Genomic DNA, 241651 nt, shown 5'->3' on the forward strand with positions numbered 1-241651 from the left:
CTGCTGAGGCAGCTTCATCAGGCAATGAATCCCAAATCCAAGCAGGTTTTCTGTGATCAGAAATACACCATGATGTATGCAACATTTTATGATTCAGGCAGTCATTTAGACAGAACTTAACTCCTCTGCACACACATGAAAGGTAAACTCATGCATACAGATAGCAAAACTCCACCCATGTAGAGAGAAAGAAACCAGGAATTTGATAGTAGTAACGTAGTACTATCACAAAGATCCACCATATACACAAATTAAGGCAACTGGTTTTAAATATGCCATTCAAGGACTTTCATTCTGCTCTTGCAATAAAACACACTTGCTAATCTAACGCGTTTTCTCATCTGTAGCTCAATGCTCTTCACTTGATTAAAGCTGTAAGAACGACTGTGTATACTATCGTTCTTGGATTAGATACATTTTGGGAAAATGGTCTACACATTTACAGAACACCATCATTTGACGCTACCATCTAACTAGGATTGCAAGATTAAAAATGGACAATTCATTAAAAAAATCATTTCTAAGCACATTAGCAGCTGAAAGGGTTTGCAAAATGATACTATACCAAAGTAAATGCTTTTCAGATTTGAAACACCTTTGCTTTCTGCAAACAGATATTTCCTACCACATATATTAAAACCTTTCCTTCCAGTGCCTTAAGTTAGGGATATAAATTCAGAGGGGCTGCAAACACAGGTTCACACATTGTTCCTTTCCTAAACTTTTCAAGAAGAAACGACTACAGTCACAGAGAATATTTGGTTTCAACAAAATTAACGTTATTTGGTACTCAAAAAGAGAACAGAAAACTTATAACGAGACAATACAGTATGAGCTATTAGCTGCCCAAAATACTTTATACAGTATCGAAAGTACAATCTGGTGTAACATACATTAAAAAAAAAATGCTGGTGCAAAAGTGCTTTTACAGCATTTAATAAATTAAAAACTCACTACCAGTTAATCTTAAGGAGCCAGGTTGTTAAAGTGGTGAGGTTCCATGCATGTACATTGTTATGAATGTCTTATCTACAGCCTGTGTACACAAATACAGTAGATGATTTAAACTTGTGCTTCAGGTATTGATAAGAAGTGAAGACTATGCAATTACCCACCCTCCAATTTTAAAGATCTTGAATACACAGAAGTCTGGCCTGCACAGAGGGTATGCTTTGTACAGAATATAAATTATTAGGAATTTAAACAGTTTTTCTTATAACAAGAAATTATTAAGGAAACCCATCTTTTCTCCTCCTCCTCTTCTATTCATTCAGCTTGATGAGATCTGCACGGAGTAGGATGACCAGGATAAATTATCATCTCCTCCTGAATTGCTCCATAAAACTTCCATCAAAGAATGATTGCTTTAAGAGTAGAATTTGCTGTTACTGACTTTCTTTTCCTTTAATCTTAAGGGGGGAAAAAAAAAAAAAAAAGAATGAACAGTCAAGTTTACTAGGAATTCCTCAGAAGAAAACAGTTTACTACATTCATTTTACTTAGACACAAATGGCGAGTAACATATCAGCAACAAGTATTGTTTTTCCTGCAATAAATGGGAATAAACCAGTGATTCACACAGCTGTTCAGCATACATAAAAAGGTAAAAATATTTAAAGAAAAGTCTTCCTCCCATCCGATCAGCTCAGAAAGGAAAAAAGATCTACTTGACTGGTACAAGAAGCTTCTGTCTCCCTCACAATGCAAAGGTAGCAGCAAAGGAAACAGACCTTTCTCTCTTAAGCTTTGGATAGTGCACTGACACATTAAGTGACAGTTCTGTGCTCTAACAACTACTGCTTTTATCTTTTGCAGTTTGTCTGTCTGGAAGTGTGCTTTGTTCCCACACATTTAATATGTTAATAGCACTGCCAAGGACATAATTCCGATATTGTAGGAGTAAGGTGGCTTGTTTATTTGACTATACAGTCTATTTGGCTGTACGTATTTCCAGGCTTTTCTCCTAGAAAGCAGGAGAAAAGAACAAACTCATAGGATTACATGTTTCATTGTGATCCCTAAAACCAGGATTTCACTGAGCAGACATTTCATTGGGTCTGCTGGCCTCTAGTGGCTTGCAGCCCAGCCTCACTTCAGATATACTCATCCTACTCCAGTCACTCTTTAGATGCTTATTTTAATAAATCTGAGACCTCCTTACCATAAATCATGTTTGGACAGAGCTGCCTTGGGAAGGAGAATGATTATCAACCCACCTGCGGTTGCATGTCTCTTGATATATCTGTAGTTTGTGCTCATTCACATTAAATTCTTTTAATATAGCATCTCTGTTAGGATTCCTTAAATTCACATGGGTGTCATAAAGGAATAGCTGATTATTAAGCTCCTCCTGGCGTTTCCGAAGTTGCCGACATGAGGAATAAAGCTCTTCTTCACTTTCCTTCAAAAGAATATTGGAAATCAATGCACATTGTAAGACAGAACCAAAATGATACAGAACCAACAGACTTTGGGTGGTTATTTTGTTTTCGTAAACACATTCCATTGGTTTTCTAAAATTAGTTTTGTATGTTGTTTCTGCAACATTTATGGAAATAAACTAAGTAACTATGAACACAGTGAAAAAAACCCTTAGGCCCATTATCTAAACCACCATACTGTCTAATAGGGGCATCAAGGACATTCCAGGAGTCATGAAGTATCTGTATCTGAAACATATGTTGGAATATTTTTCCATACACAAAGTATGTCAGCATGTTAAGGAAAGGACAGCAAATGGTGTATCACTGTGGGACATCAGATTATAAATTTTAAAAGACTTTTTTAAAAAAAAAACAAACATTTTTGACTGCTCCACCATATTTGTGTGTTAGGTGACATATTTCTGGCGCTTTCCTATTGAAATCTAGACTGCAGGTGGAAATACTGAATAGTAAATAGGATCTCTAATATTATCAAGTGTCAGACAATCAAGAAAGGACACATCCTTTGTTTCTGTGGATCTATGACAACCTGCAAAGGAACTGGCTAAGTATTTGAAGTATAATTTGCAGCCATCTGAATTTCTGTTGTTGTATGTGGCCCACAGGAGAATGTCTCAAAATTATCCACAAGCATAAAATAATCATCATGATTCCCTTCATGACTTCAAATTGCTTTAATATTTCAAAACTTTGGATGCACAAGCTGTCTCCTTTATCGAGTTACTAGTGGGGAATAGTATTGGCAGGAACAAAGTCTTAATTTTTACATCAGCAGCAAAACAAGATGCACATCCTACAAGAAATGACATGCAATCAATAAACGTAACAAATCTCAACATTTTCAGAGATGGCACACTAATAAGAATGCCTCTTTTAGCACTCAGTACAGATCTAGGAAAGTTGTCATGTTTAGCAACACACCCATGGGGTTTCAACAGGTAGAGCTTCAAGATCCTTTCCTAACCCTTCTTTTTCCTCCCAAAACATAGTCCTACAGCTCCCTGGTATGGCTTGAAGCAAACGGAGCAGCCTCAGTGCTGTGCTACTGATTAAGTTGTAAAAAGCTTCTCCCTCAAGAATGGGATGAAACTTCGCATTCCCAAATCACAAAGGGAATAAGCAGATTGCTAATTACCAATTTGCAGGTATAATCATCAAGATGCATACGTGCTACTATTTGTTTGTGCAAAGCTAGACTTTAAAATGATGTTTAAGAATGTCCACTTCAATCTTTATGTTAAAAACATACGCTATCAAAGCTGACTGTAATCAGGAAGTGCTAAAGAGGTACACATACTTTCTGAAGCAACTAAATCAAATTTCAAACAAATAAGACACGCTTCTAAATGTAACAACAGCATCAGTAAAACAGAATTTCCGCAGTATCAGGAAGACTGGACAAAAACAACATAAGGTCCCACATAATAATTCACACCTGTGAATGCTTACTTTGCAATATTCTTGCTTCTCTATTCCTAAAGAATTTTCACAGCCATCTGTAATTTCCCTTTATATCTTTGTATTTCATCTCCAAGAGTATGCAGATGGGCTCTGTATATAAACAGGCCTCTTATTATACTATACCATTTTATGGAGGGTCATTTTTTTTTAAAAAAAAAAAAAAAAGGAAAAAAGGGACAGAACAGATGGATAGAAGCTTGATCTTTCCTGATGCTTCTTGAATGATCTGGCAGAAGCTCTAGAAGTTGATTAACTATGGCAAATCTTGGTTTGCAGCAGACTGCCAAACAAAAGGAAAAATGTTTGAAAGTTCTCCTGCAACTGCATTATCACCCAGAGATATCAAACAGTGTGAAAATACAGAGCTGTGCTTCACCTTCATTTGGCCTAAGCAGAAGGGGCTTCAAGAGTGTGAAATGTGCTACTGTCAAAGGACTTGGTGCTGACAGACTGGGAGACATGCTGCTGCTACGAGCAACGCTTTAAGAGGTACTCCTGCCCCAGGCAAAGAATGATCTGAATTTCTGAAGAGGAATTAGCAATGTATCTACGCATCATGCCCATGCTCGACTTCTCCTTCTCTCCTAACTCTTTGCTAGCCACCAGAAGAAAGCTACCACGGCTACAAAAACTGTGATTACACACAGTCATTTTACATCACATGTTCATAAGGTGGCTTTGCAAAAATCTTGACAAAGGACATTTGAAAAAGAGGCTGACATTCCTCTGTGAGGAATGTGACCGAGAATTCAAAAATTTCCATTTCAGTATGGGTAACTACAGGCACAAATCTCTCCAGAGACATAAAGACTTACTGTTCGCAGAATCTGATGGTTTAATCAGGAAACATAACGTACACTGGTCTGAACTATAACATAAGCCTAAATGGTTGTGAATGGCTAGAAATAATAGGTTGCACTTCCCTCCCCCCCCCCCCCCCCCATTCTGAATCAGAAGGGTACTGGAAAACACCCTGAAATCCTCACTTCCCAGAAGTGCCATAAAATTTCATCATTTGTCCTCTATGCCATTGTATTTAATAAAATATTATAATAAAATAAAAAATGAATATATAGTTATAATTGCATACATATTTAGTTCTATATAGTTACTGTATCCTAATATATAAATTATATAGCATAACATACTGTTGAGGTATGGAGACAGTCTGAGAATAAACCTGCTTTAAATCAGCGTATAAAGAAGCACCTCTGGAGCACCAAGAAATGCTCTTCACAGATCAGCCGCTTTAATGCCTGGCTTCATAAGCAAGGGATGCATCATCATCATTTTTTCCCTTATGTGTGTGAAAATACTAGTACTTCAGTCAGTTGTTTTACAGAGGCTTAAGAGAAGGAGATTAGAGCTTCAGTAGGAACCAGGATACGTCTTCCATTTGTTGGGTTATTTATGTTAATGAAATACTGGGAGAAGTAAATTTATCTTCTCTTCCTAAAGAGATTATTTTTTTTTAATGCAGGACCTTTAAAAAAATATTCTCAGAAGCTAAGACCTGAATTTAGCTAGCTTTGCACGGCATCAGGTAGTTAACATTGGAAGACAATATCCATGTTTGTAAAGGAAAAAAAAAAAATAGAGGTAATTAGTCTTTGCTTCTGCATTATTTCTTTTAACAAGTGAGTAATCTGTGTCCCCCCCCCAGAGGAGAGTAACTCAATTTGCATCACTGGTCTTCCCCAATACCTAAAGAAGTATCAGACTATACCACATCAGAAAACTAAACCCTCGCTTCCCGGTTTCCACAAAGAACTGATAACATAAGCTCTAAGTGCACAAAACAAACCAATAGTTCTCACCAGAACTTGCTGCATTTCACAATGAATCAGAAGCGAGGCTAGCTCTATGTCTTCACTATAACCATTCTTGAGAGGAACTGATCTAAAACCTGGGAAAAACAAACAAACAAAAACATACTCAAAGGAGAACTAGAGTCAAGGCAAATGGTTATCTGCAGTCATCAAAATGGTGCAAACAGTCCTAAGGACTAAGAGATCCTTCTCTGCTCAAATGCTCCATTGCCGAGAGCAGGCTTTGCTATGACAATTACAGAGAAGCAAAAGACAATAATGGCCAAAATGAGAAAAACAAGATTTCACATGCTCTTGAAAACTAAAGCCAGTTGCAGAGAGAATCAGAAAACCTACTTCTGCATATGTCCACAACTAAGGCAATTAATAAAACAAAGCCACTGACACCAAAACAGAATCTTCCCATATTTTACTCAGAGCACATAACGCTGTTGCTGAGATGTAGTCCATGGTGAAGACAGTTGAAGACACAGAAGGGGTACTAGTAAGGAAATAGGAATAATATCAAAAGTAGTGATCTTGTTACTTTCATCTGAAACACAACACGAACTAGAGAGGAAGGAAGAACCTTTATCGGAATCTCCCACTTTCAGAACAAAGAAGTCAGAATTAAACCTCTGGGTCTACAGGTACACAAGAAACTTATGTTTAACTTCCACAGAGTCACAGCACACTATCAGTAGCAATTTTAACATCTTTGTTGTGTTTTTTGCTGTTGCAAATTTTTGTATGTTTTCCTATTTCAATTAAAAAAAAATCAGAAGGTGAGAGGATTGTTTTAAATACTTTCACACTATGCACCCCGTATCATAATAAACAACTAAAGGAGCAGATCAAAAGAGAACTTCTCCTTTGGCGTGTTATAGCTGCTACTGACAGCAAAATCACAATACAGCAATGCTGAACCACATTTTTCTGACTTAGCCCCATATTATTCCTCCTATTCTTACCTGCTTTGATTCCTTTGATAGGAAAAGTGGCATGTGCTAAGAAATTAGGGTCACTGAACATATCCTCCTCATAAACAACAAAGCGCAGAAACGCTAGATTGGGATCATAAATTTCAAATTTCACTTGCTCTGGACACGGCGCCCAAACTGGATTAAGGCCATTGTCATCTGTAATGAAAAGGAAACATTTGCTGTATGAAGCAATAAATTCACTTCATTCATATATGGGGATGTATCCCTGGACATTTTCTGGGAATACAAAGGCCCAAAAATCCTATTTACCATCTGTCTCACATTGTAACCTCGCTTCAGACAGTTTGTATTTGTTTATTTGTGGGGGGAGACAGGAGGAAGCTTGGCAGGGATGGAAATCCACGAAGAAAGGCTATTATTCGTCTTTAAATATACAAAATCTCCTTGGATGTGTATGTGTAAAAAAAAAGCTAATTCATTACTCATATTCATGAGCCTCATGCTCCATATCACTAAAAGCATGGAAAGTACTGGAAAGACTGATGTACAATTGCTTAATTCTCATACTCATTTCTGGAAGACCAAGTAACTTGGCATGTGCAATACTGCCCGGAATTTTACTGTCTAAGGTCTTGGTCACTCCCCACAAAAATTTAAAATCATAAACCTCTTCTCTGAAGTACTGAAGAGCCACAACACATATTTTGCTCCTTATTCTGTATTTATCTTCCACTGCTGTCAAAGCTGTAAGTTTGAGTGGCCTGGATAATTAGATTCAAAGCCTCTTGTCTACCAGAGGAACACTGCTACATCCAGATACATTAAATCGTGAAAAGACAGCCAGTCAGTTTATTAAAGATTGTTCTGTGTTATCTTCTTACATTTAAAATTCCAATAATCAATTTTTATTTGGCTGCTGGTGAGATACTGTCCCATTTCAGTGCACTTAAATGAAGCTCCTCTACAGGCAGACACACACACACACACACCTTATCCAGAACTCACCAGGAGCAAGCTTTGATCAAACTTCTTCTGCTTTTCAGGTTATACTACTTTACAGCCATATATACCCAAGCTGTCTCTGAGGGGATGCCAGTCTTCAAAACCCAAATTTAAATAAACACAGTCTGGATCTCACAGTAGTAACTCCCCACTGGGACCAGAGTTTAGGCAAATGATTATCGCTGTAGAAGGCACTTTCAAGACAGCATTTTTTTTTTTAAACATGCAGATTACGCAAACTTGTGCATAGGCAAAAATTAAAACAATTGTGACTTTCTACAAACTAACAGTTGAGGTTTTTTTCAAAAACTCTGATATACATTTAAGCTTCTCAAATTAACTGGCACTGAGGCAACCAGGAAAACAGTAATGTACGACTCACCAGCCAAGAGCAAGAGTTACCTAATTCCTCCCCATACAGGTAGCTGACCAACTACAGACGTTGTAAATTCATGATCATCACCTACTCATTTTATGCAAGTGCACTCAGAGTATAACCATGTCCCCACGGCTCAGAAAAGCACAGATACTCACTCACAACTGTTGTCTTGAATTTGTTGTTATCATATTCAGCCCCACAAATTTCTACCTCTACAAAGGGACAAGCAATGCTTCTACCAGGCTTAGGAAGATGGCGAGCACCCAAAACCTGCAAAAGAAACTACGTTATAACCACCTCCAAAGGAAACTTCACACCGTTATTTCTGTGTGGAAGGTAGCCTACAGAACTGAAGGAGAATTCACTAGAGGAAAAAAAAAAAAAAATAAACCCAGAAACATGCTAAATCTCTCCTGAATATGTTTACATGTATTAAACTATCTGTGCCACCAGTAATAATATCCTCCCATTCTTTGGGTGACTCAGTGATTTATGTAATGGCTGCCACTCATTGCACAGAGCATGCAGCTACAGATCAAGTTCATAACACGTTTACTTATCTTTCCTCAGCCTTTATTAGTTATCTACTTTAAGAAACTCCTGCTTTATATTGATGACCCCTGTTTACCTTGTCTCTAAACTGTGGTGAAAAGCAGTTAATGTGTTTCTTCCTTCTCAGAAAACATACTTTTAAATGACATCTCTCTTACTGAATAGCAACTGAGAACAGAAACAAGTTCAATTCACATATGGCACTAGAAGACAACACATTATAATTTTTTTAAGTGATAAAACCCCATCTCTCTATGAGTCAGTGTACTAAATACTATGATGAATGGGGAAAAATCAGTTTACTATTTTTTCTGTTTAGTTTCTCTCTTTCATTATAAACATCTTTCATCCACACTGGAAATTTCTAACCTAGTTAGTCTGCTGCTAACCAATCTCCAATAGGACATTTCTATTAAGAAGTCATTAGGTTGGAAATGCACGTTAGTCTATTTTATTAACAATTATATAAAATTATCCTAGGATTGTGCTTTCAATCCTATACCATGTGCTTCATTAGCATAATAAAGATAGTGTTTCCTATCAGGAACCAGTGGAATTACTTTTATTCTCCAACATTGACATTTAAAAACAGTATTTTGACAATCTGTCAGGTCTTGCTATGAAACATAATAGCTTTATTTTTAGTTGTATAGATATTTATGACTTGTAAAAAACATAATTTACAAAGGAGATTTACCCTCACTGTCATAATCATCTGCAATTTCCTCTTCGATTCATTTGGCATTGGGTCATATTCTTCATTTCGCATGCTTTCTGGCTGCAGAACATAGCCAGTGCGTCCATTAAGTGAAAACAAGGCATGGTTCAATTGCATGTATTTATCTAGGGAGAGAGTTAAACAGTCATAATAGAAGAAAAAAACATTTGAATAAAGCTAAGGAACTACCAGAATAATGGCTCCTGCGTGCAGTTCCTCCTGGTTGCCACTATCTCAGAAAGAGCTGGAAAGGTAAGTTGGAAGACTCAGTTCTCTTCAGTAACTGAATTTGACTGGTCATTTCTCACCAATTTTAATCCAAATAAATTCATCTCCATTCACAATTAGTTTCCTATCAGTGTGTCATAAGCTAGCTGGCCCTTATTTGGATGTTGTGTACAGCTTTCCCTGTGGGTGAACAATGGTTCATCCACCTGAACTTCAGAGTAACTATCTCTGCTTGCTTATCATGAAGAGATAAAGGTGGAATAAACCTTTCAGAGGTAACAAGTGCGTTAGTCTCGCTCAGCGACAGGGAGACTGATTTTGGGGGACCAGCTCTAGCAAGGGACTCACATAAGCAAGCTAACTTTAGTTTCTGCATCTCGCTTCTTGCTGTGAATTACAAATCAATAGGATAGCAACAATGATTAGAATGGCAGAGGGTCCATAAAGGGGCTCGTTAATGGTGAAATGGAAGGCAGATGAAACCCTTTTTCAAAGGGAATATTACCTGGAGTTTGGAAGTTAAGAGCCACCATCTGAGAGCCACAAAGCCAGAGGCGAAACGGGTCATAGTTCGATGAGTCAACCCTCTGCCCTTTAGGATAGACACGCGTCAGTCCCTTCAGGTTGTATTTCAGCAACTCAACTGGCTTTTGCTTAACAATATTTTCTGCCTTGGTTTCCACGAAAGAGCGAATTTCTTTGAAATCAGGATTTTCTACAGAAGGGAGGGAGGAAAAGAGTCATTACATTACTAAAGGAAGAAGGAAGTCAACATTTATGCTGTATTTCTACTAACATTTTGGTTCACTTTGTTTTGCTTTGTCCTTTAATGCAGCAATTTCCACTGTTTTAATGCAGACACAGCAAATTGGTTGAACACCAGGTCTGAAAGCTAAAATTGCCTGCCTGCCTCATGTTTTGCAGCAGGGCAGATAGTCTGTAGTCATGCTCTCATCTCATCATTGCTAATAATGCACTTCTGACCACTGCAAGACATATTTAAATGAGACATCTTTTCCTAGGTTTAAATGGAGAGAAGGGTGAGCCAGGGTTACCCAATGCCTCAAACAATGACTGTAATTATAATGTCTTAACCATACTGACAGCTTATTAAAAATGTTTGCAAAGAAGATTAAGGAAGAAGGGCACATTTCCTGGCTTCTCTGGAATAAGAAGTACATATTTCAGTGTCAGATTCTACACCCACACTTACACAGACCCCAGTTCTCATTTATATTATGAAACTATTCCCAATAGCTTACATAAATGGCAAATACACCATTCCTATAGCTTATATAAATGGCAAATGCATAACAAATCCATTTTGAGGGTTCTTTACAAACAAATTGCAAGTGTTCAGTCAGACTTTTTGGTCTTCAAAAAAGTCAACTGACACATATATAGTGAACTTCCCTATGAAAGTTATATTGAGATGTCTTTAGTCAACTAGGTTAGAAATTTGTGACAGTTGCAAGATCTCTTCTTTTAAAGACTCCTTTCTAATGGAAATTCACAAACATTGAGAAGCTTTCTAGTCCTTACTGTGATTTTACTGACAGCAAAAATGCAGTGCTATGGGAAATGAAAGCCTGGATAGTTTCACAATTGTTCTTGTCTCCTCATTTATGATCTTGTTTCTTTGTCTCATATGACTAATTTGTTCCACATTTGGTACCACACTTAAGCCTTAACAGGTTGAGACGTACGTTCAAAATAATTCTAATAAACCATAGGCTTTTACCTGACATTTTATAGTATGAATATCATCAAGTTCCCAAGTGTGCAATTCAAATTGCCACTGAAAACTCTCCATGGGTGATGCAGAATACTTTTTCCCCGTAGAGAAAGGATAGATTTTATCTTCAGTTCTATAATTTCAACTAACATCTGTACCGATTAGTAGAAAAGTTAAAATTCAGGTGTAATATTAAAGAAAGTACCTAAATTGTCCTTGGTTTTGCTTGTTGGCTTGCAGTAGATTACCAGATCAGATAATTCAATAGCAATCAATTGATTCTTTTCCCAGTATTTCCTCCTGTTCTCCTGTAAAATTTAACATTTTAGATTACAGATACGCTGGATATTATGGTACAGTAACTCCAGGGCATACTCTAACAAAAATGACAAAGTTGATCCATTTCTCTTCACCCAGATTCCTATTTGATACTTAGAACACCTACATAAATGTTGTGTACCCAGTTCAGAGAACAGATTAATGAGTGTGTGTTTGTTTCTTAAAGGAAATGTTTCTGAGCTTCCCTGAATCAGTCCTACTCAGGAGCAGGGCAACAATGCTTTACTTTTAAATAAAATTTAATGTGGTTCTACTCTGTTGTAGATATGTTATTGACTCTATACCTCGTGTAAATGCAAATGTATGAAGAAAAAAAAAATGTTAAATGTAGTTAAGTTTCTCACTGTTTATCATTTTGAGCAGGACTTAGGTCTTGTTACTAACTCCCAAACAGCTAAACTTAAACCCTATGAGTATCATTCCTGTAATTTTCTATTTGCACATCAAACCAACAGCGTCATGTATGGTAAATCATGTGCAGTCATGTAGACATCATCACTAATAAACCTAGTAGCTACTTCCCTTTTTGTAAGCACCTGCTATGTGGAAGGTGAGCCAAGGTCTTTGCAACCAGAGGCTGGAAGCCACTGAAATCAGCAAGACATTCCCCGAATGGAGACATTTTGGCTGGAGGCTTTTCAGACATAAGAAGCAATTACAGGATAGAACATGTTAGAAGAGCCCCATACTGAACTGCTATTAGCTTTGGTACAAGAGGTTATGAAGCAGCAGCAATTAGGAAGTCTTCCAAAAGAATTCCCTCAAGAAGATGAACTGAAGAGGAAAGAAAAATCAGAGAAGCTGATGGGTTTCTACAATGTTTCAATGAACCAGAGATTATACATCGAGGTCCAAGAAAAGCAAAGAGGAATATAGCATTAAGACTTGAAATAGCTTGGGGAAAAAACTGCAAACACAGACCTCATGGTACTTAGTGATACACCAGTTTCCCAGACATTGCACAACAGAATGTGGTGCTCCAAATAGCAAAGTAGCATTTCAAGATGCTGTGAGCTCATCTTTAGACATGACCCTCTAGAGATACCCAAACAGGAGAGCTAGCATTGAACAACAATTCCTAGGAGCATGGCAGGTGTTAGTATTAAAGATGACACGGTATATGAAGCTCAGATATTTTTACCTTTTTATATACAATGTACACAGCCCAAAAATAAAGTGAAACCATGTCTGTATCATACTGTAGCATCGTGTTGACTCACTATGCTTTTTCCTTCCCCAAAATTCAGACTGTTAATTCTACGGGCAAGAAAGGCTTTTCCTTGTCTTTTTCCCCTCCCCATGCTGCAGCCTATCATATGAGCTTTCAAGAGGCCAAACGGAGAAAAGCCTCCTGATTGACAGAAACAAATTTTAAACTATCTTTGAAGACAGGCTGTTTAATACTTCTCTTACTGTACAGAGGGAGAGAAAGCTGGCAAGCTCCTGAAGAGCCATTGATGTACTATAAAAAACATTCAATTTAGAGACGTTTCTTCTAGGCCGTGTTTCTCTTTTTCTTGTTTTTATTTCTAAATGAAAGCCTTGCAATAAGGACCACATCTCTCTTCCTCCAACAATACATCAACAGTTCCTGTTGCTTCTTCCCTTGCTGAATTTGCTGTCTCCTCTGCTTGAGATACCAACTTTCTTGCTATAAATAGGATTTTGAAGACCTTCAGAACATTACTACTCCAGAGGAAGGATAAACAACACAAGCCAACATGATACTGAAACATATTTTCCATCGTTCATACCACCCACTTAGTAATAAAAGTGAAATAAAAGTGAAAAAAAAATAATAAAAAGTGAATAAAAGCAAGAAAGGAAAAAGTACACCTAAGCATAGTCAACAGAAGGGCTTGATCATGTCAGAAACTTCTTAAATAGACAAGTATTTGGAAACACTATTAAAGAACTGGCAAATCCATAACGTGGTTATTAGTTACAAATAAAGTATTTGCCTAAACAATTACCTATTCAATTCTGCATTCACTGCAAAGCAGAGTTAGTAAGGATACAAAGGTGCAACAAAGACAGTATTCTGCTGAAAAACTCCTGTTAACACAAAACCAAAACGTCTTCTGATGACTGGCACTCTGCTATCTTGAGTACTATTCCCAAAAGAGTTCAGGGGACAAGATTCATGGCATCAATAAAACGAACAGACAAGCAGTAACATGCAAGATAGTCTAGGATCAGGTCTTAGCAAGGTTTAGCAGTATATGGTAGCTAAAAAACAAACAGTATTGTAAACTTATAACAGTACGTTATAAAATACCAGGTATATTTTTTATCAATACCAGGTGTGTGTGTATATATTTTTTTTTATTTCTTATTTTTTAATCGATACCTCTTCCGCAGTTTTCCACGTGATTTCACGGATACTTTGGTACCATTCAAAGAGTTCTTCTACTTTATCAGTTGCAAACTCAACACACGGATCTTCTGGATTCTTAGGTTCCAGAATGAAGACAAAAGGCTTTTTGTGTTTCCCTTGTGGCATTTTCACTGTTAAGCAACACAGTAGCAAGAAGTTTATACTAAAATCTAGAAGTAGAAGCTGCCATTGATCTGTTACAACAGCTAGTAGTTGTAACAGCTGGCCATGGTAATAAAAGCTCTTATGGGTCTGAACAGTTAGTATTAACAAGTTTAATCATACTAATTGTATTAGCTGTAGTAATACAAATATTCTTCAAAAACAAATCTTTTATAGTAAAAACAATAAAACTTTCTCAATACAGAAAGCCCACATGTAAGAATCAGAAAATACATACCAACGTTGTATGTATTGAGTACCAGGATGCCACGACATAGAGAGCCTAATGGATTGTCCTCGATAATCTGTGAAAAACATGAGTTAAATCTGACCCTCAGCCTTCTCAATTGCATTTAAAGAATATTAACAAATAATAAATACACACCATTAAATCTACTCTCAGTTTCACTGAAAGCATGCACTCTGTAATATTTAAAAGCCTACTTCCATGTCAAGAATTTCTCGTTCTGAGAAACAGATGAGAACTTCTGTAGTGAGAGTCAAAATGAGGACTGCAACTTCTGCCATGACACAACCACTTATTTTTCAAGTCTGCTTAAAGCCGCTATCATCAGAAGAAAACAAAAAATCTAATAAACATATTTTCCTCCAAAGGCTCCTGGCAAATCAGTGGAAGTACTTAACAACAACAACAGAATAATGTAACATTTTATAACATTTAATATAATGTGTAACATTTAATACTCCAAAACGTTAAATATTTTTGTCTTCTTGTCATAAATAGATCTTTGTTCACGACTCTGGACTAGACTTTTTAGACCCATTTGACAATCAGTATAAAGGTTAGTTATGCATCAAAACATGATCCTGGACTGTGAATATGAGAATGATGTGTTTGGGCACATGGTTTTTCTATTTGCAAATATCTAGGGAGTAATTACACAGGCAAACTAGTTTCAGGCACATTATTGTTTAGATAAGCTATCTGAAAAATCTATACTGGTATGATTTTCATTAGCATGAAATCATTATAACCTCCTAAAACCCAAGCAAATCAGTTATCTCTTTAAGTAGTTTTCCTTGATGGAAGTCCTGACAAAAATACTCGACAGCACAGAGAACAGTGAAGAATGCATTCATTTCTTTATTCTGCATTCCCTCAAACACAACATGCAGAGTCATAGGTCCATAAACTAGATTTCCCCTTCCAGAGGGAAAGATCTTATAGGGAAACGCAGCAGACAAACCTTAAACCTCAGACAAGCCTCAAACCTCACCTGGCTTTCAAGCTCAGCAGAGTTATCAGATGACATGTCTTCAACATAATTAGATGGAAAATAGTGTTGGACTTTTTCTCCATAATCCCCCTTCCACCTAAATTAAATTAAAAAAAAAAAAAAAACAGAGGAAAAAAATAGTTAAAGAGCTTCAACAGGCCATTAATGAAGCAATAATCTTCAATAAATTGGTCATTGATACCTAACACTAGCTTCTCTAGCTGGCAGTCACCAAAATATAAGTGATGAAGTAGCTAAAAGCTCTAACAAAGTGATCATTAACTGTAGTAACAGATCATTTCAGAGGGATTACAGTTACTGTAAACTGCAATTAATGACTTAAGAGGCTTTTCCCCCTCTAGTACTAAAAACACTATTATGTGGTTGATTGCACTGCAGAAACTACAGGGAAATATTAGGTTCCCAAGCTTTCTAAGCAATTTGCAAGCCAGCTAAGAAATAAAATCTCTTATGAAAGGAGACCATACAGATAACTAAAAAAGTGGATTTGATCCCTGAGAAGTACCAAGCAGACGAAAAGATACACAGCAATAATGACAATGGTAATAGATGTGTGATTTCCCAGAACATACAAGTGTTCAGGAAGTATTCATGTAGCAAAGGAAAATACTGGATACGCTGGGATATGAAGGTTCTGCATAGTGAGGCTTTAGTGCTATAGGGCAGAACAATGAAAAAGACAAGAAAAGAGACTTGAATTTGAGGTTTTTCGGTTTTGTTTAATAAACTAGAATTAAGATTTGTAGGACCATAGTTAATAAGCAGCAAATAGTTTTTTAAAAACCTACTACCCAAAGCTTAATTTTTTTTTCTCCCATCTAGTAAGTCACTAGAAGTTTTCCTATGAGGAATCTTTGTCCTTACCAGCCTCCAGTTTCCTTTGTGACATTATGAATTAGAGCTCCTCGACAGAAGCTCAATTCATCACTTCTTTTGGCTCTGTAGTCATACAAGGCTTTCACTGTTCTCTGAGGCTTTAAGAGAAGCAAAACAAAGGGGTCATCTATAGGGGGACGGGTCATAAAGTGATCAGTAATGCAATTTTTTATTTTTTATTTTTTTTTATAAAGGGTGGGGAGAATGGAATCAGATTTATTGTTTTTTAAAGCTTAGAAATTGCAATACTAAAGTTCCAGAGTGACATCTATTGGTGGAAGCAAGTAACGCTACTTAACTGCTATTCTTTGAGTAGCGGCTTGAAAAAGAAAAATTATTTATAAAAAAAAAAAAAAAAGAAGAGTACACCAATATAATTACTGTAGCTAAATAAATAAATAAATAAAATAAAAAAGTGAAATATCAATCAACTATCCTCATCACATGTATTCATATGCTTCTGTAGCTTATAGACTTAGATGCAGTCTAAAAGCCTCCACTTCCAAATCACATCAGCTATCCTGGTAATATTTCCTTTAGGAAGACATCTAGTTTCAGCAGAACAAGCAATTGCTTTATCTTGAATTTCCTACCACTTGAATTGATAGTAAATGGTACCAATGTAAACCTTAGTTGCAATGTAAATTCATTAGCCAAAAAAAATTTTTTTTCAATTACAGCCGCAGAATTTACAAGCAGGTGAACTTTCATGAGAATCTACAAGTCGAAGGCCCTAACAAGAAGCAGAGAAGTAGGTGTTTGCTGTGTCACTTGTTATTTAATTTTGGGAGCATGCCCAAATAAGCACAATTGATAAATCATAATATGTCCACAAACATTTGGGCAAGAAGTTCCCAAATTCCCAATATGGGTAAATCAATACAGGATTTGCACACAAAGTATGTAGGTACAAATTTTAAGAGATACTAGAAGAAAAGTCACACTTTAAAAGTTCTGCTGTCTAGTCCTCCATAAATCAAGCACCCTAACATTTTCAATTAACCTTTTCATTTCTACTAACAGGAAGTCAACGAACAATTCTCATCATTTTCAGAAGTCTAAGAGAAAATGTGAAGGCCATCTCTCCTTAAGCGTACCACTGTAGGGTTGATTTCACTGGGTTCCACATACATCTTGACATCATAAAGGGAGTTTATATCTTTTTCCTAAAAATGGGAAAAAAGGAAAAATGATACGTTACATGAATCAAAAATTGGAGAAATAATTAATGTTAATGGAACAAGAAATTTTTGCTGAAACCACCTTTCTGACAATATATAGGCAAATAGAAGAGGAGGAAAGCCAGACACCTATGTTAAGCTCATTACTACAGTTGAACACAGCTGAACACGAGTTTGTTATTTAACTTGTCTGCACCTCAGTTTAATGAACAGTTAATACGATGAAACAGCAATGCCTCACCAAGTTTTCTCTTAATCAAATAGTTCTGAGATTGTGAGTACCGTTCTGGGCACAACAGTGGAAGGCAATACCCACGCTCACAATTTCTGTGTTACATTACATTAGTTCCAGCAGTGGTTTCACTGTTAGATAGAAACTCTAAGACAAGAAAAGTGGTTTCAATATACACAGTCATATTTATTCTTTTATTGGCATCTGCATGATCAATTTAAGATCTCTGCCCACTCCCATAACAGAAGGGACAACTGTGGGTGAACCTATTATCAAAAACTTGTTTCAGTAAAGCTACACCTCCATTTCACAGACTGCTTAAGCTTCCCTGAAGGACATCTATCATAACCAGAACCAAACCCAGCTCCACCAAGTCCAGATCTGGGACTCAAAGGTCCATCACTCACCGTGCTGTAGCGCTCCAGCAGCTCCTCAGTCACTGGGTAACGCAATTTCATTTTCCTGTACAGAGGGTGCTTCTCATAGTATGTTACAAGCTCCACTAAACTCTCAAAATAGGCCGAGGTTCCAAGCACAAAATGGGGACCTTCTTGCCGAATTCGGAAGTGCTTCACCTTCCCCTCAGCTCTGTGAAACAAGTACAGGTGTTGTAGAAGGTATTGGTACTTGGCATAGTGAAAGCACCAGTGCTGCAAACTAGACCAGAACAACTTTGTGCATCTTAATCATATGAAATTGTTTCTCCCTCTTCCAAAGCATCTTTTATTCAAATCAAATTCCATTTGCCTGATTGAATTCACAAAAAGACATTCTCACTTTTCTACAACATGCAGGGCCTTGGGACAAATCCATGTTTTTGCCTAGATTAAATTTCCCTATTTTTTTTCCCCACTACACATGGGTATTCTGTCACTTTCACACTAACTTAAATGTCTTGAATCAGACAGAGTCCCTCTGGAATCCGCTGCTGCTGATCTGCTCCTGTCCCTAAGCAACAAGACAAGCTTGCTTCAAATGTGATTTGATTTGAAGGCACAGTGGAGAATGCCATAAGTCTACACATTTTATTAATGTTGTTACAGGAACCACAGTTTCAAAAATATTTTCCCTGGCAATAAAAGCCTACAAGTAAATAGAAAATAGCTTCATTCTGACAGATAACAAATTAACTTTGGTCAGTTATATGACAAGGCAGGATTTCCAGAGGATAAAGGCCTCGAATTGCTGCTGAACCAGCACCAAAAGGAACTTCAAACTAGCACCCTGCGGCAGGGAGCATCAAAGAAGTGAAGACAGGTCATACACAGTTCTGTATAGGAAGAAAGGGACAGTTGGTGCCCAAATGCTCTTTATAATAGCATAAAGGTTTATTCCAGTCACAGACTAAGGTTGTACAATTTCTTAAAAGCTTTTTACTACATGTGGACCTACTATACAAATTAACCCTACTAATTACTCAAAATTTGATGGCATGAATTTTATGACTCCAAAAAGCCCATAGCATTTTTAAATGAGAAAAACCAGAACACTGTTGGGCTACTATGTAATGTATTCATATCCATCTTTTCTCACCTGAAAGTCATGGCAAACGAATCAGGCTCATCTCTCTTCCTAATCAGAAAGGCTCCATCTCGAGGAATTCGCATCAGCATGTCTTCTGCCTCTCCCCGACTCAAGTTGCTATAGTACCAACTACAACAGTCAAAAATCAAAATGGACAAAGGATTACAAAGCTTGTCACATGTCATTCAGTAACAATAACAGTGTTACTGCTGATACTAACGATAGAATTGACGTTACTAATAATAGAATGTTACATATATAATGTAATATATATAACATTATAATGACATAACGTTACTAATGATAGAATCTCAAACACTACAAGAAAAATAATTCATTTAATATTTGTATTTATTTTATATTCAGACAGGCTGAGAGAGTTGGATTCATTCAGCTTAGAGAAGAGAAGGCTCCGGGGAGACCTTGTAGAGACCTTCTGGTACCTAAAGGGGTGCTGCAGGCAAAATGAGGAAGGACTCTTTATTGGGGAGTGCAGTGATAGGACAAGAGGTAATGGTTTTAAACTAAAAAGGGGAGATTGAGATTAGATATAAGGAAGAAATTCTTCACTGTGAGGATAGTGAGACACTGGCACAGGTTGCCCAGAGCAGCTGTGGATGCCCCATCCCTGAAGGTGTTCAAGGCCCAGCTGGATGGGGTTTTGAGCAACCTGGTCTAGCGGAAGGTGGGAAGGAGGGCTGAACCTAGATGATCTTTAAGATCCCTTCCATCCCAAACCATTCTATCATTCTACAATCTAAATCCTTTCAGTCAGAACTTAATTATGTCTTTCACTGTAAGTACGGTCTTAATGTACCTTCACTGTAGCTGTGACCACTTCTACTGCCAGTACATTTCCACCTTATACATAAATACAGAAAAGCCAAACCCTTAAATTGTACCGTCCTCTCATGCTGGCTTCAGAAGTTATCCGTGGGCACACGGTGACTCCCAGATCACAGGGGAAAAAAAAAGAAACTTAAGGCCACAGATTTATATTTCTCAAGCAAAGGAGATTTTCTTTTTTTTCTGATTGCAGAGAAAGCAGATCAAAGGGCAATAACTAGAGTGCTCTGCCAACAAACAAGAGCAAGCTCTTCCCAGGATCTATGTCAGGCAAATAGCAGCTGGAAATAAACACCAAGCTACACTACTCCCAAACAGCATGGGGTCAAGTAAGCCTAACCAACTCTGACAGGGGTCAGTTGGAAGTGGGGATTAGGGAAAAGTAACTCAGTTTGGGCTCACTGCCCCAGTAATAGAAGTTTCCAGATGGCACAGACCATGACCACTTAGTTGACAGGTCACAGTCAACTACTAAATATCTAACCCACTGGGTACTGTAAAACACTGAGCAGAGAACGAAGGAATTGCACACTTCCACAGTATTACAGTTCTCACTGATTGTTCTAGCTGTTTCTAGTAAATTGCTTTCCAGGTGACTGCTCTCTGTTTTACCATGTTCTCACAAAGTCTGCGATCTTACTCAGCATCCTACTGGGAAGCTTCTTCCTCCGATATCCACAAACAAGCAACGCTCAGGTGTGCTCCTGAATCTGGGGAATTTTCTACGCAAAAATCCAAGACCATCAATCAAATGTACAAATACTCTGTATCATAACAGCCCTGGTGCTTGCCTTCTGCTGTACATACTCTTTATTTTCATGAGGACTGGGATTAGGCACAGCATCCGTCAGACGCAGCTCAAATTCAGCACATCTCAAGTGGGCCTCTTTGTAGTGTTGAATGAGATCATAGATGCTATCAAAAGTGAGGTTGTCTGTCAGGTAGTATTTCACAGTGTCCCCATCACTTGAAGAACGGATACGGCAGTGCTGGACTCTACCTGACCTCCTGAAGATGTGAAGAGGGGGATAAGGAAAAGAAAGGTATTTAACAGGTTTTATTCTTTTAAGTGTTTCCTCAACCATTTCTGGTTAACTGTATGATAAGCAAGAAATCCTTACTAACTCTTAAAATAACTGAAGTAACAACAGCAACAAAAATCCTGACCAGTGATAATGACAGTCCCAAAAATATTATTTTTCAACCCACCATGGTTCAAAAGGTGACCAACACTTACTCCCTTCAAAGTTTGTTCATTTGTTCTGACAACAACCACCAAACAAAACAAAACCAACCAAACAAAAAAAAACATCACGGAAAAATCCATTTCCCCCCCAGGGGACTCTTTCATTGAAGAGATCGACCTCTGCTAATAAAGGTAAACTCACGAGACAATGAGTGTGGAAAGTGTGGATCAGTGTGAAAAACAATAATTTATCCTAAAACTAAAAAATCAAATATTGGCCCACTCACTCAAGAAATAACAAATCATACATCCTGACAGAATGGAAAAAGGAAAAAGATATAATAGTGAGTCCCCTCTTGACAACTGCAACACTTCAAATAAAGTCTGCTTTGCCAAAATGCACTATTCAGTGCACGGAAGTTCTATTTAGAAGGTCCCTCAATCCCATGAATACCATTCTAGTAAATATAAACACCTTATTCCTATTTACTCTCAGCTACACATGCACATTGACAAAATGCATATATTTTTATGCAATGCCATAAGATAAACAAAACCCATGTAAAATTTTTATGATGATCACCATACCAGAATGACAAGGTGCAATCATTAGGGAAAGCCTCACTTTCCCTAACTAGGAACGTCCCATCCTTGCCACCCATTTCAGCACAATATTCCTGGAGCAGCTTCTCAGCAGTTGTTCTCCCCTCTTTCATTTTCCCATGGAACCACTTCTCTTTTAAGTGCAGTTCAGTACGTTTTACCTCCTAGACCAGAAAATAAGAATTTTTATTGCCCACTTTATGATTCTAATACAAAGTACTTCTTATTGATATAACAACCTTCTATTTCAGGATTTCAGCTCTTCTCAGACGTAACTCTCCTTCCACAAGCAATCTGATCACCTTCATAGGCACACTTGACTCTCTTCCTCAGTCAAGCCACTTCTTTGGATCAGTGACTAGCTTAATCCTTAATTAAATATGTAATCAACATATTGAGAAATATGTTGATAAAGTGAAAGAACACAGCAGTGCAAATGCTATTTTATATTTTCAAAGGAAAGCACCCTACTGCAAATTCACAAAGTTTCTATTCCACTTTTTCCTGGAATCATCTCTGTTCTCACTTACGCATTAATGATTTTAATAACATTGACATCTAGGTGAATGGATAAAAGGGTTTGCATGTGCAGAGATCTCTCTGAACTATGCACATACACGTTAGAAATGAAAGAGTATGCATGGAAATCAGAAAAAGTCAGAACAAGAAACCACGGTGAACATAGCTGAGCCTCATGCTTCTGTTTTACCAAGCACGACAGACAAGCAATACACACCGATGACAAACACTTTGCATGTGTGAAATGAATAGCATGCACTATTGTGCACTGTGTAAAAGGTGCGCTGTATTAGTACACAACAAACCTTAGTTCATCAGACTGCCTAGTCTGAGAACAGCAATACTTAGCCAAAGGCATATAAGAACTTTAATTGTCAGTGGGTACATCAGCATTAGCATTTAACCACCAAAATCATATTGCCTTGTCCTTGTACTCACCTTTGTATGTCCTCCATTAGCCAAAGGGAAAAAAGATATTTTATTTAAAATAGGGTTAGCTGGAGTACCTTAGCAAAGACCCCTTTTTAAAATATTTATTTGCAGATACATGTGTTATCTGATACAGATCCTCTACAATTTCAGTAATGTCAGCATAAAAATATGCATCTGTAAACACTGAAATAATCTGAGAGATTAAAAAGAACAGGTTTAAGCAATAAAAAGTAGCCATCACCTTTGATGAATCTTCATCAGCATTCTGTTCTATATCATCACTGAATGAAAGCTTTTCATCAGCAATAGCACAGTAGTGCCGAGTCCATTTCTAGAAGTTGAGAGAGATTAAAACCATTAACGAAATGAAGAGAACTAATTATAATTTCCAGCTAGGTGCAACAGTAAACAGAATGCCTTCTTCTCCTCGCTCACATTTCACAAACTGAGGACATTACACAAATATTGAGAAAATTCATATGCATATTACACAGCATAGTAGCAAACTTTAGCAAATGTCACATAAACAATACCTGTTCTATTGTGTCCCACATGTAAAGTTCTCCTTGTTGCTTTTTTTCTTCTTTCTTATCTTCTGGGTTCACATCAATGTCTCCCTTCGGCCCTAGTTTTTTGTGCTAAAAAGAAAAGAAAAAAAATTAAACAGCACATTCATATGCTCATAGAGAATTATATATAAAATTGATCATACAGTCTCAGTGCACTCAGTATTACTGGAGTTATTTCCCTTCATTGCCCAGCTTTCTTCTGTTATTGCCATAACAGCAGCTGTTCCACAAAGCTTTATGTAACCTTGGTGGAATTTATCTCAAAAATGTAAATCTCATGATAAAGATTTAAAAAGATAGTACAGATATCATTCAAGCAATAAAGAAACAGCTAGTCTGATAAGAGCTCACAATTCCTTACAGGACAGAAAGCTTGAAGTGAGACTTGCATAACAAGAAATAATGACAAGACAATAAACATTCAGCAGAGAGCAGGACATAAGGAAAACCATAAGGAACCAAAAAAATACACACACACCAAAAAAAATCAAGAACAGAAGAGGAATTAAAATGAAGGGGAATCCACTCTTCTGAAAGAAAAATGATCAGACATGATATCTCGTATGAGAAGAGGGGTGAGTTCTACTTTCTTCTTCTCCTTGTCTTCTAAATCCTAGTTTAGAGAGAACACTACAACTCCAGTGTAGAAACAGAAGAGGTAAACCCAGGAAAGACCTGGGAAAGAACTGCTACACAATTAAGCCCAGATCTGTCCAGCAAAAGGCAGGTTACTGCACAGACGGCACCAGTGCTTGTAGGGGAGTTGAGACAGCTCTCAACTAATTGCTACTGAAGTTCATGGGGTTTTTGTGCAGCACATAATTTGGCTGACAGAAAAACACAAGCCAGAATCCTTGAGAAGCATTTTGCATTAAATCCTAGTATGTCCTCAGTTACAATGAAAAATGATGTTGTGAAAATTTAGACCATCCTAATGCAGCAATGAAAAGCTTATGACAGGGCATGACAGGGAAGAGCAGACAGCAAGTGAAAATAGCCCACAGAGCTAATCCTTGTAGAAAAGGTTGAACAGATGAAATTGCAATAGCTGGACTATTCTAAAGGAAGACTAAAAAAAGGAAGCAGACTAGCTACAGCATAAAGAGCAAAATAGACAAGAATAGTTTTTGTTGCAACTTCTATGATTTTATCCTTGTAAGACCATTCCTTCTCTGAAAGTACATTAGAAACTTTTGTAAGTGATCAGTGTGCTTTCATATACACTCGTTTTCAATTAACTACAGGCTGAAACAATACAACACAAGCTATGTCGAAGGGCAAGGCTCAGCAATTGAAAGTTCTCACAAAAAGCAGTGGCTCAAGGTGCTAAAGAACATCACACACTTAAACTGCAGTTAATGATAGGATTAATCCTCTCATAGCTTGTAGTTTTCAAATACGTTCAGTTCTGTGTCTTCTATAGGAAGATTTCAATTTGACAGGCCTATCTGAAAAATCCCACAGGCCCCTAAATCAGGACTCGACTTTGTTTACTAACTTTTTCTAGACAAAAGCCAAATACCACAACTAGCTTACTGGCAGGTGCTGACCTATTTACAAAGATTCTTTACTGCTCTTTTAGACAGGAAGGGATGATATGGATGTTCTCTTGTGCAAAGTCACTGTAGTTTGTAATTCCCTTTAAACCAGATCTGTCATGTTATTATTCATGTGCCTATACAATTTCCCTTCTATGCTCTACATCATAACAATAGACAGTTTAGAGAAAGGAAGAAAGAAAAAAAAATTAAGCAGAGATTTGAATTCCCTGCTTCCTGATATTTTGCACCTCACAGTGGGGTGCTATCATTTCCAGTCCTACATTAAAGAACCGTATGCTTATATCCATCTAGATGCATCTATCCATCATTATTTCTTCTGTTCAGCAGTCCAATCCACGTGATGCAGTGCTACCACAAGAGCCAGAACACAGAAGCACAGGTAAAAGCAATTATTGTACTATCATGAACAGCCCCCAGATTATCCACCTAATTTTGCCCTTCAATAATTCTACTGCAGTTTCAATCCAAGAAGTCTTCTTTCAGTTTTCTGCCTGATGCACAAGAGTGCCGAGTAAAGCATCTGTATTGCCCAGCAGGTAAGACACCCTCACAGTGACTGCCTTCTAACAAAAGCACCACTGTCTTTCCAAAGTGGTTTACTAAATTGCATATGTAAATCACACTGAGTGAGTAAATGCCAATCAATTTTTGCAGTTCACCAAGTAAGCAGTCCTGACAGCTTAAGTCGGCAGTCTGCAAGTGCTTTGAGTTTTACTTGAAGGACAGACATCCTCTGAAAAAACAGTTATCGTTAATCCTACTTTCTATTCAAGAACATACTTTTAATATTTCTTAGCCAGTCACTAATTGTGTAAGAAGCCTATGAAGAGCATCTGCAGCAATGAAGCCTTGCTGAAATTTAGCATTGACATTTCAGGAGTTGGAAGACCTTTAGAAAAGAGCTGACATTCCATCTGGCACTTGAATTAGCAACGTTTATTGCAAAGAAAACCAACAGCAAGCATCTTAATAGGTATCTTTACGGAACTCCATACGATATTATGAATTGTAACTAGTACACGCTTCTAGCATGGGGTTTCTTGTCTCTTCAACAGAAACCAACAATTAAGCTGTGAAGCCAGAAGTAGCACTGACAGCTTCAGCTCTTGTTTTTATAACTTTATCTACTAGCACACAACACAAGCCTACCTTGATGATGATTTTTTCTTTCAGCTGGGTTGGTGATGGTAGCTGATCTGCACTGGCTTCAACAGGTTTCATTAAAAGCTGATCTCCAAACACCTCCTTGAACACTCTGGCCATGTATCGCTGCTGTTCCACGCTACAGTGCTCTTCAATTGACAGAATGACTGGGTATCTTTGAAGAAAACGAAGGAAAATTACGACATTCAGTTTCTTTTTGATTCAACTGACAAGGCAAGGAAAACACCACCCTCCCTCAACCCTCAGATCAAAGAAAATATTTAAAGCAAACATGAAGACAAAAGGAATAGAGGTAGACGCACAACAGATAAGGTCAGAAGGGACCTCCAGAGGCCATCTAGCCCAAGTCCCTTCTTTGGGAAGGCCCAATTCCTAAGTTAGATCAGGTTGCTCAGAGATTTGTCCAGCCACTTTTTGAATATCTGCAAGGACAAAGATTCCTTAAGTGCTTCGGGAACAGTTTCAGTGTTAAGTGTCTTCCCTCCCAATTGTTGGGTAATGCTTTTCATGTTAAGGACATCTCAGCACAAGGTTTAGAAGAGCAAAGCAGAGAGGCAGATTAAAATTCATGTTATCAGTTCAGGAAACATTCTATGAATTCTACTCCTAAGACCTCCCTACAACATGAATATCAACCCAACAGATACATTGCTTGTCACTTGTAGTTTGTTTTGATCTTTAAAAAAAAAAATCATACTGTTCAGGACTTGAAGTTTCACACTTCAATTCAGTAAAAGAAGACCCAAGCAAGGAGACAGGAACCTCTTTTAAGGTACTCTCTAACTTCCCTAGCAGCAAATTGTTATGTAGCAGCACCTTTTCTCAAAAACAAATCAATTAAAGACCCATCCATGTTGGGCAATAATGAAGACCAGGATGTCATTCTTTCATTATTTTTTTTATCTTTAAATCACAGGGAAAAAAGTTCAGTAAGGTCTAAGCATTCAAACACAGGCTTAAGAAACATAAATCAAAGCTTACTCAGATGCAACAAAGGCATGATCTTTGATTGCTTGTACTACATCATCAAATTTGATCTTTGTTGTCCGTGTCCATCCATGGTAAATGATAGGTTTCCCATCAGGACCATCCCAGCAGTCCACTAGGAAAGACAAGCAGTGGAAAAATGAAGACACCAAGAAGACACCACCATAGAGTGGTGAAGACACCACTTAACTCTAATAAAAGGAATACAATGTACATTCAGTTCTTCAGAGCGTTTCATACATTGAGTCATACATTCATTTCTAATAAAATATCCTTAGTCTATCTATCTTCTAAAATATTCTAATTATCTATCTCACAGAGGGAATTAAGTTCACTTCAGTAAGAACAATATAAGTAAAATACAGTATAATTTTTTCCCAAAGCATTATTATGTGGGAATCTGGAAAGAATTCAAGCAGCTAAACTGTCCATTTACAAGTTTACATTAATTTTCCATGGAGAAATACACTCTAACAAGTTGGGAGCCTATCTATTTTTCTGATTTTAACCCTGAAACTCTAATTTGAGATACCTTTTGTAACATCCAAATTGAATGAAGTCTCTTGTTAATTGTTACAAATGTAAACCAGGAACTAGCTTATTAAGAAACTGGTCAATAACATGAAATTCAAGTCAAATCTTTCAATAAGGAACACAAACACAGGGTTGAAGAAGCATACAGACTTAGTAGAGAACAATGGCACAAAGACATCAACTGATTTACAAGCAAGTTAAACAGGATGACAAATAGCACCAAATTACAAAAATCTGAGACTTAGGCTTGTCTGTATTAGATGAAGGCAAATAAGTTTTTTATCTATCTACACTGCACAAGTAATTCAAATTTAAATCTTATGCTTTCATATAGTAGATCAAAGATTGAATTGTTTGTGTACAGTGAGAGAGTCAGACAGAACCTCTTGGAATTCCCAGGGAACAAGTACCAGAGCAAGTAAACAGAGCAATAATGAGGCATAACAAAAACTATTTAGGGAATCAGTGTTTTTCATATGACTAACTAAAATTTCAAAAAAGAAACAAACTAGTTCTTGATTTCGGTTCTTTTTTCTTTCTTGGTAAACAGGGGAAACCCTGCTTATATGAAGAGTATGTTATAAACCACTCCACAAGCTCATTACTCACACTCAATACATCGGCATCCCATTCTAAGGCACCTGATGTAAGCTTCTGTGGAGGATTCACTTCGAAGCTGGTCTCCTGTCAGATATCTAAGGAATAAAAGAAAATCGTAAGAGAAAACAGGCAATCAATTTCAATTATTTCCCACTCATTCACTGGGAAAATTTTTTTCTCCTGTTATGAAGGCTGTATGTTGACTGGTTGGGGTTTTTTCCAAACTTGCTATGGAAGAACTGGGCTCTGCTGAACCAAATGCTACCAGATTTTTGAACGGACAAAATTATAGAAGGTTAACGTTCAATCTAAACCTCAATCAACTCTGACAGGTTCCTGGAGAACAAACCATGAGCTCTGCAACATATACTTACTTGATCATGTTGAGACAATCATAGTGAAGGGATGTGGAGAGTATTTGGAGTGATACTACACCGTATACTTCAAGTTATCTATCAGTTATATCCATATCCACTTCATTTCATTTCCTGCAACATTTAATTTGTTCATCTCTCCTCACTCTCTTTACATGCTCTTTCTTTTTATTACAATGCTAGATGAGAAAACTTCCCATTCACTTGAAGAAAGTTCAACTCATCACTACATAGGTTTTAACTTCAGCTAAAGAGCTTGCGCACCGTGTATTATCAAGGAAAAGGGCTGGATGCCTTAGGCACAAGCTACGGAAATATGCAGCTAAGTTACTAAGCACAGAACACTTCCAGACAAAGCCAATGAATAGCCAAGCCCTGATCAGCAGATATGCTGATTTAAGGTCCAAATATTCTTTTCCCACTCAGGACCAAATCTTTTCTGCTTTTTGACATTGCAAACTGTCGACGTATCTATTAATAGTGCATACCACCACTGCCTCCTTTCCCAACACAACAAACCCACTGCCCTTTAGATCACACTACCAGCACGGGATCTTCCCACAGGATAAGTTGGATCCTTACAGCATTCTTATGTTCAGGTACAACTAATGTTGACATAGGCTTAGCAAACGCTGTTGGTGCTTGGAAAAAAACAGAAGCTCCTTCAGTAACTTTGATTTCTGAAAACAGAGAGGCTGCAACAGTTTGAAGTTGAGACTAATTTTTCTAACACGACTCAGAGTTTGAGGGTGTTTTTTTTTGTTGTTGTTGTTGTTTGTTTGTTTTTTCCCAACAGAGCTGATTATGTCTCAAAATCTATATAAGATGTTAAGAGAAGGGGAGAAAGGAAACCCACATGCTATATTTGCCACATTTATATCATACTTCAGGAAGATTTCACACACACAGACAGTATATTTCTGGATATTATAATTTAAAATGTTTTACTTTCTCCTAACATGTGCCAGGTCTATTTGAACAGGGATAGATAATGGGACTTCTGATAACTTACGTGTTATGAGAGGAAGAAATCCAGTAATGGGACAAAGGATTATTCATGTCCTGCACATCTATTGAATCATATTTCTCATCCCAAATACTGTTTTCTTTTGCAAAAAGGTAAGTGAGGAACTAAAATGCAAAGAGAGAGACTGAATTTAAATGTTTTAAACATGCAAGAAATATAAGAAACCCAACAATGTAGCAGGAACATCACAAAGGATCTGTCAACCAATTAACAAACTAGGAGCTAGCAGCAAAAGAAAAAAATCCATGAGAAACTATTAGAAAGCATCATCATTTTACCTCATCAACAAAGAGGAAGGGTTCAGCAGTTTCTCTCATAGTGTCATCTATAAATTTGGTCATTCGTTCTCGGACTTTACTCAGATCTTGTGCCCAAGACTCCTTCAGATAATAAAGTAGAAAAATTTAGATGTGGTGATATGCTGTATAAAATCTGATAAAGAACAGAACCCTACAGTTCTGATTAAGTCTTCCATTTCAGATAGATTACTGACAGTATATTTCTTTGCACTCACATCTTAAGAGTTTCCTCTATGATGTTTGAGAGGGAAAAAACAGCTGAGTACTTTTATATAGATTGGAGGCCCACAAGATCCACACACACATATGTACATATATGCATGCACACACACAGGAAAAAGCTGGCCTCCTTGAAATATATGCCTTAACTATATTCTGTTCACACATCTAAGTGCAATCTGAATGTACTTTTAACACAGTGAAATAAAGAGAAAAAGAAATTAGCAATCTTATACAGGAAGCATAGATCTCACTTTTCATTCATATTTGCAAGCCTGCAGTTTATCAGTACCTAACGAATATAACACTAGCTATAGTGTATAGTATAGGATAGGAGGCAAAGACCTGGAAAGTGGACAACGTCCAACAGCAGTCTTAGACCCACTCCATTATATCCTTTGTGAATGTCTAACCTTAAAAATTGGCCTATATATCAAATTATGAGTTTTCTTCCACAGTGTCTGTGCTAAATAAGATTACAGAAGGCCATGAAGACAGTTCCAGTACCTGCTTCCACCCTTATCTGCTTGCTGGTATGGAACATCAGACTGGCCCATTCAAGAAGAAAATTACCCTTGACTCGAATGCAGGCAGTCAGCTCAGCTTTTTACATACAAGCTGATAAAATGGGGCCATGGCCAAGGTATTACCCCTAGCTGTATCTATGGTGACAGCTGTAACTAGGCCAGGCTATCATGCAGGGTCTATTTCCAACCTTGTCTGTTTATCTACATGACTAAACAAAGACCTGCTAAAACATCATTTACTTTGTCCTGCCTCTCTTCCTCCGGTGCACCTTCAGAGACTTTTATATGGACGAAAAATAATGGTTCTTGTGAACTTCAACAGCGGCAAATAAGAAGAAATCTTTCCAAGACCTAGTAACCTAGTATCATAGCTGACATGAATCACATTCAGTGTCATATCATTTTTTTTTTTTAAAGGAGCATGTAATATCGAGAGACAGCAAAAAGAGCTGAAAATTTCTGTAACATTCCCACCTGCTGCTCATGTAGCAAGAATCTCTGAAAGTCATGGAGATGAACTGCTGAAGCATCTGGGCGGTCAGTATTTCTTTAAAAAAAAAGAGAGAAAGAGAAAGGAAAATTGAATCTAAAGAAACAACAGAGAAAGTGTCATCAGATGTTATAGCAGAAAATGACAGGGATTTGTATCTTGCATTTACAGTATAAATGTGCTGCCGCCAGGAAGAAACTTTTTATAACTTCAGTGAAATTGAGATTAGGCTTGTAATATTGTATTACCAAATCACTGTAATTTGAGCCTTTAAATAAAACCTCCTAGAGTCCTGATGTATTTTTGATAATGATTCATTGGGAAAAGTACCAAATCTCTGTTCATTGATCTGTAGCAAATGAACAGCATTCACTTCACAGGTGTTTTCTTAAGTTTATTTGAGGCACATGGAGAGACTGTTCTTTTGAATTATCACCAAGCCACACATCCACAGATAATTCCTTCCATGTATTATCCACTACAGTAGATCGCCTGGATAAAACTTCAGGAATAAAGAGGCAAGAACGCAGCCACACCAACAAAAAGGCAGCACAGCTGCTCTCTGTTTTGTAGGACACAAATGTTGCATCATCTGGCACCAATAAGGCATTTATAACCTTACACATCCTTGAGAAATCTGTGGTTTAAAGCAGTCTCACCAGTTTAATTCACACAGCATGACCAAGGGCTAGGGAAATGCATGGTATACTTAGAAGAAACTTTTAAAACAACTTCCTTCATCTGTGGTAACATTCAAAGCTAAGATAAACTGGTTTAATTTGTGGTTAAAATAGTAGCAGCACCCGAGACCTCCCTTTACACTCTGTACACATTTTACTAAATTTTCCAAGTCCACCAAGTGAAACTTGTAGAAACTGTTAGCATCAGTGTTCTGCATGAGTCCAGGCAAAGCCTCTGCAGTCCAGTTTAAAGTTTTTCCATCAAATTGTCCTTCACTAGTTCTGTTCTGCACTTGGTAAAATCTGAACATGTCAATTTGCTTGTTTGAGTCCATGCCAGTTTTCTTCTTGTCAGAAGGTAAAAAACATTTATCAAATGATAACCAGAACTTATGCCCAGGATAAATTCACCTTTCTGAATGCAATAAGATCTATAATTTCTTTTCACTTACTAAAGCATAAGAACAAAAGCCAGTGAAGTAATTAAAAAGTCCTGCAGCACTGCTACCATATGTGTGTTATTTGGAAAAATAATACAAGAGCCTTACCCAAGAATGAACACAGAGGAATCCTTTTTGAATTCATCGAGAATCTTTAAAAAAGAAAAAAAAGGGTGGCGGATAAGATTAAAAAAAATAAAAGAACATGCAATTTTCCATCTAATTTCATCTAATAATGACTACTGGTTTGGAAAGGGGAAAAACATGCATTTCCACTCTAGGAAAGCTGCATGCAAGTTGACAAGATACATTTTGAATTAAACGCATTAGAAAAAAAAACTTACTGCCAAGGCTGGCGATTGCATGTCAAGCCTTCCACTGTAAAGGCACATAATTCTCAGGCAAAAAGCTTGCCATTGATAAGACTGTGAATTTTCTGTGGAGCTTTTATTTCTTGATAGCCCACAAACATTGGAATTACATATCTACCATCATATTTATGCATTTGAATGTAAAATCTAAATTGCTCCCAGCTTGGAGCAGCCTAGTTGCAGATCACAGGAAACTTATCAACTGCCCCTTAGCAGTTGTTGAGCAAATTGAGGAGTTTCTTTGAAATGATCCACAAGTGGCGATAACAAGAGTTTAAGGAAGTCAGATAACCTCTTTATTTTGTGTTTTACTCTTCAACCTTCTGCTTAAGATCATTTTCTAGACTTTTCGTAACCAAAAATAAAACCTTATCAGTACATGGAGATTAATAATTACTTCACAACAATTTCAGCATCACTTTTAAGCATCACAAGAAAGCAGTACTACCAAAGGAAACAACACTGACTTTCACTATCGAAGTTTCCATTTCAACAACTGCAAGTTGAGTCAACAATATGCATGTCATCAATAAAGATATGTATGCAAGTAATTTCAAATCATCTGTCTTCACACAGTTACAAACAGTTCCTAATTTTCAGAGTCACTAAACACATGCAGGTTCCAACTTCATGATCTTTGCAATTAATACAAGGAAACAGTAGTCAGGCAGTTAATCCACTGCATTTATTTTTCACAAGCACTGTCTGAAGCACATCATGCTCTGGACTCATCGTTTGTCATCTCTGAGCATGAGACAGGAGAACAATAGCTGTTACTTGATGTTCAGGATATACCCCAGTAGTTTACAGAATGTTCCTTGTAATGCAAGATTAATACAAGTATGAAAAAATATTGCTTTTACCAGCAAACAGGTCAACCAAACCAAATATAAAGACATTCCCTATACCAAACAAACTAACAAACTCACAAGAAAAATTCTTCCTAGAAACCCCATTATATCTGTGCATATCTTTACTACCAATATACAAGAAACAACGTGAATGACTTTTTCATCCTCTTAAGCCAATTGTTGACGGTGACTGTTAACGTCGAGCACAGTACTATAGCCTTTCTGTTACAAGAATGGGGAAAAATAAAAATGTTAGCAAAAAAACAGCGTTCGCTCTTTGTTCTGATCAGTTTAACATTATGAAGACTAATTATAAAAAGCTTACCGATCTCTGTTGTTCAAACATGATTTTCTTGTAGAACAAATGAAATTGTTCAAAACTAAGTTCTTCTTTGTGAGCACCTATTTCCTACAATAGAAAGTAGCATGTAGTGAATTTAGAATTCCCTGAAATGCATTTGCACAGCACAGAAGATACTCCTCTTCTGGCAGCCACCCTCTCACACGTTCAGTTCTACTCTGACTTCATTTGTTTTATGTTTGGGGATTATTTTCTTTTTCTATTTTTTTTGTTTAAGAACACAAACAAGTAAATAGACTCTTGGTTCGTGACACAGTACTCCTAAGCCCACATCTTTGGCCTTTTATTTTGTACCCTGACTATTTCCACTATGTTACCCAAAGTGAAGTAGTGCCTTATTCAGTCATTGTTTGCTGGAGCAACAGAAGCAAAACTGGATGCTTTAAGGGTGGTGAATTAGAAAGCAGGAAAAGGTGGGGATAATTAAAATTCCTGTAGGAATGGAAAGGACCTTCAGAAGCTATTAGTATTACCATAAATTGGAAGAAGTTATTACTTTGATCATATTGCAAAAGAATTCTTATTCTTATACATGAATTTTATCTTAAACATCCAACAGTTTCCTATGCACTTGCATAGTATCAGCACCAGAACTCCAAGCCCAGTGTTAACTTTAGGCAATCCTACAATGAAAAGTAGGAACATTTATGTCTGTATTTTCCTAAAGCCTTACATACCAGCAAAATCAAACTTAGATAATAATCGATATAATTTATTTAACTGTACATGGTAACAAACAAAAATATACGCTGTAACCTGAACAGAAATATCTACACCTATCAAATAACACGAAACAGATAGAATTTATCAGATAATTACCGCAAATTTATCCTTCAAGAACTTCATGCTGCTCACTTTGAAGTTTACTTGGGGAAGGACAGTTTTCAGCTCTCTAAGACTAATACTGGAAAAAAGAAAAGATAGAGAAAAAAAAAACAACTCTGTTGTAATCAGCCAGCTAACAGTATATATATATATATATATATATATATATTTTTTTTTTTTTAAATCAACACAAAAATGTTACTATTGAAACATTTTGGATAGGACTCATCTCTCATAATTACTAAACTCCTATAAACATAACACCTACATGTAAGCAAGCTAGACACATTTTCTGGCTAGTGGGGAGAAACAGACACATCAACTATTTTGGGCATTAAGCTTTTAAAAAATACAGTGATGTACATAAATTCATCAAGTATTTAAGCAATACATAGATACAAAGCTAAATTTATTAATTGCTGCAACACTGGCCACACCACTCGAACCATGTCCAACGTATACATCAGACATTTTTTGTTGATGGAAGACTCTGTATTAAAAACAAAACTGTAAATAGTTCCATCTGAAAAACTCAATTTCCTTCACATCTTCCCATTCTCTCAACCTCAGAGGTTTCTCTCATCAACCTCCACTCTTGCTGCTATGGCTTCCTTCAGTGCAACCTCAGAGCAGGTCACAATACTTGGTGTATTTATCCTCAGTGTAAATGGGTGGTAGGGCAATGCTATGATAACTCTTGCATGAACAAAACGAGGATTGATTTCTATAGGAGCTGGCTGCCTAAATGCTTTAAATGTGTTGTTGGCATAGGTGAGGCAATCCAACTCCAACTGCTGTTACAAGAAGCAACCGCTCTCTTTGCTCCTGTTGCTATGGTCCCATTGCTTCCATAGGCCAGCTTGGACACTCAAACCTTCTACTAACCTGATTCAACTTGCTAGGCCAGCAAAAAAAAAAATAAGGCAAAAAGGAGACCTAGTCTTCAAGTCTTCCACTAGCTTCATGAGCTCATTCAGCTCACCTTGTGTCCAAATCAGCATCATACCCAGAATAAGGAAAGAGTCTTGAGTGCCTGATTAGAAGCACGTAAAGATGGTGGAGGAAAAGGGAAGAGTGAGACTTCTCCCACTGAGCGGCACCAAGCTGATAGACCAACTCAGTCATCCCCTGCAGCGACTTTTCAGTGGCCTGCTATTCCACTTGTCTTTGGATAGCAAAGAACAGAAATTAGGTCTCATTTTAGGACTGAGTCTCAAACTCTGCGTAGGTACTGCTGTGAGGCCTCAATGAGAAAGACACAGCATTAAAGTGGGACATGTGAGGGGCACAGGGACAAGTCCTAGACTGGAAGATGAGGGGAATAAAAACTCACAGCAGCAAAGAGAAGCAGAGAAAAGACAAGAGAACATAGGCGCAACATCTGTGGGTGCTATGGCTAATGCCCACAAGACACTAGCCTTGTTTTCTTGGGTACTGTTGGCACTGCATTAAGGTGCTCTGCCTTGACCTCCAGTGCAATTCATAAGCCATTAACTCTATGCAAACAAACAGGATCAGAACAGTCACCCAAAAGCCACAAAAGTAACACTTCTGTTCTACAGTATCCATGCAAGCACCTGCCCTGTGAGAGATTCTCATCTCCATTGTGTAGAGAGGGAAAGAGGAAAAGCAAGAAGGAACTTAGCCAAAATCCATGCCAAAGCCAGATTAGAGCTCAGGAAATTCCTGGCTTTCCACCCTGTCGCCAGACCTCTGGAAAAAAAAGCACTCCTTTTGGGAGCAAGGAGGAGCACTCTGCTCATACCCCAAACACCAAAAACAAGCAATTTCCTCCGGCAAGACAAACACAAGCCAAAACAAAGAGCTGGGACTTCATTACCACTGGCAAAAATTCAACCTGTTAAGCAGGACTTGCCTGGAAGCCTAACCTTTACAATTACCCTCCCTAGAAACTGCAGCAGTAAACAAAACGAAGGCCAGCTCAAACTCCTTTCCTGAAGTTTTCTAAAAGTCTGGATCATCTACCAAGAGAACAAATCAAATCACTGCCTTCTCCACAGCATAAGTCCCCGAGATCCTAAGCAGACTGCCTTGTACCAATGAAACAACCCTTAAGCACCCCGTGAAACCGCTTCAGCAGACATATCACCAGCTACAGCTTCTGTACCTTAACAAAACCAAGCTTTTGCTTCATGGTCCTCTCCCTGAAACACCCTCATTGTAGGGCTAGTTTTACAAAGTGCATCAGCAGGTGTAAATTAAAAACTCTTTGTTGTAAAGGATGACATTGGGCCTTTCACCGCTTTGGCCATCTTTGGAAACACTGCTCACACTGAAGCAAGCCACACAACAGCGCAGGCTGTCTGCAGAAGGGTGTTATTTCCTGCAGTAACAGTCTTATTCGCACAGTGAAACATCGTGCTTCATTTTGCTTTCAGGAAAAGGCCTAAATGAGAGGAAACGCACGTTCTTTTCCACACTGAATTACACCTTAGAAAAAAAAAACAGAACATTACACAGAACAAAATCATGGTAAAGCAATATATGTGGGGAAAAGGGGGGCAACATTCTTCACAGTTTTGCACATTTTCTGGCAACTCTAACCAGAGGTGTGCCGCTGAATTCATTTAGAAAGTCTCCTTTGTTATGCAAAAGCTACAAAACCTACTTCACACATGGAGCTGAAACAAGCTACTGAAATTCAAACATACGAAGCAATGCAGCACATGGGAGCCTACAACCCATATGTGGTTGTTTTTTTGTTTTGTTTTTTCTTAAACGTGAGAAGCATCAGCTCAGAGGTGATTCTTTGGCTTTGGCCTATTCAAATATAGGGCAAAAACACAAACCCAGATAGCCAAGCCAATTGCATGAAATTATATTCAACACAGCAAGCCCTCAAAAAAGAAAAAAAAAAAAAAAGGCAAAAAAACCACCCCACACAACCCGCAACCAGAGATTTTTGCCATTACTCCAAACGACTAACAAGGCTTCCTTCTACAGCTATACTCAAGAGTACATTTGTTTCCCACTGTTAAAGCAACTCTTTCACACATCACCCTTTCGTACCAATAGTCCTCCTCCTCTCCCCTAATACACTCAGGTATCTCTTATCTCTTCTTCCTATAAATATTCTGTTCTGTTCTCATCGCAGCTCTGACCCCTGCAGGAAAGTATTCATGTTATTGCTGGGACAACCCTATCTCTGGATATATCTGGTGTTGGTGCCATGACTAGTTTCAAACCAAATACCACAAATACTAGTCGTGGTCGACCCCCGTCAGGATCGAAACCAGGTAAGGCTAACCACCTGAACACCGACCCTGGACCTTTAGCAGCACACGCTGAACTCTGCTTACACAGCCTGATGGTTACAGGTGCCCAAACAAGCTTTTAAAAGCTGGTTCTGCTCTGTCTACATTAGACCATGGTCACTCCAATGCAAACATGCTTCAGGAATGAGTGAAGAACTTGCGGCAAATCTGCACAGGAAAGCTGACAGCAGGTTATACAAACCACACTGCTGGGGTCCAAACTGCCCCCAGGAAGTATTAAAGGGCAAATGCCTCTGCAAAGCAAGCAACCTAACAAGCCTGTGCAGCTTGAGCTGAATCTCTGCACTAAGACTAGGAGAAGGCAACCACCTTTCTTTATACTGGCAGGGTAAATCTACACTAACAGCAGAGTATTTATTTCTCATCACTTGTTTCCTCATACTACATAATGAACATAAGTGAATGTTATGAATGTGCTGCATTTAGCAAAAGGCAAAACACGTGTTTTTAAAGCAAGAGCAAATACCATTTTCAGAGGTCTCATATTTTACATCTCAGGCAAAGTAGTAGTTATTTCCCCTCATTCCGTGTTACTGCCTGCAGTGAAAGTTCACTAAAAACAAACTGAACATAAAAAGCAAGCTTCTTACCTATTTCTTCTAGTCTGATCAACAGAATAGATCTGCTTTCTCAGCCAGCTTGAGGAAAAGGGGAAAAAAATGAGTGAAAAATTTTTAATTTGAGAATTATAAGAAAATGATCAATTAAATATCAAAATCCAGAAATGAAATTCAACAGAAGTGTTTAAAAATCAGAACATACATCACTAAGTAAAGCAAATATATTTCAGCATAGCATCTAAGTATTCAATCAGTTTTACAACCCTAGTTGTAAATATGTACTATTTTGCTGCTTAATATTGCATTTTAAGGCCACATAAACAACACAGGAAAGGGAAGGGTGTGCACAGCACAAAGGAATAAACAACCAGAAGCAGTAAAAATGGAAATTGATACAGTGGGCCAAGACTTCAGCTAATCTAGAGTTACTCCACCAAGTCAATGATCTACGTCAGCTCAGGCTGCTGACTGAAAGATCTTAGATGCATAAAAATGAAAAAAAAAGAGGGGGAAGGGAGGGAGGGCTTAGAAAATTTTTAAGAAAATGCTGATTAAAATGCATGTCAGTTTTAGGTACAGAGCAAAATGCTATTAGCAGTATTAATAGTAAATATACACATGCAATTTTGATCTAAAGGATGATCACAGCACGTCAGTATTAAGCTTATCTTCATTTCTCTACAGAAATCACTTTGTCCACTGCACAAACGTAGCCTGAAACCTAGTAGCACTTTGTATAACAGCTTTCTGCAATACCACACAATATATAAAGGCAGGAGGAAGTGAAGAATACTTTCTCCCCAACTGAAACTACAAGTAGGTAAAGACAACATCAATGTCAATATCAAAGTTGCAAAAGTCAGGTAGACATCAAGGACAGGGAATATATCCTTAAAACAGGTAACAGCAGTGACTCACCCCCAACAAAAAAAAGTCAGCAGTGATGAAAAGCAATCAAGTACAGAGACAGTGTTAAAAGCTTGTCAACAAAATTGGCATTCTGAACATAAGCAGTTTCGAGCATGACATCTTCAGAAGCACTAAGGGTGCATTTTCACCATCATATTGCTGTCTGCTAAAAAGCAACCGTTTAAAATGTTCGTTTTTATCCTGGCTGTCCCAGGTGAGCTGATCACATTGCCATCTGATGCAATGGTGTCAACAGGAAAAACTGCAAATGTGCACATAGGAATCATAGGGACACAGAAGCTGCAACACGGACATCTACCAGATCAAGCCTATTGTGACTGCATAAGACATTTGAATTTTCCAAGAACTCAACACAGATCAGATGACCTTGATATTGCATTCAGAGATGTTATTTTTTTGTGGTATATAGAACAAGGCAAACTGCAAGTTCACAGGAGTGTATGAGAAGTGCAGCTCCAGAACATATATATAGCAAAACAGACACGGAGAGTTTCCATAGGAGCTTTCTGTACCACACACTAACTGGCTAGTAGTTGTTCCTAAGGTAACTGGCAGGCAGCACTTGTTGTACTTCAAGAATTTCTTTGACATTTTCCGCTTTACATTCCAAAGAGATGTCAAGTCTCACCAAGTGAAAATATTCCTACGTACCTCTCCATGATTGCAGGCGTGGGAGCAGTCATGACTTCTTGATACAAGATATTCAAGCCACACAACCATTTATCAGCATCATCTTTAGAATCAGCTGAAAAAAAATAATATGCTGTGAGAAACATATAAAAGCAGGACATAACTTGTGACGACTAGATAAACGCTAGTACACAGAGCTGCAGGTTAACCTTCCTCCTTAATAAATCTCATTGCATAAGTCCATGTTGTTAATACTAGAACTAATAACACAATGTAAATTTGAGGGTGAGAGGGCCAATCCTGGAAACTCTGACAGAACATCTGCTTCCCAGATTAGGTAAATTTTAGTATCTCACCAGAAAGACTATGAAACTGCTGCTGAGTTCTTACCATAACATAACCAAACTTCATTTTCTCCCCAGGGACCTAGATCACGAGCAACTTGAAGCACACAGAAAAATGAATTCAGTGTGTTATAGCGTAAACCTAGCTCGTGATATTCCCAGCAACCTACAAGAAAGCTGTAAATCACTAGCTTTTGATGAACACAACCACCTCCTCTTTTCATAACCGTGCCTCTAAACGCAGATTGTCCCAGACTACACTTAGGCAAGAGGAACAGAAAGGGAGCAATGTATGAAATTAATGTAGCTTATATAGAGAATCATAGAATCATTTAAGTTGGAAAAGACCTCTAAGATAACACATTCTAATATAAGGTAAATTTAAAAAAGGTCTACATAGCTTAACACTGTAACTCAGGTGCATATGCCTTCCAACCTCACTAGCTAGTTTAGGTTTATATCTAGTTTGCCTTTTCATTTCCCAAACCAGAAGAGTCCTCTACATCATTTAACATGATCACACATGTAACATTTCAACCTTACAGAAGCATGATTGTGGACTGCGTTCTGGGTACAGCTTTCCCTGAGAAATGCCAATTAAACCATTTTGAGGGCTTTGAATGCTGTCTTTACAGTGTTCAGTCGGACAAAGTCCATTATCTTTAGCAAGCTGGTTCTGAAATTTCATTAAGGCATTCTTCAATTATAACAGTTCTTAAAAAATATATTTTCACACAGTAGCTCTAATCTGTGCAAATTCTTTAACTAACTTCAAAGCAAAACAGTTTCTCAAAATATGAAGATTACATTTTATTTAATATGTTTTCAAACAATGCTTTATCCTCCAAGGATAAAACTAGAACCCAGCCTCAGCTCCCCATGGAAATGTTTTTCAATTAGTTACGATTTTAGGAAGAACACCCACTACCAGTGCCAAACCAATTCTTCTCCCAAGACAATTCTGGCCTCTATGACAGCCACCATTCCCTTCTAAGTAGGGACTATTTTATATTGTTTTAAAAAAAATCACGACAAAGTGCTTTAACAAGGAAAAGGATTTCCCCCTTAATTGAAAGTTATATCAGTCATGCTGTTCTCAGTTCAGCATTACGACAATATACCTCAAGGTACTGAGTGTTTTCAAAGTACTGGCAGAAACCTGGTTTTGAGAACTGCCATGGAGGCAGGGTGGGGGGGTGCTGGAGGAAATCAATCTGAAATACCTGGCACAGCTGCACTTATTCAAAATTTTCAGACCTCATCCAGCAATGGTAAAACTTGATCTGAAGTTAAAAATCTATTACACTGAATTAGTGACAAACAGTCTTTAATTACCTGTGCACCGGACTGTAAAACCAGGCTTCCAGTTCTGTGATCTATATGCAATTAATTCCCACATATACAAGAAACATTTGCTAGCTCCCTAGGAGTATATAATTTCTACATTAAATAAATAAATAAAACGTACTGTTAGTGTTACAGTGCCTAGAAAGTGATATATTGATAAACACATACTAAGAGACATGCTATTAATTAGTGCTCAAATAGCTGTTGCCTTCTAATGAGCAACAAGCATTCATCTTCTTAAAACACAGAGCTGTTGACCTGTACAGTGCAAGACAGACTGCAGCAAGTGATTCATGTATGACATCCACAAGTTATACAACTGTTCTGTTTAGACAATATAAGGAAAAAGTCTCACACAATACACTATTTGACAGCAAAATGTTACAAATGGAGCAGTTCACAGACATTAAGGGCTGGCTGAGTAAAAGGTCTCAGGTTTTATGCATTTGGTGCACTCCTGAACTGCCAAGGTTAAAAACCACAGTATTTTTTACATTACTATTTCATCAGTGTATTTGATTGTTCAGTATCTAAGTTTGAAGAGGAAACAAAGGAGAAAAAGGTTTACCTGCTAAACTTAAGGTGTTGAGGACAAACTGGGTACCATAAAAAACAGTAAAGCAGTGTTCTTCTCTGTGCCTTGCTTTGCAACGCTCAAAGTCCTTTGAATTCTTTCCTGGGCGAATTTCTTTTATTTCCATCAGATCCACTGAAAGGAAAGTAAGGTAAGAAAGTAAGAAAGAACAGTAAGTCAGTCAGTACAACTGCGCTTGAGATGCAGCACAGCCTGAAACAACAAGACTTAAAACTCAAAGCATGTATATATATATATATATATATAATCTGTACAAATATAGTTATAGATTTTTATGGGACAAGAAATGGAAATTGCACCAGCCTGCAATCCACAAATCCACAACTAAATGACTCAATGTATTACTGACTAATATACAACAGCAGAGAAGGACCAAAGGAAGAAGAAGAACTTGTCATATTTTTATCATCTGATTATCACCGACTAGCCATGGGCAAAGTTTGTACACACAGTCCCTTTGGGTTACAGAAGATATGTTTTCATAAGTGGAATTTACACTAAGAAATTTCCAATTACCATGCCAACCGTTCAGTGACAAAAGAACAATACAACTTTTAACTTATCCACCTAAAAATAATGCATTAGGTCTTAGATAGTGAGCCAGCCCCCCAGTACAACCACTGACACTTGTACGAAAGAATATTTAAAGAAGGTGTACTTGGCACCCTCCAGAAAGTAAAGAGAAAATGCAGCCTAATAATTAACGTTTTTATGAGCCTTCTCCTGGTCAACTCCAAGCAGATCTCAGTCATTTAATATAACCTGTTGCAGCACTTTTAACGTGCTGCTTTCTACAGAACACAGGCATTCATTAGGGCATAGCCAAATGGCAGCAACACACGAGCACACATCTTAAGTCTGCTCTCTTTTTGTCAACCCCTTTTCATACCGCCTGCAGAAGAGCAGTGAGACAGCACTGAAATAGAAATATGTGCAGTCTCAAGATAAGATACTTATTAGAAAACTGAGGAAGTGGTTTTGTTCTGCCTGTGGACCAGACAAATAAACAGCTCTTCCCGCTTCTGGACGGTCCTGAGTTACAGAATGAAGAGTGAAGAAAAACATTTCACGGCTGCTCTTGAAATGTGTTTATCAGAGCCAGCAAGATCCAAGGAAAATAACTGAGGGTTTCTGTTCGTGCATTTACGAACACCACAAGATTAAAGCCAAGTGTTAAATGAGCACCTTGTCACGGTTAATAACACACAATGAAAAAGCAACTCGGCTGCTAACAGGGTGCGGGGAGCTGAACGCTGGTTAAAGCTTGGGCCTGTGTAACATCGGGTTTCTGTGAAACCAACATGGAAAGGAGGGAGACACAAGCAAGGATGTTTATCAGATTAATTCATATAGGAATTTCTTATTCTTTACGAAGAATTCCAAACCAAACTTCCCACCTGACACTCCTTATTCCTTGTCTTTAAACAACTTCTCTTGGGAAAACAGGGCTTCAAAGGTCAACTTGAACTTTTCCTAGAACACAAACATCTTTCTTAAACTTATTTTTCCTACTGTGATTATCTTCAAGATAGAGAACATCTAACATCTCAACCTCCATGGTTCAGTCACTCTCTCAAACCACGAAACCATCTCGTAAGATCTGCATATCTGGATGGCCAAGGCCCCTAAATTTATGTGTAAACTTTTAAAACAAATGACAGACCAACAAGTGACCCACAGCCAACAGCTCCTACTGATGACTCACATCCTCTGACAATCCAGAGTCTCACTTAGATCCCTAGCAGTGTATCTGGACATCCATCCCAAAATGCCAGCATCTGGAAAAGATAGTCTAAGCCCAGCAATCCACATTAGTATCAGCAGAGAAGAATCAGGATGCAGAGATACGAAGTACCTAACTGGAGGGGGAAAGCGGCCGCATGGCTGCAATAAATTGCACGGGACTGCACAGCGCTCTTGCTAATTATGGGCAGTAACAACCCCAGCCATCTCTTCTTTCCCTTCACCCAACAAATCTCTACTGAGAAACACAGATGTAACTTGAAAGTGAAGCCTACCTTTCATTTCACACTCCCGTAAATCCATGTATATGAAATACCACACCACAAAGACCCCCTCAAAGCGTAAACTATAAGCAGCGATAGAACAGATTTCACAACCTGCACGGCTGTTGTCACTTCGAGTGACTCTTACCTCATACTGACCTCTGAAACAAACACACAGCCTTGCTTAACGTCTTCCCTCAGTTACATTTACGCTCACGACACTTCTTTCCCTCACCTTATAACCTTTCAATCCTACCATCCCATTCTCTCGCTTGAGTGCACGTGTATATACATATCCACACTCAAGGACTTTTGCGCACACAGATTTCACAGCGATACTGCTATTCTTACATTCTTGTTTTACTCACTCTGCTTTACGGACTGGACCATGAGTCTTAGTCTCACGCTAAGCTCTGCTGGCCCCCCAGGTATGCTAGAGTCACCCTCCACACGATGTCCATGGCATCTGGAAGGGCTGTTCCTGGCTGAACTGAGAAAGGAAGATCCAGGAAAAGCTGCAACATGTTTCCGTCTCAGATTAGTAAATCAACTGCACCAACTCATCTGTTACTCAGCTGTTACACAGTCACTGTGACCTTTTTATAGCACAATCGAAATGCAACTTCATGCCTGTGCCAGAACTACCGGCACAGTGCCTCGGCCACTCCATCTTCTTACTGCCTTGATGATCTGGAGCCTATCTTCTCGATCCCACGTGCAAATTGCAGAGCCATTTGCTGACCTGGCTTCATGGACAGATATTCCTGGGGCCTGATACATCTGAAGAAAGCACAGATCTGAACATACATGGGTTGCAAAGTGTAAAATCAAGTAGAACAGTCTTGTGAGTGTGGTTTCCATAAAACTGTCCAAAATTACTGCATTTCCCAAGGAAACATAAACCAAACATGCTCTGTAGAGAAGCTGACTCTAGCTTCTCTAGCTGACCCAGTGAGACAAGGAGGACACTCCCAATACATTCATTAAGATGCTGAAGATGATGACACTAGTGACAACCAGGAAAACCTACAATGCTAGTTTACATTTCATCCATTCTTTTATGTGGTTATTTCCACAGGTTAAAAGAATCTTCTTGGCAGCCTCATCAGTCATCTATTAATTCTGACAACTTCCTCAAGCAGACTTTAACTAGACCGGACCCCAAGGCACCTTCAGTTACCATCCTGTCTCAGGCTCTGATCTGGGCGTGCAGTTTTCACTACATTCGTGGCACTTCAGAGCCTGCAGCTGCTGAACTTCTGCTCTTGAGATGTTGTGTGCAAATCAGTTAATTCAATGGATCATCACACCACTACACAGCTATTTCCCAAAGACCGCACAGATTGGAAAGCACTGAGCAATTAAGAGTGCCTGCTAGAGCTCTTTACTGCCATAAACTTCACAATAAACCTTTGATCCTCAGCATCTCCGCTGATCTCCATTCAAATAACTTGGCAGCAGAAATCACATTCAGTCACAACGTTATGACTGTGAATCCCTGTTATCTTTCCTTCAGGAGGCAGATGGTAAAACACAACTTGGATTCCACTACAGCAGGTGCTGGGCAAGCTCAGCAGGAGACAAGCATAAGGTGAGTGCAGGTAGTGAACAAACAGAACTGCAGAAGACACAACATTGCTGCATACAACAACACTGCTGATTGTCCCAGACACGCTTTGGGCAGGAACAAGCCAGTCCTGCTATTCAGAGGGAGCAGTTCTGCCTCTGCCCACCCCCAGCGCTCACCCACCACCCATCTCCTGCGGGGAGCAGCCAAGCAGACAACTGGATGCTTAAAACCAGCCAACACTAACAGCAGAACAGCAATGCATTAGCTGGAAGTGCCCATGTAAATTTACTGTCATAAAGCGTGCTTGCATAGGTCGATTTTGGTAAAATCAGGTAATTTGGGGCTGGAAAGTCAGAACTGTGTATAAATGGAATAAGCCAGAAAACCTTACAGGCTGTCAATCTAGCAAGGTATCCTTGGCAGAAGAGTCGCAACAAGCAGTGTAAAAGTTCAACTGGGACTGGCAGCATGGAGTAGACTCCTGTAGGATAAGGCTCCTGATTCAAAGCCCAAAGGCCATAGGAGACTTTCATTGTCTGTGGCCACAAAGAATGGTCATATCAGTTATGGACTTAATGGAGCAGGAGAAGAAAAAGCTTACAGAGAGATTCAAAGGAGGCTTGTAGTGTCAGAAATCAGGCCACAAGCATTATTTGCTTCATTAGGTATTTTCAGCAACAGTCCCAAGAAGTCTTACAGGGAAGCTACTGGCAATGTTTCAGAAAGGAAAATAAGGGACTCTGATCACCCAAATGGTGTGGACCGAGACACAGAAGTGGGCATTGTCTACATGAGTATCTTCACATTTTCATGTGTGTATATAGTTACATTCTGCACAAACACTTCAAAACCAGTTTTTGAAATCCACATGCCCCCTAAAAAAAACAATTTGCATTACAAAATATTCCAAAGAAGGTTTCATTTCAGAAAGGCAGAAACTGCCTCCTAAAACACAGGCTCTGTGCAAATGAGCCCCCAGTGAATGAAGAAAGCCTTCAGTCTCCTTTTGCAAATGCACTTCACAGCGGTTTGTAAGGACAATGGCTTTAGTCTCACCTCTACAGAATTAAAGATTAACTATATAAGGTGTGTCTTAACAGCCTGTTTTATTCAAAACAGCAGTGAAACACAGATAAAGCGCAACTCTAAAGGGAAAAAGGTAAGGTTTGTCTCCGAGAAAGGCAAAGTCATATGAAGGCAGAAATCTGCAGCATGTGAGTACAGATGTGGTATGGAAAAGTGATCCAGCTCATACAAGCGGTGAAATTTAATCAGACATTCAGTGGCCCAAGGAAGTCGTTACAGGTAAGCCACTAAAGTATCTGCAAACACAGTTACAAGGATGCAACATGAGAAATGGCGTGGTGCATCTCGAGAAAGCACACACAGCTGCCTTTCCAAGGGGTCCTCTGGGACTGAGCCGCGTGACTGGCAGAAGCTGTAGCTTGGTGTACCACTTAAACCAGCAGGCTTTTAAGTAATCAGGCCACACGGAGCTGTCATATACAGTAATAACAAATTACCATCTTACCAACTATAGCTATATTTCAAATTAACAACTTCTCACTAGACTGCTCAGCAGAGCAGCAACATATTACGGCCCTTCCCAGTTTGAAGGACTCTGAATTCAAGGGGCCTTAAACTTCAAAGGGCTATTGGTTTCATATTAAAAATTAAAAAGCACCTTCAGAAAATGAGGTTAGGATAAAGTTTATGTATGTGCCCATAAAAGTTTACATTCTACTCCCTAAAACAAAGCAAGAAAGTTGCCGCACAAAACTTTGACTTTGGTGAAAATCTACTGGAGTATCCGCGTCTTCCCCTCACTTTGATCAACCACATTCGTGGTGCTCAGGTCTGCAAAGCGCTCTAGATTGGATCCCCATTTCACTGGCTGGCCACGTCAGGAAGTCTGGTCACTGTAAGTTAGCATTAAACACTGCAAAAGCGAGCTGCTGAAGTGAAGACATGATTTGAAAACAGCTAAAGGCTACACACACTCTTTTTTTCATTTAACCACAGAAACCAGGCTCTAAATACGCAGATGAAGACTTACACAAAGATCCCCAGGTAAGAACTGAAACACAGCAGTTTCAAAACAGAAAAGGGTGAATTTTAGTGTCCCTTTGAAAAGATACTCTGCAAAGAGTAAGAAGTAGATTCACTTTTGCAATGACATGTTAACAGTTTACAGAATACAAAATAGAGACAAAAAGACAGAACACGGACCTGGAGCGTTCAATGTGAGTTAAGTTTATTTCTTCTGTTTATTTATTATCGCCTGAAACAGTAAGAAAATTCAGACAGAAAAAAAAAATCTGATAGCAATTATTAAAAAAAATCACTACTAGAAAGGTCAAGCTATCTGACCATTACCAAGGTCAAGCCTGACATTCAAGCCAAAAGAAGCAGGCATTTCTCAGCAGAATACATAGATATTCACTACTTGTCCCAGAAAGGTACAAAGGCTATAAAAGTTTACATCATTTTTTCCAAAGGCAAAGAAATACAGTTTTCCACAACAGAGAAAGTTCATGTTGACGTTAAAATGTTAATAATGAAATGGTTTAGGTGTTTAACTTGATGGAAAAAAAAAATCTCTCAACTAAGTTTAAAAATGTAAGCCACTTTCATAAACAGTCTCTGAGGTGTCTGGGTTTTAATTTAAAAAAATAAAATAAAATAAGAATGAAAATCCTAAAGCATCTGACAGCTGAAAGGATGCCCAGAACCACAATGTGCTCTCTTTGGCAGGTCATTTTAGCTACGATTTTAAAAGCAAAATCAGAAAAATTTAATTTAGGGGGTAACATGCTGCAGGATAACATTCACAAAATACAAAAAGATCTCAATAAATAAATACCCTGTTAGCTACAACAGCACCACCTGTGGCAACAGATCTAAGACTGCCATTACATTAGTTACACATCCCTGCATTTTACCTCACCCTGTAAACTGCATGTGCACTGATCGGCTCCTAGTATCTACATGACAAGGTTATAGATGCTCTGCTGCTCCAACGAGTTTCGATCATTATCCAGGTGCAACATTTTGCAGTAACGTGGTTTCTACTCAGCAGCGTAACAGTCTGAAAACACACGGTGCAATCTTGCAGATCGAGAAAAAACAGAATCAAAACTTGTGAGTGCTGTTATGTGTACAATGTGCTTTTGTTTCTTGCACTCCCTTTCTTAATATATCCCTGGAAGATGAAAATTACACTTGTACTTACGGATTTTTAAGATGACTAATTCTGTACAAATCTCCTGAGCAGGAAGTAAATCTCAAGTGATTTTTAACAGTCTCTGATAATTCTTTCTACTTTCATACGTCAGATGCATTATTAGTAACACTAAATGAATCTAAGAAGGCAAATGTATTTAAGAAGTGGGCCACAGTCATTTTGTTCACAGACTCTGGAAAAAATTGCAGGAAAGAAACAGAAGAGAGATAACATGAAATTAGCAGCTCTTGTTAATCCTAAAATAAAACGTTAGGCACTATAAGTCATATCTTTTGATTAAAAATGAAAGAAGGTATATTAATGCAGCATTTAATAAAAAATAAGATAGTCCATCTTACACATCTGCACTGAAGAAAAAATAAATGGTTACTACATGTTATACTGAAGCATACCATCAGCATTAAAAGCCCCGATTTAAACAGGCTTGGTCCCTGTGCTTCATAATTTTGCCATTTCGTTAAAAAGAAAAAAAAAAGTAATCAAAAAAAGATAAATTATCTACAGAAATATGTATGCTTGCATTACAGGGAAGCACACATTTGCACAGTCATTGAAGGCACCACAGACTTGAGAGCACAATTCTCCTGGCTGTGAATCATCACTTAACACCAGGATTGATGGAAGAGCATGCAGAAACTTGCACGTTTTCCCATGACTAATCAGACTCTAGTCACCACAGACTTTCCCTTAATTCTCCTTGAAGACTTGACATCTGACAAAGAAGGAGGTATCTATTACAGCGCACCTTCCTGAAGACCTACAACTTGTCAAGAACTTGCTCTACCAGCTTAGATACCATAACATCTGTGGGGCTCAGTCTACTCACGTGCATATAAACATGTATATCATGATACAAGGAAATCTGGGAAATGTTATTTGGTAGCACTGAAGTGTGCTCTAAGTCAGCAAAGGCCAGGTGCTGGCGCCCCAGACATCTCTTAGCAGAGGACGGACTTCAACAGTTCCTACTCGCAGCTCCTTCCCCTCTGCCTTTCCCTGCTGTCCAGTAGTTCCCCCACCGCTGTCTCAGCTCCAACAGGACGGTTGTTTGTGGGCCGTGTGGTATCCTAGCAAAGAAACAGTGCAGCAGAGCCGCTGACATGGAGGCAGAAGTGACCCCCAGAAGCCACCATGTGTACAACATCTGCTGCATGGCCAGCCTGCGACGGCTCAAAGTGGGGAGAAATAGTACAGGGTGTGACCCAGGGGCCACTGCACAGCCCCATGCAGTTGTAAAGGGTTTGTATGCAACAAAAATACACAGCAGAACCATAGGAAGTGACATGCTGAGCAACACGTTGCAGTAAGTTACGCTCGTACTTGTGTAAGTCACGGCTTCACAGTCACGCATACGGCACACGTCGTCTGCAAGAGGGAAATCCATCGCAAATTAAACAATTCCTTCCATACCAGGAAACTGAAGCTGCCTTTTCTGATGTGTTGATAAAACAAACGTTAGTTCAGTTCTGTTCTAGTTACTGAGATAAGTATTTCTTAAATTGCAAATCCATGAACCGCCAGTGGTCAGTAACAGCCACGGGTAAATAAATGCTCCATAGCCACGTCCTGCTGGGTCCCACCTGGACTAGGACAGCACTAGAGGGAGAACATATTTCCCCACCACATCCTTTCCCCTGCTATACAATTGTGGTTGCCAAATGTCTTCTCTAGAAACGGGCAGCTTCTCAATCAGGCTATGCAGGGAGTGGCTGGGGACTGTGGTCAACCCTCGATTTCTAGGAGGTTTGCTCGTTTTTCCTGGAAATGGAAGGAAAAGTCCCCTTGACCCCACGCACTCTGCATCCGAGTCACCAGCCTTTCATCAAGCCAGCATATCCACAAGGCAGTACTTCTGCAGTGCTCACCAAACCTACTTCTCGTTCATGAAAGGACCAGACTTCTACTGAAATACGGCAGGGGCTCCACTGCAATAAAAGGTAGGGTGCATACAAAGAAAAACAAATGAAATTCTGAGCACCGCGAGCAGTCCCATGGTCCACTTCGCAAACACCAGGTTATCCTTATAGTTTAAAAGGACGGAGGACAAGGCAGAATAGAGGGAAATGCCTGTTATAAGCAGAAGGCAGAAGAAGCAGCCCCGACATTTTGTAGCCAGTATCTACAAGTGTTTCCCTTGGATGATCTTAGAGCTATCAGGGCATCTAAAATGTCTCTCTGTATAGAACAATAGCAAGATGACTAAAAGAAGCCCAAGCATGGGTGAACACAGTCAGATCTAGCTCAGATCTGCTTCCCTCAGTTATTTGCATAGCTCTCTGCAGACCCACATAAGGAAGCACATGCTGTAGGCATTAATTTTAATACACTAATGAAATCTTGCATGTTAAACATCTGTGATTAAAACTCTTTGAAAAGGTACACTTCTCCCTTCTATCTATTTTGGTTTTGTACAATGGGTTGTGTTGGACCCAGGTGAACCGAGGGAAGGCAGATACAAGGTACTCTGCAATCTTAGTAGATGACATAAAAAACGACAGCACTGAGAACCTTCCTGGCCTCCACTACACCTGGAAAACACTCTGGTACAGGCAGCCCCTCTCTTTCCATCGCTGATCTTTCCCTTTCATTTAGAAGGAAACTCAGAGTTCTTACAAAATGGAAAACGTGGACAATTTGTATTTACTTTTTCTCTCGAAAGGTGCTATGTACTAGACTCTTCAGACATTACAGGCTGAAAAGAAAGAAAAGACACCTCAAAGTCAATTAATCTGTGTTTGGTCCTACAGCGTGTTACATTTTACACATTCTAAGCAGAAACACAGATTGTACAACAGGATTTGAATTTCCCTTCTGTACACAGTGACTCAAGTCTTTCAGAAGGTCAAAGTAAAATCTCCAGTACTCAGGCATCGCATGGTCTGAGCCACGCGATGGAGATGGGAGAGCATTTAATCCAGATTTCTTTGGCTTTGTACATCCTCACTTGTTACCAGGCCAAAGGCCTGGAACTAGGAGCTTTCTAAAGAAAGGTAGCTCCATTTTAACTTACTCATCTGGAGAAAGACATCTGCGCTGAGCAGGAAACAGCCATAATTTTAGCACCTCTTTCACCCTATTCTGATCATAAAGGCTGACAACTTTTAAAAGAAAGAAACCCTTCCATGGGTAATGCAATTCAGAATACATCGTACTGCCACACCGAGAGCTGTGGCATTGCCTAAACATTTCTGTCAGTATAGATAACCCTACATCTCCCTTGCAGGGATCCATTTATTCCAAAACAAAGGTTGGTTGGTTGTTTTGTTTGTTTGTTTTATTATTGTGAGGCTTAACTTAAATCCCTTCCCAAACTATGTTAACCAAACGTGAAAATGGTCCTTGTAATAACCTCAGGGTTCATCCATACCAGGCACTGAGCAGAATCACCTCTTCCCGTTTGTACAGCTGTCTCCAGCGACTTGCACTTGCTGAACCATCCAGTTTTGAGTAGTACAGTAACTAGCAGCACAGGAACGTGGCCCCAGAGAACACGGTACAGATGGATACACTAATCATTTAACACGTCACTGTACATTAGATGTCTGTAAGGTATAAAAACCAACAGCAGTATGAAAGCTTAGCAGTTATAGATACAGTAAGCAGTTCTTGAGAAAATTAATATCTGCTGTCTTATTCCAAGCTAGACCCCACAAAGCATAAAAATAATTTAAGATAGTTGTGTCTGAAAGACACAAAGGTTGGTTTGTACCAACCTTACAGAAGAGCAGTATATATCATCACTGTATCTGCAGGCACAAGCCACTGCTTGAGGATCTATGTAAAAAAATGTCACAACTCCAAAAACAACTCCCCATTTTAAAACAGCTCCCTTAAGAAAGTCTACCAACTACATTTGTGTGTTCCCCAACCAGCTTTCATTACAGTAAATGAAAGTTTTACTTCAGTGAACAGTATTATCAAAAAATAAATAAATCCTAACACCAGCATCCTGCATCTCTGCCTCACTTCAGGACGCCTCAGATTTTTCCCACTGCAAATAACACGAAGTACTTATTTTAGAGACCACACTACTCCACTGAAATCAATGCAGAAGTCTCCTTGATATCCATAATTGTAAAGCTGCAGGTGTCTTTCAGCAGTTGATGCTATCAATGTTTTTTAAGATATTTACTCATTTCCTCGCAATCAAAAGAGCTTTGCACCCCTGCAGTGCAGTGCATTGACCAGCCTACACTACGAGCTGCTCTGGCTTAGAGGAATTTGAGAGCCCTTTACACACTTAACAGTTAAACAGCAAGAAATTCAGCATTATGATACCCCAAACTCACAACACTACACAGAGCAGGTAAGAGAGAGAGAGAGAGGAAAAAAAGGTTCTTATTTTCCAAATGAAAGGTATTAGGATACAATATAAAAATTGGTCTCCATTCTCTCTATTAGCTCTTCTTGCATCCCAAAACTTAAGAGCTCTCCTTGCTATCTGATTTAGGAACACAATCCCCCCAGCAGGTGCAAACATTCAGTTCTCTGCCTTCGCTAAAGAGCAGTTGCCAAACGAGTTAAAATTGCACACACGACGATCTTAACTCTCTCACCCATGATCAATATTAATTCTTATTGGACTGTAGCACATGGAAATAGCAACCATTAAGATCACATCACAAATATGTATTGAACAGCAATCTTCAGGATTAAAGCACAGAATATTAAGCAACAATATAATACCTGAGATCATAATACCATACCCTTTGCCACTAAATATATATTTTTCAAATGTGTAAGCATTCTTAGTTCTTAGTTTTCACAAAGTCAACAAAATCCACCAGTGAATATTTGGGATATTCATACACACATTTACATACTCTCAAGTGAAAATGATTTTTCTCCCGTCACAAAGCTGGTAGCAATTTTTGAGCACAGCTCCGGGGAAATAAAAATTCTTATTCTCCTGTCACTGGTATTCAAGAAGCCCATCCATTTGATTACTAAATATGAAAAGTTCAAATCCATAATTTTTCCACTTTTCAAGCAAAAAGGAAGCCCGAGTGTCAGTCAAAAGGAGTAATAACAAAAATAAAAATAATAATAAAAAAAAAGATTTCCTTCCTCTTCAGTAGAAACACTGTCAGCAAGTTAAAGCTGCAGTGACTTTCATTTCAAGCAGATCAGATAGAAATTACCATGAATCAGAACAACACAACAACAGTTCACATCATATTCTGAAACAATGGCTGAAAATACGTCTTGTTTTGGGGAGGGTTCTTTGCTTTGTAAGACAACAGAACAATATTTTGCATATTCATGCTTTGGAGTCTGACACATTCTCATACTTAAAGTTTCCATTAAATTCAAGTACTCTAGCAGTGTTTTTAAATTCAAGAATATTTAAGTGGAAATATTTAGTGGAAATATTTTCAGGGAGAGAAGCAGATGTCCTTTGGATAAATTGCAGGTCTATAGCTGAAGTCCCTGTTCTGGCAACAGGTGCCTGTGTATCTGGAGGCAAGTCATTATCCTGCTGGATTACCCACGTATAAGAGTCAAATAAAATATTCACCATCTTTTAAAAGGGTCAAAATCTATACATAGAGCAAGCAATTTCATTATCAGTATGTATTCCTACACACACGTGGGATGCTTTGCTAAGACTCCAAGCCAAGCACTGAAAAAAGTTGACCCCAAAAGCTGGAATGCTCTGGAATACAGACTGTACAGCTTTAAGTTTAGCCACTTTGTGCAAGTGGCTGTGTTATAGTCTTTAACTACATGATCCCATGTTATTTTTTGCTAGAGGACTCTGAGGCCTCATTAACCCAGCAAGTAGTCATTTTCTATTTTGCTTTAATCTCATTGTTCTGTGCGTCACCCCAGGCTTTATTTGTAACGTTTATTCAAGCCATGCTCTCACAACTGAATTACTCACCTCCACACAGGACTTTTTTTTGGCACACCTTATTCTGGGATCTGAGCATATCAGAACTAGGAATGTACTTGCATTCACACTCATCATTGTAGGAAGGGATAATTGCCCTAATTTTACACAAGTAACCAGGGCACAGCAAAAGGATGATCCACAGAACCTGTTAATTAGGGTGCCCTGGTCCAATTGCTTTTTCCCAGAACACTATGTATGACCACATTTTCACCACCTATTACAAAAACATTCTCCAGACAAGCAGTCTCTCATTCCATTACATTAGATTTCCTGTTGCAGGTCCAGTCTGTGCAAAGAACAAGACAGGAACCGGTGGAAATAGTAACAAATAGAAATTTAATGCTCCTGAGTAGCTTGAAATGAAGTTGCACAGACAATTCAAAAATCAGGTATCTTCTCAGTGCTTGTCTTTGCAGCCTTACAGATCAATGCATTTTCAGCTTACTGTGGATTTATAACAACAACAAAAAAAAAACTTCTAAAAATCAATAGATGAACTCCATTCTCCTTCTCCTCAGTTTCTTTCATGACACGATGCAGATTTTTTTCCCCACTGAAATTCACGTATGTCTGTAAAGCCCCCAGAAAAGTATCTGCTTATCCTCCACACCTGTGACCCCTTATTCCCCCCCACACTTAATTTAGCCTCAGTCTCCCTCATGTTCCTAACCCCTCTTCCTTCTCTCAGGCATCGATCAACTTATTTCTCACAGGAATCTTGGCCTCTGCTCATTAAGTTCTAGTCTCACCTCTGAGATTCCCTGTGCTGTACTTATTCCCCCACTACAATGTACTGGCTCAGCCTTTACTTCTTCACCTCAAAACTCCAAATTCTTATCACAATTTCAATTCCTAAATTCAACTCCAAGCTTCTCGTATTAGCTGAGGTCAACCAGTCAGCGTCAACTCAGACAGATTGTCCGATCTCTTCATAGAAGGCAAACACCATTTAGCAACTGCACAGAAAATCATGCCCACAAAAAAAGAGTTATCAAATGGTCATATGCAAGCCCTGTAATTACATTATAATAATGGGAGCTGTACAAGCCCCCAAAACTGCAGGCTGAACTTGGTTGACATCAGCCACGTTCAGTAAGAACTGAAAACTAGTTTCACTTTGCTCTTGTACCATGGCTTTTGCAGTGCTACGTAGCTTTAAATTCCCCTTCTATTTCCCCACCTAGTTATAAATAGCAGATTTTACCAGTTCAGATATCAACTAGACATTATCAACTGGGGACCTTCAAATGATCTCATATCTCACAGCTTCATCTTCCTAAGTCATTGGTACTTTCCAATAATGATCCTAAGTAATGATTTCTAACCTGAAACAACAATTTCCTTAAGAAAATGGAGCATTTACTTCAGTTTCCTTGTATTTGGGTGTTTTGATTTGGGGGAGAGAAGGACAAAAAAGTACTAATTGTTTGGATCTACGAGACATCTCAGTGCTTAATGATGGAAAACAGTTCTTACTCAGTAACACAATTCATAGAACACAAGCACCATCACATTCAAAGATGAAAACTGAGAGCAGGGTTTAGGGAAAAAGAACGATAACCACATGCAAGTGTTAGGTATCCAACTAAGGAGCTGAAGAAAATTCTTCACCTGCACTGCCCCAATTCACCGTATTCTTGGCAAGTTACCAGACTATTTTCAGCCAAAACCTTCATTATGTTAACAAAGGCTCATTACATCAATATTCAACAATTGCATTAATTTATTAAGTAACTCCAGGTTCAGGTACACTTTGAAAATACTCACAGAAACCTTCAATCTTGTCAGCCGTCTTGCTCCATGCCACCTGCCTGGTTTCCATTATGACTTGTATAGTCCTCCTTTCTGGACTACTCTTCTTAAGACTGAATACTGTCATAACAGTTCCCAGCTCCAAGGTCCTTTTGATCTGGCTTTTCTCATACTCCGGCAGCACCCCATAGTCTATATTCTTTCTGGACATGTTTGTTTTTTTTTTTTATATCAAACTTTTATGGTTTTCAGTGTGCTGAAAAAGAAAGAAAAGGGAAAGAAAATCAGTATTTAAAACAGCATTTTTATTTCCTTATGATTATGTTTGTATAAATTAGAGGTACATAATAGCTTTAGGTAATAGACCGCCCATTTAAAGGCATGGCATATGCATGGTTAACATTAAGGATAAAATGGCAAGGATTCTGGTAAAGTAGGAACCGTCTTCACAAAGAGAGGTACCAGTGACACTTTGGAGACACTTTTTTAGTGCTGCACCATCTATTAAACATCGAGAGCCAGGTGGAGCTGCCACTGCTCAATTTCTCAGCAAGAACAATGCCCCTCTTCCAGCTGTACTGTGACACTAACTGCTCCTGCAGTCTTCTAACACAGCAGTACCCGGTGCTCCAGGATAAAATAAAGTGAGCTAAGTTCCATTTAGCCCAAATGCATAAAATCACATTCAAGAATATAATTCCGTGTATTCTCTTATGCAAGCACGTGTTCAGTTGCATAGATACACGCAGCATTACAAATACAGACTTTCACCTTTAAAATCTCAGCATTATGACATAGAAGTGTGTGACATAAGCATGAAGGGGGAAAAAATAAATAAATAAAAGGAGACCAGGAAGAAATAGCAAACAGAATTCTACCTGAATAATTGGACAAAAGAGCAATAACTACAAAGAATACAAAACCTAGAAGTGCCAGTAAAAACAATACCTAGGTCATAACAAAGAAATCCTTTAAGTCCCACAGTATTTAAGAATAAATAAAGATGACACTGGAAGCATGAAAACATTATGTATTCAAACTAAAGCAGAACTCCATTAAAAACCTCTTCTAAATGAGCAATATTCACCATCTCTGTAGCATTTTCTGACATGTTTTCTATCTCCTCTCCTAACAACAGAATAGTGTAAAAGCAATTATACTGCACAGATTGTTTTCATAACAGTTTATTTCACTCACCAAGACTCCAACTATTTTGCCAGTATAACCAGTGGCCAAGGAAGGTTTACTTCCTGGGACAGTTAAACAACTGGTGAACAGTTAGCCGAAAAGGGTACTTAGTATAATTACGAATAGAATCCGCCTCTGCCACATCTACCAGGTTTTCTGTAGTTAAGTGTATCACCAACACATTACACATGTAAACCAAGTGTAAGTCTAACACATCACATATTCTGTCTAAATGTACTTTAACAACAACAACAACAAAAATACTTTGTAGCACTAGGAAGCAAAAAAGAATCTCTGAAGTCTGCAAATAGCAAATACTGTTTTCCCCCCAGGAAAGAGTAACTGTTACTGGTAGATCCAGTGCAGAATAGACTCTCTTAAACAAAGTTCAAACCCTGATTATATTTATCTTGATTTGAAGACTTTAGGAGTCTCATAAGACATCAGAAAAAGTATCACTTCAAGCCTCCTGAGATCCTTTCAAGTATCAGATCAGCTTTTACTTACCATTTTATAGGGAACTAAATATCATTAAGTCTTTGCTCATGCAGATTTTTTTCTAACTGACAGAGACAGAACTAGTTCTTTTCAGAAATCACCATTCTTATAAATGTTTCTTGATTGTTTTCAGGTATTTATAGACTTACGCCCGATAAAAACTTTATGAATTCTATGTTATGCTGAAGTTAAATCTTTAGCTCTGGAAACTGAGGGCAATTTAATTTCTGCAACTGTAAAAAAATATCTGGAAATCAATTTTGTCCTTAGTATTAACGATCAAGCTATCGATACGGAAAAAGAGGTTTGAAGCACAGCCAAAATCATCCTCCTCTCTCCCAGCTCTTTTTTATGCTCATGATACTATCGCCAGAGAGTCAAAATGCTGTCTTTATGGTGAACTGCATAAAGTTTGTTGCTCTTCTTGCCCTGACTTATTACAGAAGCAACAATTTGCTGCTTGAAGAGATTTCCAAAATCTGAGGAGCCTCAAAAGCTCTGTAGCCAGGGTAGCTGTCGTCTTCATATTACACCAGGAAGAGCTGAGAAAAAATGCTGATGATTAAGGCCTAGCTGTCCAATGACAAGGTAACACCAGAAGTAGTAACATCAGCTTGCGTAAACTCTTACAGCACATGACCTATATGAGAATTTAAACCAGGTGACTGTCTTGTTTAGAACAGTAAAGAAAATGAAGCAAAAATATGAGCAAATACAAATACTGAAAGAAATCTTGGCAATGTCTAAAGCATGTCAGCTTATGCACTTTTAAAACTCCATGGCTATGCCTCTCCTAACAGAGTCTGTTTTTCCTCACCGGTATTTGCATGCACACACTCAGAACACACCTTGGCACTAAACGGGCAAAAGAGAGACGTGCATGCAGCAACTCTCCTAAATATTAGCAAGTTTCCGTGCTTTGGTCCCACCCACATCGAACAGCTAATTACAAGCTTGATTACTCCTCAGCAAGCTTATTTACAAACAGAGTGCCCTGGAACCTGCTCTTTCATCCATGCACAAAGAAGGAAGTGATATCATTTTCGCCCAAGATACCATTTTCGCCCATTTTCCTGCCAATCTTTCCCCTTAACCTCATCCCTGAGCTGGACAGGTTTACGTGGCCAGCTGAACTTCCCTGCAGCAGGCACACTGAGCCACCAGACACAGCATCCCCTTGGGCTCTCTTCCTCTCCCCTCAGTCCACTACTCTCCATCACAAGCAGTTTCAGTTTCCGTGTTGATAACTAATTTGACCATGCCACTTCTCGCTTCCCCTTCGTAACTTCTTCCAGCCCTCCTCCCCCTCGCCCCATGTCACGGGCTCCTGACATGCTCTTCACTCTCTTTTCTGCTCTTTCTCATTAATACCACAAAGCTGTCTTTCAACATCGTGTCACCAACTGCTTTCAGTCCCATCTGTCAGACTTTGAAGCTGCCCCGTGCAATCTTTCCAATCCCTTTTTAAATTCTACCGCTTCAGTAAACACTTTCTTTTTTTTTCAAGCTAACAGAAAAGCAAACAACAGTCCCTTCTTACCTGCAGGGTGGCCTCTTCTGCATTGCCCACACTGAACCTGAAGTTCCTCTGCAGCAGGAACTGTGCCTTACTCCATGTTTTACAAAGCACTGTACAGGTTATATCATGTTTAACATCTATGAGCTTGTTACTGTATCAGAAAAGGGTACTCTGTTTTCCTACTGGTACTGAAAAATATATATATACACACACATCAATCCTACAACTGAGAACTCTGGACAACTTTTAAGGGTTGTAAGCAATGGTGTATTTTAGTCAGGATGTAACGGATCCTTTTTGACCCCCTGGGACCAGTCAGATTATCATTGAAATTATCACAGCCTTGCATCTCACAAGATAGCCACAGTCATCTTGTCTTACATTTGTTTTTTCTGTTATTACAATGACTTGTAAATACAGAAGTGCAAGGAGCAAAAAATAAAGTTAAAAATCTTGGAACGGTGCCTGATTTTCAAAAAAGAGAAAGCAAATAAAAGAAGCCTAGTGTTCTCATTTTGCTCCCTCATTAAGAATTGTAGTGAAACAAACATGTTATGATTGGAACGACATTTAAGCACTTCAGTAATACTGCACAGCAACAATAAAACAACTTGTAAATGGATAATTTTTTTCAGGAGCATATAACAAAACATACATCTGCTGTGCCTTTTGCAGTACAAGGTGTAGCTGTAAAACGAAGCATACCTTACAGCAACATGAAAAAGAATTTCTAAATATAACTACTTAATAAAAGGCGATGAAGCATTTTTGAGAGATTAGTCCCTTAGTGCAAAGGAACTGCCTTTCAGAGGTGGCTTCTAAAACAGTTTCCGCTGAATATAATATACTGGACTTCCCCTTTTAAAGTAGCTCTTCCTTCTTAAAAGAGAGTGAATGCTGTTTTTAGTCTACCTTAAATTCTAAGCCAGGTTTTTAACTTACTGTGAAACAATACTGCAGCTGAGGATACCCACTTCATCAGTAAACAGGTGGAAAAAATATCACAGTATTTCATCAGCCTATGTGACCATTCCTGTATTGTTTCAGCTACCTGTTACAGTTTGGGAGTAACTTAGAAGGACCACCACAGGAAGCTTCCTAGCAGTGAAACACACCAGACCTCCCAGAAGAGCTCAAGGAAGCCCTTCATAGCCTTTTCAGTATTGAGAGTCTTCTTAGACCCACACATGGGTGCCCCTCAGCCTTCTTACACTCATCACTGCACAAATATTTGAATCTACAATATTTCTGTCCGTTCACTCAGCAGAACTCCATTATAACCCTCATCAAAACAGTATTTGGATGCCTCTACACCTGAGGAGTATGAGCTACAGGACATCTTTGTGTGAAATAAAAGCACTACTGCTCTTCTACAGGAGAACTACTGAAGCCTAAAGTAGGGAGGTCCAGCATTATTCAAATGATTCAACGAGTGATCCAGTAATCACGTAAACGTAACTGTAGTTTAGACACAGACACGTAACTTCACTTTTGACTGTAGGCACCACAGGTGTGAAAATGTTGGTATCCTGTATGCCATGCAGAATTGGGCCCGTTTGTTACTTTTTGTGTTGTGACACAGGAGCGATTTCTACATTGCCTTTTACCAAAGAACCTGAACACTTTGAACTAAAGTTGGAAAGGCTCATTGCAAGGAAACAAGTGAACACAGACATGGAAAATTACCAATTTAGTCCATCCTCAAAGCTGCATATTTAGTTTTACTTCATTACAGTACTCCCGAATTTCAAAAGCAAACCCTTTCTGAAGACCATCTACAGTTCCCACCTAGCAGACATCTGATAGAACAGGGAAAGAGAGGAAAAACCGAGAAAAAGTCAAATCACAAAGGTATAGGTTGGCAAAGAACATCTCACATGAGCACTGCTGAAGCCCCACTCTTGACTTCAGCCACAGGACAGAGCAGGTGCCTTCCCTGCTCCAGGTCAACCAAGAAGTGCAATCTGAAGGTGGACTCGGGTCAATTGCTGTTTTTCCCCACCGAAGCCTCCATTTGTACGAGACCTGCTGCATCCTCTGCCCCTCGCTCTGCCTTCAGGTGCATTTCGGACACCGCCTCCCCACGGCACCGCCAGCACGGGTACCCACGGCTCCAATAATTAATAGCGATCAACGCACGGCTCTTCGCTGGGGGGCTTCCCTCCTCACCCCTGGACCCCCTGTCAGACACCCGCCGCGGCTGAGAAGGTTCCCTTCCCTCCTTCCCCAGCCAGCCTGCGGCAGGCAGCGTCCAGCCGCAAGGTGCAGGCAGGCAGTGTCCCCTCTGCCAGCCTCCCCTCGCCCCCTTCGCCCCGAAGCCGTCCCCCTGCCCTCGCCCACCTCCTCTCCGCCCTCCTCTCCCCTCCCCGCGGCCGCCCGCCCCCTCACCTGCCGCGGGGAGCAGCCCCCCACCAGCGGTACCACCGCGGCCGCCCTGCCCGCCCCGAGCCCTCACCTGCTCGAGGGGCCGGTGGCTGTCCGGGAGGTGGCGGTGCCGGTGTCGCCGCGCCCCGCCGGGGCTCCCACTTCTGCTTCTGCCCGAACCGGGAAGAGGCGGGGCGCCGCCGGCCACCTACTGGCGTACAGCCCCTCAGGGCGTCCCCTGCCTGCCTGAGGAGAAGGAGAGGGGGCTCGGTCCCGTCCCTCCTCGCCCCTCGTGCTTCCACCTCCCCCGGGGAGCAGCTCCCCGCTGCCGCCTCCCCTCAGAGCCGTTCCCCTGTCCCCCCTCACCCTGGGGCTGCAGAGGGCCGCCGCGTCCCCATGCGAGGCCTTGTTGCCGAAGCCCCTGTGAGAAGCAGGTGCTTGTGTGCCTTAGGTGATCATTAACCTGTCACAGTTTTCATTAAATGCGAAAAGCTCCGTACAAGTCCTGCTCGCGACGATCTTTCGAGCCTGTGGTAGCAGGAAGCCGCAGAAGCAGGGATATGAAGTTGACGTACTCGGCTGCTCCGGGGAGGAAATTTCACTCGCTCAGCTGAGAAGCACTACATGATTGAACGGTAGCTTGAGCGGGTGGGTTTACATCAAAGACAAATGGAAAAGTCTTAAAAACCGTGACAGGGATTATATTTTCAAGTTAAAATTCACTTAATGGGATCCACTACCGCGCACATTTTATGACGACAACTTCAGCTTATGACCTGAAATACCAAAAATATTTCCCAGTTTGGGACTCAGAAGAGTAGGAATAGAAGATGACATACTGTTTTCAGGTCAAGTCTAGATACTGCCATGAAATTTGATGTATCAGTCTTGTCCCAGAGCTATTTCAGAGAACTGGTGAAAAATCCTACATCTGTAGGCAGAATCTCAAAGTCATCACGGAGAACTAGTCATACCGTGTTTTTTAGTCAAGACTAAACAAAAAAAAAATGTCTGGAAAGCAAAACTAGAGATGGCACAGTGTTTGCAAGGAACAGATCTTCCCATGCAGAGGAAGTTGTGGACAATTCTGCAAGGGCCACTCCATGTTGCTGTGGCAAAATCCATAATCCACATGCTGCTTTCCAAACACAGGTTAAGTCTATTAGAGAGAGCTCTTCACCTGGTGTCCTTCCAACCCTGGCAGCTGGCACAAAGGAGTGAAAAGGACATGCCTCTTAGCAGTCAGACCTGGAATCTGATCTAATCTACAGACAAGAGAAACGTTTTCAAGATTTTCTGTCAGCTTCATAAATGGTTGAACAGTAGTCAAACACTATCTTATTCAGTCAAACACTTATTAATAATTCCACCCTATGCATGCCAAAGCTACTGAAGCAATCTAATATCTGGAATGGGGTATCAACAAGAAATTCCACAACACCAAGAGCAATACTACCAAATTGCCTAGCTCAGAAAGAGAAAAAAAAATGCTTCTTGTATCCAGCAAAAGCTGTAAGGAGCAATTCAGGAAACTCTTCCCAAAGGCAAGCTAACAAACCCTTACCAGAGTTAAAAGCATCAGAAGATTTCAAATGAGTATGACTCAGGACCAGAAACTGAAGAATGCATTTGAAACACCACCACCACAAAAGGGAAAAAAAAAAAAAAAAAGTAAAACCTAGTATCTGTGAAAGGATCATTTTAAATGCAAAATAAAAATATGGTAATTATAATCTTGCCATTGTTCATTGTTTCATTAACCACCTTGATAAAGACTCTTTAGATTTTTCCAGGTGCTAAACCTAGGAAATGTTTCTTTATAATGTGTGATGTAGTTAAAAGTTCACAGAACATCTTACAGGAGACATGATACTAAAAGAATGAGAATAGCAGAATATGTATCAATCACATCAACATGTCTCCCATAGTTTGCTTTTAATCTCTTTATCATTAAAACCTTCAGTGTTTTATATTGAAGCTGCCTTTGAAATTATATGAATGGCGACAGAATGCTAGCATCAAGTGGCCAACTTCCCCAGCTGCAAAAGCTGAATACCAGAACATTCGTACGACCCAAGCCACAAGGCACATACACCACAGAGAGCTACAGGGTGCAGGTGATCCCAGGCATTTTACAAGCAGGAAATAACAGAGTTCTTTGAATCCCATCTGTCAGACGCAGTGTTAATCTGGATACATTGGCAGCGAATCTGTTTCAGCAAATATCAGCCTCAGCAACCCCTCCTGCTACTGCTTCACTAGTACCAAGTCTCCTCACCAGTCATATGGCATAGCTGCAGCAGAGGAACCACCCTTGAGCAACCTACAAGCCACAAAGGCACGGAGTTGACCATCTTTATGATATTCAGAGTCTTTGCTGCAGAAGTTAAGCAGGGCTGCAAAACATACCAGACTTAGGTCTAGACATACTTCGGTGTGGTTGAGCCTCAGTGGTGCCCTGAAAGACTAAAACCTACTAATTCACAACATTTCTGGCACAACCTTAGGCTTCACTGATAAAACTTGAAGCTGGAGAGTCGTGAGACAGTGAAAGGAAATATGTATGTGGAAGAAAATCAGCTTCAGTGGAGATCGTAACACTGAATTCCAAAAATTGCTGGTTGTAACAAAATCTTAGACATGTAGATGGGATAACCAATCCTTAAAAAAAAAAAAAGTGTGACTCAGAAATATCAGCTATTGCTCAGCACATCCAGTACACCAGAAGAGTACTCAGATGCCCTCACAATCACAACAGAAGATTCAAAGTTACTGTCAGAATCAGCAGCTCCTGCCATCCAACTTTCAAACCTTGAAAGTGGGACTTCCCAAGCAGACAACAGAATTCCCTGTAAAGAGTATGGACCTCACAGTCACAGGTAATTATCAGGTGGCATGGTCAGTCCTCCTTTTTTGTAACAAAAAAACTTGTTTATATATGTGGGCTGGGAACAGTTGTGGGAAAATTTGTCCTTTCATTTGAGGAATCTGGCCCCCGAAAAGCCTGTGCATTTAAAGGTTAACCACTAGAATATTTTTTCTTTTTTTTTTAGCTTAACTTTCTTTTGATAATTTAAAAAGGTTCTTCGCATTGTTAAATAGAATCAAAATTCATACTGTAATGTCCAAAGAGAGTTCTCAGTTGGGAGTACATTTTTATATGTCAGTCATAAATCCCCCAAAAAAGGGAATTTATAGGCTTGACATTGACACTTTCTTAATTACAGCTTCAACCCTGTCTTATTGTCATATTTGGTAATGAAGTGTTGATTACTTCCCTGAAGAATAAACAAGGCACAAAAGAGGATCACAGGCCTGGCAAGACAGCCTCATGGATAGAATAAATAATGGTCACAAAACTGGTGCCATTTCCTCACAGGAGCTACAAAGAAAATAAAGCTTTTGTGTAGAGGATAAAATTTGAATAGCTTTATCCCATCAATCCCCACTTGTAAGAAATATTGAAGAGTCATTGGGCATGAGGAACAAATATTTTAGAGACCGTCACTGATAGAGTATCTAGTCTAAGTATTTGCTCACCATCAGAGTACTCGAACTCCTTCGCAGGAGTGCATAGCCTCAGCTAGAATTTCTGGTTTGAGCTGCAAAAACTATAAGCAGAGGTTTCATAGAGAAAAGTTATTTTTCAAGCTTTTCTTTTATGAACTTTTCCTCTGCAGGACTCTGAAACAGACTCTAAACCTGTTGCCAAGAGAACTTGCACACTACTCTATCAGGATTACACGTCAACCCAGTTTCCTATCGGAAAGCAAGTGTCGATTTGTGAGGGGAGAAATCTGTGATCACTAAGGACTGGCTGAAGTCAGTCCCTGTTGGTGGAGTGGCATTAACGCTGCAGAACTGCTTAACTGCTTCTTGGATAGATTTACGAGAGGGTGCGCACACGCACGTCCACACAAACTGTTTGGCTGCTGGGATTCTAGGGCCCAGTGAGTGCATAGGATGTGTTGTTCTTTTATAGCTCCTCTTCGTAAACTCATTTGTTTTGTCAAAGTTTTTCCCTGGCCATAGAAAATGACGTTGTTTAAGTACGGGGCCTAGTAACCAAGGCTAGTCCTAGACTGGAGGTTGCTTGCAGTGGCCTAGCAGCCATAGCCCAGCTGGCCTATTCTAGAACCTTCAGCTATGCCAGGAAGCCTCGATCAAGTAGTAATCATCACCTTTAGTGTCTCAAAGTGCCTTTGTAGCATGAATCCGACCTCTGAGAATATTGTCCAGCTGCAGCAGCACAACTCAAGCAACGAACTTTCCAGAGGAGCCAGCCTCAAATGTGTTCATGCCATCTGACAATAAAACAGCCTCAGCACATCTTCCCAACATAGCGGAGTTTGGACTCCTTGCAAAGTGCATTTCTTATTAAAAAAAAAAAAAAAAAAAAGTGTTCTAGTGTTTACTTGGCTCCATTCTTATCATTTTTTCTTTTTAATCTAGGTAAATTATTGTCACAATCGCAATATTTAAAGTAAATATTGATTTAAAATAAACTAAAGTAGCTAACAGAAAAGCTGACCTGAAGGAAGGGAGGCTGTGCTTGTAAGTGGCTGGCCTGTTGCCTGCTGTGATGTTTGCCTGAGTCCTAAAACATTCAACTACTTCTCACTTAACTCACCTTGTCCCTTGTTATTTGCAAGCACCGTGTTTAAAAAAAATCAAAGAATTACTGTCCTAAAAACTCGATAGAATAATACCCCTTGGCATTTCTGAAACAATTTTCATTTATACGTGTCAAAACAAATTTTAAAAGGAATAGAAATCATCATTTCACATTTTCAAAGGAATCGAGGCCCACCCGGAGAGTGAGGAAGTTTGCCAGAGATCTCACAGCAGCAGCAAGCCTAGGGCAGAACATCTTCCAGGTTTAATACTGGTGACCTGTCTTAGGAATGCTATTCCCTCACAGCAAAACTAGATATTCCAGAAAAAAAAAAAAAAAAAAAAAAAACCTTTTCATTTCTCAGAACGACTTTTTTTTAAAAAAAAGTTTCAGTTTAGCAGAAACTCTTGTCACGTGATTTGGGATGATCAATCAAAAACTAAAAATAGATGTGAGAACATGTGAATTAAATGTGGTTTTTCTATACACATATTAGCTAGCTAACTGTTCACTCAGTGTCTTGGACTGGTTTTGCCAGCTGTGCATAACACCGGTGTATTTATAGGGCCTGCAGTTACACCTTCAGATGAAACATGAAGTACTACAGCCAGTGTGTTCACAGCAGCACAATGCCAGCAGCTCTTCACCAGCACCGCTGAGAGCGAGCAATTCTGCCTTACCAAGGCCACAGCTGAAAAGCTGCAGGAGGCTCTGCAGGGAACCAGGTAAACTTTCCATCTATGCTTTTAAGCCAATCAAATGAAAATCCTTCAGAAAAAGAATGCGACTGCAGGTGAAAAACAACAACAAAAAGCATTTGGCAATATTTTTCAACGAAGTGAGTTGCCGCTCAGCAAGAAGAAGTCCAGACCTTCCCTCTAGTTATCTTTCAGCCTTTCATTTTTTCCCCGCTGCAGAGCAGCACCACAGGTGAGCTCAGGAGAGGAAAGCGCTCTGTTACCATGTGCTCTAGCCTCCTGCTCTCACTCGTCATCCCTTCAAGCTCAGAGAGGTGGAAAAGCACAACTTCAGGCAGGCTGGGCACGGCGATGAGCAAGGCTAGACTGGAGCATTTCACTCCTGCTCTGAACTGAAGTCACAGGCGCCGTGGTGGGACCATACAGCGTGCTGTGACGACGGGAGGAACAAACCGAGCACTGCTGCAACGCGCTCTCTCACTGATCACTTCCCATTTTCCTCTCATTCTGCTAAACACTTCTTAACATTGGCTTAGCTGCTATGGGTGGAAGTTCTTCTGGGACCATTAGACAGATGCAGCCCCGGTCTTTTTCTACTCTACACATGGCTGATTGCAGGGATTTATTACAGTCTGAGGCCTTCCCTCCAGGCACACAGGAAGGGAGGAGAAGTTTCTTGCATCAGTGCTCACTCATGCAAAGATCAGCTTTAATCCGTCACACGCTGCATTAGAAAAGTTTAGAAAAGCTCTCTGGCTAACCAGAGCATTAGAATTAACCGAGGACAGAGCGAGCACGCTGGTCCTATTTACAGATAAGCATGCAATCATGTAAAACACACATCAAAATTTCACTGAAATGAAAATACGATTGAAAAACTAATGAGGTACTTGAGAGGTTTTTTTCTGAATAGGGGTAGGATGAGAGATACTCTTCTGGGATATGCACTGCAGGCGCCTGTGCCTTGGAAGAGAGTCCATCTGGTGTATCTCTGTGATCAGCATGTTTGCATAGAATGCAAATCGTGACTGCAACTGCTGTTATCTTTATGCACTGTAGTTACAACTGAATGAGTCACATAAAAGGGTCAAAACCTTCTGTTCTACTTTTTATGATAAACATCTTTTTAACATACAGCGTTAGAGATCCTGTGCGTCAACAGATCAAGGTAGGAGTTGGTATGAGTGAGGTATGACAAACCCTGGCTTAGGGGGCCAGTCTTATTAACATATTTGTTAACAATTTAAAAAATGGGGTAAACAAAGGAGAAAATACAGATATGTCTATTAACTACTAAAAGCCTGAATAAATTAGAAATTCAGGGTGGGCTGCTTAAGTTTTCTTATTTCTCAAGCTGCCCTCGAGCCTGCAGAACAAACCAGAGTAGCTGTGTTAGGGTCTGCTGTGTACTCTGCTCCCAGGCTGGCAGGTGGCAAAGATGTGATACTGCAGCCTGTGCAAATTTGCTGGGGCCCATGTTCTGTTATAATGGTCTCCTGAGTACCCGTGCTGAGTAAATTTACCTTTGCATCTTCAGAAGAACCTCTGTTTACAAAGGATCAATTTTTCAGAAATTCACACTGATATCATCACATGACATGCTCCATTTCTCAAATACAAGTTTTCATACGTAGGTAGAGTCATACTATTTTACTTATTTTAAAAACTTTGTATAAGACACTTTGCACGTCTCCCACCGGATTTCATTTGTGCTACAAAATTCAGATACTTCACAATACCTTTGTAAGTACCAGCTACCAAAACTTCCTCAGTTAACAACATTTGACAGAAAATCTGAATTTAAACTTTGTGTAAACCCTCTTAAGAACAAACATTAGATTTGAACTTTTCCAACAGAGAGAAAAACATGAAAAAAATAAACAACCTTCAAGGGAAAATTTCTCTCATTTATTAGGAGACAAATCTAGAATAAATGAAGAATCTAAGCATGTGAATTTGTAGATGCTTATTTAGCCTGATCTCCAAATTGGAATGAATTAAAAACAGCTCGGTTATTTTCCAGCCTTAGAAATTTCACACACGCATAGATTGATTCCTCCACTTTCTTTCCTTAGACTGGACTAGTAATTTTAAGATACCACTCCCTCTTTCAAGGAAAATGTCTTTTACATTTCCTGTATGATTAAGACAGTCCTTTTATTCTGGAGGTAAGATACAAAAAAAATTTACTTTACATGAGGGAAGGCAAAAACTAGAACACAGAGGGCTCTGCCAGGTAATTTAAACCCAACTGTCTTCACTCCAGAACCTTTCTGCCACACATCAGGAATTATTTGACCCGTTTTCTGTGAAGGATATCTGCCTTGCTGAGTCTCAGAGGCCGCAATACAGAGCTTACCTTTAATCCTGTGCAGAATAATGAATGATATACTGCTGAGATTAGCTAGGCAGTGTCAAACGGAGGTTTCTTCCTCTTTGTGCTCTGATTCCACCTGGGTAAAAGCTTACTGTTAAGACCCCTTAAGCACACAAAATCTCACCAGCCTGAGCTTTTTGTTTAATATAAAATTAAATAAATAATAACAATTAAAAAAAAAAAACTGTCACCTGTGATGACAGTCTCTTCTCCTTCGGAAGGGCAGATTTTGTTACGGCTGTTGCTAGCAGAAAAAAAATAAGTAGAAAAGAAAAAGGAAGTTATACGAAGGAAAGTGGAACACATGAAGTGTGTCACTTTTCACCAGCAAGACTCTCTCCTCTTTCACCATCTTTATGAGCTGAGCTCTTTCATGATGGGTCACTACCATCACACATTAATAACACATTAATAACGCCCCCACCTGCGATAAATGCAACAGTTGTTACAGTTTTTGTTTTGTCTCAGGTAAATTTTGAATTCTTTGCTCTCTGGTTTCTAAGCCTTTGGGATGCCCTCTCTTCCTGTTTTTAAAATTTGTCTGCAACCAAGACACAATTTACTTTTTTAAGAAACGTTGAGAGTTTCACAGACCCTAGCAATCCCAACAACTGGGCTTTAGGTAAAATATTTAATACCTTTAATCCTTAGAAAAACACACAAAAATTGAAAGCACTCATTTCTGGTTTGAGATATGCTGCCTGGAAACAAATGGTTTACACGTGGAACACAGGATTTTAAGATTAGACCAGAAGACAACTCCTAGCTTGTTACCCCAGTGGGAAATAGATTAAAATAGGGTGGAAATAGATTATCAGTCAATGCTTGAAATTTTTGACTATTTTTTATTCCATTGAAAACAATGAAATTGTTGAAGCTGAATAATACTAGTTTTCTAGTAATTTATACGCAATCATGCTTTACAGCTTTATAAATCAACAAATATACATGAATCTATTTGTAAAGAAATAACAGTTTTTAAACAGATTAAAACAGAATCCAAATATTTGTATCAAACCAATGTTCATATAGGCCAGAACAGATATTTTTGAGGTATTTTATGAAAACAAAGTATGACACCATTTGACCAAAAATAAAATATACCAAACTGGGGAAAAAATCGTTCAGAAATATAACTGGAGAAGTAGCTTCTTAGAGGGCTCCCCTATAAAAAAAATAAGTAACAAAAACCTGATCCCCACAGGTGACAGGCACCAGCTTTCACGGGTCTGGCAGCACAGATGGAGGCAGCGTGCAGAGCTGCTGACTTGATGACAAAAGCCATCAGAGGGAAGAGGAGACCTTGGCTACTCCTGTGGAAGGAAAGACACAGTCACAAAGCAAAGACAAGAGCTGAAGTTGCTGTTTGACAGTTTCTGTAGTCTGACAACAGCCAGACTTGTAGCTCTTGGCATTGCAATAGCAGTGCTGCTGCAGAAAGGATATGTTTTACTAAGAAAATAGCCAAATGAAAGTTGCAGCAGAAGAAAATATTTATCAACAGGGAAAAACAAAATGTTTTCAGCCTCCTCGGGCAGTTGACATCGGACAGGTGCTTTGGTGCTGGGGAGGAGACCAGAGAAGGGAGTCAGAAAAGACCCAGGCTGGAGAAGTGGATGCTCTTTGACTTGCCTGCTTGTAAAGAGCAGCTTGCTACCCCCTGAAAATAGAGATGAGGCAAATGGAAAAGCAAGGTGTTGCCAGATTGTGGGTAATTTTTTCTGTGTTTTCTTTTTTCTTTTTCTTTCAAAGAGAGGAAATAATGTGTGCAGAGCAGCAGTGGTTCATAGTGGGTCAGTCAGGAAGTCTGGGGCTGGGTATTTAGAAGACAGATATTTTTATTTCACGTTGTTCTCAGAGAACAGAAGTATGCAAGAAAATATTTTCTTAGCTAAAAATGCAAAATTAGAGTTCACATATAGTTAGCTAAGCTATCAATGGACTTCGTGTTTCACACTGAAGAATGCAATTTGGAGTAGAAGGTTTTGCAACTGTAGCTGCAGTTATTATAGAAGTGCACAGGGGTTTTAGCTAAAGCCAGCGCTCCGTTGTAACGTAGCAGAGGTAATAGCAGGCAACAGGATAGGAAAGTGATCGGAGATTATTAACTCTGTTCCCACAGGTAAAGAGCTGAGGCATAATGGGTTTAAAGCTGAAGTTTCACGTACGTCTTCATCCAGCACTTATAATGAAAAGAGGCAGTCCCTCCTGCTTCTGCCTCCTGCCAGCTCTACCCCGACTGCTCCCTGCCGCTGGCACAAGTGTTTGTGCAGCTGCTCTGCAAGCACCACCAGAGAACAAAACCATATTGATCTGCCAAAACAAAAACAAGAAGCAAAAAGGGAAGCAATTCAGGGTTGGCCCATGTAGATAACGAGAGGGCAAAGGTATCTGAAAACACAAGTCCAAAACCGACATTACGAATAATAGAAAAGAGAATTAGCCGTATGTCTTTAAGTTAAAAAACGGCTTTTAATCTTGCCTTTCATTATCATTGCCTGTTAACAGTAAACCAGCTGATAAACTTTACTGCTGTAGATGTTCATGAAAAATGAATGCAACAAAAACACTCAGAAGCTCACAGCAATAGCCCCTGAACAGTACGGTTGGCTGAAATACCTGGAACTCGATCTGCATGCTGCATGGGTTAGTTACGTCTAGCCTCTGATGAGGAAGCTGAAAAATTGACTTTGTAATTAAGCAAAGCAATGAGTATTTTAAAATTTGACTATGCAAAATCCAGCCAGCCAGCTAGTGACTGATTCTTACAGTGATGAACACAAAAGGAAAAATCAAGACGTCTATGAATACCTACAAATAAATTAAGACATTCACTGCTGATTTAAAAAAAAAAAAAAAAAACAAAACCAGAGTAAGCAATTTGTCAATGATACACTGAAAAATAAAAAAAAAAAAAGCATTAAGATCATTTTGCAAACAGAAAAGAATTGCCAGGTTTTCTGAAAACCCCCATGATGACAAAAAGAAAAGTAAACACTAATAATTTCTGCTGAAATATTCAAGCAGGAAAGTTGAGCATATAGCTGCCTGGGAAATTATATTTCTTGCTGGCATATACTTTTTCAAATTTTTTAGACCTTCAAACATCACGGCTTTATTTACGTGTGTGGTGAGAAGAAATTCACTGCATTCCCAGGCCTGTTCAAAAATGGTGTTTAATCATTCTATCAAAAATCAGACTCTACAGAAAAAGTTGCATAGCTGAAGATAAAACAAAATGCAATTGCTCCTCAGTGTATGTAGCACTCATTCTTCACACTACTTTAACCTCACCTTCTTTACATTTTTACTGCTTAAAGCAAAGACAAATATTTGGGGGATAGGCTGGCTGTACTAGGGCGTAATGAAGATGTTCTTTAATCAGTCTTCCCTCCAAGCGGAGAAGGTCAGCAGTCTTTCTGGACATGTCTTAGTTGAGAAAAGACAAGGAAAAACTGGTCATGCTCCTCGTACAGAAGTTCTGGGCTACTGCAGTGGGAAAAAAATCCCAGCCAGGGTGACAGTCCTAGATAATCTTACAGGAAATCTTTTTTAAAGAAATTACAGACACATTTTAGAAACCGATTTGCAACAACTTGTTCAAAAAAGGTACCCTAAAATCCCAAACGCAGACACTCTTTATTTCGGTACGGTTTGCTGTGGGCCCTTGAGAACAAAGAGCACAATCAGGACATAACTAAGGCAGTGCTGTGGTTTTGTAGCATCAGGTCAAAATTCAAACACCGCCTGATGTGCTGCCGTTGCGTGACCACTGTCGAGCCATTTATATTCACATGAGAGCGGCAGTGGCTCATTTGCTTGTCCCTGCAGCTCGGGGCGGAAGTCGGTGTGTCTAAACAAAACTCTTGCAAAGCGCCCGGCAGAAACCAGGGAATGCTATGGAAATCAGCCGGCAGTTCATTTTCTTTCCTCATTTGAACTAGTTTTGGACTGTGAATGTGATGGGGGGCCATATGGCAGAGGGTTCAGGGACGGCTTCCCACGTGCAAGGAGCAATGCTGCATGGGCACCTCGAGACAACAATAGCACCCAACAAGACTGTGAGCGTTTTTCTAGGGACTCAAAACATTGCATTACAACGTGGCCTTCTCCCAAACCTCTGTATGTGTGCAAAGGGGGCTGCAGAGGTGCAGGTTTGCATTTTGGGGCAGAATTCCCCCTGGGATCACAGCCGCAGCTGGGTTCACCCCTCCTCAGCCCCACAGCTGCTCTTCGATACCACTGAGCCAGCCGCTTGTACTTAGAAACTAAATCTGAGTGAGTGTAGCATTGAAAAAATAATTTGTAATTCTGAGGCCAAGATGCCTGCTATACTTACCTAAATTTCTGGTTTCTCAGCCACCATATGATGGAATCACGTCTGCCTAAAAAGAAATATATTTAAAAACATCTCTTGTTTATGTCAACTTCAATGTCATTTTTACTGGTTTTCTGAAGACAAAGGATTATGTAATAAAAAGAAAGTCAATATTACAGCACTGGGGTTTGAAATTAGCGTGATAAATTGAATTTTAAAACAATACTGGCCTTCTCATATACTTACAGATGATAAAACATAACAGAGGGGATGATTTGCAGGTGCTGCCATTGAGAATATAACACAGAAGGAGGCTGCCAAAGTAATATTCCTATTTATATATCTCACATTACAACTATATGCCCCTTCCATTGCCTTTCCTCAGGAGGAAAAGTTATGGTTTGTGTACTGTAAGCCTGAGTCAGCAAGCTTGCTCCAGCGCCCCTGTGGCTGTCAGTTCTGGCTCTTGGGACCATCTCCTTTAGCCGTGCCCCTGGGACACCGCAGTCCCCTTCCTGCAGGGTTGGAGGTTGCCTTATTACAGTGGTACGAGTTTGGCTTTCTGAGCAGAGGAGAGGAACGTGGACAAAAATAATAATAATAATTGGAAAATGTCAGGGCACTGCACAACTATTTTGCAACCAAGACAGTAAAACAGAAACGCACAGATGATATTACCCGACGACACCCCTGTATGCTGTGGGCCAAAGTCCCTTGTTTGTCTGCGTGGGCAGTGCAGGTGTGCCTCCCCCTGTGCCACTGTCACCTTTGCTGACTCCTGCCTTTGCATTATTCAGACCCGTGAAGTTGTCCCCAAGGTGGTGACAATATCACGTGTGCCGCTTGTTACACATGCCGGGATCTGCACCCTTTCATTTAGCGCCACCTTTGCTGTCCTTTTAATGACAAACCAAGGATGGCTCGATGAGCGCCAACATCCTAGGCATTTCCATCACCAAGGTTGTTACTGACGCTGCGCATTTCTAAGAGCAGTGAAGTTCAGGTCAGAAGCAGAGAGGGGAGACACGACTGCTTTTCTCTGCAGGACAGACAGACTGGACCACCACAAGCACATGGCTTTATTTCCATGCCCAGCAGTGCGTGCTGCCTGTGACTGGCACACGGACAGGACACTGAAATACAGGCAGGGTCCCCGTGCTGAAAACAACCCCTCTGCAGCAGCTGATCCACCTCCCTGCTGTGTCCAGTCATCTCACTTCTGCTGTGCTGCTTCTTCTGCGGTACCACGATGCCACTCACTGCCTGCAGCCTGTACTAGCAGACGTCCTGCTCTAGTAGAAATGTTGCTACCTCAGCAGAAGCTTGCAAGTCTCTGGCTTGGCTTCTAAGCACTTTTCTTCATACTGCGCACCCACTGTATCTTTTCAACTGGTTTCTTTCAAAGTGGGAACAGAATTTAGCGGCTAAATCTACCTGCACCAGCAAAGCCACCTCCAGACAACCCAACAGCCACCAGCACAAGGTCTGCTCCAGCCCTCTGACACCTACAAAGCCTTACAGCACCCACAAAACCAGCTCGCTTTCTCTCCACGGCACAGTCCTTCGTCCAGTCACAGGGATGAAATTGCACAAAGAGATCAGACACATTCATCCCACCTTCACCAGTTATCTCTGCCCTCCCCAAGGGTCGCACCCCTCCACCTGCCTCTCTCCAGGTGCAGAGCAGAGCCAGCCAGGTGCACATACCAAGGCTGTTAGCTGCTGAAAGGGTTGATCCAGCAGTTGTATATTTATTAAGCCAACATATTTAGGTGGAGAAGCCTCTTCTGGAGCCTGCTTGCATCGCTCCACAGCTTTCTGGTTGCTCATTTTCAGGGGCTCTGGAAAACCTGGTTACCCTGAGCACCCCAAGGGACACAGAAGTGTCCTTTTGTGCAAAGCAGCTCAGTTGCAGCTGGAAAAACCCACAGAAAGAAGCGGTCTTCCCTTCTCCCTCACCATGAGCAGTGTTTCCCTTGTGCTGACACAGCATTTGCACAGTGACCCGGATCAGGAACTAATCCAGATTAACACCAGCCTTTTTTTTTTTTTTTTCTTCCCTGGCACCAAGAAAAAAGGGCTGCCTTCCTTCTGCCTTATATCTAGTACAAATATGCCATTAAAGTGCTTTTTAGCCTTCAAAATCTTGCCTTGCTCTGTTTCTCAGTGATTTGGCCAGTGTTTATCATTTGATTCATCCACACAGGCTACTTAATGATCTTTCAAGATAGTTTACAGCAAAGATGGATTAAAGATCAACTTAGCTATTAGCTCAGCTGTTCTAGTCTGTCAGCTTGACTTTCTCCCAGAGACAGTTTAGCAGCTTATCTTCTCAAATCTGCTCTTGCAGACGTAACTTACCTTTGAATATGGCCCATATCCCATGATACAGTGATTTTTGTCTTCTGCAGGCTATGTGTTACTGGCCCTTTTACAACAAGCTCTCTGCTTTCTGTAGTCGCTCCAGGAACGCACACACTGATGTGCATCCCACTGTAAATATTCTCCTGGGATCTAGCAATGTGGAGGTGAAAAAAGAAGGACAACCTGGTGCTGGGATTCGGCTCAGTAATGAACGCAGAGCTGCCCAGTTACAACTAGAAATGGATGCAGGATATTGAGATATGTAAATGTACCTTGTTCAGAAAGCCTGAGTTTCTCATAGCCGAGAAGCGGGCTGGATTCAGGCTTTCCTGAGGGTTAGGTCTATAATTTGGTACTTTTATGAAATACAGCGTTTAGTAGTAACAGTGGGAAGAAGGCCCTAATGGAAAGAAAAAAAAAAAAGAAAGAAAGAAAAAGAAAAAGGGTTTTACTATTACCTAAAGGTTTGAACTCAAAGCAGAGCTCGAGGCTGCGTTTTATCTTCAGGATGAGCGAGGCTTTCCTAGGAAATGGGCTCTTAGGAGGTCTAACGATGGGCATTTTGAGCACCTTGAGCGGAGAGCCTCAGCGAAGAGCAAAACATCGTCGCAAACCCCACGAGGGCCGAGCAGCTCTGGGGGTGCCTGTCGCAGCCCCCCCTAAAAGCCCGGCTTTGGGCCTGCTCGCGGCGCTGCCCGGGCGGGGGCAGCAGAGATCGCGCCGAGCCCCGGAGCTGCTGGGGCCGGCCGGGCTCGGGTTCCCCGCTGGGCAGCGGCAGCCGAAGGGGGAAATGGTGGTGTCTGAGCATCTGCCTCGGGATAGAAGCCCGCCGCTTGCCCTCTCACCCTGTTTGCACCCCGCAGCTAGCTGGCTTTCAGCAGAAAGTTTCCCTTTCTTCGCAGGAGCGCGGATTTTCGGTCTGCCCGTATGGGATAAATAAATGTTCGTTAACACGCGGAAGCAGAAAACACTAGCAGGAGGCATTGGGGAGGCTTTCTCTTGGGCAGTGCCGCTCACCCTGCCTGCACTGCCGGGCAGTGACACAGGGCAGCCAAATCCCCCAGGCAGCTGCCACACCACGCGTAAAGCGCTCAGCGCTAGGATTTGGCTGCACCCGCCCCCGGCCTCTCAGCCTCCCTTAAGCCCCTCGAACTCGGCGGCGTTCGGCGATGATTTCACGGAGGAAACGGTGTTGCTCAGCCCCCCGTGAGGCCAACCCCCTGCCGTGCCTCTTCCCTTGCAGGGCTGGGCAGCTGCCGGGAGGTGGAGCAGCGCTCCGGGTGCCGGCCGCTCCTGGTGAGCCCCCAGGGCTTTTAGCTCCCCTCGCGGCCTCCCCCACCACCACCACTTCAGCCGGGCTGGTGCTGAGCCTCCGTCCGAGGTCAGCCCCCTGCTGACAAGCGCCAGCAAACCAAGCAGAAAGCGCTGATGATCACGTCGCTCCTCACCGACCACGTGCTGGAGGGGGTGTTGGGGAAGGGCCACCCGCTCCCGCACGGCACGAGGTAACGGGGCTGCTCGGGGCGCGCTCCGGCCCCCCAGCGCAGAGCTGCGGAGATTAACGCCCTGCTCTGCTGCGTCAGGGCCTGCGCTGTGCTCGCCGCCATCGTCCTCGGGAAGGGCGCTTCATCCCGAGGCTTCAGGGGGCTCTGTTTGACCGCACTCGATGGAGTGGATAACCCCAACACGAAGAGGCAGCTACACGTGCTCTTCTCTGAGCTGCCTCTTGACTCTGTAATCTTCTTTTCCCCTAAAAATGAAGCCTTCAGCTCTTCCTACAAGGCCTCCTTTTACCTCCACGCCCAAGCTACATTGCCAAAGGTCCCCCGTGTCTGCTGGGGACAGCGTGGGTTGCGTTGCTCCACCCAGAAGGTGACTGCAAGTGGCTTGGGAAGCCAAGCGTGCTGCAGAAACTGGTGGGACAAAGCGCCGGAACATAAAGCCCATACGTCTGATGGCAGCACATGGGCTGATGTTTTAAACTGGTCAAAAACAAGCACTGTGATTTGGTTTCCTTTGGGCCGCTCCGCCTTGAAACAGCTACTCTAATCCTGGTGTAAGTTTCTGAAAGGAAAACTGAGAAACTGCAAGATTTCAATGTCGCAGGAACAACATTTCCCACTTAAAAACAAGCAACATAGGAAAATTCCCAAGAAGGTCTCAACAAGAAGGCTGGAGTACTGACAAGCATAAACCCTATGATGTCCTTCCATGCCTGTGGTCTATTTAAGCTATAAATCCTGTCTGTTATGCATAGGGATGGCTGTTGAACATCTTGATAAGAGAGGTGTGATTTGTCTGTAAATACACCATACAATGATGTTTTTTAATATTTGGTGTAGTAAAGCCTTCTCCTGCAAATATTGCCGTTGGTTACCTCACCGATATGTAACTTTCTGTTGGCAAATCTTTCACAGTAAGGTTATAATAACATCACTCTTTGGCATCTCTGCCAGATTCTCAACTCTTTATTTTCTGTTCTGTCATATAAGCTGAGTAACTTATACGCCTGTTCACTACAAAAGGTGGTTATTATATGTTTGAAGAAAGAGATTTGACAATACCTGCCTTGTAAGAAATACCAGCGAAGTAGTACAGAGTAAAGGCAAAGGAAAAAGCTGTAAATCAAAAGGTGACAAGGCAGTTTTCAGATGGAAGATTAGAACATTGTTAAGGGTTCCACAAACAAATATGGTGAATTATAGACAAAAATCCACTTTCTCGCATTTGTCCCCTGTTGTGGCAGTCCTTTTATGGACGCAAATCCCACTGAAGTCAAATCATGTCTATAAACTAAATTCCAAAATTAATCCATAAGTAGAATCTGTCATGGAAATGCTTATTATTAGTTTGATTTGTACAAGATGTATAGATATGATTTCAAATAAAAGCAACATTATGGAAAAAATTACGTCAATTGCCGGTTTGTCTGAATAAGGAGTGCACAGTATGAATACTCTCCCAAAATAACACATCTGCAGTGATCTAAGCGGAGCTTAGCTAACACTCCCTGCACTGTATTTTTTTTTACACAGGTAATTTCATGTGAATGCTTAACCACCGCTCTGAAACGACATCAGTCCCCAAGCTCTGCCAAATGTACGCCTTGCTCTGCCTGGCAGGGCAGCGATGGACCCTGGCCTGACACCAGCACTGCTCTTTGATCCACACGAAGATGCAAGGAGATGCATTTTATCTGATGGAGCGCAAGCACTTTGCATTTAGCAACTGCACAGAAATGTGCCATCGCAGGTCTACCTCCTGCCACGCGGGCCAGCAGCCAGACACGCAACTTGGAGAGCTTAAATAAGGCAGCAGCAGCAGGTGACAGAAAGCCCATTTGGAAGGGGACATTCCCTGTCCCAGAGCAGTCTCCTTAGAAAGGAAAAGGCACCGTCACGTCACGCCGGGAAGGGGAACGTGGCTGGTGCTATTTTGAAGCAGCCGCTCTGGTAAGGGACTGGTAGAGAGGGCTGAACTCCTTCCTGCTGGCTCCACTGACCTACTTCTTGCACACTGCGTGAATAGGGCTAGGCAGTTGTTAATTCCATGCTGAAAACTAAAACAGCTGGGCAGGGACTGCAGCAACGACTATCACATGGCCAACGAACCCCGTGGAACACGGTACTGCCCCACGGCAGTGATTGCTGGACAGTACCACATTTCAGAAGGATGTTTTGGGCACAGCTAGCAGGAACACAGCCATTGTCTGAATCAAGCGTAATCATTCAAATTATTTGATCAGGTCAAACAGCTTTCGTTATTATTATGCACAGTACTTTACCAAATGCAGTTTTTGACTTTATCTCACAGATCACAAAAAAATGAAAGGCATTTTCATGCTGACGATCCAAGCAGTCATGTGCCTCTGCGTGAGCAAGGCTGAGCGAATGAGACTGTCAGCAGGATGAGCACACCGGCAAATTCAGCTTTTCCAACAGCCTCGCTGCGTGTCACAAATCACACGAGCTATACAGCCCCGCCATACGTCACACACCGCTCTGCGCTGGCAGGGCTCTCGCGAATCTTCTCTGCCTTTATTTCATCTCATCTGGGCCAGGCAATGCTCAGCTAAATCTGTACTGAGCCACCGCTGCTTGAGTTTTGAATGGTCATCACCCATACGCGGAAGAGAAATAAATTAACGAGTTAACCCCTCTTTTGGACTTTTAATAAGTTTCTAATGCCTGCACTAGATGACTAACAACTGTTTCAGAAGCTGGGATTTGGTATGATATTTGCTTATACTTTGACTCCATACAGGTTTGGTTTTGTGTTGTTTTTTTGCACAATATCCGATTTCTCAATACATTGGCCAACCCAGTTAAACAGCTATCATCAAAACGACCCCCAGCTACCAGCAAGAAAATTGACCCCAATGGTTGCAGCTAGAAAGTCAAGGATCTTTTATCTCCCTTTTTCTCCCAGAATTAGATCCTGGCACCCTAATTCACACGCAACACAGCCCATCTCCACAGCGAGTCGCAGTCAAGTCAACTCGTTCTTTGCAGCACAAAGGAAATCACATTTCTTTGAAACACCGAGGAAATCTGAATGTGTGTTCCTGTTTAGCATGATTAAGGTGTCACATAGCACTCCCACACACCCCGACACAGAGAACTTCTTGCCGGCTGCTGATGTCAAAGCAAATCAGCTGAAAACACTGAGGGCTTCTGAGAAACACAATTAGGACACGCTAGGCAGGCTGCAACGAGCTGCGCAGCTTCGTGTGGCCTGGGCAGCCTTGTGGGCACCGGGGACACCACAGAAGCATCCCACCCCCCCGGCAGGCCTGTGGGATATGCATCGAGCTCATCTTTGGCAGTGTAGGGATTTCTGCATGTGAAAAGCTTGTTATGAAACCCAATACATAACAGCACCTGTACCTGTGGAAAACCATAGCATTCAGGAGCATCTCCAAGGCGTGCACCCTTCTTGGCTTGTGCTGTCTTAGTCCCGGTCAACTCGGACATCTCACTTTTTGCCAGGCCCAGCTCTCATCACCCTGATGGTCCCAGCTGCCATCCTCTTGATTGCCTTCAGCTCTTCCTTCTGTGTATTTTTGCCTGTACCCTGTGGTTAGTCCACTATTAACATTAATAATTTAGGGAATTGTCTACTTCTGCTGAAATCAATTCCTGTGCTACTGCTGCTAAGTGCTGGGCTGGGCCTAGGCCCAAGAAATGCTGTGACAAGACCCAAACAAAACAAACAAAATGAAATGAAAGCAGAGGAAAAGAAGATCTCCATCATTCACCACCCCACAAATTTAGGAGGGAATGCCCAAAGCCTAAGAAACATGAGCACCAAATTCCAGCCGAAATCCCTTCCTTTTAGAGCTCTCCCATGGGAGAGTTGTGGCCCTGCTGCTGGAAGAAGTCAGCACCACAGCAGGAGCCCCACAAGGCCCACGCTAAGTCCAAAGGCAAAGCTACTTAGACACGGGCAGCAGGGCTGAGTCGGTGAAAAATACAACACTCTGTGCCTCCACTGTGTTCGCCTAGTGGCTGAGGAAAACTGTAAAGGACAAAGTATTTGTGTGAAGCCATTGATCCAAGGGGCTCTTTCTAGGCCCCCGTGACTCCCCCATCCCCCTGCTAATGACCATCCCCAGCACTCACACCAACCTCATGCAGACCTTGTTTTTACGTGTGTTCACCATCCTGCTGGCAGCCTGTTTCCTTGGAAAGGAGAGGAGGAAAAGCACTCTGTGCCTCATGGCTTAACCCAGCGGGGACCGAGTCCTCCCTGTTCTCATTTCTTGTTGGCATCTCACAGTTGCACTGCTGATGGCCACACACACGAGGAAACCGTCAATGGCAGAGGGCACGGGCTCTGTGAGGGAGCAGAATAACAGAATAACTAAATAACCCAGTGATTTAGAGACCAGGAATGCAGACAGCATGGCTTAACGCTGAGATGGTAAGTTCACCTGTGATACAACATCACCACAGCTAACTCATCCATGCCACTGAGCCATGCAGCTGGCTGCTTTGCCCTTCCCACTCTGCCAATTCCCTGAACAGCATTTAGCAGAAGGATTTCTATTTTGATCCAAGTGGCTGATTTCTGCCCCTAAGCACAGGCTGCCGCTATCGCCCAGCAGCGGCAGGCATTTGCCAGCCAGTGGGGAACGCGTGTGAGGCTCTATGAGGAGCTGCCAGCACCCACAAGGGCACCCAGCCCCACCGCCCCGGCTCTCCCTGGCTGGGAGCACAAGGGGGACACCAGCATACAAATCCCAGCTCGATTACCTGGCCAGCAGACACCCAGGGGCTGGTATGGACACTGAAAGCCTCTGCCTCCACCTGCTTCCTCTCCAAGGGCTCTGCTGAGTCCCTCTGCTCCCCACACCACCAGCTCTGGGGTTCAAGTTGCTTCCTTATCTCCAGCAATCACAAATCCCTGGCGGCAACTGACAGGGATGTGGGGATGCACTTCGCTTCCCCACAGGTTTTTGGAGTCCCTGGGCTCCGGGAAGCAATGCAATGCCAGTCGTGACGGGGCACGGACAGAAGCCAGAGCAGCGCGCCGCAGTCACGTAATTAAATAACAAAAATGGATTAGGCGATCTCTGTGCTTCATGTTGACAAGCTTGAAGGGAAGAACAGAACATGTAATCACATGAGGGGGGGTTCTTTCTTGCTTTATTTTGAAAGAAAGACAACATTACAGCATATAAGATGTGGAAGAGCATGAGCTAATTATGCTGCCCTGGATATTTCTCTCTTGCAGGTTGGAGAACAAGGCTGGGATTGAAGCTCAAGGGAGCAAAGGACCAGAGGAACTGGCATTCACTGACAATTAAGCACCCAGCTCATTTAGTCCTTATTCACTAACTTTTGCCCCTCTGTTTGGCTAACCTGAATGCAATTTGCTCTCTCATTAGCAACCAGCAATCAGAAGTCACCTGTAATGCTGATTTGCTCCAGGAATAGACAGATATCTACATGGTCTCCTTAACGACAGATCAGCCTAAGCAAAGGGCACAAATTCACACCCTGCTACCAGGAGACGTTTAGGGCTTCCCCCTTTCCATGTTTTCTGCAGTGCTGTTCCTGCTGTGCCACCGGGTTTGCAGGGCCTTGTGCCCACGGGCACTGCAGGAGCTAACCCAGGGCAGAGGCTCTCTGGAAGCACAAGGAGGCTTTCTCGGCTTCCTTGAGGCTTCCTTGGTCAAAGGTGCGAGCCAGGACTGGGGTAAAATCGGAGTAAAGAGATCATCTGACCCATACGAGAGGTTTTTTAGCTGAATTGCTTCACTGGCTGAGCAGGCAGCTAGGCATCTAGTTATCCAGCTATCCATTTCCAGACCCAAGGATGTAATTTGATGACTCACCAGCGTTCAGGTACCAGTGATGACAGCTGAAGAGTTTTTCCCCAAACAACCGATTTTAGAGGTGTAATTAGTTTAGATCCTGTTAAAAAAAATCTGCTCCCGATTTTTGTCTTTACAGTGCTAGAGACATCAATATCAAGTAACGCCTTCTGCAGCAGTGACCTGGGTTACCCTGCTTTTGGGAGACATCCAGAGAAACGAGGCTCTTCACTTTTTGAATCACCCTTCCAAAGCGATCTGCAGATAGAGCCTGAGAAGTGACAACCCCAGACTGCTAATAAACATCCTCAGGCTTTAGCAAATGGGCTCCTAAGCTCAGTGAGATTGGGCCAGCATCTTTGGTTCAGCAAAGCCCTCCTGGCACGTGCAGGACTGCAGGTATCCTGAGCTGTGCCGGGATTCCTGGCAGAGGTGCAGTGAGGCATTTTGCCCTATTTAGGAAATTGCTGGGAACATTGTAGGTGACACTATTCGCCGGTGGTGTCATTTGCCCTGACACCTTTGCAGCTGAGCCGTGTGCGGCGTTGCCTTATTTACTCTCCTGGGGTGGCATGAATCAGAGTTGAAAAGTGCAGCGTGCCGGAGCCAGCCCGCGCTCCCCCGACGCGCGAGGATGAGTCACGCAGCGGGGAGATTCTGCCAGGGTCCCTCCTGGGCGACCCGGAGCTGCTCAACGCGCCGGAAAATCCACGGATAAAAACAGCCCCGGTGACGCACGGGCGCCGCGCAGCCTCCCCGTGCCTTTTTGGGAAGCTCCCGAAACACCGACGTTTCCTCCTGATCGATAAGCTGGCTGGGAGCTGAAGCAGCCCAGAAAGATGTGGTTTCTTCCTGCGTGTTCTCTGCTGTTTCTCTCCGGGAAGGTGGCAGCCCCCAGCACAGGCAGGGGAAGGATTTCTCCTCCACTTCTGCTTAAAACAGGCTCTCCTGCAAGACCTCGTCCTTGCAGAGAAGGTGATGCACGACAAGGAAGGGCTTTTGTTTTTGGAGCAGTTTGCTTTGCCAGGCGGGCCTGCAGTTAGCGCTTTCCCATCTGCAGTAAATAAGTCCATGTGCAAAATGTCCCATCCCAACTTCCCCCGGCTGATTTCCTTTCTCCTCGTGTTCTCCTTCCTCCCTCCCTGCTAAATACCACTTGTGGGGTTGTCGCAGGAATCAGAGAGCAAAACCAAGCTGCTTTCTGCAGCGTGCCAGCCTGGCTGTTCAGAATGGGGTTTTCTGGCCTCAAAATCCATAACTCAGCTGTTCCGGCGCTTATCGCTGCTGAGCCTCCAGTTACTGCAGCGATCGCAGTGAGGTCACCGTTTTCCTCAAAGATGATTTCCATGCTATTGTCCTGACTCGGACTACAAAGAAAAGGCACTAACAGGAATATTTCCAGATAAAAATCTCATTAATTTCAACCACAGGCAGCCATGAGTCACTTCCCCTTGGCTACACTCATCTCTTGTGACCAGAAACCGTGCAGTGGAGATCTGGTCCTGTGTAAAATTCGTAATTATTTTGAAAGGATATCAATAATTAGTCTAAAAAAAATTCAAGCCTAAAAAAAAAATCTTTGTTTTCTGCAGAGATTTGCTGTCTGTTAATCCCCCTAGTTCCTATCACAGCTATACAAGAAAAGTGAACAATTTCACTGCAAAACTGTTGAATATTTCTTTTAAAACACATTTTGGATTTCTAGCAGAGGGCTGGCTTATCCTGGATCTGCCTCTGAGTAAATCGCGTCCTTCTTCTGCCATAAAATAAAGCTGGCTTTAAGCTGGTGCTCACCCTTGTCATTCGTGCTGTGAGCCCACAGTTGGGTTTAGCTCCCCGTGCCATGCCGGATCTCACCCAGTTGGGCTTGCTGTGCCGAGCTGTGCCGAGCTTTTCCTTTCCTTCCCTCTCATCCCCCCGGCTCAACTCGGCTGCGCTGTCGGCAGCAGCGCGGCTCGGAGCCTGATTAATTGCAGACCCCGAAGCCTGAAAGCCAGCAGTTTCTCACATGCCAGCAGATGTTGCTCTTTGAGAGAGGAAAAAAAAAAAAAAAACTGATCCTTTTTTTTTTTCTTCTCTGAAATAACAACAGCTTGTCCGAGGTCCAGAACCCCATCTACTAAAACAAAAGCCAGAGGAGCACCTCGCTGTGTCGCCAGGCAGACGGAGCTTTTCCATCGGGGTCGTGCGGGGCTGCCTCCTGCCGCGTTGGAAGCGATGCGGGGGCATCTTTTGCCCTGGGAAATCATCTGAGCTTTTAAGCCTGTGCTTAAAATCCACTTAAAAAACAAAAACAAACAAAAATCCCTGAGTGCTTAATATCCACTTGGACCTGCCTTAGAAGACACTAAAAAAGAACCTGCTCCATAGCCTTGGTGGGCTCTGGGTTACACTTGTTCACTGGGGGTGAAGGCACAGCGGGGCAGGCCCCATCAGCACCCTCCGAACAACTACCCTTGGTGCTGGATTGGTCTTTGGGGACAGGTTTGGCAAAGCCCCTGGGAGCAGGGGGAGCACTGCCCAGGCCACAGCAGGGCTTCAGCTGAGGACTGAGCTGGCGTCGAGGCTTTGTGCAGAGCCAAACCCCTCTCCTCGCTTCAGCCGCTTCTCTTCAGCCCGTGGGTTCACTCTGGTGACTAATGACTGCTCTTGGCTGCAAGCAGTGCATTACGAGGCAATAACCAAGCTTTAGGAAGTTTCTCATTTGCACTGGCAAAAAGGGGAAAAAAAGGTGCGGGCGGGGGCAGGCTTCCCACAGCACGTGAGCCCAGCGCTAGAAAAATAACAACCCCCCCAAAACGAAGCAGCTTCGCTCATGAGCAGGCGGAGGCCAGCAGCTCTGAGCCTCCTTGAAGACCTTGGAGTCCATCGCCACTCACAGTGGACAGGACGTGAATCCTGGTGATGGCCAGGCGTGGACGTGCTGCGTCCCCACTCATCTGCTGCTGGCAGCGATCGCTCCTCATCCTCGGGAAGCCCCAGAGCTGCCGGGACAGCGGCGGGGACAAAGGAGGGAAGATTTTCCCAAGTAACTTCCACGAGGACAGGGTGCTGGCAGGAGGCTGGGGAGCACGGGGCGGCGCAGAGGGTGCCTGGCCAAGAGGAGGACAGGGAGGAGGAGGAGGAGGAGGAGGAGGAGGAAGGCCGCAGGCCGCGTGCCTGGCGCTCGGGCGGGTTTCCTTGGCAGCCGCAAGCTCAGGGCGCTCACCATACCTAAGTGAAGATTTTGTCACCATGGCAACATTGATGTCATCGGCTTTGCGGCGGAGAGCAGCGCTAACCTCAAGTGCAACTTTTTTTTCCCTTTTTTTTTTTTCCTCTTCCCGTTTTGGGGCTTTTTATTTATTTATTTCAGGAGGAGCTGAGGGTGCAGCCGGCGCGTGGGGGCGATGCCGCGGGAAACCCGCCAGCCCCTGGTCCCACCACGCATCATCTGGGGGTGCTGGGGACCCTGCCACCGGTGCAGGGACAGTGGCGGGATGGTCCCCACACGGGGACAAGGCCAGCAGGTGCCGATGCTTTTACCAGACATCACAACAGCAGGCCACCAGAGAGACGGCAGATCTGCTCCATTACCACTACCTAGCAGACACCCAACCTCCTGGTTAAACATCAGAGGGTTTATACCCCTCAAAATCCATAAGAAAGCAATTTTCCATAGTGCTGGCACTCATCGCCATCCAGGCACAGCTCTGCTGTGCTCTGCCCAGTTGTCATCACCTTGCACAGCTCCGGGTGTGTGGGCTCGGGGATATTCGGCCAGCCCCAGCGCTGTCCATCCCATCCAGTGGGGATGGAGAAAGCACCGCGTGGGAGATCAGAGAACCACATGAAATCCCAGTAAGTGGACTTGTTTTGCAATGTTTCTTCTCTCTTGTAAGTAAACAACAAAGAACTGGAACTTGCAGCTTTCTAGTATTATGATGCTTAATCCCAGATTCAAAGCATTCCTGATAAATGTATTCATACAGCCTCCAAGGTTCACAAAACAGTGCAACGCTGACTCTTAGTGCAGCAATAAATAACAAAACCTAGCTCCAAGGTCTCAAAGCACCTGGCAAATGAGTCAGTAACATTAGTTATCCTTAATGTCATCATAATTGGTAAAACATGGAAATAAAACTATCCCAAAGCCAAGGTTTTTGTATTTTAAATATGATATACTGCATACCAAAGATGCTAGCAACACTTCTACTAAAGCGAGAAAATCAACCCCTCATTCAAAGCAAACTTTTCTTTGCTGTCCCCCTCCCCGCAAGAACTTCACATACTTTAATACAAAAATATTGGTTTTATACTAAAAGCATATGTAAGAATGGGAGATTTTGGGTGGGAGAGATTGCTAAGATTTTAACATTTACCTACAGTCAACAATTCAACTTCAAATTGTATGCTGTGTTACAATTAAAGGATTAATGCTTTGATATTATAGCCCAGCTGGAACAAGAATTACCAAGAAGCTGGTTACTATATCAACTGCTAGATCTGTGAAGCAAACTCATCAGTTTAGGTGTTCAGACCAAGTCAATGCTAGTAATGAAGTAAAAAGGAGCTATGAGCTATATTCTGATATACAGACCTTTGTTTTATCTTTGCAAAGATTCGTAGAAAAAGGACACATATTTACATTGGCAGTGCTATATTGACAGAGTTCTTTCATGACCACTGGGTCACGGTGAGATTTGTGTACATATATATTTAAAATCTGATAGGGCCTATTTTATAAGTACAGATACATTACAGTATTTGTTCCACCTGGCAGGTGAAAAGCATCGAAGTGAGATCACCTGAAAAACAAAATCAGGTACGAGGCTAGCAGGAAAAACACCCACATTTTTAATATTACTGGCAAAAAGGATATTCCAAGATCTGTTTTGAATAAAAATGGGTCATCTCAAATATTTACTTATGATATTCCCCAGTCAATAGAAAATGGAAAAAAAAAAAACAACTGGATGTTAACATCCACTTAAAACAAGTATTTTGAAGCTTTTACTATATTTAGTTGGCAAAAAGCATTAAAAATTCAAGAAAGCCATGGAGTTGACTGATCCGTTCTAATGGGTACATCTGGCTGGCTTCTCAGAGGCTGGGAGAGGTCAGCATTGCCTTTAGCGTGAGAACAGTAGTAGCTCTCTGGCCTTATTGCTTTGAGATGTATAGAAAGTTTCAAGGAGCTCTTTTCCAGATTAGAAGTCCTTGTGTACAAGACACGGGTTTACTCACGCTCCCGGCCATCGGGGAGCAGCAATCCCACAGATAAACAGGCCCGGCTCTGGCTGTTGCTCAGTAGACAGCAGTCACAGGCCGAGCTGGCCTCCACACTGGCCTTTTAATCTCACCGTTACCATTCCATACCCTTATTATACCCTTACTGCCTTTAGGGATTTCTAGCAAAGACCTCAGGCCCCACACAGATCTGCCAACAAGGGTTTTCGTGCTCACTTCAGCACCTTCACACTATATTTCCAAGAGGACTTCTACCTCAACTTGAGGAGGCTTGACGCACTTTGGAAAACATGTGGGGCGAAGAATAACAGAGAGACTTTCTGTGCCCAGTGCCCCCAGTGCGGGGTGAAGGCCTACGCAAAGCCCGGTGGGCTCTGGGGACACGCAGCCGCCCTCAGATCAGGATGCCCACAGCCCACAGGAATGTGCCCTGAGGGCACCCCAGATGCTCCACACCCACTCTGGTGCCACCATCTACCACATCTGCCCGTGAGGTCCCACAGCCAGCACTAGGCCGAGAGCCTGAGGCCCTCAGGGTCTGGAGATGGCCTAGAATTGCCCTTGTGTAAAAGGACCGCACGAACGTGACACACCAAGCTCTCACCTGGTAAAAATAGATGAGGCAGCTCTTCAAGTCACCAGCTGTCAGGCTGCCTACACTTCCCTCAAGCAAATCTGCGATGAATTATCAGGATTTTAGGCCTCTGAGTAGCGATCTAGTACACACCCAGTTGGGAAACTGGAAGTAACCGGTGCTCTGTGAGATTCAGCTCTGTGTTTGGTCTTCCAGAACTCCACACGTAGCTGTGAGCAGCAGGGGAAGCAACAGGAAGGTAGTACAACTGCAGGTTTTTAATGAGGACGTGAGAAAATTGCCCCTGGAACAAGGTAGTGCTGCTGCTTTGTGCTCTTTGGACGTGCTTCAAAGCCACCACACTAGTTTGGGTTGAAAGCCAAACCCCTGCTATTCGCGGTCCCTGGAAAGATGAGCTGCAGTAACCTCCCAAATGAAATTGGGCAGCTTGTTAATGGCTCGTATTATCAACAAGCTACAGCAGAAAGGAAGACAGAAAAGCATCATTATCCAGGAGGAGCTGCCAGGGCACCCTACAAACCCAAGTGCTCTGCTAGAAAAAAGCTCAGAAAAACCTGAGTGCAAGCTCAGATATAGCATCTCCTATTACACTGCATCTAACCCTCCTATTTTGTAACCGATACAAGAACCCCTTTTCCAATGCAATCATTAGAAATTTCTAACGACGATGCTCAGTAATTGGTGCTGGCTGGATGCCAAAGGCACCTGGCTGGGCACAGAGATGCCTACTGCAAGGCGAGACAGACCACATGCATCATTTTAACAGCAGATCGATCATCTGCTAGCTAGCTCCAATCCTTTTTCTCAGAAAAACAGAGATGTAACACAACCCAACCTTTTTTTTTTTTTTTTTTTTCTTTCCAAAGAGGGGTCATTCCCCTAAGGAGCCTATTCACAGAAATCCCAATTACTCCCTCCATTTAGGAGAGTGCTGTAGTTGATCCCCCAGAAGGCAGAGCCCTGGGGAGCAGCAGGTTATGGCTGGCAGCAGGACCCCACGTCCAAGTATTGCCTGCAGCAACGTTTTTGTCTCACCACAGCCAATGCTCTCCTCCTTTGGGCAATGTCTCAGTTCTTCCTTCAGCATCACTGGGGTATTTCTGGCTATTCAGGGTCCAGAAAAGCTTTCTAAGGTCCCTGTGTTGTCAGGACTGCTCGTCCTGCTGCGGAGGACAACCCACATGTGGCAATAAGTACCCAAAGGGAAAAGCACTCAAACAGACCGACAGCCTCACCACGGCGCTGCATTATTTCAGAGGGAAAAGCTGAAGTCACAGCTTATGCTCTTTATTAAGGGCCATCCTTCAAGCACTTCTTACCTTGGCTGGGAACACATTCCAAAATGCTTGTTTCTCCATGTCCTAAGGTCTGTTTTATGGAATAAGACAGAAATATAGATAGAAATAGGAGAATATAGAATATGGACCAGGTAACATAGGCAATGAATGAAAGTGGCTCTTGAAACCAGTGCCAGCAGCTGTTCTAAGGGGGGCCTGATTGGATTTTGTGCTGGCACCCAGCCCACACACCAGAGTGCTTTATTACGGGCAGAGGGCAAATCACAAGTGCAGCACCCCACTGGGACGCTGCCCTGCAAAGCACCTCAACACACAGAAACCCCTCTGCAGTCTGGAAATGCCCCAACCTCTCCAGTACTGCCTATGTTAGGGCAGCAACGAGCACAAGCGGCTCCCTACGACACCATCCTTGGGTAAGCCGTCGTCTTCCAGCTCCGGCTCTGCCTCCCACAGCATCCCCGACTCACCAGGCCAGTGAAAGTTTCCTTCAAAGAAAGCACAAAGCACGCAGCTAAAAGATAGTCACTTACAGTTTATTTTTGCCTGAAATTATTTCACATCTCTTTGTACACAGCTACAGAACAGTAGTAGTAAACCATTGGTAAAAGCAACAGTGCTAAGGAAAATGTTGGCATAATTTTTCTTCCTTTTTATTTTTTTTTTCTTCTTTCTTCCCATACTGTATCTGCATACAGTTTGGGATTTGAAGGGGAAAAAAAACCTGGCACACTACATGAGTTAAGACTCAATTTCCATTTTATTTATTTAAAAAATGAAAAAAAGAAAAAAAGAAAAAAGAACATGATTTGGGTAGGGGTTGTCTACATAGCAACAAAGTTTAAAAACAAAAAACAAAAAAAAGCTTGGCTTCCATTGAATAAGATTAAATATATATATATTTATATATAAAAAATTACATTGGCTGTATGTGAAACCTTGAGGTGCTGAAGAATAAAATAAAGGTGTTAAAACAGAGGAAAAACTTGTTTTTGTTTTTTTCTTTTTAAATAAGCAGCTCTGTACAATGAAGGCTCATTATGAAAAAACAAAAGTCAACAGCATAGTTATAAAAGAAAACACAATTTTAAAAAAAAATCATCTTCTAAGCAATTGTGGAAGAAAATTTGAAAAAACGTAGCAGTCACATTTACAGACAGGTCAGAGCTATCAGATCAGCAGCGAGGCTACGTTTGCAGCCTCCCCAGAGGAACATGCAGAACAATGCGTGCACAGAACAGGTAGGGGGAGGGAGGGAAGGGCGGAGAAGAGGAAAAGGCAAAAAAAAAAAAAAGACAAAAAAAAAAAGCGTACACACAAAATGGAGGGAGAGCTTTTTTTTTCACTTTTTGAAATATCGGACGTAAACAGAAAACAACAGAGGCAATTTGTAAAATTGACAGAGTTTTGTTATTACCCCATCGGCAAAATAAGTGACAAATTTTCCCTATCACCCATGTTTAAATCTGATGTGGTTTAAAAGACTTAAAGAAAGTTTTCCAGACGTCGGAAGGAAATCTCATTTTTATTAATCCCTGCAACCCCTCCCCCAACAACCATACCTATGATAGATATTTTCCTTCCTATTTAATAACATGAGGCATTTTGAAATCAAAAAGACAAGCGATGAATGTGGTGACAGAGGGAGTATAATACAGTCTGCATTACTAAAAGGCAATTCTTCGAGGACATTTCCTTTAAAAAAAATAATAATAACAACAAGACAGCAAACTAGTTTATACAGTACTATACGCAAAAAAGGGTAAAAGAATTAACAATTCATAAATAAAAGACAGGTCCCAGACCTGTTATTTGTGAACAATTTTCTTAAATAGGTGCATTATGTAAATCTTATGTACAACAAAATTACTTTGCATAACAACTGAGAGGACACAGGGTGAGGGGGGGTGAAAATCAGATTGCTTTTGGTTTTCTTCTCTTGAGATTTTTGTAAGTTTGATTTTCTGGAGCAAAACTGGTCAAAGAGGAGTTCGGACTGTGCCAGCCAAGGAAACCCAGGTAAATAATGACAAATGAATATTTTTTTTTTCTCCACACGGCATAAAACACAAAGGCAAATAAAATCCACAAAGGTGTTTTTTTTCCTCTTTATATTCCTCTTGCTGCTACAAAGTCCTCTTTTTTCCTCTTTTTTTTTTTTTTAAATTCTCTCCTTTTCAATTTAAATTATGTTGATTCCGAAATCACAAAGCTGCAAGAATTCGGCCAGGTCCAGGCCTTCCCTGTCCCCTGACACACACAATTCCTCCACCTCATACCACGACTCCTACCACCAAGTCCCAGCACTCACTGCTCTACAGATATTAGCCAAAAGTTATTTTTTTTCCGGTTTGTTTTTCTTTGTTTGTTTTAAAACTCTTTTCCTTCCTGTCAGAAGCAAAAGAGAGAGTTGGAGGCAGGGAGAGTTCACCACGCTTCGGTGTAGCGAACATCCACTTCTTTCAGGTTGGGCAGTTTAGCCTGCGTGGGGAAGGAGAAAAAAGAATTAATTACGTGCTTTCAGGACTTAGGCTCTGTTACAACCGACAGCAACTGTGATCAGATCCCAGTCTTTATTTTTTCTACAAACGCTTATCAAAATGTGTTTGTCAACCTGCAGTCGTGACAGCAGCGGACTCAAACTGCAGCAGCCTCCACGTTATGGCATTGCCTGATTTCTCCCTCCATTTATTAAACAAGTTTAGAGAGTGCCAGCAACTTCTGGTGTCTTTGTGGTCTCAATTCCACAGCTCCAATGCATTTGGACTCATTGTTCCCAAATCACCCCGCGTGAGGCAGGTGGCAATCAACTTTTTGCTCTCTTCCTATTTGTCGGTCCCATTTCCACGCTCTCTGACCGTAATCGTACAGCTAATTCTCCAAACCCGAACACATTTAATTAGGCTAGGGCACAACTGAGAAGTTGAAAGTTTCTAGGAGTCGTTATTACCTCACTCCTTGATTTATGTGCGCGCATATTTTGATAAGAGCTAGTCATAATCCTACAGACACTGCCAGCAAATAATTTTTCAGTTAGGCAATAATGACTTCAGTAGTGGGTGTTTATTTATTGTCTGGTTCAGCCCGCCTGGTACATATGTGGGCGTCTGTGTGTGTGCGAGCGTGTTTGGTGGGGCGGGAGCAGGAGTGAGGAGGAAATGGCATCACTGCCTTGTGCCCCGAATGCTCCTGCAGACCAAGGGGAGAAGAAGGGGAGATTTGTATCAAAAATAAATTCTTTGAAGGCTGAGCTGTTCTCAACAGACCTATAACCACGCGCCCCAGGGTGAGAAACTACTCCCCTCCCTTTGAACGTACACGCTGCTCTGAAAAATGGCCACTACGATTCATCTCGATGAAAGAGGTGAGAAGGGAAAATGTGACGTGTGCCTGCTTTCTCAGCTTTTTTAATCCTGTGCAATCAACACGACTTCGCTTGTCGCCAGTTCTGCTGTCTGCCCTGGTAAGTCACTCTCTTGTGTTGCTGCTGAGGACTGTTCATGCAACACCAGAGCAGAGGGAACCGGTTTGGAAAATGTGAGCTTCAGCCTCAAGTTAGTGGCAAAAGGGCTCAGAAGCAGGCGTAGGACTGGAGGATCCTTTCAATACACTCGATTTCAGAGCCCTGGGCCAAATGCAGCATTGACCTTGATTGTCTGTGAATGCTTGGGGCCTGATACAAGCTCCATTGTGTGAACCCATCTGCAAGCCAGCTGTTAATTCCAAGGACGACTTCTTTGCATATACAATTGTGACACAAGTTTTGAAAACTTGATCTTGAAAAATCTGTGCTAGCAGCATTGCAACTGAGTCCCTGGGGGAGCCCTGGCTCCACAGCCAGAACTGAAGATATACGTTTGCAGTGAATTTTGAAAGCAGAGCAGTTTCAGGACTTGCCACGAGTTTGAAACTCAACCCAAGGTTGTGACCTTTTTGAGTAAACCTGGCACAATCTAAGGTTTCAACACACGACAACATAACGTGGAGTTTCATCTTGAGCACTTAGGTTTATAAGGTAAGACTCTGGGGGGAGATGTGACTCACGCAACACCAGAGTGAAGAAAAAGTCCACGTGAAATCGCACAAGCCAACACATCTCAGTCAGTCTTTGTCTGAAACCACCTGGGGCCATTCCCCTCCCACAGCTCCGCTCTCATTCTTTACCATTTTGCTGAAGTGGCTATAAATTCACAGTACAAATGGCAACACCAGGCATCTTACATATCAAGCTCAAGGGAACTGGGCATTTGTGCAGGTGTTTCTGTTTAAAGCACAGTTCTAGTCCAAGAGGTGTCAAGATAAACTTGCACCTTCCTCAACGCCCTTAATTCTCCCTTTGCACTGTGAACCAAAGCTCTGTAATGCCGTTCATCCACATTACTTTTGGTCCTGCTAACGGTACAAGACATGGCTTTGGAGGTGTGCTCTAGATTTTCCCTGTTTGTGCGTCCTCACGGGTAGCAACCAGTATGCTCCTGTTCATGAAACCTTCACTGCTGATAGCTCCGGCAAAAAAGGACTTGACTTCATTTCTGATTCCACCTCACACTCATCCACTCAACAGACTAAACACTTCCTGAGTCCATCAAAGCCAACAACCTCAGAAAGCTGCTTCAGCCATTATCCTCCCAAAATAATCCACACCACTTCAGGTGACTGTCATGTTACCCACTCCACAGGGCCAGTACTCTCTGCACTGGGCACTACCATGCATTTGCTAAATCTGCAAACCCTCTTAGGCCAGCTAGTTTTATCATCTTTAGCAGGTGTAACTCAGAAGTACCTTGAGATCTTCGTAGGTATCTGCTGAAAGTTTGGTGCTGTTCATATTTAAACTACACAGGCTCTTCATGGCTAGAAGAGAAAACACACACATATTTAGGATCATGCTGCATTTTCTTGAAACACCAGGCTTATAGTAGGCCAAAGCATAAACAAGACATGACTATGTGCAGCAGTCTCAGGAAAAAGCTGAATAGTGTAAAATATAGAGCTACAAATGCATAAACAGCTGTTTGGGCCCTCATCCAGGAAAAAGTCCCTATTTAGGAAGGGCCATTAAGCATATGCTTAAGTCCACTGACTTCAAAGGAGTTCAGGCAACTTCTCATAATCAGTTTCCTGCACATTATTCTGAGCAGTGCTTGTTCTCAGTGCTTTGCTTGTTGTATGCAGGGGGCACGCTGAACCAGCAGCCCTTCTCCCCCTGACCTATTTCCATTTTGGGCTCCGGCACTTAGCAGAATAGTTTCCTAAGAGGAGCTGTAACTACTGGTCTGTCTGGCATGTCTGTGTAAGATCAAGCCTGTTAAAGGAGTCCTTTAAACCCAACAGGCGAGGTTTATAATACACTGTTGGACGTAGGGAAGAGTCTCATTGTGGCACGTCACGCAGCGCTCAGTGCAGAGGGGAATCCTGAATGCTGCTTACATGGCCCTGCTCTGCCTTGCCCTACTTAGATCTGATATTAAACCAGATGAGAACGGCCAGCGTTTAACCTCCCCAAAAAGAGGGAGCAAGACACGCCAGAAAATATGGAACCTGCTGCACACAGTTGCTTATCTCACTAAAAAGCTGCTATGTGGCTCTGCAATCTTCCCCTCCGTCACCACAAGCGCAGGCTCCTGCGCAGAGCAGGGAGTGTGAAAAAGGCTGGGAAGTCCCAGGGTGATGGGTCACGATGTGAGATTGAGACAAATGACACCAGTACGGTTAGAGGCAAGAGTGAGAGTACAGTCTGGGACAAAACATCAATAAAAAAAATGAACCCTTGAAGCATTACTGCAGGCTCAGGTGGCAGTCCTGCTTCCCCTGCCCGCAGCCAGACTCGAGCCAGACTCGAGCAGGCAAGGAGGAGGACGGTTTAAATCTCAGCACGACTATGGCCTGTCCTACGTCACTGTGGTGGCCAAGAACGAAATCTTCTGTGTGAATCACGTGAATTCCTCCAAACCCACACCGTTTCCCTCCGTAGCACGAGTTGGTCACTTACAACTAAGCGCCAGCAGCCCGGCGTCCGTGACGGGCGTCTCGCACAGGTTGAGCACTTGCAGCATCGTGAGGTGTTCCGACAGAAGCCGCAGCCCCGCATCCCCGAACTGTGGGGGCAAGCAAAGCTGCGTTCAGGAAAGTGCACAAACAGCGCTGTGCGAACAGCGCACGTTTAGGACAGGGCTTGCAGGTTGTAAATCATTTTGTGGGTTTGAGTACAGGTCTCCTTACTCACTACCCAGTGCTTATCCACAGGCCACCAGTTAATGAGAAGAGCGCCTTTGAAGTCTGCACTGTGTTTGAGGGCTCCCACCCAGGCTATGCAAGATGGCTATGGCAGTCTCAGCCAGCTCCCAACCACATCACAAAAAGCACACAATGCAAGTGGTATTAATTAGCTATTTTGGTCGCAAGAACAATGTACTATTGATTGGTAATTGTTCTATTGACCCACTTCATTTCTGCTGTTTCTAAATTCTGGATTAATGGAAACCAGGATATCACAAAATAAAATGGAATCTAAATTTTTCTCTTTTTTTTTTAATCATACAAAAAGCAGTCTCTTTGTCTAGTGAAAATAAATTGATTTTGATCGAAAAGCATCCAAGTTTTCAGATCCAGAAGTTAACACTGTTAGGACAAACCCAGAGGAGATAGAATCTGCTTGCTAGTTTTCAGACTATCTTATATCTACTTCTTACTACCCAAACAAAAAGAGGAAAATTTCTGGGATACAAAAATAGTTGGGAAAAAAACAAGACAAGATATTTACATGACATTTTAGTGAAAAAAAGTCCTGCTTCTTGTGGTTGTGCTGGGAACTAACATATTTTTAGTGAGCGCTACGAATAGGTGCTAACAGAAAATAGGGAAAAAACTCTTCAGTGGAGAACCTCAGAGACCAGAAACAGCAGGCAAATGTAGAAGAAAAAATTTACTTTAAAAGCCCTTTCAATTAACTGCTGAATGATTTATTCAGTTAAGTTGGCGTCATTTTGCTTACAAAATAACTGCATTCTCATTATAGTTTCCTTATACGTATTCATTATTTTAGTTTATTTTGCTGCTGTTTTTAAAGAAATTCTGGTTGATGAGCACACAGAGCAATTCACTACCTACATACGCTGCATAGACTGTGTGTTTTGCTTGACCAGTTAAGCAGCACAGTGTCTTTTTCTTTGTCCTAAATGGGTGAAAGCATAAGCTCTTCTCAGATGAACAGCGGCACATGTACTGTAAAGTACACAGCATCAACAATGCCTAACTGGAACTTCCAACCCAAGATAAATGCCATCCTTCTTAAAGTAAAATTAAAAAAGAAAATCAGTTCCCAAGATGAGCCAGACCATAGAAAGGCCCTGTAAAAATAGCATGCAGACAAGCTCATTCTATGCAAGCCTTTTCACACATTCTTCTCATGCTGACGTAACATGAAATTTCAGAATTAGTCAGCATGGGTTCCTGCTCTGAGTTTCAGTCTGCAAAGCACTTACCTGAGTTGACCACAGGTTCAGCTGCTTGAGTGAAGGCAGTTTAATGAGGTGCTCGGCACAAGCACTTGTTACATTGGTAAAGGCCAGGCTGAGATTTTCCAAATTTCCAAAAGATCCCGAGCTTAGCAAGCGGGCCAGGTCTGCATCCTGAAAGCAAACACAAACCAGATTGATAAGCAAGATTATCAACTCCCCAGCCTGCAATCATCTGCAGTGGTGTCACTGATACTGCTAACCAGCAAGGGTTGCACAATTCTACCACTTGTTTACAGTAACAGAGAACCACACAGAGAAGTTTCTGTTTGCTGGCAAGCAGCTGAGCTCTTGTGGCAGCATTGCTTCACACACCCTGGGAAAAAAGCATCCAGACAGTAGAACTCAAATTTTCTTTCCTTGTGTATCCTTATGAGACACCAAGGCTTCAGTTTCAAAACTCATGGTGAAGATGGGCCGTTTAACTTAATGCAGATTTCACAGCAAATTCTAGATCCAAACGGTGCTCAGACCTGCTACCCGTTTCAGTGAATTTACTCTTGGTTTCCAATGCTCTTATCTGCAACAGTGACGGGTCTCTTTCAGACATCAGTGTGTAAGATCTAGAACTGCACATTGTCAAGTCTGCTTTTTTTAATGCAAAATCTGGTCCCTGAATCTATGTTCAGATTCAACTGTGCATTCCAAATCTGTGCACCAGTGTAGATCTGACAGCCTGCTGCTTGCACTGGGGTTGGAAACTGGCGTGCAGACCCAAGAGCAGAAATGTGCCCTTGCTTGAGTAAACTCCAGTCATGTTGACAGAGTGAGTGGAAGGGCTCCCCTCTTGACCGACCAAAATCACTGTGCTACGTGGTAAACATTTATCAAGTGTTTAAAGACTTAAAGTGTTCAATATGGAAAGACAAAGCTTGTTTTTCTATTAACGAGATTAACTTACTGTGGACTTGGATGGCAGTGTTAACCTTGTGGGACCACCTTTTCTTTGCTGTAAGAGAGAAGATACTTTGGTCAAAGAGGTTGCCATTCTACATTTCAGACCAACTGAAGTAGAGAGAGCTTTTCACCAGAACAAACCCTGCTCCAATTTCAAAGCTCCCAGCCAGCCCTTCCACCTCTTCCCTGCTTTTTCTGCATTGACTGATTATTTTCTGAGCGTGCTAGATGCAGGCCTGTTGCTACCCAGGGGACTGCCACTAACCACAGCTAGCAGTCTCCGTGCCATGGGTCAGCATTTCGTCTGACTCGACCGGCCTTTATTCCCTTACTTTCACTTTAAAGGAAGCAGCCTTAAAATGCTGGACTCTGAGAGCAAAGGGGGATGTGACTGTGCAGCTGATAAAATCATTTGCTTGACTTTAAAAAGGCATATTCTCTTCAGACAGAGAAAGGGGATTATAGAAGAGAAATGTAAATGTGAAAAGGGGAAGAGGAAGACTGTAGGTACGTCTGCAGAGGTGAAAAAGTGCTAATGAGAGCAGATTTATCTTCAATCTGTAGACCCTGTCAATAAAATCAGGAAAAATTCATTTTCTCATAGGCTCTAGCTCTGCAATCCAGACCTAAAGAACACCTCGGTGAAATGTGTATGTCAAAGCATTGAGAAACGCTGGCCAGTCCCAGAACCATTTGCTACTCATATGTCAAAAGGTGGCAGAATTTGACAAGCTGACTTACAAGATTTTAAGGCAGCAAGATTTCACCTTTATTCTTCCATGCAGGTTCTAAGCAGGTTATTGAATATCATTCAGAAACATAGTATGGGATTAGACACATCAGTAAATATCACGCAGCATATACATTCACAGCAAGATCCTTTAAATACTGCTCCCATCCTGTTGTTAGCCAGGAATTTCACACCCTGCTTGTCTTTCTTTTGTACCTCCATTTCTGGAGAGTACAGACCACAATGTGCTATGGCAATACCGCATGCAGGGTGACATACCAGCTCTTTTAACTCCCTCTGCCTGTCACACAGCTGTTCATACATTCTCTTTCCCACGTCTGTGCTTTCCAGGGTAGAGATGATCTGGAGCTGCGTGTCATTATTATCGATGATGTTGTATTCCAGCATCAAACACAAAATCTATCAGCAGAATGAAAGAAGAGTGGTCACTGCAGTGCTTAAATTCATTTTTTTTCCAAATATCCTAATTATCATGGGCATGCTAGTTTAAATCACTGGGTAAGTTTTTAGAGCATGCATTATATAGGCTAGATTAGAGGATCTTAGCAACATTTACTGACTTTCCAACACAAGAAACACATTTTTTATTGGTAAAGAATGAACTCTAATCTCTGAAAGTCACCCTATCTATCCTGTCTTCCATTAGCGCTCATTCCTTCTGACTGAGAGGTGCAATTACTTTGCATCAGTCCTGGAAGATGGCTTCATGCCACAGCCCTCATCAGAGCAGGTACAATCGATCCAGTATTTCCCAGGTACCGGCGGGACTGCAGAGTGGCAGGCTCGGGGTATTATGCATGAGCAGCAGAGCCATGCAGCCAGCCAAGTGCTGCGTTTTCCATCCCTAAGTGCTGGGCTTTCTGTGCAAGCAGAATGCAAGTGAGGTGCACCCAGTCTATGAGGCAGATGGGGAAAGGTCTGAGGGGAAGCTGATGCTGGGAGATGGCTGCTGTGGCCAGGACACCCTCCAGCTCATGGGGAACACACCTGACTCGCCCCAGGAGCAAGGCAGACCCCGGGGAGACAACTCCAGTGGGACACAACCTGGCCCCTCCGTGCTGTCCTTCATTTTCAGCTACACATCATATCAATGAAATTATGGAGGCAATAAAAACTTTGCATTTTCATTTTATTTTATAATGAAAAAAATCACGTAACATTATATTGCAAAAATTGCAACTCCTTCCACCTTTTTTATCACCCTCTGTTTCTCTTTAAAATGTAAGATGGCATTTATCAAGAAACTTCTCTGAAGAAACCCAGAAAAATAATATTTGCTATTAATGCAAGAAAAATAACCTATCCTAAGCACTAAAAAAATGCATTTTAATACAAGCAAATATTTTTTATAAATGCACTTTTCACGGCACTGCTGATTTTGCAAGTGGCAAGGCAAGCATTAGGCATTGAGTCATGGAAAGGTCTCGTTGCCTTGCACCCTGACCCCTCGGTACAGCCTGTACATTCATTGCCATTTATTTCCCACCACAGTCTCTCCAACTGAATTACAGCAAACAATCTCTCGGTCCAAAAATTCTTGCAGCCACCTCTCATGTAATTCACACTCTCGTCTGCAGAGCAACAATATTTCATTCCAGTTAATCAAGGGGAACACAACTACCCGCTACTGGTGTTTGATACGACGCAGACCTGAACTCGGCTTCTCTGGTTCCACTAGATCTAATTCTGGGAAAGGCAGTGTGAAACTGAATCTGAGTGCTGCTCGTAAACCCGTACAACTATGTATGCTTAGGGCTTACCTCTACCATCGTCTGGTTACCCCTCAAAGCCAGTAGCATGCAAGGTCCTAATTTATTTTCAGCCAGTGAAAGCAGGAACTTCTTTGTTTTATAGCAGGATCCCATTAAAATATGAACCTATTTGAGAGACAGAAAGCTGAAATTAGAGATGTGAGCCTAAGAAAAACATGCATTTAGAAGAGAAAATGTTACGCAGTCAAATCTAAGTATTTGCAACAAACCTAAAGAAAAGGAGGCCTTCGTTACTATTATGGCTGTAGTCTCTTGGTGGCTTTATTGCTGATTGGAAGTGACTTTTTGAACAAGGTCAAAATGCACGTCTTTCCTTTCACTTTGCCATGAAAGGAAAGCCGTGCTCCTCCTAAAACTCCCTCGAGTCCTCTAGCTGACAAAAGTGTCCTGCAGACACTCTCCTAGCTCCAGAAAGCACTGGATGATATCACACAACGACACCTATGGCAGGAATGCAAAACTACTTGTACAAATCAAATACGAGAGTCTCCTCTCACAAAAAAGGTTGGCAATATCATTTCCCATTTAAATGCCCTAAATATTAACTGCAGAGAATTTCGGGTTCCTAGCTGAAAGTCTTATTTTATGGCCCAGGCTGATTCATCAGCTTGCTGGCAGAGCACTATGTGAGAATTTGTAGTTTTCAGGCACCTGCGCAGTCAGAAGTCCACCATGTAGACTCCAAACCAGTATCACCCTGCAATGAGCTTGTAAATATGTTCCCTGGTCCATGGTATTTCCTGGGCTATGTTCAATAGTGCCAAAAATATCATACCCATTCCATGACGAGGTCAGTTCTATAGAGAACACGTGCTACCATGCAATTCTTTTTCCTTGTAGCTTTGCTGCCAGCAAGGCCTTTAGAACACAAAATCTTTGTTTCTTAAGTATCCACCTGCTCAGATGACCTTTAAAAAAGGTGAGCTTCAAGCCAAATGAGATTTTATTTCATACAGTTATCATCATTAAGCTTTTTTGGAGGTTTTCTTGAAAGATGGAAAATACTCATGCTAAAAGTAATGTAAGACCCATCTTGGAACAAGATGTTTTTCAAACTTTATGGTTAGTCGTTAGCAGCTCTTTAAGTATTTATGGACATCCCTGCAAAGGGCACAATAGTACTGCATATTCATGTATGTTAGCACTGTGCTTTCTCATGCACACCATCTCCTGATGCTCATAAATATCATGGACCACAAAAGCTCTTGGGAGAAAGTATTTAGTTTTGTAGGCATTTTCTTTCCAAATACAAAAAGACACAAGACACATGAACCCTTTTGTGAACAGTCTTTGTCCATTCTATTTCACAGATATTGGATCAATCTCAATTTAAGTTAAGAGTACAGACAGACAGACATGTTCTACATGTCCCAAAATGTTCAGCATATGGGAGATGCACGAAGCGTATATCCCCCTGAAAGCCACTTCACTGTATGCCAACAACTGACATCAACAGATGTTTTTCCCCTAACTAAGGGAAGAAAGTAGAAAGTTCCATTTTATTTGATACATGGAGAATTAAGACACAGTGAGACCTACGTGACTTGATCCAGGTGGTATAGAAAAACAGTGCCAGCATCAGGGATTCAAATCTGTTATTTTCTTTCCAGTCCTTCTACGAGTTAAAAGCCAAAGTTCAAAAAAGGAAAGTTAACCAAATTCTGACTGCAAGCAATGGATTTGACACCGTAAAGATTTAGGTTTCCCAGTGAATACTTGTGGCTTACAGAACCATGAATTAGATATTTTTTTGGAAAAAAAAAAAAAACCCACACGTAAAGCTTCTTATCTCCAGCTATGCATTACCTACTTACTGAAGAGAAGTTACTAAACTCACATCATTGCAGACACGTACCATACTGGCAAACAGCTCTCCATCATCATCACACGCCACTCCTCCAGGGCTGTAGAGCTGGAACCAGCCGTCTTTGCCAGCCCGCACACTCAGCAAACATGAGTGGACCTGCCAAAAGAGAAGACATTGGGAAGGTTACAGTTTCTGCCAATAACCACCAGTGTCTCCCACGCTGGACGTACAGAGGTAACTGCAAAACTGGGGGCTGCTGGAAGTTTCATGGTTAATACCCCAATTTAGACGTCAGCAAGTCTTTACTCACAAAATCCATTTTTTGTGTTATAAAGGAGGAGGGAAATTATATCACCACTAACTGCATGTCATTTTTCATTCCCTGTACAGAAATCAAACACAAAATGGCTCTAATCTAGAACAGTTCTTTTCACTTGAGGAGGAAAAAAAAAAAAAGAAAGAAAACAACAACAAAAGAAGAAAAAGAAAAACTCAAATTTCAAAGCTTCTGCTGTTTTCCCCCTGTCCTCCCAGCATGTGTCTATACTTCTGACATGATCTGAATATGAAATGCAGAGGCTGATGGCTTGCTCATTCCGATCATGAAAAACTCTTAGTCTTGCTGTAACAAGACTTCACCAGAGTCTGGGTGAAAGAAGCCAACACAGAAAATGCAACAGGGACACACAAGGTAGAAGATGCACAGAAGAACTGGTACCACTGTAGAGATAACTATATCTAGTCCTACATCTTAACAGAGGAGTCATCATCAAGCTTTTTTTTTCCTCCTTTTTTTTTTTTCCTCCCTGAAGAGAGACAGACATTCTAATTTAATTTTTGAGGAGGTCAGAGGGAAAGAAAAGTCCATGCCCCCTTACTTGGGGACGTAACGATAGTGACAGATGAAATCTTGGTGCCATTCTAAAAAATAAAGACTTTCTTATTCAGCAAGGGTGACTATTGCTTACAAAGGCTGAAACAATGAAAACCATGAGCTCCAGGCAATGATGACAACACTGGCTCCTCACCGACAGTTCGGGGGAGCTTTCTTCTCTTTATGCTGGCACAAAAATATGAATGTGGATGAGAGGTCCCCTCTGACTCAGCCAGAGCTGATTATGTTAAACACGTTACATGTGCAGCTATGAAGCAGTCAGCCACCGTGAGGCTATGCTACAGCTATGCACTCATTCCAGTAACGTACCTCCTACCCCCTTTCTCCTGCTAATTTATGAGAATTACGGTCATTTGCACACAATGTAACTGAAACACAGCTAAATAAACCCTGCTTTTTTGTAAACTGTATGGATCCATGGATTTTGCTTCCCTTTTTTTTCATATGGAACACAAAAAGCTGGGAGAGAATCAAGAAACTGGGGAAGTCTTGCTGGTTGCAGTTTACTGAAGAGCAAGGACATCAACTGAGCTCAGACAAGGAGGTCACAACACATAATGCAAGAAACCATTGATACTAAAACAGTATATCCTGAGTGGCTACTAATCCCTCAGAGACTCAAGAGCAGCAAAACTACACCATGTTTTGAAACAAACTGCTTCAGGAAGGATCCTCTGAACAAGCATACTCGCAATCCCTCCAATTAATGCGCTGTGAAAATGGTCACTGAACTCACTTCTTGTCTTGGGTCTTCTGCAAATCTCTGAATCACGTATTTCAGCTCCCTAAAACAAAAAAAAAAAAAGAAAGAAAAAAAAAAAAGAAATTTAAAAGGACAAGAAAAAGCAGCTGCTGGTTGCAGTATTCACACAAGTGTCACAGTTCTCTTGGATTACACTTTAAACGATGTGCTCTAAAGAGAAACAAGTTGAACTGCTTCCACAGGAAGGAAATAGGAGGTCTAAAAGTGATTACCAAGGACACAGTCTATTCAAAACAGTCTAGAAAAGCTTTCAGAGATGTGCAGTGACAAACTGGTTTGTAAATTCTATCAGCATCCAGTGCCTTTGGTCCTTGGGCTCCTGCTGTCGCAGTAAATTACAAAGAAAACTACATCTTTATATTGCTAACAGAACATGCTCACAGCCCCACACAGATAAAAAACCTTAGAGACACAATATTGAATAATGCATCACTGCTGTTATTGACTAGTACAAGTACTTTAAGTAATCACTCCCCTTAACGAAACAAACAAGCTCCAACTTACTTTGTGAATTTCTCATGTGCAAGCGCCCTGAAATTCAAAACAGAATAGCATGAGGATTTGGGAGGAGGAAAGGGAAAAAAGAAAGAAAGAAAAAAAAAACACTTTTCATTTCTTTTCAGATAATAAGAGGATTTGCTAAGCAACTGCAGCACACAAGACAAAAAGAATAATCTTTCCAGAAAAGATCACGTAAAGTCTCCTTCGTTAATCTAGGGGGAAAAAAATGAAGAAAAAATAGCACTTGGATTGAATCTTGTGGTTCTTCCTGCATTCTGTCTTAAACAAGCATCCAAGGCTAATGTCAGTGGGAGCTTCGGGGTCAGACGAAACCAAGTGAAAGACTTACAATACGGCTATATAATTATGAACAGAATTTTGGCTACCTCCAACAGCCAGGTGAATTCTTTAATTGCAACGCAATCAAAGTATGCTCACAACTAATTAATATCATACATCAGTAAAGCAATTAATGGTCATTCTGTGAAGTGCCTTGCATCACGGTACGGCTTACACCTCCCCCAGGACTCGAGTTTGACTTAGGTAAATGATGCCTCTGTTGCCTATTTCCAAGCTCTTGCTGTAGCCCAGGTAACCTGGCACAGAGGATTAGACCTCCCTGATTCAAGACACCAGGTCATTAGGGGATGTGATAAGCTAGCAAATTGTACAATTATAGGTTGTAATGCTTGTCCGTGGAGGTCTGCATTTTATAAACACTACTGCTCATTAATAGGTTTCCGAGGGAGCCTGGCTGATCCGTAGGGTAGCTTCTTCATTTAATGCAAAATACAAACGATACGAGTCTCTGTGACGCCAGTGAAGCATCCTCCTCCACTAAATCTCTCACTTTACTCTCCTCCTCACCAGCTTCCCTTCCTTTCTTGTCTGCCTGTCTCTAGTTAACCACTTTTCTCTTTAAGATCATCTTAGAGAAGTGGGGAAGGAAGATGAAGGTGAGGAAGACTTTGGGTGCCTCTATCTGCAAAAATCAACTCTGAATCCCACCTCAATAACTGGGGGCACAAAGCCCCTGTTGCAGTCAGGTTTTACCTGACGTTGTTTCACCATAAAACAACATTAACAAGAATTACCCAGTAAATACTAAGACAGGGCAAACTTACTCCTTGGGAAACGGGATAGGCTGAAGCAAGCTGGCCAGGGCTGGTCTCCAGTCATCATAGTCTGACCTGAAAGAGGAACATTTTTATTACCAGGATAGCATGCATGGAATATGGTTTGTCAACAGCTAGTTTGAGGAGTCAAAAGCTTTTTACTGCAGGCATCAACAACTCTTTTGCTTTACTGAGATACTCCAAAGAGCTACGGTGACATTTCCCGTTCCATTTTCAGCACATTCTCCACAGGGACACAATAAATCTGGTATTTACAATGAGAGGCCTTCTTTATGTCAACTTAAAGACATTTGCTGTTTATGAAACCTGTTGACATTTAATCACTAAGTAATACTTTCATCTAGGTTGGTACAGCAATTACCAGGCCATTGCTATTTACAGCTCTATTCTGCATTTAATTGGAATTTATTTTCCTTTGCTAGAAGGCATCGGTCTAGTTGTAGGAAGAAAGATAAGCCCCCATTTTTGACCCACACATAACAAATACAATTCCACAGGCTGATTTAGAAAATAATTGTGTGGCATTCATCTGACACTTTTTTTTTGTACACCTTACTTAACTTTTCCAAAGATTGCCGTGCACATTCGCAATTCATTCGAAAATCCCCAAATTAAGAGTGAAAGAGGACAGATGAGGATACGACTGCAGAGAGCTCAGCGTACCCTGTAAGAGGTGGCTCCTCTCAGTTGTGTTTGCTGCCAGCTGATGCCCTGTTCTATTCTCTGCTGTCAATATACGGTGCTGCCCTCCTAGGAGGAGCCACCAGAAGGGGATGTTCACATGAACTAGGGTAAAGAGAACATCCTTTCGCAGCTTTGCAGCCTGCACGGGTCAGCGCAAAGCACCCTGGCAGTGTGTTGTCTCGATCTGCCTGCACGTCGCAGCTGCTCCAGCGCCTGCAGCGCGGCCAGCACGGCTCCTCACGTAGGAACAGCACCTCCCATGCAGCCACCCGTCTCCTTCAAGTGAGCTCGGACAGCCAGCAATCAGTTACCACTAATTAATTGCAGTAACAACACACTGCACAGCGGGCACGACCATCGTAAGTTGAACGAAGCAAAGAACAGAGAGGAGAAGTGAATCTGGCGAGTCAGCACCAGAACCGGGAACGGAACCCAGCAAGATGGTGCAAAACACTTTGGGGTGTCTGTACAAGACAACGTAGAAGATCCCACAGTCTCCTTTTACCACTGTTACCCTTTGGATTTCAGTTTCAAAAGCTGGATTATTGGCTGCAGCTTACTGCAAACTTGGCACACAAGTCCAATGTTTCGTTAGGAAGGAACGAAGCGTAATGTTCCCAAACGGACAGCACTACTGATAGCATTAGAAACAGGCAACATATGCACAGGAACTGTTCCAAAATGATGCATTTTTTGCAAAGACAAGGTTCTAAATGGATGCATTTCCAGAAGTCTCACCCACTTTTTGAACCACATAAGAGAGTGCTTTCCATAAACTAAGAGAGGTTAATACCCACGATGTGGGACAGTTCACCAAGGCATGCTCATGGACACAACGAAACTAGGTGTGCCTGAGCAGGGTACTCTTAAGAAGCAAGGTAAAAAAATTTTAATTGAAAGAATAATTATCATTTAACAATCCGTCAGAGAAGCAATTATCACTTGCCGAAAAGCGGTATGACTCCAGGTTACAAAAACATGTAATATCTCAATAACCAATATAACTCGATATAACGTCTCAAAGTAACCAACCCACAAGAACTAGGATCTCGCAGTAGCTTAGGATATTAAAAAGCAGATGAATGTTGTACAAAAACCCATGGGATGTGTCAGTACTGTGCAGAAGTCCCAAGTTCAATACAAACACTTTTATTTCCCATGCCATATGCAACTACGTGCCTTTCGGTAGGTACTTCGGCAAACAGCCCTGCCCTTTTCACAGGTGTGTTACCAGACAATCCTAGCATGTACTTTCCCAGCTGTTTCCTTCCTGAAACTCCTCTGCCAACAGGCCAAGAACCACAACACCGTGCTGAGTTCAGGGAGACGTCTCTTCCCCTACCCGCACTGGTTAAATAACCACAAATGAGCTTAGTCAGGTACGAGGTTGGAGCTAAAAGGCAGGCAGGCCGGCAATGGGGGATGCACTGACCAGGCAAAAACCTCAGCGTTGGTTCTCCCCAGAACACTGAGCAAATAACATTTGAGAGTCTTGGCTATGTCCCCTGATGATTACATCTTGTTGGTTTTCCTCTCCTTTTCTTTAGCATTTGAGGCACAAAGCATATCACATGTCAAACTACAGTTACCCAGAAAAGAAACTTCATGCCCATGCCATTCACTTTAAAAGCCATTGAGCCTAATTTTTGCCTCCATCAAAAATTGTGTTCTGTTTGGTAAGTGTAAGAACATAGTCCGTAGTTCGTGCAAGTGGCCTCTGGGTGCAGCTCAACGCTGTGCTCACGCACAGACCTCAGCGCCTGCCTCCATGTCCTCAAAGAGCCGAGGAGCCTAATGAGCACAATCTTTGTTATTATTATTATTATGCACATACTTTGGAAATTCCTCCTAAACCAGCGACTGATTTTACTCTAAAAATGACAGTTTTTTGTTGCTCGATGCAGCGGAAACAACTTCAAGAGCAGAATTTAGAGCGGAGAGACCCAAATGTCAAAAGGCTGAGTGGGAAAACTGAAAGGTGCTCAAGGTGTTTCGCATCACGTGAGATAAAGCAGCCACAAATCCTCCCTAGCAGAGCCTTAAAAGCTGAAACCCGCTTCGAGGCTTAGTTCCCGTGACATCTCACGTTAAGTGTTACACCACCAAAATTCCTCCTTGAGCAATCTGGAGAGTTGTGATTAGTAATAATGTGAACCAATCAATTTTTCATGGCTGCTCTTCAAAGGAAATTGCAATGGGAAGAAAAAAAAGCTGCTTTGTAATAGCCCAACACCAAGCAAAACACTGCAGAGAGAATTGGACTGATGAAAGCTGGGGGTTATGTGCTGCATCCATTTGTGGAGCAAGGTCTGCGAGAGGGCAGTGAAAACACGCCATCGCCTCCTTTCCTGGGAGAAGAAAGGAAGAAAACTGTCTCCTATGAAATATATAGAGCTCGGTCACATGAGTGGGACCTGAACATAAGATCTATGCAACCTGTAATCCCTTCAATCTGCGCTAGGAAACATGAAACAAACATAGCACAAGAATAAAACTAAACTACTTATTAAAAGCCTACGGTGTTTCTCCTCCTCCCACCTCTTCCCTTTTCAAAAACACTTTCTTTCTGTCTGCACTCATCTCATCTCTGCTCTTCTTTCATTTCAGACGGCTGCCTTTTTTTTTTTTTTTTTCGCTCCGTTCGGAGCTCGTGCACAAGCTGGGAGCGTTTGAAGCAGGCAGAGAGAGGCAGAGGGATCAGCTCTGGCTGCAGGTAACGACCTGCACCAGGAGCCCGACGGAGCGGCTGTGCTCGTCGTGGCCACCACCTCAGCCAGCCGCAGTATTGCAAAAATAATCCCCCCGCCGCAGTGGATTTGCCTTTGGGCCACGGTTGCCATTGGCCCGTCCACATAATACATTTTCCTTCCCAAGGATCACCTTTCACCAAAATGAAAACCTGCCCATATGTCATGTGCGGCACAAACAATCCAAAACATATTAGCAGCCCAGGGCAACCCTGATAAACACGACACAAGAGAATCCACCGGGGATATGCAGAGCATGCCCCTGACCTATTGGGGAATGCAGAGAAGGCAGGGGAAGCTCCGGCAGACGCTGGCGTTTGGAAAGCTGTTGGTCTTATCGCCGAGAGACCACGAGCCCCAAAACCTCTTTGTTTTTAGAGCATAATAAAGACGTGGTGAGCAACCGCTCAGAAATAGCTCATTTCTCCAGACCAAGCAGCTTGACAAGATCAAACATCTTTTAGGCAACTCCGCCAGATAATACAAAGACGACCAAGTCCCCCGACTTGGGGTTTTGAAAGAAGCAAATTTAGCACCACCGATTCCCTGATGCATGGCAACATTAACATGCAAGTAAGGAGCTCGACAGTGCTGAGCAGCTCACAGATCCTCTAAGTCAATCTGATGAACAGAAAGATTTCAATTAATTTAGTGCATTTTCTACGCACCAATTTCAGCCTTGTCGCATTCAGGAGGCGCTGGCTGGCATGAATAGCCCTAACAGAGTCCAGGATGCATTAGGGAATATTGACACAGAAGTTTGATCCACTTCTGAGCACAGGACAAAAATACCATGTTCTGCTAGAGACTCTCTCTCCTCTCAAATCTGCCCAGACATCTTAAAATGGTCATCTGCCAACATCTTAAAATCTATGACTTTATGTTTTCCTTTCGTATGCAATAGTTGTGTTTTGTTGCTCAACTACATTAGAAAAAGGGTCAGAGATATTCTTGGTGCTTTGGAAATGGCCACACAGCTGAATTTTCTATCCTGCACATTTAGCCTTCTGTGCAAAGAGGGAGATCTTACAGTGATCATTAAATAACCGCTGCTACGTTTTAATCAATATTAGAAGCTTTTTATTCACAAGTATGTATTGTGTAGGAGTTAGGTGAACAATAAAATGTCCTCTGCTGAAGATAACTGTTAAGAACTCTTATTTGCTAGACTTTCAATAATTAAAATCTGCCTAAATAAATTACTCCCCGCTGCCCTAAGTTAATTATGTAAAAAAGATATCATTGTTGGTGACTCTTGTTTTGATGATGATATTGAGTCAGACACCTAAAAGAACAATTAAATTCAATGCTAAGCAACTTACTTATGTTTGGCTTACCACTGATATTAATAAGAACATTATTTTAGTGACTGCCCGCTGAGAGCTCAGCTCCTGGATAGCTGTTGTTTTTATAATGAATGTTTTCTTCCTATTGGCATGAACTCCAATTCTGTTTATTCACGTTCTCCATTTTTCAAAGTACAGTAACAGTATTTAGAGCATCAGAAAGACTGTTCAAGAAGAGCTTAAGCATGCTAACAGTCAGCATCACAACAGGATTCTCTGGCATTTTTGTCAGTAACTACTGGCCCTTCTACAGTGCTTTTCCAACACTGGTTGTTTATTAAAACATCCTTCAACATCTTTACCTACATTTACAAGTAAGGGAAATGAGGCACAAAAAGAAGCAGCTCATCTTAAGATCTCCCAGTATGCCAGTGGCAGAATCAGGAGCAGAACTAGTTTCTGCAGCAATGCTTTTGGGAGCCAAAAAATAAAAAATAAAAAACCAGGGAGTGAACACGAAAAGAAGTGAACCCAATTCACTGGAGCTACAACAATATATACCAGCTATGGCTCTGCCTTAGAAACTGCCCTATATTTTCATAGGTTGTGATTTCTAAAGTTGGGTGTGGACTTTGGCAAAGCAATCCAAGGGAAGTTGCACCAATTGTGTAGTATCACTGCTCCTGCACTATACAAGTCTTGTGGGCTCTGCCCTTCAGAAATACCAGTGTACAATCTGAAAAAGGGCATAAAGCTGCTCTACCCTACAACCTGTGCAATGGCAGTAAGAGATTACCATTTTCACTGTTGCTGTTGAAGAACTTGATTAAAAATTAAAAAAAGAAAGCACACATCAAAAAAAGTGATTTTAAGGTATGGAGTGAACTAAGAAATAATTTCTTTGTGCAAGAAATAATACCGGAATGGAGACCTGGCATATCAAATTTTAAAGTTTAGGGAGACCGCGAGGAAGAACATGCCCGTTTGTGAATTTGTTTATAAGTGTGTGTCAGCTGCATGATGAAACCAAAACCGTCAATGCTTAATGAGTCAGCACCCAAGCCAGCATCGGGACTGAGCGAGTTCATAGTGTTTATGGAAAACATCTAGAGTCAAGGGGACAGGGATAAATACACCACATGTTTAATGCAGCACCTGGGTGCATGAAGACTTAGAAGCCATCAGATGAAGCAAAGCCAGATACTGTGCTATTCTAATGCAAACATTTTTTTAAGGGGAGAGGAGGCTAGGCAAGGGGAAAAAAATCATCCTTCAGCAACTTCCCACTCAAGAATGTAATAGGAACAGTATCTTGGATTCATTTATCCTGCCTCCAATTCTGGGTGTGTGCTTACGAATGCATTTGCAAGACAGCACAGGAGTGAGTGAAGGCATTATGTTGAAATTGGCATAATATATTCTGAAAACACTGAAAACGCGGGGAAAAACTTTCACAAAATCCTCCATCATGGCACTTCAAGCAGTTTCTAGAGAGTGAATACCCATGCTGACATTTGACTTCAATGTAGCCAAATGCTCACAGTTTACAGAGGAGGCCAAATTTAACCCACTATCATGTAATCTTAAAAAAATCAACTATCACTTCATTAAGCCTTACATTGTTTAATAGTCATTAAAGTTTTCCCACAGACATATGCAACCCAGTAACAGAGCTGGCTGTCAAAGCCCACAAAACTGTTTTGGGTTGGTTTACTACACTTCATCAACGCATGGTTTTATTACAAGCTTCTATCCTGCAGTCTACCTTTTGTGTTACTCCTTCACTTCATTTATTTATCCAGGAGACAAAGAAGCTTTCCCTAAAGAATTTCTTATTCTACATTCCTCTTGAAGATATTCAGAGGATCTGCCTCCCAGGAAACCACAGAGCCATCATATACTAAAGGTTATCTGAGCACTGGTTCATTAATACAGGTTTGCTGTATGAAAGCAATCAGTCAACAAGCAGAGGATCCATTGTAACAGAAGTAAATCTGAGCAAGTCCTAAAACTTCTACATAGACGCGCAGGGAGAACACCTAAGCGAAAGCCACTGGCCTCATCTACCTCCTTCTGAAGCCAGGGGAGCAGTGTTGCCTACCACTGCACCAGCAATGGACCTGTCTTTTCTAGCTTTGTCTCAGGCAATCCCCAGAGCCCTGCAGGAGACAAATAGATCCTTTTTTTTTTTTTTTTCAGTGGCTAAGAACAAAAGAGAAACCACTGGCAACAATATCCTGTCTTCTGTAATATGCCTGAGGCTCACTGTACAAATCAGCTTTCCCTTTTCATCTTCTAATGCTATTTTTAGTACATATTGGCAGTGCCAGATGTCTCTTTCAGACGCTGGCCTCCAGTGTTGGGGATGGATTTATAACCGTGTGCTTGCTGGTCACAGATGTTGACAACGCCAGGCCCGTGGGAAAAGCCCCCCCACTGTTAGGATGACATTGTTCAAAGAGCTGTTTAACACAGTTACTCACAGCATCTTGAGTATTTCGACATAGCAGCCGAGGATCCTGTCTGCCTGGGCGCTGAGCTCAATGCTCATGGTGCTGCAGGTGGGACTGACCATCAAGCAGTCGATCAGGTTGGGCTCGCTGTCGTTGCCCACGTTGGCTGTCATCTTCTGGTTAGCCGTGTTGTTGCGCTCCACTTCCACGTGGATCTCGTTCGAAGTGACGATGACTGGCTTGAGCCGCGATTCAGTCAAGGTGGCCTCTTGAGAGACCAGGTCAGGGCTCGTGTGAAGAAGGCGGAGGGGGAGATTAGGCTTTCGGTCGCACTGCTGCTGGCAGCCATTCCGAATTTCCTTCAGGCTCGGCGAATTGTCTCGGCTGAATTTTAAAAATAAACAAACAATTTCAATAACCAGACATAACAGCAGAAAGCAGGAGGGAGAGGGCAACACTGAGAAACCAACATCTTTTGCAATTTCCCACTGCGTTTCACCCCAGCCCACCGGATTGCTTTCTCCCGGGTAATCAGATTATTGAAATCAATTAAAAATATTAAAAGGCTCCGATAGGACTGTTCTGCAGCCCCTACTCTGCAAACATTTCAGCTTTTCATTAGTCTAATTGACATGCCAGTTTAGTACAAAGGTGAACTTTCCCATCCAAGTTGTGCAAAGCTGTAACAGGATCCATGTCCAAGTATGTATCTGGCTACAGTACATGCCCAGACATTTGTCTGCAGCCCTCGCGTCTGGAATTTCTGTTGGACACTAAGCAGCCCCTGTCCGTGCTCTACCATGAGGAAAGTCAGATAGCCATAAACAAACAGGAAACATAGCAGAGGGGAACCCTCGGTGTCTACTGGAAACTGGCTCGTGTGTCAGGAACTGCAGCATCTATTTTGTGGTAAGTCGGGAATCAGATTTTCCACGATAATGGAGACAGCATCATGAAACCAGCTCCGGTTCGAAGCTATAGATACCCTGGGATTTCCACACAACCCCCTTCTTCAGGATCTTACCCTTCCCTTTGCTTTAGGTGTAACACCCACTTCATGTGCCAGAAAGGGAGTAAAACTGAGGCTGCTCTGGGTAGTGCTCAAATCCCAGAGACTGTTGTGGAGCACTCTCATCTTCTGCTATTCGAAACAGCAAAACTCTCATCTTCTGCTATTCTAAAGGCCAATTCCAGCTGCTGCCTGCCTCAGAGGAACATCTCAATGGTGGCCAAGGTCAGCACGCAGCTGGCTGCTGCGCTGCATCCCCGAAGTTACTGCAGTTCAGAGCACTTCAGTTCTGGAAGCGCTGAGCTCCCCAGCTCCTGTCACACCAGCACTGCTCTCTGGTGCAAGCACAGGAGCCAAAGCTGCGCAGTGATGACATGGCAGCCTCACTGCCACGTAGCATGCCACAGTGAGTACAAGTGAATGGAGATTCGGTATCTTCTTGTCTTCAGATTTTCAAACATGCAAAGCATAACAAATACAGTCACATACCTACAAAAACACGCATGTGACCATACAGAACACCTACAGGTAACACTAGCAATGGGTGGAGCAAGAATGAAGGCACGCTCTTGCATACCCACACCCATGCTCATGCCGATCTTGTTTACAGCCTGAATGAAAACTCTTTGACGCCACGAGTTTGGGAGTAACGTGGTGAACTGAGAATTCATACTGACCTGTTGATAAATTCCTCATAACATGAATAAATGGCTGCTAAGCAGACAGCCACGAGATTTGGCAGGACCCTGGGATGGGGACATTGTCCAGTCGGACCATGCATGCTGAAAAACAAAAGCCAAGACAACGTCACTGCAATGAAAACTTCTGTGGGCAAAAACAGACAGAACAGGGTGCCAGAACTGGATAGACAGCCTCGGGGAATCTTCAGACAGGCCATAACAGAGCGTTTTAACCCTGCAAATCCCCACCAAATAGTCCTACTTCAGAAGAAGGCTGAGCTGTGTCCTCGGTTTACTTGATGTAGTACCCCTGAAAGCTCACACGTGATCATTGCGGGGTCTAAAGTTGATGGGAATCTCTCTGTAAAGGCTCTGAGTCTCAGCGTATAAAAGGAATATCCATTCACCTCCAGTGTTAAAGGCAGAAAACCCCAGCCATACTTAAGAATAAGCTAAAAAAAACCCTTCAGCAACATCTCCTCATGGGCACCTCTCACTTATTTGCTGTTTGCCAGTACCAAAGAGCACCAGCTACTGTAACAGCTAACTACAGAGGTTAGCAGGGCTGGGAGAAGTAATGTAAGGGTGTGTGCACACAGGACTGGAAAACACACTGTAAAATTGCATGTGACTAACCTGTGAATAAACTTCTTCACCACCTCCATTCCAGCATTCAGCTCATTCAAAGCCAGAATGTACTCCTGAGTAAACAGACGCAACCGAGGGCATTTCCCAAAATCCTGTCCAAAAAGGAGAGACTCAGTGAAGACGGTGAAATATGCCTGCAATGTACATTGAAACTGTGGGTTTTCAAAAGAAATCAATTCAAACACAGCTGAATTCACTCTCTTGTTATGCTGACAGCTTCAGGAGCACAATACCACTGCATGCTGAAGTAATGTGCTACTCACTACTAATGGCATGCTTTACAATCTCCTCTTTCCCCCCAGACCCATTCCAAAACAAAAGGCATGTTCAACGTTCATACGTGCAGTTATTTTTCTTTCATACGTTTAATTTTGTACCTTTATTTTGAAATGCATTTTTTATTGTTGTTCATTTTTGCTTCCACTCGTAACTACACTTAGAAGAGTAACTCAAACATGAACTTACACTTCAATATTTCACATGGTACCTATTCTGCTTTTAGAGAAAATCTTTTTTGACACGTGACCATTAAATGATCAGTTATAAAACCACAGGTCAGTTCTTTCTCTATTGTACTCCAGGTACAATATGAATTTGACTGGTGAGCTCCACAGTTGCTTCCAGTCAGGAAGGCACTTGCTCACTGAAATCCAGCATCTCCTCGCCTTACCTGCTATTTTGAGATGTGGAAGGAATACAATCTGCTATCTGGTGAATGTTATTCCGCAGCACATTCCTGCTAATTTACACAGGTGTAACCTTATTATGCAGGTGTTACAGAGCTACAAAACTAAATTTCCAAGTGGTGAACAAGGCCCGCTGAGTACAGCAAGCCCTCCCCGTTATCCCTCAAGCAGATGTCTGGGGAAGAGGAGTCATCCTGAAGAAATAAATGGCAACCGAAATCTTAAAGAAATGCTGCAAGTGGTAACGAACCAGGGGACTATGAAAGGGAAGACACATTCCCAAAGTGCTGAATCCTTCCTTACTTATTTTGGTTTCAGGCACTTCTATAGCACAACCTATATTAACATCTCATTGGCTGTAAAACTAGGGAAGATCACCAAAAATGTGAATATAGCCCTAGATAGAACAATGTTCCCTTCAAGTCTAGTGTCATTCCTTGCCAGTATGACCCAAGAAAAAGACTGTCAGCAATTCCATTACAATTCACATCACCGAACATCTAACAGTTCCTTCCAGCAGGTGCAAATACACTTGGTCCAACAGCATGAGACCGCACATGCTTCGTATATCCCCTGGTGCCACTTAACTTCATGGGAACTCCTTGCAAAACAGCTTGTGCAGTTACAATTCATTATTTTTTTCAACCTGTGTAAGTGTCCTAACCAAAATTAGAACAAAAGCCCAAGAGATCATAAAGAGCACGTCACTGCTGACAGCTTTAAAATAAAATACCTCCAAAAATAATCTGATGACCTGTCACCATAACACGCACAAAACAAGGCACACTATCAATATTGTTTACTCCTAAAGAATAAAGCAATAGTGCTTGGACTCAAACATTTGGGCTGAGCCCACAACCAGCTGTGATCAAAAGGCAGGGAGAGGCTGCCGAGTGCTCCCAGCACACTCAGCACGTGATAATCTCCAGTCCTGCACGTACTCGGTGCTATCAGCAACACAACGGGCTATCCTCGATCATTTGAAACTTCAAAATAGATAAATGAAGCACTCTTTCTCCGTTTGGTAGGTAGGAAACTGTGGAACAGAACTTGCCATGAACTTATCAAAGACCACAGAGGAAATTAGTGGCAAAGGTTGGAACAGACAGCTAGGTTTCCTGCTCTAAGCACACTAAATTGCACGTGGCCTCCTAAGGTTATGAAGTTTACTGCCAATGGCACTGTCCCCCTGAAGGATTACTTTATTTACATGCACACACACACATTTTCTAAAAGACTATTCAGTACAGAAATCCCCGTGGAGCAGTAAAGTGCCCAAATCCACTCCAATTAATATATGACACCGTAAATTCTCTGACTACACACTGCGGTACAGACATGTTGATTTTCAATCTGCAAATGTTAAGTACAGTAAATATACCCAATTCTCTGAAGCTAACCAAATACAAGCATTACACTATGCATTTAGATTTTACTTGAGACCCCTCAAGAGCTCTGGATTCTTTAAGAAAAAAATCACCCTGAACTCCAAGAATAACATTTACAGAATATTTCATTGAACACTACAGAATATTCAAAAATGTTTACATGTCTGGAGAGCACGGGCACGGAGCCAGGAATACGACCTTTTCGCCATCTTAGGCTTTCCAGCTAGTTCTGTAAACTCGAGGAGTTAAATAATAATAACGTTATAAAAATAAGAAATAAGAACTGTTTTCTACTGGATTCATGCTGTACACAGGAGGACAGTGGATGGTAAAATTATACCAGTTAGTGAAAAGAAGCTGCTTGTGTAGCTATAGAGGGATGAGACTCATCCTTGAGATCACAGTTAACTGCCTTAAATATTTTATTTATTTGTTACTCTTTGCCACAGCTTTGTGATGTAAAGTTTCTTTCACTCACCATGTTGTGTTTGAGAATCCTCTGTACCACTGGCGTGAACACTTCTATCACAACCATCGACCGCGGGCGCTCTCGGCAGTGCTGTAAGGAGCAACAAGTCACTTTGTGAGCTGCAGGATTATCAAAATGGGTCTCCCCTGGCTTCACACCCTGTGCACAATTACCCCTAACTTAATAAAATCCAAGGGCTAATTAATCTTTCCTGGGAATTGGATACTTGTAACACTGTTCTCTCCTACAGATTTGCTGGTATCTAATAAAAAATTACAACGGGAGCTCATGAACTGTGCAAATTGCTTTCCCTACCGCTTATTCTTCACGAAACTCACTGGAATTTAATAGCTTTTGGGATATATCCCAATCTATCAGTCAGAGTAATTCAAGTAGGAAAGGACTTTTGGAGCTCATCTGGCCCAACCCCTGCTCAAAGCAGGGCCAGTTGTGAAGACACTTTAGCCTACTCACTAGCCTTGCCCACTCAAGTTCTGAGTATCGCTGAGGAGGGAGAGTTCATAACCTATAAAAACAACTTCCCTTGCTGCAACTATACACAGCCCATCCCACACCTTTAGAGATAAGTAAGTAGCTATCTCTGATAGAGACCAAAAGCATAAAAAAATATAAGTGCCCATATAGCTTGGAGGATGAGAGACTGGTGGGGTAACACGGAGTCTTGGAGGTATTGGAGTCTGAGACTAGGAATGGCCCTAAGGCTGGCTTATCAAAGTGAAACAAAGTCAGAGTTTTTTCTTGAAACTTGACGATTTCTGCAGGAGTAACTGCTGACAAGTAACTCTGGGTGGGAATTTTAAGCAACATCCAGATTGTTTTACAAGTGTACATCCAGTCTCCAGTAAGCAGATTAAAGCAGACTTGAAACTGAAATGCAAAGAGACCTAGAGAAAAAGTAGTATTTTCAAATCCACAAGTTTTTCCTCCAAACCGCACAGAAAAGATGCAAAATGCAGCAGAAGCCTGGATTTTCCAGGAAAGAGGATGGGTCCACATGATCTTTCCACTACCATTACCCCACGACATAAAACCATTACGGCTGAGTTATGCATCGCATTACCAACACATCTGAACCCAGTGACTCCAACGATTTTTGCATTAGCTAAATAGAACATACAGTAGGGCATCTCATGTACCCAGACTGGGGTGGGGTAGTCTGAAGATCTTAACTCTCATGGATTATCAATACTGTGCAGTCTGGTGTGTGAAGAGTATGTATCTATTCATCATAATGGTGCTGTCAACTATTCCATTATCACCGGTTGTTGACCAAAAGATGAAATCAATTTGGGCATGAGGCAAGGAGTTAAAGAAAAAAGCAACAATCCCCTCAAAGAACTACCCTCATATACAACTATTAGATTTCAGAAAGCTGCTCTAGTACCTTGCAGAAGAATTCACAGAGGTCAGGAGGAGGATGGTTGTTTTCCAGCAAAGGTGCAATTGCCTTTAAAAAATTAAAGAGAGAGAAAAAAAATCATTAGAAGGCTGCAACTGGAGTAAGAGTTCTGCAGGGGAACATTTTTCTTGCAAAAAGAAAGGTCACTTTCCTTTTAAAAAAGGACAAAAGTATCAGTATAGAAATTAGAGGTGGGATGTGTGTTTTACACATAAGCTTAAGCACACCCTTGCTGTGAATCCTCTGGAAAGTTTTGCTTTTAACTACATCAGTGTAAATTCATAAAACACAGCAAAGGAGTAACATTTTTATACTGGTTTCAATGAAAACAGGAGCTGCAAATCAGTTATTTAGTATGTAATATAGCAAGGACAAATCTGCTTCACTGATTCGGTAGTAACATCTCTCTAAAAGAAAAAAAACACCACCAAACAAATACATGTCTTTTATATAAGAGTTCAAGCTCACATACAGCTGATAATTCATGAAAAGAAATACAGCACTGTTCCTACCTGGAAGGCCTCTATTTATCAAAATCAAGAATATAACTTTTTGCAAGTTGAGATCAACAATTCCTTCCTTGCTGCTACGCCAACTGATGTGGTTATGCTCAGTAAATACATTAGAGGTCATACCTGCCACTGAGAGTGTAATGAACTTATGTTGTTGTTACTTCCTTTGTAATTTAGGAAATGGTACTAGAACAATGTATTCTCTCTACGTGATGATGCCTTCGGGCTTTTCCAATCTCGAGCTGAAGGGATTCCCAGTACCCATTTAAAAGTAAGGCTGTAAGCAGCGGCTAGGACATTTTGTATTAAGCAACCGAACACCAGATATTTTATCTGGATGGCATCTGGAGCTTTACTAAGGCAGCCTCTTCTGATTTTTGCTCTCCCTCTCATCTCCTTAAGGCCTTTAGCCACAGCGAGTCTGCTCAAAATGAGCTTGTTTCACAACAGCTGCTTTCACACGCGAGCAGGTTAAGGTTAATGTGAACTTTAACAACGAAACCCAGCATATCTGCAAAGATCTGTTTGGGTTACAGGTAACACTTGTGAAGTTTCTGTTCATTCTTGTATGCCATCCTTCTGCAACTATTCACTCTGCCTCTGGCGGTGGCCCAGAGGGGATGGAGAAGGCAACACGATTTTGGTAGGACTAGAGGGTCCTCGCTGCCCACCCACCACCCGAGCTAAACATCTCCCTGGAATCCACCTTTCGAAGTGTCAGCCACGGCACCAGCCAAACCACAGCAGGCAGGCGTTGCAAAATCACCACGTGCTGATACCTGTCCGGCCACTGCCGTCACTGCAGCAGAGATGGGGCTTGGCTGGCTGTCAGCCTAGGAAAAATGGGCTTTTTTGTTCAGCCTCGTTCCTGCTGAATGCAGGGAATAACCGCAGCAGTCACTGTCAAGAGGGTCGCAGCTCCGCCTGTACGGTCTGTATGGAGAAGAGGCAGCACAAAGAAGCCTGTGTTTGCCTTCTGTGAAACCTGCTGCCGCGCATCACCCAGTGACGGGCGACTGATCCCCTACCAGGAAGGGACGAGTTGTAATATTGATCTGTTCCAGCAACATCTAGATAGGAAAGGCGGTTTGGTCTGCACAGCAAATCACTGTGTGCTTCTGCAACATGACACAAGCGCACAGCAACAGCAGTACCTCCTAATAGCACAGGTTGGCTGTATAATGGCAGTGAGCTCTAACAGACCGAAACCTCCGACTCCTTAACGGCTGGGGCACAACCTGCAGAAGCGCAGGACTGACCCAAAGCAGCCTTCACTCAGGATCACTGAATAATTTAGGCTGAAGGGACCTTTGGAGGCCACCTGGTCCAACCTTCCTGCTCACAGCAGGGCTACCTGACATCTTTTATTAAAAAATCCTTCCCCAAAACAACCAGTTTTCACTGGAAGCCTGAACTTTCCTTGGCACTGGAGGAAAATGAAAGCTACAGCAGATCTCAAAGAAAAGTAAATGCCATTTCAGAAACTTATCTCTAGCTAAAATGGTATCTTAAGCAGCAGCTACACACAATTCACACCTACTGGCAGCTACACGCTGCCTTGTTTTGCAGAAGGATTCACAGGGACGTGATACGATCAGGTGGTGGTGAAGTTCTAGGTCTGACTGCTGGGAAAATCTCCTGGAAATTGCCAGCGACTGAAATTAAATTACAGTGATGGGGTAGCAATTTCCATCTCTCTGATAAATTGTTGAGATTTTGTGTTTTCTTGCACAAGGAAGAAGGTAGCTATTTGACATACTTATTTCTATGTCTAAATAAATGCAACCTGCGGAAGAGAAACAAGTTGAGGGGCGTATTTCTACAAACCAAGTAAGCAGGGGGTTAAACTGCAGTGACACATACACATATCCGTACTTACAAAAACAATCACTTGCTCACATACCATCAGAGATGGAGACATTCTGTATATGGCAGCATTAGCCCCTCAGGAAACTACTAAGCCTAAGGGTTTTATAGGGCACATCTGGAAATGATGTTTTTTGACTATTTAAAGTACATATATAACATTGCACTGTGTAGCCCAGTAAGGAGGCCATTTTGGAAGCAGATTAACCCTACATATGCTGTATAACTTGAAGAGGAAAATATCATTATTCATCTGTGAAGCAAGAAAAGAGGAACACTAAACCATGCAAAAGCCTATAGGCCAAATTGGTTTGATCCAGTTCAAATTCATCAGCACTGATACAAGTGCTTTCATATCTGCCCAGCTTCAGTAGGGCAGAGGCTTAAGCACTGAGAGAAGTGTTACTGAACCATACGGATTTGTTCCCGGATTTTGACAGAAAGTTACTCACCACAATAATGCTCTCATGGTCTTGAGTGGTTAAGTTGTTGTTCTGCAAGAGTCAAACAGAAGAAATGAATGAGCAAACAGTTCTGAGCTGGCACAGCAGCATACACTGTACTCTCAGCTACCATCAGACACTCACAGAAAGCCTCAAGACTGCCTTTATTTATTTTTAGAATAAAATTAATCAAATTAAAATCGTTCTCTTAAAGAAGGTCTTACACAATCTGCTATGAGGGGTTGTGGAAGCTTCCATTTCTTCCTCAGCACCTTCAGATTCAAGTCACCCCAGCCATGAAAGCTAAGCACACAAACACCAGGATGCCAGAGCAGGATTCAATTAACTGGAAAACTAAAGCTAGTGATAGAGTTCTTAAACTTGTTTTCTGTAGCCAGGCTGGATGTTTCTAAGAAAATTAATAAAAGAATTGTTGCATTGTTGTATACCATTTTTGGTAGTAAAACAGCTGCTGCAGTTTTCCTTAAGTTCCTTCTTCTAAAATGGAATCAGTAAAAGCCTACTGGAAGTCACTGGTTTTCAACAGCAAAGTGCTTTTGGCTTTCTCAGCAGCATGATCCATTCAGAGGTTACAGAGCCTACTGCAAGACAAACAGCTGGCAACTTCTTTGGTTATCCCAAATCTTTGCACTTCAGAACTTGGACATCAAAAACCTGCTTGGCATTAAATTTCCTGTCCACAAAAAGTTAACTATTTGAAATAGATGTAAAAAAGGATAGATATCTCTGAAGAAGGAGGCTATTTTTCTTTGCCAGAACTGGCAATAATAAAAAGCTGCGCTATGAATTTATTGGTAGATACATTTGCTGGCCTTGTACAAGGATGATCAGTCTTGCAAACAAAGCCAGTGGAACAGAAGTCAAGGGAAGTTTTACTACTGACTCGAAATAAGACTTGAGTCAGACCCATAACAAATTTACCATGAATAACCGAACAAAACCCCATAGCCTCAAGAGAAATGTTTTTTTGTTTTGTTTCCAGACATCTACCTAACATGGGTCAAATTCTTCTTTTCCCTAAAAAGTACAAATTCCACTCAAGTCAGCAGAAGTCATGAGCAGATTTAAAGAAAAAATTTTGAAAGCCTAAGTTAAAATAAAACCCACCCACAAACTTTTAACTGTTTGTCTCTCATCAAAAGGTGACAGTGTCTTGCATGAGCACAGCTGAGATCATACCTCTGAGAGCAGTTTTGAGACAATCTCCAGTGGGGCTTGGTGAATGGAATCGTCCTGAAGCGGAGACGTCAGCGCCATGTCCACCAGCGTCCTGATCTCCTTCAACACCACCTCCCAGCGGCTGGGGTTACTGAGCACCTTCTTGTACTTGTAAATCTTTTTCTGCAAGGAAAATGGAAGGGTCATGTTGACAGCACCGTAAGCCCCTTGAAAAACTGACTTAGACACGTGCCTCCGACAGGCAATCAGCAAGTGGGTTGCTTTGTACTTTGGGTCTTGCCTTTTCTGTTTGCTAAAAAGCTGTACTTAACACATTGCAATGGAAAATAAAACCTCGTATGGGTAAATCAACTATTTCCGCGAATGCAGTGAAAAAACATAGTTCCTTTTTATCTTGAAAAGAAGTTTTTTTTAACTCCAGAGCACCTTTCTTTCCATCACCTCCTCCTGCAAACACCTCCCTCCTCAGGCTAGTAACAGATACTCGCTATTGCACTGTTTCCAGAGCCGTAGGACTTTTTAAAGAGAGTTAGTCACAGGGGTTGGAGGGATCAAAACATCATTCCGCAGATGTTGCACTCCCCAGTGCCGATTGGTGAATTCACGTTCAGAATGAATTACAATTAACAGTAAAAAAAATCCAACTGATCCACAGGCATTTTGGGCTTTTCCCCCCCCGTTCTTGAAGGATGCTGAGAAGTTGTCGTGACTCCCCAGCTGTGACAGAAACACGCCTGCTGAGTCTCTAGATCTCCCTCGCAGCAGTGTTTCAGTGCTCGGCTGAGCACTGCTCGCTGCCCAACGCCACCGCCCTCACCCCTGCTGCTTCCCCCACCGGCGCTGCCCGCAGCAGCTGGGGAGCAGAAGGCACCTCTTACCTCCTCGGCAGCCACGTCGCCGAACGGCTGGCACACAGGCTGCTCGCCAGTATAAATAGCAGTCCCTAGAGGAAAGCCACCCCCCCCTAAATTCCCAGAGGTGGCCTGTTGAAACTCTAGAAGTCCAAGGAAGCGACGAGGGGAGTTACAGCACCAACACGAAGTGCTGAGAGCGGCTTGCCAAAGCCACGTCCTCCAGGCACCACGCCGGGAGGGAGCTGCAGGGTTTTGGCTAGCTGACGGGTCCCTTCACTCATCTCTGCCTGCCCAACTCGCCCCCCGATGAACGGGGTGACAAGAAGTCTGGGTACCTCTCAGGTTTATTGAACAACACCAGCTGGGCATTAAAACACGGCTGCTTTGCACTAAATATGGATTTGCATTTCCAGAGAAATCCCAGAAACCGCCTATTTCATGCAGCTTGCAGATTCAGCTGCACCGTCTGAGCTTAATGCCATGAGTGCAATAAAGGCAGGGGACTTTGCAAAGGGTTACTCTGCTTTGTTTTGGTGTGGGTTTTTTTGCTTTGTTTAATTCTGTTTTGGAGCTTTGCTGCTCCACGCGCTTCCCCTTTCACTCGCGCAGGGCAGCTGCCACCAGACAGGCAGGCTCACTGCTTCCCCTGCAGATCTCATGCTCAACAAAAAACACAGTCACCTCCGTACCCTATCTGAAATATTGAGAACAATACAGAAAACACAGATTCTGGATGCTCTGGGTTTTTCTGTGCTGCTGGGGAGGGAGACGAGGGTAGCACTGGGCTGACATGTAAAGGGCAGGGCGGGCACAGTGGTGATTTTAAGCTACCAGCACTACTTCCATTACCATCACAGATTTCTTGGAGCCTTGAATCATGGAGAAGCTTGATTCACAGAGAGTTTAACTTTTGTCTGTTCGCACAGTGCATCTTTTTAGGGTCTTCTTCTTAGACCGACTCCGGCATGAAGCAAAGTCCATGTTTCAAAGCCAAGCAGCCCGCTCTGTCACCTGAAGCAGCTCCTCTCTGAGTAAGGACATTAAACAACAACGCCAGCTCCATAGATCTGTTTTCCATGCGGAAATGTGCTCCTTGGTCCCATACTAGGAAGAAATCAAGCTCAAAGCAGAATTCAAAGCTAGACGAGAAGTGGGGCAGGGGGGCAGTGGTTACTGTGCATCACCTGCTGTGTGCTGCCCCGCTCCCGGGTGTGACGGCGTGGTTGGGGACAGCAGCTCCTTCAGCCAAAGGGACGGCTGCTGAAAGCAAGCTGCCGGCCCCACAGCAGGACCTGAGCACAAATCTCTTCCCTCCGCTGCCAAATCCCCCCTTGCATGGGGGTGGGAGGAGCGAGGGAGGCCTCCTTTCCCTTTTAGAGGCGACCATGAAAAATTAAAGCTCTGTTGATGCTGACGCACGTAAGAGGAAAGCCAGAAGGAGCTGTGCTGCGCCAGGGAGACCTCCAAAAGCTCAGAGCAGCAGACAGCAGCTCAAAGGCAGCACCCAGGGAAGCCACCTTTGCACGCACTGTGCCTATTGCTGCCAAAAAAAGGCAGACTTAGCAGTCCCTGCTTCCACCTTTCAGCACAACGGGGTGTGCTGTGCTGGTGCACCGAGCTGCAGCCTTCCAGGGACGTCGCCCAAGTTTGGAGTGATGGTGGGAAAGCCGCTGGAAATAAATAAATAAGTTGGGACGCCGTCCCCAGGAGGGCTGAACTCTGCTGTCCTGAACCTTTGCCCATGGTTACTGTGCTGTTTTCCTCGGCAGAACGTTTTTCACTGTTGAGCGCCTTGCTGAAAGCCTCAATTAAAGCCTGAACCCTATCAGTCGGATACAGAAGCAATTTGCTTTGTATCAGCAAGCCCTTGGCCAGCACCGAGCCATCTGCTCCATTCTACCTGCGCCGGCTCCGGAGCGAGCAGAAACGATCCCTTAGGAGCCTAAAACAAAGCTGCCCGGTGAAGACCCACGGTGGAGAATGGGCTCATGGACACGTGCGAGGAGCTTGTTCCCCCGAAAATGGGTGTAAAAGATGCTTTCAGTTGTGTACAAGAAAAATGCTGGGCTGGGAATCCAGCCTCATGCAGATTTCGCTAACAGCAGCGGCTCCCGAGACCATTCCTGCGAGTGACAATACCACGTGCCAGCGTGGAGTTTGACCCTTCTGGTTACTGACCAGCCAGAACCACACAGCTAACGTCATCCCAGAAATCTCGCTATGCTGACTCTTAAAACAGAACCAGTTGAGTTTAATAAGTACCGAGAAGCAGCAAGGGGAATAAGCGACACCAACAGGGCATCCTTCGTTCTCAAGTCACTCTCATTAATTAAGTCTTGCAAAAACCCAAAGATCTAAGTCTTGGTCCTCTTTCAGGGGAGGAGGAATTGAAGCCTACGTGAGAAAAATTACTTTTCCAGGGTTATTAAGCAAGCATGTGACAAAAATCTGTAGGCAGTGGCTTTTGCCATCAGTGCTCAGAAGCTCGTGAACATTGCTGTGAACAGAAAGTTCAGACGGGTCTATGGTAGAGGAAACTTTCAGCTTCTTTTAAATGACATCTCTGTGTGTTACTCTATCCCATAATGGCTTCATCTGGTAGCTCTTGCTCATTCAGCACCTCTCTGGACAAGAATGGAAATACTGATAGAGCTGACATCTAAAAAAATGGTCTCTAATGCACAGAAATGGAAGGCATGGCACGACTGCCTTTCTTGACCCTAACAAGACCTTGCCTGTAAAGAACATCTTAGAGCAACCCATGCACTTGATCCAAAAAAAGGCGAGATGAAGTTGGCCTTCTTCACCAAATTTCACCCCTGCTTTGCCATCAGTGGCCAGCAAACATTCTGTATTCTTGAGAACCAGTCTTCCCCTCAGCTACTACTGCCATCGTAACACTAAAATAAATTGCCAGCCCGAACCCAGAGCAGCCAGTTAAATTCTGTGCTCTTTGGTCCTTTTCCTCCCAATATCGTTTCTTTTGTGGCCGAGCTCAAGCTACTGCAGGAACATGCATGACTTGGAGGGCTGCGTGTGCCAGCGGCTGTTTATTCCTCACCGAGCACCGAGGGCAGCTCCAGCAGAAGGGCAAGGTCGCCCTCCTGCCCAGCGCTCCTCCCCAGCTCAGCGAGGGGATGCCCGAGCCAAACTGGTGCTACGGTTTGGTTTTGATGGAGCTTCAGTAAAATGGAGGTAGCCCTTGCTAGACGTAAGTAGACAAAGGAAAAAAGCACAGAGCAGCCACTGGAACTGTTTTCCCCACCGTTGCAGAACTTTCTGTTAAAATGCTACGTACCAAGAAACAGGAAAGTTGCTTGCAATGTCCAGTACACGTCTGGCATGTCCTACACAAGTCAGGAGCTGTACCATGTATTCTTGAGCACCACCTGCTGGCATCTCGTCTATTCAATCACTGCCTTCGTGAAAACAAAGATGGCATCCCCAGGACTCAGCTAGGTCCCTGTTCTAACACAGGCAGTGCTCAAGGTATTCTGAAAAACAGGTGAGAATAACTTGCTGCTAACAGATAGCTTCCCTGTTAGCCAGGGATAGGCTTGCATCACCAGGTGGATCCACTGAAAGCCTTTCAGCCTTTAGCAATATAAAGATAAAAAGCAACTTGACTAAGTCTACAAGAAGTGCCATTCCAGGCAAAGGGCTGGGGCCAGGACCGGTGTATATAAATGCTGGCAAAGCGGGGACGTGGGACTGCTCATGCCGCAGCAAACTCCTCCTGACCTTCAGAAGGTTTTGCTAGGAAAATTCCTGATCCTCCCTTGGTGAAGGTCTACGTAAAACTTCATTTCCTGACAATTCATATTAAAAAATTCCAAAGAAATCGACGATATTTACGGCACTGAGATCAGCACCCATGAGCGTAGGCCCTGACTAAATACACCAAGTGACAGTCCCTGCCCCTAGCAGCTCACGGTCTCGATGACTGCAGGCAGGAAGGAGAAGCAGAGCAAGAAAGCTGAGGTGATTTCCTTGAGGTACATGGCAGGTCAGGACCAGAGCAAGACTGAGGCCCCCTGACTCTCAGGCCTCGGCCCAGTCGCTAGCTGAGGGCACATCTAAATAAACGCACCGCCAACGTGCACGGGGCAAGCAGGCCGAATGCTGACACCCCATCGCTGTGCTTCCCACTCATCTGCCCGCAAGCCTTTTTTCGGCCTACATTCATTAACCTTTTTGTTTTCCACTGGTGTCTAGCACCTCGCTCCAGGTCTCGGTTAATCCAAGCAAGAACCCTGGCCGCCCAAACCGGCGCTGTGTCGAAGCCGCCGGAGTTCAGCGGGTTCAGGAGCAGTGACGTGGGTTGAGCTGTTACTAATACACAGGCTGGAACAACTGAACAGGCACTTCCCACGGGCACAAAGCTTGTCCTTTGCTCAGATACCACTGGGACAACACCGCTGCAGGACTGAAAGAATGCTGAAATAAACAAAACTTGAAAGGGACGCGCCATGGGTTGCATTTCTGCTTAGGCCAAGAGAGGTGCAATGTGGCCAGGGGACCTGGGGGCTCACAGGGCAGCCCCTCACTCACAACACTGGGCACCTGTGACAGTAACACACTGGAGAACTTGCTCCCAAAGCATGCTGTATTTATATTACATGTACATCCCCTCCTTTGCCCACAGCTGTCCCCTGGCTGGCTGTCCTTCTGGGTTTGTGCTCTACGGTGTGTTCTAGACCACTGCAAAGACACCCTTCAGCAAAGGTGGGTGAAAGGATGAGAAGGAAAGGATATTCTATGCAAGGGAAGAGAAAAAATGAAATGAAATGAAATGAAATAAAATAAAATAACATAACATAAAATAACATAACATACAATAACATAACATAAAAACACCATGCAAGCAGGTCTTAAATTTATAGACTCCACTGAAGACAAACCTGCATGCAAATATAGTGTATGTGCCTCCAAAAATCGAAGGCAACTCAAAAATTGTGGCTTCCTTTTATCCCCCAGGTGGGGAAGGAAGGGGTTCTCTGGTGGACTCACCGCCAAGCAGAGAGACCAGGCTTTGCTTTTGCCCGTCTCTCACCTTTTTCTCCAGTCCCTGCCCTTCGGTCACCAAGATCCAGGAGCGCAGCTGGCGGATCCAAACCCAGATCTCCCTTAGCTGTGCGTTCGAGATGCCGTTTCCCAGCTAGAAAACGCAAAAGGCCAACTGCGGCTCCAGCTGCACTGAGCATGGGCTAATGCGGTTACTCTCGTAATCAGACCTGTCCACAGGGGAGACATTTTTTGGCAGGGCTGACTCCGATGCATTCCCCGAAACCCTCCATCCCTGCTTCCATTTCCTTTTGGCAAACGCTCCCATTCTTCAGGCCCCGGTTCCAGCATCAGCTTTACACTTCAGGTTGGCAAAACATCAGCTCTCATCCTGCACACAGCAACTGCTGTTCCGTATTTTCCATATCAGAGCCAAGCTGGGGTTTGTTTTTAATGTTGCTTTGGCTATGCGGAATTTCACTATGACTGCAGATACGCTTCGAGCAGAAGCACAAGCCACACCTCGCTTGTGAAAAACATTGGTAGAGCCACAGCTGCGGTCTTGGGTTGCAAATCCCATGCAACGTCTCCCCAGAAGAAGAAATGTTTTAAAACACATTGACCATGTGGGGTTTGGGGTGGTGTTTCTTTTGGTTTTAAGCTTAAGTCGCACAACACCTTTTTCTCCTGATGTTGGGCAGGAGGAAAATCTTCGTTGCAGTTGATAACCACAGGTACTGGAAAGCTCTGCCCTAGGTGCATGCTGGTGGGGTTACAAACCCCCCTGGGGCTGTCTCAAACCATTCTGCAGAATGAGTAAGAAAACCTCCACGGAGAGGTTGCCGGAGTCGCAGAATCAGGGCAGGAGCCAGACACCCTGCTTCATTTACAGCACTCTGACAGCCTCTGAGTCACCGTCAGAGAAGGTTTCAGACATGCTCAGGCACAACTCTCTCCTCCTGCAGGGCCTCGCCGCTGCCTGCTGCAGCACTTTTGGCCCTTTTTGCCAGCGCAGCAACTGCTTAGCACGGACACTGCCTGGGCATCGGCACCTCTGGGTGCTGCTGCCACAACCCACGGTTTCCAGAGGGGGTGCAAGCCTGACATGTATGAGCTGGAGTCAGCAAAATCACGTTCCATTAAAAAAAAATAATAAAATAACAGACTACTGGATGAAAAGCAGGAATATGTGTGCACCATTCAGTTCCACACTCTCCAAAACCTTCAGTGGACTAACCGCATTGCAGTGCGTGGGAAAAAAACAGCATTAAACTCCAGCAGGAACTGTATGACTGTGGAGTTCAGCATTGAATCAGAGAAAGCAGAAGCCACAAAGAACCGTGACATGAACTGCTATGTAGGTGCAGTCCTGGCTGCGTACAGACCTAGCATTACTGGCTGCATTACAGGATGCACCTGACACCAAGGTGAAGTGCTCCGGGTTTCCCGTACCTACATATCTGTGCGCTTTATAACCCACACATGACGGCTGCGGCTGTGGAGCCCGGTCCTTGACATCCACCGGCTCTCAGGCTGCAGCGGGAATAAATGACTTTGCCACTGCAGAGACGAGATAGTGCGTAGGGGGAAAAAAAAAAAAAAAAAAAAAAGAACACGCACAATCTTATCGTCACTGCACTTTGACCAGGTCTGCCAGAGGAAAAGCCGTGCACAAGGCCACCGTGGAGAACAGGCAGGCAGCATACCTGCTGTGCAGAAAGCCACCCCACTGACAGTACTGATCCCACTCAGGCACGAGAGCTGTTCATCACCAGGAAAAGGGGACGCTGCCTCATCTGCAAGGCTGCGGAACATATGCCAGCCCTTTCAGGCACGAAGGGACTCTGATGGGAAGGACTTGCCACCCGAGAAACCGCCTCGAATTAGGATTAAGCAGCTGGCTAATGGTAGGAGCTGTTAACAAAAGATAACCTCTGAAAGAGAATCCGGTCCAATTCTGTGTTCTGGGAAACGCCAGTCAGCTTAGGTAGCACCGAGTGGCGTACAGAGCAATTATTTCTTCCCAGATATGCAAACCAGATTAAAAAGCCACGTCATCCCTTTTCCTTAATAGTCTGCTGCTAGCAGTGGGCACCCTCGCCTTCTCCTGCCCTCCTCCCCGCTCGCCAGTCAGCAAAACCTTCTAAATGGACGTTTACCCACCTGCTTCACTCTCTCCTCCTTGGCAAATGCATTATTTTGCTGAGTTTCCAGCACTTCAGAGCCATAAATGGCTTTGAGATTGACTTCTCTCTCATGTGCACCTGCATCATCAATGTCGTCAGCAAGAGAGATGTGCAGGGCTCGAGGAGCGTGTTTGTGTCAGAGAGCTGCTGCAGAGCCGTGGGGAGAGCACAGGCACTGGGTACTGATGTGAGGCTTGCAAGCATCTTAAAAGGGACTTTGGGAAAGCAGGGTGTTTCTGCCTGCAGATCGCAGGGCTTTGGAGCTCTGAATTTCCCAGTTTCTCACAGGGAGATACCAGATTTTAGAGCGGCATCTGCATCTCAGACAGTGCCATCGCTCTGTTCCACATTTTTACGTCCCATCTCACTGCACCCAGTCAGCACAGAACGCCAAAGCCACTGCAGCTTTTTAGCCCACCGAAACACCACCAGATCTCTGCGATTTGCTCGTCTTCTTTCCCCCTCGTACAAACGCTGCACGACGTGCAAATCCAACCGAGACCCGCAGCGTTCAGCTCTCTGACCCCACGGCCGACATCCTCGCAGAGCATCCCGCATTGCTGGGGTGACACTAACACCGCCGTGCTCTGGGGACAGGCTGATGCAAGCAAGGCGCTGACAATCGCCCCGCTGCCCTCGGTGCATCTTGCCTCTGGCCTCACAGCCCGAGGGAGCATTCCCATCTCAAATCCTACAGCAAAGAGCGGTGAGGCAGTGGCTTCTGAATGAAGACAGGGGAACGAAAGGAGTACTTTTACTAGCATTGTTTTCTGCTGCTTTTTTTTTTCTAATTTTGAAACAATTGCTATTTCTGGGGGGGAAAAAATAAGGAAGTGTGACAGACATGCTGGGCATGTGACTCGTAGCAGATGATACAGGCTGTGACACTTGCAACTTTCAGAGTTTTTTGTGGATATTAGTAGCAATTTTATAATCCTCTAAGACAACGAATTACACATACTCTGATGCTCTGGACGCACAGTAATTATACTGGAATAAATAAACAAGAAAAAAAAAACACATGCAAGGCAGGAAAGAGAAATCTAAAACAACACCTCCATCTCCTTTGCTCCTTCAGGCTCCTGTAAGTCTTCTCCAGACACCCATGAAGTAATTGGCAAGAGTCCTCATAACATCAATAATGCAGAACTGGGTCCCAGCACAGCAGCTTAACAAGGCACTTAGTACATGCCAACTCCCCGAGTTAGGCTTTCACACCCAATGCGTCGTGCAAGAAGGATAATTACACTCCTGGGAAAGACTACCAGCGCTGTGCTCATACGAGATCTCCGAAACACCACATTTCTACCTCGCCTCTGCAGCTAGGAACCTTACCGAGAGATCAATTTTGGTGCAGCCCTGTATTAGAGCAGCTACAGAGGAGAAGTTGTAATTTGGTGAAGCTAGTGGTCACCGTGACCTGGAAGTCTTGAATTGCAAAAGATTAGTCATATGGTCGGCCCTGGAATAATGCTGAAGAGCAATTTGTCAGGACGAAAAATGAGGATTCCTCTTGGCCAGTGGTGCAGCATTCCTGAGAAGCAACATACTCCAGCAATTGTAGTTACTCCTCCTCGGAGCCGAGACCTAGGCACACAATAACACCCTGACCTGTTTATTCAGCTGTTTTTGACACCCCTCTATCTTCAGACCTAATATTAGTTTGAATAGGATAGCATCCAAGTCTAGCAGGGAAAATTTAGAGCTGGTCCTGACTTAGCTAAGGCAAGAAAATAACTATCTAGTTTCTACTCAGATTTCACCACTGGCCGATTAATTGGCCGGAGTCCCGCCGCCCTAAAAAAGCCTCTTTTGGCAATGCAGGAGGCAGCTGGGGGTACACAAGCGGGTGCATAGGGCTGGGCGAGGGCAGAGCAGCAGCTCGGATCCAGGCTGGCATCTCAGCACGGTGCCGAGAGCCTCTTTTGGCCGGACAAAGTGCGGTGCCGCCGTGTTCAAAATGCTCAAAACGATAAACTGCTCTACCTTCTTAAAACACTTCCAATGATTTATAATGAGAAGAAACGTCTAGATCCAATTCTGTCAGCATCCTGTCTGGTTTTCATCCATCCGTTTTCCCTTCCCCGAGCGAGAGCCGTGCCTTTCTGCTGCTGACAGCACGGTTACCTCCCGCAGACTGTGGTCCCAGAAACAAGAGGCAAGGCCAAGATTTTTTCGAGTGACGCCTGATAACACATGGCCTGAGGCTGATCGAACGTGCATGGGAAAACGAGGGGGCCAACGGACTTCATGTGCTCGTGGAAACGTCCTAAGCCAAAAGTAGTGGGGGAGGATAGTTAACAGCAAAAAATCAACGTGATTTGACTAAAAGGCTGCATGTATGATGAGATTTCCATGGGTAGCTCCTGACTTGGCAGCGAGGTTGTTCAGCCCACAGACCAACCATTCCCCAAAGGGCGAGGGGACGGCACCGGAGAGCCCCATGCAAGGCAGCAGGCTGCACCTCACCTCGCCTTTCCATGGGAAGTGTAAGGCAACAGCCAAGCACTTGTGGCCTGCCTTTTGTTTTGTCAGGAGCTTGTTCCTTTAAAGCTCATGAGTAGTCAAAGCCCACAATGCTTTTAAAGCCCCGAGGCTTTGAAAGGCAAACCTTAATTCCACAGCTTAGGTTCCCATCAATATATGATTGACTCATACACAGACACAAAAGGGGAAAAAAAAAAGCAGTCATCAGCCTAATTGTATATGAACTATTTGTTGCTTCACCTCAAAATAACAGAAAATGTGAAGTTCTGTGTTCTGCTAAAATACTTGGGGTTTTTAGCTAAAGAAAGCAAAGAAATAGCCAAGACAATTACAGTTGTGTGTGCGCTCCCTAACCACCAAAGAGAGGGTCTGAAGTCCAGCAGACACCACCCCAAAGAGCTGCTGAGTGTGTCGGTGAATAATATTTTCGCTATGAAGCACAGCACAGGGCTCCTGAGTTGTCACAGGGTACCAAAGCTTCCTCTCTCAGATCGTAAATCAGGTGATTAAACACAAATGACAGACGTGGGCATTTTCAGCCATAACTGATGTGATTTTTTTCCCGATCTCATAGTTTTAAGGCATGATTTACCGACATTTAAGGCTCTAAATTTTAATGCCATCATTTAGATTCTATATAAGCCCCACTCCTGTATCAGCACTATTTTTAATCATTACCATGGTGACAAAACCGTAAAGGTGCTTTTACACAAGGAAAGCTTCGCCACACTTTTGAGAACAGTTTCCCTTAACTTAATTTTGTGTAGTTCTATAGCACAGAAAAATACCCCCCTCTGAACTTTCCCTGTTAGATACAGGTACAGACACACACAGCTGGGCAAATCATCTACTGTATAAAAATATTCTGTGTTAATGGACAGGGAATTCATAACCTGGACACGGTACAAACCAGAGAGGGCCTCATTATTCAGGTCAAGTGTGACTTTACATGACAAGCAATCCCTTTGCAATTAACAGGGCCGCTTGTGCATTGAAGTAACTATTTCCCGAAGACACAGATCAAGCAATCCCTAAGGGAACCAGAGAAATATTAATTCAAAATTAAAGTTATTGAACGAGGGCCAACAATTCTTGTTTTAGCATTCACTGCAAAATGTTTGCAAATCCCAAATGACAGCATTGTTCCAGTTCCCAATTCATGGGAATCAAAACACGGAGTCTGTGTAGAAAATGAATGTGAAAACAAGGGTAATGTGTTTGTTGATGGCGAGTGCATACACGCACGGGGCTGCACAAGCAAGGGCACAAGCAGGCGGTGGAGGGAGGTGGCTGTTCCCCTCCGCTCAGCACTTGGGAGACCACACATGAGCTCTGTGGTCAGTCTGCGGCCTCTCAGCTGGGCTGTCCACGCTCTGAGCAACCTCATTCAACTCCAAAGTACACCCTGCGATGAGTGGGAAGGAAGGGGATGTGGGTGGTGAGAGGACCAGACGATGTTCAGTGGTCCCTTCCAAGCTGAACTACTCTACAATTAACACTTTTTCCCTGTCCCTGCTAGCAGATGGGTAAAATCCCTGATCAGGCAGCATTACTCATGAGAGGACAACCAAAAAGTGGTTAATAGCATCAGTAGGAAAGACAAGATATAGGCAAGCCTTTCGAGAAGATCCAGGTCATGGGCACACAAAGCTCCCAGCCTGAGTCATACTTCACGCTTTACTGCAGCCCTAGGTCTATTCTCTCTGCCCTGGGTCGATTCAGGACATTCCCCCAAAGCCTTCAGCTGCCATGTTTCATTGCTGCATCATTCAGCTAACCAGAAAACACAAGCAATCCACATCTCATAATGCAGGCGATGTTCAGAGTTTACTATCAAGCACGCTAAAAAAGCCCTGTGTAACCTTTAGGTTACAGGCAAAAGGTTTGCGTTTCCCCCAGCAAATGCCAACCTCTACTTGTAGGGCCCATCACTGGAGAAGACCCCAGGACCCCCTGGGAAGACCTCAAGGAGGTTGAATTCCAAAGCAGGGTGGTACTAGCCTAGTCAAGTGGTCTTTCCATGACCCACACTTAGAGCACGTGCTGTAGTAGGGCTCAACGTTGGCTAAAGGGGATGGTACCTCTGCGTGCCACATGTCGTACAAGCACACAGAAACAGGCCTTACCCCAAAGACAGCAACAGATAAAAGGGCAACGAAGCAGACGGATACTGTCAGGGGTACACAGATGGGTATTTGTGTGTGTCCCAAAATTACAAGGTCCAGTACCCATCAAAGCCAAGCTTAGCTGTAGTCATCCCCTACAGAAACGGCTGGTTATCACCGTATCTAGCCTAGATCCAGAACGGGCAATGAACTGCACGTGTTATCATCTTTTGTGTGTCCACAGAAAGTGTTGTTATCTTTATCGATACGCTGCTACGACTTATCAGCTCCCAAGTACCAAAGATTATGTATCATGGTTTCAAACCAACCTCCCTGGTTGAAAGGAATGCTTCTTACCCGATGGATTAATGATTTGTTTATGTACGAGGATTTGGACGGTTGTTAACATGTTCTGTTTATTCTCTGAACAACGACAGTTTGGCTTAGCCATAACCCAAAGGAAATCGGGATTTCTAAAAATAGGCTGAGGTGGCCAATAATCTTTTAGGAGTTGCTGATAGCCAGATTAAACAAGAAATTACGCATAACCCTTAGTGGGAGGGTTTCAAATGGAAAACCCCAAGAGAAAATGAGTACATAAGGAACAGACTGCCCCGACATCCAGACTGCCTTCAATAAGCACAGTATTCAAGGAGAAAGTCACACCTAAAAAGCTGTGTAAGCATCTTGACAGCTAGTTAGCTGGATGACACATAAAACCTCTTGGAACTGGATCTAAAACATGGATAATTACATGTTGGGTTTTCTCTCAGTTCTGTTTATCTGTAGCATCTCTTTTATTATTCTCTGGGCTGCAGAAAGAAATTATTTTTGATTTTTATTTCAATGTTTGTCTCTTGGAACAAAAATTATTTCCAGGGTGCTGGCTGGCAAATTGAATTCCCACAGCGTGTTAATCCTTAAAACTGCGCCACATAAAAGCTCTCACAGACCTCAGCACCTTCGTACAAGGCCAAAGGATACCCAGTAAGTGCCCAAACCGAAGGAGCTTCCCCAGATGTTTAACAATACAACAATTCACTAGAGCCAGCCATTTTCCTGGTAGCTCAGACAACAGGCAGGCCACAACCGAGTCCAACAGCTTGAAGCATAGGAAAAGGAGGCAGAAAGGTATAAACAGAGCCCAGATCTGCTCCCACAGCTGTACTGCACGTATTCCTGTTTTAAGATCAAGGAGGCTGAGGCTAATCCCCACTGCTGGGAATCAGTTTGCTGGCTCTCAGTTTGCCGGCTATCAGTTTGCCATCTGCAAAAAGGGGCTGGGGAAGCGAAGTTCTCCTGCTCCATCCACATGCAGAGCCTCGTATGGGGAGGCTCTGGGTTCAGCTGGACCCCCCAGACACTTCCACCCCAGGAATACAAACAACAGCAAGCTCGTCTCCGTGGAGTAGCTGTTCTCCCCCGAGTAACTACTTCAGCTATCTGCACCACTTTGCATCTGTGCTCCGCATCCCCGCAGAAATGTTTTGACCTATTATTTGCAAGACCACTGGACAAATATATCATTCATCAGCACAACCACCCAATTATAATACAGCTGCGGCGATCGCGCTGCCAGCTGGTGCTTTGTGTAAATGACCCATTCCAGAAGAATAGACTTCGTGGGGTTTTGTGGGTTCCCTCACTAACTGCTTAATCATCAAACCATGCAAATTTCGGAGCAAGATGAACATCGGCACCTGGCTGTTAAAGTCACAGGCTGCAGTGCTAGGGAAGTGGTAAAAGCTTCAGCAGGGTACACCGTGCTCCTCCGGTCTCTAGAGATATACTGCTTGTCCTGCCTCTTAGTTCTGGTGTGGTTTCACTCAAACCTGCCAAATATCCTCCAAAGCAAAGAGCAGAAAGTTACCAGGTGTTCTTCCTCTCTGCTAAGCAATAAAACCCATCAAAACTACCTCCGTGTTAGCAAAGAGGAATTTGTTAGTGTAAAGTACCTGGGCAGTGACTAAACCCTGCCACTGTTCTTATGGGAAAAAGCTACTTGCTATTCTTGGTAAAGGGAAGGCCTTTCGAATCAAGATAATGTTTCACTTGTTTTTCAAAAGCCAACTTAATGGGGGTGGGGAGGGAAGCAAGGAAGCAAAAAATAAAATCCACTTTGCAACAAGTTAAATTACTCAGAGTTTCCCAAAATGAGAGGCTTGGTCAGAAGCGTTGGAAAGTTTAAGAAATACTCCTTTAAAAACAACTCCCACAGAGCAAAGCTCCCTCTCCATGACCGAAAGGCATGTGAGCAAGCCAGGTCATTCTGCCCAGGCTTTTTCTTCATCGTTAAATTGATGGGGTGGGAGGGGGTGGGACCAGGTTGCATCTTTATACTCTCTTCACATTTTTCAGAGCTGCATCTCCAGCCCCGATCTTGGCCTCACTGCAGGAGGGAAGTGGGCACATGCCACCAGCACGGTGTTGCCTCAAACATCCTGCCCAGGGACTAGGTTCTGCCTTTCTCTGATCGTCCTCGCCTGCCAGCGCAGGAGGGAATTAACAGCCAGACGGAGATAGTGTCTCTGCATGCTTTAAGCTTCAATGCCTCTTTGTTATCCTCAGGAGTTGCGAAGAAATCAAGGCCAGCTAGGCATTGTGTTAATGAGACTGTCAAGAGGCCAAAATAAAGTGCCACACCAGGACCCTGCCTTCTGCTATCAGCACCGCTGTCCCACGCTGATTTGGGCAGCCGGGGGAACAGGCTGGAGAATATGCCAGTGGTCTGGAAAAGGAGATGTCGACACTTGGCTCCTACTGATAAGAACCTGGACCCACTCGGCACACAATGCTGCCAGCCGCTGGTGGCTATACAAAGCCCACAAACCCTGCGGTTTTGTCACACAACTATTTTCCAACAGCAGTGCTATCAGAAACACCTACGGCCAAACCAGTTTGGTGGGAGGGACTTGCTTATATTTTCACATGCGGTTGCTGTCAGCAGGCTGAAATCTTGATAAGCTACGCAGCCAACCTGGCTGGCTTTACTGAAACCCTGCCGAAGAGAAATCCCGAGCTGCAAAGCCGCCGTTTTGTTTCACACCACCAGGCAGAGGACAACCGCACTCAGCATCTGGCCCAAACTTATTTCCAACTGCATCTCGGATCCATACGGATTCCATCCAAAGGTCAGCAGCTACAGTTTGTGATGAGGAATGTTCTGCTTTGGAGACACAATGTTGTCACTGTGATCCGCTTCCCCTGCCCAGAGCAAGCGGTCCACTGTTCCCACTGAATGCAAGAAGGGGCTCGAAATCTTTGAAATGGACACTGCCTTTAAATCCAAATCATTCAAAGCATGGACACAGACTGATGCTACTTACAGTAAGTGACTCTGAAAGACACTCTTTCTCCATAGTTTCAGCAAAAAAAAAGAAAAAAAGAAAAAGAAAAGCAACCCAAGTATCCCAAGAGCCCAGAACATGTGATTGGGCTGCAGTCATTCCATAATGCACTGCACTTCACGGTACAAACCCCCAAACCATCCAATCTCTGTACTGCTTCTATATGAATTCACTTGCTATCTGCTTTTTTTGAAATCATCAGATGTTAATAACAATAGGCTACGTAACAAGTGAATGAGTCCAGTCCACTTCATTCACTATATGAACATGTTGGAACCGCACAAACGTTCTGATTTAGGGTTTGTGGAAGCAAAGAGCCATTCGGGGCTCTCACAATGGAGGAACAGGGAATGTTAAAAAGTAGTATAAGAGACATACAAGTAAACTGTAAAGTGCAGGACTTACCTTCCACTGCAAAGAATGGAACCACTGATCCCTCAGGTAACTGTTTGCAGCCTGTAATAAAAAAAGTTGCAAATAGAATCATTAGTTTCTATCAGTGTTTCAGACCAGTGAGCCAAAACTAAGCAAGTCACCCATGTGTGCCCTAAAAGCGGCAAGGCTGCACTCGCTGTATTCTTCGAACTTTATGACCTTGGCTAACTTCAACCCCAGCCTCACCAGAGTGAGGGCAACTCTTCGCTCAGAGCTACAATTTGACATTACAACCGATTTATTTTCATGGGAAGCAATGACACAGAGACCTTGCTGCAGATGTAAAATACTGAACCAAAACCCTACAAAACATGAACCTCCTAGGAAATGGTGTCCAGCCCAAAGACTGTGAAAAATCCTCACTGATTTCAATCAGGGTTTGATCAGATCTTTGATGGCTGTAGGACATTTGCTTTTCCCATTAATCGCAGCAAGCAGGGCAAGAAGATGGGCTGACATTTCACTCAGAGGGGTGGTTTTTTTCCATGCGCCAGCCTCCCTTGTCCTGTTCCTCAGCTGGCCACAAGGCAATTCAAATAACGCCGCGGCTCCGTCAGCGATATTAAAACAGAAGGAAAAGCACAGCACAGACGTGCACATACATGCACGGACCGCAGCAACTGCATAAATGTTGCAATAACTGCTCCCAGGGATCTCCCCTTTTTGTCCGTATTAAGCAGAGCTGCCAGAAATTCTCAGTGTGGAGCCAGGTTCGTAGCCAATGAAGGAATAGTTCAGCGCTCCCAAAGGTCAAAAGGCTCGGTATCAAAAAATATAAAAGCATCCACAGTGACGTAAATACGCATGCCTTAACAAGGTGACATAAGTTTGAAATATTTGAGTGGGTAGAGATGCCCTTTGGCTTTTCCAGCTCTATCTCGTCCCTGCCAGTTTTACTCACGATGCAAAATGTTTTACACAATCAGTGAAAATTATAGGATAGCCCATCTAGCCACATTAAAAAACGGTGAGGTTTCTTCACTAGAGAAAAAACCACTCGTTTCCTGCAAATTAAAGCATCCCTTCAACAATTTTTACTCTCCAACACCTTTTTAGATAAGTATGCACTGAATTTCACTTCCTGGCAAAGTTCACTGATAACGTCAAGAATACTCGAAGTAAAAATATTGCATGCAGTCCAAAACTGTGTTTAATCTCAGGGTCAGATACTCATCTCACAGAGAAACAAATTTGGACTGATTTCTCTGAACTAAATGGAGTAAATGCTCTTTTGCATATGTATTACGTGTTGTTTGGTTTTATACAGAGATGAGAATCAACTGCTCCTCTAGCAGATCTCTAGGCAATAAAGCAGAATAAATCTATCACAAAAAGTCTTGACTGACCACAACGTTTATCAGAAACAAACTTTCCATCTCAAAAAGTACGCTGGCTTATCAGAATATGAATTTGCTACAAACTGAAATAAAAAACATTATTTCCTTCCTTTTTTATGCAATGGAAAATTTTACAAACATTTAACACTTAGAGTGGGGTTCTTTGGGATATTTTGGTTTGCCAATATTTAACAATTTTCTTTCTGCTATTTACCTAGTATTTTGTATACACATGTATGTTAAAATATGTAAGGCAGACCTTTTACCTATGTATGCTAAAGAACTGAATTTCATTTAATATTGTTTATACTGTATTTTAATATAATACGAAGGTCAAAAAGAAGTTGACACAATAGGACATGAAGAACATTTTTGCCATAATTAAAAAGGCAGAAAGTAAATATGCTTAGGTACTTTCTTTCTCCACCTCTCTCTTCCTGCTCCCCCTCCCTTCCCCTCCCTTCCTCTCTCTCTCAAAAACATTTCATGGAGGGGAACAAAAACTCTAGCAGTGCTTTTTGGATAAATATTCCTGTAGAAGTGAGTGCTCACGATGACTCTAGCTGGAGTTTCATATCTTGTTACTCATGGGAAAAACCTCTGCCAGTGCACAGGGAAAAGACCAGAAGCAGAAGTGGCTGCTGCTGAAGGACAAGACTGTCAGTAGGAACAATCGTCAGTGCCAGTAAAACTCAAAAACTGCAGCAGCTGATATTTGGAGTACTCTATCAGGAACTTCAAGTCCATTAACAACTTTGTCAGAAGAATATATGGAGATATTTTTAAACACAGTAACCAAAGTGGGGCCATAAGCCCACAAGCCTGAACATCCAGTCACTTGCCTTTTAAGAAGGGCTGAAAATATTTGTAGGCTTGAGCCCATATATTATGCAACAGCACCATTAACAAGTTACACATCCATTACTTTCTTAGAAAAAAAAATCATATGCAGATTGAGCATACAGGAGCTATGCTAACCTACTACGACGCTGATATTTAAGTTGATAAAACCCAAAATATTCTAGGGATATGAAGTACTTCTCTCAAACATGCAAAACACCAACCTGACTTAATCTCTGGTCTGATCATAACGTGGCTTGAGCCAACATCCACATGAGGCTAAAGAAAGAGCAAGCACTACAGCACTACGTGGGAACTGCTGAGAACCATTAGTAACTGTCCTGTTTTTGTGATGTCAGCAACTACAGGTTGTAAGAACTCCACAAATAAATAGCAAATACTACATATAGATAGATTTTGCAGCCAACTGGAGCCTTACATAAATTGGATGACAGAAACTATTAATGAGGACAACAGCGTCAGGCAGAGGTAGAGACATCAGGGGACTGCAAATACTGGAGGAGAAAACAAAGAAAGAATGATACAAAAGGCAAAAACAAACCAGCAAAGACTTGTTTCACTTGAAAGCAGTGACCTACAAAAAGCATTTAAGAAGTAAAATTAGCAAAGTGAGGCCGCTCCAAGCACAGGACCAAGCACTGTCTATGCACAGACAGTTGGCTACTGGAAAGGAGAAGGAATCAAGAAAACTTGCACCTGGATCTAGGTTGTGAGCTTGAATGCTCTAAAGCTAGAACCTGTCTGAGCTCAAGCTTTCTTTCAAGATCACTTCCAAGAAAAACGAAGACAAAGAAGACCAAGTGAACGCAAAACTGGGAAAACAAACCTTCAGGGAATCCCCACGCTTCTATTAGCGATCAGGAGCCAGCGGTAAGAAGAACGTAGAAAGCCAGCGGTCATTTCAGCAGCTCCCCACACAGTGTTCAGCGCAGATAGGCTGGGCTCGCGTAACCGGGGCACGGTTATCTCAGGGGAGCTGCCTGCCAGCGGCTCTCCCCCTGGCCGGCAGCAGAGGCTAATCCTGCCAGCGCACCCTTCCGCCCGCTAACCCCGGCCAGCTGCAAAACCACAGCCGTCTGCAGGAAGCACCGGCCCTTGGCAGAGGCCAAGAAGCATCCCGCGTTCCTCCCTCTCATCATCCAGGCTTGCACTGAGAAAGGCAGCCCTCAGAAGCATTTCTTTCTTATGGGAAGAAGGGGGGAGTTTTGCAGCTGGGGTGACAGACGCCCAGCCGCCTGCCTCCATGGCCGCCCCGATGTACTCAGGGCACTGCACGTTTCTGAGGTTTGGGGCAACCAGCACCGAAGTTACACTTTGTAACCGTGGAGGGAACTGCAATCCACTGACAGGAGCTGCCCACACATTTATGGTCTGGTCTGATGTGTGCTCCTGGAGGCCAGCACCTCCACACCACCACCTGCCTCTGCGTACTGCAGCTGAGGGCTTAGCCAGTACAACAAAGAGGAGAGAAAGAGACACAAAAGACCTTCAGAGTGTTTTTTTTTCCCATTTAATTAAGTTTTTCTTACTCTCAGCCTTGCCCGCAGAGCACACCGGGTTCTCCACCACCACCTCCGACAGCTCCAAAGCCCTGCAAGTGCTCCGCCTGCCGCTGCCCCCGGCAGTCAGCGATGAAGCTAGGAAATGTCCGACGTGCTTCATCCCCATCTATCTGCATAACCACCACTTCGGGCCCCTGGGGGTTCGCCGTGTTCAGCCCCAGCTGTGCTACAAATTCTGCTCCCAGGCAGAAGGGCTTTAGCAGGTATGGCACAAGGTTTGGGGCTTTTTGCGCAATCAGGGCCTCCCGTTGTTTTCACAACGCAGGAGAAAAGCACTTTAGAGAACAGGGAAGTGTGGCAGTAACAGCTGTAGAAGACGCAGGAAGATTAGAACTTGTTGTAGCTTATTTCTTTGTTACTCCAATGAGCAGGAAGAATAGCTGCTTGAAGAATGCCTGCTGTAGGTGGTACTTCTGTGCGGTTCAGGGTTTGGTTTGGTTTTGCTTTTAAAGATGCCTTGACCCTGGTACTGTGTTCTGAGGGACGTTATATCCGAATCTGGGGATGCAAATATTCCCTCAGAAAGGAAAAGCCAACCAGGGTCATCTACAGTACCAACTTTACTCACAGGATTCATTTCAACAGTTTCAAAAGGACTGCTCACAGGAGGAAAACTGTACAAGAGATTAAATGCCTGCATATACACAGCTTCGGTCAACGTCAGTGTAAAGTAATGTACAAATACACAGCAAGGGAATTATTTTTTTCTGCACCCAAACTACTTCATTTCTTAGCCAAGAGTAGGAAGACGGTTTGTCATTAAAAAACAGTGAATTTCTAAAAACTAGTGGTTTTTTTTCCTAGGAAAAATAGGAAATCCAACACTTGTTGCATGCCAGTATCACAGCTAACATAAATATTCACGGCTCCACTGATACCAACATGCCTACAGCAACCAGCAACTACAGAAAATTTGTCATTTTCATCACACCATGCGTGCCATGCCACCGAGTTTCTCTAACAGTAAGCTAGCAGCTCAGCATCCCTCGTTACTGCCATGTACGTCACTCAGAAGAATACAAGAACAGGCTTGTCCACGTGGAAAAAATTCCCAGATTTCTCCTTACACCAGCATCTTTCACACATGGGATTCTGCCATCTGAAAAGATGTTGCAATAAGTGGGATTTAAAGATCCCGATTCTGCTTTTAACTCTTCCTGGGTTTACTACGTGTTTCTCTCTCTTTCCCTTGCTTCCTCTCTGGTCAGCAGAAAGTGGTTTTGTTTTGCTTTCCTCCAGCTGATACCCATTACGGGGGCTCCTTCCCAGATTTGCTGCTTGTGAAATTACACTCTGATTTTTCCCAATTACCTTCGATAGGTTATTCCAGCTATTTTACTATGAGTAGCAGAATGCCCTTCAGCAACATGCACGCAGCACCCTAAACGCACATCGTGCTTTACAAACTCAAAGCAGGAAGACAACAGCACAAAGAGGCCGGTCTATTACTGATACTGAGGAGCTCACACTTCTTCAAAGGCTAAATTTAGTTTATATTTCCCTGGCCTATAGAGCTCGTGTCCAGCGAAACAGCTCCAGCAACACCGCCTCTTGCACCTGCTAGCCTAACTGCAGGAAAGGAAGAAGAAAAAATCCACAAGAGCTGAGTGCTTCGCATCGGAAGGACCAGGGACTGGATCAGCTGGCGAGAGGCAGGAGAACATCGCGCTGCATCGCACACGGAGATGGCTTCTCCATGCGATCCCAGCCCAGATGAAGCCCTTTGCTGCCTGAGAACCAAATAATCCTCCTCTGAAACCCAGGTAGCTGCATCCTGTTATCATGATCGGATTTCCTAAGAGGAGCTGCATCACCTCCGGCACTTTGTCAGTTCTCATGTGTTAAAATAGGCTGGGATGGGTCAGTGCTGCTATGGGAGGACATTAGGATGATGTAAGGAAAGGTAATGGCACTCTTCCTTCTCTGACTCATCCCTGTGCAGTAACAAGCCAGAAATAGACCTTGGTGACAGCAGACGGGGGGGATGAGAGCTTGAACATGGACTTGAACTCTCTCGTGGCATTTATCACGCGTGGCACAGACAAACACACGGAGGATGTCCTAACACGACGCGCCGACATCCCCTTACGGGACTGCTGGGAGCAAATTTCCATTCTAAGGGAAATTCCCGTTGTCCAAAGTTTTCTTCTGCTTCAAATCAGTGAAAAAGAAATGAAATTTTAAACTTTTCTGCAAAATGAAAGATCTGGAAAACCTGTAATTCATTAACCACTACAATGCTTCATTTTATGTCAAACCATGTCAATAGTATCCCATGGTTTTAAAGAATTCAGAAAAATAGCACATACAAAAACAAATAAAACTGAAAGTAATCAGAAATATAAATTGGGGGGAAAGTCAAAAGAGTTCATTTGAACATTTTCTTGTATTTAAAACTCATTTAGATCGACTCTTTGGGGGTGGGGGAGGAGAACAAAACCACAAACAGATTTCACCACAAGTGCACTTCAGAAGAAACATTATTGGGAACGTGTTTTGGACTAGTTTTACTTGTTCCGCTATCACACGCTTCCTGATAGCAGAGTCTGACATTACACCAGAGCGTGCTGCTGCTTAGACTAGCACGGCAGAATGATTTTATAGAAGATTTGAAGTCCCGATTTCTCATGAATATATTGAAGTCTCTTGGAAATCTGAAAATAACTGAAGCATGCAAGGGCTAATTTCTCAGCATCTCAGTTTCCCAGTACCTCAGTGAATAAATCTTTTGGATACTTAAGAGTATTTGTCACATATAACAGAGAATTTCTGCTGAACGCAGTTACTAGGTAAATCCATTTCTTGCATCTTGATTTCTTAAGTATACTTAACTTTCGGTAAACTTTTGGATCTGTGAATACACATTACAGCCGTATATGGGGAATCTATTTTTATACTTCCTCTGATCTGGCCACATTTGATGAATCCAGACAGTACTAGGGACTAAATCATACTAAAAACATTTTCAATGTTTGTATTTTCAATTATGTTGAAATACCCATAGAGTTATACTGTAATGCGATCCAGTCTGCACAGACGGTCAACAGTAAACAGAAGAACAGCTCATTCCGTTTATCAGTTCCTAGGAGGTTACACAAAGACACCAAGCTTTTAGAAGAAAATACCAAAACATCCACACTAAGATGCTAATTTCTTACAAATGTAATTATTTGTGGGTTTTGTCTGTTTGTTTTAAAGAAACACGTGGCAGGCTGCTCCAGATTCAGCTGTGCATGCCCTACCAAATTCCCTTTAAACTCAGCAGGGAGCTGTGGGTTCAAGTTATTTTCTTTCCTATGAAGGAGGCCAGTAGAGGCAGCCACCAGAAGCTACAGCACAAAGACTTAAAAACCGAATTTTGAAAGTCAGATGCAACTATTCTAGCTGTTGAAACAGACAGAAACATAATCGCTAGCACCGCTAAGCAAATTTATGGAAAAGCAGAGTCAAAATTATCTCAAGAAGAAATCACAATCATCCACCTTGACAAATGAGTTTCTCTCTAATTAATTCAATTAATGGATTAGGCAAGGAAGATTTCATCAATAATGAAGACCCTAATCTAGCTGTTGGGAAACCGTGGTTTGTCTGCCTGCCTTCCCTGGTGTCACGCACTGGAGAGGCTTTTCAAACCACAGAATCAGGACTCTGGTGGACTTGCAGCAGCCTGTCTGACATTCAGACTCCCTATGCTCCCTGGAAACGCCTAAAATCAGTAAGACATTTTGAGCCACAGAAATGCGCTAGGTGCCAAGCACAGGCATGTGCATATGCATTGTGTGCAACAGGCCACGCATCTGTGCTCCAAGGACATGTGAAAAAATGCACAACTGCTACCTATGCACCAGCAGAGCCCATGTCCATGAGGTTACATGTCCTCAGGTCGTCCCAAACTTACTTGAGCTGCACTGGGGGAATGGCTGCAGCCTCCATCTGCAGGGCTGCAAAACGCCAGATTACATCAGTGAGGTAAATGAAAAGGAGCTCCAGAAATATACTCCGCAAAGGATGTGGCCATGAATATTTCCACATACACCTCTACCCATTCCTGAGTGACGGTGTATTTGCTGTGTTGAAAATCACCAAAACCTCATGATATTTTTATGACATTCCAAAGCTGTTCCAAACCCCAAGCACAGGAACCACGTGAAGGGCTGAAGTCAGGTTCTGTGCTCTCTGAGCCACTGGTAAACAGCTCTGCACACAAATGTGCCCATCAGCCTGTCTGAAATGAAGGCAAAGGAGAGCTGGAGTAATAATAGCACGACCCAGTCTTCCTCGTATTGGTTTCCCAACTCAGAGACAATTTTGTTTCATGCTCCTACAGACATCTGTGCTATGCAGAACACAGGTCAGCTCAGCACCTAGCCCCAGGCTGCTAAATGATGCCACTCGGGTTATTTCCTCATTAACTGCAGATCCAGCCAGTTCAGAAGAGCTTTGTCGAAGCCCTCCCTGGATACAGATGGTGCCATGTGCTCTGTGGCCCTATAGGGCCTCCTGCCACCCATTCACCGATGAAAAATAATGAAATGCTGGCCTATGTACCATGGTTCTCGCAGACAAACCATCCAGTAGACATGGTCATCACAGTCATTGACTATGCTATCACGTATCATTCATTGCATTCCCATTTTTTTAACCCATTGAACTATATTTCCTGCAAAAGTGGTACAGTGAAAGTGTCCACACCCAAACACCCAAGATCCATTACGATCAATCTTTTGAAGTTGTTCAGAGCTTTCCAAGAAAAATATCCTATGCAATTTTTCATGAGTTACCACAGTTTAAACTGATCTTTCCTTCACAGTTTCTGCAGGAATCGCTCACCCAGTCTGTCCACAATCCCAGTTATGCAAAGTGCATATACACAACCATAACTGTATTCAACTGACAAAAAAACAAATTCCCAAAGGATAACAGCTATCAGTTTGTCTTTGTGACAATGTTGAGAACCCTATATGAGCTAAGCTGGAGTCAATTTAGTCTTTTTCAAGTTACGAATGGGGGCAATCAGCTGGGTTTTCAGTTATTTTTCTTTTCCTACTCCAAACTAGCTTCAGAGGTCAGGACTGTGGAGTGTACTTCTGTCACTAATGACCTACAAAGTCCCACAAAGCCTCACAAGTGGATGAAGAAATCTGGAATAGTGTAAACGCAGCGTCTTCTGTTGGAAAACAGCACTTAGAGAACTACCAGATGTAGACACCCATACAAATATACACCCTCAATTGAAACCTTTCAGTGAAGGCCAGATATCTTTTAAAAAATACCTGTTAGTTCCAGTGCCAGCTATGGTTTTCCTGTACAAATTGGAGGATGATCTTTTTGATTTGTTTCACTCAGGAATAAATGTATAAATAGACTTGTTCCAGGCCCAAATTAATGCGCCTTTCCACAGAGCACTATTTTGATGCATAAAACCATCAAGAGGATTAAATCATTGTGCCCCACAGTTCTCGTTCTGACTGTCAAGCAACCTGGAGAGTTTCAGAGGTATCACTCTGAGCAAATTTGCTGGCAGGTAGATAACTTGACAGCACTAAGTTCTCTGCCTTTTCTGAGTCCAGCTAATTAGGACTAGATTTCCTGAACAGAAAATAAAAATTCAAGGAGATTCATAGTTAGAAAATGAGATTTGTAGTTCTGTGTTTACTGTACCTGCAGTAAGACAGTACCCCCCGGGATTGTGAGCTGTAAACAGTACTTAGGGGCGTTCTCCCAGGACAGCAGTTGAACATCTTCAATAGCACTGTAGGAAATGGAGTTTTCCATGTACCCAGTTGGCTGCAGAAAAACAAGAGAGAGGAAAAAAATGTTTACTTAGTCATCAGAAGTTTCACAATTTCAAAGTAAGAACAGCACTATCAAAATTACTCTTGATGTTGAAAGTATCTGCAATATATCTAATTGTAGAACAAAATACCCACACTAGCAATTCAGCAGCGAGATCAGTCCAGCCACTGTCATCCAACTTGTTTGTGTGTTAAGAACACCCACATAAAAACAAACCCAGGCCAGACACAGGTGCATGAAACACCAAAATGCCAAACTGAATTTGTTTTGGATCCAAAATCAATGAAACCTAATTTCAAGTTGAGCTGAGCTATGAAGGTGCCTGGCCATACGCTTGCAATCAATGTGAAAAGAAGCGTCTCAATCCTACAGACAGAACAGAAGTATACTGTATTTAGGTGGCTTTATTCCGCATTCTCCTTCATCTCTCTGGCTGCCCTCACCTCTTAAACTCGTAAGCAGAAGCAGAGCAACCGGACCTACTCATCGCAGCCCATACACAAGTACCAGTCTCCTGCAGAGACTGCTGATGGCCAGTTTCAAGCGAAAGTTACAATTAAAACATAAATAACTAACTGCGCATTGCAATTACATGTACAACGTAAATTGATAGTAGCAAAGAAACCAAGCTAAACACGAAACTCCTCATTAGCATCCCCGTAACTCGCAGGCATTACAGAAGTACAATTATATCTGAAGTGGAGATAAGCTGAAATAACACATATACACGAGCAAACATAAAATTATGTCCTAAACATGAATAAATACACAGATACAGGTGTGTACCTATTGAGAATGCATATATACACTATACTTTATGCAAGCCTTCATGTATTTGAAGTAGCTGCAGTATTTAACAGACGTCACTTATTTTGCTGTGCTATCGTGTAAGCCAACCGATCGGTATTGCTGTGGCAGAGTAACTGTTTTTCTCTACAAACGCTGATTAATCCCACCACGTGGATAAGCCCTCGCGTTGGCCACATCTTGAGAGAGAATGGAGCTCATTACGCTTGTGAATAATTTTCTTACCATTACTGGTTTGCATCTAACTGAAACTTCTCAAACTTACTCCCACTGTGCTCAGTACATAAGTTATTTTTAGCTGCCAGTCTTGAAATAAAGAAAGCAAGGGAGGAACCACATCTACTTCGGGGCAAACAGGGCCACCTCCGAACATCACAACACGGGATTCCTGGGGGCGAGTGTGAAATAAGCAAATGGCATTTGGAAGGTCTCTGCTTTTTATTGGTACGGCTTTCTTCCATAAGTTAAGTGGGTGGTGCATCTGGAAGTCCTACCTTTACGTTACACACTTCATGTGTGTCCCTAAGGGCGTAAGGAGCATCGGCCTAAACGCAACGGGGCCCTGTCATGCGGCCTTGATGCTTCAAAGAGCCGGTCGCCTTTTCAGCCAGAATATTCAGCAAGCCTACGAACTACAGGAAGGTTTATTTTACACGAGGCCTCGCTGAAAACAAATTTCAGTGTCTCCTTAACGAAACCCTTGTTATGCAGGAAGCATGATAAACTTCTGCTTATTCATTTACCCACAATATTGTTCTACACTAGTGACTGGAATCCCAGTGGCTTAATGCTGATACTGTACGTCACGCATTGCCTACTGGAGAGTAATTATCTTGTTCTCACAGGAAGCCGAAGGCCCAGGATCCTTCGGTAATAAGCATTACAACACTCAGGGAAAAATATGAAAACAGCCAGCATAAAATCTAGTATGCTCGGGAGGCACAGTTATCAAAAACATGCTCTGAAAGACTGGAGAGGGGAGAAATCCAGGACTAGTAAATGCAAATATAAAATTAAGTGAATCAAAGCAATTTAAATGTCTCTCTCAGGAAGGTGCTGACTGCCCTTAATACCCTCCATTAACTTCAAAGAGGACGTGAAGAACTCTCACAGGACCTGTTCCCAAGAGAAGCCTCCTCTACACCTTAAAGTGTCCATTCAAACAACTGCGAAGACAACCGATCCCGTTCAACTGCAGCTCTTACAAATGACTTCATCCCACACATAAATTCTGCATAAACTTTTCTTTAAGGAGAAGGGAGTAACACTGAGCTCTGCAGTCTGCAAAGGATGAGAAGACTGCCTAACCTATAAGGTGAATTATAGAGGTGGCTAATTCCTCCAGATGAAAGCGTTAGGCCACTGGGGTGGTTTACACAGCACTCTGTACGATCCCACCTCCAAACTTTCTACCCAGCCACACCTCACACAAAGCCTCACTACAATCGTTGCCCATCCTATTCAAAAACCCAACAGCCCAAACCTCCTTTAATCCCCGTAAGCACTGCCATATGCATTGTTTCTGTTTACCTTTCAAACACCACGCTCTAGAAAGTGAGGTATTTTCAGAGCCGGTGTTTTTGGAGTTAAAACACGCTATAGACAGTTTCACCTCTGTTTTGCAACAGAAAGTCTAGAGCTAACGATTTGTTACTGCACGGAGCTCCTGAAACGGTGCTTGGAGATGCTGTTGAACACAGAGGATCACTCTCCCACATTAGGGCCGTGCAGAAATGCCCTAAAAGAGAAACCGAAATAGGACAGGAGGCCTCCCAGCACTGCCAGGGGCTCAGCTGAGATGCTCGGTGCAGAGACCAGTGCAGCAGCTCCATGGAGGCCAGCCCCAATGTCGGTGTCCTTTCCCTAATCCCTGGGCACACACAGATGCAGGACAGTGGTGTTCCCTCATTGTGTTTTCACAAGACCAAGCACGGTTCAGCCGTTTATCAGGAAATGTCCCGAGGTAAAACCACAGCCTGAGTCACTGGTTCCTCTTAAAACACAGGCGATTTTGACATTCAGGTATGTGAATGTCAATCACCGTGAATCATTGTGGTTGATAAATAAGCACTGCAAGCCTCGAAGCCTCTCATTTTCCAGCAGGTCTTGCTTGCACAACCCCCCAGAAGCTGCATCCTCACCCACAGCTCGCTCCATGGGGAATTCAACTCATACATGCAAGACCAGAAATGCGTATTCACACATTTGAGAATACCTAAAAAAGAAGTGAGACCGACCCTCGGTGGATCACCATGAAGCATCTGGCATCCATCCTGGTTTTATGCAACATCCTCACCTCCGTGCGCCTGCTTTGCCTCTGCCCGTACAAATACTTGTTTGGCTGTGGTGTCAGGCCGATCAGGGCACTGATCCTGCTTTTGCCAAAATACCTTTTATCTGGTTCAGTCCCATTTGTAACATGAAACAGAAACTGGCACATTAACATAACGTAGGAGACAGCACATCATGGGGCAGGGAACGAGCAGTGAGGACCAGAGTATTGCAGTCTAATTATTGGCATGAGACATTTCACAGTCCAAAACCACAGCATCTTTGAGGAGTAATATATCACACTCAGTTGAAAACGCCTTTAGTCAAGAAAATAATAATTCTTAATATTATAGCTGTCATTTTTGAAGGGAGATTTATATTTCTTGGCAAAGCCTGAAATCTATCACATGAGGCAAGATAATGCACTCTTCTCATTCACTCTACAAAATTAATCCTGACTTAGGAAACTTTGGCCTGAGAATCTACGTGTGTCGGTTTACAGATTTACAGTCACAGCTTTAACTTCTGGCTAACTATTTGCTGTTGAAAATGCTCTGGAAAACTGTAAGAGACTCATAAATGAAAAAGAAATGTATTACAACAAACAAAAACCCTAAGTCAAGGAAACATTTTCTCTTCACATTAGCCTTTAGCCTGCTAACGAAATATGCAACTTTTCCGTTGGGAAATCAGGTATGTTTTAAACTCAGTGAGAACTTTGCCTTTTTTTCAGTTCCGCAAAGATTTATTAATCATACAGCTTTGAAACAGATTGGGTCCAGAATAGCCACACACCAAAACCTACTATAAATCAAATCGTGGGGGAATCCAGCACTCCCAAAACTGGAAGAACATTTAGGCTCGTGTAAGGCTAGTTTTCTCTTAGCATTTCTGGGAAAAGTCAGCAGCAGAAGACTGCTCAATAATGCAAAAATCTGCCCACTTGTTTCCATGGGAAATTCTAAAAGGGAAAGAATAAACATGACGTCCATTGTTAATATGAGGCTTGTAGGCACTTACTCATATAATAATGTACTAAACCTTCAGCTGCATATTTTCCAAAGAAAGCATCTAGAAAAGATGAATTCTACAAATATAGATGGTTATTTGCATTAAAACATATTTGGACTGACAACTCCCACCGACATAACAACAATAAAGAATGATTTTCCCAATTAAATACTCTAGCTGGTGGGAGGAAATGGGGCTGTTCCAGCCCCTTGCTCTTCCACTCTCAGGTGCTTATTTCTCTCTTGGCTGCTTTTAGGAAGAAGCATGTTGCTGTGTCCCAGGACAATGAGCACACTGTACTGCATATAAGTTTGCCATACCCAAACAAGACTAGGTCTTGAACAACATGTAGGAAGAGTTGATTGCTCTCAAAACTTTGATGAGGGTGGAGACTCTTCAGTCTGCACAGTGAAGGGTAATGGACTCTGAAACTGCTGAAAACAATGGATGACTTGAAATAAATCTCTGTTAAGAGACATCCACGGCTCCAGAGAACACCCCTGCAAATGTAGCTATTTCAGATAAGAGTAATTAACATCTTTGTTCATTAACTATATAACCTATCCGAAGACATTTATCAAGTTAAGCAATTAGTAGTACTACGCCACAATATGCAGCACAGTACGATTTGTCTCACTCTTGATTTGGAAGAATTTACTGCCATGTACACTTGTCAGAATGACTTGCAAGAACTAAAAGTCACTGTTAACCTCGTGAAGATGAATGTAATAGGAAAACAGAAAGGCTACCAGCGGTGAGACACCCAGCTAGCTCTGTCCCAAAGCTGCACAAAGGAATTTTGGAGCTTCCTTGGAACAACTTTCTTACCTACCATACTTCCCTGCCCCCTGGCCTGCCTCCATCATCACCATTCCCCTTCTAGCCTCACTGACAAGCTGGAGGTTTCATGTGTTACACCATAAAAAGAAATCTCGCTTGTTCCACGCATCGGGAGTAGGAACGCACTGGGGACAAGGGTGGCCAATCCAGGGACGCCTGTGGAAGGGGCCTCTCCTTGGGGTGAATCTCCATTCTTTCTGCTTGGAGTCCCTTTTTTCCCTACCTGTCTAAAAGCGCAGTAGGGATGCTTGTTGGGGTTTTGGATGGTTGGTTTTGGAGCTTTTTCATGCATGGAAACCCATGTGAACACAGTGGTCCAAACCCTCAGGGCGCAGTGGTCCAAATCCTCTACCCATCTATGTCAGCTGAAGCCAAGGGTACAACTAGCGCAAAATTAATTACAGGAGGAAGAGGAAGGGTTCTTCCTACCACGTTTATTTTTGTGTGGGTGACTGTGTGTATAAACACCCATGCGTGTATGTGTGTGTGTAAATGTACACACATACACCTGTCTTTTGTATAGCTACAGAGATAATAAAACACAGTAAAAACACATCCTATCTGTGTTTCTCTGGACAAAAACACAGCAGGAATTGTCATATATCCACTGCAAACTAGCTCAGTGTTAGTGATAACATTTAACTGAGAGAGGCCACATCCTCAACTGAGCCGATCACCCAAAAGACTTCAGTGGAACTTCACGGATTTATACCAGCTGGGAAGCTGAGTCACAAATTCAACAGAAATTCAACCAAATCAAGCTTTGCAGCTATTTTTTTTTGCAGCTTCTTTCCTCTAAATATTTAAGACAACCGGGACCGAAGGCTGTTGCATTAATTAACCTTACAAAACTTATAAAAATGTAAGAGCTGCCAGGAAGAAACAGATTATCCCAGGCTGTGCAGAAAAAAAAACCAAATAAATTCCAATCTGCAGTGGGTCTGCAGTCTCCATCTTATGGAGCTACAGAAAATGGACAGGACAGAACTGCTCATTTTAGAGCTGAGAAGAAAAAATAAAAATGGTGTTGTCCATGCTAAGATATATGATCAAGAAAATCACAGAAATCAGAGCAGCTGGCAAAGGGAAGAACTTCAAATTAATTCAGATCTGAAGCAAGTTTAAAGTACAGAACAGAAGTTCATCATTAAGAAGGGAAAATAAGGTCATATTATGGGATATGTACCATGACAGGTGAGTCAAACAAGCAGGAAAAAAGCATTAATTATGTTAACTGAAATGCATATGGAGTTTTTTTAATGAGAAGATTCTTCTCTTTTACTGTCAAAACCAGCTGAAGAACCACTTTTAAGTGCTCAGTTTATTTTACCAACAGAACTATTTGAATTTCTGGGAGGAAAATAAGACGTGTACCTTGAAGACTTTCTGAAGACACCCATCATCACGATGGCCCTAGCCAAGAGTCCATAACAAAAATCAACCGTTTGTCTTTGTGGCAAGCTTAGCATGGCAAAGGGAACACCACCGACACTTCTAGTAATACTGAATGCTTCTTATTTTCGGTGCTGGAGTCTGAAAATCTCTCAGTGTCCTGCTAAGAGGGATGAGAGCCTGCTGTAAGCCGCACCTGACCCATTGTGGGGCTGGAGGCTGACCGCAGCTTGTCACCGGGATGGCCAGATCCTGGCACGGCTGCCCCAGGCCAGTGAGCAGGAGCCGTGTTTGATGCAACCTCCCAGGCTCAGCAGGACTTTGACAGTCATGAGCTGGACTCGCTGGCCACGTGGAGCACCTCTGTTCTCCAGGCATGTGCTGCAGCCTCCAAAGCCCCGCTGGCTTCAGTGGGGGCAGAGCAGTTTGCAGCTCAGAGAAGGCTCAGAGAGGGCACAGTGACAAAAAGGGATTGCTCATCACCTAGGAATGTATTCCTATATTGCACAGGCTGCCTGGACTGCATTTCTGAAATGCTTTGCAGTTACATAGTATCCCCAATCAAAGGAAAGCAAAGCACTAATAACTGCAAATATTAGCCTCGCAGTGAACTTCGGAAAATTGAGAAGAGGAATCATTATCCCCCGCTTACCAACGTGGAAGAAAATCTCCGCTAAGGTTGCAGCTGCACCATGTTCTCGATCATGCCCTAGGTGACATGAGAACTCTGCAATGTGGGAAAAGAGCTCAGACTTCCTGAGTCCGACCATGTGAACCGGCTCTGAAGGCATCCTCCTCCTTCTCCTCCTCCAAAATTGCACAACCGACCCGTGAGAAGCGCCGTTCTTTAACAGGATCACATTTGCTAACCCTCAGCATTAATCACAGCTATTTCACCCTCCTGAGGAGGAAACGCTCAGCAATTTTGACAGGATGGATGGGTTCTTTTTCTACCTTCCTTGAAATTGCTTCAGGGAGGAGGGGACAGGACCAGCCACCACGCGGCAGGGACGTACCTTTCCAGAGTTGCATGGACTTATTGCAGAAGACTGTACGCACACGTTCTTCTGCAGAACAAATGTTAGAGAAATATGGGAAAATCCCTGATTTTTGCCCAGAACACGAAGCATCTAGTGACTGCTAAGCAGATCTTTGCTAAGTCACCATAGCAACTATGATGTGACAGAAAACAAAACTGCATCCACAAACTGCTCTCAAGTCAAGGCTGCTCTCTGTTCTTAGTTCTCTTTCAAGAAGTCAGCCTTGTCACACGCTATGAAACGTTCCAAACGCTGACAAACCGGAGAGAGGAAAAGCACTGGGTGTAAGGATTTCAGGCCAAGCCAGCCATGATCGGTGCTAAACAAAAACGCCACCTTTTGATGATTGTTTTAACCAGAGACAGCCCTGAGAGCTGGAAATGAAAGTTCATCAGCTGATTTCAAACACAAAGTTGGTCCCTGGGAAAAAAATCAGTCTGTTAGGTAACTGGAAACGTGGCCATACTGACCTGTACTATGAACAGAAAATCTCTGCTCAGTTGTGTTTTTCAGAACTGGCCTCACCGTTCAGAAATCACCGGTCTAGGTAACGGCAGTCGCACGTTTCTGTTGCATATTGTGCTTGCACACACAGTGGTTTTTGCTTTTGGTTTGCAGATCTCCAAGGGCCTGTTGTTCATTATCTCTACTAGGTCAACAAAAGGTGAAGAAGGAAACCACATCTGCTATCAGCAGGGTCACGTCCGCTGCGCAAGGATCTGCACCTCCCATGGAAAATTTTAGCTGAAAACTGGAAAGGCCTCAGGCAGCTGCAAGGGAAGCAAGGCACTCGTCTGTATTGCCTGCAAGTACAAGGTCCAACCTGGAAGGTGTTCCCAGTCTGAAACGCTCAACTGGTGGAGAAGGTGAGTTACCAGGATCCCACACCCCATCAGAAATGGGGAATTTGACTCCTGGGCTCTGCCGTCCTGACAGCTCTCACCACCATCCTAGTGCACATCCTAGCTCATTTATTACTAAATTTTTTTTACAAGACCTAGAAATTAAACCTTTGCAAAACTAAACATAGCATAAATGTGCCATATATTAAGTTCTTGCTCACTTCAACAAGCATTCACCAACACCACTTACCACATCCATGCCTTTCACCTGCAGCCACATGAAAGCGTTAAGACACCAGAGTTGAAAGATTTCCAGTAGCATTTTCCATTTCGTTTTAACACACCTTTAACCCCATAGCTCCCAGGACACCACATCCAACCTCAACCTGATGGACAAGGGTAAGACAGGGATTACAGTAACCCAGCTGCACTTCTGAATTCCCGACAGGGGATGCCCAGTGCAGAGGAAGGATGAGCAGACCTAGGGTTCCCAGCAAAATAACAGCACAGCTGCCTGCTCTGTGTTAGATAAGAGAAAGCACACATAATGGAGAGATACAAATATTCTGTTATGGCTGGTCTCACTAAACCCTCTGCTGCTAGGGGGAAAAAAGTGGGGACCTCCTGAGGACAAGCAATGGCCACTTGAAATCACCTTCTCCTCCCCTTGCTCCAGGAGGTAAGAAAACACGGCAAAACTTCCAGCACTTTGCTTCGCATCTCATCATTAACAGTAACTCAGACACCTCTGCGTAATTTTAAGCGATACCCAGCTCTTGTGTCTGCAGCAGTGATTTTGGGTCTCTCCCAGAATGACACCCAGGCATGAAGGGAAAGCAAAGCACCGTCTCCGCTCCTCTGCATGAAGCCTCTTGCAAAGCTGTGCCCCACCCGCAGCCTCCTCCACCTTCATCTTCCTCATTGTTTAACGACCGGCCCGGCTGTTTGCTCTGCAAGGGAGTGCTGCTGTTCAAACAGAGGGTGACTGAAGTATGTGCGGCACCTCCGTGGAAGGGAGATGGCGAGGGAACGGAGAGGGAGAGGGCGACTGCAGGGAAATATCAGAGCAAATATTTGAGGAAAGTGTCGGTTGGCTGGTAAACATGCAATGGAGAGAACCTAAATCACCTCCCTGAGCTCCTTTGCAATGCAAAAGGGTACACTGAAGTATTTAAAGTGACACTTTCTCTTTAGTTTAAAAATAACTAAATAAATTAAATATTTAGCTAAAATCCTAAAGATGTTGTTCTCACGAAGGATGGAGCAGTATGAAACCGGCGTACCCAACTGGCAAATGTTTTGTTTCAATACAATATTTACTAGCCTAGCACATTGTTTCTCAAGATAATTAAGGAAGAGAGCCTAAAGTGAAGCACAAGTACCTGTTATCAGCATCTCAGCAGACAGACTTTGAGCGGAAAAACAAAGAGCAACACTACCATCACGCTCTGTGAAACGGCAAACCCGCTCATCCGGGCCGCTCGTTACAGGCAGGAGAATTCCAAGGAACTGCAATAGTCCCCCAAGGGATCGTGATGAGCACGGCTCCAAAGAGACACATTTCCAGAGAAGCCTTGTTTATTAGAAACTAATTCATCATGCGCTGTTCTCTCCTATGCTGTTTTTTGGATGACTAAACTGCCTTAGTCCTCCAATAGCATTTTCTGCCCAAATTAAATGGTTCAGCCCTCAACAAGACGCACTCACGTATTTCCTCTGCATCCCTTTATAAGGGACTCAGATGTGGGCAATGGAACAGGACCATGTCCTCCCCGCCCCTGCTTCAGGAGCCCAGGGGCTCCCCACCTCACCGGCCATGCAGATGCATCCCTGGGTGATGCAGTTTTGGAAGCTCCCTGCCCAGCCACCAGCTACCGATGCACATCTGAAGGCGAGAAGCAACACAAGAGTTTTCTGGGCTGCAGGACAAATCAGACAACTTTCTGGTTTTCCTCTCTGTATTTACGTGGCCTTGCTTATATCCTCAGCCTATAATGATTACCACAATGCCACTTCTTAAAAGGGAAATTATGTGGCACCCTACCTATCAGCACGGAGATGGCTTATACAACACCACTCCGGAGTGTTACGTGATCCCTGAAAAAAACACCCTCCCGGCAAAACAGCTTGGGGTACTAGACTAGGCTGATTTCCCCCCTTCCCATTTCACATCAAAATTTGCTTTAAAATAATTCCAACCTTTGAAACAAGCTAGATCGCCAGGTTGTGTTGGCCTAATGGCTGCAGATTTCCCACCCTTGGCAATTAATTTTTGGTTTTCAAGTTCAAATATACTTTCAGCCTTCCTGTACCCAGTTCTGCAGCAACATCCTTGCCCTCTGTCAAGATTACTTTATTCATTTATTTGCTGTCTCTAAAGGAAATAGCTCATTTTTATAAAGCCTTAAATATTGCGACCACAACTTTGTAGATTGAGTTTTCCACCCAGGGAGGATCAGGCAAGAGAAGCATGCCATTGCCGAGCTTTGACCTCAGCAACCAAACAGTTGTTATTATTAGTCCAAGAAACTTCAACCAAGGAAATCTGAATGGCCCTCAGTGAACCGTCTGCCCAAAGTTAAACGAGCTGCAGATTTTCCAGCAGAAAGCCAACGCTACCAAAGTACTTGAACGTGTGTTGGTGAATCTGAATCCAAACCACCGCGGACTTGCAGCCACCGCTGAGTATTACGACTTGGGCTCCAACCCTTGATGACAGTATGACTCGCTGCTTCTCTCTGGCATTTTGGTTTCAGCGGAACACAACAGCTTCCAAATTAGAGGTGCGTTTGAACTCTGTACCTGAACACACATCAAGGCTGTTGACCACTTCTGCTTGCATCAGCTTTACCCAAGGCAGGAATGGAAAAAAGGATAACCATTCCTGCCCTCCCCTCTGTAATTAAAATCCACAAATACGCTGTGTCACTGGATGGCATCGCCGCTGCACAGCCACGGGCATAACGGTGACGAAGGAGAAGTCCTGCTGCCGGGAACCCCCGTCGGGTCCTCCCCGGCTCAGAGCAGCCCTGGGTCACACACTTTGCTGCCTCTGCAAGTAGAAGACCGAGGACACAACAGACCTGCCCTAAAACTAGCCACCAGCACAGGTTTGTTTCTCAGTTTTCATTTTCTTAACATTTTATTTGATAAACTCAACTGTAACTAAACATGGCTGAACAAAACCCTTTGTGAACTTAGTGTTGATATCGGCTTTCTTCCCTCTAATTGCTTTGGCTACCTGGTACTACAGCATTAACACAATGTCACGGCACTATTTTGTTTGCAACTATGGAGAAAAATCTGGCTTATCAGAAAAAACACCAGAGCAGAACTAGTGGGAAGGGCTGACCACTGAAACTGCATTAGCTTCATTTTCCTACCTACACCTTCCCGGGTAACATTTACAGAAGAATGCTTAATATAGAGATTGTTTATCAATTGTTTCCTCAGAGATAAAGGAACAGGTTAAATATAAAGCATCTTAAAATAAGGTACAGCACCAATGTTACCCTTTGAAAAAGGCCCAAGTGACCAGCAAGCTCCAACTAGAGGTTATCAAGGCATTTTAGGAAGTAGTACTACTGGAAAGAAAACATAAAGCTTGCGTAATAAAGTAACCTCTCCCTTTTTCTCTGGCCTTCATCCTGCTGAGAAAGACCTTTTTTCTTTTTGTTTCTGAAAAATATATAACTTTTAAAATATATAACTTTGAATTCCAAAACTAACTCTTTCTTGTTTCCCTGGAAAAAAAAAACAACAGACCAACTCTTCCTGGAAATGAATAAAGCAGACACCAAAATCAAATTCAACATTTGGAATATGAATGCTGCAGCACACTATTTCCAAATACTCCAACATTTTGTAAGATTTTGTATCACTGAACCCAAATCAAAAACTCAGAGAACAACCGGGGAACGTGCCTCTCTGGTGCAGAGTTAAGTTCAGAACCTGAACTGCAAATTCTGCTCGTTGCACAACAAAAAGTTCAGACTCTCCTCCGGGGTACCGATATAAAGTTTCAGTGCGACCCATATCCCAACACCTCTGCAGCCAGTCCTGAATACCTCTCTCAAAGCGCAGATCAAAGGCTTTACTGTACGTCCAGAGTCACTCCCGTGATGCAAGGATTAGGCATGAAGAAAGAGAGCGTCATATTTTCAAAGGCGCAACTGCCTAGAAGTGTATCTCGTGCATATCAGAGCACGAGGAGCACAGCCACAAAAGCCAGTGCCAGACACACCACACCTCTAAAATTCTTGTCCTGTCTCCCATTTTCTTTTTTATCTCATCTCTCTGAACACGCTGCCTCTACATGCCCAGTTACGAGGAAGACATACCTAGTCATCACCCCCTCGGTTCTTTTATTTGCATTAGTCTTTTCATCAATATTTTCAGTTCCTTTCCAGCATATCATTCATTCGGGAGGTTATTACGGGGAGCTGAAAACACAATGTTCCAGCCCGCTGCTGTGACCTCTGCAGGAGCCAGCGATGCAGCAGTAATGCCTCAGTGGCAGCAGCTGTACTGTAGATGTCACTGAATTCTAACAGCAGTCCTTGAAACGCGGCCTGCCCGGGTAATCCTGGCAGTAATCTAGCATTAGATTAAATGCATTGTTGTCAGATGAGAAGTATTACGGGCCTCTAAATATACAGCTGGATATGCACACCATATTAAATAGCATTGCACATGGAGCACTGTCTTCAGGACGAATAGGAGCCCCGGTGTTTTCAACAACAAAGGCTGCATCGTGAAGCACCAAATTGGTTATTTCGGTGGCCACGCTAGGCTTCACTGATGTCAGCGAAGTCAGACTTAACTCTGCCCTTCAACAGCCCGAGCAAGTTATTAAGAAAATTGTGGGTGCACCTCCTTTAGAAGGCCAGGTCCTGCAGAATCGTTTTGAGTCAAGCAACCAGTGGTTGCAACAGCCTTCGTCATACGAGTACAGAACTGAGATTCGGCCCCTGCACTTGTCATCTGGTCCCTCACACGTTCTGGAGCAGAATGAAGAGTTAGTGAATTGTGAATTATGAGTCAATGCAAAACTCACTGGATGAGGTTTGAAGACCTCAGACTAGACAATCACAACGTTTCTTCTCAGGCGTTAAAAACCGTGGTCTTTGACTAAATGCGGTATCCATTCTGTTCTAGAAGGCAAAAAAATCACACTAGGACAAAAGAGGATGGCAGCGGTACCATCCTTCGTAAAAGCTAAGAGCTGCAGGCTCTCACCACCACCATGACAAATACGCAGAGATACTGACAAGGCACGGTATGGGAACCGTCCGTCTGCCCTAGGAGACACAGAAGTGACAACAGCCATGTCAGTCCACTGAAGTGTTGGATGAGAAGAGCTCGAGATGACAATTCTACCGCCAAAAACCTGTGTTTAAGGCACACACAAAAAAGAATCAAATCACACATTTCCCCATTTGCTGGAGGATGAACCTTGACTTGGTTGGGGCCCCTTAACAGCACCGAAACCTGTTTGGAATATTCTGATCCAGTTCACGTTTGCTGAGGGTCTAGGAAAAATAAATAAATAAACAAACCCCACAACGATTGAAGCTTTTGGGAATTTGTTTTTCCGTGACACTCTGCATCACACAACTGCTCTCTGCAGCACCTCATTAGGAGACCTTGGAGATGACAATCCTGCAGCAATCTTTGATGCCTTATCAGACCTTTCCCAGGCAGGGATGACTCCAGCTGCTCCCCAAGTCAGACACAGAAGATCAGCAGTTTCCAAGCCATTAGTCGAGGTTCTGCCTCCTTCCTCAAGATCTTAGTCGTCTCCTGAACCATTTTAATCAATTTATGACTCTGCTTAATATGCACTGACATCATTTGGGGACAGAAATCCGCAGCCCAGTCGCCAACACATCTTTAAGATGGCACAGACTGAACCAGGCCGGGGAAGGAGATCTCTCTGGTGGTGCCGTATGTGACTAATCTGAGGCTGACACTGTTGCCTTGAGCTGTTACCAGGCCTAATGCTCTCTACAAAGCAAAGCATCAAACGTGTGAGTTCAGACTACAGACGGGATTCAAGAGGCTAAAAGACATCCCTCTGAGTTATGTAAATACAGAAGTAGAATGATGCCAGTAGGGCCGCATGCAACTGTATTATGGAAAACAAGCACACAATCTGCATCCTCCTTTTCTCCTGAATGGCCCCAAAACGCTCTAGGGATGTCATTTAAACTGTACGTGAAACCTGAGAGTTCAGGGCGATGAACTGAGTCCTCACTTCCACAACTCCCATAAGCGATCCAATCAAGCCCAGGAAAATCCAGCCTACAGTGAATCAGACGCCGAGACCTGAAATCAGGTGCCCCGGTTTCTGTACGATGTTCCAGTCCCTGTGTCTCACCCCGCTGCCCAGGAACCAAGCCCAGCCAGATGACTGCCCAAAAAAAAGGACTTTCCAGTGGGAAAAGCCCTTCTGACCGAACTGGCTCAGCTGGCCAGGCTTGCGCACACCCTGCTGACAGACGGTGCTACCCAAGCGCAGATCCTGCTGTGCTCACGCTTTGAGCCTCACAGGAAAAATCTGACAGATTGCAGGAGCTCTGAGTTTTCAGATCAAGGGGCTTCTAGCGAAATTTAAATGGGGTTTTGCAGAATGAGCAAACAGCAGCAGCAGCAGCCAGCCACGCAGTGCAAACAGGCATCCCACCTTCTCCCTAGTACCCAGACACACTGCAAAGCCTTACACAAAACTTCAACCCCGTGCCTTATGAAACTCCTAAAATTCACTGTGAAATGTTACAGATTTTTCTTTTTTTTTAAAATATTAATTAGTGCTGTCTAATGCACTGGAGACTCAAAGCTAATAGTAATCACAGCTGAGGACTTGCACTCGCTTGGCTGCTCTCACCGAGGTTCTGCACAAAACACAAAACCTCGCCAAGTCAACCTGTCAGTTTTTACAAGTTTCTTCTTTCACTATATCTATGTAAAAAGATATTGAGAGATGAGTCCGGCACCACCCAACAGAAATGGTAAAGCAGAGACCAAAAAAAAAAAAAAAAACAAAAAAAAACACCCAAACAAACAAACAAAAAAAAGCAAATTAAAAAATCTCTCTGCTGTTTTTTTTTTTTTTCCTAGCAACATACATTGCCAGCAAACAGAAGAGTAAATTTAAAAATCCAATGGGACCGATCAGAAATTACACCTTCTCAGACGCTGGCAGGAATTCATCAGAAAGTTGCAACAATCTCTCTTCTATCAGAAGAAGGTAATCTAGGACAACTTTCTACTGCCGCTGTTCAAATACAAGCCTTAAATTCCTGAACAGGGCAAGAACACTAAAAAACTGAAATCACTGATCTGGCAAACGTAACAGCAGGTCTTTTGTGCTCTCATTCTACAGCGCTGCACCCGAGTTCCTCACTCGTATCTGCAGAAACTGAAAAATCACTGCACGGTGTAGAGGAGCAGCCCTGAAAATAGCCCCCTGCTTATTGCTTGAATCCTCTTCTCTCAAAAGCGTGTTTGTATTATGTTAAATAACGAATTCTGTGTCTGCAGAATCAGGCTCCCTGTTCAATTAGGAGCTAATTATTTCAATACTGCAAAGCAGAAAACCGAGTCGCCTTTCCAGCTCTACTCAACTTCTTTATAAATTATTCTCAAAGAGCAAATGAGATTTCTCATTCCAGTTGTACTCCAACACGACCAAAACTTACTCCTTCCAGCTCAGAGCCTTTAACACTCTTTCATTTTAGGCACCATTAGGAATAAAAGGACGCCACTACTTCATCCGGCAGTCAAGCAAGCTTTTGAAGCTGCATGTCCACAATGTCAGAAGACAAGTAAGAGCAGAACTTAATTTGTGCAGCCGAGCAACTCCTTAAAATCAGCAGGGAGAACTTCAGCAACACCCAGGCGGGATCTCGGTTCTCTGAATTACATTCCAGAAAATAATCCTGCTTCTAACCAGAACGTGCCTGTTCACAGGGGCGAGAGCCTGAGACAGTGACCTTAAACACACAAGAGGGGACTTTAACAGCCACTCTCCACATGCTTAAAAAGAATAGGAAAAGAAGTGCCGCGTGCTTTTCAGATTTCACTGTACTTTTTTGGACGGTCTTTCTGAACGCTCGCTTCTTAGGCTCGGGTTTGCTGTGCTTGGCAGTGTCTTTTGTGTCTTTTGCAACACTGCACACACACAAATGGCCTGTGGTTTCATGCTTTGCTTCCCATTTAAAACTAACACTTTAACAGTAGCTTTATTTTTGTTAAATAAAAGATTTTTTTTTCCTGAATTCTGACATCTATTTCTCTAACTTCTTAAAACTGACACCCATCATCTTTAGAAGTAGCGTTTTGTCTTTGCCACTTTGATTCACCAACCCTCACTTGTGCTCTTCCTCATCTTTCTGTGCTGTGCTCACCAGAAGCAGCGAGAGCAGGATTTCACTTTGGGCCAGTCAGCTTTGGTGCCAGATATATTTTGTTTTGGAGACCCCAAACTGCAAAGAAACGAACTTAAATAAAGAATACGTGAACACACGGAGACACCACTGCAAAACGTTTATGCTTTTGCCCAGTACTTCGTGTAACTGCAATCCATCCTCCCCATGCAGGCAATGTGGGGAGGATGGAATTTCCCAACCAGGGCTACTCCAGCAAATGCGACGAATGTACTGCAGCACTACTGCAATCTCACAAACACCTATCTGATGCCGGGGAGAGGAAGACTTTTAAAACCACCATACCTGAAAAATCAGCAGCTCTCTAACTGCACGCCAATGCAGAGGAGCTGATCAGCTGCTACACCGGACCAGCATGGTTCTGCCTTTTTGGCAGCTTTGCCCCAGCTTCCAGCAAGCTGTCCTGCTGATTTTAACAGGTTGCTTTGACCTTTGAGGCTCTGGATGGTTTCTAGGTTGCGTACGCCTTCCGTCAGGCCGTGCCGTAGCCTACACCACTGGCTACCCGCAGGCTTTCTTGCTTAGCTCATTTGGAAATGTTTCCGACGCAGAATCTGCCCTCTCTCTTCAGAGAGTTTCTTTTATTCTTGGCCAAAGGAAACCAAGTACGTCAAATACAAAAAATAAAAGCAGACGACCCAAACCCATTTGCTGTCACCCAGAGACACCTGCTCTGCCGTTGTTTTGTATCAAACAGTGAAAAGAGCACAGCTGCCAACTTGAAGAATTGGTGAAAACAAAAACATTTCACCCATCAGATGCTCTATCACAAAGTAGCACGCAACAGCTGAGTTTAGTTTGTTTTCTAAAGCGGCCCTATTAACTCGGTAGAAGTAAGGCCAGCACCACTCCTACGCGGTGCGGCACGGGGTTACGCCACCCGTCATTTTTAGAAAGCAGCCAGCCAGCCTGCAAGCTCGCCAAGCTAACAGGCGCAGCTAACCTGAGCGTCTTCACTAAATCTGCCCCGGCACGCAGCAAGAGCACGGAGGACGTTTCACTGTGTGCTGGGGGAATAAGGGGGAAAACACATCCCCTGGGACAGGGGCACCAAGCTCCTGTTGCAAACGCAGCAGCGCGGCTTTGCAAAGCGACAGCTGGCTACCAGCGAGCAGAAGGAAAGCCGCGTTGCTCAGCCTCAGACTCTCCGTGTCCATCCCACTTCATTTCTTTGTGCTAAAGTCCTGGAACATGGCAAATACAAAGCCACCACATATTAGCCTTTGTAGGAAAGAGACTGGTAAGAGCTACTCTCCAGCACAACTGCAGTTGGCATGGGCTGTCGGTTTGTAGCAAAGGCAGAACGAAGGCCAAAAAAAATTGGGTCAGGAGTGTTAAAGCTCCTCTGACCTTGCCTGCTGCCCCCAGCGAGCAAGGGATGGGATACGCTGCGGTGGGAGACCTCACTGTTGATATCCAGTTCCGCAGATAAACAAAGATTTGCTCCTAGAAGCAGATAAACAAACTAAACCAGACACATTTCAGAGCAACGTGCAAACGGTGCTGATCCCCACCCAAAAGTCCCCTTTTGATTTCAATTTCAGAGAAAGATCAGCTTACACACTGCAAAATTGTGTTGCAGCTAAAAACCACTCTCCACTTAGACAAGCAAAGCCTTGCCTCACCATATGTGGGATTATCTACCTACGTCACATAGCTGTAGGTCAGAGAAGCCACTATTTCGCCAGCCACTTTCTGAAAAAAGGTGTAAGAAAGAAGCTGCTGCTGCAGAAACTGAAATGCAACGTGACTGCCTTTGCTCCCTCAACTATCCTGCTGCCAACTCGAGATGGAAATGTTACAGGCAGCCGAGGAAGCAAATTCCTACAGAAAATACACAAATAATTTACATATAGCCATAACTTCCAGAACCTTACACTTTCTTTTTTTCTTTTTTGAGAAACTTAGAAAGGAATTGCATACAGCATTCAGTCAGTTAGGAGAAGAAACGTGAGACAAATCTTCTTGAAAAATTTGGGCATGCAGCTATGCTGCATGCGGTGTTTGAGTACTAAGTAATCCCTAACTGTGGCCACCTGCACAAAGAGCAAGTGCCACTTTGCGTGCAGGGCCACGGGAGACCTCGCTTCCCCTGGAGGCTCAGTCCCCATCAGGCTGGAGAGTCGCTTGCTGCTCTACGCCCCAGGTTCCCCATCTTCAAATAGGAAGGAATTTTCTTTGTGAGGCACTTTGAGATCCACAGATGAAAGGCATGACAGCAGAACTAGGTCAGACAATTATGATGTGTACAATTATCTCTGCAATTTACATGGCTGGAAAGTGTAATTAAAAATCTAGTTTGCTTTTCTCAAAGATTCTGTTCAAAATCAGGCAGCGTGGTTTTGATTCCAAAACGTAAGATGTACATTTACACTTTGATTCACAGTCACACAACAACGTTTAAAGTAAATGCTGCAGTTTAGAAGAAAGCAGAGAACAAATCTAGGGATTAGCTAGCAGTTGCGTCATTTCCTATGACCTATCTATTACTTTACCAAAACCCTTTAAAGAAAAAAAAAAAAAAAAAAAAACAACCAACACCGACACAAACTTCCTGTACTCTAACCACTGAATGAGCAAGCACGGTTACACTTCAAGAGATCCTCTAAGTAGCTGTACTATTGCACAAGCCGCTGCATACAACACCTAAAAACCAAGTCCCAAGCTGCCGGTTTCTTTCAGCGTTGCCTCACCATAAATCTAAAAATACGGCTGCACGTACCAGGCGGGCTGCTCCGAACGGTTTCCCTTGAAAAACGTAAGCAAGCCTGCTGGCTTTGCAGTGGAATGCAGTGATAATGCAGAATGCACATTTCTGCCTTTCTCTTCTCATGGAACTGAATCCCACGCTTTTTCCCCCCCCCCCGATTTCAATCACCAGTCGACACAGCGCAAAAACCGCCACCCCGTTTGGCAGCAGCTGGCACCCTTTCAAAGAGCATCAGTGGAGAAGCTCAGAAACGAGCGGCACGGGACCGCTTCGAGGTGGTCCTGCCACTGCGGGGAAACTCAGCTTTCCACCCCTCTGCCCTCGCTGAGCACAGATGACATCAGTCTGCGAGGCTGGCCGTGCAGCTCCTTCCCCAGCCCTAATTTCAGCCTTAGGAACATACCAGCCACTCGTAACCAAAATTATCGGGCTCCATCTCCAACACGGCAGCCAACACTGCCTTTGAAGTGGAAACTGAAGCCCAGGGCTCTTTCGCTGTGTAAGTATAGTGCAGATAAACACAGGCAACCTCGGCTCCTGGAAGAGGGGAAAGGAGCGAGGGAAGCAATACGCGGCTGACATCTGAGTCGTCTCGGCACTTGGTCTCTCCTCCTCGCATACCTTCGCGCAGGACGGATCTGGAGGAGTGCTGGTATGTTTGCAAAGGGCTCTGGTTGCTCACTGGAGGTATGACGGATGGAGACTGGCAGCTTCTTCTCAGGAAGTGACCAAGAAATGCAGATGCCATCAGAGCAAATGTCGCTTTGCCTGCGCTGCTGTGGATGGGGTCCCTTCTGGCTGCTCCTAATCCCCTGCTCCCCAAATTGCAGAAGGACAAAACACAACGAATGGCACAAAGACTGATGTCACTATCCTCTTTTTTTTTTTCTACCTCATCTTAGCAGTGGCAGCATGGTACAAAGCATGTTTCTAGACAACAGGAAAAAAAAGAAATAAGTAAATCTCATTGAATTCTCCCATAAGTTATTCATTTCAGTGGGCTGAACTTACCAGAAAAAGAAAAAAAAAAAATTAAAAAAAACACTCTTGTAACATTCACCCAGACCTCTTTTTCTTGTCTGTTCTATAGGCAAAAGCTAATGCAGGGACATTTTACAGGCTAGTTATATGCTGAAAATGTGGGAAAGTGGACACAGATAACTGCCCAATCTGCACTGCTACCAGGGTTAATGCTGGTCTGGACGATCTCCAACTGCATCAACATGATACACTCAAAATGTTAAGGCTACGCAAAAGTCGTTGTTGGAGCCCTCAATGCTAAGGGTTTTTTTCTCCTCTATCTCAACTATGTCAGCTGTTACTGGAATTTATCGGTTAAATGGCTGCAGAAGACCATTTAAGTAAAAAGGAGCAACATACCCACAAGGGAATTTATTTTATGATTTGCAACGAGGTGCAAATCCTGGCAACCACTTTAAACAATCAGAGCAAACCTAATTTCCTTTCACTGCAAGGACAGAGAGTATATAAATTCATAAACGGAAAAAGGTCTGTCTTCTGATCTACATGAACTTTCCTGGTAGCAACTGATGAGTTACGCTACAATCCCTGCCTTTTTGACAGGGGAACTAAGGCACAGAACTGCCACCTCTGTTCTTACACAGCAAACCACGAGAAAGGCTTAAAGGATGCTTTACCCATAGGTGCCCAAGATGCTGCAATTTCTGCCACTGAGCTTTATATAAATGGGCTTTTATAACATATAAATGGCCCTACACTGTTACGTGCAGGTAACCGAACCACATCCACTGACTACTGTTCCACAAGAAGTTATACGGCTCTGTAAGACTCTGTCTCCTCTTTTGTCCTCCCTATCTGAACTCCACTAGACTCTAACTAACATTAAACCAAAATGAAGTTGACAGAACAAGGCTTTCCTCAAAGGCCTGGCACAGAGGAAAGGAAAAATAACCTGTTAGAGATGCACAAATATCCACCGACTGCACAAACTATCACTGCAATCCTCTTCGTGCATTTGGCTTCCATCAGAGAACAGAATAGGGCAAATAGAAAAGCAGGCTCTCTAGAAGGCAGAGCACTCTCCCAATACTGTTTATGGAGCGCCTCTTGTTTAAATGTTTATTTGCATTGATAAATTTAGATGGGTTTTAAACGCAAATGCTCCCTTACTCATGTTGATCTTTCATGGAGACCACTGGTTACATCTGTTAGTGTTTAGACAAGAAACAACAACAAAAAATTTGCAGCTCTTGCAAACATGGGTAACCAATACATTATCATGTGTGTGACTGTGGTGAACTGATGCATTCCTTGCGGAGGAGATGAAAAGGCAGCAGGCAGCAACCCGAAAGCGCCACGCGAGACCAGCTGCTCCAACGTCACCGCGTCTCCGCTGTCTCAGGGGAGCTCGGCAGCTTCCCTGTGTGGCACGGCCCAGTCAGCAGGCAATAAAGGTGATCCTCTGCTTCGTACGCAGCCCAGAAAGCGCTCTCTGAACATCTCCTTCTGACTCAGGGCAGGCACAGGGACATTGGTCTCCTGCCACTTACGCCAGTGGCTGGCTGGCCAAGGCGGAGGCACGGCATCAGCAGGCCTTATCGGGGAAGTTTGCAGGAACACTGCTGTCACACCCTGGCGAGTTACTCAGAAAGCTACCCAAAGCCATAAACATTGATTTTAATTCAAGGAAAAGGATGGATCAGAAAGGACTTCTTGTGCTGAAGGAAATCATCACAGCAGTGCCTACAGCCAGGACTCCAGCCTCTGCTGGAGCTTTACTCCTGTACCAAAAAGACCAGTCTGAAAAGCAAAACTGGGAAGGACCAGCACCCACCAAGCCCAGAGGTGCAGTGAGGAACCAAACACAATCATCTCCATGCACATCTGAGCTGGTGGATTCAATGGTGTACCCCACAAGGATGGGGCACAGCCCCACCATCCCACTGAGGCCTACAAAGACCAGCCACCAGCAAACTGTCCCAGACGTGCCTCTGAGGAAAGAGAGAACTAAATGATTTTAAAAAGAGAAAAATAAGGAAAGAATAAATGAGGACAGAAGCCTGTCATCCTCCACCCATTGTTAAGAAGCCGAGGCAGAGGACGGCCTGCGAACAGGCCCGAAGGCAGACATCCCGAGATGGTTGCTGAGGAACACAGGCATCATTCATAAACACGGCTGTTCCAATAAAGGGCCTCAAAAGTGTGGCCACTGTATATTTACACAGTTGCTTTATCTACTGTAGTTAACACGGCATGTTTGCCTCGGTTTTTAAAAGGACAAAGTACCCGTAGGTAGGAGCACTACAGTGAAGATTAAATAAATAAATAGAAACCCCAAGCAAAGCTCGCGAAGAACAGGTCTTCCCCACCTAATGGAGGAAAACAGACCTGCAGAACAAGCGGAGCTGGGGTCCACAGGTCTAACCATGTGCCAGATCCCACCCATCCGCCCTGAGAAATGACCCTGCTTCCTGCAAAGGTTCGGGCCCGAAACACCAGCGATACACATTTATGTCTAGCTCAACATTTTTGGGATGCTTCTATCATGAACCGCTGCCGTCCTAAGAGTTCAACGTCAAGAGGGGAGAAATTATCTGAAGGTCAGCGCCGCCCGTAAGTAAACAACGGAAGAGAGACCCGCACCGGGAGGCACAGACACGTATGAGGGTTCCCGCTTGCACGCAGCTGCTGCCTCTAACAAAAATCGATTGCTGCTTGATGGGAAATGGCTGTGTCGCTGGTCTGAGGGCTAGTCGGTAAATGCACAGCATGGGTGTTGCTTCCTGCTCAACTCGTCGTAAAAGTTGTTGATTGGAGATTATTTTTGTTGTTGTCCTTGCTGTCAACCTCTAGCAAAATGTTAACTAAGTTTTCTGTGCGAAAGATAAAAGGGTTCAAATTCCATATGTTAAAAATCCCAGTAGGAACTGCAAGGCATGGACAAAGAACAATCGAATGAGCAACAAGTGTGACGGAGAGAGAGATTACACAACTCTGGACATCAGCTTTCTAGGCCTGCAGTTAACCAAAACCTCATCACAACTCTTAGAATTAACTTCAGTAAGAGAAACTATCATTAACCTGTTAAAAAAGAAAAAGAAGACGATGAAGGAAAAAAAAAGGAAGTAGAGTGTGTGTGCATATGAAGAAGAAACTAGAAAACAGGGTAAACAGCCAGCTACTTTGTTCATTCAGTCTTCTAAAACAAAGATGAAAAACTCAAACAGAAAGCTGAAAGACTCATTTGTATTTCGTGCACAGAGCTGTGTTCCACTCTCTGATCTATCAAATACTTAAGATATGACCAAGTTTCTTACAATCAAACATTTCTGGAATTTCCCATTAATTCTCGGTGACATCTGTGCTCATTTCAGCCTAAAGAACTAGCCATGTAGGAACCAGATGCCTGCAGTCCCCATCACAATGAATTTAGCAGCAGATACACGGCTCATCTGAAAAAGGCTCATGAGTTATCTTAACCCAGTCACCCAAAACTGGAGGCACCCAACCAACCAGCCACTTCCAGAGCTTATCTTTCCACATATCAGTTTCCCCTCAATTAGGCCAGCCTATTAAAACTAAACTGTGAAAGGAGCTATTCATTAAAGTTTTGTCACATCCTTGGATGAAAATGCCCAAAGCAGATGTGAGGAGTTACAAGAGTTGCACTCACAACCCAACGCGAATGTAAACAATCAGGGTACATTTGCACATAGCCGGGGAGATTCCCCCTCCTACCTCCCTTCATGCTCCGCCGCTCCCTTTACAGAGGACGGCAGCTGTTAGCAAAACAATGAAGGAAACTAGAGTACAAGAATATTTACACCAAGAACGCAAGATTAGATCTCAGCAAGCAACTTTCCCTCTTACTTATACAGGCCAAGTATTCATGCATATATACACACACATGCTCAAAGGATTCTGAAGGAAGAGAGGATCTTCAGCGTAATTTCCATCCTTACAGTCATAAAAGCACAGATCACTCTCAGTCAAGTATTATTAGAAATGACTAGATGTTCGAGTTCTGCTTGTAATAACTATTTATACACCAAACAGTAAAATGATGATAGGCTCCACCCCACTCCCGTACCAGTAGCACGTGATAATGGAGGCCACACACCCCATGTGAGCAAAATACTGAGTAATTCTTCCTAAAGTTATTTCTAATGCACTTTGTCCAGAGTCAACGTTCTGACCCTGATAAGTCAGAGGAAACGGTATAAACATTTGTTGGAATCACGAGTGTACTTTAATAAGTATATTTTACCTTAGGATGTATTGTACCACCATACTTGCTCGAAAACATGCCTAAAACACTAACATGCTCCTAAAACACTAACCCTTTAACTGGAAAAAATTACAGTCACCAAATCTCCTGACAGACTCGAGCAAATGATGTTTTCAGCAATCACAGAGTATTTTCTGCTCACTCTCTTCCACGTTCTCCTTGCTTGCTACCTCGCAGGTAGTTGGGCTCTGAACTCACAGCGTGTACAAGATGGCAAACTGCTCCAAAGGGCTGACAGTCCTGGCAAAAGCTCCTTTTTTCCTCCTCCAGCTCCAGCGACTTACTCACCCCACACTGCCACTCTTGGTAAATGCTCTCCATTAAACACAGCTGTCTGAACAAAGACCACACGTCAAGGAGCTGGCAGACCTAATAACACACTATAGAAGAAATACAGTGATGATCAAGAAAAACAAGATAGGTCCCCGCAATACGTCCAAGGGCGTTCTGTAGAGAACAGACAAGGCGTTCAGTCACTGAGTAGCTCCTACCACAAAGGCACAGAACGCTGCCTCTCCCTCCAAATTCTCCAAGATGATTTTTTTTTCCTTTCCATGGGTAACCCACATGCAAAGTCATCATTAAAGAGAGTTTCTTTTGAAACAGAAGCTGCTCTTGGAAGGAAGTGTCAGCCAGATAATGAGAATAGCTGTACTTGGTGCATATAGCACAACCAGAGGCTTTCTCACCTTGGGTGCACATCCAACCTTTCCCATTCCTTCCCCTGAGAAGTAGGGTGGTTCACATTTGTGTTGGGCTGGAGTAGAACACTGTCCATATGCTAAAAGAGAAGTTCCATCCCTGAAAAAGGCATGGTTCACTGTCCATAAACAACCTCCATGAGAATCAGAGCCCTCCCTACACATGGGCAGACACGCTGCAGTGGCCAAATTCATCTCCCCTGCCATGAACTCATTAATGGCATGTGACATAAAGAAAACGGAGCAGGAGAAATTAACTTCATAGGAAGTGATGCAGAGTGATATTTTGAATGTAACTGATGGAGGAGTTTAATAGTCCCGGTACATGAGTTTGCTGGCAGATCAATTGCGCAGCTTGTGACCTTCATCAGCCCAGACTTTTATCAAAATCCATTTTATGAGAATGTCAGAATGCCATACCACATTGCAGCATTCACATCATTTCTCTTTGCTTCTGTCTCAAAAAAAAAATAGAAAACTTCATACAGTGCTGAAAAGACTCAATGGAGTTGGACTCGATCTTCGTGAGTCCCTTCCAACTCGGGATATTTTGTAATTCCAAGACTGTGAATACTTCTACAGTCCAGCAGATACTCAAATATGAAAAACTAATTTTCTGCTTATATTCCAATGGAAAGGTTCCTCAGAGTTCCCAAGAGATGAATCAGACATACGCAGCAGTATATCAAAGAAGCCTGAGAAGTTTGTTCACTTGCTTAGATAGGGTCAAAGGCACAGTGAAACATTCCCTGCCTGAGCCTCTCTCTACTAGTGTGCTTAGGCCACGGGTGGTCCTTCAGAAGCTGATTTGTCTATCTGCAGCAATTAACAGCTCTAGTCTGCATCTTCGGTTTTCCGCTCATCAGAGAGCCCTACCCAGTGAGGCAGCTGTTCCTGGCAGCAGATACTGGCACTGAAAGCAAAAATACAGATGCCAATTTCTCAGCTCAGTGAAAGACTGTATGAGTAAAGCCAAATAAACTGAGCTGTCTCTCTGAACGTTCCAGTGTGAGGTCTCTTCCCACCACGGGTCTATTGCCACCAAGCAAACCTTAGCAAAGTACTTGTAGAAAATAAGTAAAGTCATTTTGTCACGGACCAAACTTACAATATTGTCTCATGACAGACAGTGGACAAGGGACTGAGATCTACCAATATTCCCTTTTTATGAGGGCCAACAAAGGACACTTTGTGGTTGCGGCCTACTACAGGCTGCCTGATCAAGGGGAGCCTGCTGGCGAGGCCTTCTTGCTTCACCTGCAAGCTGAAATCCCTGATGGGGGACTTCAACCACATAGATGTCTGCTGGGAAAGCTGCATGCAAGGAACATGCAAAACAAGGAGGTGATCTGAGACAGCCTGCATGGCTTCACCAACGGCAAATCATGCCTGAGCAGCCTGGTGGCCCTGATCAGAGGACTGGAGCACCTCTCCTAAGAAGAAAGGCTGAGAGAGCTAGGGATCTTCAGCCTGGAGAAGAGAAGGCTCTGGGGAGACCTTATAGTGGCCTTCCAGTACCTTGAGAGGGCTTATAAAACAGATGGAGAACAACTTTTTACACAGGCAGGTAGTGATAGGACAAGGGGGAACAGTTTTAAACTAAAAGAGGGGAGATTTAGGTTACATATAAGAGTATAAGTACTTCTCATATCCTTATTTCTTATTTAATAATATATTAAATTCAGAGAGTGATCTAGAGGGTGGTACCCTGGCCTAAGGCAGGGGGGTTGGAGCTAGATGACCTTTAAGGTCCCTTCCAATCCAAACCGTTCTATGATTCCATATGACTTGCAGTAATTGATACTGATTGATGAAGTTAGTTTGGGGCCCCAGCTCAAAACATCTGCAGATCCTATCTACCTAGCACAGAACAACGATTTGGGGAAACATGGCCAGAAGAAAAGTCTTCCTTCCCAACTTGTGCTTACTGGCCAACCATTTACCTACTTATGGTAAAAACTCCCTAACCCTTGTGCAGTACATGACCTTAGAAAGGTAATACAGTAATACAGTATCTGTGTTGGCAAGTCAATGAGCTCGAACATCATCGTGTTTGTGTTAGACTTGCATATTAGTGAAACTTTGCTGGTTCCAGTCTAAGTACTCTCAGTGGAATTCGTGATGACGAGCAATTGGTTACCAAATGATGCACGGGGGAAAGCAATACCTCTTGATAAAGTAGTATCTCCTGGTTCTGTAATGGTTACTGCCACTCTAGAAACTGGAAGCACACTCCTCTTTTGAAGAAGAAATAGACCGGGTTAGCAGTGTCCGTCAATATACTTGTTAAGGGAATTTGAGATTTTAATACTAAAATTTTAGCTTTTTTAATGACAGGCTAGTACAATATGTCAGCTCTCAGGCATTACATAGGGTATTTTAGGATAAATCTATGACTGGTGCTGTGATTCATAACTACAGATGCAGGCAGAATCTGATTTTCTCCTCTGCAGTCCTCAGTTCTTGGCCTGATATGAGCTCAGCTTTAGCAGGCAAGGAGACTTTCCCTAGGATACAAGGTCACTGACCCACCTTTACATTTTACTTTCATAACTCAAGACCTGGCAAAATTCCAACTCAGAAAGCCGAACTAACATCAACAAGTTAATCTTCTATAATTGCAGTGTTGCCTCCAAAATTAGTATATTACCTGATGAAGGAATAAAAAAAAAAAACTTCTCACACGCACACAGATTGTACCACGCCTTTCCCAGCAGCAGGGTTTGGGGAGGAGATGTACATTTTAATGTACTTGGAATTTCAGCATGCAATTGAAGAGGCATGCCTTTCTGCAGCAGACTGGCTTGCCAGTTCCACATCCCTCCTTGCCATGTGTGTCTCAATGGCAAATGGCTGAAGCGAGAGAGCAGTGAGCAGAAATTCCCCACTTCAGTTTTCAGTCATCCCTGCTTAGATGATTTTTTTTTTTTTAATTGGGAGAATTCAAGTTTTCGTTCCCAAAATCCCCAATAATAAAACTGTAGTTATCACAGAACACTAGTTAATCTATAATCTTTACAGGAACAGCGTGGCAAGAACGTACACCTATACTGAAGTTCCTAAGGTTGAATTTGTCCAAACACAGCCAGAACGGGATGACTGCGAGGGTAATCAAAGCCCTGTCCCTGCTGAAAGGCTTAGGGCTGGAATTCACTGGGCTGATTAAATTGGTTTTATTTTGAAAGAGAGCTCGGTGCTTGGAAAACGAACATGATAGAGCTGCTTCTCCAGATTACATGAGCCAGCACAACATAAAATAAAGCCCTGGCTCAGAAGCCAACCTTGAAGTTCTTTATTTAACCTACAATCAGTGAAGATGGGCTATTTCTCCCAGGCAGAGTCGTGACCTAACGCCTTCCCTCCTCCTCCATCCCATTTCTGCTTTACCACTGCCCCCTCAGCCGGGCTAGTTCAATCCGTTGCAAGCCTGGAAAGTAGATGGGATTAGGGAACTGAGCCAGGCCAAAAATAATCCCCCTCCTTTTTTCTCAGCTCTGATGAATTTCTTCATCTTGCTCGCCAGGCTGCCTGTAAACAGCTGGACCACCCAAGCAAAGGATAGCGTGGGGGCGGGAATGACCGGACAGGAGGACCAAAGAGCTCAAGCCGGCGCTCACAGGGACAACACGTTAGCTTTTGCCGGTGCAGTGCTGGAACAGCTCTGCACCAGCTCAAAAGCACCCTGCTCCTACCACACTGCCCTCCTCTAGGGAGGACGAGACCCCCCCGGACTCACACATGTCCTCTTCTAAAAGCTTATTCCGCTTTACTTTTAAACTCAATCTCACTTCTTTGCACACACTGACACTAGAGAAGATTTGTTTCTATTTATAGTCCAGTATTCTTTTTACCAAGCACGTTATTTTCAAGCATTTGATTTGGCTTCACAAGACATGCTCAGCTGGTTAGCCAAGAAAGAGCAGAAGGGCTGTGACCTGCATCCTCCATCCCTGCACTGCGTTGAGAATGGCCAGGGGTATTTTCCCCCAAGCAGATTCAGAGAAGAACGTATTGCCAAATACATACGCACTGGATTTCTCTAGGTACAAGCCCAGCTATGCAAAACTGCTGAGCAGCTACCAGCTCCCAATGGCAGCATTACAGACACTGGTTCCCACTAATGGCTCAGCTACCCTGAACAGACACAAATTAAAACAAGCACTTTGTGGCAACGTTTGTTACAAACAACTTCATATTTTACAGCTTCCATCAAAAGCTGGTTGAAAGTTAACTAAGGATTTCACCACTTACTCGAACTGACCAATCCGACACAATAAGGTCAATGAATAATTTCAGCTGCGCTTTCACACTATCCAAAATATGGAATAATTCCCCAATTCTGCAGACTCCCTCTCCTCCTTCCATTTTGTCTCTTTTAAAGAAGGCCAACTGAAAAACAGAGAAGAAATACAAAGGCACCAAGCCCAGCTGTGCGCAGAGGCCCGGGCAGGAAGCAGTGTCAGGGCACCCTGCGCCACTTCGTGCCTGCAGCCTGCTGCTGCTCGCAGTCCTGACGAGCTCTGCTTAGGTAAATGATGAAAAGCAAGTCAAAGCCAAGACCAGAGCCTTGAGTCTGTACAAAACGATCTTTCTGAGGAGGCTGTGGAAGCCACGTGGAAAAGCAGTTGTTTTCCTCCATGGCCAGGCCCGGTTGTGGAAGAATTTCAAGCAGTCACAATCTGTTTCTGAATTTTATCCTTTCTAAGCCCAACAAAAGCCGAGTACACAGGACCTGTGCTACTCCAGTGATAAAGACAAGTACAAACTCTGCCCAAGTATCTCTGGGTTAGTCAACACAGCTGAAACCCCGAGCAGCACGGTGAGGTGCAAGGTCCCGTTTCATGGCTGCCGGAGCAGGTACTTGCGAAAACAAGAACTACAGAGGAACCTCAGCCTGTACCTGTCCAAGACAGACCTGCCCTGGCTCCCTGCAGCCAGGTACCTGCGTATATTACTCGCTGGTATTTTGTGAGGACTGCTCACACACAGTTTCAAGCGTAGCAAAGGAAACCGCTCTCCTCACGCTGCTGATGCTTATCTCTGTCCAAACCAAAAACACAGCGTTAAATATAACTGTTGTTCAAAGGCCCATTTTAGCATCCAACAATCGGAACAGTTTTAAAACACTTGTCTTACATCAAACTATTTTAGCCAAGAGCAGCTCTCAAACTTTAGCAGCACGAATTACAGTTTCGTGAATAGCTGAGAGTTCTTGCAGATGCACATACATGCCTCTCTGTTCACAGCTAGATGGCCAAGTTTAAAAAGTGCAAAAAGAAGAGCACATCCAGCAATTGTTTCCATTCAGAATGCCTTTTGTGATCCAAAAGGGGGGAGGGAGGATGGAAGAGATGGGGTTTCCAAATAAGGACGCTGATCTGGAGGCCAAATTTCAGAAACACTGAGCAATCTGTAGTGTTCCTCACCAGCACCTCCAACGGGCTCCGCGCTACTGAAAAAAAAAAAAGGACATTTGTACAAAACTAACTTCAGATTTTGGCAAAGATTAACTAGCTTTAGGGACACTCAAACCATGACCTAGGACACTTTATCTGCCATCCTATATTAGCATATTGAGACACGTTTGGTTTCAAAAGTCACTGCACTTGTGTATTTGTATAGAAGCCTTTGCATTATTAAGCAGAGAACCCTGAATGCATACACGCAACTGTTGCCTGCTGACCTACAATGAACTTGTAGACATGTTGATTTTATCTGTTTAACAGATTAGGTTTGCACTGACAGATGGACAATGCTACTGTTAAATTAATTAAAAATGAATACCATTAATGCTGGATGAGCATGAAACAAATTACCTTTGAGGTAAAACACTTCCAAATAGGGGGAAAGGGAAAGCAGTTAATAAGGGCAGACAATAATAGCTCCTTGTTCACCTTTAAAGATACTTATTTGTAAGTTCTACCTTTATCCTTCTGTTTTTCCTGTTGGTTCTTTACTTTTACTAGTAAATCAATTTATTTACTTACAGTAATTTTATGTAAGTTTATTTATCGATAATCAATACATTTACTAATGCTTTTACTAGCCTATACTCCTGTATTATCAATTTTATTTGGGTTAGCTAAATGCTAGCTAACTTACATTTATAGAATGTAATGGCAAGCCAAATCATTTTGAATGTACCTTTCATTGAATCTAATCTACTGGTCAAGATTTAGAGAACTATTAAAAATACAACCAATCACTCCATTTTCTACCATTAGCTTTCCGTTAGCCAAAAAAAATTAAATTACTATCTCTTTCGTTTTTTCCTAACTGGCATTCTTACAAAGCCCATAGATCACTTAAATTCTCATTCCCATTCTCCCTACATTTGAGGCAGAAGATTTAGGCTTCTGGGTAACATGCAGCTGGTAAATTTTTCTGACATCACTACCCACACAATTTTGTGAGCGTGCCCACTGAACCATTGTTTGCAAGCAAGCCTTCAAAATTACTAACCAGGGTATAAATTCTGAAGTGCCAGGAAGTCAAACTGAGCTACTCATTTCTTACTATCCACAATTCAATTAGTTGCAAATACCACACCAGCAGCAAACAGCAGTTCAATTTCTGCTGGCATATAACTCTACAAACTCGTTATAGTGTTCGGATTTTTAAAAAGTAACCTCTCCACTGCATAAGTCAGGTATTAATATTTTATCCAACAAAAAAGCTGGGAGGTGGAGGGAATGAAAAGATTAAGAGTATTTTATGATCTGTTATTTTAAATCTCAACTGTAAGATCAATTGCTGCTGCATTTATCAGTTTTGAATTTTTATATCCAACAACAAAAGATTAAATATGTAGTGACAGAAGAAAACTGTATCTCCACAAAGATAACGAAACACTAGAAACCTCATCCGCACCCCAAGCCTACAATGTAAAGAAACTAAAGAACAGAACTTTCCAGAGGCCATGGAGGAAAAAAAAAAAAAAGGATCATTAGAGAAAACCTAAACAAATCTACTCCAAGAAACAAGGACCCAAGTTATTAAAAAGGCCCCAGATGGATATTCTTACTGACTTCAGTGGCAGCACTTACATGCATAAACTTTGGCCGAACGTATAAAGGGCCGTCAGAGGGCAGATGCATTTTACTGTTTATGATGATCAAGATAAACTGGCAACGGATTCAGAGTTCTGTGTATTTTGGCTCCAGCTGTAAAATTAGCTGGAATATAAGGTTTCGGGTTCAAGGTGGTAAAAGACCTTATAGCCCACAAGCTGCAAGAGGAGGTAGTGGGGAGGCAGAGAATAGCAAGCAGAATGTGGGTAACAGCATGAAGCGTAGCAGTTTGGACAGCCAAACTTTCTCTATTGGGATGTTCATTGAAATCTAAAGGCACACTCAATTTCCACAGCAGCACAAGTGATAGACTGCCAGGCTCTGGCATCACCTGAATAGCTACAACACAACCAGCTCTTAATAGGTCCACGTATGATACTGGTATTCTGGGTTTCTGCTCAAAATGGCTCAAATTTAGCACACGAGGCAGCACAGCATTTAATTAAATGCATTTAAATTACTGACAGGGCTTTTTTTTAATTGCAATTCAAGTAATTATTTTGCCTGGAGTTTGTATAAAATCCTTCTTTTACTTCTCTGCTGGGAGGGCAGGGGAGGTGGAGGAAAGGAGAGATCTCTCACCTTGCCTGTTTCTGGAATACTTCTTTTCCAGGCTGCCGTTTTTCATTCAATTTGTTTGACTTGCAGTGCTACTTCCCCACTTTGTAGGCACAGCCCCTGAGCTCTTGGCCCAAGTGTTGGCCCATGCAGCCCAAGGCAAAATGTTGGAACTCTCTCCATGGGACAGGCTCTGCTGGCACCAGCGGGCTGGGAAGGCACCTAAAGCACTTGTCACGTAGGCTCTTCCTCTGTCCCCTGCAGCTGCTGAGCTACTTATGAACTTTGTTGTGCCACACTTTGAAAACGTAAGAGAGAAACCATTAAACAACCACTTTGAACGTGAAAAAGCCATCCGGCATTGCTGCTGAACACAGCTTAGTAACAAAGCCCACTTGCGGCCCGGTTGTCACAACAGGATTTAGACTAGCAACTGGGTTTCAAAGGTGAACTTGAACAGCAGATATGAGCAGGTGAAAGGCGTCACAGTGATGTCACCACCCTATTTCACCACACACCGGGCCCAACGAAATAACAATGCGGCTCACGTCCTTCAGTCACGGCTGGACCAAGTCTTGCATCCAAGGATACGTTGTTCTTTGGCCTCTGATCTAAGTCCTCCGATGAGAATATCGATAGTTGCTGTGAAACCGCGGTTATCTGGCATTTTGTTTGAATTTTTAGACAGCACAAATACCTGGGGACAGGTGCACAAAGAGTCAGAGCTGGTGTGACTGCGGCGCCTAGTTTCCAGCTCTAACCAAAAGGTGCCTGTGTGCAGAAAAGGCATTCCTGGAGAGAACAAACCCTGCATCAGGTGTGACCTGATGCGCACAGACACAAAACCACAATGATATCCCAACTGCGAAATCAGTTAGTTCACTTGCACCCGTGATGCTTTAACATCTTCTGGGTAGTTACAAGAAGAAAGCTTAAAAAAAAAAAGAAAAAAAAAATCCCAAACATGTAATTCAGTCTTAAATATAACACCAACTTCCCTGGATCCTGAGACACACTAGAAACCAGACAGGCAGTATCAATGCCAGTAGAGATCAATACTCCCACAAAATAGTGTTATGCTGTGCCTAGAAAGCAGAGGGAGCAGTAATAGATATCTAACACAAAAACACCCAACCCTTCAAGAATAGCTGTGCGAGTAGTAGCAACGATTGTACCATACGTACAAGTAATTACTGTCAGGACTCCATCTGGATCCGAAGTTTGGCGACTGTTTTACTAGCAGAAGAATCCCCAAGTTAAAACTGAATTTTGAGCTATGAGCCAGCGCCTCCCTGAAATTCTCTTTTCTCCTTCCTGTACAGCCACAGCACCGACCTAAGGATGTTTTTTTGGTTCCACATTCTCATACAGCAGGAGAATTCTGATTCACCCAAGAAATTTTAATTCAGAGGTACAAGCAGTATTATTTTTAGCACAAACAATGCCACTTTTCAGTTCTGAACTGTTCTATGGCAGCCTTTTTTTATTCACAATAAATATAAGAAGATAAAAATAAAAGCAAATAAACATGAGATCTAGGCTTTGCTCTCTCAGACCCTGACAAAAAAAAAGCAGAAGCAAGCCCCACACAGCTTTAAAGCCAGGGCTTTCAGGTGAAAACATGGAGATTCAGGTTCAAGCTTTGTTCTGTCCAATTTCCTGTCTTTTATAAAGGCCTTATTAGTGCACAAATGAGATCATGCAGGAGGAGCTAATTAACTGTCCTTTCCCACTGCCGCTCACCCTGCAGTCACTTACCTATGTAGAAATGTCCTCAGAACAGAGGATCAAACCCAGGCTCCTTCAATCAGCAAATTACCCTGCCCAAACTATAGCCTCTTCTTTTAGAGGGCATTCTTTCCCACTACCAACTGCTAGTACTGCTCCTCATTAGTCACTGGCTGAAGGGGAACATAAGAAAGCCCTACCCAACTGAAGTAAAAAAAAAAAAAAATAGAAAAAAAAAGAAAAGAAAAGTGGCAATAGAAATCAAGGTCCAAAAAATAAGTTTTCAGGTCCGAATAGACTTCTATCCCACTCCAGTTGTAAGGTGCTTATTCCACCTTTGGCAGCAAAACCATCATCAAGGCCAGCATTACAATTCCCCTGCCATAACCTGGAAATTGTGCGGCATGGAGGCAAAGGAGCAGTCCAAACCTAATGGAAGGATTTAAACAGCAAAAGAAAATTTATCATTTTTCTTTGATACTTCTACTCCCAGCGTGGAGCTTGTCATTTGGAGTGGCAGGTTTCAAGCAAATATAGCAATGTTGACCAAGAGAAGCTGTTTTTAATACAAATTATTATTAATTGCTGCTTTTTTTTTTTTCTTTTCTAATTGCCTTTTCCTCCCTGAAATTAGCTTGGGAACAGCTGACTACATTATTACATTTAGGCTAGGACTCTGCTTCTGAAGGCAGGAACACGCCACGGTCTGTAAAGCAAACAGAAACGAAGCTACAGTTCCACCTGCGCCGACTTTGTCATACTCGTGAGCTCAAGACGTAACTCAAGTTTCGTCTTAAGCCCGTACCGCTGGTAACTCATCAACCACTTCCTGCTGAGCCAGCCTCTCTGCTCGGCCAGCTCCCGGCCCGGCTCCCGATGTTTCACGCTGCAGTCACTCCTTGCTCCGCTCCAGCACTACGGCAGCAGCACCGACGTGACGACCGCACCGACGACAAGCCCAAAAAGGCACCGGATGATTAATGCTTTCATAACCTCTTGTGCAAAGAGCTGACGGCGTTTTACGAGGAAAAACTCAGGTAGAAAGAGAAAATAAATGCGTTTCTGAAGACTGCTCATGGGGTCAGCTACGAAGCAAAAATTTCTCATTTATCACTCAGCAAAAGAGAAACTTGTTATCATCTGACATCTGAAGGTTACTCATGTCGCCGGAGATCTACTGCAAGTGACCAAAAGTAAACACTCAAAGGTTTCATGCTCAAGCAGAACCGATAACTGATTAACTTGAAATTGATTAATTAGAAAGGTGAACAGAGCTCTGCCTATTTTTGAGGAACTGTGATTAATTCTTCTCATGTACTGAGGGTTTGATACAAAATTATTTTTCTTCATGCATCTCAACAATTCTTTCTTTACCCCTCCGGCACTGTTCTTCATTGAAATCATACCCAATTTCTGCTTCATCTAAAATTAAATCAAACAGGAAATAATGTACATGTGTGTCTGTTATAGACCCTTCAGCGCCTGAGGAGTACGAGCTGGAGTTAAATGCAGTCAGCAAGGCTGGAGCTTGTCGGGACCAGATTCCCTCCGCCTGAGCATTGCTCGGACAAAAGGTTTGGTTAGGAGGAGACCACCCTGCCCAGGGAGCTCCAGCTCCATGAAGTCAGGATTTGGATGGTGGAGGGACAAATCCGGGACTGCAGGGGCAGGGGGGCCAGGGCAATGCTGTTTGTTTGGTTTTCAGCCACCTGCCAAGTTACCGTGCAGGTCAATACCTATGAATCACATTCTGAGACGTCACACAAAACCTGCTCAGAAATCAATACCACACAGGGATACGGTACCCCTGAGAAGGATTTAGCAGTCTTGTGTTTACTCCTCATCCGAAAAAGTTGCTCTGTTTTTATTTCAAAGGTTGGTTTACTAACTATAACCGTGTCCTGCAGCGGTGAAAGACGGTGTGGCTTTTCCAGTAAAAATAGGGATAACTGGGACTATCTTCTGTTCTCATCAGAGAATTATCCTAGAAGTTGAAACGCTTGCTTATTTATTTGGCACGAACAGCCTTATCCAAGGACACATATTCTTCTACAAGGAAACAACCAACCTCAAAACACGACTGGAAAAATGCAATGTCAACACCATATTGTTTCCTGGACTGTTCTATATTAGGTAATACACTATTTTCATCTAGGATACACCTAAATTGTGTAATTACCACAGTACCTCGCCTAAAAACGGGAAGACGCCCACCCAAGGTCTATTGCTGTTCCAAGATGAAGGAAAGAAAAGGGCAAGCGTATTTGGCCAACACTGCTACCATCTTCATGGCTTTTTCATGACATAAATATAGCACAGAAGCAAACGGCAAGCACTCAGACTAGAGCCTGGAAGTGAACGTGAAAGAAAAGCTATATTTGATGGCATCAAAAAAGCATACTGTGGAGGAGAACGGAGATGAAAATAAAAGGGAAATACTACACGAGGCCATTGGATCAGATAGATCCATCACACAGGGCTAGGAAAAAAATGCTCCATGTGACCCGCTGCCTACACTGACCAAGAGATCACTGATTACTCTGACCACAAAGCTTCTGACAGAGGCCACCCTTGTGCTCTGCATCTGCACAGCCAAGAGTGCACAAGAGAACTACTCCAAGACGGGGCTCACCAACACACCATGGCGTAGGGAACACAAACACGACCCGATGAAACATTCCCACTGACAGTTCTGCACTGAAAACAAGTAGCCCTATCTCAGAAGCGTATGAAAATCTCAAGGGCTTCAGAGACAACTAAATGAGTTATTTCTAGCATGCAGGTCTGCCTCACATTAATCTGTTGTTGCATTAGTTGAACAACAAAAGCACTCGAGAGCTGCCAAATCTGAAAAACACACATTACGGAAAGCCAAAGTCTTAGCAGAATGATTTTGTGGGAGGCCGAGGGATTATGAAACAATTCCAATTTTAAGATCTTCCCAACAGCCCCAAAACCATTTAACAAACAAGTTAGATTTTTAACTTGTCTGCAAAAGGAGATTGCCCAATGTACAGAACGTACCTAAATGCATTATGTATGTAGAGTGTCTATGTAAACAGAAGCGTGTCATTTACAAGCAGCTAAAAAGAGGTTTTTATTTTAAAAAGTCCTGTCTCCCTGTCATTGCAACTTGCGCGCTAGAAATCCCATCTGCATGGCTTCCATGGTAACTCTGCAGCACTGCTCATTTTTACATATAATGATCCAGTCACAAAAAGAGCAGCCACTCAAAGCTTAGTCTAAGGCCAGTCTCAAAAGCTATGGGGTGGATTAAAAAAAAAAAAAGCTAAAACCCAGAACGAGACAACTTAATATTGGTCTTTATATTGTTCAGCATTATCGGTTAGAACTGTAATGCTCCTTCAAAACAAAACAACAGCAAACAAGCTCACGGAGTTAATTATCTCTTCTCTTCTGCCTGTCAATACAGACCAATACAGCATGCTGCTAAGGTCCTCGGTCACCTGCCACACGTGGAGGACAGCAGCAGCAGGATGGCTGTACCATGCAACGCGCAGGACTTCATCCTTTCGCCCCTCCGGTCCGAATCCTCCTGTACCAAAGGCTCTTAGTTTCGGGTCGTGCAATAGCCATTTCAGGACAGGCAGCACCTGGGTGAACCCAGCGCAACTTCCACGATACTTCGTTTACGGCTTGCAGAAAGGTGAAATGGCCTTGGGCACAGGTAAACTACAAAAGGAGTTACGCTTCTGCTGCTGTTTATGTCTCCCCATTTGAAAGACATAATTGTTTTAAATGGCCTCTTGGTTGCACGCTGGGTTCAAACTCTGGTCATTATACTCAGGTAATGAATCAAATTCCCAAACCACGTTGTTCTTGGCATGTGTTTCTGCATAATTATTTCTTTTGTAAAGAGTACGCTACCCCACGGAGCCCTTCTGGCTGTAACATAAATGTTGCTTGCCTCTTTTTTCCAAACAAGGGTTTTGTCTTTGACAGTTTTCAACGCAGGTCATCCACCAGGATCACCTCAATTAAGAAGCGTGCTTTAAAAGAAAGGTCAGGCGAATTTATTGAGAGCAGTCCATCATTCACTGACACCAACAGCACTATTCGCTATACTAAATCACTTCTCAGCTTTTTGACTGAAGTTTAGTGTAGAACTGGATTTATAATTCTTCCATTAAAAAATAAGGCCAAGACTCGTACAACACTGCTCCAAAGTAGCCCTGGAAACATGGAATAATTTCTGCTCCCCAGCAGCTAGCCTTCACATGTTTACTTGAGAGAAATTCTATAGCATGTCTTAGGTATTTTTTATTTGAACTCAGAAAAGCAACTCTCAAAAAGGAGTCCGACCAATAGTACGGGGAGAAACACCTGGCAGAGTACTAATGTCATGGCTTAGTGTCCCTGTTAACATTCCTCAGATCTGCCCAGGAGAAAAATCACCACGCAGCAGCAGTCACTGAAAGACACTGGCATCTCTATAACCCAAAATAAAAGTGGGACAAGCACTCCCAAACAATACTGTTGGTAACAGTTGGAAAGCTGTTGAGTACTGAAAGCTTCTGGTCACTACCAAAGCTGGTTGGACTCAAAGTGGAACAGAGTTCAAAAGTTCTGCTAATTACTAATTTCCTGATTTCTCCAAGTGTTCACACAGTTTCGAACTGCCTCTTTAAATACGTAGCTAGAAAGGTAGTCTCAGTGTAACCAGAGTCCCCGGAGAGTATCAATGCTCTATAAAGGCCTGATTTGAGTCCCTGCTAAACGGCTGCCCTTTGGACACTAAACAATTAAACCTGTGGAGTAGGAATTACTCTCAGCAGCCACTGAAGTCAGCTGACAGTAACAGCATTTTCGCACACTAGTTTAATTAGACACCTAGCTTTAAACTGTTCAAGTAAGCTGAACTCTATCCCAAGTCTTTCATCTTGTACCAGCAGTCTGGCTGAAGTCCACAGCCCAAGGAAAGAATGACGGGAAGAAGAGAAGACCAAATATTCTTCTCGCAGAGATATCAAGAAGGCACTCAGAGATTTACATTTACGCTGTAAACTGTTTCCTTGCATTGCCCTGCAGTATCCACTACCAAGGCACTGACGGCAGTAAATCTTGATTTCCATAGACTTTCCTTACTTTTTTATTATACTGGCAATCACGACTTGAAAAAAGAAACATGTAGAAGAGTTCTATCAGAACAGATAAGCAGAAGTCATTAACCGCTCAAAAAACATTGCCCTTAATGAGAGACCTGCTTAGGACAAAATAAGCCAGTCTTCAATGGGTAGTTGGGCAATAAGCAGAAGTTTCCAAAGCCTGAACCAAGAGGGCTGCAAGGAAGTTTGATTTCTAGCCTGACAATGCTAGAAAACATTGGGTAATGGAGAAAAGCAATCAACTCTGCTGCAGGCTTCTAAACCCATGATTAGCAGCGCTAGCATTGAACGTAAACCGAAGCCACATGCGCAGGACCTGCAGGTCTGTACAACAGCCAGAAAGGAGAGAGGGAGGGAGGGAAGCGGCGGCGATCACATTTCAGCCCTTAAGCATCTCATCTCTTTGACCCTCTGTGTCTGATTCCAAGCTCAAATACAGTTCTGACGTCCAAGGTGTCACCCTATCTCCAATTAATCAAAGGAGAGTCCTGTTTAAGTAGCCCCTTCGCAGGAATCCCATGGCCTGGCTTGGAATTTGATCTGTCATAGCTGTCAACAGATCCACGTCTTGCTTCTCTCTTGCTTTTGTTTTTCTCAAAGGCAGCTCAGTAAGCCTGGAATGAAACATGCACAGACAAAGCAGAGGGATACAGGGGCCTTTCTGCAGAAGCTAAGCAGCGTTTTTTTGCTGCGACTAGCTCACACAGGTGTTGCAGCCAGGACTGCTAAAGGTACGTTAAATGCTCTGAAGTTACCACTTAACAACACATGACTCTCAAAAATTGAAGGAACTCAAAGCTTAATTAAACCTGACAGTCAAAATAAATACCTACCAGGCTCTACTTCAAGAAGCCTGGTGTTTTCTGATCTTGGATTTTTTAATTGTTTACCAGTCCATCAACAAAGCTTCCCGCAGTGCCCCCATGAGCATAAAGGATCTGATCTTTAAACAAACTGCCTGGAGAGACCGGCCTGATAAGCGGTGAAGAAATAATTATGCCATTCAGAAATCAATTTAGTCTCGGGAAGAAATGTATTGCAGCAATTATCTTAAACATGGGGTGAAGTCCATGCAAAATCACTGAGCCAGACTTGAACACAGCACTGTTTCAGTGAAGTATCAGAAAGCTGACAGTATTGTCATCTCTGCACAAGAGAAGAGTGAGACTGACGCATCTTTTTCAGTGATTTTTCATCAAAACATGCCTAACTGTGTAGACTGAGATCTCATGCTCCCAGATAGCTGTAGCTTTCAAAAAACACCTTCAGGAAATCGATGCCCAGCCTTCTCAACGCACACCTAACCTTTGTCCTGTCATTCACTGCCGTGCATCTTAGATAAACACCATTTCTTTCCTCGCAGGGTACGCCCATCACATGCACGCTGCTAAAACAAAACCTTCACAGCCTGAAGTTATGAGAAACGATTTGAATTTTTTTCTGTACCAGAAAAGCAAGAACTCCCCCACTTTTCCCCAAATAATCTTCTACCCAAAATATCTCAGACTGATCTAAAAATGAACATTGTGCAAATCACCACAGCGCTTTGTGGTCTCATCCTGCAAAACACAGAGGGCTTCTCGTAAGGGCCGGGCACCCTCAACTCCCACCCACTCGCAAAGGAATTTGAGAGACTTAAATTTTGCAGTTTAAACCAAGAACAGGTCTGGCTAGGAATTAACCCTATAGGAAGCAAAATAATAAGAATTCCTCAGATCGGCCACATCCTTGAGGCAACTATGCGGCTGCACAAGCCAAGCAGGTGCACAGGAGGGGGGAATGCAGGGCAGCCCCGGGCTGACAGCCCTGCTGCTCCCAGCATGGACGGAGGCAGCTTAACCACAACTGCACCCTCAGGAGCTTCGACCAGTCTCCAGACCAGACACCGTGTGGCAAAAACCCAGCAGGAACCCCAGGTGTGAAAGGTTTTCCTTTGTCTGTTGCCTCAGAATTATCACAACAGGGCAAAAGAGGGAGAAGGATAAAAAGGAAGGTGGCATCAAGCCTAGAAACAATGTGTTTGGGCCTGGTTCTGATCAGCTAGTGGAATGAGTAAATGAGATAAAATGCAGTCCTCTATCTCCTCACTGTAGCCCCAGTGTCAATTTGCAGAAGTCCTCCTAATTAGGTCCTCCTAACGAAGGTCCTGAGCACCGCCAGGCCTCCAGCTGAGGCGAGAGGCAAAGCAAAATGGAGCTGCCTGCCATCTTGGCCCAAGGAGCGCCCAGGGCCGTGGCGAAGAGCCGGCTGCGACTAAGATCTGCGTTAGCCTCTCGCTTCGAATCCACTTCCTGGCTCTCTTGACCAATAAACCTTTCACCTTGCACGTCTCCCACAAGAGTTCACGAAGCAGACAGCTGAGGCCTACGAAACGAGAACTGGCCGCCAGGACTAACCCACTTCCCCCGGCCCAGCATCTCCCGCTTGCAAAACGCGCTTGCCAAACCCGCCTTCGGCCTGTCACCGCTCTTGTTTTTTTTTCGAGCTGTCCGCTCAGACCATAATCCCACACTTCTACACCGTGTTTTTGACTCGGTTTGAAAATTTCAGTTCTCTCTTGCAGTGCCGTGTTTTTGTTTGTAATGTTTGCGTTCATGACCCTATGGAAACGCTTTCTGTTTTGCGAAACACAAAGGAGAAGACTGACTGAAGAACTTTGAACTGGCTCATACCTGAGAAAAAGCTTAACAGCTCCTCCAACCTCACTTTCCTCTATTTGTTTTGGGGGTGGGTTATTCTTTATTGTTGTTGTTGTTTTCTTGGTTTTTTTTGGTTTTGTTTTGCTTCCCTTTTTCCAACATCAGCTATTATTAAGAGATTATACGTGGAGAAATTGCCTACGTTTTACAGGTGGTGAAACCAAGATACTGAAAATTTCTGTGAAGCCATTTTTATAGCCAAGAACATTGAACTTTGCAGCTGGCAGGCTGCTCTGCTGCTCCGTCTCCCATTTTTCTCACCTTTCTCATCTTGAGGACGCTCAGTGCACATCCAAGGGAGGCCCTGGAGCCAAAAATACCTCTCCCACTGTATCTGTCACGATGCAACTGTGAGCCCCTAGCACAGCTCCCCGTGTGTCCCACAAGGAAGCCCTCGCCTGGCAGCACCTCCCCATCCTGCTCCCTCAAAGAATTGCTGGTCCAGTAGCATCAACCTACCGGGAACTGCAGAGTTAAATTCAGTTAAAACAGGCCATTCCCCTCTACAAAGCTGATTAATGCGCTGAAAACCCAAAGCCAAGACACTAGGAACGGGAAGTGGAATTACCGAACGTGCGTCACTGAGTTTAGGTTCCCCTTTTCTCCTGTTGTTGAATTACTGCGGCTTGCATGCTTTCAGGGCAAAAACTTGAGCTACAGCATGAAAGACCCTCTCCAAATCCACTGAGCTGAAGAACTGCCATCATTTTTGGTGGGATTTCACTAATCGGTTGGTTCCATGAAAAGAAAAAAAGGTTGCTGTGGCCAGTAAAGAGCAACACTCTGCAGCATTTTAATAAGTTAAGCCATTATAACTTGCTCAGCAGAAACGTCAAGAGGTTTTGTTTGCTTAAAAGGAAACAGTTAAAGTAGCTGTTACAGTATTTGCAGTGACTCTTTCCCCAGACTCAGAGCTATTAATGACTGTAATTCTGACTAGAGTGTGATTTAGCAATAGTCACGTTGACCCCGTACAGCGTATCATGGGACCATACAGCTTCAAAGCACTCAGCAAATATTAACCTGGTTATTCCCGAGGATGCAGAATTTTTATTTCTGTTTTTCAGGTGAGGAAACAGAGACGGAAAGGAAAAGGGTAACACACCAAAGCATCAAAAGACAGAAAGCCAGACCTAGTTCTGGGAAATGCTAAAGCCCTAGCTGATGCAGTATACGTTCGGTAATAAAAATGTCCTGTTTTGATTGCAGCACAACGACTTGCTTAAATCAGTCTTGATATTTCAGTGCTACTCACATTGTATATGGTTTGTGCAAACCAGTACTAAAGGTCAGTGTATTTAGCAGCTACATAAAGTTAACATTGTTTATTGAATGCTACTGGCCTAATGGAATAAAAAAGAAAAACACACACACACACACACACACACACACACACAACACAAATAAAGACACAAGGATTTGCTCAGGATGACCACAAGTACAGCAAAACCCTGTTCAGGGTGAGAGAGAATGAATGCCCTCGATTCTTTAAATAATACAGTGCCACCGGGTGCCTGCAATTCTGGTCACAGCAAGTTTCCCACGTGCAGGAAAATTCTTCCCGAGGAAAAAATGGCTTCATTTTCAGAAGGTCCCAGTCTCAATGTTTATCATTCCTCTGCTGCTGTTTGAAAGACCCAGACAAACAGAGCAAAAAATCTGACTCACTGAAACGGAGAAAACGTCACGACTGACATGATGTTTATCCTGCGAGTTCGAGCAACTTCTCCAACTAGACAAAGAACTGCTCCAACCACTTGCATCCCTTGTAGTGGTTGCTCCTAGCTGGGTAATTTCAGGTACATGCCACACTGGCTTTCTTACTCTCCCTTCAACATGGGGAAGGTATATTATTAATTTCCCCTTAGCTGTTACCAGGGGTGGTTCAATTCATTCCCTGAGGGATATAAATGCAGACTTACCAGTACAACTCTTCAGGAAACAGTCAATGACAATGCTAATGAAATGTAAGCGACGCTTGTCTGGTACCACATGGAAATTAGTACTAACATATTCGTCGAGCAAGCTGAAAACCTGCTTTCTGCAATTTATCTCTGACCTCTAAGGACAAAGGAACAATGAACAAGCAGCAACAAGAAAGCTATACGACTTAGCAACTGACAAGGGAGGTGTTCTAGCAGTCTTCAGGATCGGAGACAGGGATGCTGACTGATGCTGACCTATTTTCCTGGCCTTTATTACACGTTATTACATACTTAGTGGGAAAACAAGTAAGGCACAAACATAGGATCACAGAACACCTTCATCGCAGTAGAAGAAAAGTCACCCACAACTAAGAAATATGCTATTATTAGATTTTTTTGGTTAATGAAACTAAAAAGAGAAAAGGCTGAATGACACACTCCAGTTAAACACTAACCCTTATTTTCCAGTAGCATGTAGTTAAACACTTTACTTCGTGTTTGTACAAGGATTTGAAGATATAAACCTGTCACCAAGTATTAGAAACATCATTTCTCAAAAAAACTTCAGGACTGGTGGGGAAGGTTTGGAACAATTCAGAAAAATTCCTTGAGCATTTCCAGACGGGAATATCGTTTTAAGAACAGCTCATCAGGTTTTTTTTCCTTTTAAATCTTTGTACAACTAAAACATAACTTGACTTGAAAAATCTTCATCACCAAAGGTGTCTGTAATAAAGACAACTGGCTTGCTGTGTTAAAAAAGAGGGTTTTATCTTTTTTTTTTTTTTTCCAATATTCACTCAGGTTGTTTAACTTGGACTGCAGTAGTTCTTCTTCCACATCTTGCTTTGCCACTGATTTTGGATTTGGTTTCAGACACAAACACGTGGTTTAACTTCCCCATCAAAGATCCACCAGCAACGCTGCCCAATCATAATGTGTTGTTGGATGGTTTTTGTTTTGTTGGTTTTTTTTTTGAGACAAATAGAATATTTTTGAAGCACTACACCATTGATTTGCACCATCTCATTTGAGGCATTTTGTTGGAGGATCGAATTTTGAAGGAAAATAGACTCTAACAGGTAAGGAAAGAGCAGAGCACTTTCAGAGGCAGTTCCCTGGCAGGATCAGACCCACGCAGTGCTTCTCACCTCCAGCACCTCCAGTCAGCAGAGGTGAAGCCGAGCCCCACGTACCACACTAGCAAAGGCTCTCCAGGTCATTAAGAGAAGTTAACCATGCTGTGATTTATCAGATCCACTGGGGTAGCAGTCCGCAGTGGGTATCTTAACAACTGGCAGAACTCATCTGACAATCTTAATGAGTACTAATAAACGTTCCTTTGTTCGCCACCACACCACCAAGCAGTTTGTCACTTGACACGTACCATATGCAAAACTTTGATGATATTTCAGCAGTATTCTTCCTTGAAAATTATACTTCCCAACAGAAAACCGAAGCACTCCCCAATAATTATAACTGTTAGAAATCATGTCCTTTAGTATATACACTGCTTAGACACTAAGTAAAAGTCTTCTTCAGAACTGAAGTCTCAAGATTTAATCCAAAGGCCAGCGTAGCCAATTCAAACCTCCCCCAATTTAATTAGGCTTTGCATCAGACTTCTACACTGCAATTGTGCATGGCTGTAGCTCAGGACGAAGGCATAAGGATCCCGTAAGCATTTACCATCACAAATAGCTCTGTCATGATGAAAAGAGTGTTTGCCAAATCACTTCCTAGTGCACATCTATACCTGGCTTGAAAGCTTCTTGGCTCCAATTCTGCACATTGCAGAGCTCTCAATTTCCAATAGGATTTCAGAGTATGCAGTATTTTGCATTACCAAGACCTGTGTGTCCTAGCTGTTGATTCCTCTGGATCTTAAACTCATTTTTAGAATGCTTGATACCTGCACTTTCCTTCCCACTTGGGACTGCTGGAAAGCACAGTCTGAAATTAGCACACATCTACAGCAAGCTGATTGACTAAACACATATCCCAAATAAAAATAAAAACAAAAACAAAATATAAACATTAAAACTCCAATAAAATGAAACCGTTTTCTCATCATTTCAGAAGAGTCTTTTGTCTCCCCTATAAACTCATCGCCTTCATATTTTCAGTTTATATTTCTATAATTCAAAACATGTTGCTTTTGTTTGGCAGGCTTTACAAATGCAATTTGGTACACCATCAGTCACATACACAGACTGGGGCTTCCTAGCGGGTTGCTGTTCTTACTTGTATTACTTAAATTACTTTCTATTTGACCTGAACATCATGCAAAATGATATTAAAACAATATTGCTTTAGTAAAACTGTAAGTGAAACCCTCCAAAATGCCTGCGTTGTTTGTTTTTTCTTTTGTTGTTGTTGTTTTTGGTTTGTTTTTGTGTGTGTGTGTGTGTACTACGAGTCATTCATATGGTTGTAGCACAGCTTTTTAAACATCCAAGCACATTCTCGTTACGTTCTGCAGACGAACTGGCCACGTTAAAATGGACTGACTTGGGAAAACTGCTGCTAGAGCATAGCGAGGCTTTCTGTTGCTACCTTCACAACCAGCAAGATGTTCACTTGTTTATGCTGAATCAAAGCAAGCAAACTGCTTACAGTCACTGCAAAACTCTCAACGGAGTGAATTAGATTAGCATGCATTTGGGTTGACGGGTTAGGACAAACATCTCCAGCTTCTCGAAAAAAATCAGAGAGAGGAAAAAAAAAAAGTTTTCATTTCCCTTTTGGTTTCTCTTTTGCATTCAAAGCCTAGAGCAGCCTCCTCGTTATCCCGTCCGTGACCCCCACGCTGCGTGGCGGTGGCTCTGCAGGCAGAGGCAGGCTAAGCAGGGTATCAGTGTTACAGTTTACTATCACCGAGATGACTGCATGTGTAAGAAGCGCATTCTTCCCATCACTGCGCTTACTCCATAAGGAAACCAGCGAGGGCACCAGGCCAAAGTCTGGTAGTTAAGCAGACACACTATCAGGTTTCCCACATTCAAAAATCTCGCTGCCAGGGAAGCATGAAAACTGCTTCCTACAGCCTGGGTGGCAGAAGGAAAATTAAGCAAAACCTAGGCAAGACCATTATTCTGCTGATCTGCACGGGGCTTTTAAGATTTTTATCTGGCTGAAGCCCAGCTCTCAAAACACAGGAGCTTCCTCTTATCACCCAGCAGCTCTTTCATTTTCAGTCTCAGTTCTTTTATCATTGTCCCTTGACAGAGCTTTATCTCCAACCGCCCCTTTTTCCAAGCCCCCAAGATCTCCTAAGCAGTTTTTATCTGTCTGCAAACACACATATGAAGGGTGCACCCGCTGCAGCCTCTCTCCCTGCATCTCTGCTAAGCTGGCTCCAGCGAGAAGCTCCAAGCAAGGAAGGAAAACTCCCCGTGACCCTGGCACACAGCTCGTGCTCTGGCAGACTGCTCCCCAGCTCCCAGCCTCCAGGGCAGAGCACGAAACCCACCTTCACGTTCTTCCTGGCGGGACAAAGGCGGGGACCCAAGCTCACACATCCCTTCCGCAGGGTCAGTGATGCAGCTCTCAGAGCTTAGGTTGAGGGTGCTACAAGAAGTTAACAGCAGCAAAAGACTGGACTGAGTCAGGAACCAGTTTCCTGGTCCCGAGCCAGCGAGCCCGCCTGGTCAGCCCTTCCAGAAAGGTCACTCTACAAAACAACCAGGTCCAGCCCTGTGTGGGGAGCCAATAAACAGAGTACAGAGGCTCTGACATGGAGTTCAGATGAGGTCCGCACTCGGGGGAAATACTCGTTGCACAGTGCACAAACAAGGGAAACTCAGGGTGAGCGGCCAGTCCAGGCCTGATGTTCCAGAGAGAAAGCAAAACAGCCCTCAACATCCAAGGGATGAGCACCAAACATGGCATCGCGCAGGAAACATAAAGCCGTGTGTATACAAAAGCTCTGCTGAGTGATGAAAGACATGCTAGGGCTGAAAACGGTCTTTTTTAGGGCATTTCTCTGCAAAAGATCTCATTTACTGCTGTCCCTGGTATTCACTGTTGCATAATAAGTTCTTAATTGCATGTCCAATTACTGCCACAGAGCCAGCGAAAGCGGCAGTGAACATTTACCTCGGGTTAGAGGGTTCACCAGGAAAACCATGGATCAGCCCTGTGCACATGGCTGTTCTGGCTACTCCTGAAAGGTAAATTGTGTGCTCTCAGGCCCCAAGGCAGAATCTGTTACTTACCCATGTCATGTTTGTACAGAATCCAGCCAGAAAGACACATACTGGCTTGAAGACCAGAGGGAACAAAACTGATTAATAAAAACAAAGGAAGTAATCACCCTGGTCCAGATACTGTGCAATACAATCAGGCAAGTACACATTCCCAACTGTATTTCTATCAGATACAGTCATTGCTACTCCCTTGTTAAAAAGAGTTTTTTTTTCTTGAGTAGTCACATATCCATACACAACGGCAGCGGGAAGGCCAAGAACGTGAATTCTGTACCCACACCATCAGCCCTGACCCCCTAATGTTTTGGGGCAGGCTCGGTCTGATAAGAGCGATGATTAAAGTATTTGCGATGATTTAAACACGTTTGGTGGTCAACCCGTGTGAGGCTGATCGCTCGGCCCAGGTAAGATTTTCTAAAGCATCGTGCCCAGGACAAACCAGAGAGTGGGAAAGAACAGAGGCCAGCACAGAGCGTGCTGGAAACTGTCGTTCCCCACCGCAAGCCAGCAGTGTCTGCATTGCCTCCGGACTTCTGCAACCCCCTGTGACAGCTGCCTGTGCTAAGGAGGATCAGCCACAACAGGAGACCTGGTAGATCACACGCATCTGAGGACCCAGTGCCAAGCCTACTAAGTCAAAGGAAAGCTTCACATCAGTTTCAGTGGAAGTTGAGTTGAGCAAAGGGCTGGACAACAGATATGGTTTAATTTAACTTACCTGAACCTGGCCGACCAGAAGACAAAAGCTAAGAATTAAAACGGCGAGTCTCAAACCTGCCCATGTTCCGCAACAAACGGGTCAGTTACTTTTAATCTCCTTGCGCCCAGCAACTGCACTGCTGTGAAGGGTAACGTTACTCTCCCGATACTTTTTTTCCACGTAAGCCGCCCTGCTGTCACTAGAACCTTAAACAACACGAGGTGGCCCGCTCAGTCACGCTTTATTTGCGGGACAGGCCAACTCCAGTGGGGTGCTTAAATGCAATGGAGACACATGCTTGCATAAGGGAAGATAGATGAGGATTAGTTTATCCTAAAGTTTACTTCTGCTGATTTGGGGGTTGCTGTTTCTTTTCCTATTGATAACTTCTAAGACATCTGGGCAGAAACATTCGCAAAAGAGCGCTACAAAATATTTCCTCTGGTTGCTATCTAAGTGTTGACACGATGCACGCCTCCAAAGAAACTCTTTTCCAGCGTGGCCGTAGCGCGCATCCTGGCCCAACAATAGGAATCACGATGGAGGATCGCAGTGCTGGCAAACATCACGGCTGTTTTAAGAGGCACCGCGTCCCAAGTAACGCAGTTGCTTCAGCTGCACGGATGTCGCACAAGCCGTCTGTTTAAATATTGCAAAGTGGTAATCTCCTGCTTTTGCTACTTTGAAACTGAGGAGGCAAAGGAAAATATTTGAGTGTGCAGTCCTGAGGTCAGAGCTAAAGTTTGATTTGGGTTGGTTTGGATTAAGGAGAAACGTCCAAGAACAACTCACTGATTTACTTTATTTCAGGACTTGGCACACAGCTTGGACCACGTTCAAAATGCAACGACACTGCGCCAGAAAATGCTACAGAAAGAGCAGAGATAGGAGACATCTGGACTGTGTTAGGAACTTAGAGCCATAAAGTCCTTTAAAAATATTCTGTTCATGTTGGGACTTCTCTTGTTTTTGTTTCGAACAATCCAAATGTTAAAACTGTGCTTCAAATTAAAAGTTAAAAAATAAAACCAACAACACCCCCATATTCCCCCTCCCCCAAGACAGGTGACCTAGGCCAATTACAAAAGTAAAAACAAGGTTTTAATGATCTCAGATAAAATCCTACAGTGAAAGTGGGAATTTCCAATAATATTGCACCAATGCAAGCTTCTTGAGGAAGAAGGTCAGCAAACGTGTCCTACAAAACATGGCCTCCTACCATTTAATACTACATTTAGCATTACCCAGAGGTGTAACCTATCCAGCATATACTGAAAATAGCGGCACTACCTGAAAGGCTTCCTGCTGTCTAAGATGTCATGGCCTGAGTTCTAGGATATAAGTGAAAAAATGCCTTTTAAAATGGTCATTTAATTGTTTCCAGCTTAACTCTATGTGTTCGGCAGCAGATCACTTTGCAGCTCCTTACATACAGTGCAGCCGCTGTGTTTAGGGAAGGCCCTCACAAAAATCAACAAAGGAGAAGCATTTGGGAAAAGATGTTGCAAATTCTTGGTATTTAACGCAGAACGAGAAGAAATGCAGGACAAACTATCCAAAGAGAGCTCCATCAGAAAAACAAACTCATCTCAAACCCCCCCGATGGATGTTGCCTAACTCATTAATCCCCAGAACAAACGCACGCAGGGAGAAGGCACTGCCTGTCCCACGGGAGGTCCCGTGCCAGTGGCAGAGCTGGAGGAGCAGGGGGGCTCCTGGCTCCGCCGCCACTGCAGAGATGCTATCCCTGTGGAAATGGCTGGATTTTGTCATTTTACCTGCCTCGGGTCACTCAGCTGTTCTGGCTTCCCGCACCGCTGCTCCCAGGGGTACCTGCAGGCCAGCGAAGCGCCGAGATGCAGAACGCCGAGATGCTCGCCAGGCCCCACGTGGGCAATGCACACGCCTGTGCTACGCACACATCTGGCTAGCAGGAGAGGAATTCTGCATGGAAATTGTGCTTCCCAAAGCTCGTCGCATGTGAGAAAGAATTTGTCTTACCTTAAAGTATCTATCTTTCATTAAAAGGCAGCTCTGCCCCAACCTGCCCTGCAATTCAAGCTCAATCAGGATGCTGCGGAGCGAATAACAAGCGAACGCAGAACATCAGAAGAGTCTGCACAGCCATATTTAACGGTATGACCAAAGTCAAGGCTCAAAAAAAAATTCAAACAGGTTTGAGTATAAAGTCCTTAATCCCCCACAGTGAAAGCTGCTAAGGGTGGTTTCATTTAAACAAGGTGCTACCTTCCACTTGCTGGGGATACGCATTTTTTTAGGCAGCCGGTATTTCACTTGCTCCATACTCTTGATTATTTATACCAATTAATAGGACAGAGTATCCCATTCTTCCAAGTACATGCCTTGGCACAGCGAGGACTGTTCTGCCTTCAGCAACATGCATCATTTCCGGCAGCCCAGCTCCAGGAATAGAAAACCAAGGGAAGCAAGGCAGCCAGATAAACAAATCGGTCGGATACCTGAAAACCCTGGAGATACTGTAGCTATTGTCATTTACACCTCACCTCCTCTGAGGCATTCAGGCAATATTCAAAGTAGATTAAAATAAAAGATTCCAGGGGCTTCTTGGAAGTAAGAATAATGCACAGAATTATGCTCACGAGCAAGCAATCCGGTGACTAAATCCTGCAAAGGCCATTTGTGCCTGCACCGAGCACTGCCCCGCTTGCAGCCTGCACTCCACTTGTTCAAAGCTCGATGACACACCTCACTGAAGATCTTTAGTCGTGTTGCCCAAAAATTCCTTAGTATTTTTTATTTTATAGGTCTGATGCCTCTTCTCCCATCTGCAGCAATTTGCAACTGCAACATTTAAGTGTGACTTCTTCCAAGTCTGTATCACAGCATTTCACATAAAATTGTCGTCTCTCATTCAAAATATTTTATTTCAAAAGACAAAGAGTAACAGGAGTACAGAAATGACCAGAAATTACCTGCTAGAGACTGCCTGCTGGAGGAACATCTCTGCAAGCAATTTACCCCAGCTGTGACTGTCCTGCAAACAAACCTGGGCAAGGAAGTTCTTCCAACCTAACGGAGCTGGGCCAAACAGAAAACCAGCCCCCCAGTCCAACAACAAGCAAGCCCTCCTCACTGCAGATAATATTCCTTTCTGAGTTATCATGGGAAAGTGGAAAAGCCAAATCGAAGAGGACCGATGCAGGCCTGAGCTATAAAATCCAGATTTCGTTTCCTATCGTTCCCCTCCCCCCGGAGCTCAGGGGTGTTTAGATTCTGGGCTGTGGTTTAAGTCCATCTGTGTTCTTCAAGTATAAACATCTTCATTGAAACCAGACTCATCCTGCACAGCCATTCATTTAGTGAGCTCATCTGTGAGAGACACGGACTGGCACATTTCTATGACAACGAAAAAAAAAAAAAAAAGTAGCAGCTTGGCACAAATTAAATAGCTTTTTAAAGCCTCCCCATTGTTCTTGAGGCTGCTTTCTCCTCCTCTAGCATCTATAGTCATCTCAGATGTAGTGCCCAGAACATCAGCTCTCCATGAAACGGCCCTCTATCCATAGGGAAAGAGGCTTTTTGTTTGTTTTTAAAAGCTTTGGATTAACTCTTGATAAGAAATAGCAGAAGTTCTGTTTTCTCGCCACCAAGAACAAGACAAACCCCAAAACAAACGTCTCCTTTCAAAAACCATCACTCTTTCATTTGCTGGATCTCAATCAGGCTTTATCGGGGCACAGGGAGGTTACTTCAGCATAGCCAGTTGTGCTCAGTGGTTTCTCTTCCCATCCAGTATGACCAGATAAAAATCACCAGGTTAAAAATATGAGCATCTTCCCTTCGGAAGGATTTCATACCATGATATACACAAATATAGACAACTATGCCTCTTTGTGCAGCCAAGATGTAGGCTTCAGCTCAGACAACCGGTACGCTTTCTAAAAGCACTGCCTATTTGCAAGTTCACACACTGAAGCAATTCAGCAGCAGATAAATAAAGCAGCTCTTTCTCTGACATACATTGCCAGTCAATGCCGAATTCACATTGTACTTATGTTTGTTATTGCATCCTCTCAAATCAGGGCCTGCCAGCTTACACAATTCCCTAATTATAAGTAGTTAAGATTGTTTTTACTAGTAGGGTACAGATGCCAAATCACTCTTAGTGATTCCCAACAAAAGAGAAAGATGCTATGAGTAAAAACAATGGAATGGACTCCCAGGATCGAGACGTGCCAAGTCACAAATCATGCCAGAAAAATATCTTTATTTTTTTCAAATCCCATTCTCTCCACCTTCTTTTTTTCAGATTTAGTTTTAACCTAGGCTTTGCTGAAATTGGTAACTGGTTGGGTCAGCTGCTAAGCCTCTTTGTGTTCACCACGTGCCATATGACCGCAGAACTAATAAATCACAGGAATAAAGAGGTTTTTTTAAACTCGCAGAAACCTCAAGCACAACTTCGTCTACTATGGTCAGCTTTTTCTCTTGGCATCATTAAAGGTTTCCCAGTCAAACAGAGACTGTACCCATCAACTCAATGACTTTCATCTTGACAGTGTTTTGACTTGATCTTTTACTCACAAGTCATTTTGTTTCATTTGCTTCAGACATTTCTCCACACACGACTCAGAGCAGTGATACACCGCCAGGCAAAGCACTGAAATGTTCCCAAAGGCACAGATGAGGGAAAACTCGGTTATTAGTGGATTTAAAAGGTACGTCTCATTACTTAACCAGCTTGCCACAGACAAAGAACATAGCTAGAGCGTTATGGCTGTTCATGGTAAATGCGATGTTGAGTCAGGCACACGAAATCACTGAGACCTCCAGGTGGAATTGGGTGCTAGCAAGCCACAAGGCGCTCGAGTTCAGCCCTAAGGTCTCAGTGGTCCTCCCAGCGCTCTCAAAACACGGAGCTGCTGAAAAGGGCATCTCAGCTAGGCCAGCTCTTCTTGGTCACGGACCAGATCAACAGCCGAAAGATGCAATCAGCTTCAGAATGATACATTCAGAAATTCAATCAAGATATGGGGAACGCGATCTTTGACTCATTTTCTAACCCTCCCCCCCCCCCCCCCAAAAAAAAAAAAGTGCAAGTTTTTTGACAAGCAGCTATTACAGTGTTAAACTGTGTGTTCCTGTGCACTGTTTCCCATGTCATAAAACTCAGGGATTAAAAACTCAGGCTGAAGCAGCGTCTTAGGAAGCCACATGATAAACTACAGCAAATGCCATGGGACTCATTATGTGCTAGCTCTACCTGGAACGGGCAACACAGTCAGAAACACGGGCACTTCGGGAACGCCAGAGTTAGGGTACCTCTGATCCTGAGGTCTGAGATACCACCCAAGGTAAGGATGTTTCCCTAAGTGCAGCACATCCCCTTCTCCAGCGTGACTCCGCAAGCGCTGGGCTGCACTGTTTGTTTTCTGCTGCCTACACAACGCGTTGGATCTGCCTGCTAGGAACACGTTACTATCTGCAGGAGCGTGTTTCCCAGCCATACATATGCTGCCACCCGCTCCGGAACAGGCGAAGACCACACAGTATCATGTTGCATTTCCAGCTCTCTGCAGGGGTATCCTATGCCACGCAGTCTCTCATGAATACAGAGATATGCTACTTCTTCTGAGACCAATGCAATCATCGCAGATGGTTATCAGTTATAAACAGGAAGCATCCATCCTTCTGCAGCTCGTCACTGAAGCAACCAGCAGCAAACAGTCCCCTCCTTGTCTCCACTGCTCACTTCTGTGCACTCAGAAACACATATCTTTACACTGCTGCCTCCACCCCTGCAGCTGACAGGGCAGCAAGAAAAAATTGAGGCTGCACGGTAACAGGTTTGGCATAGGACAACATGCCAGGCAATCTATGGAAGCTCTTTTTACAAAGGTTAAGACTTACACAAAGCCAGGGAGCTCCTGCTTTTACCTATAGGGATGAGACTTCCAGCTCCCTGACGAGAAAATGAGGTGATGTGACATGAAGCAGCTCGTGAAGCTCTTCAATTAGTGCATTATGCACAATGGAGACTTCCAGGGAATTATCTGCAACCACAGCAGTGCCTCATTCCCACCGCCGTGGCCCTGAGCGTGACTCACTTCCATTCCCATCCTCCTGCTGCAGGCAGAGAGCTAAGGACTGCTCCCGGCCTTCGTTAGTCAGGCAAGGTCTGCAATCAAATGCTGGAGCTACCTGCACAAAACTTGAATAGAGTAGGGTTACTTTACTTTCCGCAACTGTTTGAGCATCGTTATCTTCAGTTCTCCACTCTTCACGATGATTAGGACTTATGCTGGAGGAGATAACATTTCCATCCCACCTTCGTCAGGGAGCAAGTAAAGAGAGTGCCGTCCTCCACACGGGAGTACGGCAGAGAGAATAACAAACAGTGCCAAGATAACCTGTGACTCCTGAGCTGCAGGAGGCCTGCAAGCAGCACGTCCCCAGCACTGAGCTACGTTTGCAAGCAGCAGCAAAGCTGTCCTGGCCCAGCACTGCCACAGATCCTAAGCTGAGGGACGAAACAGGCCAGCAAGGAAGAAGAGGACTTCAGGAGCTCGTCCCGGGACCCAGATGCGTGGCCAAGCTCAGCACCATCCTGCAGCAAGACCCCAGGGCACCGCTGCCATTTCCAAACAAGCCCTTTCTAGAAAGTCATGGGGAAGTAGAAGGGGGAGGAAGAGGTTTGAGATATGCGATATGCATCTTAGTGTTCTCAGTCATATGAGAGGGCAGGAAGATCGGCTGCTTATGCCATGGGGCCCTCCTGCGCTGCCAAACTCTTCCTTGCCATTTTAAGCCAGTTTAGAACAGATTTCACCCTTACTGAACTGCTCTGAAAGGCACAGGGGTGTGAATGAGGCTGTTCTCACACACTTAGGGGTACTGTAATTTCCATCTAGAAGTATCTTTGCCAGAAGAGGAACAACCCCTGTGTTACAATGCCATTCAAACTTGAGAAAGCCTTTGGTGAATACAGCTTGCAGTCTGTGCATGCTTCATGTGATCTGCAAACTAGGAACACCGGAATTTTAGGCCAGGAGGGTGTCATTGACTAATGGGGATTCTCCTTTCCCTCTGGAGTATAGGTTTATAGAGGAAAAAGATCATGTTCTCCAGGCAAGTTTATACAAAATGATTCATCTCTGGCCAGCTGCAGTCAAGACATCTGCTTGCTTTCACTTCGCTACAGGGAGATTCTCCCCCCACACCTCCAAAGGAGGCCAAGGCATAAAAAGAAGACTTCAGCGATTTACGAAACGAGACTGAAGAGGGCAGGTAAGTGACAGAGAGGCCCCGGGTGCCCCTCTGCCCCACTGACAGCACTCCTGTGGAACAAGGCGCTGATATAGGGCCGCTCGACCAGCGGCCTGCCCGCTTCCACACCAAGCCTGCGCCCTGCGGCCTGCGCCCTGCGGCCTGCACCCAGGCCTGCCCAAACGCACGAAGGTGTTCCTTTGTTCTGAGAATCCCTCGCACATTCCGCATGGGGTCACGCAAACGGTCCTCCCATGGTCAAATAAAGTTTGTGAACCCAGGCCTTTATAGCTTTTCCATACTAATCTGCACTCTGGGCATATATCCAACGAAGGCCTCATGTATAGATCACTGGGTTACTAGCTGGCTTGCGTGCTCAGGGGGGAGGGGAAATAACAAGCTCATGACTGCATAATTTAACGCTGCCTGTGCTTTCACTTTTACATGCACAAGTCTTTCTGAATCTAGTCTTACCATAAATAAAGAGTAATAACATTTGCTGAAGAGAAGCTCGGGCCCCTACGTGCTGGAACACACAGGAGCTAACGCCGAATGCATTTACATTAACGCTAACTCCGGCGCAAGGAAGACAAGGTCTTTTCACAAGCGTGCTACAAAAACAGGAAGCAAAGGGGAAAACTCTGCAGTGTTTGGAAACAGCAGAACACTGTTTGTACAGGCTTTTCTTACAAATGAAAAAAAAAAAAAAAACAAATCTGGTAACGTGAAATCTGAGCACAGCAAGAGCCTCAGATCAGACGCAAGGGTCTCAAGACAGCCGCTCTCAGAAGATCTACAGGTACAGACTGTACAGGCGGGGAGATGCACAGGGTACTTTATTTTTCCCATTTCTGCTAAGAAAGTCTGACAAGTAGAGAGACACAACCTCCCAAATGCTTGACGTTAAAGCTAGATAATGTAACACAACATTGCATCTTTATCTCGGTTAGAGCGGGTGTGATAAGCGAGCAGGCACTAGGAAACGCGCACTCCACCACACTTAAACGCTCCCATTATTTTCTGAACTGCATTAAAAAGGGAAGACGAGTGGCAGGGGCCTCGCCTGCCCCGGGAGGCTGCCCCTGCAGTGTAGGAAGCAGCTACACCGTGGACTTCACCCCGGCACGATGAGTCAACAAGGTCCAGTGGCAACCGGCACCAACGCGGCGACTTCCCCCTGCAGCTGCAGGGCACGGAGCCCATCCCCACTTGAAGCTGCTCCACTGAACGTCCTGCATCGACCCAGCCTTGCTTCCCCTGCTCCCTTCAGGCCGCTCAGTGGCACCGGTAAATGCACGCAGCCTGCACAACATATGGGTGATGAGTAAGGGCTATATGGGTGATGCGTAAGGGCTGTAAGTCCTGCCCCAGGTTTAACAAACCCAGAAGAAACACCTCGCGTTCAGACCGACAGAGGATGCGTCCTGGACTCGGGTGAGCACCAAGCAGAGCTCGGTACTTTCTCATGTCTTCCATCTCCACGAGGGAGCAGCTTCATACACGGTCAACTCCCACGGCAGATTTGATTTCACCAGATTTAAAGTACATTAGTCAATCCGAGTCACCGGGGACATTTGAAATAACTTGCAATAAATCAGACAAGATTAATTTCAAGGGAGGCAGTGACGTAGCACTGCAAGAAGCATGGAGTTAGTGTTAGAAGAGAAGCCATGAGGAATATTTCTCAATGCCAATGTGCACGGAGGCATTGCAGTCTTCAGGCATATGCCGGGTTCCAAAGGCAGAGCGGTTGCCCAGAAGGGGTATGTCAATATTTAATACCAAAGTGCATGTCTGGTCCTGCTCGTTTCATTTCATTTCAAGCTTTTCCAGCTTTGTTTTCTGATTCATTCACAGCAATCACAAAAGATGAATTATCTAACCTTAGAAAATGTGTTTTCAGGCAGACGAGACATGCTGACTGTGTCCGTACTTTCACCTTCGGTAACAAAGTTCTGTGCCAGAAGAACTTTTATGTTTTCTTCAACGTCCACATTACTTGGTTACAAAGTAGATGTGATTTTTGGTGCCAGGACTCCGCTGGAGCCACTTGCTCTTGAGGAGAGCAGAAAGAGCCTCTTCTGCACCCCTGGATGTCAGGCTACTCTTTAGTTAAGGATTTGAAAATTTTCCTCAAAAGCTATTGTAATAGCAGTGACTAAAAAATGATGGATCTGAAAGAACCGCAAAGAGTTGAAAGAAAAACTAAACAAAGTAATGACTAATAATTGGCACTTCTGTAACATCTTTCACCAATGCTCCTCAATTCCACACATCAGGAAAGAAAACTGTGTTTCGTAACAGACCGGGCTGGGAATACTACTTTGAGCCCTTACTACACAGTTGGAGTTGCTATTCCTTTTGGAAGAGATATGTGAAGAAACATCAGTCCTCCCGCACTGAATGAGTAAGCTGGAGCTCCCTTTCCAACCCTGTAATCATGCCACCACAACCTCCTTACTACAGGTAGCAGTTTACACCAGTTGCAGGGGTTTTCCTCTGGGTTAAAAAATGACAGAATGATGTCTGTAACACGAAGGCTTTTTTCTCTTTCCCCAGACGTACAAATGACCCTCCCTGTTCTGTGTTACTCTCAGATAAGGCACACAATTGTTTCACTGGGCTTGATGCATCTTCCACACGGAAGCACCAGGCAGCCCGTGTCCCAGCTGTGGCCACTTGGCTACCGAGCAGCACGGCAAGGACATGGGTGGGCCTCGCTCAGTAAAGTCCGTCCGAGCAGATGGAAACCTCCTACGCTGCAGAAGCAAATGCTGCTGCTCCTGAAAGAACCGCCGCGCCTCGCACAGCTTCAGTGCTCCCACCTCTCCCACCAAGGCAGGAAGGAGCTGTGCAGGTGACAGACCCGTAGCCCCAGCCGGACACCCTGGAGCCAGAGCATCCTCTGAGCTGCGTGCTCACAGCTCTCCGGTGCCCAGTGCCCGGTCTGGCATCGTAACAAGCAGCGCAGAGGAACCTCTCCTCATCCAGCTGTCTCTTCAAGCCACCAGCAACAACTCTATACTCAGATCCCCGACCAGAATAACCCCACAGCTACAGCAGAAAAACCTACAGCGTTGCACCAGTGTACACCATCGGGGCCTGGTGCATTGTGTAAGTGCCCATGTAACTTTCTACTTTCAGTTTCCTACCTTCTTGTAGTTTACATTGTAGCAGAGAGAAACATGATGTTTTGAGATGCCGCTGCAGTCATGTTCTTCTGAAGTGGCTCCCAAATATAAGTGCTCAACCTCAGAATGTTTGACTATCAACCGCACGGCGTGGAAGGGAGGGAGAACTGCTGATATTTTTCCAAAAACAGATCGCGTCACCGTGATTCTACAGTTAACTTCACAAGACCACTCCCGTGCTGAAAGTTTCAGTTCAGTCAAGGTTTCCCTGACTTACTCTTTACTTCTGAAATCAACTATAACTGCCCCTAAAGCAAGAGCAAAGCTGGAGCTGCCAGCAGAGACCACCGGGAGAACACGCAAACATGCACAGAGCAGAAAGCAGGAGACCTGAACCGGCTGCGCCTGGCTCCCAGCAGACACTCGCTTTGCAGGAAAGCTGCAAGGTAGTAAGGGGAGAGACACTGGGCCGCATCCTGCTGTCACTCTCCCACACCTCCCCTGGTTTTTAATGGCATTTACAACCATTAAGCAAATGAGCAGCTATCAACGTCAGAAGAGACAGTGTGTCCTGGTGGCCAGAGACACGTCACTCGGCTCCAGCCCTACCCGATTTATGAGCACTACGGCAAGGTGCCTGAGTCAATGCGACCAGGAGATGCGCCCGATTGCTGCTGTCCGACTGGAGACGCCCTGGGGAACCACGGGCACACTCCTCGCGAGGAGCCGCAGGTTGAGGAGCTGCAGGTTGAGCATGAACCGCGAGGGCAGGCATGTTGGACAGCGCGATCTGTGCTCCTCTATCTCTCCGATTTCCCCACGCATGAAGACACAGACCAGAAAGCCCTCTGAGACAGCTGAACCACAGCAAAGGCAAAATCCAAAGACTTGCAGAATGAAACAATTACACCACATCCCAAAATTGTATTTTCTGATTGTCTTAAAGGCCAAAAATAATCCTTCTTTTTTGTTGTTGCTGTTGTTCACAGAAGGTCAAACAGACATTCATATTTTTGGAAGAAAACATATACACCCTTAGTATTTTCATTAAAAATCTGGATTCCACTGGGCAAGTTCCAGAAGTGTTTTTGGTTTTGTGTTGTTTTTTTTAAAGCAGTTTCTATTTTACTATTAATAATGTCCATGCCTGAAAACGGATAGCGAAGTCATTCTAGTTTTATTTTAGCTGCTTGCGCAGATAAAGCAAAAACACAGCCTGCCCACAGTACGCACTAACTGTATCACAATTGCAAACAAAATCCCCCATGGTACAAGAGAACCTCATCGCAACAGGAACCAGGCTGGTAAGAGACACCTGCCAATCTCCAAAGTTGTATTCGAAGAGTCAAAAGAGACACAGATTAGGAGGAAAGGAGCATTGCCATCTAGAAGAGCAGTATCACAACCTCAGGGCTGAGAAAATTCCACTCTGTGTCATTTGAAAGGTACTGTTGGGAACACACCATGGGTATCTTCAGGAAATTTAGAAAAAAAAAAAAAAGTTTTATTTTAAAAATCATCAAAAATGTCTACCTGCACATGCATTTCCCTAATCTATATGCTCTATTAGATGTTAATTATCTATAGACAAATAAGGAACACAATTACTTTTTTGTTTACAAACTACTTGTCTTATATTTGGGTTGATATCACCAGAAATCTGATCCAGAAAATATGCATACATGTTTGTAGACATGCACTCTTCAAAAAATAAGTGTAACTGATTTATAAGAGAAAAAGAACTATTTCTTGTTATCCCTTGCAGACACAGTTTCTCTTCATGCCCAAGAAAAATATATACAACTATGTATTCTCAAAAAAATTCTCAAATCCTGCTTCACCTCAGCTTTCCTCAGGCAACGCTTACTGCGCCACATGTGATATACTTGTAAACAAAATCTTTCAAAACCTAAAGCCATTTCTGTGTGATTTAAAACCTGAATTTAGAATTTTTCAAAAGGAGAAAAAGATTTTATTTTATTCAGCACTTCCTTAAGCACTGGAAATCCAAGAAGCAAAAGCCCGTGAGTGATAACTTCAAGCATCCAACATCCCTATTCCCAGTACCATGAAAAGAGCTCAGCAGCCAGGCATATGAGAAGCGTTGGATACATTTTTTATTTGTCTTTTTTAAGCCCTGGTTATTACTCTTCTCCTCAATGGGAGTGAAAGCAATTTTTCCGTGTTAAATTTTTCATGCAATGAGAAAATCACGCAATCTCTCCGTTACAGGAACAAGAACTTTAGGGACACTTCAGCATACGCTGCGAAGTGCAAAAGCCCTTTCCGCAGAACTAAGCAATAACTCTGAGCAGGCAACAGAAAAGATAAAAAAAAAAGACCCTTCAAGGGCCCATACGAGGCTCATCCCACTGACATCCCCACTTTGTGCTGCCTCCGAAGTGAAAATGGCCAGAGAAGCGAGCATCAAGCCAGCAGCACCCTCCTAGGCCTGCGAGGAGCCGGGCAGTCACCCACACGCAAGCTTCAGCCAGGACCGGGCACCACTGCTGCCCAAGCGGGGAATCGAGACTGACTTTTTGTCGGGGGGCCTGCTGCTTAAATGGCGACACAAACCTGACTGCCAGTAATTACATCTGCCGATCCACCACGACCCTGCTGGCTAATTAAATGTTAACCCGCTGCAGCGAAGTGCATGCTCGTCCCCAGCTCTGCAGGGCACGAAGGTCCAGAAGCAGCAGGTGGCCCGTCCCAGCCTAAAGCGCTGCTGTCCTCCAGGGCTATCAGACTGTGGAGAGCAGCCCTCGGCTGCAATTTCGTTGTCCTCAGCCACAGTTTTCGCGGTAGAAGAGAGTCGTGTCAGAATAACTTCCCACCAGGACGCTGCTGTCCGCACGTTGGCATCCAACGGGTGAAATACAACCGCTTCCATACCAGTTGTCTGTCTCATGAGGGGATTTCCAGCAAGGCTCTCCTTGAAAAAGCACTGATCGCCCAAGCGCAGGCTGCTCGACATCCATGGATCCTTCAGCCAAGGAGAAGAACGGGGTCTGCATTTCGCAGCAAGCTGTGTGAGCCTGGGGGGCGAGTAGGCCGCGGCCCCCTGCCTGAGCACCCCGGGGAGCTGCAGTAAGCCCCCAGCTCCCTGCGCGTAACATCCCTTACCAGCAACGAGTGGTAATCCCCCTCCTCAGATTACCCCGCCGAAGTCAACAGAGCGAGACCAAGAATGTACGTGACCGAGCGTACTTCCAGTTCGCGTTTTAGTCACCGCGACTTGACGGGCTTCTTAGGCTCAATTAGTAACAGGCACACATCTAGCAGGCACGCTTAAATCCAGAAAAACAGATGCCTTTTTTCCCCCATGTTCTTCCCAAAAAGGGAAAAAGACTGAAAATTACGTAGAAATACACTGAAATCTCACATTAAATTGGAAGGAAATGGTGTTTGCCATGAGCTCATACCGTAGACCCTGCAGTCTGCCACCTGGCACCTCACCTGCTCCTGCATTCCCCACTCTGCTGGCCCTGCCCCGTCTGTCATGGGACAGCCCAAGAGGGGAAGTCAAGAAATGACTGTAAGCACTGAAACGCCAGTACTGATAACTTTGAGAGTCCACAGACCCTGACAGAGGACCCCCTTCTCCCGAACCTGGTCAGTATTTTTAAATTCTCCTGATTTTCAAGCCTGGGAAGTGAAGGCCTTTTAGTTCAGCATCTGGTTCTGACTTCATGTTTTTCTCTGCAACCACAAGAGCTAAACTTCACTCACCACTGACGTGCTCGGTTATAATGTATGCTTTTCAATTGTCTTTTCCCTTTCCTGGTATTGCCCCTGCATTCTTAAATATTGTGCAAAACAGGAAAATTTTACGCAATGATTTAATAATACATTGTTTTTGGCAGCAATTCCAGCCTACCATGTTTCCCTCTCTCTTCTTCCTCAACAGTTTGGTGGAACTATGCACTGAAACAGATCAGTTCCCCAACCCAGTATAAAGAAGACAACAAATCTGCAAAAAAATCAAAATCTGCAAAAAATTCAAGTGCTCCCCCATCCAGTTGACACAGCGTTTCTCAACATGATCCTGAGGAAAGGTTATGTTACTGAGGGCACATCCACGCACGATGCGCTGTGGGGATTATACATGCTAAGGTATCGATCATCTTCTGACATGCAGTTGTTTACGGAATTAAGCACTACATATCTGTAAACACTTGCAGACACAGAACAAAACTGAATCAACTAGCTGTGCTCCAAACACTAATAAACAAGCCACAATCTACCCATGCAACCCACAATCTAATTACTTCTAAAGACTCCAAAATGCTTGAACTACTTGAGGTAGATCTCTTCTTTCATAAATCCTATGTGGGGAGTGGAGCAAACCCTATTAATCCAGTTGTGCTTACTAATGCAGAAGACACAAGGAAATGAGAGAAGCCATTTCATTGTATCATGTTAAAACTCGCCTGTTATTTAGGAACTTCAAATGTATAAACAAATTATCCGCAATAAATTAAACAGCTCCAAGAATCACTCCTCCCTACGTGTTAAGCCTACCATTTTTTTTTTTCCCCTCTAAAAACGTTCTTCGACGTACACAGTTCTACCAATGATCTGGGTGGGACCAAGGCTTCAGCCTCTGTCTTCCAACTCCTGGTAACAACGCAAACCTGAGCCTGCAAACTGGAACGTCGATGCGGATCGGAGTCAGTTTAGCCTTCCACCTCTGGCAAACCACACATCCCTAGCGTGGTTCGTACATCCTTTCCTAGGAGAATCCCCAGGCTTCGACAACCCAGCAGACTCGCTCTGTCGCTACCTATGATGCTCCACTACAAAACAAACACAGATGATCTCACAGCTCCACCAAGGCCCAACCCTGTGAGGGATGCTGAGCTCCTCCGGTCCCTGCTGGTGCAGGAGGAAGTCCCCATCAGGTACCAGAGGCGATTCCCCCAGGGCACTATTACCACCGTGTAGTGGCAAGCACCGCATCATTAGTCCCCAGCCAAAAAGAAAAGTGTGGCAGAAGTATTTCTGAGTGTCCTTTTTGTTTATGCTCCTAAACATGTAAAATTTACTGGCTGGGTGTTAACACTAATAGCCTTAAGAGCTCTTGCTCTATCGATGAATATAGCTTCTGTTTTCATATTTTATATAAGCTCTGTGACATATAAACACGTACCTTAACACTACTGACTTAGAAATATGCTTTTTAACCACTGTAGGAACTATATACTCAAAAGTACATTTGATAGGCATTAAACAACTTCAAAGAAATACCATTTTAGGTTTTCTTATGCCTAGCTACAGGCTAAGACAGCAATAAAGCAAGTTTCTTACAATGGAGTATTATTCCATTAAATCACCAAGTCTTCAAGAAAAATCTGGGTTTTGGTAGTGCAGACACATGCCTGCCTTTACCACGGAAACAGATTCTCAATTTCAGCAGCACAGATAACATGCAGCAATTTGCCCTCAATTTGCAGCAAATTCTAAATTACCACGGGTTGTATGCAAACGGCAGGATTCGATGCCTTTTCTGGCATGCCTGAAGAAAATACCTGATGGATAGCAACAAGGTAAACCTGAACGGGAAAAGCACATACACCCAAACCTGTACCACTTCCTGTCAAATGAAAACAACCATTTGTAGTACAAAACAATGAGAAGTATTATCTTAAAATAGTAAGTTAGCATTCCGCTGTTACAATGGATCGAAAAAAGTATCTTAAATTGCTTTGTTATTTATGCATTCGTATTTATTTACATGGATAACGATGGTAGGCCCATCAAGCTAGCTTCAACTCACATTCGTGAAGTCCCATCAAAAGCACAAGGCTTGAAGTCAGCACTTGGTGGACTGAACAGACTGTTTACTCTTTTTTTTTGTTACTATTCTAGCTAATTCATTATCATTCTATTTTGAATCTGGATAACGCAACAATATTCCTTTTCCAGGAAAGCTTTTTTAAAAAAAAAAAATCTCCTTATAAGATTGTTTTGAAACTTCAGAGTTCTGCATAATACTTCCCACTTGAGCTAATTGTTTTTCAAGGGAAATTTAATTTTTAAAAATGTGTTTTTCCAACTAATGGGAACCTGCGCTAAAGTAAACAACGAGTCTGGCTTGATCGGAATTTTTGCTCTATCTTTATAACAAGAAGGAAGGAAAGACATGTAAGAGCACGCTGAAACACATGCAAGTAGCAAAATTGTTGAATTTTAAAAAACAATTAGAAGACAATTTTCTACTCCACTTCTCCTATTTGAAACAGATCAGCCTGCCCTGCCTCATTTAATATTGATTGTGTCTCTAGAAGAAGACGTAACTGCAGTACCCTTACCCACTTACATTCTTGTGTCAAGTACATTTCTCATTAGCTACCTTGTCAATACTCTGCTGTCCTCATGCATCATCTTTGCACAGAAGAAAAGTCTAAAGGCACTCAAATCTTTTCAAGATTGTCACCAGCTTGAACACAACACCGCATTACATTCAATGTACCTATCAAGGGGAAACCAAGAAACGTGGAATGGGCCTGAAAAGCCAAAGTTTCCACCTCCTTGAGGGATATTAATGAGTAACATCATGGTTTCAATTACGTCTTATCTTCCCAGACGGGAATTAGAGAGGTCATCCCTAGCCAGTGAAAATGAATCGCTTATTTATTCCTTCCTTGTCCGCTGCTGATACATACGTATCATAAATCTTTCTACTAACCCAGTACCTTAAAACCCATCGTCCTAAACATCAGCTCCCAGCTGGGGCAAGAGAAAGAATGGAAGAGAGAAGCAGCGCAGAGACATGAAATGGGCAAGACAGAAAGATACCAGAAGTTCAGTTTCGCCTGCCACCTTTAAACTACTGAAAATTAAATTTTAACATTTCTGCTGAAGATAGCCATGCCTTATTCTTCACAAGAAAAAAAAAAAAGGAAAAATATCAAAAAAGAAATATTAAATTGGATTTTATTACTTTGTTTTTATTATCACTGCCCTTCAAGCTGTGCAAGGACAGATCTTAGTTAAAAAAAAAATTAGCAAGGGCAATACATTTGGGTTTGGTAAGTGTTTATAAAATAAACATTATTCTTCCCATGGGGAAGAAAGTCAGATTCATCCCCAAGCAAGCTGTTTTCTGGCAAACAAAGTTTGTAAGCATCAAAATTTCCTACTGGGACTTTGGCATTTAAATTTAAATAAAAAAATGCAGATCTGCATTTACTTGCACTAAAAATTACCCTTAACCAGCAACAGAATGAAAGCCTGGTCAAGATGCAAGTCTACTGGTAAAACTGTAATGGTGAAACTGTAGTATTTTTAAGTAACCAGTTCTTTGAGAAATAAGAAACATGAAGGAAATAATGGAAACAAGATGTAAATCAGATAAAGACCCAACACCTACAGTATGGGACTCCACAAGCTAATATGCTCCCATTTGTCAGCTAAGCACACATACCAATTTGGAACACAACTGTTACTATTCTTTTTTGATGAGCTTGGGCTTGTTTTAATTGAAAGTCGCTTGTGATCATAGAAGAAAAAGCGTTTTGTAAAGATTTTTTTTCCTCCCTAAAGTTTGCTAAAATATGATGGCCTGAGCACTTGTTCCATTGTGTTCTTGCGTGGTGGTGCTTCCGCTATGGAAAGCTCTTTTGTCAGGTACAAAACACGTACCTACCTAATCGAACACGGAAAGCAGTTACATCTTGCAAAAAAACTGTAGGTAGGGTCTCATTATTCACATTTCTATGTGGGCACGTACCGTGTCTACCAGTGGAAAACACTGCAGAGGAATAATCCATACACAAAGTAATGCTAGCTCCTACCTCGCAGCCCAGGCATGGACATGTAGGAGCTTGCATGGAGAAGACTTCAAGTCAAATGCACGTTTCAAGTCATGTTAAAAAGGAGAGAAAATGCCTAGAATCACCAAGTCACCTATCCGCTGCACTCGCAGAGATAGTTTCCCAGATCTGGATTTAGCTGTCATTACAACTTTTGCTTTCAAATGCAAAACAAAGTGATGTTATTTTCCTGCTCAATTTTATTCAAGTTATATAGAATGCAGTAAAACTCGTCACGCCAGAGGATTTGCGAAGAGATGATGTGAAGATTAATTAGCAGCTGCTCATAAAGCACCCTGACTGTGGAAAGCCCTACGTGTAAAAATGACCTTGTTATCAAAGTTGCTGAGTGCGCCCAGTGCTCACTGTCAATGGAAGGTAGGGATATTTTCCTACAGCCCTTGAAAGCCAAATGAGTTGCATTTAAATATCTGCCTTTGGCTTTGGGAGGTTTTGGCACTCTGCCTGTCCCCCACTTCCTTAGAGCGGACCACATATTTTGCTTAAGTCACATCTTTTCACCTTCCAAAAAAAAGAGGAAGATCTAGGTATCGTGGAGCCAAAAGATACCTGCTACGCACACCCGCGCATACGTTCAGGCAACAAGTGAACACAGATCGTACCCTAGTTCCCTAATTACTGCCTGGAAACCAAAGACAGTGTGCCACATAATAAAGCATAACAAAGCACGGGTATTTCTGCGAACAACGCTATCTATGTGGTGAGTTAGCGCTGGAAAAAAAAATTGATAAGGCGCAAGACCAAGCACGAAGAGCCCTGCTCAACAAAATGGAGCCTGCACTGGTGCACACGGTGTTTTGGTATCTACTTATGTGCCTAAAACAATTAGGAATGACATCGCTTTAATTAAAAGCACCACCCTATGGGACTTGAGAAATGTTTTCAGGGGTGATTTCTCAGGTGACAGCTCTGCCAGAGAGCAGAGTTTGGCGTCTTCTGCACGAATACAACTTCATGCCTAAGTATTGCCACACTGCAGAGATTAATGTCTGAAGTACAATCACGCCTCACTCTGCCGGTATCCTTCTCTGCTCAGAAATCATCAGCCATGAATACTGCCGGGAAAACGCCTCATCCCCACCAATATTCAACTTCCCCTCCGCGCCGACGGCACCTCGATAAAACGAAGTGCTGCGAGAACGACCAGCGCTCGTGTCTTTGCAGGGCTTCCTCCTGCCTTTGCACAGCAGTTCCAGCAAGGAAGGGAAAATGTTCCCGCGGAAACATCCTCGGCAGCCCCCCGGGGGGAAGCGGGACGCGGGGATGTCGTTGTGGCACTGAAGGAGCTGCGTGAGGACGGGCGGCTGGCCTACCTGCCGGATGAAGGGGCTGCTGCTGATGGCCTGCATGGGCACCCCATGGCACGGTGCGGTGTCGGGAGACACGGACACGGCATGGTGTGGTGTCAGGGGACACGAACATGGCATGGTGTGGTGTCAGGGGACACGGACACGGCATGGTGTAGTGTCAGGGGACACGGCCACGGCACCCCATGACATGATGCTGGGGTACACAGCCACTGGGCATGATGAAACCCAGCTCTGCGTGCCGGCCGAGACCCGTTCAGCCACCCCATTAACCGAAAACCCCACAAAACCCGACCCGCGCTCCGGTGCCACGCGTGCCCTACATGACGGCATGTCACTGCACGACAAGCTAAACGAGGGGGGGTAAAGGAGCAGCCGTGCGATGCCCTGTGTAGCAAGGCCGGAATGAAACCATTGAGAAAAACGAGGCATTTACCCGTAAATCCCCAAAGGGCCGACGGAAGCCCGGTTACAGGAACCAGCGTGCGGTGCTCTCCGTGCGCTGCCAGGGCACGGAGCCGGGGCGCAGCCGGTCCCAGCTGCACAACCCAGACCCAAACCCGCACGTTCTCACCCCAAAGCCCTATCCCCCCCCCCCACCCCACCCCCCCGGTACTCACCGTGGCCGAGGCGACGCCGGTGTCCGCCAGGGTCAAGTGGTGCGGCTCCCAGCGGCGCAGGAACTTGGAGGTGAGGATCTTGCTGAGAAACGTCCGGGGGTGCCGGATGGCGCACACCTGGATGTCCCCCTCCTGCAGCAGCTTGTACCTCATGCCGTTGCAGTGCAGCGGGGGCCGGCGGCAGGGAGCTGCGCCCATTTTGGGGCCCCCCTCGGGCCCGGGTACGTCGGGGGGAGGCGGCCCCTTGCCCTCCTCCGGCTGCTGCTGCTGCTGCCCGCGGTCGCCGCTGCCCCCGCCGGGGCCGCCGCTGCGATCCATGGGCAGCTCGGGGTGGCGGCGCCCGGCCCCGCGGAGGCGGGGGGGGGGGGGGGGGGGCGGGTTTGAATAAGAGAGATCCGAGGAGGCGGCGAGGTCAGGAAATTAAAAAAAAATGGGGAAAAAAAAAGGGGGGAAAGGGGGAAAAAAGGGGGAAAAAGGGAAAAAATGTAAGAAAAAAAAAAGGAAAAATTGGAAAAAAATGGGAAAAAGGGACGGAAGGGGGAAAAAAGGGGGGAAAAAAGGATGGGGAAAAGGGGGGGGGGGAAGGAAAAATGGGGGAAAGGGAAAAAAGAGGGGGAAAAAAGGAGGAAAAAAAAAAAAAGAGGAAAAAAAAATCGCCGTGGGGGAAGGGATCCGCACACACCGCGGGGGTTAAGGGGAGAAGGGCAGCGGCCGAGCCCCGGCCTCAGAGTCGGCGGTCCGCCCCCCGGCGGGTCCCCCGGCGGCTCGCACGGCGCCACATCCACGCTGCCGGGCGGGCGGGCGCGGGGCGGGGGCGGCGGTGGTCCCGGCGGGGGCTGCTGCTGCTGCTGCTGGTAGTGCCGCTGCTGCTCGTAGTGCTGCTGCTGCTGCTGGTGGCGGTGGCGGCGGTGCTGGTGCTGGCGGCGGGGGCTGCGGGGCGTCCGGCCGCGGCTCCTTCCTTCCCCCCGGGGCGGGCGCGCGCGTGCATGTAGGTGGGTGCGTGGGTGCCCGCGCGTGGCCGGGCGGTGCGGGGCGGGCGGGCGGGTTTGTGCGCGGGGAGGTCTCTGTGAGTGTGTGTGTGTGAGAGGGGTGTGGATATGTGTGTGTGTGTGTGTGGCTGTGTGTGTGTGTGTGCGCGCTGTCCCCGCGCGCCGCCGCCGCCGCCGCGGGAGGAGGAGGAGGCGGCGAGAGGCTGCCGGCAGCGCTCGCTCCGCTCGCCGGAGCGGCTCCGGGCTCAGCCCATTGGCTGCGGGGGGGTCACGTGCGGCCCGCGCTGACGTCAATGGCCGCGGAGCCGCCGAGGGCAGCGGCGGCGGTAGCGGCGGTGGTGGCCGCGCGAGGTGCGCGGGAAGAGGCGCGCGCTGCTGCTGCTATCCCCCCCTCCCCCTTTCTCCTCAGAGGGGCCGCGCCGTGACCGGGACGAGAACAGGGACTCGAGGGGACGGGGACGAAGAGGAGGAGGAGGAGGAGGAGGAGGAAGAGGCCGGGGGGAGCCGCCCGGGAAGGGCGGAGGTGCGCGGCCACACACCTGCGCGCCTCACCGCGGCCGCCCGCCCTCCGCCATGAGGGGAAGCCCCGCGCGGCGCGGGCTGTGAGGAGCGCGTCGGGGAATAAATGGATTTTTTTTTTCCTCTCTTTCTCGTCGTAGACCTCGTTTTCTCGCAGCCCCCGCGCTGGCAGCAGCCCAGGGACGGGGCCGTGGCCCTCAGACGGGTCCGGTGGCTTCGCTCTGGTGCGGTCACCTCAGAAAAGGGGCGGGAGAGCCCCGCGCCCGCCGCTCCCCTGAGGCACCTCGGCGGGGCCGTGGTCAGCGGGAGGCTGTGTCCTCCGGTAACCCGGCATCACAACGGCGGTATTCCCCCAAAAATAAATAAATGGGGAAAAAAATAACTCCCAGGACTTTCAGACCGCTTAGCAGCTTGGTGATGCTGCGCGCAACATGGATGCCGTAGCAAGAGACATCATGTCATTTATGCTCAGTTTTTTTCTCATCATTTTAAAAGCCAAGTTGCTCAGAACTCGGATCTTGTTTGCAGTTTCCCGATTGGAACCGACACGTTAGGACCAATAAAAAAAAAATTACTTTTTATGTAATTAATACACACGTTATTAAACAGTGCAACACACCACATCGGGTATTGCCAGGGTCACGAATTCAGGAGGAATTTACAGGGCTGTTTTACGCGATGCTAGCAAAACGTTTGGAGAAAGTATAAACCTTCATGCTGAGGAGTTTAAACTCATCCTTAACCGAGGGAGGTTGGGAAAGGGAAGATGTGCTGTGTGACGAGCAGATGGTTACACGGCGTGTACCTGCCGCTGGGTTTCTGGCAGCATCTCCCAGTGCCGTTCTCAAAGGAGAGGTCACGATGCCAAGCGAGGTGCCAGCAGCGGAGCCAGGAGCCCGCCCAAGAGAAAACTCTTTCATCTGAAACTCACGTTCGCACTGGGAGTCACACAAATCGTTGGAGAGGCGAGCTGCAACTGGAAGGGTTTGGAAGCTTTTTTGCCGTAAAGCCTTTTGTACTGGCTGCTGTCAAAGACAACACCTGACTGGACGGACAGCAATTCCTGTAAGCATCGCACGTGTTGTTATAAAGCTATTGTATTGAAATAGGCTGGCATTTGACAGCAGAACTGCTGGTTAAACACTTTCAGGAGGGAAGGGGTTTGTAACCTGTCAATTACTCGCAAACTCTAGGGATACTTTTGTTGAACGTTAGCATCAAAATTATTTATAAAAAGCTAGGAAGTCGAATGAGTACTCTTAAGTACCAGTTTATAGAATGATGCACAGAATTACACAATTTGGCTAAGGTTAGAAGAAAGGCACTCATTTAATGACATGAACGATACAACCAACAGGAAGACAAAAATCTCTTTTATAGAGATTCAATTTGTCAGTATCTAAGAGCCCTGGTAATTACATCCTGAACTTAAACAAACCGCCTGGTTATTATGCACCAAACACTACGAGCAGTTCCCACAGAGCTCCATATTCCATATACCGTGGGGGGTGAACGACGCGCACTTTTACAACGAAATTAAATCAGATCTACTCATACGTGTAAATATGTGTGAATCTGCAATAATAATAATAATCTGAATTTTGAAAGGACAGCTTTGCTTAGTTGTAAGCTTTTTACAGCAGGCACTGTCTGTTTCTTGGAGTTCCTTGCATGCCCGGTACAAGGGAGACCTCTTCTTTTTTGACCCGAGGCACTGTTCTGGTACAAACAATAACAGTGTCAACAGCAGGACGATTCGCACACACTCACCTGCACCAACACTTCGATCAGCCAGAACTGCAACCGATGTGGCTATTTTGGTGAAAGTTCGTGCAAACTAGCCACCTGCTCAAACCACTGCTTTAAATCTACCATAGTTGTCGTCTCTGACAGCTGTGTGCCAACGGGAAGACGGTATGTAAAGAGTCTGGTGTTTTTAAGTGAATTTCCTGGCAAATTAGAGCAGATGTTTTCAACTCATGTTCCACAGAAGCTAACAAATAAAGCAAGGGTGGTCGATAGCAGCCAGCCTGGAAGGATCCAAGCCCCCACTGGATATCCGCAGTTCAAAAGTGTTGAAATCCACTGGGATATTGCAAAAGCACGGCACCACCGCTAGCGAGTCAAGGACAGAGTTCCGAATCCTCAGCAGTGCTACGCGTTTGCAGCTCACACTGAATCCACGCTCTCAGGCTGCAGGTGTTCTCTCTGGAGGAAACTCAGCGCAGAGCGATAAGATCAAGGTATGAAATCTCACGTTGCCTGCCAGAATGGGGCAACCAAAAACCCTGTCTGGACAAGTGAAATCCAAACACGCTGCTCGCTGCGCAGCTTGCTGAAACGCACGTTAGCCATCCAACCTGCAGCAAAGGGTTGGGATGTGACCCAAGGCTGAACACGTTAAAACTAACACCGCTTCTCATTTCCCTTATAAACTGTATCAAGCTGAAGCTGGATGGATTGTGTTCCCAGCTTTGTGCCTTTCCAAACTCCCTCTTCTGGCTCTGTGCAGCCCCATAGACATCTCAGGTATACATGCACAGCAGTATTGCACAGTGAATTTTGGGGTTTACTGTATTTTTTTTCTCCCAACAGTCCATGTTTTATGAGCAAATCCAGTCAGAAGTTTACTCTGAAAGTGGGACATCATTCATGTAATAAATACTGAGCTCGTCATTCATAATAGCGTATCGGTGGAAATGTACCTCTACAGGTGCTTATGGGCATGCTATCAGTTTTGAATAATTCAAAAGTTTGTGAGTTTTTCTTCGAAATACTTCATCTCGGCACTAATCAGTCTCACTAGCTGTCATGCAGTTTAAGGCAGACTTCTGGGTAAGCAACAGAGGAATAGAATTGGACATTTTTTTTTCCATTCTCAAAGCTAATTCAGTTGTGATCTGTATTATTCAGAATTCATCTGCTCAGCTGTACGCTTGTAAAACCAGGAAGGCCCATTTGCAAGTTTCAGTTGTGTGTCCAGTCTTAAAAAAAGTAACTTTTCATGCATTTCCAGTATTTGGTCTCTTGCCTGTCTACGCTCCAGCCCATCAGGTGTTCTGCTGAGGTCATGTGTGGGTGCCGAAACAGAAGCACGGGCCTGCCTTACCTTCTTAAGCTTGGTAATGCCCGTTCATACCCATGTGCTAGAACAAAAACAACGTGACGTTCTGAAGGGAAAGACGACAGGCAATTTGTGAGTACTGCTCAGTGCCAATAAGGCAGGTTGTGTAGCAGTGGGGGGCTTGGAAAACCCACGAGAAAACCACTTGAGGTGCCAAAACATAGGCAGGGAAAAAACAATTGCCCAAAGGGACCTTCTGTGAGAGTAAATCCATGCAGTGGCATTGTATGACAAGCTAAACGAGGGGAGTAAAGGAGCAACTGTGGCAAGGGCCAGATATAAATACTGAGATGCCTTAGCAGGGGATGCACTTAAGAGGGGAGAGAGCACTCTCCCCAGAGAGGATTAGCTGGATTTGTAGTACACTTTCAAAGGGAAAACAAGAAAAAGGAATAAAATAAGCCTGTACTCCACCTTTGCATTATTCCTAATTTATTTCACAGATTATGGTATTAACAGATGTTTTGGCAAGCTCCTTCCCTAGTCCAACCAAAGAGGGAAGAAAAAAAAATCTGCTTTTATTGTCTCACTGAATTTTTTTGTTAGAGGCTGGAAGGGCCTGCCACATTCATAATTTCTGTTAAAACCAAAAAACACACACAATACAACAATCAAAAAAAAAAAAGTTGCTATTGTCTGCTCAACACGTTCCTGAGAGTTGTCTGTAAGAGATGTAAGAGAGTTTTTCCAAGCAGAGAAGCAAGCACCAGGAATTCCCAACTTGTGTTCAGTGTCCATTTAGACTCTTACTCAGCAGCTGTCCCTCTTGCATTTGAACCCTTGATGCATATTAGAGATAATGGAGCTTTCTTCCCTTAGTCACAGAGGTGCTGTGTGGATTATGGAATTCTTTAGTCAATGCTTGCAAATTGCCACTGTTGACTCAGAGCAAATTCCTGCTATCAGACTCACTAGTCAGCTCATTTTCATAACAATGCTGTATTGTTAAAAAATACTTTAAAACCATTCTTCAGTGAAACTGGGGAATACAACAAATTCAAGCAAACACACAAAACATAAAAGAGATGCTGTATCAATACCGCTAAAAGTCCTGCAGTTGAAGTTTAAGTTAATCACCACAGTGGCATTAGGAAGATACAGTGAGTCATAAAACTTTGAGAAACTGAATTGTTTCCCAAAAGCATTGATGGACGTTTAAAACCTAACTAGATAAAGATTAAAGAAACCCACCCCGCAAGGAGCAGTTCCGCAGTTGCCCCTAAGGGAAGGATGGGCTTGATTTGGATGCCATTGACCACAGACGCATAAAATTAAGATTGCATTTGCAAGCATCTCTTTCTTTTCGCCAAATCTCTCACCACCCACTTCTTCTGAGCCTAACCTTAACTTTGGGGGACACTTCTACAGACGAAGTCATAAGAGGAAAGTCAGACTCCGGGAATGTGACATCTCTGACGTTCAGATTTTGACTCCTCTCGGGTTCGCTCAGTCGCTGTGTCCTTGTTTTCCCAGCTGATGGACATCACACGATGGGGCTAACCGCATGCCGCACAGGCTGATGACAAACATGTCTTTGATTCCTCACTGACACGATGCACACTTTTGAGTGCATGATGCAGAAATCGTACTTTTTTTCTGCCTGTCATCATCAGATGCTCCGGTATAAGGGTATGTAGGATGAAGCTGGTGGTATCAATTGCTAGAAGGAGCCTGCCATCTGCTGATCTGAACGACAATCCAGTCTAGCTTTTACCTGATCTGGTATTAGTAGGACGGAGCTCTGTACAAAGCAGGTAAAAATGTCTGAACAGAACCAGCATTAACAGACTTGCTGTGGTAAAGGAATTTATTTAAATGGAAAGAGGAAGTCTCAAGTCTACAACCTCATGTCTAAGTCTGAAGCAGACAAACAGAAACAAAGAGGCAACTAAAATAAACAGACGAGTAGATAGGAAGGAAATCAGCAGAAGGTACAAAAAGAGGAGGAAGAGCCTGAAATTTCTTCTCTGCTCTGCTGCACCCGGTCAGAAAATGAGCCAAGATATCAGCCCTCGTTCCCCTGCATTCACCCTTCTAAGAGACAGCAGCCTTAGGTGGTAAATTTCTTCCTTATGAGCTCCTACCTTCCTCCAGGGCCACCCACATGGCCAGGCACGAAAAAGCCCAGGAAAAACTAAAGCTCCCAACAAAATTCACCAGGCTGCTGCCTCTTTTTCCTTGAAGATGCACGTAAAAAACTTTCATTCAGCATGACCATGGAGAAGTCACCATTTCCATTAAACTGTCTGCATTACTGTTACCTGATCTTCCCAACCCCAGCTAATTCTATTTCATCAATAGTTTACATCCTACCAGCCACACCAAGCTGAGTGCTTGTCAGTCCAGAGTGCACTACTAGGTCTCAACCCTCATAAAACATCACGGTAATAAAAATAAGCATTAAAAGTCAAAGGGAAATGGGATATGATGCAGAGCTGTGAGCTTGTTACAGTAAGGTGAAGTTTCCCCAAAACAGAGGAAGAACAACTAAGAAAGAAAAAGGTAGTCTACAGATTAGGGAAGTGTATCTTCAGTCACTGAACCAACACACTGGGGAAGTGAAATTAGAAGTGGATGAAACACTGAAAGATTTGGATGTTTTCAAAAGCCCACTGAAAATAAAAAAAAAAGAAAAGAAAAAGAAAAAGAAAAAGAAAAAAGAAAAGAAAAAGCAGAATGGGAAAGCGTCAAAAGTATTACCAGGATTAATATCCACAGATTCTCTGGTGAAGAGGTGTCATAAGAGGAAGAATGAGAAGATAAAAGAGCATCCGTAATTGTTATTTTTAATAATAAATTCCTGTGTTATGATTGTTTCAACATGACGTTGCACAAAAGGCAGCTGAAGCTCTCCCACTTGTCCTCAGTCCTTTCCTAACATCCCATGTCATGTGCAGGGTTCAGCAGCAAAGAATAAACTCCCATCCAACGACAGTGCACATCATCCAGTGCTTGTGGCTTTGTAAATATATCTAAGGCAGTCCTTGGCCTAAGAAGTCTGAGAAAACAAATACAAAGGATGGAGAGAAGCATCAATTTAACACACTGCTGTTTTTCACAATTTACAGATTCCCAGGTACAACTAAAGAAATCAGCTGTTTGGGTATGCTTTGGTAATTATGCACCTTTTAATTCTTACCAGCAGAGCATAGCTGGTTTCTTGGAAGTCTAATATCCTTGGCGTCTTTGCAGTCTACGGGGAAAATAAGAGAATCTCAGTGATTTGCCTAGGACAGTCCCCAGCTGACATGCAACAGAGCAGAGCAAGATGATGACAAATCCAGAGAATTATATGAAAAGAACAGATGGTCAGTAATGGTAGATTTCACCCACACGGACAGACTGTACTATACACCTAGAAGAAATGCAACAGACATCATGACCAGAAAAAAAAAAAAAAAGAGCTTAAAAAAAAAGAAAAAATAAGCATATAGTTTGGTAGTGCCCAAGGCTGTATTGACCACAGAAAGCAGGGTTTCTGAGCAACCACACTATTGCAAAAGCGTGTTTTCTATGATATACCAACTCGGTTTCCAATGTATAAGGCCGTTTTTTCGTGATACAGAAAAGATAGGCTACAAGGAACACGTGTTGATTAAGATTTTCATTGATGCTGTGGAAAGCTGTAAGACACAGATGTGGAACGAGACGCTAGGAAAGGATCCCCTGTCTGGCACCAGCTCCTGAAGCCGTCAGGAGGACGTTGCGAGCACTCTGGCTGGGACAGCTGTTGGTGGAAAACAACCCGCGGATCGGTTAATTTAACTCCATCAGCAAATTGCACCAGTGCAGGTATCAATTTACATCAATTATCACAGCCGCGCAGCGGATGGGAGGATCGGGAGGAGCCGCAGGAGTCAGGCCGTGTAAGGTGTGCAGCACCGAGCCGGGCTGGCTGTCGGCAGCACGAGCGGTACGAAGGCACCGTGGGCATCAGGTCGTGCTTGTGAGTACGGGCAGCCTGGGTTTGGCCTCGTCCATTCCGCTGCCAGGAGCAAAGATCAGAGCGGTTCTAAGCACTACCCAATTTCTGACAGCGAAACAAGAAATGAAGAAAATGTTGGGTGAAGTCAGCAGGGCTGGTGCTCTCTGCAGAAAGGTGCAAGCAGGGGTCACGGGGCTGGCTTAGCGCTGAATGGTTTAGAGGCATCCTACTGTCTCACTGAGAGCTCGGTGTGAGCGTACAGAGGCAGGTGAATCCCGTGGCTGGAGGACATCTGGGGAGATCCCAGTTAGCTTAGCAGCATTTCTGAATGAAAAACTGCATGTGGGCCAGGAAAGAGAGAAGTCCAGCTAGAGGGTTACTCCAGGCAGCTGTTTCAGTTAACTTCTCCCGTTAAATGGTGGGGTTAACCGAGTCCCAGCCGTTAACGAACCTTGGTGTTTCCTAATGCCCTGCACTCTGTGGGCAGCGGGCATTCAGGAGCACAGCTATTTAATGCATTTGGAGCCCTGTAGCTGGGTTCTGGGAATAATTCTTCCCGTCATTGTGCACAGGGACTACAGCAACCATTTCCTAAAGCACAAAGGATGCAAGCAGCTGGGAAGGGAGCCATTTTAAGGTCAAAGAACTAGCTTTCTGCTAATGGATCTGAGCACCTGTAAATGAATATCCAAAGGAGAGTTATGGAAATCATGGCAGGCTGATTGTTTCCTTTCATAGGTTTTTTTTTAGAAAGAAAAAAGGAAGACAGAGGCTGCCCAGAGCAATCAGAGGAGGGAATTTAGGGATGCAGTTCCTGGAATCATTCATTGCCTGGGAAGAGGGGAGGATTTCAGGAAAGGCTGCTGCCCTGTTTTCACACCGACTTAGATTACGAAACTGTGTGGGTTCACACTTGCTATGCAGCTGTAGTTGCCTGTCTTAGGCTAAGCCAATTAGTCCAAAAGAGCGAATAAAGAGAGATCACCTTTAATATGCGGTGCTGCCACTGCTTCCAAAATACTTTCCTGTGGGCACTGAAGCGATGTTTTCATTCATCCACCAGTAAAAACGCAGCCTTAACCCATCTGCCTGTGCCTCTGTGTATATATCTGGGTAATTTAATAAGTGCTGCTGGGTGTTGATTTACGTCATTGTATCTCTATATAAGCATGTCTCTGTGAGCATGCTGTTGGTTGTCTGTGAGCGCTCATTGTTCCTGGGGTGTGTGTGTATGTCTGTGTGCCTCTCTCTGTGCCTGAATGTGGTTTTGTTTAAAATTTTTCCCGAGAAAAAACAAGGAGTCAGACGTTTCGTGAGGTTGTTAGTGAAAACCGAGGAAAGGAAGGAGGAGACTGGAAGGGATAATTTACTGAGAAAAAGGGGTAGATTTGGATACAGTTAATCATCTGCCTCAGCGTTCACCAGAGAAGATGGGGGAGTTCATTCCAGACATTAAAACGTCTCAGGGGAGGATCGTATAGATCATGCTAGAAGAGAGATAGAAACAGTAAATTACCTAAAGGCTGACAAAGCAATGGAGCCAGATGTCATCTGATCCCAAAGCAAGAATAAAAGCAGGGAGAGAGAGAAGCTTCCCAAGGTATGCCCAGGATTCCCTTGGAAATTGGGGGTAGAGATTGGGAAAACTACTTCTAACCCCCATCGGCGAGGCAGATCTCTGGAATACTGGATTAATTTTGAACCCATAACCTGGTTCCAGCTGTAATTCCGGCTCATAGGGGAAAGGCATTATTCTGAGTCAGAATGCAGAACAAAAGAACATTAAAATCGAAGTAAGTGCAGTTTCCCAACGTGCCAGCATCCCTTGAAAAATAAGCCTCAATAATGGCCCAGGAACACTTTCATAACATAAGTCTCCTTGAACCGACGGCAAAACGGCTCCTACAGATTTTCCAGCCCCGGCGCCCAGATCGCGTTGCACATACAGCTTGTTTTCCTGCACTTAAACAATCGCAGGCCTGACTCACCGCCCCTTTGCTGCGGTGCTGGGCCAGCTCGGCTGCAGCGTAAACAACCCACCTCGGTGGCACCTCACCAGAGTAAACACGGGGGAGCAGCCGCCGCTGAGCCCTGCACGGTGACGTTCTCTGCTTCAGAGCAGAGAAAGGGGATTCCTATTTCAGAAGGTGCTACACATCGTGAGACCACAGGAAACGTAAGGATTTTCTGGACATTCACTGGATGTGTCCTCATATACCAGAAAAAAACAGGGATTTTTGGCAGTGGTGCTCTAAGGACAGCGATCCTGCTCACACCCAACCTGTACCGGCCCCTGTTAACCAGATATTGTGAACACAGAAGCGTTTGCAAAGTGCTGGGTATGTTACCCATGTCCTGTGTGACACTTTGGCTGTGATTCAGTGCAGTACCTGGGAGGTACCAGGGACGTTTTCTATAAATCCTCTGCAGAGGGACCGACTTGCCTGCTCGGTACAACTCTTCCCCGCCGTGCTATTAGACACGAAGAACATCAGCTCTGGCTGTTACATGCATTTCCTAGAAGAGGTAAAAGAAACAGAGGAAATTAGGTCTAATATCCCCGCATACAATTCTTCAGATGAAAGTTGCCTAACAAAAATATTTCCTGCAATAAAATACTACCCTCCTTTGTACAGAGCAAAGAATGGCTCGGATTTTTGAGGCAGCTGGACACTTGCTAGCTTCCCTATAAAAATTTACACTGAACTCATAAACATTTGACGATCCTGTCCACACTTGTCCTTTTCAAGAAGTTTTCCCCATGGTCCCAGATAGGTTTTCCCTAATTAACACCCTCAAAGCGATTTCTCATTACAGCACACCGTCAGCAGCACCCCTACGTGCTTCTCCAGCCTGCTGTCCGTCCTGGTGTCGGTGCTGACCCCGCAGGACGACCACCAGCGGGACCAGGAGCGGCCACGGGACCCATCTGCCATAAAATCCAGCTGGCCATTCCCTGGCGCTTGGTGCGTTACGATGGGATGTGTCAGCCAGGGCTATTGTTTTTAACAGGAAGCGAGTTCGGCCGCCTCTGTAATTTAGATTGCGGGCAATAAGCAGGGGTGTGGTGTGCAAAGCAAACAGCACAGGATTAGCAGCTCTTTTCGCCAGGGCTGCGGCCCACTGGATCTTGTCCCCTGGTGGAGAGGGCTTCTCCTGGGGACCGCAGGCAGGAGCTGCCACCCGAGCGGCCTCCGGGTTTCCAAGTGGATGGCAAAGATAACAGCACAGACCCACTCTCTGACAGACCTTTAGAGGCTGCTCATCTTGAAATGAGATTACGAGAGAAAATTAAGAACAGTCTTCTCCTTTCAATAGGTCTTTAAAAACAATAACCAGGCTTTACTGTAAATTCATTTATTTACCCTCAGCATGCCAATTCCCAAGCTGATATCTCCTCTGTGTACCGGGGATATATATAGCTCGAAATGTGGCAAGAACACAGAAAGATTTTATTTATTTTGCGTAAGGACAGCGACGTGGGGATTTTTTTTTCCCAGGAAGAAGTCACATCAGAGAGTTTGTTAAAGAAATACTAAGAGGTAAATAAAATCCAAATTATATTTAGTTCATAGGAGGTGACAAACACTAGTCAGGTTGACTATTGCCTGGCTGGCATTCAGTCAGAAACCACTGTCAAACAGAGTACAAAAATACAGGAAGCAGAAGAGAGAGCGTGTATTCAAGTTGGGCCTTGGCCTTGCTGAAGTGGGCACCATTTAGCTGTTTATTGCCAGCATTTTTCCAAACTGGCTCTGAATGCAAGCGGAGGTACCCACAGTCAAACCCTGGCCTGCGTGCTGTTGACGTCGCCTGAACCACCCGATCTGGATCTCCAGAACAGCCCCACCAACCCCTCATTTTGGATGTTTCACACTACGCAGAGGGCCATTAGCAGCAAACACAAAAACCACGTCCCACCCTGCAGGACCACCACCTCCGGGGCTCCGCACGCGTCCTGTGCCGCGCTGCAGCCAGGCACAGACATCATGCCCCGCTGCAGCAGTTACGCACAGGGCAGGTGGATGGAGCACGGGCTGACAGAGGAAAGGTGAAGGTGAGTTTCTTTGTAAAAACAAAGCCTGAGATGAAGCCGGCCTGGACATCAACACAGTGCTGTGTGTTAGCCCGGGAGCAGCCTCAAGCAGAGGATGAGGTCACCACAAGCATTCAGATCCCTGCATCCAGACCTTCTGGGAGACGTCGCATGCAGGGCTGAGCTTCGTGCTGCTGCCCTAGATCTATCCAGCAAGCAAACCCATTTTAATTCACTCCTAAGGCAGAAACGCCTCCTCTCACCACTCTCTGCCAGCCCTCCTCGCAGCGCCCTGCTGGGTCATCCCTCCCCACGGGGCGAGTTGGTGCTGCGTGGGGAGCATCGGTCTTTCCTGGCACAGCAGCTCATCATCACCCCACCGGACTGCAAGGAGAATTGGCTGCTAGGGAAGGAGCAAGTGTGTGTGGGGAGATTTTTTAACCTCTTCTTGCCTTGTTCTGTGTAAGAAAGCCCCCCAAACTCTCACTTAGGCAGCCAGTAAAATTGCCTCCTTTGTTCAGCAGGACAGCAGAAAGGACATCTAACCAGAATGACCGGAACATAACTTCAGCAGTTATTAACATTTGTAAGCATCTGCAGCCACTCCTGTGCTGTCCATCAAATGAACATATAATTACCAAGTGATTCCCCTACTTCTTCTTGGTTGTTGGGTTATTAAGTGAAAGCAAAAAATTATACTGCTCACCTGAGACAAAAGAGCCCGTGGAAAGCAGCCTGCCTTACATTAGACTTTGCTATGCTAACAGTGCTGTCTGCAGTCAGAGTTCCTTCTCTAAGCACTTGAGCACTGTAAAGTGCTTGAGGAGACACCACCTTCGCCTAGAGAGAGATTTGGGGCGAGATTTTGGAAGAAAGGTTTGCATACAAGTACCGTGATCACTGCTGGAATGCCAGTTTCCTGCTAGACACACACACCAGTTTGTGATCAGGGCCTCTTTTACAAAAGAAGAGTGACCTGCAAAGCCCCAGCCTTTCACGTCGCAAAGTGGCGAGGCGATGCAACCTACATAACGAAGGTGAGTCATCGGGAAAGAAGGATCGAGCTCCAGGGATCTCCTCCTCAGCACAGACCTGCAAACACACCAGAATAATTTGCATTCCACAGCTTGCTTTGCAGAGTCCACAGATAAAAATCAGGCTTGGCATGGCTGGGATAACTGAGCAGCATTTAGCAGCAGAACAATGGGCCAGCTGGGGAAGCGGGTACTTAGCCAAATACAAGCGGGCAAGTCACTTTGGGCAAGACGGTTACTTGGGGATTGCACTCACCTTGGCGCAGGCAAGGTAAACTACAGTTTGACTGCACAGTATGTCAACACACGCAAACAAAGGCGGTGTCAACAGTCCATTTGCTCCCAGAGCCGTGGCTGGGTTTGCCCCACGGTGCAGCACGTGGCCGGGCTGGCTGCAGGACAGCGGCTGTCCCCAGCAGCCGGGAGCTGGCACGGCCGTATCCTGCCCCTGCCCGGGCTCTGGGGCTTCAGCAGCATCGCACAGCCCGGCCGCCTCGCCCCCTGCGAAGGGGCGGAAGGGGAGCGGACCCCAGCCAACTTCACGCCAAGCTGACGGCTCCGATGAGACTTCCCTGTCCCTGCAGCCATCGGACACATGACAGGGTGTGCTCATACTGAAAGAGCACCAGAGGAAGTGGGATTTGGCTCCGTGTGCAAGCAGCGGGGAGCCGGATGAGCTTGGTCTGAAGCACACGACCAAGGCCATGCGTGTTTGCAACACCGCGGCCACCCTCCCCAGGAACCTCTGGCCCTGGCTGCCTCAGCTCTGGCGTGCGGGCTGGGGTCGGGCCAGGACCACCTGCCGGCACCAGAAAGGATGGTGCATGGGGCTGCCCCGCGCTGCCCACCCCCTGCTTTGGGTCTGAGGCCACCTCCGCCTGTGACAGCGGCCACACGGGGAGTTGTTCCCCACCCAGCAGCTGCTGTGGGTTCCCCTGCAGCTGGGGTGAGGCTGGCTCCTTTCTGAACAGAGCCACGATGCTGATGTGGCACAACAGCCCTGCTGCTGCGGGGCAGGGATGGCTGAGGGTCAGCGTGAGAGCTGCAAGGCTTGGGAGCCAGATGGGCTCCTCGGTGGTCCCCCTGTGGATTGGCACATGGGGACCTTGGGGCACTCCGAGCCCCACGACACAACCCAACAACAAAAATGGCATTCAGGCACGACTTATCTCACATGGTAAGAGGAAGTTTACATACGGTTTGCATAATACTTTGGGTGCGAAGTCTCAGAGGAGTTTCTGGCGTCACCAACTAGCCTTGTGAAAGCAAACTGAAGTGTGTGAATCTGCTGAAGAGGCTCCTCAAAATTTGTGAGGGAAGGGACGCAGCCTTCCTCTAACAGAAGCACGGGGGAATACAGCTGAGGCTCCTCTCCCTGGGGAGCGTTGCACAACATTTCTGCTGAGGAGTTCAGGAGGATTAAGATGACTGGAAAAGCAAAGAGAACGAGCAGGGAACACTAAGGTGCTGGAGCAGTTTCATCTTGTTCACGCTTCCTCCTTCCAGCAGCATCACTGTGCACTGAAGCATTAAAGGCGAGATTTCTTTGCATCTTGTTGGGCCCTGTGGCAAAGGGAGATATCTGTCTGCCCCGGCAGCTAGGGGCGAGTTTCTGAGCAGGAGTAGTGCAGGAAATTATGCTTACCTCGCTGAAGAAGAAATCAGGTTCTCAGTCAGCTGGCAGCAAGCTTTTCTGTACGCGAGAAGCTCTAAACAGAGTCTTTCCAGTCACGAGGGCATCAGCTGCCTGCGTGGGCAGCCTTTCCTCCCTTCCCCTGCTCTCCACCCCACGGTGGTGGCTCCGCTCCCCAGGTAACTTCTGGAGGCCCCGCACGCCGCTAAGGAGGGCTGAGGCTCTCGGCCCTGACGGGTTAGCGCCCTGGGCCAGCAGTCTGTGATACGGCAGCTCGGTTTTCTCCCGTCTCGAAGCAGGGAACAGGACAGACGCATCCTCCAAGGCATGAGCTGACTTTGAAGTCAAGAGGACAGGTGATAATCTTCAGTGACTTCCTGGCACCTTGAAGGATCTGTCCCTCTCTAGCCCGCAAGTCACTCGGTGACAAGAGCAAGGAGCGGAGCTCAGGCCACCAGCGACATTTGTCTGGCATGGAGGAGATTGAAACTACCGCCGTTTCTAGTTTCTAGCCATTCTCTGTTTGTAGGAAAATAAATGGTAGTAAAGGTTTGAGGCCTATAGTATAAATAGAAACAGATCGTATTTATGGGAAAGGATATAATATTTTTAGGTAATATTTGTGATTTTGGTGACATTCGTGATTTATTACGACTGCAGTGCAGGAACACTAAATCTGCCTTGTGCTTTGGACAAATCACTTAATCATTCTGATTCATGGCATCCAAGCGCTAATGAGAAGAGTCTCTTACGCTAAACTTATCGCACATGCGAGCTTTGTTTTGCCAGCCAGGACTGTGCCAGGAAAAAGCAAATACCAAAAGATTATAGGCAACGGTAGCGGGTGTAGCAATGAGGATGATCTTGATAATTACGTACCTCCAAGAGAGAGGAGAAACTTGTTTTGACTTGCAAATGGAATAAACCTGTCATAGCTGTGATAGGAGTCACCCAGGCTGGCAAGAAGCAGGTTCTTTTTTTCAGGTCTCCTTAATAAACGGGTACGGTGGGGGAGTGGTGGAAGAGTCTGTGAGAAATTCTGCTGATAAGGCACTTCCCTGGTCCTTCAAACATTCAGACATCCCGATCTGCTCTGCTTTAATTGAGTGCCATTCCAGGCCCACACAACACTCCCTTGGCTATCAGTCCGCTACATTGGCGGGGGGCTCTGCAAGTCAGACCAGGAACTTTGCAAACACAAAACGTGACCGTAGCTCCACATATTTGCTGCACTGGGGACTTCGCAATCTTACTGCTACATATAGACGTCAAACCCAAAAGCAACACCTGCATCATCACAAGTTGGAAACAGGATGTGGTTTAGCTAAAGAAATTTTACAGAAGATTCCTTCCTTCCAGATTTCTCTAGAAAACAGCGCACAATATAGATGCCATGGCTATGATGATGGCTGCTCCCTCTATTAGACTACATTATTCTGCTGTTCCCCAACTCCGGTAATTGTTGAATTCAATCACAGAGATAGAAAGGACATTGCTCTATTTACTTAATCACAAGTCCAAAGCGTATCCACAGAACTGAGCGTCCCACAGAAGTCCTGCAGGAAGATGTTCTCTGGGCACACTGCGAATAGTGGATGAAGTGGAAACGGCAAAAACATCTAGTTCAAGTCACTTCTACAGGTAGGAACGCATTCAGAAGAACACTGTACCCAGAAGAACACTGTACTTTCCTTTTCAAACTCAAAAGATTGATTGCGTACTCAAAAGTAGGCAGCAGCTGTGTTATGCCTAACATATTCCCAGCAGCAAGTAAGGCAAGGAAAAGTTAATCTTTCAGACCCTTATAACAATACGTTTGTACAACAAAGCACATCCAAAGAGTGTCTGTCATCTCAAAGGAAGGTCTGGTGCCATTGTAATTACAGCAGCTCCAACGAACAGGTTAGGCTACAGAAAAAAAGAGCCCAGAAAGTTGGAGTGGGCAGTTAATAGTAGGTAAAGAGAAGTCGAATAATGTCCTGCCATGTCAATCACCAGCCCAATATCTGCAGGGTGCAAAGCGCCATCCAGCACGGAAACAAGAGTTGGGAAACGCTGGGAACAAATTGAGTGGTGGTGCGCTTGGTTCTGACACTACGTCTCTGAATGGAGACAAATTGAATGTGCCTGTGTTTAAAGCCACTCGTCTGACTTACGAAAAGTATTGCGATGTTATTTCTGTGCGGGGTGGTAATGAGTACAGCACAGCTCTCTGCACGGGGATTGTTTAACCTTAGCCAACGTCCCATACCTGAAGGGTTCATTTCAGAATGTTCTTCGGCCCTTTCCTCGTGTCATTTCTTACCATGTAGGTTACACAATTATTCAGCTGCAAACCAGCTTTGTTTCCATTTTAGCTTGCACAACCTTCTTGCTCTCTTTAAACAAGAACAAGGTAGTGGCTTTTCTTTTTTTTTTTTTTCTCCCAACTTTCATTGAAATATTAATAATAAGCCGGAAAATTCCAGGGAGCAGTTATAAAAATGAGAAGGCTGGATTAGCGTACATCAAAGGGAAGCAGGATTTGCTAACTCTTTTGGTTTACATGTGTGTGATTCACAAACCGCTTTATGAAAATGGAAGAATGATTTAGGAATCACTCAGGTCCTGACAAAAAATAAACTAATAGTAACAACCTCATTTCCATGAAAATGGGCTGGCCTCCAAAGCATCTGCCGAGACCAGACAGTACTGTGCTTGCAGCTTTTGTTTGCTCTTCAAAGCAGGTAGAGCCAGGAATGTTCCCATGCCTCGTGGCAAGCTCTAAGATGTGGTATGAGACTTTCAGAAGAGGGAATTTCGCATTTCTGCCTGAATATTTCACACTGCAACAGCAAGGAGAGCAGCACGGGCGTAGCTGAAATGAGGAGATGGACTGAGAGGCAGCAGATGGATTCTGCAGCATTATTGTGCGAGGTGGGGAACTGAGGGCAAGTAAAATCACTGGGAAAGAAGTTAAGATATAGCTGCAGACGAGCAAGACTTGCCTGAAGGATCACCTGACGTCCAAGCCCTTTGCAGAGGTTCCTCAGGCCCGAGAGCATCGCCCTTGGCTCCCCGGGCAGCCGATGGACACAGGCAGGCCCACAGACAGGAGGACAGGCGAGAGCGGCCTTCTGCTCCATGCAGGTGGGAGCAGCACGATGTATCTCGTAGGGGCTGACCCCTTGGATCAGGCGGCTTTTAGCATTTCAAAGCCTGTCTTTTCTTTGTGACTCCTACCCCAACCGAAATAGTCAAGCGGGCGTACAGAGAATCAGCAAAACCCCTCCTGCCCAGGCACCCTGAAAGGGATCCTTACTGCCTGCCCTGCCAGCAAATCACGCTGTGTGTCCCTTAAGGGCTTTCCTACTCCCGGGGCAGGATTAGGGAAGGCGAGAGCAGCGCGGGCTGTGGGAAATGTCAGGGCCCTGCTGCCGGGGAGCTGAGCCCTGAGCTCGGCCGCGTCCCTGGGCGCAGGTAGGAAGGGAGCCAAGCGCTGCCACCTGCGGCGAGCTGCCGCTTTCCCGGGTGGCAAAGTTCAAACGCGCGGGGACAGAGCCCCACGGGACACGGAGCGCCCAGGGGCACCGCTGTGAGCGAGGGGCACGCGCCCAGCCCCTCTCCCATCAAAGCAAGCGAGCCAAAAAGCAGCCTGAGATCGCAGCCGCCCCACGTGCTGCTCGCGGCAGAGGCAGCAGGGTGGGGTAGAGTGCTGCGAGGAGGGGAGGCCGCTTTCCTCTCCGAGACAGAAAACATCAAAGATGCCCTGAAAAATTAAAAGCTTCTGGACAGACGCTCTCAGTGTGTTTAAAAAAGCACAGCGGATCAGTTTCAGAGCTCTCTTTCTAAAGGTCTTTCCTGAACACAAAGGGGAAAACACACGTTATATGCAATGGAAAAACACTGCATGCCTGGCATTTAATATTTTTCACCTGTGACCCAGGACTGATGTCTTTTTAACTCCCTGATTTAATCCAACAACAAGTCTCAGGAAGAAAAAACCTTTCAGAGTTTGGAAAGGAGTTGGAAAAAACTAAAGTCACGCTCAACACTTCCCCTTCCCTGGAGAGATAGGAGTACTGCTTGCCCTTTCCTGACGATAAGCATATCCTGGTGGTTAAAAATACATTTGCTCTTACCGTAAATTCTCCATTAGCCAACTCCTTCAGCCCAGCCCACGGTGTTGGGGTTCACGATTCCTCTGAGACCACGTGTGACAGAGCCAGGCCCGTGCAAGTCCAAATACGTTGGAGAAAAAGCAAAAACAACCAGTCGGATCCTGCGGCCATTGGCTTCACCTGGAGCAGCAGTCACAAATCTGCTGAGTGGCAACAACGTTCAGCTGAGTTACCTGCTCCTTTCCCAAGTCCCTGGGGACTCCCCCTTAGTTTTGACTCTGACTCTCCAGCAGCTTGCAGGCAGGAGGTAAAGGCCTACTGAGTTCTGAGCAGCAATTCGTTCTTCAGTTAATTCCACGGTTTCCAGGGGTCGTTGTGCCAAAGCACAGAGAATAGTGACAGCAGGACTCGCTGCTCCTTTTGGGATGCCGGGGGCCAGCCGCTGGTTACCTGCTCTGCAGAACGCCGTGGCAGCTTCCCCTCCTGCCACACTGCCTTCCTTCTCTTCACCTGGAAACGGGACCTGGGGGAGCCTGCTCAGACCCCTGGGCTCTGCAGAGGCCACGGGTGGCACCTCCCGGCAAGGAGGAACCTCCTGGGAAGAGCCTGGCTCTGCAGGGCTGGGGATGCTCCCCCAGCAGCATTACAGCTCCTAGCCCTTGCTAGGGAGAGAGCCGGTGGGACGCTGCTCGGGGCAGTAGAAGTCCCTTTGTGCCGCTGCTCTTGGCCAGCAGCGGGTGACCGTGCTTGCCTGGGGCACAGATATCGCGGGGGGCCCGGATCTGGCTGCGGTGCGCAGCCTTGGCACACATCCTGCCAGGAAAGGGGGCCCAGGGAGGCCTCGCTCCCCAGCACTGAGCGCCTCGGCTGAACAGCCTGTTAGATAAACTGCGTCTGGATTTGTTTTGTGCCACTTCAGAAAAATAAAAAATAAAACGAGGGGGATAAAGAGGAAGAAATGGAAATTTCAAGTTATACCTCCGCAGTGCACAAAAGGTAAGGGAAGCCAAGCAGCAGCCCTCCTCCCGCCGTTAGGATTCCAGGCCGTGGAATAAAGATAAATCCAAGTTCACCCTCGTCTCTTTGTTTCCAAGAAGCAGTAAGACAGAGGAGATATGGCAGAGCCCATCTACGCAGCCATAACCATGGGAACACCAGCAACAAAGGTAAATCAACAGTAGATTCCCTATCATCAGCCCGTGTTTACACTGGAGGCCTCAGGCTCTCTGCACCAAACTGGCTGGCGGTTCAGGACCCGTGCTTCGCTTTGGGCTGGCTTTTGCACTAAACAGCAAAAGGTTTTTACTGAGCAAACACCCACCTCTCCCCTCCTATTCCCCGCTGTCTTTTTTAGTGCTCACAGCACCCATTTTTGCACTGTTTCAGAGCCATGGAACCGCCATCCCACCCTGCTCCCCCAGCCAAAGCCAGCCCCAAACCTTGGCTTTTCTTCGCATCCCTCTGGCCATGCCTTGATGTCTTTTTATTGAAAAAACGGTATATGGAGCTTGGTGAAATCACGGCTTTTCCTGAAGACCAGAGGTATTGGAGTAGGGCTCCCTCCTCTCAAACAGCCAAAAGCCCTTGCTCTGGCTCTGCTCTCGCAGCACAGGCAGCACAAGCAGAGACAGTGGCAGACAAACCCTCGAAGGGACAAGCACAGCACGAAGGAAGCGCCCTGCAGCTGCCTGGCATCGTACAGAGCCCAGATCTCCGAACTCAGGAGGTTACGTATGCACAACGTGGCATACGAGGGTCGCCAAGTATCTGGCAGCCCTGGAATGAGCTCCATGTACCTGCCCCTGGGAGCAGTTGTGCTTCAGCTCCTTTGCTCCTGTTTTTAAAGGTCACGTGAAAGCAGCAGCACTTGGGAGGACTAACGAAGGTGACTGCAGAGGAGAAGGGAGACTCAAACAACTGTCCGAGCTTTTACAGGTGAGCAGAAACTTCTTCTCACTTGCATTTCCCCTGGCGTGGCCATCACCGAGACCCAGGGCTGTGGGCATTTATTGCCTGGACAGAGCCCAGAGGGACGGCTCCCGCCCCCCTCGATTTCCTTAGCCT

The 241651-nt window shown here is 43.8% G+C and overlaps 2 protein-coding genes and 2 long non-coding RNA genes across 13 annotated transcripts; 2 read left to right on the forward strand and 2 right to left on the reverse strand.

Moving 5' to 3' along the window:
- Positions 1-757: 757 nt before the first annotated feature.
- PLCG2 (phospholipase C gamma 2) lies at positions 758-70342 on the reverse strand. 6 transcript variants are annotated; one of them, XM_080552455.1, is made up of 34 exons: positions 70308-70342; positions 70099-70192; positions 56873-57113; positions 42363-42503; positions 40125-40218; positions 38574-38621; positions 34682-34766; positions 33827-33910; positions 32388-32431; positions 31144-31216; positions 29903-30004; positions 29610-29728; positions 28233-28318; positions 27084-27204; positions 26088-26256; positions 23341-23445; positions 23049-23138; positions 21842-22020; positions 20875-21075; positions 19231-19350; positions 18105-18285; positions 17382-17450; positions 16273-16382; positions 15388-15484; positions 14388-14454; positions 13961-14118; positions 11477-11579; positions 10042-10251; positions 9288-9433; positions 8194-8308; positions 6685-6852; positions 5723-5811; positions 2217-2401; positions 758-1409 (listed from the first exon to the last, which is right to left on the reverse strand). In XM_080552455.1, exons 3-34 carry the CDS (start codon positions 57066-57068, stop codon positions 1367-1369), a joined length of 3798 nt encoding a protein of 1265 aa, XP_080408581.1. In that variant the 5' UTR covers positions 57069-57113; positions 70099-70192; positions 70308-70342; the 3' UTR covers positions 758-1366. The 6 variants fall into 6 exon arrangements, with proteins under 6 accessions (XP_080408581.1, XP_080408583.1, XP_080408582.1 ...); XM_080552457.1 differs by lacking the exon at positions 70308-70342 and having other exon boundaries at positions 70099-70267; XM_080552456.1 differs by lacking the exons at positions 70099-70192; positions 70308-70342 and adding an exon at positions 62518-62723.
- A 12714-nt stretch (positions 70343-83056) lies between these two features.
- LOC308176574 lies at positions 83057-91904 on the forward strand. The gene is made up of 2 exons (XR_013938394.1): positions 83057-84147; positions 84256-91904. It is a non-coding gene; the product is annotated as an uncharacterized lncRNA (long non-coding RNA).
- On the reverse strand, positions 91758-220548 carry CMIP (c-Maf inducing protein). Of its 5 annotated transcripts, XM_080552464.1 has the most exons (22): positions 184882-185425; positions 183722-184394; positions 150605-150730; positions 141154-141204; positions 124766-124927; positions 123575-123616; positions 120730-120792; positions 119334-119414; positions 116770-116915; positions 116131-116235; positions 114475-114828; positions 107263-107328; positions 106142-106168; positions 105611-105659; positions 104028-104135; positions 102161-102277; positions 100659-100799; positions 99654-99701; positions 98720-98866; positions 97228-97333; positions 96019-96089; positions 91758-93716 (listed from the first exon to the last, which is right to left on the reverse strand). In XM_080552464.1, the coding sequence occupies exons 3-22, from the start codon at positions 150716-150718 to the stop codon at positions 93663-93665; spliced, it is 2052 nt and encodes a 683-aa protein (XP_080408590.1). In that variant the 5' UTR covers positions 150719-150730; positions 183722-184394; positions 184882-185425; the 3' UTR covers positions 91758-93662. The 5 variants fall into 5 exon arrangements, with proteins under 5 accessions (XP_080408590.1, XP_080408588.1, XP_080408587.1 ...); XM_080552462.1 differs by lacking the exons at positions 183722-184394; positions 184882-185425 and adding an exon at positions 220228-220548 and having other exon boundaries at positions 116770-116873; XM_080552461.1 differs by lacking the exons at positions 183722-184394; positions 184882-185425 and adding an exon at positions 220228-220548.
- Positions 185904-225562, forward strand: LOC308176573. Its single transcript, XR_013938393.1, has 2 exons — positions 185904-220297; positions 221626-225562. It is a non-coding gene; the product is annotated as an uncharacterized lncRNA (long non-coding RNA).
- The last annotated feature ends 16089 nt before the right edge of the window (positions 225563-241651 follow it).

This window comes from Anser brachyrhynchus, assembly GCF_964034855.1.
Source record: "Anser brachyrhynchus genome assembly, chromosome: 12".
NCBI lineage: Eukaryota > Metazoa > Chordata > Aves > Anseriformes > Anatidae > Anser > Anser brachyrhynchus.

Excerpts from the sequence above, each read along its gene's own strand:
- CMIP (XM_080552461.1), bottom strand. The coding sequence starts at position 220,545 with ATGGATCGCAGCGGCGGCCCCGGCGGGGGCAGCGGCGACCGCGGGCAG. Across the intron at positions 141,205-150,604 it reads GGGGTACTGTCTTACTGCAG|GCTGCAAACAGTTACCTGAG; the intron begins GTACAGTAAACA and ends TTTTTATTACAG. Across the intron at positions 120,793-123,574 it reads ACCATGAGAGCATTATTGTG|GCAATTGCACCTTTGCTGGA; the intron begins GTGAGTAACTTT and ends AATTTTTTAAAG.
- PLCG2 (XM_080552455.1), bottom strand. The coding sequence starts at position 57,068 with ATGTCCAGAAAGAATATAGACTATGGGGTGCTGCCGGAGTATGAGAAA. Across the intron at positions 21,076-21,841 it reads GATTGCACCTTGTCATTCTG|GAGGTCAGGTAGAGTCCAGC; the intron begins GTATGGTGATCA and ends TCACATCTTCAG. Across the intron at positions 15,485-16,272 it reads ACAAAGGAAACTGGAGGCTG|GTGGAAGGGGGATTATGGAG; the intron begins GTAAGGACAAAG and ends AATTTAATTTAG.